Here is a 250,097-nt window from a genome sequence, read left to right on the forward strand (position 1 = left end):
TGGACACAGGAAGTCTGTGCACATTGAAACATTGTAACTCACCGAATTTACAAACATTTTTCCAAATGTTGTGCTTGGATTTTATTTTGGATAAAAAATGTTCTGATTTACCTTGACCCTCCCTGACTGGTTGCTGCAGAAACTTTGGGAGAGGGGAGACAAAATTTAATGATGCAGCAGTGGTGTATAAACACATGGGCCCAGTTTCCTGTACAGGGATTATGTCTAATCCTAGACTAAATATTTTTTCCTATTGTGGTCTTCATTGACTTTTTTCTTTTAGTCTAGGACCATGCTTAATCCATGAACGGGAAACCGGCTGATGGAGATTGGAAAGATGGGAGTATAGAAGAAATGCTCAGTGCATCGTAGGAAGTCCTCCAGCACCCTGAGCCTATTGCAGCATAAATAATTGATTGTTCAGGGTCATCTGATCCAGCCCTAACTATAAGCTGTGTTAAGCCTGATCTTGAAAGCTTAAAAGGTGTCTGTCTCCCGAATCCAAACCGGGAGCTGGTTCCACAGGAGAATCACACTCTGCTTCCCATTTTACTTTTCAGAGATTTAGGTACAGCAAGCCTGCAGTCTGAGAGTGAAGTGCTGTAATAGGATAATATGGTACTATGAGGTCTTTAAGACATGATGGGAACTGATTTTGCAAGACCACGTATGTAAGAAGAAATGTAAAATAAATCTGTATTCAGTTTAAAATGTCTATACAGATGGATGGTGATGGATATGTCAAAAATCATTAGATTAGTTTGAAGTCTGTTCATCTCTTCTGAGTGTAAAATATCCAGGGCAAAAACTGCGGGCTTGCGTCAGTGCTGCGTTGTTAAACGTCATCAAAAAGCGTCGTGCCGGCGTGAGGGGGAAAACAAATGTGAGTGCAAAGACTGAAGTAAGTAAAGCTGTTGGCATTAAAAAGAAAAGCTAGATGGTTAGGAATGCGTTTTGGTGACCCTTAAAGTAGTTTTAAAGGTGTAACTCTGCGCAAATTACGCACATTTTGTTCGTAGCACTTTAACCAGCCACACTGACTTTGCCACAGAATCGAAACTAAGGCGCCTTTCCCGTGTTTTTTTAGGTTACTGCACCTGCACCGTACCGGTTCCTCCTGATTTGCTGCAGAATTGTTTCTCGGTTCGGTTTCAATGGATCCGGTAATTAGACGGAGACTGCCTCCGTCCGTGAGGAGTCTTCTGACAGACATCGGCCCAAAGGAGGAGTGGACTGACACGGAGCCCGAAACGGTGACCAGAGATGGCATTCTGCTACCGCACAGAGGAGCTACATCTGGGCAAGAAGAGCTTCTCACGCCTGCCAGGACCCATGAGGAGGCTCCAGAGGATGGCGGTAGCTCCAGGAGGAGTACAGTCTGCATGTTGTGTAAAAGTAAACCTTCTTGCTACACCTGTCCCCGGTGTAATCTGCAGTACTGCGGCTTGGCATGCTACAAGAGCCCCGATCATTCTGCGTGCTCTGAGGAGTTTTACAAGGAGTCTGTTCTAGAGGAGCTGAAGGAAATGGGGACATCTGAGCCTGAGGGCAGAAAGAAAATGCAGGAGATTCTTATGGGACTCAGACAAAAGGCAGAAAGGACACAAGGGGGAATGGAGGGTTTGTTGAAAGAGGTGGGTGTTGTGTCTGATGACACAGATGAAGGCGAAGGAGAGGCAGCAGAGAAAGTTCAAGTTCTGGAGCTCCTGTCCAGGTTAGCAGAGCTTCAGCAGTCCAGAGAAGGGAGTGCTACAGAGATTGAGGCTATTTTGGGAAAACTTGATGAGATTGGAGGAGGTGAGCTGCTTCCCAGAGACACTGATGATGATGATGATGCTGAAAGTGCACAAGGGGAGCTGGACTTGGCTGATCAACTCTCGGGGCTGGATATTGACAAATTATCAGAAGAGGAGCTGTGGGAACTTCTCAACAGCAAAGAAAAAGAGAGGTTTATGGGTATGATGAAGGATGGAGCCCTTGGTGGGCTGGTTCCCCTTTGGAAGCCATGGTGGGAGGAGCATGAGGAGGGGGGCAGGGCACTGGTGGAAGTGCTTGAGGAAGAAGTGAGCAAACTGGAGAGAGAAACTTTGACAACTATGGATAAGCAGGATATTGATAATGGAGTCAAGACCTCACAAGTGGTTCAGAAACGAAGCAAATCAAAGTTGAAAAACATGAAGGGAGGAACCAAGAAGGAAACAAATGAGGGGAAAGGAAGTTCAGCAGTTCCCCCAGTTTCTTCAAAAATTCCAAAGTTGAGTTCCTTATGTCCAAATCCGTCTCCTCTGGTTTGCTATGGTTTAGTGAATGCACTTTTTGGCTATGCTTTTACCCTGTTCCTGTTTAACGGTGACACTGATTCACTGAGGTTTGAGTTTTGTGACATGATTCTTGCTCTGTCTGAAGCACTGAACTCGAGCAGGGTGTTCACCTCTCTCCAAGAGGCCTTAGGCTGTGGAGAAGCTCTCATTTTAGGTGGAGGCTACCTCGACAAAGAAGACCCTCTTGCCCCAGCCAGGGCGATGGAAGCTGTGGCTCACATTATGACTGGCAGAGACAGAAAGGATGCTACAGGATACTGCCTGGCAGCCCTAAGCCAGCTTCGCTCTGCGCTCTCTCAGGCCAAAACGGCCCTGCCGAAAGATGGAGAGGAAGCGGAAAAGAGACAGAAGTACTTCCTGGCGAGCAAGAAGTGTGAATTCTTTCAAGCCTGGGTGTTGGACAATGCACATCAAATTCATAGACTGGCTATTGAGTTGTGGAACGAACACAGTAAAAGAGAGAATGTAAGGGACAACATGGAGAAAGCAAAGACTGTAGTTGAGAATTTACAGAAGGGGCAGAAGAAAGCTAATAGTAAGCTGATTGAAGAACTGTGTTAAAGAAGACTTTGTTTAACATGTTGATGTAAAAGTTCATGATGTAATACATGGAATCCTATTATTGTCTCATATTGTCAAATTCAGCCACTAAAAAGTCACCGTGTGTCCAAAGAAAAGTGGCCATCACTCACAGCAATAAATGCTGAGATATTTCACTAATTTCTTTGGCTGACTTGCTTGCATTCATTTTTTTAATAAAAGAAAAACAACCATGAAATTATTCATAAATCCAAAAAAGGAGGGCTTACCATGTTTCCATTGACTGGAGTGGATGTGATAGTTACCTATAAGAATTATATTAATTCAGGATTAATTATCCATTTATTAATGTCAGATGGGCTCTTTTGATTTGATTTATACCTTAATTAATAACCTGTTTCTAACCAAATGTAACCAAAAACACGTGTTCTGAGGTTTAATTTGATATGTAACAGAAATAGCAAGGTTCCACCTCAAATATGAACTGATTATTAAGAAATATTTTTTAAAAAAATGACTTTTGACCTTTGGAGAAATTGGCCATTTAAATATAGAATGATTTATCCCTAACTGATAAAATGTCAATAAGATTCTTGATAGTAATTTACATTTTTTAATTTACATTTCAGGGCCGTAAAAATAACCTTTTATTTTTTTGTCAGGTAAGTATGGATCATTTCATACTAGCTTTGGCAGAACTGATATAACTGTATTGTATTTATTTAAGTCATGGGAGGATTGCTCAACAGATTTTTTTTATACTATACTGACTTACAAATTAACATATTTCTTTTAAAAGGACATATAATCCAAATCATTTCCATTGCAACCTAATATCTCTTTCTCATACCAAACATCTTGGTAACCATTCTGTAATTTTAATGAAGTTGATCCATCTGGAGTGAAATTATGGGTAAATAACATGTTCCAAAAATGTCTGATTTCTTTTTTAAATCAACTTTCAAGATACAGTTAAGAAAGACAGAATGATAACACAAAAGACACAGAATGCAAAAATTGTTATATCACAGACATATAAATAAAAGTGTCATTGTTAAAGTAATATCAAATAAACACTGAAAATGTAATAAATACTAATGGTTTTTAAAGCGTTAAGGTAAGAATAAAATGTAGCTAGATAGAGTTTCATGAAGATAAGGAAGTATGGCTTTTTATTTGAAAATTTGCATTTATGGATGTGGAATTTGGCAAGAGGTGAGATCAGCTTGATGAAGTAAAATACTTAACAGTCTTTCTCATTAAGCTCAGTGCAATCAAATGTTTTTATAGAAAGGTGCAAATTTTGAGAGAATGTTAGCCCTTACATACTGTTTGGGTCAAATTTGACCTGTTTTGATAGTTGACAGCAGCAGGCCATTCCACTCCCAAATTCTGGAGTAGCCTCTGATAAACCCTGCTCTGTGGGGGCGAGCGCTGTCATGGAGGATGGAGGTCGTCCCAGACTGTGGAGATATGGGATTGCCACTGGTTGCAGAATCTCATCTCGATATCTCTCTGCATTGAGATTGTCTCCAGTGCCCATCTTGGGATCCAGAAGCTCAAAACAAGAACTGTTTGGCACTGGCAGAGAAGATTTGGCAAGTTTTTCATGGGTTCGACCCACAAATGCATTTTCCTTACAAATGTGGCACCATTTAAGGGGAAATAAACAGGTTTTCCAATGGTATAAGATTTATTGGCAATAACTATTGTTACAACAAAGAAATGGAGTGTTGTAAAACCTAAAAAACCCTCTCTCCCTGCTCTCTGAGACATTAACGATTAATCATCCATTTATTAATTTTAGATGGGCTATTTTGACCTTCTAAAAGTATCAAAATTTGTTGTAGACACTTATTATGAGGGAATTCTTGCCCAGGATAAAAACTGACATGACCTATAGCGTGAAGGCAAAAACTATGAACAGTACACAAGAGTTAGAGGTGAAATTAGTAATGTGTTTGCAGCCTGTGGCAATTTCCCAATGAATATTTCCTTTCACCATACATCTCATACACGCGGCCCAAAAGCGTCACTCTCGCGATGCTTTTTGGAAAGTCACGTGGTGCGGATGCCCTTCCATGCTGCGACAGAAAACATGGCTGCGCTCTTGAGATCATCCCGGTTACTCAAGTTTTCACCTTCGGGTGTGCTTCAGGTCACATGTACCAAAAGAAACGGTCCACCGCTTGGTCGGCTGTACAGCGGAGCTCTCAGCGGCAGAAGGACCGGCGTGTGTGCCCGACAGATCGGCCCTGTTACTGAAAACGCTTCCAGGTAGGAGATGTCTGTGATTCACGCGTGAGCGTGGAGCAGCAGAGCCGTCATTGAGGCTCAATGACAGTCAAAGACACACGCGAGTGCAGACAGATATGACCTGCTGTGTTAAATGTGGTCTTCTGATATGTGTGTGATCATGTTAGGATAAGTTAGAGAGCACGTAGGTAGTAGCAGTTGGTTAAACATGGCTCCCAGTTCATGCAAGGTGATGATGGGACGTTGTGTAACCAGGTTAAAACTCACTGTCTGTTTAACCTGTAATCAAGCCAGTAACCATAATCTAGTTAGTAATGATGCTGTAACTGTTGGCAACCAGTTGCTGCCATCATCTTTGATCCTAGCTGTACACATGCTGACTTTTTAACTGTGGGCCTGTTATTGGAGTCTAGTCTGTGCTGCCACGCTGCATCCACGATGATGCGTGTAAATTGCAGTCAAAATTGACTTTTATAGTTTTATCACTGAGCACTATAAAAGCGATGGCTAGTAGCAGCCGTGGGTTTCTATGGTGGAACATTCTGCCCACCTCAAGGTCACAGCTCTGGCTTGCAGTGCAGACAGTTGTGTACCTGTTTTTTGAAAACATACCTGTTGTGGTGCAGTAAACACACCCTGTGATGCTGGGACAGTCTTTAAATGTCTGTGTAATGCATGTCAAAGTATTTTCTCTGACATGCATCCACAGCAGAATTTTTTTTCTTTCTGCTTTTGCATTAATAAATGTCCCCCTCTCCTCCACAGTCGTGTGTGGCCATATGCAGCAGGGTTTCTGCGTAGCTTTGCTGTGGCTACCGAGCAGAAGGATGAAGCTAGCGTTGCGGTGCAATCCAAGCAGGCACAGCAGTTTGACTGGGCCCTGACCAAACTGGACAGCTCCGTGAGGAGGACTGGTCGCATTACCAAGACCCTGCTGCTGCGCATCTTCCATTATATCTGCAGGGCAGGTAAGCAGGAAGAACAACCACCATGGAGGGGGATTTAATAATGGATGTCCACTGAATACTGTTTGAACTCTGAGAGACAAACTAGTTGGCGGTCTCAGGGCCTGCCACACCTTGACTGTGTATTATACTACATATTGAGCTGAACTTCAAATGAGCGACATGTTTAACTTTCTTTCTTTTTCCACATCCACTCCTGCCTACTGCAGGCTATCCCAGTGGTAACCAGGCCCTGTTGCTTCTCCGTAGCTGTGGGTCCTTGCTGCCTGAAGTGCCTCTGGAAGAACGCACTGAGCTGGCACATCGTGTGTGGGAGAAGCTAAAGGAACTGGGTAAGAGGCTGCATTGGTAGAGTGTTTGTTTTGTAGCATAATCATTTATTTATTTTTTATGATGAGTGCACTAGGGATTTGTTAAAGAAAATCATAATGTTGTAGAGGATTCCCTGAATGTTGTAGGTGTTCATTATCCTGACTGCACATTGTCCTCACTAGGTGCACAGTATGATGTGAGCCACTACAATGCCTTGCTGAAAGTTTACATACAGAATGAATTCAAGTTCTCCCCCACCGACTTTCTGGCCAAGATGGAAGCAGCTAATGTCCAGCCCAACAGAGTGAGTAGTGCAGAGTGCAGCAATGGCAAGAAATGCATGGTTAGATTTCTGTTTGCTTGCTCCCATCAACTATGAGAACAGAAACACACATACTGATAAAGGTTGTGGTGGGTATGCACAGAATATTGTAATTAATTATGTACTGTAATTATTTACATCCATCTTAAACTAGAAGTAAGTGTTTAAATATTTCATTTAGTGATTTCAATCTGTGTGAATATGTTTTACTGTTGTGTACAGGTTACCTACCAGAGACTCATAGCAGCCTACTGTCAAAATGGAGACATTGAAGGAGCCAGGTGAGTAAACCTTCTGTTCTTAATGATAACCAATTTATATAAGTGCTCATGTTCTGATGCCTCCTTGTGGCGTTGTGGAAATTCTCCTATGTGACGACATGGCCTGTGGGAGTTAATTGCAGGCTAGGAAATTCTCTACTTCAGTTCAACAGCCTTTTCTGTATCCTGATGCCTTAGTTTACCGTGCTTCTCATGGCTTTACTGTTGGACTGCATGTTGTGTTGCTTGTTTTTCCGATTTTAACTTTCTCGTCTTCTTTCTCAGCACCATATTGGGTTTCATGAAGAGTAAAGATATACCCATCACTGAAGCTGTGTTCAGCTCCTTGGTGACGGGCCATGCCCGTGCAGGGTGAGTGTCACTGCTTTTGTTTTGTTTTTTTAAACCTACTGAAATAAATAATAAATGCTGTAACTGGAGCAATTTGAATTTAGACAAGCTGTCATCTTTATTACTCTTCAGCGACATCGAAAGCGCCAAGAACATCTTGTCCGTGATGCGTGGAGCAGGAATTGAACCAGGCCCTGACACTTACGTGTCACTGTTGAACGCATACGCTGAGAAGGGAGATCTGGACAACATGAAAAAGGTCTGTGTTTGTTCAGTTAGTTGCCAAGATCATGCTTATGCTTATAGAAGGACAAGCAGGGAAGCTGTGTATATGTTCGCCTTTCTACTTCTTTGTTGTACACCATATATGATAGCAGGCTCTAGATCAGGCGTGGATGATTAATTTTCCAAAGGGGCCGCATGAGAAACTGGGATTGTTGTGGAGGGCCAGACCAATAAGCTTATTTTGTTAAGGTTATTTTCCCCCTATTTTATCTTCCATTTGACCTTTTCTTTCTTTCAGACTCTGGAGGCAGCAGAGGGTGCAGACTGCAGTCTGATGGACAGGGACATCATGCAGGTCATCTTCACTCTGGCCAAGTCTGGACACCAGCAGTACATCCCAGAGATGGTCGAACGCTTGAGGCATGAGAGGGGCTACGTTCCAGGTACACAGTTTTACATTATTCACTGTAGTTTCATGAAAGTAAAAACAGTAAAAAAAAAAAAAATACTCTAGTCACGGTCTCCGCTTAAAGAACTTGGGAGCTGTTTATATAAATTGTGTGTTTGTTGTTCTTGCAGATGCCATGAACTTGTGTCTCAGCCTCATAACTCAGGGCCAGGAGGACACAGCTTTTCACATCCTGAAAACATTCCCCACACTGCAGTCTGACAGCTCAAGTGACTCCACCAACCTGGGCAACTTCTTCCTCCGACACTGCATCAGCGTGGACACGGTACACGGGGCCCGGTCTTGTTAAAAGACAATGACATGAGAGTTAATACTCGTTAGCAGTTGACTGTTAGCTGGCCTCGACTTTCACATGTAGATACTGTGTGTGTGTGTGTGTGTGTGTGTGTGTGTGTGTGTGTGTGTGTGTGTAAAATATTAATAAGAATGTAAATTAAATTTTTGCTTTCTGTATTTGGACTACAGTCGCTGGAGAAGATCATCGACTACTGCAAAGAGCTCCAGGAGTCAAATATGCACACATCGCCACTCAGCTTCACTCTGTCCTGTGCCCTGGAGGCCAAGAAAACTGGTACTGCACATACTTTCAGCTACTTACTCACAGATATATTTATTTGTTATTGACACACACACACGCGTATGCACTAACTTAATGTCTTAATTTCATGTTTTGATTACAATTTACCAAATGCAAGTAACTGCTTGAGAGAGGTTTCCAGTTATATATCAACTTATTAATGAGCTATTCATATTTTTCTTCTTTGCAGGTCAATCTTTAGAGCTGATGAAGTTATTTAAGGAGCAGAACCTACCCATAAGGCCTCATTACTTCTGGCCCCTTCTAACTCAGCATGTCAAAGAAAACAACATAGCTGGTATACACACACACACACACGCACACACAGAAAGGCACACATTTTTACTACTACTTTTATGATGATTAAACTTGATTCCAACTATAACCCCAATATCAAGTCTTAACCTGATGTGAAATCGTTTTTTGGTGAACATCATAGTAGCAGTTTTTGAGCATGTTTTTTTTTTTTTTTTTTTGCTGTGGTGCAGAGGGGATTATGACTTCCTCTGTACCAGAAAGAGCTTTTAAAGGAGAGTTTCCCTCAAATATTAATGACCCACAGAGTGGTCCAACTGGGACAGGTTTCACTTGGCTGGGGCAGTCCGGGGCAAAGAGGTCTGATCCCTGCGTGAGTCAGAGCGGGAGATGACGAGACAAATGCACACACACACACACACACACACACACACACACACACACACACACACACACACACTTGGAATAGATTGCAAATTTTAGAAGATGTCCACACTCCCCATCTGCTTGAGACCTAAAAGACACTTTGACTTTCAGGAAGTGTGCATGTAAATGAATGTTGTATTTTTTTATTTATTTTTTAGCTCATCTGCCAAAGGACAGATGAGTTTATGCCATGGTGAGGCGTCGGTCCACAAATCACAAAAATTGCTATTCTTCCTTCAGTTTTAGTCATATTTTAATCAAAATTGCACACAATGATCGTCTAATGAGTCTTCACCCAAATTGTGCTCAAGTTCAAGGTCACATTTGACATTTTGCAGGGGATAACTTGTGAATTGTGATGGCTCATGAGCCGCACGAGCTGCTGCGTCATTAATGTTTTGGTTTTTATCCTGCTTCCTGAACTCTAAATACCTTTAAACCCATTCTTGTGTTTCCAAAGTAATTATTTGCGGTTCTATCTGCCCTGTGGATTATTTCATGTGTTTGAAATAATCTTTGCTATTTGCTTCTAGTAGTGTTGCATTTTCTGCAACAGATGCCACGCACTACATCAACTGTGCAGAAGCAGTGTGTTTGATTGGTTGTTCTGGTGACCCTGTGGTTGAGGCACCTAAGCTTCCTGGTTTCAATAGACTGGGGCTTAGCAGACTAAGGCATGTACCCCCTGCACATGGATAGATGGATGCACATACAGGGCTGATGCTGAGGGGTTAAAAGGTCATTTTGCTTCTGTAGTTTTATCCAGTCCTTTTGTTCAACTGAAGTTCTTTTTCCGTGTCTCACTCCAGTCATGTTCTTCCCATGCTGGATACTTACAAGCCAATCTGATAATCAAGGTTGGATTATTACAGAAATCTTGATAATCCAAGATTACTTTCTTTCTTCCCATGGTAATAACCAAATGGGGATCAGATTTGACTGTGTATCATATGTTAAAGTGGCTGTTGTATATATTTAGTAGTGGTATGTTTTTTTTTTTTGTTTTTTTGTTTTTTCTTTTGAGTGAAAAAAAGAGTATGAAACTGATGCGCAAATGGAGCCATTACAGTAACTCATGTCATTTGTTTCTACAAAGAATTATAGATGATAACGAGCAGGGGAGGTAACAGAAAATGAGTGCGCTACATGAAGTTGCACATATTTAAAGTATATTTTGTATTCTGCCATTCAGTGCTCCTAGGACAACAATGAGCTAATGCATGATATTACACAGAGAATTTGACAGCTGCCAGAATATTTACAACAGCTTTTTAAAAAGTATTTTCTTTCATGTTGGAACAAGGCTGGCAAATAATTATTATTATTTATTTTTTTTTCTTGGTGTATTTTAAACTGTACTGTTCGCTCACCTGGAGCGTTTGACAGCTACTATTTCTGTTGAATCTGCAGTCACTGAAATGTGGCACAGCCTTTTTTTTTTTCACTGGGCACTTTACTTTCTCTGGACTTTTGTCTGACGCTCAGTGGAAAACTTGTTTAACGGCTCAGCAGATGCAGTCTGGAAATATTTTTGTCCCCAAATTATGCCTCTGGTGAAGGAAAATAATTAGTTTCTTTCTCTTGCTTTGTTGGCAATAAGCTTGTCGGGAGGGGGGGGGAGAGATCGTCTCACTGACAGATAGCTGGCATCTGGCGACTTGTCAAAATTCATAACTCATTAGTGAATATGCTCTGTCAAATGTGTTCAGCAGCAGCTTGGTTTTTAAGTGCTTTATTTATGCTGAACCTTGGGTCTCTCTTTGGGGTTTTTTAGAGTGATTAATAAATGATGTTTTTTTTCAACTGTCAGCCAATTGACAACATTTGAACTGGCAGGGAGTAGAAACCGGTTACGCCGGTGTGGCGACGCTGCAGATTGGCTTCTCCGTGTGGTCAAGACAGATTCGCAGTTTGAATGGTGAGATGTCTCGGCGGCTGGCTTGACAGCATGAAGAAGGGGACTAGACAGGAGTTTAAACATGCACAACCACACACATAGACACTTACTCTGGCTTAAATTCGCTAACTGCACAGTCTCAAAGCCACACAAACACATCAGACAGCATCCATTTAGGTATCACAGTGTGGAAAGAAGGAAGCACGGAAGGAAGGAAAGTGGAGAAACTTCTCTCTCACTCACACACTCGCTTGTTTGTGATGGTGTTAGCCTTAACCCTCATGAATGATGCAGCCTCCCCCACCCCCTCTCTCCCTGCTGGTCTCTCTCACACACTCATTGGCTGTTGGAGGTGTGTGTGTGTGTATGTGTGTGTGTGTGGGAGAGGGCGGGCTTTCGAAGGGCAGTGCAGGTGATGTGACTGATGCAGAGTGACTTGATTTCATGTAAATGCAAGGGCTCTGAGGGAATTCACTTTGGATTACGCGCCCCACTGTGCACGGCCCATGAAATATTAAGCGCTGTGTCACTTTTTGTCCACAGGTGTCACTAGCGGGCAGAGAGGCCAGAGCTGTGGAATTGGAGGGGAGCAATGGGGGGAGGGATAGGGGAGAAGTAAGGATAGGATGGGGGGGAGAAATCCCTTTACACTTTGATGAGGTGTGGATTTGGCGGGTTTAGAAAAAGCATATGTTTGGCCATACATGCCACCTGCCGGCAGCTAGTCGATGCTTGTCAGTTCTCGCAACACAAAGCGCTCTTATCACATCTGACATGGAGAAGCAAGAACAGGAGGAGGGAGGGGAAACTGCAGAGGAAGGTAGTGTTTCTGACCTTGTTTGTTTTGGGTGATGAGAGAGAGACGTAAAGGCTCCATTCTCTGCTTTTGCCCCTTACCTGACTTTGTTTGTCTTCAGCAGAGACAGTCCTTTCAGTCTCTGTTGAATGCAGATCTTTATGTCAGATTTAGCACAGTCATGGCCATCTGTGCTGCAGTCCACTCTGAACTGAATTCTGAGTTAATTTGTAGTACGAGAGCCAAATATCCTGATTACAAGTACGCGAATAATGATGAAATTACAGCTTTTGTTGTCTCTCAAAATGGACATTTTCCTGTGTTTTGAAACAGGAACCTGCCCTTGCCTTGCAGCAATGAAGTCTACCTTTAGAGAGTCATAGACACGGAGCGACAGATGGTGTTAGGGGAGAAAGAAAAGGGGGAAGTGACAGGTACTCATGTCCAAGGACAAGAGGAGATGACAGCGACCAGTTCACTCCACTCCTCTTCTCCTCTCTTTTCTCCATCCTCACTTCTCGTCTGTGACAGTTAACCTGAAGACATGAATCTGATGATGATATCTTGTGACCACGGCCATGCTTAACTCACTACTTTGATACTTCTTGCCTGGATGGTATGTCAGTCTTAATGCTGACCAACCTGGAGAGGTCTCTACTCTTCTCAGTTGTCCTCTGTTCCAAATCTTTATTTAAATTGTTCAGACAGGGAGAAAGCAAAAAGAGGTTTCCACATTTGAGGATTATGGATGAAGAGACAAAAGATCCAGATGAAGAGTACTACAAATGACACTGCTACATAATAGCAGGTATTATTTTGTGTTGTAGCTTAACTGTTTTACTAATTTATTCTGCGCTTATCTATTTATTTATTTATTTTTGCATAGTTCTCCACTTATCTGGTTTTGACAGCTCAGGTTCAGGTGGTGGCTCTATATTTACTAAATGGACATTACTGGGATACGGTACTGTGCAAAAGTCTCAAGCCACCGCTCGTTTCTTTATATTTTGCTGGGGAAATGGGTGTGTAGCAGTATATTGAAATGTGCAAACATACATGGGAATGTCGTGTATATAAGGCAAAAACAGAGTTTGTACAATTCTAATGAGCTTGACAGTCAATATTTGGAGTGGCCAAATTCTTCAACACAGCCTGAACTCTCATACGTAAGCTTTCTTGTCATTTCACTAAATTAAAAAATTAAACACAAAAATTAAAACAAACAATTAAAATCTGTATTCATTAGCCTTTTCTCCCCGTTTACCTTTCTTAAGAATGGCTCTTTGACTGCCACCCTCCCACTGAGTCCCTTTCTGATATTTCTGTTGAGGCTTCTGTGAACACTGGATGGATCAACTGAAGGGCCAGATGGATCTCTCAGGTCTTGTGTCAGGTCTTTGCTGTGTCATCTTTGGAATTTTTCATAGATTTAAGTGAAATGAGAACAAATTGTCTTTTTTGTGACAGGCTTGTAGTAACAAAGTGCCCAAAGATACAATTTAAAATTTGTTTTTGGCTAAGTTGTCTGTTTGGAGACACAACAGTAGTTCCTCCCTTGAGTTAGATGCCTTTTTTATGCTTGAATGACTCATAGGTCAGTGTTAAGTGGTTCAACAAGCAAACAAAAAAGTTCCTCTGGAAATGGTTAGGTACAAGGACTGGAGTGAACAGCCAATGTATAAAGAAAGCCTGGAGAACTATTGATCAAGACCGCTTGGGGGGGGGGGGGGGGGGGGGGGGGGTGTAAATTATAAGAAAGTCCAGCTCATTGGAAGCAAACTATAAAGAAATGAGAGCTGGCTCAAGATTTTTGCACAAGTCTGTATCCCCCCCCCAAAAAAAATATAAACTATGAAAAATTTCTAAATAAATACATTTCTAAATAAATAGCATTACTCACAACATGGAGTTAGAAACACAAAAACCTGCTTGGCAGACAACTGAAAAGTGCTGATGATCATGTGTAGAAACTGGAAAACATGTGAGGGAAGCTTATCCATTTATACGTCCAGCTCTCCATTCACTTTTTTTCAGTTTGTCTTGCTCTCTGTGAAATTGATTATAGATTATTCAGGAGGAACGAAGGTTCTCCCTCTTCCCTCTTTTCTTTCATAAAAAAAGGTTAGATGAAAGCGATTAAGGGGTAAGAATGGAAGGACGGACAGCAGAGTTGATGGATCCTCCATTGAGAAGATCGTCTGTTTACTTTAACTTGAAAGCAGGGTAGATGGATAGTGAGAGGGGCAGATGAATGAGTGAAATGGAGGGAGGAGAAGGCCGGATGGATGGAGTAATTCAGGTAGCCCTACCTGGGGATAATGCAGCCCAGCGGCAGGTTTTAATGGCATATAAAAGCCCAGGACTCATCTTTTATTCAGCTGAAAAGAGGCTGCCAGGTGAACACATACGTCCCATTAGGATGCAGAAACACAGATATGTGTGTGTGTGTGAGTGTGGGTGTGTTTCAGTACCTGTGTGTATTTAAGCTGCACTCAACATCTTAAGATGTGTCAGCTCAAGGAAGCACTTTAGGATAGTTTTCAGAAGTCCGCTTGGGAACAAGGTGTATTGGTGCACTGAATTTGTTCATATATAGCATATACAGTACCGTAGATGGATCACTTCTGTCCTAGGACCAAATAGCAACACTTAATAAGAAGAAACACACACACACACACACACACACACACACACACACACACAGGGACATGTATATGTGCTCATTTAGGCCCTTTTCCTTTGGGCATGCTCCCAGAAATATGCAAAGTGCTGCAAAGCTGCCTGCATATGTGCGCACACAAACACACAAACACTTGCAGGCATGTTGAATGTGCGAATGGCTGTTCCATATGCATGTGGCTGTTTTGGTCTCTTTCCCTGAGGCAGGGCCTCCAGTTTCTGCTGGAGAACAGGGGAGAGGGTGCAAGAGTCCACTTCAGGCCAAGTGCATGTTTACGCACACGCACCCGCTCGTCCGAGATAGATCTTAAAGGAGCCATTTGCATTATGTTGATAAAGGAAGGAGGGGTGTAACAGTGATGCTTTACACTGTTACACTGTAACACAAATGTGAGAAAAGGAAAGCGTACATCTATAAAAGTTCTTTAATGTGACTGAAACCTTTTCTTCTTTCTGTTCACTGTTGATCTAAATGCCATAAATGTTCCAAAATGGATTTTTCACTACATCTGAGTGATGGACAAGTCATTTAAAAGATGCAGATTCTCATTTATGACAGCCCTGTTTGCTACATTTCTTTTTTTTTTTTTTTTTCTTTTAACACTGAATATATTTTGGTTTGTTTGAAGACAGCAACTTAGATTCTGGGAGATATTTTCTATCATTTTCAAACAAAATATTTAATTTACTAGCTTCAGAATTTTAAATACTGCAAAGGAACCCCTGATAGAAGAACTGATCAAACGTTTTTCTCTTAGACTTTTTTTCTGGTTGGTCATCAAAATGCCAGTTATTCTAAATTTTTTCTGTTGCTACACAAAATGAACCCATCCAAAGGAGAAAAGGGTTGATTTTCATCACTTCTTATTTGTGTGTTGTAGGTGTGGTTGAAGTGATGAAAGGCATGCAGGAGCTTGACGTGTCTCCTGATGTTGAGACTTTATCCAACTACGTCCTCCCTGTGTTCCCCAGCATCGAGGCAGCTCGACAAGCCTTCAAGGTAATCCATAAGTCTGTGTGTGTTTTGCATGTGAGCAGTTTTCATTTAAAATGTTTACGCTGATTTAAAGATGATTTATTTGTTTATTGATTTTAATTTTCGTTCTCTTCAGGATGCAGGCATCTCTGCAGATTCAGAGGGCTTTTTATGCTCAGAGATTCGCTCGGTGGCTGTGACTGACCTGGCCAAACTCTACACCCTGCGTAAGCACACACACTAACCCAGTCTAAAGAACCTCCACAGCATCTTGTGCACTTTGCCTGCAGGCTAATTGGCTCAGCATTAGCGCGCGCACACACACTTGCCCACACACACACGCTTGCCCACTTGCTTCTTGGTGCTCATCGGGCCTTTTAAGAGATTAGTTTGTGTGAATATGTAAAAACCGAGAACGAGAGGCACCTCAACTGGCAGAGGAATGGGATAGAGATGGCTGCTAAATAATGGATGACTTTTCCTGTTTTCTCCCTTTCTTCTGTTTTTACTCTCTAACATCCACCACTCATTTTCACATACGTCAGTCGATTTCACTCATTTGTATTCCCCAGTGAATTATATTTATTTATTTATTTTAACCTCACGTGAAGAAAGTTCACCCTTCACATATCTTCAAATAAACAGTGCTAGATTTGTTTCTGCTGCCAGTATCATGTATTGCTTTTCTGTGTGCAAAGATTTGCCCAGGCAAAGTAGTTCCAAACATTTCTTGTGTGAATTTTTTTTTTTTTTTTTTGAATCAGTGAAGATATTAGGAACCAGTATTGATCAGCCTCAACCCAGTCAACCCTTAATCTCTACAATGACATATACTGGAGATAAATCATTGCTGGAAACGGATTTCTTTTGGAGAATAAAACAATCTCATATCAGTATAACAGCTGCTATTGTTGATGCAGCCATCGTGACAAAAACACTGCTGGAAAGTTAATAAGCAAACTTGTTATCATTTTACTATAAAGCCTCTGATTAATTCTGCACTGCCATCTCCTCAGCCGTGATGAATACTCAGCAACATGTACTGCATGCCATGGTCACCAGCATTCATTCAGAGGATATGTGTGGATACAGGAGGAAAAGAACATGTATAAATCAACAGAGCAATAATATTAAATATTAGCAGTAATATATAGTAATACTATTAAAGAAATACAAAAATGTTTTATCAGGAAGAGAAATATTTATTTATCCTGGACTTTATTTGTTGGCATTTACTATTCATAATAGACATGCTAAATGATTATAGCCATTATTTTTTTTTTTATTCCAATAATGGCCTTTCTAGGACTAAATCCCAGCATCATGATACAAATTGTTTATTTTCTGTGATATCAGATATTGCATTACAGTTAGTATTCAAATTATGAGAATGTGACTGATTTCCACTGTTCCGAATAAAAAGACCGACACACTGAAAGCACCCACGGAAGGATTTAATTTTCTGTTTTGATGTTTTAGACTTGAATCTGAAAAAGACCTGTCATTCGTTGTTTACAGTGAACCATACAAAGCCGTTAAAAATATTGCCCCAGTGTAATTTTCAAATAGCTTGCCTTCGTAGGTGTGATCTGGAAGCTTAACAGCAGTCGTGTCAAGTGTGACGTATAGCATAGACTCACTGGCCACTTTTTTAGATGCACCTTGCTAGTACCGCAGAACTCGCTAGTTGCCTTCAGAACGGTTTTAATTCTTGATAACACAGATCGCTGAAGACACTCCTCAGAAATTTTGGTTCATATTGACACGATAGCGTCACACAGTTGCTGCAGGTTAGCCGGCTGCACATCCTGTTCCACCACATCCCAAAGGAGCTCTATTGGATTGACATCTGTTGACCGTGGCGGTCAGCAGAGTACAGTGAACTCACTGTCATGTTCATGAAACCAGTTTGAGATGATTTGAGTTTTGTGACATGGCGTGTTCTCCTGCTGGAAGCAGCCATCACAAGATGGGTGCACTGTGGTCATAAAGGGATGGACATGGTCAGCAACACTACTTGAGGAGGCTGTGGCATTTAAACGATCCTCAATTGGTACTAAGGGGCCCAAAGTGTGCCAAGAAAATATCCCCTACACCGCCACCACCACCATCATGAGCAGATGATAGAAGGCAGGATGGATCCATGCTTTCATGTTGTTCACACCAAATTCTGACTCTACAATCTGAATGTCACAGCAGAAATCAAGACTCAGCAGACCAGGCAACATTTTTCTTCTTTTGTCCAGTTTTGTCCAGTCCATGTTAGTTGTATTCTCAGTTTCCTTTTCGTAGCTGACAGGAGTGACACCTGGTTTGGAGTTCTGCTGCTATAGCCCATCTGCTTCATAGTTCGATGTGTTGTGTGTTCAGAGATGCTTGTCTGCATACTTTGGTTGTAACAAGTGCTTATTTGAGTTGCTGTTGCCTTTTATATCAGCTCTGACATCAACAAGGCATTTTTACCCTGAGAACTGCTGCTCATTGGATATTTTCCCATTTTTGGACCATCCTCTGTAAATCCTAGAAAAGTCCCAGTAGGTCAGGAGTCAGATCAGCATGTCTGACACCAACAACCGTGTCACAATATTTTAATTTCTCACCTAGAACATCATGTTGGCAATAGAGATACTGCCTTGGAGTGGTGTGAATCATACCTGACAGAGGTTTTTCTGATGCTGTCTGTAAATTTTGTTCATCATCTGCCTACCTCCCATGTGGTGTACCCCAAGGATCCATCCTCGAGCCCCTACCTTTTAGTATTTATTTACTTCCCCTGAGCTCTATTATCAAAAAACACAATGTCTCATTTCATTTTTATGCCGATGACTGTCAGATTTACTTACCACTGAAATGCAATGACCCTAACTTCAGGCCTTTGTTAGAATGTCTTAAGGACATCAGAGTGATGCTGGCTCTGAGTTTTTTTTAGATTTTAATGAAATTAAAACAGAGGTCATTATATTTAGGCCCAGTGGCCCAGATGTTCCACCATCTGACTTGGGACTGCTTGCATCCTGTGTCAAACCAGTTGTGGCTAACCTGGGGATTAAAATTGGCACTGCTCTTGAAATGGACAAACAGTGGTGAGAAATGCCTTGGTTTTTTTTGTTTTTTAAGCTGAGGCACCTCTCCAAAGTTAAACCTTTTATATCTTTCTGAGATTTAGAGAGAGTCTTGCATGCATTTGTGACCACTCGCCTTGATTATTGTAATGCACTTTGTCGGTATTTATCAGGCTTCACTTTTGTCTTACAAATGGTCCCGAATGCTGCTTCTAGTCTGCTGAGAGGGACGTGTAGACGTGAGCACATTATTCCTATTTAAAAAAAAATTTTTTTTTAATAAATTTAAAAATGTTATTGTTTGCTTTTAAAGTACTTAGCAGACCTTTTACACATATACACCCCTCAAAGGTCTCTCAGATTGGCTGACCAGTTACTTCTTGCTGTCCCCATGTCGAGACTGAACCACCAGGGGGGCCGAGCTTTTGCTGCTGTGGCCCCCAAACTATGAAATGAGTTGCCCCTCCATGTTAGGCTGGCCCAGCACTAGAGGTTTTTGAGTCATGTTTAAAACCATACCTTTTCTCTAAGGCATTTCAAAATTAATACTAGTTTCTAGTCAGTTAAAGTCATTTTGGTCACTTTAAACATATTTACATTAAATATTTACTGTTCTGTTTTTTCCTTTTTATGACCTGTGTTGTATTTTATTGCTGTCTTTTGTCTGGAAAGCACTTTGTTCAACTATGTTGTCTTTAAAGTGCTCAGTAATAAAGTTGGATTAGATTGGAACAACCATGCTACATTCAAAGTCACTTATTCTGATGCTTCAGCAGGTCTTGGCCGTGCCTACACACAATGTCTAAATGCACTGAATTACTTCCATGTAACTGGCTGATTACATATTTGCGCTAACGAGAAGTAGAACAGGTGTACCTAATGAAATGTGTATTAGTGTGAGGAGTTCAAATACTCCAAGCATAGTGGCATTGCTTTCAGTTAATAAAGGTGAACATTGTGGTCTAACATTCTCGATCTTGGTTCTTGTAAGTTTACTACTAAATTTTTCTAGAGAGCTTTTTAAATTTCTTTTGCTTTTCACATACGTAATGCGTCATCAGTGTCAGACCCCGTCACTGCCTTTTACACAGCATTTTGGTTTGAAGCTGCCATCTTAACAGTGGAACAGGAATGCTTCCCATCCCATTCCTTGTTTGGAGGATTTTATGCAGACTGGCACAGTGGAATAACTTCAGTTTCACAGCTTTAAACAGGGCTTTGAATTTAAGCCGTCTCTTGAACTTTGCTGAAAATCTGCTGAAGGTCTTGTGTGTTAGATTTAAATTGCAAGGCCACCATCTTTTCCACATCTTAAACCCCACTGCTCAGTCCACATAGTGAAGCTGTTTGTCTTTTTTGTTCCCTGTAATCACAGTCGGTCTTCTCTAATTTTCAGTGTCGGATCCTTCCTTCCCCTCGCTGGACCTCAGTGCTTTCCGCAGCTCCCTCATCCTGGGTTTCAAGAGGTGAGTCATTACCCCGCCGTCCGTTGATGTCTTCACGTGTTCCCCATCATTTTATATTCCATTTTATATTTCTCCATATTTTGCCCCAAAACTCCTTGCTGGTGTTTAAGGGAGGCCTGTAGCTCTATGGAGGTCAGCACAGCATATGCTATGAATATGACATGTGCAGCTGATCACACCATCTAAAGCGTCTGTGCTTCAGCAGCTGCAGGGAAAACACTACAACACACACACACACAAAGATATACATGGATGCCTCATGCATATGGAGGCCGCCATCCCTTAGCTCTAACCCCAAAGCACCGTGGGAGATATGTAAATAAGCAGATGCCCAACACTGTCACTCATACCCAGACCCCCATACTGGTCTCTGGCTGTCTCACCCTCACACACACACACACACACACACACACACACACACACATACAGAGGCTTGGCCCTAGGACAAGGTCTGACCCACAGGCTTTCTTTGAAGGGATGTTTATGAATATTTACAGTTTAGCACTACACACTTATACAAAAACACTCCAGCCTCTGAGTGAAGCTGGAGGTGAGTCGAAGAGAAAAGTGCTGACTTGTCTGCAGGGACTAAAGTTATTTCTTCCACTAAGCCAGGATACGCTCAGCTGAGCTTAAATTTGAGCTTTTTAATTCAGCCAGTAGATTCTTTGTTGTAGTGCATGTTAACTAACAAAATGGAGAAAATTATGTTGAGTCTTCTCAGGAATCTGGTGTCTTCTTAAAAAAAAAAGAAAAAAAAAAAAAGCCTTTTTTTTTTTGTTCTTGTTTTTCTTTAAGGGCTAGGATTAGAGCAAATTACTTAAAAAAAAAATAAAGGTGAAAGATGTTCAGTAGCTTTACAAATATTTGTAGTAAAAAGACGTTTTTGTTTTTTTTTCTTTTCTACAAACTAATTTAAACTGATGTTTCTCTGTATGTGAGTCATTTCTATCTTTTCAACTTGATATTTTAACTCACAGGATCCACTTTTGTTTTTATTTTATCCCCAGCACTACTTAATTTGCTTTTATCTCATTGTGCATACACACACACACACACACACATACACACACTGTTCTGATGGTTAGGTTGGCTGACAGGGTCATAATTGGGCTTGTCACTTGGGGACCGTGTGTGTCTGTGTGCACGCAGGCGTGTGTGTGTTTGCGAATGCCGTGTCATTGCAGTGTAAGACCTGCTCCTGTCAAAGACAAGGTCAGGGGATAATTTAATCATTAAAGACCTCTTCTTCCCTCCTCTCATCACCCACTCTCTCTTCCTTTCCGCCAACTAGCTGACAACGCCAGAAATGTCACACACTGTCATCATTTAGCCTTTGTGTACATGTGTGACTTTGTTTCAGCGTGTCTTTTGTGGTTTTTCCAGGCTTTTTTTTTCCCCCTTTGCTCTCTTGTAAAGAGGTTGAGAATGTCAAATTAGAAAATCTGTCGCTCTTCCTCGGTGTATTGTGCCACGCTGTCAATTCGGATGCTATGGGAACATGACACTGCCTGTGTTACGATTACTTGATTTCAACCATCATTTCACTATTTTCAGAAAAAAAAATCGTGATTTATTTATTGAATAAGTCATTTTAATATAAAACATGTAGCTCAGTGTGTATCAGTTTCTAATTGTTGGTGAAAAATGTGTGTAATGTAACTAAATATAGTTTTTTTTCTCCTTTTAATAAAAGGTATGTAAAATGTATTTTTTACAGCTTTAAAATCCTAATCACAATCTGTTTTTACCCTGATACTTTTTTTGTGTGTGTGTGTTGTGTTTAAGAAAGGCTGTTAAATAGTAGCAGCTTAATACAATGATTATTGTTTCATGTCAGCATGTCAACAGAGAGATATTAGGGGAAATAAGAGCTGTGTTTGTAGGGCTTTTGATTTCTCTGTGTGCACTGGGGATGTATTTCTGAAAGTAAATATGTATTTTAATGTTTAAAGCAGAGAGTATGCTCGCTTATGACCAAACTGCACAGTAACTTTGAGGAGCTGGAGTCTTGTTGACCTTCTTGTGGTTCATGTTGACTGGGTACTCATGTCTTGTCCTCTACTGCCCCCTGCAGGTCTACTGATGTGGAGAGTATGGTGAAGGTAAGAGGTCGACATGCCCACAAAGGCAGTAAAGTGATATATAAGTACAACAGAGAGGATTTCTAATTTTATAAGTCGCTCATCAGCGGATATTTTAAAAGAAACCCCTAAGTGCAAATAAAAAAGCACTAATTAAAATTGACACTAGGCTGGTTCTTTAGCAGTTGAGACATGAGATGAATTTTCATCTGCCTCTCTGATGGCTTGTTACTTGTATTATAAGATGCTGAGTTCCATTTAGGAGGACTGTAAAATAATCTGCTTTTTATTCAGATTTCTACATGCCATGCTATGTCTATGAATAAAGAAGGGTTTGAGGTTGATATTAAACTAGATTTTCTGAGACAGAGGCATTCACATGCAATGAAAACTACATTTAAACAACCAAGTTATTGAATTAAAATGAAAGTTAAAAGATGCAGGGGTTAATGTTAAGGATTAGTACTGAGCTCATTTACACCCCTTTCCTTAGGTGGTTATGCTGTGCTTTTTTGCACTTGCTATGCATGGCATTCTGTAATTTTTTTTTTTGTGATAAATTTCTTTTATTTTTTCAGATTACTGAGCTCTTGTACAATGATGAACGCTTCTTCAAAGGAAACTTAGCACCTGCTGGTATGGAAACATTTATATACCCTGTTAATAGCAGTTCATGTCTTTCATACGAGGACACATCTGGCACGTGTTTGTGCAAGATGTGCGTTTGTGTAGGTGAGAAAGAGACGTGGGTGCGTGGTTGTTCGTGTAACTCATATTGGTATTCAGAATTGCAGACTGCAGGCTCTGTCACTCGCTAACTATAATTCAGATGACAAAAAAATGCTGTGTGTGTGCTTACGTTCAGTCTCAGTAGCAGTGGACTGCTGCCCGGCCCGCTTCTCATCATGAAGCCTGTGTGTGTCTGTTGCTTTGTGAATGAACGACCTGCTCTCTCCATCGGAGGAAATGGAGCCTGGCTGCTGACACAGCGCTGAGTAGTTAAAGTGTGTGTGTGTGTGTGTGTGTGTGTTTGTGTGAGGCAGCGTCTTTGCTCTGTTAGTGTGTGTGCAGAGTGTTAATGTCAGTGTGTGTGTGTGTGTCACAGAATGTCCAAAGTGCTGAAACTGGTGTGTGTGTGTGCTGGTGGGAGCGATGGAGACTGTTATTCATGTCACATCCAGTTAGACAACATCTGCAGGCGCGTGCGTGCGTGCGCGTGTGTGTGCGCGCGCGTGCTGCAGTAAGAGGAATCTGTCACTGCCAGCCATCGTACATTCACTCAAACTCCAGCCCAAAAGCAGCCTCTGTCAGCAGAAAACACAATCACACACTCTGCAGAGGTTACAGAAAAAGTGGTATAAATGCACAAATGGACACAGTGACTGACACAGTGGCAAATGAAATTTATTCCCAAGACAACTGCTCACTGTGTACGTGTATATGCCTGTGTTTTTTGCAGAAGCCACAGCCTTCTTCCTGTATAATCTGATCGACAGCATGTCAGAAGTGCAGGTGCAGGCGGAGGAAGAGAAACTGCGGAAATTCTTCAGTCAGCTGCAATCTAAGGTACACACCCTGATTAAGCTGATGGGGTAAACAATGCACACACCACACATATACTAATATCTGCATATCCAGTTCATTCATAACCTTCCCGCTTTAAAGGAGCTTGAACGGTCTGATCTGAGATGATGCCATGTGTAATCGGACTCGGATTATTTACAGTATACGCACTTATCCTGTGCTCCATTTCTGAACACTGAGGGTTTGAGTTGGGAGAGCCAGACATGTTGAGGAAGATTAAATCATGTTTTACACTGTAAGGATTAAAAAAAGTCTTAACTGGCTTTTTTTTGGAGTTTAAAGTTTTAAAACCTTTAGTGGACAGTTTTTGATACCAGTCTTGGCAGAGCTTCTTTGCCCTTCCTCTGCAGAAATCATTCTCATATAAAATGATAAATGGACTCTGGATGCTTTGGAGTAAATTTGCCAGAAGGATCTGTGGAGACTTTCTAAAACTGACTGACATTTTCACAGTGAAATGTTTACGCTCCGAGGAGACCGTGTCTCTGAAAGGTCTCTGAAAGGTCTCAGGTATCAATAACACTCGAGCCATTAGTGAATGACCATGTAGTTCAACAAACAATAATTCATGATTTATTACTTTCATTAAGTCCTTTTTTTTTTTTTTTTAATCAGTTAATTTTTCATTTTTCTTTAAATTCTAATCATCATAAAATAGGAAAAATCCTGATCAATTTCTCAAAGTTTTATTCTTTTCTTTGATTGATTTTTAGCTTTTGAGGTCTTTGATTTTTATCCAGTTACATTATTTTTTCCGTACTAGAGATTATTGATGATTGTGTATTTTTATCTTTTTTGTTTGACATTATCCAGCCATTATTGAGTTGCGCTATTTTAAATTGGATTTCATTTTGTGGTGTCTATCTATTTAAAGTTGCTTAGTGTTTGCTCTATTATCTTGTTATGGGCTCGTCAGTCATGTGTGGAGGGCACTGGACTGCATTAACCTGCATAACATAAAACACACAGACCCAAACCCTCATTTGCAAAGTGGAAACCAGTGAATAGTTGCGCATTCAAATTTGACTAATGAATCACAAGCGTCAACTCTAATTTCTGTGCAGGACATCTCTCATTTATTAGTCACAAATTAAATAATAAAAACATGGATGGAACCAGTTCCACATAAATACAATGTTCTGTTCAGCAAACAGAACATTTTTTGAGTAGAAGATCTTGATAAAGTTTGAATAAAGCTGTGGCTGAGATAAATTCAACTGACCTTTTAACAGAAATTCAACAGGTTAAGCTCTTGCTATAAGGCAGTCTGATGACTATTTTCCTTGTGATTTCTACACAGAATATAATGATTTCAGTAAACATCTACAGAGGGATTAGGAACCTCCTGGATTCTTACCATGTTCCTGAGCTTATCAAGGTATAGAGTCTGACCTTCAGTCTTTTATTTTTTAAATATACCTAGTATAACTGTTGATGTTTTATCATATAATTTTCAGGTCACTTTTCCCCCTGTTTTCTGCACTGTCACTCTAATTGCTACCTCACCATAATGCAGTGGAGATTAAACACAAAGTGTTGACTGTGTTTGTGTGTGTGTCAGGATGTGATGGCTTTGGTAGACCCCAAAGACAGAGTCTCCAGTGGCCCTGTGTCAGCTACTCCTCGTGACTTTGTAAGTAGGACGTTGTGAAGGATGCATACAAAATGTTCAGGCTTCACAATTATCTTCATAACTTCCCTTGATGCACCATTTTATGAATACATTTTTCCTCCCGCGTAAGAGCGCGGCTCTCCTGTGGAAACGAGTGTCCATGTGTCTGTTTGTACAAGCTCCTGTACCCGTGAGGTTGTACGGGGGGGTCATGTACATGTGTTTAACACCTTTCTGTCTCCTTTAGGGAAGTGAGGGCAAGGTGTTGGCACTTGAGAATAAATTGGCTGAACTCAAAGCAGAGAACAAACCATTAGGACTTGTTCTCAAACAGGCCATCCAGGCTCTGAGTGCTGAGGAGGTAGGATTTCTTTTAGGTCTCATAAGACCTTTTTCCTTTTTTGAAATTAGTTGCTTTTGTTTTTGTGTTGTTTTTGTTTATTCCTGAGAGTGGTGTTGTCTGATCAGAACCTGCAGCGCGCCCTCGAACTGAAGCAGCAGCACGAAGAGGAGATGACAGCCGGCGGCTACGCCCTCCTCATCAACCTGTGTTGTCGGCAAAACAATGTGGAGGAAGCGCTGAACCTGAAGAGAGAATTGTGAGTGGGGCATAATGCATACACACAAATTTTCTACACACACACACACATGGGTGCACTGTGGCCAGTAGTAGGCCATTAAAGTTTAACTTGAATGGTATTAGGGGAGACATTAATGCAGGGTCCAGCCGCTTAGTTGACTGGCTAAAAACACAGGAAACTCTCCCCTCGTCCCCCCCGTTTCCTTCTCTTCACTCAACACCTGCTTCCAGCGTCAGGCTGAGCACTGAGAATGTACAATAGATGTGTTGCATTACTATAAGTGGAATACATTAATCAAGTCTGTCTTTTGCCATCTCTGTCTCTGCTTTTAGGAGTCGTAAGGACTCGTCATTAGCACTGGATGCTGGCAAATACATTGCCTTGGTCAAGGCCCTCTCTGTAAATGGCAGATTGGAGGGTAAGTTACCCTAGAGCTGCAAATAATGTTTGTTTTCTTTGTTTGTATTATTAGTTTGGCATATTCTTTGGTTAGTTGTTCAGCCCTAAGTAACAGATAAACTGAAAAGAGCACACCAGAAGGTAACTTTTTATTGAAGTTTCTGTCCAACTCTCCACATTCCCAAAGAAAGACGTTCAACAGCATTTTTTTCTCAGTGATTAATCATTTACAAAACAGAAAAAACATTTTGCATCAACTGCAATGAGGACGTCCTTATAAACTAGAGCTTGCACCAACAGCCTTCCTAGTTTAAATAAAAGTAATGGATACCGTTGACTCCCAACTTTTTCTGTGGCAGTGTATCAGTTTTGAACTTAAAAACCGATGCGCTTGTTTGTACGTGTCACCAACTCTGTCACAATCTGTCTTTCTCCGTGCCTCAAACCACATTAGCTGGCCATTTCCAGAATGCTACGGTGGGTTTCCTTCAGCCCATCGAAGACCCAATTACCATCAGTTTTGCCGCTCTGCTTTTTGCACCCAATGACAGGAAAAATGTTTCCCTTGTCTCTCCTTGCTGTTCCTCTCCTCCCCTTTTCGTGATCTCTCTCTGTCTTCATCGCCGTCTCTCTATCTGACCCTCTCTCCCTGCTCTTTCGCAAAGCATGTCATTCTCTTATCCCACCCAACACACTCTCTCTCACACACACACACACACACACACACACACACACCCCTGTGTCAGTGAGAAACGAGAGAGGGGAAAATTACAGGACTGTGTGTATTTTTCCAGAATTATTGAAATCCGCCTTGATGCTAATGGCAGATCATGTCCACCAAAGTGCTTGAACATTTCTCACACACACACACACACACACACACACACACACACACACACACACACACACACACACACACACACACACACACACACACACACACACACACACAAATTTGCATGTGAATTCAAGCAAAAGGCATTTGGTGGCACGGTGGTTGGTGTATCCATCTGTATATGTGTGTTGGGGTGTGTATAGGCAGCGCTAACGCATTTGCCATTAGTCGGAGTGTGCATATGGAGGGGACGCTTGTCAGCCACATTAGCACACATGGCTAACCTTGATGTTAGCCTGTCCCCACCCAGACGCTGGTCTGCCTGGCTCCCAGCACACACCAGGCCCCGATGAAGATCATGTCTCCTGGCATCTCTTTTTTTTTTTTTTTTTTCTCACCATCTCTAATAGCTTTCTTTGTTTTTGCTCTTGGCTCTTATCCTCTCATCTCACCTCATAGGCAACTTTTTTACTGTACTTCATCCTTTACTTTATTCTTTACGCCTTCCTTCCACCATTGCTCTGATAATTAATTTATTTTCTAATACCCAATTTATGGAGTTCTCTTCTTTCTTTTTTTTTTTGGAATGGAGGAAAAAAAAAACTTCTGTTATTTAATACATTATTATCAGTTGTTTTACAGATGGATACAACGCAAACTCTACCTGTCACAAATGTTTTGTGCTTATCATTGCTATCGAGTTCACCTTTTCTAACCAACAGTGTGGAAATGGTTTCTACAACAATACCAAACTTATCCCACATAATGATAATATGGTATAAGGTGGAACATAATATTCTACCTCAAGCCTTAGCATCCATCCCTCCTTCCTTCCTCTGCTTGAAGCCTTACCAAGTTATAAAAAACACTGCATCACCACCTGAGCTCATTTAGTCTATATAAATCTTTCCTTAAATTTTACATGCTGTTCAGATTTGCTGCATGTACACTATACTGCCAAAGGCATTCACTCACCCATCCAAATCACTGAATTCAGGTGGTCCAATCACTTCCATGGCCACGGGTGTATAAAGTCAAGCATCTAGGCATGCAGACTGCTTCTACAAACATTTGTGAAATAACAGGTCCCTCTCAGGAGCTCAGTGAATTTGAGTGTGGTACTGTGATAGGATGCCACCTGTGCAACAAGTACAGTCATGAAATTTCCTCTCTACTAAATATTCCACAGTCAACTGTTAGTGGCATTATAAGAAAGTAGAAGCAACTGGGATCAACAGCAACTCAGTCATGGAGTAGGGTCCGCAGAGGTCACCAGCTTTCTGTACAGTCAATTGCCACAGACTTCCAAACTTCATGTGGCCTTCAGATTAGCTCAAACGGTGTGTAGAGAGCTTCCTGGAACAGGTTTCCATGGTCAAGCAGCTGCATCCAAGGCTTACATCACCAAGCGCAATGCAAAGTGTCGGATGCAGTGATGTAAAGAACACCACCACTGGACTCGAGGAGTGGAGGTGTGTTTCCTGGAGTGATGAATCATGCTTCTCTGAGTCTGGGTTTGGCGGTTGTACTTGTCTGACTGCACCGTACCAAGTTTGGTGGAGGGGGGATTATGATGTGGGGTTGCTTTTCAGGAGTTGGGCTCGGCCCCTTAGTTCCAGTGAAAGGAACTCTTAATGCTTCAGCATACCAAGACATTTTGGACAATTTCATGCTCCCAGCTTTGTGGGAACAGTTTGGGGATGGCCCCTTCCTGTTCCAACATGACTGCACACCAGTGCACAAAACAAGTTCTGGGCATCTGTCCGTGAGGATTTACTCTTCCAGTCTATAGATGTCAAAACCACAAGGAGTTGAGCCATGAAATTTGGCATGTGTGTTCTTTACTGATCAAAGATGTGCAACAAGATATTGATATTCCTGGATGTTTAGTACCCTGTGTATACTTTGGCTGTATTTGTCTGAAGTAGAGAGTCAACATGGAGGATTTCAGGCTGCCAATGCTATAATAATATACTGTATACTAATGATATGCAGCCTCTTTCTCGTGCCTGATTGGCTTAGCATAATCATGGGATCATATTGTGCTGTGTGATTGGCTATACCTACTTGACCATTATTGACAGAGATGGAGAAAGTGGGGATTCCCCATATCTAGCAACTGACCTAGGTCACTGAACAGCTGGCAGTAGCTAGATAGTGAGAAATTGGAGAACCCCAAATTTCTAGGTAAAGAGCCAGTCTGTTTATAGTAATGTCAGTTCTAGGCTGTAGCTTCATTTATTATAATGCCCGTGATGGCAATTTTTCATTGGCAGAGCATTGTCAACATATTGGTCAGGGATTACTCATGGCTATAAATAGCACAGACTATAACTCATCACTGAGCAATGTTAAAGCCATAGCTGCTGCTCAGCAATATTGATTGAATGTAAACAACGTGGCTGCATTATGTTTTGTACATGGTTGCCTTATGATGAAAGTGATGTTATACATAATGCATTGATATCAGCAGATTATGTAGTAATATTCCTATACATCCATGAGTATAATATGATGTGAATACCGTGTAAGTAGGCATTATATCTGGCTTGTTGTTATAGATTATAGATATTGTGAAAGAGTGCAGTATGTGCTTTCTCTGATTTGTTTACCATAGAATTATTTTTTTTCTGTCTGTTCTAGGTTGTAGTTACCAAAAATTATTTGTAGAAATGTTAAAGATGATCACAGAATATCAATCTCTTACAGCATGCTTAAAATAGTTTTGATTTAATCAGTATTGTTAATATTGAAAAAATATTTTGCTGAAATATGGATTATGTCTTTACTAATCCAGGGGTGGCTAAAATTATTTGGATAAAAGTTTAGGGCCGTGCCTCCAAATTATGGTAAAATAGTTTTGCAAAAGGTAGTAAGATGTCTGTTGATGGGTTTTCTAATATGAAATGGGGCAGTAATGTTATCCTTACTTCTACATTTATTTTCATTAATAGCGGGATATCCACATCGGTGATGGATCTTGTTCTTTTAGTTGGATGTGTATTTAGTTGAGTTTTGCTTTAACTCGTAGCAGTAATTAATCAAATCAAAAACCAGCTGGATCCAGATCCAGTTCTGGATTAAGCACTTCAAAGTTGGGTCAGTCGTCACCTCTTTTTAAAACTTGTTTTAAAACAATGCCACCCATAACTTTTTGAGTAATTCTGCTAATGAACTGACAGACCAAGCCTCTCAAATAGGAAATTACTAGGGCACCTTTTTGTTTATCCCATATCAGAAAGACTGCAAAGCCTTCAGGAGGCGGACCATCCACTATATCTTTGCATAGGTCTGTTGTTTTCTTTTTTTTTTTTAATTTTTTTAAATACACCCTTCCTATTACAAGCATCTCTTTGAACTGCCCTTGTCCCTCTTCCTCCACGTGTCCATCCTCCCACTTTGGTAAACAGAACTTGTTCTGGCTTTAGATAGTCCTGGACATGTCTTTGGAGCTCTCTCTGTGTGTGTGTGTGTGTGTGTGTGTGTGTGTGTGTGTGTGTGTGTGTGTGTGTGTGTGTGTGTGTGTGTGTGTGTGTGTGTGTGTGTGTGTGTGTGTGTGTGTGTGTGTGAGTGAGTGTGTTTGTGTGTGGGGAAAGAGACATCACTAGCAGTCATGTCATGGAACATTAGGTGAACCATTGGGCTGTGTGATGTTTGTTTACCTGGCCTGTCTGCCTCCCCATCTCTTCGAGTGTGTATGTGTGTGTGGGCTGGCTCGCTGTGCTGGCCATGATGCTCGGCTGAGCTGATGGATATGCATACTGGCTAAACGAACAGATAAAGGGGGAGATGGAGGGAGAACGCTGTGGGGGAAATTTTGGACGGTGGACGGAGGGATGTTAGCTAGTGTTGATCCATTTGGGCAGATCAACTCCAAGCCACTGGTCTCAGTGATTAGTGGGTCTGTCAGTTAGTGATGGAGTGAGGGAAAGTGGGAGGCATGGAGACAAGATAGTCAGAGCAAGATACAAGTTTCACTGGAACTGATAAATAGTACAGATTTGACAACAGCTCAGGTCATTAGAGATATTTTTTAATGTTTGATACCACCATCAACTCTGTGGAAAATCTTAGTTTAGGCAGCAATTGTTTTTTTGTTTTTTGTTTTTTTTTTTTTGCGAAAAAAATCTGCTAGTGAAGCCACCACTTTAGTCCAAACTAAATTCTCTTGAAAACCACTGAAAGTTTCCACATTTTGGATATTTTCAACAGTACTGATGACTGGTGATGCCTCTACTTTCTGATTTCTGGTTGATATTTGTGGTTTTGAGCAATAAAATTGGCACCTACATGGGTTTGTCAGGATAAACCATAATCACTTCAGTTATTCAATGAATTTCTGTCTTGCACTATCATACAGTCAAAATATCAGCTTGTCTAGCACTCTGGTTCAAAACAAAGCACAGCAATAGTCATCTTAGGGCTTTTGAAAGGTGAAGAGCCTATAGCAGCACAGATAGGAACATAATAATCCAGTGATCCCCTATGACCAAGTGCTTGGTGTAACCGAGGGGAGAAATAAAAAGTCTCTTTTAACAGGAAAAACAAGGATGTCTGTCACGACTGATTGGGAAAGAAAAAAATGGAGCACAGACAAGCGACAACCAAATATCCTCTGCTGCACCTTGCATTTAGTGGTAATTGGCAGTTTTTAAGTTGTCCCACAAAAATGACTTACAGCAACAAAATAAAAACAAACTGACCATCAATTATAGCTGCAGGTCAATTTGTTAATAACAACTTAACTCGGTAAGTTGTTTAATTATAAAGCTTTTCTGCCACATGTCCTCTGACTCTTCTGTTAAGCTCATTTGGTTTGGGACCACAGAAATAATGGCCCTGATTTTAGCCATTCTATCCCAGGACACCATATGTTTCAATTTGGCCAATCCACATGGAAGTTTTAAGACTTTCCAAACAATCTGCAGGTTAAACTGAGGTCCTGTTACTCTATACATCAGGGGTATATATATATATATATATATATATATATATATATATATATATATATATATATATATAGCAAGATACACTATTGGGATGCAGCTGGAAGCATGGGGTGCTTATGGTGGAGCTTATGAAATAAATTAGCCTAAAGTGAAAAGACTTCATGCTAATTTAAAAGTTAGTGAAGAAGGTCACAGGGCGAAAATGGCTGACGGTGGGAGAAAGCAAATCAGAGAGCACAATTGGTTAATTAACACATTATTTAACGAATTAATTATTGTACACCCACTCACACTCAGACCACAAGTAAATAAATAACATAGTGCACCCCTTTTCTTTTTAGTGGGTATTTTCATTTGCACAGATATTTTGGGATCTTGCAGTGTATCAGGTATTGCAGAATCGCTGCAACGTGATAATATGTTTATCCTTGGGAATTATCTTGATAGGATCAGTTTCTGATGCCTTTGATAATTAAATACAGAAACAGACTAGTGGCAGAAAACAAGTAAGTTGAAAGAGCCCCCTTTTCTTTGTTGATCACATAAGGCCCTCATTCAATTAACCAAACTTGCCCCTTTGAAAAGCTTCACTTCCCCCTTTTATGCTCTCCCTCGCTAGTCACCCTTATTCCGCTCTTCTCCCCTCTATTTTCCCCTGTCCCATTAAATCTGTGACAGCCATGGGTTCCCATCACCATAACAACTGGCAAAGGGAGGTGGAGTGCTGGAGAGACAGACTGGAATTAGGATGCCAAAGCACTCACCAGAGGCCCCGTATCTCAGCCCACAAGGGTGTGTGTATGGATGTGCATTCCCAGTAGAGAGTGACACTCTTGTTTGAGGGGTTTTGTTGTATTACCAGCTGTGTAGGTGTGGATATCATTATTCGCATGTGTTTCCTTTATTTGCTTTCATGCGTCTTCAGCGGTGAAAATGGCAAGGATCTTTGTTGCATGAATCGTAAGACAGGATCCAATATTACGCTGCATTTGGAGACTTAATGGTGATTATTCAAATATATTCTGTGTCTGTGCATCTCTCCATCTCCCCCCCGTTCTTCTTGGTCATGCTGTATAGATTAGTATCTGTGGTGGAGAGCGGCTGTATCGCTGTCAGCCCATTAGCAGCTGTCTAAATAGATGGTAAACGCATCTTAATTGCTTTACCCTGATACACCACATATACACACACAAACCACGCTCCCTTTTCACCATTTAGCCCCTAGTGTTGGCCAGATGGACGCGTGGCCTAGTAAAAAGCCCTCCATTACCGGCTGGACTTGACCAAACTGATCCACCCCTCAGCCCGCTTAGCGAGGTCTCACTGGGTCCACGGCGGGCCCTTGTCGCCACATACCTATAATTTAGCCCCCCAAGTGCTTTCCACATGGCCACGGCAAAAAGCTGGCCTCCATTGTAGGGGTCTGGTAATTGTAGTCTCGTTTAGAAAACCGCAAGTAGCAATTAGCACAGAGTTGGCATTATACGGGGTTGGATTTGCATCCCCCGCTGGGTGCAAAATTCTGTTTTAATATGGGTTTGTTTCCCCCACATGGAATTAGCTAAAGGGGCCTTTTATCACATTCACACACCCTACTCTTCTCCCAGCCAATATCTGTCGTCCTCTCGCTTTCTTTCTGCTCTTTGCATCATCTCTCTTTCTCCTTTCCGTGTGTCCTTTCTCTTTCCCTTTCACTTTCACATCACTTTGTGTGATGAAGACATGCTCACACCTCACTGAAGCATCACACACGGTTGTAGGAATGCGTGTTGCTGACGTTTCTTCCTTTCCATCACAGAGGCAGTGGACATCCTGAAGGAGATGAAAGAGAAGGAGGTGGTGATGAACGACACACATGTGACCACTCTCTTTCACACGCTCAGTGCTGTAGCAGCCACAGGTGACATCTCTTCCATCCAGCGACTGCAGGACACAGTCTTTACCCTGGGTCTGGTCAAGCCCACTGCCAATCTCTGCTCCCCTGTGGTTTTTGCTTATCTGAACAGGTAAAGCCAATCATAAAAGTGTTACACATCCCAAACTCCCTTAATGTTAAAACATCTATTCCTCTTGTATGTTCCAGTTTTATGGCTGATGTTCTCCACTAACCAGCCAACAAGCTCACTTTTGTTTTCAGATTTGAGCCTTCATCTGCCAAACCCTGTTGCCAGGTGTGTGTATGCATGTGCGTCTCAATGAGTCACTCATCCCTCCCTATGATCATAGCTGAGGTTATATTCTGGGTCAGCGATTCAGATAGAGAGAGGATGTGGAAATTGCTCATTTATGTTAGTGTGTGTTTACGCATGTCAGAGCCAGGTTTTGTTTGTTTGAGGATGTGCCAGCTGCAACCTCTCCCATGAGCCCCCCCCCCACCCCTGATCTCCTGAAACACCCACTGCTATCCTCCAGGGTTTAAGTGTGGGTGTGTGGTGAGAGATGGCCATTGATGCTTCTTCTCATAATGCTGATATGCAAATGAGCATTAGCAAACATTGGCTATGGGGTCACTGCTATTGCCCCACCCCTCAACTCTATTCAGTTTGTGTGTGTTTTTCAGTGTATGTGCGTATTCTATTTGTCGACGGAGCTTTTAAGTAGATCAACTCATTAGCATGTTAATTATGTACAGAGCACTAATTGCTAGATTTACCATAGAGCGCGGTTAGGGGGCACACACACATATACTGCACATGCTTTCATATGCAGTTTATGTCTAGTGTGCTTACTGCAACAGAGGCAGACCTTTGCAAAGAAAGTGCTCATGCGCACACCTACACACACACACGCACACGCACACATACACTCTCATCGGTGCTCCCCTGTTGCTGTTTGTGTTGCTGTAAGTCTGGTCTCTGGCACAAACAGAGTTTCCAGGTTCACTCGTTAATCACTGCCTCTGTGAGATTAGCAGGCTAATTTACTCCTGGGTCATCAGCAGCCGCCAAAACACAAACGCACACAGCAGCTTAGCACAGCCCTGTTCACAAATCAAGTGCCAGTTGTACTTCCTCCAAATGATACTGCAGTGAACACACACTAATAAACACAAGGGAACAAGAGAGCTGCTGGTATTGTAACATCTGTCATGTGTTTATGATTTGTTTGCAGGACGTTTGGGTGCGTTTAGCTGGCTGGTTGTTAAGAGTTGGTCTACAGATGTGCAGATAAAATTTTGTTTAACAAAGTTGTCCACTTTACTATGCTTGAGGTAGATTGGTGTAATTGCAACAGATGGCTCATCTCTACTTAAAATTGTTAGATGAATAACAGCCTAATAGTAAAGCTTATGCAGCGTGCTTTTGTGAATAATTACTATTGAATTACCTTTAGTTTTCTTTGGCACCTGAGCTACAGGAACTGTAGAGCTGCAGTTATCTTAGTTACGTCTTTAAGCCCTATTTGAAAATAGAAAATCTCTTAAATTAGTCTTTTGTGAAAGCGCATAAAAAGTGTCAAATATTTAGTAATGGTGTTGCTTGTAGTTCCAGCAGTGGTTCAGTCAAGCTTCAGTACTGCAACACTTGACTTTTGCACTTCAGTTGAATCTGTCTCCTTGCTCTTGTCTCTTTTTATCTTTTTATCTTCACCCATTCGTCTCCACCTCTTCATTCCGTCAGTCAGCGGACAAACAGTCGGGAGGAGGAGGAGGAGGGATGAAGGGAACCGATAAAAGAGGACAAAGCAGGCATCACTCCCGCCTGCACCCATCTCATCGCAGCGTCAGCGCTAATGACTTAATGAACACTTCTCCGCCAGATTAGCCCTTGACAGCCCATCATATGCGCCGCCCCGTTAGCCGTCATGCCTGTCCGCTTTGTATTGTGTGTGCTAACCTGCTACTACGCTAGCTGGCAGCTAGCTCACATTTGCCACATCCTCAAGGAAGTGATTAGCGACAGTAAATGCTAATGAGTCCAGCAAAATGAAGAGGCAGGACGTGGATGATAAGACGGCAGCCGCGATGATGGAATATGAGGAGGAGGGTAGAGCTGAAAGGAGATGAGTGGCTAAGAGAAAAAAAAAAGTCTCATTCACTCCCACTCCTCAGGAATAAAAGGAAGAAATGGAAATCCTATGTAGATAAATGGAAGCACCCTGAGTTAAATAATGGAAGTACATGAAAAGATAGAGAAACTGTTTAGAAAAAGATGCACCTTTATCTCAGACTCAACAAACTTCATTTAGTATCAAATATGTTACGTTTAAGTTAGTCTAATAAATATATTTAAAGGATTTATAGTGCTAAAATTATTTCAAAATAATCATTATTTATCTTGTACTGGGGCCTCTCAGTTTATCTTCGGTCTTAAACAAGCCGTTTCAGGTCCTGTCCCCCTTCCTTTAATCCAACTGTCTTCTGATTGCGTGCCCCTCATAAAAATAAGAGCAGGTGGGTGTTGCTGATGTGCTCACAGCCAGGGCAGTGTGCCTGAGATGGCCATGTAAGGATATTGCCTCAGAATTACATCATACGGAGCCGAAAGTGGGGAAAGCTGTCTGAAGATGAGCTTTGGCTCATCGGGTTTACTTGCACATACGCTGATCTCATTATTTAGTGGCTCCATATTGTAGCGGTTTACACATTTGCTTGGCAAGCAAAAGGTCGCTGGTTCGATTCGAGCCAGAGACACACATCCCCTCTTGGAGTTGGGTCAGGAAGGGCATCTGCCAAAGAAATATAACCCTAAACTTTGTTTCCAGCTGTAGTTTTAGCTTTGGCACCATGCTACAGATAGAAAATATCATTCTCATTAGCTTATGTATAAAGGCTAAATAAATGTGTGAATATTAAGCGTTTAAAATTGGGCAGTAATGTTGCTGTGTGTCTGCTATTAAATAACAAGCTTGCCGCATCAGCTGAATTAGCTATTAGGCCACAATAGTGATCGAAATGAACACAACTTTACACACAGTTGCACTTGTGTGGTGCATGAGCATTACTAGCAATAAATGCCTTTCTTGAACACATGTAGTGGGCTAGTGGTGTCATGATCAGTTTCATTTGTGTTTCAAGACACCTCGTTTTCCCTCACGCAAGGGCAGTGGCTTGATAACAGGCCTGCCCATCTCCTCCGAACAAAAGAAGGGAAAGGGAGAGGGAGGTAAAGAAGGGGGAGTAAGATGAGGCAAAATGAGCTTCCTTGTCTAATCCTTCAGGTTTCTATGGAGCAAAGCGCTCGTTATTTTTTCAGGGCTTAATTGGCTGGAAAGTGGCTGACATGCAAAGTTGGGGACATTAACAGGGCTGTGCGCTGCAGTAAATGGCAACGCAAAGTGACAGTTAAATTGTACCTAGGGAAAATTATCCATCTTTCGACATCTTTAGCTCTTTTTTTGGGGGGTGGGGGGGATGGATCAGCGGGCGGAGAGAGGGGAGGAAGGCAGAAGGGGTATAATTGCAACACCAGGCCCTTTTTTGCCAAGATTGATGTTTTTTTTTTTTGTTTTTGTTTTTTTTATTTTTCTTTTTTTTAAAAAAGATGTCTCATTAGAAAAGAGGGATTATATGTAGCTATGGAGTTGCTTGGTGGAGGGATGGATAAAGTGGACAGATAGCAGAGATGATGAAACAAATGAGGAGTGAAATGCCCATTTGCACTATGCTATAATAGCTATGTATATGATACCTTAACTAGAAACAGTGCACTGCACTTTTTTCCCCATCTCTGTCTCATTTTGGGGTAAATTGCACACCAACGCCTCCCCTTCTGGTCTCTTCTTGTCTCCACACTCTTTCTCTCATTTTCAAAAATCTCTTAGTCTCTCTTCTGCGTTGTTCAATCAGACTGTTGTGCATTTGAACAGCCTCTTGACTGCCGCTGCTGAATAATGTTGTCCCTCTTCATTTCAATTAGTGGACCTCTTTGCCTTCCAACCCTAATCACTCCATCCCTCCTCCCTCCATCACTCTCTTCTGCTGCTGCTGCCTCACAGAAGCTGAACTCAAGGTCACATCATTTGCTGTCATTTTTTTTCCTAAAGTTGTTGGTATTTTGGGGGCATATTTCACATATCTGCTTGTCTAATTGATTAGTTGAGAAAACACTGTCTCTCTAACACTGTCTCTTTCTCACTCACTCACTCACTCTGCCCCTTGCCTCCCTTGTGGGTGCCTTATATGCTTTGACCTCTGTGTGATTGACATGGTAATTACCCAATCAACAGATTGATGGCAGTGCTGTCACAATAGAGGGGATTGAAGTGGTCTCTCTCACTCTTCCTTCTCTTAGCGTCTTGCTCTCTTGCTTCCTTAACCCGTCTCTGTCTCTCTGCTTCTCTTGTTATCACTCGATCAGGTGCACTCATCCTTCCTCTGCATAGTCTTTTGTTTGCTGGGAGGAGGGAAAGTAAAAGGAGAAGGCTGGGGGGAGAGGATGACATGAGACGAAGTTGTGGTGGTGGTGATGACTGGGGGGCGGGGGGGACTCTAATTTTGTTGCCATATTTTGCTAAATTGCTCAGCTGGGGGGGGCGAGGTCATCAGAGGAGTGGGAGAGCTGACAGCACTGAAATAAAAAAGATGGTGCAGAGGAAAAGAGACGGAAGGATAAAAAGAAGAGAAAGTTGGAAGAAAAGGGAAATGAGAGAAGAGAAAATAAGGGGAAGGTTAAAGGGTGTTGGAGAGGACAAAAGGGAGAGCAACAGAAGTTTGAATGTGCGAGAGGAGCAGAGCAGAGAGGGTAAAGATCAGTGGAGTCCTTTTATCTGTTGCATTGCTTCCCCTCTAAAAGCCTGTCCAGAGAAACATTAGCCCCTCACAGACAGGTGTGTGAGAGCGTGCCTGATTGTGTGAGAATGATGTATTGGGGCCAAAAGGCTTCATCGCCCACAGTTGTGCTGTCATGAATTCAAAGGCCTGTATTGTTGAGGTGGGTCATAGTGCTTGAATAGGAGGCCACAGGGTTAACACCCCATGATACACTCTTCTGTTCTCTACTGACACAATCCTGTACATGACTGATTGCACAGACCTGGCAGCTAACGCGCTCTCTCTCTCTCTCTGTTTGTCTGTATGTCTGCAGAAAGGACGTGTCCGGAGCTCTAGAAGCAACACTGGAGTGTCAGAAGCGCTACAACCACTTGCCTCGCATCCACGACATTATTGTTGCTCTGGTGGAGAAAGGAGAGACTGAGTTACTGCAGAAAGGTTACACACTTTCCACATCCTGTCATTCAGCCATTTTTTTCCTAGTTCAGAAATATGTCAATTCATACAGCAAGAGAATACTAATAGGCAATTTTTTTTTTTATTTATTTTTGCTTAACATTGTAAAAATTACAGTATTAGAGAATCTGGCAGTCCCCTATGAGCAAGCATTTGGCAACAGTGAGGAAGAAGAACTCAATTCTAACAGGAAGAGACCTCTGGCAGCACCATAGCCACAGTAAAAGATGGCTGTAGCTACTGTTGTATCACCCATGGGTTTGTGAAGTCTTGTTTTGAAGACTTGAGATGACTGTTTGCACCGACTTGGTGTTTTGAAACCGGATATGACAAGGATCTGGTGGAGCATGCTCATTGGCTAACAATTTGTCCGTCACTATTTTTTTAGTCAGTGAGCATACGCTGGATAATCCTCCATTTTAAAACGTGCTCTAACCCACAACATACAAAATAGACTTAATGTTTTATTCAGTATGAGAAATGAGAAGTAGTGCCAGAGGCCATAAACGCATCAGAAAAGTATTTCCACAGGTCTGGGCAGAGGGCAGCTTTTCCATAGACTTCTATAGGACCAAAAGCCATTGCCCCGATGGCCGTCAAAAATGATGCAGGTTTAAGGCACTTCCCGTGTTGACTTGTCAGTCCTGGAAGCTACGTCCATCTTATACCATCTGTGGCCAGAACAAGGTTTAGGGAGGGGCAGGCATCTACTGCAGCTGGAGTTCAGGCAAGACAAAAGAAGAACAGCACAAACTTCACGACAAACTACAGGACAGATCAGACAAAAGGGGCAATAGTGGCATAAAAACACATTGGGAATAGAGGAGAAATGCTCAGTGCATCTTGAGCAGCATAACTAAGGCATGGTTTAGGTTAGCCCCAACTAACAGCTTTATTAAAATTAAATATTTGGTGGTTCTGCCTCCTCATATGCAAAGATTTTATATTCTTTTCTTTTTTGGTTTTTTTTTGTAAATCCTATTTAGTTATGTTTAGATTCACAACCTTTATTCCGTTTTTTAGGGAAGTCACCTTTAGGTTTGAAACCCTGCCTTGCGGCATTTTATAGAATAAACATAAAAAAAATGTTTGAGACAATAATGGATTATTAAAGTGGTTTATAGTTGCTGCCAAAATTCATCAGTTTGTTGAAAATTATGGGCAGATTTCTTAGCATGTATGTATGGTCATGTAAACAAGAGTTCCTTTTTTTAGAATATTTGGTTGGATTCTAAACATTTTTCATTAGGAAGGTGACCTAGATATTGGGAATGACAGAAGACAGTTTAATCTGAACTGTGGACCAGGATTCCCCAGAGTTCAGAAGTTCAGAATAGCAGTGTACTCTGCCACTGCTTCTCACAGCTATAATCCAAATTTCTTTCCCACTCCAGCTTAGCGTGATCCATCTTTGTTTCCTCTGATTGATTCCAACCTTTTGTTATTCATTTCGGTCTTTGTGTGTGGTGAGGAGCTATTCCAAAGTGCTCATTCAGTGTTTGCATTAAACGCACATGTAACAAGTGCCAACAATCCCAAGAGTGCGTAAGAGAACTAGAGAGTGAGAAAGGTTCAGACCAGGGTCGCGGTGAAGCATGTCAGCCAGTCACATTTAGAACAGTCTCCCTGTATGTCGACAGCGGCGCAGTGAAAAGGTCAAGTTCAGTGTGCCGCTGGGGCAAGTGGCTCTGGAGTACATAAAGGTTGAAACTGTGCAGTTGAGCACCTCTCCACTTCCTTCCCTCCCCTCTGTCCTCTTTTATTCCCTCAACATGCCAAAAGGTGACAAACCCTTACAGTTAGTTGCTGTACCCTCTGAAAACAAAGTAACTCTGATTAAAATGCTGACAAAGGCCAGCATGTAAAGCAGCGTCGACAAACGAATAACAAATTACACTGCCCCTCACTCCATCATATAAAGCATCAGAGGGGATGACTTGTGACATAAACCTTGAGTCGCACTCACAGGATCGTGAGAACCCCTGTGGACCCATGCTGATGCAGTGCCTGGATAGTCTGAAAATTCGCCTTAAAAAAAAATGCACCTTTTGAAAAAAAGACAGAAGAAAAGCTTCCAGCAGACTGGCTATCAGCTGTCCAAAACACACTAAAAGCATGACACAGCTTGTCAAAGTCTTCACTCACGTGTGTGACCTTGGTTTGGTTTCAAGCACCGACAGAGAAATAAAATATAGGGTTTTGAGAGGTTCTGGCAATTATAGCAACTACTGAGTTATTTTCAGATAAGAAGAGGACAGAAAACATGCTTTCAATCTGGAAATTTCTGCAGGATCCTGTTGGTTTGGTTCAGTCCCGGGAAGATGATATTTGCATATAGAAAATGCTATATAATTTAGTCCAGTGAGTTGGAAACTTGTCTGAAAACTTGTCCACATTAGAGCCAATCAGTGAAATGTTTCCAACTTTAAATGAGCGCAAATGAAGGGAGTGGGATTATTCTTCTTTTTCTGTTTGCTGAATATGCAGGATCATTTGGGTTACTGAAAGTTTTCAGTGTGTTTGTGTTTGTGTTTGTGCGTGTGTGTGTGGTACCTGTTCTGAAGCTGCTGGATGGAGATAGTACGTAACGCTGAGCAGAGCATTTTAGCAAGTTTACCGGGAGAGCTTAGGCTTTCATTTGGGGGCCTGTGTTTGTTTGAGAGCTGACTTGATACGGCTGCTTTGTGAGTGGGACATTGTGCCAAATAATGGAATCAGAAGGAAAGGATGAAGTGTGTGTTGAGTTTGTTTACCTTGTGGGCGTTTTTGTTCATGGCCTTTCTCCGCTCTGTTTCCTCGCCTGTCTCTTTCTCTTCAGCCATGGACTTTGTGAGCCAGGAGCGAGGAGAGATGACCATGCTGTATTACCTGTTCTTCGCATTCCTGCAGACGGGCCGCTACCGCGAAGCCCGTAAGATCATTGAGGTAAAATTGTGTCTTTATTTGAAGGTTTTATTTAGATTCTTTAGACTGCGCCCTGCTGCATCAGATCTCAAAAGAAAATTTGTTTCTCAATCTTAGAGAATCTACTTGATGAAAAATTGTTCTCCTGTGTGCATGACCGTCATAAGCCACAGAGGACATACAGGATGAGATTGCTACCCTCTTTTTGTTGTTGTAAATCATCTGACCTGAATATTCGATGAATATTATATCTTTTTCATCTCAAGTCCTGTTATAAACCCTGTAGATTAGTGTGAGAAGAGAAAGGCAAAGCAGGCAGATAAGAAGCGATTTTCGCATGGATAAAATGGAAGAGGGGTTGGGAATGGATAACAAGACAGAGAGATTGATGAGCAGATGAATAGAGGGATGAGCCTGACAACCGAGGAAGAGAAACAAGGCCATTATGTTGTCCGATCAGAATGAGAACAAAACACAGTAAAAAATATCTTAACTCCCTCGCTCTGACATTGCTCGCTCTCTCTTGTGTCCTGGTGTGCACTAAAGTAGGGATTTATTCCTCTTGAGGATTTTCAAACCCTCTTAAATATTATCGGCATGTTATTGCAGCTCTCGCTACGTTGTATAGCTGTTATCCTACTTATAATAGAGAGTCAGATACAAGCTACACATGTGAGATTGCTGATTCCTTGTAAATAGATGCTCAAATTTGAATCCCACTGAAATGTTGTAACACAGTACATGCGAGAAAACCCTCAGACATCTTGCAAATGACATTTTTTTTTTTTTTTTTTTTTAATTTTTGCAGGAATGTTGTTTTTTTAATTTTATTTTAAAGTCCAGCAAGCCTATTTCACTGACTCCAGTCCTGTCCGACATCATCCTTACCCCCACTACGTCATCCAGCTCACCACCATGTGGTAATAAGTTGACAGCTCAGGTCCTCTCTCACCTGAGTGGCTAAGACATGTGGCCGCAGATCTGAGAACACAATTACACAATTGATCATCAACCCACGACCTAGGGTGTCCCGGTACCATGTGCAATCATTATGCTTGAACGTGGTATTCCTTAAGGACAAGCTGTGATTAGCATCAAAGTGCAATAAGAGAACACCACTGCGGTTCAGATCAGGCAGGCTGTTCCCCCCCACAGTCACAGCCCTTCAAGTCATACTGTCATTGCCCACGTGAACATTGAAGTCCCCCAGTAGAGCAATGGAGTCCGGTGTATAAGGGCAAACAGTCAGGACCAGGAAAAACCCCCAGTGTACAGGCACCAAACCGGATGAGACAGCTGTAAGGTCTGGCCTTAATTCTAGTACCAACACTTTTTCACATTACACATAGGTGCTTCAAAGCTGCATTAACAACTTTGGATAAAATGCCAAAGTTCCCCACTTTTTGCAGTTGACAGTTTTTATTTGCTCTCTTTTAGAGTCTAATAAAAAAAAAAAATAAGAGTTGATATATTTCAAAAGCCAGGATTCAATTGACCTCCACAGACTTTTATAACAAAGTATCTGAATGGAAAGTTCACTTCTGAACTGTCCCTTATTATACTTGCATGGTGATGGACCCTGTGCCCAGGTGATAAACTACAATTGAATCATATCTTTGACTCAAATATGCATACACACACTCAAATGCATAAATACTTTTTCCCCTGTGAGAGCGTCAAGTGGCAGTCCAGAGTGGTGTCTCTCTTTAGGCTGTGTTTGGTATAATTGGCAGCTGATTAATCACAGCTAATTAAATGTAATGATAGAGAAAGGTGGCCAATTTTGTGCTAAATGGTCATGGTTAGATAGGGGATTGTCAGGTGGCCAGGCCTATTATTGTGTGTGTTATGGTCAAGGTTAGGTAGTATTGCTAAAGAGTGGTAAGCCATTATGTGTTTTTGTGTTAGGGAGAGGGGTTTATCACTGCGTGTGTGTATTTGTGTGTGTGGGGGGCTAAGTGGCCAGGTGATTAGTGGAATTAGGACATTAGGAATTGAGATGGAGAGGGTTTGTTAAGTGGAGGTGAGGAAAGGTTGGCTGTAGCGTTTTCTTCTTGTGAGTATACGCGAATAGGTGAGAGAAGCCCGTAAAGATGCTTTGGCAACTAAAGGCCATGCAAGACACTGAAGGTGGCAACAAGATGGACTTGAGAATATTTTCATCTGACCTGCTTGACACGTTTCCATGATCACTGAGAGTTTCTGTAGTTTTTTTTTTGTTTGTTTCTAACTTGAATTCTTTTCATCTATCCATGCGTGTGTGTAAACTATGTGCCTTCTTATTTCTGAGGATTTTGTTTTTGGCCCAGATTAGGGAGATTTGTCCTGATGGATTCAAAATCCCAAACATATTCGTGTGTGTGTGTGTTTCTGAGCAGTTCTGGTGCTTTGAGCCCTCAAGACTTTACCAAGTAAAAGGAATCGGAGGCAAAGAGATGGAGCACTTGCACTGGGCCTTAGTCTCTAAGAAGATTAGACAGACTGAAAGAGAGTGAGTGCAACACATTTTAATTTGTCCCTTTGGCTGGTTGGGTAAGAACATAATGCCTCTGCCTGGGACAGCTAGAGGGATGGAGAGGAGGAGCACGAGAGATTTGGAGGAAGAGGGAGGGATTGAGAGGAGTGGGGATTTAAAGAGGAAAGCATGGCAGTGAGGGATGGTCAGGGGAAGGGATGAACCTGGCCTTTCCTTTTATTTTCCCCTCCCTCTCACAGTACGATGGACTCCCATCAAAGAGGCCAGCAGGGATTGAGCGCTGTTGATCCTCATTCAGATTAACTTCCTGCCAGATCAGTCTGTGCCCTTCTTTTTTTTTTTCTTTTTTTTTTTTCTTAGCCAGATTACCAGCAAGAGTGAGATTTCTCAATCCTAGTCTTATTCAGATTGTATCAAAGCCCCCAGGAGGCAGATGAAATCCTGATCACTGTTATTCCATGATAATCATCTAGTCACTCCTCATATCAGACTAAATTATAGCTACATGAGCCTGCAGATCAATCTATGTCAGCCTTTACTGACAGTCCACACACACACACACACACACACCGTCTGCATATCACTGGTGTCCTAAAAGTCTGAGCAAATCTCCCAACTGTAGCTGCTGGAGCCTCTGAGTTACTGAATTTTAAATCACAGATTTTATTGTTAAAGTTCCTTTTTTTTAATATGTAATTTTTCAAGCGTGTAATGGGAAGGACTTTCATAGTATTCCCACAATTTACGTGTTAATTAATTAATTTATTTACAGGTCACAGTGAATCCGCTGTGTAAATGACTCTAGTGTTGATTTGATTAAGCCATTAATGGCAAACATTTGCTGTTGCTGCTCTTTTATGTATTTCTGCATAAATATTAGCTAAAACTAAATGCTCAGACTTTGTAATGTTTTGTAACCACCCTCTGTGGATTTGGATTGCTTCAACACCTTCTCCCTCTTCATGTAATCCCAGACTGGCTCTCTTATTTTGAGATACACTATCATCTTTTCCTTGACTTTGTGGAGCTGAAACTGCTCATTTGTGACTCTGGCTGTAAGGTTTGGGTTATATTCAGGTTGCAAAAGGAATTTGGGATTGATTAGATGAGTCCATGCTGCCATTGGGTGATTGATAAGAATATGAAGTCCATAAATCTGCATATTTGTGAAATTTGGGTTTTGGATAATTGTCTAATGAAAAATAATTTAAAAACCTCCCAGTGAAAAATGTACTTTGCAAACTTCTCATAAACATTTTCACTGCACTGAAATGTTAAAAACTAAATGATTCATCAGCTCTAAGTTTAAAAAAAAAAAAATCAAGCAGACTAATTGAGAATGAAAACCATTTCCTCAGATGTAGCTTTGCTAAATGCATGTATGAGACTCCTGAGCACATTATGTTGTATACCAGCTGTGTTTTCTGTATAGCAATAAATTACTCTGTAGCTTTTATGTATTGACATTCTGCAAGGCCAAACAAATTATCTTCACATTTCTTATTCTGCTTTACAGATAAACTGACTGAAGTTACATCAGTGATGTTCTTGTAAAACCACCGCAGTACAAATCCTCCTGCCAGCAGACACATTTAATTTTTAAAACCTGTTGTGATTCCATTGGTGTAGTGCTTATGTCAGCTTGTGATTGGTCTACATCAATAAATGGCATTATTTAAGAACGCTTTAGACTAGGGTTTGGATGGTGCAATAGGTTATTTTATTAATCCAAGTCAAAAGTCTTGAGATTAAAAATCTTTCTCGAGAGTGACCTGGTCAAAAGAGCCGCAGAAACTGTATCAAATAGACACATAAGTAAAGAAACAAATGCAGCTGACATTAAGTACAGACGAGTGAACACAAATATGGATCATATGCAAATAACATCAAGAACAAGAGCAATTTCATAAGCTGTCACACTGAGCAACTGAACTATTTTCTTGATCCTTTAAAATGGACTTAAACACTCCCATTGTAACCAGTTATGACAATCTCAAATCTTTCTGTAGATTATTCCAGGAAATGGGGACAGCGTATTTCCTTATTCTGTTCTGACTCTGGAGACAAATATTTGTAAAATATTGCGAGAGAGAAGGCCATGCTGATTATAGCCTTCTCTCATGAGGAGGAATGAGCCCAAGCAGAGGTTTCTATATTAAAACAAAAACCCATGGGAAAGTCTGAACATATAGAGATGGCCATTTAACGGCAATATGCAAGGAACAGTCAAAAAAAAAACTCAATTTCTGCACCCAGTAACAAAATGTAAAGCACAGTGGCAGATGATGTCTAACCTCTTTAGGTACTGGCCAGGTGCATTCATAAAGAACAGGCTCAAGGAAAGTTAGAAGCATATCTTGTCACTGCACGGCCATCCTGACCTGTTATTTTTGAAAGGCCTATCTAAATAAACGGGGAGCAATTTGACACCTGAGAAACGTTCAGTTCAGGAACAGTTTAGTGGAGCTGCTATTTATCAATTAATCAGCTAATTTCTCTGGTTTCTTCACTTTTCTTGACTTTCTTTTTCTAGACCCCTGGGCTGAGGGCAAAGCCTGGACGCTTGCAGTGGTATGCAGAGAAATGTATTTTAAATAACCAGGTAATACACACCTACACACAGAGTGAGACTATGGTAAAAGAACCAAAGCCACACAAAGCAAAGAAAGCAAAAAGAAGAATGTAAATGCAGAAAAATCCAGCTTAAAATATATATTGTGTTCTTGTGTGCAGATAGAGACTTTGGAGCAGATGGTGGACATGACAGCCAAGCTGTTTGAGTGCGATAGAGATGAGATGTACAATTACCTCCTCCGGCTCTGCAGTAAGTCCTTCCTTCCATTTCTCTGTTTGCTCTTTTATTTTGTTTCTCTGTTTGTGTGTGTGTGTGTGTGGGTTTGACCTACAAGCTGCTACTCCCCCCCGACCTCCTGTGCTGTTGTGACTTTTCACCTCTGGGTGTGCCTCCTGAGCTCATTCCCAGACCTTGGATGTGCAGCAGTCAGAAGTCAGTAAAAGACATGGTGTGATTGCTGCGCTGGAGAGCAGAGCAGATAACGCTTGTGATTGGAGTGTTAAAGCTGATTGTCGACCCATTACCCTTCCCTGTACACACACGCGCGCACACATACATCCACACCACTAGCTGGTGTGTTTGATAAATTACAGCATAGTTGAGGGTCAGTCTGTTGATCAGATTAGTGCTTTGATTGCCTTCTCTCAGCATGGAGCGTTTTGTCAGAAATTGCTCTCTTGAGCATGCTGGGTAGTGAGCTGACTATAGAGCTACATAGGTCTGTGTGTTATGCCTTCCAATAACAAATGATAAACATTTTCTCATTCCCACTGCTTTGTTTCTGGTCGCTTTCAGAGGAGACAAACAACTGGCAGAAGGCAGAAGCAGTGTGGACGAAGATGCAGGAGGAGAACGTCATTCCCAGGGAGAGGACTCTGCGTTTACTGGCAGACATCCTAAAGAATAATGGTCAGGAGGTCCCCTTCGAGGTGTCTGAGGTAAAATCTCAGCTAACAATGAAATGAACATCCCAATAATGGTTAATTGGCAGGTCTGTTGAGAAGGATAATTGGTGTAAGCAGGGGTGCCTGAGATCAAACGTGACCTATAGCCATGCAGCACTGATGGTGAAACAGGGTACAGTGTGTCTGTTCAAGCATTTGTGCCCTTAAGTCCTTAATCATGACAGTTAATTTGATTACTTGAAATACATAATTGTCAAATATTCATTTTACTTCTTCCTTGTTGAGTAATATTTTCCTTATTCTTAGTTTTATTGCCCAGATATTGTGTGTATGAATTTTTTTAATCAGTAATTAACAAATAATAACAAATACACAGTAATTGTGGTGTTCCCCAAGGGTCTATCCTTGGCCTGTTTTTGTTTACAATATAGATGCTTCCTCACAGCCAGATCATTCAAAGCCATAACATTGCCCACTACAACTGTGCAGATGACACACATGTTTCTCTGCTGTCAAACTCCAGTAGCCTTGACAATCCGTTCACCTGCCTAAGTGACATCAAATCCTGGCTGTCTCAAGACGTTCTAAAGTTCACTGATAATAAATGTGATATTAATTACTGGTCCAGAAAATTCCACTACTCTGACCTACAGTAAGCATAACTCACTTTTTTTTTTTTAGCTTGTTTTTGGTTTTCTTTTTGGTTTTGTTTTTAATTGATGTTGATGGCGTCTTTAATAGTAATCAATAGCTGCACTAAATTATGTTTTACACTGCAATGGGAAACTCCTCTCCTTGATGACTCCTTGTTGAGTTTAAACCTGAAATTACATGGTAAAAACACATTACATGTAATATTCTGTACACGACTAGCCCTGTACTAATATGGCAAAGTGCTTCAAAAGTTGCACTCTCTCATTCAAATCCCAGTGGTCTCATTACTTTTTTAAAAATTCTGATGACACTACATGTTTGTTTGTTTTTTTTTCTGAATAAAACTTACCGACTGAATTGATTAACCAAAGGGCAGGTTGACCCCAGCCTCTGATTGTAGGAGCAACCCCCCTAAACAGCCTCTGAAAACTCTTATCAGCCGCTCTCCATACAGCCCCCCTACTCTGCTCCACTTTAAGCCCCTGTTCATTACATGCAGAGGAAACAGGATTGAAGCTCTGATCTGAAGTGTAGTCAATCAGACCGGTTGGCTGGTGAAAGGAATTACAGCTTGATCTGTCTCTAAATCTGTAATGCCAGACTAATTTAGCCAGCTGCTAAATGCCACCATATGGTTGTTGCTTGATGCTTAGCTCGATATGCGTGTTCAGCTGTAAGAAAATTAAGTGGAGAGAATTCAATTTTTTTTTCTTTACTAATTAAATACAAGAAAGGGAAAAATAAGTTTTGCCTTAAATTTGCCTTCTTTGCGTCATTCCTTGGCACTGCGTTTTTCCTGAGCTTGGTATGTGTGCTCCAACAGCCTGAAACATGATGAAACAGAAAGTGATTGCTGTTGCCTGAAGCAATGAACTTCCTGACCCCAGGGGCTCTTGAGTTGACACCACCCGCTCCAGCACACACATTCTCTAACACACACACTTTTCCTTTGCCCCTGGGGTGCCAGACCTAATTTGCCCCCAGCCAATACAGCTTAACCCCCTTCCCTTGCTGCTACATGGGTGACCGAGCATTATGGGACCCTGGCCTGCCTGTCAGGCATTATTGCACTGTCATACACACATAAACACAGCAGCTCTTTCCCAGCACACATCTGAACATGTTTCAGACTTTAATACTTGATGTAGCTGTAGACATCAGACTGAGTTTAAGCGTGGTTTTCTGTGTGTATGTTATTTACAGACCTGGTACCAGCAAGCTGCCGCCACACAGCTGGTCAAGTCTGCAACAACCCCCATTGCAGCTGAAAGTGGTAGTGATTACCAGAGCCGTCTGTTGGCCCTCTGTAAGAAGGGCAAAGCCAAAGGTAAGCAGCAGGAGGTCCTGCTACTGTTGTCCTGTGTAAAGGAGAACCAAACTATATTTGTCATATTTTAAACATCGGAGGTGTATGAATTTACCAGTCTCTTAAAACTTACATTTTGAGTTGGGATAAGTCAACAGAAGCTGTTTATAAAACAACTACCTACTTCATTCGTGATGATAGCATCAAACCTTGGAGTCTTGCACAATGTTTTATGTATGTTTTGTATCTGTAAAACAAATTAACCCCAAAACATATTAAAATCTTTCTTTACATGACTGCAGTTGACCGCCTGATGAATTGCTCACTTATCTTTTTACTTCTGATTCTAAATCCTAAGAACTTTTTTTAAAATTTGCCCCCAATCTCAAGGCTCTAACTTTCCAAAAGGTGACTTCTTATCCTGCGTACCTTTTACTTTGCTTTCTGCTGATTTATGCTTTGAAGTTGAAGGATTTTCCTCTTGAGACAGCATTTTTCTTATTGGTGAGATCGCCTGAGGGGCAACCCAACTGATTAATTAAGGTGAAAAAAAAGAATAAAAGTCAAATTATTCTTGAAATTGAATAGACATCATTGAAGGTGCAATGAAGTGCCTGCTGTCACAGAAATGGGAAAAATTCAAAAACTGTTCAAAATTATGTCAAGGACTGGCACTTCTGGACAATCTCAAGGTATCCACAGTGTACACACCTTGTCAGGTTGTTGACTTTTGAAAGGTACATGTCTAAGGTACAGTCTGGCTTCCAACCTGGTTGAAGAACATCACCTTTTTTTTTTTTTTTTTTAATTCTACTTTTCTTTCTTGCTTTCTTTCTGCAGAAGCATTTGGGATACTGAAGGAAGCTGATAAAAAGGGTGTGACATTAGGCCCGTCCCCTTACGACCACCTGATCCGTGCACTGTTGGCTGACGGATCTCTTGAAGATGCTATGGCAGTCAAGGACATGTAGGTGTCTTAATAGCTTGTTCTGTTGCAAAGTCTTCTGGAAAAGCATAAAAAAATATCACTGCTTATAATGTCAATCAGTTTTTTGCCTGTATGACCTATGTTGAAGGCACAGTGAGAAGCCAGCTGTAATACAGGTGAGGTATAGCTTTAATATAGTTTTGATATGGGGATAAGAGGTCACACATTCAGACACACATCAGTGCAGGAACATGTTCATAGAGTTACACTTGATTTTTAATGCGTAATCATATTTATCAAATAATAAAAAGGCAGTTCAAGAGAAGGTTAAATCCATAGTAGGTTCCTGGGTATGAAAAGTGAACTCCTCTGGATGATACAGAAGCCTTCTGGTTATATAGAAATCTATGGGAAAACAGCCATAGACTGCCAGGATCTATGACCATAAATACTGCTGTTTTAAATTCATTTTAATTCAGTTGTTTTATATAGCACCAAATCACAACAACGGTTGACTCAATGCACTTTATATTGTAAAGACCTTATAATAATACAGCGAAAACACCAACAATCAGACAACCCCCTATGGGCCAAGTACTTGGCGACAGTGGGAAGGAAAACATCTCTTAACAGGAGGAAACCTTTGGCAGAACAAGACTCATGCAGCGGCAGGCATCTGCTGCAATCGGTTAAGGACAGTTAATGTTGCTTCTCTGTTATTAAAGTTGGGGGGGGGGGGGCACCTTTGCATGGAAATTTGGTTTTCTTAAGATTCCTGAATGCTGATAGGTGTTTGTTTTGTCATGTGAGTGCTGATGATCTCATACAATGCCTAGATTGCAGTTTTTAAATTTGCATCTGGAGGAATGTCATCAGTAGAAACAAACACTCTGGTGAATTCACCTCCACCCAGCTGACCATCAGCCAAAGTGGGTTTGTGTGTGGGATTGTCGGTTTTGGAAGTGGTCGCATTCAGACCACCTTAATCCAACACTGGGAGATGCAGTAGGAGGAGGCTTCCAGTGCTGTCAGGTTTAGCAGCATGGCAGGACATGAGGCAGTTTTCTCAATATTTCTGCTTTGATTTACTGGAGAGGGTTTTAGTTTTAGAAGGGGTATTCACATTTGTGTTTAGTTTTTCCTTGAAAACTGTTTAACAGCAGCAAAATGCAAAGGATCCATCTCTTTCCATAGGCTTTAATTGGTTCTTACATTTTAGAAGAGTTAACATAAGTGAAATATTCACCCTCAAGGCAGACAGAGAGACAGAAAGTATCTTGTATATAAACTTAAAATTCAACATGCAGTTTAATACTCTGCTACTTTCCCTATCTCCTCAGTTGGTGGTAGCAGGTCACCTCAGGCTAAATCTGCAGCTCCTCAGTAGACATGAGGATTACAAACTGATTGTGTGCTAACACATTCAGCCCTGCTGGATATGAACAATGGTTCTTACTAAGCCCCAAGATACACACACATGCGCGCACACACTTGGATATACAGATTAATTTTGGTTCTCTGGAAAGCGGGTGACTTTGTGCAGGGACATCGGTCTTCTTCCAATTAGTAATGTATCGTGAGTTTATTTGGTGGGACCATATCAGGGCTTGAGCCTGGAGTCAAATGGATGGACAGACAGCGGTATTAAAGATGCGAGCTTAGCAGAGGGATGATCTTCTCTGTTTTGTCTCTTGTAGGTAATCTCCTACTTTCCCTTTTTCTGTCTCCTTTTGTCCCTTTCTTTATATCACTTTCTTTCTGCAGAGGAAAAACACAGAAGCAAAGAGTTGTGATAATAACATAATGACACACACTGACAGAAGAGCTGCAGTTACTAATTTGTGCTGAAAGAAAAAATATGTAAAAACATCTATTACACTATCAGTCTCTTCGCTGTTTTCAGCTCCCTACATGATTCACTCTCTTATATTATGAGAAATAATCATATCAATTTTAGAGCCGTGTTTCAACAAGCACAAGGCAATGCGAGCGATAACCCATCTCCAGTCTCTGTTTGAATTGGTTTATGGCATCCCTGCCTGGATAAAAGCTTAGTTTATCTGCGCTCTTAATGAGAAGTGAAATGAGCTGAGAGGAAAGTCGGGGAGAGATGGAAATGGAAAGGAAAGGATGGAGATAAAAAGGGCTAAATAGGAAAAGAGGAGTGAACAAGGGGAGGAGGGCTAGATTTAATCACGTACGGGGATAATGAAGACGCTATAGGCATTAATTCTCAGTGCGTGTGGGTGTGTTTGTTTTTGGGTAATCTGTACAGAATTGAGCAGCGAGATGCTTATGGTGAGATTAAGGGATTGCGGGGAGAGAGTGATGATGAGAGAGAAGAAGTAGTGGGTAAAGCGCAATATCCCTAGAAGGAGAAGGTGAGCGTGTGTGTTGGGAGACAGCTTCTGGAGATTTTCTTCCACCTGATAAGAATAACTCTGACCCCACTGCTCAGTCTCCACAGCAATCCGTCGCCGACCCTGTTACTCCTCCAATCTCTGGCGTGACCCAGTCACAGCGGCTGTCGGATGCCGCCCGGCCTGGTGTCGCCGCAGTGATAAGGATTGCCAGCCTGATGCTCAATTGAGCGGGCAGATTAATCTGGTTGCAGGGGTATAATAAAGAGAGGGAAAAAAGGCAGGAGGCAAGCTTGATTGAGGTTTTAGTGGCACAAAAATGAAACAGAGGAGGGCTGAAAAGGACAGCAAGTAGACGGACAGATGGAGTGAAGGAAGAAGGATGTGATGAGAGGCAGCAGCTCCCAGAGGCCTCAGTGCTGCAGCATAATACCACACACAGCAGGAAGGAACATCACGTATACGGCAATATCAATCAACTGCTTGATATCTGTATTATTTTCAGGTCACAGCAGACTCTTTACTAGAAACTCAGACTTGTTTTCAATCAGGTTTGTTCCTATTGTCTTGTCTGTCATATATCTTTCAGCTCATGTGTTTATCCCTCTGTCTCTGTGGAGTCTAATGCTTTTCAGAATGTGAAGCCTGATAATGGCAGAGAAGACAGAGCTACACCATTCTCACAGATTAGAAAGATGTACTTTTAGTTGTACAGGATTAGCCTTAAAGTTGGAAATAATGGACTTCCCTATAGCATCATTCAGATATGGATAAAATCTGTCATGTATATCATGCATTTCTAATATCAAGAAATGGAAATAGAACTAGATGCATGTTTTCATTTTCATTGAAGCAGAACATCCCACTTGGGATTAGATGACACAATCGGTTTACAAGGGCAAAAACAGCATAGAGATGAGCTTTTATTGTTTTTCATTTTTTGTGAATGACAGCACGGTGGTAGGCACGCTGGTTAGCACTGCTGTCACAGCAAGACGATCCTGGGTTTGAATCCACCATCTGTCCAGGGCCTTTCTGTGTGGAGTTTTCATGTTCTCGTGTCTGCATGGATTCTCTCCAGTCTGAGGATTTACCTTTCCAGTCTGTAGACTCCAAAACCACAAGGAGTTGAGCCATGAAATTTGACACATCTGTTCTTTACTCTTCAAAGATGTGCAACACAATATTCATATTTCTGGAAGTTTAGTATCCTGTGTACACCTTGGCTGAATTTATCTGATGTGGAGAGTAAACAACATGGAGTATTTCAGGCTGTTAATACTCTGATAATATATGCTAATGATGTGCAGCCTCTTTCTTATTCCTGATTGGCTTAGCCTAATCATGTGATCATATTGTACTGTGATTGGCTATACCTACTTGACCATTACTGGAGAAGTGGGGATTCCCCATATCTAGCAAATGACCTAGGTCACTGAACAGCTGGCAGTAGCTAGATGGTGAGAATTGGGGGAATCCCAAAATTTCTATGTAGAGGCAGTCTATTTATAGTAACATCAGGTATAGGCTGCAGCTTTATTTATTAGCCTGTGATGACAACTTCTGATTGACTGAGCATTGTCTAACATGTTGGTCAGGGATGACTCATGGCCATAAATAGTACAGACTATAATTCATCATTGAGCAATATTAAAGCCATACCTACTGCTCAGCATATTGCTCAAATGTAAACAACATGGTTGCCTTACGATTATAGTAATGTTATACATAATGCATTGATATTAACAGATTTATGTAGTGACTTCTACATTTATTTCATATTTTCCTTAATCACAGGAGGAAATTCCCATTGGATTTCCTGTTTTAATGCTCAATACTTGCATTCTGCAGATAACCAAGAAAATATTTGTTTCCCTTAGTGCCGAATCTTGCGTGCCTGGTTTCAAGCTGAGTGATATTGCCACCAATTTGCTCATCATCACACACAGCAAAAAAGGCCAGGTCAAAGGTAAGAAATTGACATGCATGCTAAACACACGCAAACCTAATTTGTACACACAGTCACTTGCTGCACTCCTCCACAGAGGCCCTTGAGAAACTGAAGTCTATGCTTCAGTTGGACCATGTGCCCTCACATCTTGCCATCACCAGACTGGTTCAGGCCCTGGGGAATCATGGTGATGTGGAAGGGATCCAGGAAGTGGAATTGTTAATAAAGAGCCTTGGCACTAGCCCCAACCTGTCCAGCATGGTGTTTGTCAACAACACTGCCCTGGGACACATCAAAAAGTAAGTTTTTATGAGATTTATCGATGGACGTGTTAAGATCACAGCATATACAGCTTTCCAGACATTTCCCTGTATCTGTTCATCTAACACCAGCAACGTGTCGTGAAATATATGAACAGCCAGCAAAAAATACTAATGACTGAAGATAAGCAGAGCTGCAGGTTGCATGAGCAGAATTTTTCCAACACAGTCCATTAAGAATCTTTTATGCTATTTCATTAGCACTATTGGATATAAACAGTTTAATGCAGTACCCACAGGAGAGTGTGGCAAGATCCAGCCTGACACACTGTTAAAGTAAAAAGCTTGCATGGCTATCAGGGCATCAAATACAAATAGGAAACAGAGGCATAATAGGATTATTCATGGTTTCCTTTTAATGTCATGAAAAGAGCCATCCTCCATTGCTCCTTTGTCTCTTCTCAAACAGCAGAGAGCAAAATAATGAAGCACACTGTGTTCAAACTTTTCTTGAGCCACTTGTGCATTAGTGCCGTGCTCCAGCTCAAACAGCGGCATCCCCGTGCCAACTCAGAGGGACAGCAAGAAGTGAAGAATAGCAAAGCGGTCTCACGCCTGATTGGTCATCGTAGCGCAGATCTGTCAGCTTGAACCCTGACCTCTGGGAGCTGCGCTCTGAGCTTCCCTGACACATGCTTCCCCTTTGCATCTGAGTCAAGCTGACTGGTTAAGAGCTGCAGCGGAAAAGCAAGCGGGCCCGGAAAGCAGAGCACCACATTTAGAGGGGCCCTTTGCTGAATTATTCAGACGGTCCCAGTCGCAACAATCGGCGTAGATATGTTCCCCCACCTCCAGACACTCACACATATATATACACACACCCTGTAAGTTAAATATTCATCACAACTGGTGACGGCAGTGGGGAAGCAGGGAGCATAAACTGTTAGTAGTGAGGCTTGGTTGCCAGTTTGAGTTGTTTTAGGTTTGTTATGCTATGGTATGCAGGATTTGTGTGGTTGTGGCAACTTCAGCAGAAAAACATTTCACAGTATGGGGGGGAAGAATGAGTTCGTCCGCACCTAGATGGTGGTTGTAAGAGACAAAAAGTGAAACTCATATAAATTTGACATTAAATTATAGATTTTTTTTTTTTAATGTCTATTTTTGTAATATTAGGCTAATTTCTGTCTCCATATTTTTTACTCTTAAGCTCTTAACTTCAAAATAATCAAATCAAAATAAATAATCCTTGATTAATTTATACAGGGCCTGATTGCAGCACCGCATTTCATCAGTGGTCTGAATCTGTTGTAGCTTTTCTCCCTTTAAAGCCATCTTCTGATTGGCTGCCCCCTTTCAAACAGAAAGGTTAAACAACTGGGGGGTGTGGAACTGTTCTTACAGTTAGTTGTGTGCCTGAGATGACCATATCATGGATATCAACTCTCACTGACGACAAACAGATCAAGAGTGGGAAAAACTATTGGAGTGTTTAGAGCAGACTGAAGCCTGAGCTACTTCTAAATAGGTTGAACTCATATGAGCATCCACCATTCTAACAGTGGATAGCAAGGTGTACTTATTAAGCACACCAGTTGGACCAACTTTTGCCTTCAGAATTGCCTTAATTCTTCATGGCATAGATTGAACAACACTGAAACATTTCTCATAGTTTTTGGTCTATATTGACACGATAGCATCACATAGTTCCTGCAGATTTGTCAGCTGTACATCTGTGATATGAATCTCCTGTTACACCACATTTGACCATGTTTCCAAAAAATGAGTGCAGCTTATGTACCAGTAATTCCTGGATTAAGAGCTGGTGAATGTGGAGGCCATTTGAGTACAGTGAACTCATTGTCATGTTCATAAAATTGAGATGATTTGAACTTTCTATCCTGCTGGAAGCAGTCATCAGAAGATCAGTATAGTGTGGGGTCATAAAAGGATGGCCATGGCCTGCAACAATACTCAGGTAGGCTGTGCTGTTTAAATGTTTCTCAGCTGGTACTAAGGGGCCCAAAGTATGCCAACAGAGTATCCCCCACACCATTACACCACCAACAGTCTGAACAGTTGATACAAGCCAGGATGGACCCATGCTTTCATGTTTATACCATATTCTGACCCTGCCATCTTAATGGAGACTCATCAGGCCAGACAGTGTTTTTTTTTGTTTTGTTTGTTTGTTTTTTTCTTTTTTCCAAATCTTCTGTTGTCCAGATTTGGTGACCCAATGTAAATTGTAGCCTCAGTTTCCTGTTCTTAATGGCACTCAGTGTGGTATTCTGCTGCTTTTAGCCCATCTGCTTCAAGGTTCGCCATGTTAAACATACATGTTAAATCATCCTTCTTCCCCATTCTGATGTTGTACTGAGTTTGTCCCATGTGATTGGCTGATCAGATATTAGCATGAACAGTTAAACAGATGTACCTAATAAAGTAGCAGTTGAGTAGATATAACAGAAAATTTGTATCCCTCTCCCTCTGCAGCGGTGATGTGGAGTCTGCTGTAGAGTTGTTGGAGGGAATCTACACGAGTCCAGATAGCACAAACCCCAGTATGTCCTTCGTCTTTAGAAAAGTCTTGGAATCTGGGAACGACCATGCCATAGACAAGTGTAAGACACATGCAGAAACATAAAGCCACAGTCACAATAACTGATTTTAATTGAATAATGCTAATCAACTTTTTACCAATGCAATATGTTGTTTTGTAGTGAGTGCTATGGCAGAGCGGCTAGCCAACCACTTTGCCTGCTACAGACCAGCTTCAGACCTCTTCCTTCAGCTGTTGGATATGGACAAAGTCGAGGACGCCAAATTCATGCTGGCTGTAAGTGAATGTGTGTGAGAACAATAGCTCTTAGCCCGAGAGCCAAGATATTTCATTGTCAAGTGTCCCAAATATATTTTTATCCAAATATTGTCCAAAGGTATGTTGTCTGATTCAAATAATGTATTTTTCCTTAGCTTTTGTGCCCCTTTTTGTGTGCGTGTGTGAGTAGCTTTGGTTGCAGCCTTCAGTGGTTGAGATGAGCTAAAGTACACATAATTAATATTAGAGGGAAATTAACAACCATTCATACATGGATACATTACTCACTGCTTTTCTCACATTACTTCATCACAATTTAAACATGAAGTGAAGGAGTCCACGTGCTTCTCACTGTGCATACTCTCATTAACCCCCATTTGTCTTTGTGTAAAGAGAAGATAAGAGTGACTTGAAAGACACTGAATGTCTTACAAGAGGAAAGCAGTGGGTTGTCTCTGAATAAATTCAAATGTGATTGTTACCAAAAAAAAAATGCAAAAATACAAATGAAAGAATCTGCTGTGAAAATGAAAACCTAACCATTTCATATGGCCACGTGAAGGTACTACTTAAGCCCTGCTGAGTTTTGTTTATTCAGCTTGAAATTAGAGCAAAATGCAAAACTAAGTGATGTTTTTTCTTTTTGTGACCACTTTGGATAAATTTTAAATCATATAGAGCATTTTTGTCCCAATGCGGACTTCTCCATTTGGCTGCCTTGTGTTTTTACATTTTAAATTACAGTATCGAAGTAATTAAAATCTGCCAAAAGAGGGGAAAAAATATCAACAAGGGACCTGGTGATGAATTCAGTCCATCACAACTCCCAGTTGCATTTATCCAGTTGTCAAACTCCAGTGTTGGTGGAGAGGTTCTCCTGCCACATTCGCTGACTTATTTATCCAGCCTCGCGCTGATGTCAGGAAGTGCTTGCCCATTTTCCGCCGCTGAGTCTTGTGGTCTGAAATTTGCCTTCTACTCGTTCACTTATTCAACAGTTCATATATTACAGCTCAATGACTTTCCATTGAGTCTGGGGATATAAATATGTAGCAGCTAGATGGGTGAGAGACAGGAGGATGGATGGAGAGAACAGTGCAGCATAAGCTCCACATGTTTGATTTGGCAGGTTTTTACACTGTCCTTCCTGATGCAACTCCAAAGGGATTGTGTGTCTCCTCCAAGGATCGAATTGGCGAATATGCAATTAAAAAAAAAATTTAGCAAAATTTAATCAACAGGGGACTACTTTCACCTTTACACTTTATTACATTCCTGTTAATTAAAACATCTTTGCAGACAAATAAGGTGTTTTTCTTGGCCTTCATGGATTAATTATTCTCCAGTTTGTGGTGTGTTTGTAGGCAGTTGAATAATTTGGTTGTATTGCTTTGTGGTGAAGACAGCTCTACATCATTCTTTGAAGCACTTGCACTAAATCCAAAGTATTTCCAAACAACAGATGATGACCTGCTTCGAGGGGCAAGCTCTTCACCTTTTACATCTTTTCTTAGACATCTGAATTTTTGTTATATATCTGTCTTTTAATGTAGTCCTAGTTTCACATCTTTCTAAAGCATAATTATGGTCCCACAGATGTGTCCGTCTGCATATGCGGTTCCATTTGGACAGCAAATAGCAGCTTTCACCCACCACAAAAGTGCTCTCATGTAGTCCTCCAGCTGCATGTCGCTGGACGCAGATGACCTATGCAGTGGTCGAATGCTGATTGGTTGAAAAGGGGATAGAATAGGGAAGGGAGCAACAGTGGAGTTCACCAGGAACGGGAGACAATTAATAGAGAATTGACAACTTGAGTGATTACTCCACTCTGTGTTTATACAAGAATCCACCACTAACATGCATGTTAATGAACAGTTACAAGTTTGGTCTTATAAGCCCCTTTTCCTTAAAAAAAAAAAAAAAAAAAAAAAAAAAACAGTACAAAATGCAATGATTCACAAGCCATTTAAATCCTTTTTTCTTTTGAAAACAATATGCTCATTTTGAATTTGATGTCAGCAACATATTTCAAAAAACAGCATGTTTACCACCATGTTACATCACCTCATCTTTTAACACTCTATAGACCTATAACCGAATGTTTTACTCTTGCTTGCTGTACGTGGCATAGGCCAGTTCAGATTAAAAGCAAGTCTAATACAGAAAATACAATAACTACATAAATATGATAACAGATCAGTAATATTGATATTGCTCTTGCCTTATCGCACATTTTTCCTACTGTATTTTTCATGTTGCAGTGGACCTGACGATAACCATGGGGTATCTCAGAAAATAGGTGGGTGGAAAAGGTGGGATATTCTGGAGCTTTGGGTGCAGTAATAGAAAGCACTCTCACCTTTTAAGTTTTTTGAAGTAACAGTGGGGCACTGAGGCGAAAGGGGCTAGGACAGGGATCGTCAAATCCAGGTCTTGAGGTTCGGTGTCTTGCACCTTTTTAGATGTGTCTCTGCTTCAACACACCTGAGTCAAATATAAAAGTCATTAGCAGGACTCTGGAGAACTTGACTGCATACTGAGGAGGTAATTAAGCCATTTGATTCAGGTGTGTTGGATCAGGGACATATCTAAAACCTGCAGCACACCGGACCTCAAGGCCTGGATTTGAGGATCCTGGGCTAGGAGAACAATAAAAACACAGGCAAAATGATAATTATTTGCACCCCTGAATAAAATAGTTAACGATGAGCTCCACCATAATAATCCACAAGAATTAAACGATGCATCAGTAGTGCAATTCACTCTCTAGGAGTGGGTCCTCTGAAGGTCAGTGGGTCGATCCCTCCTGCTGCATCAATCAGGTGTGTGTTAGAAAGTGCTTAGGCATAGATTTAAAAAAAAAAAAAAAAAAAAGTGAATGAGACTTAGAGTAGAAAGTTGAGTGCTCAACTGAGTAGAAAGGCACTATATAAGTACTGTGAAATATCAAGTATTCCAGATATTTAAACTTTAAGAGTAATAGAAAACTAATTTTATTACTGAATTGTGCAAGTACACAAATTTAGAGGAAGCACTGATTTAAAAAGTTCCCCTTTTCAAAGACTATTGGTAATCATGTATGATTGCTGGTATATCTTACTTGAACTGACAATTATAGATGTTAGATTCAACTCATTGTCCTTGTGTGCACAAGGCAACAATGAAATGAGTGTTCCAGATCACTCATCCAGAGACGAGCATCTGCGGTCGTGCAGCCAGACTGGCGCTACCATTAGGCAATGTGGTTTAAGTGTCTTGCCCAAGGACACAACGCAGCACAGGGGCTCGAACCAGCAACCCTCCGGCTGCAAGGCGAACACCTACCCGCTGTTCCACTGCCACTTATTGTTATATAGTTATACTATAAAGTCTGAAATGTTGCTCTGGTTAACATCTGCAAGTTTTGGTAATTGTAACCATTTCAGGCAGCACTTTGAATGTGATAAACCCACCAAAATTGTGAGGACATCTCATAGCAAAATGTGTCCTGTTTTTTTTTTTTGTTTTTTTTCTTAAAGTTTGAGTTTAGACTCGTGTAGCCGGGGTTAAGCTGTGCGCTGCGGTTCGTCCCTCTCCTTTTCCTGACTCTCCCCTCCAAGCTGCTCTTTGAGGGTCACTGGAGGGTAGCATCCCAACTCCTCCATCCCATCATAAGTGAAGCAGGACCACAACTGAAAAGCTTTTATGCAAGAAAGCAGACTATAATGACAAGGCTATCAGGAGAGATGGAGGTGAGGTCGGTGGGGAACGAGAGGGATGAAGTCATTAAGGAGAGAAAGAAGCTGTGAGGTGTGTGCCTTGCAGGCTTGTCTGTAACTGCTTATGCATGTGTGTGCGCTGGGAGAGGTCACTGAGGAAAAAGAGGAAGGGTTCCCTAGGTATCCAGAGCTTTTAGGCAGTGTGTGTGAGGAGCAAAGGAGAAGGTAGGTCTGTTCAGTTGCGGCTTTGCCGTTGGGACAATTCGATGTGGCAAGGGAGGGAGAAAAAGAAAATACTGGAGAGTGAATGAGAGCATGGAGCAAAGTTGCTTCAGAAAGTGAAGCAGAATAGTGGTAGTCTAATTGCCTGATTGTACTAAAGCTACTCTGCACTTAGTGACTCCAAAAGAAGGCAGGCTTGTTCCATGTCTGTGTGTGGGGCCGTGTGTTAAAAGCCTCACAGGCCATCCGCTTTTAATTCTGTACGAGGCCGAGGAGTGAAACACGTCAGTTTACGACTGGCTAGTAATTGGACCTCATTGCTGCTCGGCCAAGAGAATGCACTCAGTCACTCACAGGAAGGCAATCTCCTTTACAAACCCACAGAGTATATCATATGTATGTTTGCGTGTTTTCATTCTAAGCAGTCATGCACATGTTAACTTGCCAGCAACAGAGATCTGTCATTTTATTATATAAGTCCATACATTTCTAAATTCCTGTGTCATGTTTGCTTTATCGTAATAACCTCCTAAGATGCTGCGTCCACATATGGGAGCATTGCATTTTGGCTTTGCTGCACCTTATAGCTGATTCTGCTCAATAGTGTTTTATACTTTAAGCCATGTTGACTTTGGTGTGTTGTGCTATAAAATAAACCCATTGTCCCCATCTGAGGACTTTTTTTTTTTTTTTACAAAAGTATGTAACAACCATGTTACAAAATACAATTTCCTGTTCAAGGAGAAAGCTTAGCTTATATACATATCAATGCATTTCAAACAGGAGCTCAGGGCTCAGGAGGTTAATGAAGTGAAATGCATTGAAGTTGTTAGGCTGTTTTTTTTGTTGTTGTTTGTTTTCAGTGTAACTGCAAATAGAAAGCCAGAATCTGATATAATTTTACATAAACAGTGGGTATTTCACTGCTGCCAGGAACAAATGCATCTCAGCGTCAGCTTTACGTTGGTTAATAAGACAAGCAAACTGCTGCAGAGAGGTGACAAGATGACACCCAGTGTAACAGTTCCTCTAAAAAGATCAACTTTAAGAAGCCTGCTTATGAATCTGTTTAAAATTTTTTCTTTTTTTAAATTCCTGTCCTCAATTCATCAGTTTAAATCACTAGTCCAAGCTGCACTGGAGGCAGTCATGCTATGACTGTACTCATGTTTCCACAGAATAACAGATATGGCCTTTAGTTGGACTTGCTGATAATTATGCTTTTTGTGAAGAAGCACTGTACCTTTAAAATCATAAAGAAATGAGTAGTTATTAAATCCATAATTATCCTTTAACCTGAGTGTAACCCCGAGTGTGTGTGTGTGTGTGTGTGTGTTTATATACTGTACCTATTTAAAAAAGACTTTAGAGTTTTCTTGAATTCAAAAAGAGTCAAGAGGGACCCAGTGTTGGCTGTCACACTTTAGTCCTTATTTCTTTTCTGTCTCTTTTTGTCCCAACACAGCGTTGTAATGCTTTGGCTGAACAGAAGGAGGTGTTGCTGTCCTTTATGACCCAAAAGGCTCAGACACCTGGACAGGTAAAACCACACCTTAGCCTGCTTCTCTTTAGGGTCTGAATTTTTAAATTCTATCATTCATGTCAGTAAGATTAAATGACCAAGTGTCCTGTGAATGTGTACAGTGCATATTTGGGATTCCTTAAATATGGAGAAAACGATTAAAATACAACCTTCGAGTGTCTGCTAATGACAGAGGTCCTGAATCTAATCAAGATTGGTTTTGTGTGAAACCTAATAACTAAAAGAAAACACTAAAAACCTTACCCGATTTTTAAATTTTGCTACAATCCCCTTCAGGGAGGCCTCTTTGTGCACCTCTGGACCTTTTTTTTTTTTGTTTTGTTTTTTTTTTTTAACCTCTTCTATGTTTGGATGGAAGTCTGGTTCTGAACACTTAAACATGGAACACTTAATTCCCTGTGTGGCCATTTGAACTAAGTCATCTTAAGGAATATTTTGCCACTCTGCCATTTCAGGCTTCATTCAGAAAGAAAAGACTCAATTTTATCAAGGTGAATACACGGGCACAACTGGGGACACTCAGAACAGTCTAAGACAGCTCAGTGCTTCAGAAGTTATTTATCATTATTGAAAGCATCCTCACTTTACTTTTAGTGTCTTAAACCTTTGCACAGTACTATTATCATAAGAGCATATTTTAATTTCTGTTTTGTTGCAAAGGGCGATCTGCTGTCGGGACACGGCCCACAGTTTAAATCCTCATACGGATCCTGACATGTGCAATGTCTTTTGTGTTTAGGTGGGTAAGATCAAGAACCTGCTGAGCCTGATTCCAGACTTTGCTGAGAAGGAAGTGCTGTACCCGTACCTGATGAAATGTCACGGTAAGATGCATAAACAGGCGCTCGGTCTTACAGAAGGGCTGAATGGATATGGTAGTGCAGCATGCGGTTCACTGGCCTGTAGCTAAGTCAACATTAACGGACCCATTAACAATGCATCAGGTCAAGGTCTCTGTGTGTGTGTGTGTGTGTGTGTGTGTGTGTGTGTGTGTGTGTGTGTGTGTGTGTGTGTAGGCAGGCATTCAGGGGTTAGAAGAACACATGTCATCTAATGAGTTAGCTGTCCTGGCTAGCCTAGCGTGCTAATCTCAACACGTTCCACCACTCAGCTTTTTTTCCCTCTCTCCACCTTTTTACTCCTGTCTACATTTTCCTGTCCTCAGTTTTTTTTTTAATCCTCCCCTCTTTGCTTTCACTTCACCTTCTCACCCGCCTGTCCCCCCTTCTTCCGTACCTTGTCACACCAGAGATGAGAAGACATGACTATTTAATTAGCATTAGCTCGCTGGTCGGTCAAGGCAGCCATAGGGGAAGCAATTAGTGATGCACTGCTCGCCTCTGTTCTTTGTCCCATCTGTGTACTTTTCCCTTTTTTCCCCCCCCTCTTTGAGGGGTTTTCTTTTCGCTTGTCTTTTTTCTTTTAACATTTGTGACCTTCCTATTTTTACCTCTTGGCTACACACAATCACACAGATCCGTGCTGTTTCAGGTTTAAAGATAACTTTTACAGTACGTCAGTTCCACTCATTACATGTTTGTTTTGCTAAAAAGAGACAAAGTTACTAACTGAAGTTTAATGAATTCATGTGGTAATCATTTTTTAATGTGTATAAAATGTTATTTTACTGTCTAGTTGTTGTCTTTGCTTCTTGAGAATATATTTTCCACAGTGCCAGCGAATCCTTTCCTGTTTTTCATCCTCTGTTTTCCTTTTCTACCTGCTTATTGAACTCGCAACCAGAAGTAATAAAAAGAAAATGTCACTCTGCCAAATGAATGTGCAGTTGCATTTAAAATTGAATTTCTTGGCACCAATAAATTGGTGGGAAAATGGCATGATTATCCTACCACACTGTCAGTTTTTCTCTAAATATCTAAATTCAAATAAGGCCTGTTTCTTGTCTCATTTGTTGACTTTCTCTTACTCTGTCTCTCTACCCTCCCTCGCTCTCATCTGGCAGTTCTGGATAAGGACTTACCAGCAGCCAAGGCTTTGCATGAGCAGATGCAGAAGGAGGGGATGGTCGTCGACGAGCTGTCACTCAAACGGCTGGCTGTGCTTTACCGCGAAGTAGGAGAGACGGTGCCCTTCACCGAGCCCCCCGTGAGTCTCCCTCTCTCACACATGTGCGCGCACACACCCCCAAAACGGAGCTGCTTTGAGAAAACACTCAGATGCAAATGTGATGGCGTTTTAGCATTTTAGAGGTTTGATCAAGTAAAATGAACTATAGATCTGAAAGGAAGAAAACAGCAGAAAAAAGTTGCTCTTCTATCAGCCAGATAACACTTTTGATATGCTCCTGTGCACTCCACGCAGTTTTACATTTCAAACTCTAAATGTTCCAAAGAAATGTTGTTGTTTTTTCTTTTAAATCTTTAGTTTCCAGGAGAAACAGAAATATGGTTAGATCTCTGTAGTGGAGTTTTGAACACTACATGCAAAATACTGAGTTTGCATCAAACACGCACAAATACCAAGCTGGGCCTGTGGAAGGTATGACAATTGTACTTCAAAGCAATTATGAACAATTGCATTCGTATTATGAAAGCACATGTGCTACTAAACACTAAAAAGTTGTCATAAATGGCAGAAATTTGGGTTAATGTTGCCATCAGAAACATGGAAAGCAGAATTCAGTTTTGTACTGATGAGCTTCATCATTACAGTTACAATTAAAACTCTATAAAACAGCATTTATGATGATGACGCCTTTTTTAAATGTATTTATTTATTTATGACAAAGTAGTATTAGATCATTTGGTCCAGTAGTTTCCAGCCTTTTGTTGTGATCCCATAAAATGAAGCAGTGTCCACATGGTAGTTTCTGCCTTTCACTTTAGGGTGAACACAGATTTCACCTAAGCAGTGACTTAACCTTTTGAAGATTGACGATGAAGCTCCGGTTACTTCTAACAGCCATGCTTCATATTTCACCTCCGTGCACCACCGCAGTGGATTTAAATCAAACAATAAATCTGTGATTGAAGTGCAGATGTTCATCTTTAATTCAGGGATCTGAATTAGTATTGAATTAACAGTTTATGGCATCACCAATGTTTCCTCCCATGCTCTGCTAGGCCTGCTACGCCCAACAACTCCTAACACACTGGGACACCTTGTGCTGGTGTCCTAATGTGTGCCATCCTGTGTGTGCTGTGGTCTCTGTGTGCCATAGTAATATGAAGGAGCAGTGTGCCCGCTCAGAGTACTTCAGCATGTCCAGGCCTGCAGCAAGCCTCCTGAGGTTGTTAGTGTGTGTGTGTGTGTGTTTGGTGAGAATTTGCGCCCCACAGTCACGGAGTACATATATTGTGTAAGCGAGATGGTGTCATTGCAATAGCCACTCTCCTTTTTGGGCTCATAGTGTTTTTGAGCATTTCAGCACGATGAACATTTTGTAAGCTGATGTAGGTCTATTTCTGGCCGGGGACACACACACGCACGCACACAGAGGCCGCTCAGCCGCAGCACTTTTGATGTGGTGTTCCCTTGAGGCAGGTGTAGACCAAAGTCTTACCTTCACATCACTCACCTGCAGTACGAAGATAGAAGGAGAAAGAGGGGACGAAGGTAGAGAAGCTCCTACATTATTTACTGAAAGCCGGGGAAGTTAAGTGATTGCTGGGTTTAAGAAGAACAGTTGCAAGGAGAGGGAAAGCTGAAGAGTCATGGTATTCAGAAGTTTCTATGAATAAAAGCGTAAGTCACTGTTGGTCTTCGTCCTTTCCATATGTATAGAGGTTTTGCATTTTCCAGCAGCAGTGTGCATGTTCCCAGAAAGAAATGTTCCCATTTATTATTATTATTTTTTTTTATTTCTAATTGCTTTGAGCTTTGTCAGAATGTAGCCAAATAAACCAACATGTGGACAAACCTTTAGAGGAAATAAGATATTTTTAATTAGGGTGCTCTGACCCCTCGAAACTGTTTGAAACCCGTGCCAGGATCTCCCTCTCCCTCTCTGTAGTGAACGCAGCGATTTATCGGCATTAATTACTACATTAATAAGCAAACGTACATTGTAAGGAGCTGGAGTAATCTGCAGAAAAGCTCTCACCTTCTCCCCCCCCCCCCCCCCCCCAAAAAAAACACCCACCACAACACTTTGTCTGGATCAAAACACTGATTAATTAGCCAGGAACAGAGGCAAAGAACGGAAGTGTGTGTTTGGGGAATGTGCTACAAATCCCTTATTTGTGTATTAATGGGGATTTAAAGATGAAACAAGACAACCTGGTTGGAGACTGGAGACTATTTAGACAGACCCAGGAGGGCTCCAGTGCTGCTTACTTTTGGAAAGAGGCGAGGTTGAAACACAACTTACAGTGTAAGGCTGCAGCAGGTGAGCAGGTGTTTTGGAGCGTGTTGTTTGCTGAATGCTTTGCCTTTGCCTTCTCTTTGCAGGAGTCCTTTAAGTTTTATGCAGACAAGCTGAGAGCTGCCAAAGCCCGGGCGACAGCAGAGGAATAAAGCATCGCCATCCTCTCCTCATATTTCATTGCAAATCCCACCATTTTCTTCCTTCTTTTTTTTTTTTTTTATATCTGAGTTGTTCATTGTGAAATGTTGAGTGTTATAACTTTTGGATGCTGAGATTCTGCCCGCTGCGGTATCGATACTGTTGATGAACATGTTGTGAATGTACAGAAGTATTTATGCTAATAAATGATGGTAGGAATCCAGACTGAGTACTTGAGGTTTTTTTGTATATATTTACTCAGTGTGCATTTCAAAATATCCAGCCCACCTTAGGTGATGTTTTATGTCTTAACTGGGTGCAGTTCAGGATGTATAGTTATGATTGCCCACCCAGGTTCGTTTATATTTGCCACATTTTTGTAAGTACTTCCCTGCATTATAACAATTCACACAACCTCGAGCTACAATGTGAATTTGAAAATCAAGAAAAGATGTTTAAAAATGAATCAGTTTGGGTCAGTGGTTATAATACTAGTAGTGGTCTTTTCCTTCTTTCTTTCTTTTTTTTTTTTTTAAGGAAAGGTCGTTGCCAGTGGCAGGCTAGAAAAAAATTAATTGGAAATTAGACTGTGGACTGAGCACAAAGGAAAACTTATACTTTCATCAGTGTGTGCGAAGGAAGCCTCCTGTGCATGAAAAGCATGTAGATACTGTAAGTCAGATGTATTTATATAGCACTTTTCAAAAGAAGAAACTGAATACTTGAGAGGTATCGATTAAAAAAACAGCTTGTGTAAGGTCAAGGTCACTGTTGTTTTTCCACAATTTTTAAAACTTTAAAAGGAAACGTGACACAGCTGCTCATCCACTGAGTCTGTCAATATCGAGCCAGGCAACTTCCTAATGCCCCCTTGGTAAGAGCAAGTGATGTCTGACCCTTACAATCAGTGTACCTGGGACAGTCTGAAAACACAACACCTGACCATGCTGTCATGAAGCAATTAAAAACCCACCCTACATGAATTCCTTTGCTCGAAAAGCTCCTTCAAGTGCAGCTATAGTTTTCATTGAGAACTGATGCAGAAGATTATTGGCATTGATTTGACCTGGGAGTGATTTTGCTTGACTGACGGGCGACCTTATGCTGTCTAACCCCAGCCCTCTGCAGCTCCCCTCTGCTTGGCGCTGAACTCTGTTTACTCTTCAGTACTGGCCTCAGATATTGCCCTTTCATGTAACGCAATGTCAGTGCCCCTCTCAGAGCCAGATCTTAGATAACACTCACTGGTTTTTCCCCAAGAAGATTGTGGGTTTGTTGACGTCAGGAGGTCAGCCGGATCAGTGGAGCTCATTTGGAAAACCAATTAAGACAGAGAAGTAACTTGTCAACGGGAACTTATGATGTAAGCCGGCGTGTTTCCAAGTTTGTATAAAACCTGTATTGTTTACCTTTTTCTTCTCAGTCTAAACTTTTTAGTTTAATGTTATGGTGTCATATGAACTTAATATCCCCCTAATAATTCTGCATAAAGGCCAATTGTGTGTTGCCAAAATGACCATGATCAGTACATTCACAAAAATAATCACACTACAGTTTAATTTTCATGCAGCTGCGCAGCTCCAGTGAGCTACATTGTGTAACCGAATAAGGAGGCTGAGAATGAGTGTAAGGACAAAAACATAAACACGCAAAAGTGAGGCATTTTGAGATAATACTTTATACAATACAATATTATACAAAACTTTAATTTGTACTCAAATCATGTTAGTAAAAAAAAAAAAAAAATTGAACAGGCTTCTGCACCAGTGCAAAAACTCCCAGCTTACATAGCCTTCAATCCACACAAGTTTTTCTGAGTGTGACTTACTAAATTTCTCTTTGTCATCATTTCTCAGTGCTCTCTATTCAGGCTTAATAATAAGCTTAATAACCTTACATATACAAAAAAAAAAAAGATAAAGCTGAGGGGGAAAAGATCGAAAATGGAACAAGCAAAAGCTCCAGATTGATATCTACCAAAGCAGCACTAATTATTTGCCATGTTTGAGAAAAAGGAGAGAGAGGGAAAAGTTCACCATTTTGATATCACTGTTACGACAGTCCTCTGCTGCCATCCAGCAGCAGGCAGCGGCACTGCAACTCCAATCTGCTTCATCTCCATCCAAAACTTTTTCATCTGCAAATTCTTATTATTGACAGATTTGAAACTGTAGATGACGGATGCATTTTGAAATCTTTTGGACAAGTAAACACAGTATTTTATTTTTGCACTCTACAGAGAGACAGTTTGGGATACTGAAATTACAAACATACATGTATTTTACTTTTAACATTTGAATTAAGAACTTTTCTAATAAAATGTGTCTAAATAAGAATAAAATCGAAAGCTCGGTATCAAAACTAGTCAAACTAGAACCTTCCCTCCACTTATGCAAAAATACTTTGTGTAGTAAGAGCCCAGGTGATGTGTGTGTGATTTCCAAAGGTGTTTGGTCAACTTCTAGTCTTGTTCACCAGTCTTGGCTGGACTTCTGCTTGATGAATTTTAAAGACAGGAAATACAGCGCCATGAAGCTCAAACAGACTGCCAGCAGGACCAGGTAGCATGAGTACAGAGGGTACCGGTTCATATTCAGAGCCTCTACCACCTGAATGATATACAGAGAGGATTAGAGGAGGAGAAAGATGTTCAGCATACTGGTTTGTCCATTACAGTAAGAATTAGTCTCATAACTCTCTTATAGTATCCACTGTATCTTAAATATTTCATATCTGTAGCTAAGGTGGCAAACTTAACAGCAGTGTGTAAACAAATCATAACTTTAGCACCCAAAAATGTTTGTTCAGCACTTCAAAAGTCTTGTCTTGTAGTAAATGCATCACTTTTTTTGTACTCTTGTACTCAAAACTGTTAAAGCCAGACTTGTGGTTCAGAGCCAAAAAATCTTTCAGAAATCGTCCTTCAGTTGAAATGAGTGTTTAACTCACGTGTATGCCATCCACACTAATAGAGATGTTTCCAATGTTGACAGGATACTTATTGCCTCTGAACTGCACCTGCAGCATGCCCTCAAAACCCCAGCGCATGAATGAGGCATGAGAGAGCCATGAGGCCACTGTGGAGCCAAAAAACATGAATAAACATCAAATGCTGAAAAGCAGACCAGCTTCTTTTTTTCCTTCTAATGCTGTTTTCAATTGTTTATGGTTCCTAACACAAATAACTGCTCACCAAGCCACAAATTCTCCAGGCTGATAACATAACCTCCAGTCAAGTAGAAGACCGTGAACAAAGCATTGCCCATGAAGGCGGAAGTCTGCAGGGTGGGCAGTGAAGCAGCCACAAACAGAGCCATGGCTCGGCTGCAGTAAACTATCAGCCACACTAACAAGAAGTTGAGCAGAAAGCGGTCTGGTGCTTCATTAAGTCCTGCCAGCCAATAGATGGGCAGACCATAGACCAAGGTGAACACACAGTGTTCTGGTAACTCCCCCAAAACCTGAATTGGGGGGGGGGGGGGGGGGAGAAGCATATATTCAAAAATACATTCAGAGATGCATGAAATACACCAGCATAGTCAGCGTTAATCCAGACTGCTGTATTTGCAGACAGTCACACTTTTCACGTTACAATGCTGTCACTTGTTCTGAATGTCACTCCAGCATGGAGCAAGACTGACCCCTGCTGGAGATGCAGTTTCATCACTGGACTTTACCTTGGCGAAGAAGTAGGAGGTCACAGAGTACATGCCGTCCTGCAGCTCGTGGTAGAGCATGGCTCTCTCTGTGTGACCTGCAGAGAGCAGTCAGTCTGATGACACTCAGTTCACCATACATACAGCAGGATCAGCAATATAAGCTCTATTATCTAAGTTAACCTGGAATTAATTTTCTAACTTTTGGTATCGTCTGACCTTGACCTGAATTAAAGTTGACATTTTATGGCTGTGGCTAGACACTGCTTCACTGTATCTGTGACTGAATATAATAAAACTCAGGGTCCAAGAACTCTGTGTCTCTGTATCTCCCACAAATCTGTCTGATAACGTTACAACTCTGATAATCTTGTCATTCTGCACTGAACCATCCTACCTCTACCTGGTCTGTATTGTTAAAGAGTTCTTCGTTAATTCAACGCACATCTGCAAATGACTGCAAATGCAGAGGTCACAGCTTCAACTGCCTTCAAATCAAAATAATGGGGAAAACTAAACAAATTTCAATTCAAACATAAAATACCACTTAAATAAATAATTTAAAACAAAGGCGCAGAGAAATATATCAAAGCACAACCACAGTGACACTAATTATTGCTTTAACCTGCATCCAGAATGTAAAATGTACTGACTTTGCAGGCTAACTTTGGCTCTTATCCTTCTAAACTGCTTTAATTACTCACATTTAGCTATGACGTCCAGCACCACAGCAAATGGGGTGAGAGCTCCGATCATGTAGAGGAGGGACACCGTGTCCTGAATGGACAGACGGTTTTCTCCTGCCCCGAAGTAGAGAGAACCGACCAGCAGTGACATGAGGAGGGCCTCGAGGCCGTGCACTATTATGGTGACTAGGTCTCTAAAGTCGTTATGCATGTGACGCCTGAAGAAGAAGAGGGGAGAGGTCAGTGTTCATATGCATGACTTTTGAGTGCTCTAAAACATTCATGTTTGTGCTCTTACTTGATGAGGACATTAAACTGGTGTAGTCTGCCTGGCAGTCTTTTTTGGCCCTTGGAAATAGTAATTACTTCATCTCCTTTTCCCCTGCTTGGCTGCTGAGGGCTGCAGTGTGCGGTCAAAAGAGGACCGGATGGGTTAGTCTGAGTTTGAATGTTTTACTCCACATCTTAAACACAACCATAAAGGATTTTTTTAAGCATCTACAACAGGTGACTCAAAACATAGCTGGGTTAATGAGTGGATTGGTCATGAGTCAAGAGGCAGGACTAAATCTGTAACCATACACACTCATAATTATGGCACTGACTCTTTCTGAACAATAATGCCCTTTAGACTGCAGGATTTGGAATTATTTTTAAATATTAATTAAGTTTGAAAATTAATTTGAGGCAAATTTTAACACAAAAACACTACCACCTGTCAGTTTGTGTCACATCCGTCCCAGCTGCTTTCCACATGTGGTCGTCAGTATCACGGACCTTTTCCATGAACTGCTCAGCCAGAGCTCTCGCCCTCTCCAAACACTCAGCTTCTTGCTCTGGACTGCGCCGGTCTATACTGATCAGATCAACTGGACACACATACACAAAAAAATACACAAAACATCAACAATATGAGGCTTAAATAGGCTTTAAAAAATGAAGAACGCAAAGAGTAATATTTATTGTTAATATAATACATGGATATAAATGCTACTTTTGGAAACTTAGCTGTAAAATTAGCTGTAAAATTCTGGGTCCTTGCTTTCCTTAAGTTGCCAGTGAGCAGGGTGGGTGAGAAGAGCTTATGTGCTGGAAAGAAGCACCTCTTGATGCTCTTTTGGTGCACTCACTAACCATAGAAGTCAGAGGGGTTGCAGTATCGTGGGCAGGGGTGTCCGAGAGCAGTGAAATAAGGCACCATCTCACGAGCTGCACCACAGTAAACAGCTGAACCTGAAGACAACAGGACGACGAGGTCGAAGAGTTGGAAGATATCCGATCGAGGCTGGTGGACTGACAGCAGAACCAGACGGTTTCCCCGAGCCAGACGGGACAGTGTAATCACCAAGTTGTGAGCTGTAAAGCTGTCCAAGCCTGATGTGGGTTCATCCAGGATCAAAATACCTGAAAGGTGAAAACACCACTTCATCAACTCTGATAAACCCTGTTATTTCTAACTGAGTTATAGATTAGATCTTAATGCTGTATCATAACAAATCTATTGGGAAAAGGGGGGGTTAGAATGTAGTATCTAAATGGTCAATGGACTGGTTCTTATACACCTCCTCTCTACTCAGTTGAGCACTCAAATTGCTTTCTACTGCAAGTCTCATTCACCCAGTCAGTCACTCACACACACACACACTCACACACACTCATACAGCACTTTTATCTATGCCTAACATCCATACACACTTAAATCCAAAGATACTGAACCAGAAAAATGGTAATAGAGGACCACAATAAGCCACCTCTGTGTTAATATGTCTCACCGGGGTTCCAGAGAAGTTGGACAGCTATACTGACTCTCCTCCTCTCTCCCCCAGAAACACCCCTGATGTAGTTGTTTCCCACCCTGGTGTGTGCACACTGCCGCAGCCGCAGCTCCGCGATAACATCATCCACCTGTGTTGGACAACACCAGAGACACACTTTGTCAAGTGTAATATTATCTGGGCACATACCAGAGTTCTTATCATTTAACATGTGTTTGCTCAACAAAAACCCCAACGAGTTTAAAATGACATTTTAAAAAAAAAAAAAAGAACATGATAAATGTGCTGACAACAGCTGTATTACAAAGTGGGTAAACAAGAACCTCCCCCTCCAGACCACAAAGGGAACACTGAGCAGATGAACAGGATTGGGTGTAATCCTGCCGTGCTATGATTATTGTCTGGAAATGGTTTGAGTCCCATTTATTGATCAAGCTTAAGTTTACCCTCTGGTCCCGCTGAGCCTGTGTGAAGTGAGTGGGGAGCCTCAGTTTGGCGACAAAGCTGAGAGTCTCACGGACGGTGAGGTGAGGAAGAAGGCGATCGTCTTGGCGGACATGAGCGATGCTTTTCTTCACAAGCTGGGGCGTGTTGGGCTTCCCATTAATTAGAATCTCACCCGATGTCATAGTGCCTCCTTCATCCCGACAAGTTATTATGTCCAGCAGAGACGTTTTACCGCAACCTGAGAGGAGAAGATCAGATATTTAAAGGAAAATATTTAAAGTATGAGAAGGTGCGGGGGAAGCTTATCATCACCAAAAGTTACTCAAAAGGAACAAATATGAACATAAACAATGCAGAATGGGAAGGATGCATCTATGAGTCTTCAAAAGTAGCAGATTTTCTTCCTATTCTTAGTTAATGCACACAGTGTCTCCAATAAATCACAGTTTTTATTGGATGTGGTTTTTAGCAAAGGCTGGTGGAACAAAGCTTGTTTAGAGCAATATTTAAAACTCTGGTGTGTTACCTGAGCTGCCAATGATGGCAAGCATCTGTCCGCTGTGGACAGTGAGGCTCAGCTTGTTGATGGCTGTCTGCTTATTTCCTTTAATTTCCCACGGCATTTTGAACTCTGACAGCCTCTCATACCACGGGATCTGAGCTGCTGTATTCACCTGGGAACACACACACACACATATTTACATAATGAGCACATGCAACATATATATACATGAACAAGCTAGAAGCTTAAGATAACTGAATGGAAGATAAAAGCGGCTGCCCTGCAGTTACCTCATAGTGCAGGTTTTTGACCTCCAGCACATTGCAGCCGCCACTGTAGGTGAAGTAGAGACTGCTGTCCTCTTCAGAGGAGAACAAGTCTCTGTCTTGATGCTATTAAAGAGAAGCAGGCAGAGCGATAAGTTTCATACAGGCAAGGATACATACAATAAATCTTTTATATGTATTCATATCAGCATTAAAAACTGTGAAAACATTTTTGTTTGTTTTATGAGGGAGTCACCACATAGAATAACACAAAATTTAGTTTAGGTAGTTAAAGCCATTAAGAAGAAACTGCACTGTAGCTGGTAAGCATGCATTAGTTTAGTTTATGGAAAATTTAATGAAATTGCCATCTTCCATGGCAATTTCGTTACCTATGTGTGTTTGATTGTGTATTGCATGCCTCTACTTGTTTGTTTGGACTGTATCTCCCTGTGTGTCCAGAGTTCATTTGAATATAAACCTAATGGTTCCATTATATAATCTTATATCCAACAGAATAAATATAGAATAATGAAAATTAACAGCACGGTGGCACAAAATTTACTTTACATACTGTCGGTTAGTCAAGTATGTATACTTGACACACAATACATACAATTACTGTTTAAAATACAGTGACATACAATGTGCTGTTTTCAAATTAAGGAATTTTATGTATTCATTTTTTCTGGATTTTTTCCAGTATTTTTTAACCACACATTGAATTTTACCATTTACAGAAACTTCTGTAACACAAACAAACAGACAAACAAACAAAAATGGAGAATGTACTGGCAGAAATGTACTGGCAGAATACATTTTTTACAGTGTATAGCACATTTAAGTATTAAACAAAGTGCAGCAGGACATCATACAAAAAATAAAAATGCCAATGATGAAATGAATTTACAAACAAATTAAAGTGAGGGATTATCCGATAATCTACTGAGTTCATTAATTGTGGACACTAATTATACACTAAATGGGCCCAATTTGAAAATGGCAATGAGACCTGTTGATAGGTCTGACAGATCAGCTGGGATTAGCCCTTCAAAGCACTTATAAGCAACAAAGTTTCATGAGTGATCATGTAGCCAATGTAATGATACCTAGAAAGGCAAAATATGCTCAGGTTTATGCATACCAGCTGAAATTGGGATATTAGTGCCTTCAAGACTTCACGAATTGAAGTAGTCCAGTACGGCCATAATGAGTTAAATGGTTTAATTTTTACAAATAATGTTAATATGGATTCTCATTACATAAACAGCCAGCGTTCAGACTGTTCTGGTTGCAGTTTTTAAGGGATATTTATCTCAAAAAATTTATCTAATTCATACAGTTCATATGTGCTGTCATTGTTAATCCAGCTGTTGAACATAGCAGATGTAATAATTAAAATAGGAGAAAAACAGGAGCCTGTCAAACCATCCACCAGTATACTGCATGTTGTGAAATGTTAAAAGATACAAAGTATTTTATGTTACCCAAGCAATATACTACACAAATGTTTTTTTGCAGTATTAGAATGGTATATTGGAAAGTCATCTTCTTTTCGTCAGCATTATAAATAAGTAAAAAGCACACTATTAACAATAATCTGATTCACTTTAATGTACTTAAGTCAATAAAATCTCACATTATACTTGATCAAAGAGAGCAGCTTAACAGTTGGCAGGGATGGGAAAGAAATAAAAAAAAAAACAGGAAGTTAAGACCTGGATCGGTCATTTTCTTTAAGAGAGCTAAAAATTGCACATCTTGGCCTGACTAACCTGTGAATAGTCGTTTGTGTGTATATGGTCATTGTCATTGTCCATGGTTAAAATTTGCAGCGTAGAGAGGTCTTCTGTTTCAGTCTTTCTTTTCTTCTCTATCTGTCTTGCGTCTCCAGTTGCTCACGTTCTCCGTTTTTTTTTTCTCCAGTTTAACTTCAGTCCAGCTGAAGAGCTTCTCCTCTCTAGCACACGAGCTTTTCTTCTTGAAGCATCCAAGTTCATGCCATGTCAGTCACAGCTTTTTTTTTGGATCCAGCGCACAATAAGAGGACTGAGTTCAGACTGGCAGGCTGTGAACTGACTTAGCGTGTGTGTTTTTTGTCTTCATTATGCAACCCCTGATCAAAGTTCTCTGCGATAACACGACAGTCAGTGTGCTCACCCTTCCAGAGCGTCAACACTGATCTCGCACTTCTGCTGTCTACAGGGAACAGGTGCAGAAAAGCAAAGTCTGGGACCTAAACAATATGAACAAACTGATGTGAAACCGACTTGACACCGACTCGCCGGAGACATGAACAGGTTTTATTCAATGCAGGTGGAGGAGCCACAGAACGGGAAAGTGAAGGAGTCCTTCAGGTTCGTGTCAGAGGTGAAGAAGGATGTGTGGAGAAACAGCGGAGAGGAGCAATCAGAGGCTTCCTGTTGTCTAAGTGTCAAAAAGATCTCCTACACAGTCAGGTAAATGCTGCAGTCAGCAAACACGAGAAACACAAAAACAAACTCTGGAAATTTTTCTTATTACTAATTAAATCTTAATTAGATAGTATTAAAATTGTCTATAAAGAGCTAATCTCTTCCACAGCTGGGATAGATTTTGTTGTGGTACAGTAAAATATTAATATCAAAAGTACTGTCCTTTTCTTGTGTGTGCGTGTGCGTGTGCGTGTGTGTGTGTGTGTGTGTGTGCACGTGTGTGTGTCCTCTGCAGTGAACGTGTTGGTCCATGGTGGGACTTACCGTCCTACAGGAAACGATGGACTCGTCAGATCCTCAATGACGTCTCCTTCCATGTTGACAGTGGGCAGATCATGGGCATACTGGGCAACTCAGGTTCGAGACTCAGTTCAATCCAAAGAGCAAAAAAAGTGGAACAACATTTTAATCAGGATGTGTTAAGAAGCAGTTAAATCATAAGGGATTTTCTTTGTTAATGGAAACAGTTCTGAAATGGTTCTAAGTGATTTAGTTATTAGAAAATATTCAATCTGGAATGCAATAAGGGGCCCAGTATGAAAAATACTGAAAAAATAATACAGTCTTTCAGGACTCTTTCTGTCCCGGGCCCTGATATACCTCATGTTACTGGAGTCTGTGCACGTGTGTTTCAGTGTCTTTAGCTGCATTTTTCATTATAAAGGCTCGGGAAAGACCACATTGCTGGATGCCATCTCAGGGAGGATTGGGAACCAGGGCACACTGCTGGGAGAGATCTTCATTAATGGCAGAAAACTGAAGCGAGAACAGTACCAGGACTGCTTCTCATATGTACTGCAGGTAACACAAAGAAACACCCACACATAAAGTATTAACTCATTGCTTTTATTTATGATCCCATCATTACATTTATATTGAAGTCTTTGTAATAAGCATTAATTAATGATAATAAGTAGTATTAATGTTAATCTTACATATATATTATGTATGTTTTATGTATGTTTAATATTATAAACATAGAGTATATTATGCATTAATAACTATAATAACTATTACATTGGTATTCCATACATGCAATAAGTATTACAATAGTGTAACAAATGTGTTTAGAGTTAGATTATACAACATTCATAAACACTTGTAAGAAGCTTGTTAACAGTTTGACTGTTTAAATTAATAAGACCTTAGTTTTTTATTAAGTTTAACTAACCGACCAATTCTGTCATTGTTAAAATTTTACTAAGCTTTTCTGTTGCTTCATTAAGATAAACAGGTACATTTATTAACAGTTTATTTTGGACTTTTTAACAGCTGAAAAAAAAGCATAGTTAACTGTTAATAACATACACAGAGATATGGAAAGAGCAGTCTCAGAGTGCATATTGCTGCCATTGCTGGAAATTTCCCCCAAACTTTGCACGAATTCCTGATTCTGATTCCTTTACAATATCTGGTGGTTGTGGCTGAGGAGAGTGGTTTGATCCCTGTCTCCTCCAGGTCAGTATCTGCCCAAAGTGTCATTAGGCAGACACCAAACCCTGTTTTAAAATCTCTGGCACACCTGAATGAATGACAGGTGCATCAGACAAAAAATTTCCACAAAACAATAGAATATAACTGACTCAGTTACTGCTAAAGTTATTTTTATTAAGTTTATTAAGTCACAGCATTATCTCTACATCAAAAGAGGGTCTACAGGCATTCACCAAACCTTCTACAGATACTGAACCCCAAACTGGCTCCAGAGCATCCATCGGACTGTGTGCATAATAGTTAGAAAAAAGTGTTTAAAAGTATAGAATAAAAGTGGAGCGTGGAATTGTGTGTAAATGGGTGAATGTGGCTTGTAGTAAAAAATTGCTTTGGATGCTCAGCTAGACCACAAGAACCATTTCATTTATCTGGATCCCCAAATTGTTTGACATATTTTCTTGAGAACATCAAAACAATACCAACCCCCCTCTTTTTTCTTTTTCTTTTCTCTTTTCTCCAATATCACAATGATAAAGAACTCCTCTAAAATTCCTGGATCAAGATGAGAATGAACTTCTAAATAGCCTCACTTCTAAGATGAGCCCAACCCCAACTATGGGTAAAAATTTCATGACACTCTGCAGGTTTCTGAGTATTCCTGCTGGCTAACAATCAAACAGACAAACGACAAACAAAGAGTAAAAACAGACCAATCACGTAACTTTCTAGCACAGGAAAAAAAAAGTATGTGTTCTGTGTTACCTCACTTCTGGACATTCAATAAAGAAAAGCATATTTTGTGCTTGCGTAAATGAAACCCAGTGGTGAGACTGAACAGTGTTTAAAATAATTAGCAAATAAGTGCATTCACTTTGATGTAGTTCTCAACTCACACAAACAATCATTAAACTTTGCACTACAGTTTCAAATGTAACTGGCCTCATGCAGACAGCCTCTGTGTATTTCGGTTGCCTGTGGTTGTACTAACCACCCCAAACTCAATGAACATTCTTCAGTAACTCCTGAAAAGCTGCCCTGGCTTCCGTATTAAATTAACTTAAGACCCCTGATAGCCTCCTCATATATATAATCTCACAATGAGAGGTGCTCAAGTGTATCCAAAGCCTGAATTAAAAACACTGGTTTAAAACCAGCCTTGCTTCCTTTCAAATCATCTCTCCCCTCTCGCTGATAGCTCCCCCTTCTGCTCTCTAAGCCTCGTCATTAACTTCTCCTGCTAAGCTGTAGATGAGGAGGTGATATGAGCTCCTGATATTAAAGTCATTCAGATGAGAGAATAAGGAGAAGTGGGATTGGGAGGCACCACATGTTAATTGAAGCAGGCAGCAGGTTCAGCTGGTTCAAGCAATGCATGTGTGCTTGTGTGTGTGTGCACGTGTCTGGGGCAAAGGGATATTACAGATGGGTTGCACTCTCATATATGAACATAGAAGTATGATGCAGCCTATATGAATATACACTCACTGTACAAAGGTGTGCTACAAAGATGCTGTAGATGCTGTTCCTGAAGGGAGTGTGACATAAAAGTACCCAGTCCCAAAAAACACTTCACTTTGATTACTGATGACCACACAAGAGAAACACTAAGGTGTTGATGTTGCTTCATGATCAGCCATTCACTGGGAGCAGTGCATTTTTCATTGTAATATTAGTCCATCTACTTGAACACTGATGGTAGTTTCCACCACAAGGCTGCCAAATCACAATTTACAATATCTTGTTTTTGAGCAGGTTCTCTTCTATATATGTTCCGTTTGCTTTTTCTCTCATTCTTTCCCAGAGTGATAACTTGCTGAGTTATCTGACAGTGGAGGAGACCCTGACCTACACAGCCCAGCTGGCCCTGAGGAAACACTCGGCCGAAGCGATCAAGAAAAAGGTGACTTTAAAGCCTCTTTGAGTCATTCCTTTCATTAGTTTTCTTAAACTTGGCATTTCTCCCTGCTAAAGAAAAGAAAAAAGAGGCAAACAGATAAGAGTATCCACTAAGATGTCAGCACACAAAGATTTCCAACTGTTTCAGCACTTATTAGGATAACCAACCTAATCTTAGAGGCTGCATTGTCATATTGTTGCATATCTTATGTTAGCTAAATATAGTTTAGTCACCATAGCCGTTACTTCAAAGAGAGTCATGTGCAACATCAAGCGAGAATATGTTAACATTTTAAACCTTTCCTCTAGGCTAAGTTGAGCTGTGTATTACATAAATAATTACTGCCAGATCTCATATAGCTCATAAAAAACTGCAGCTGTCAAAGCAGCTATTAAGAAGGTCTGTAGTCATTCTCAGCCTATGTTTATGATTTCTAGAATTCAAAAATTCATCCCAAAGGTAAAGCTCCAAGTTTATTCGCTCTGAAATATTTCCAAAAACTGTAAAAACAAGAAAATTTTTCTTCTCCTGATTTATGGAGCTAGTAAATACACTCATCATGGTCTGAGGAGGCTCCTGTGGTGTTTGACAGCAGCAGTGGATCCTTTGGCTCCTGTGAGTTTTAGGGTGGGATCAAACTGGGTCGAGTTTTTGCTGGTGCATCCTTGATTGTAGTGGTGTGGGGGGAGTTTGAAGGCCTGGTCAACAACTTGAAACTTGTTGTTGTCTTACTTGAGCCTTTCATGAGCAGTTTCCATGGGAGGGGCAACTTTGCTGAACTTTGCATTATAATCAGGTGAATTTTATTCCAATGTTTTGGCTCTACAATATCTACTGTAGCCCCTTTTCAGCTAGCTTGCTAGTAGTAGTAATTCTCTTCTCACCTGACTCTTGACCTTTGGCTCCCATGTAGGTGACAGCAGTGATGGCCGAGCTGAGCCTGAGTCATGTGGCCCACAGTGTTGTTGGAGGTCAGGTTTTCCCTGGGATCTCTGGGGGTGAGCGCAGAAGGGTCTCCATCGCCAGCCAGTTACTTCAGGACCCAAGTGAGTACCACTGCACCTGAGGAGAATTATACAAGTTTTACATCTGTGACCAACATCTTATTTCCAATTTAAATCATGATAATGAGATGACTCAAGGTACAAGTCATTTTCCCTTAAATTCTTCAGTCTTTACAGATGTAAAATAGATCCAGGTGTAGTTTATCAGGACTTTAGACCTCTAGGAAGGATGGAGGGTCTCAGTCTTCATTCAGGATTAAACGGCCATGACCACACTCACACACACACACAAGAAGGATTAGAAGTGATTTTTCTAAAGGATTATATATAATAGGCTGTTATCAAATATTTCCAAGTTTGTCTTGGTCCAGTTGTAAAAAAAAGAAAGTTTTCACAGAATGCCGCAGCATTCCAGTCAGGGTGAGCTCTGGATTTTGGACCATTGCAACTCCCTGATTCCTTTCTTTTTCAGCCATTCTGTTGGAGATTTCGTGAAGCGCTTGGGATCATTGTCCTGTTGCAAGACCCAGCTTCATGGTATAAAGAGGAGTTCATGGTTGCCGGTTTGTCTGAGCAATGCACAGACCGACCTTGGGGTGAATTTGCTGGCAAATCCACTCCTGGAAAGATTGTAGCATTATGTTGACACACACCTGAATGCTACAGACCAGCAAACGCCCAAACATCTTATAGAGATGGACACACTTACCGATGAGCAGTAAAGTGTGCATCATCCTGTGAAAACTTTCTTTTTCACATGATTGTAGGAGAATGTAGCAATAGGAGGCAGAAGGGTCAGAAGCATGACATCCTGAGAACAGTAGAAAGTTCACCACATGACCCATCTCTCCCCAGAAGAGGTTTGAAGTCCATACTGGAGAAAAACAAAAGGATCTAAGTGAGACAGGAATAAGAAGAGGACAGAGACAAGGGACAGAGGCAGAGATGGAGAAGAGTAATAAATGACTGGGTTATCACACCACGAAGGGAATGAGCAGAAACTCACTTCAGTGCATATGTGCGTGTGTATATTCCAGGTGTAGTTTATCAGGACTTCAGTCCTCTGGGGAGGATGGAGGGTCTCAGTCCTCATTCAGGATTAAAACAGCCATGAACACACTCACACACACACAGAGTAATGAGGAGTTCCCATTCGGTGACTCTCCAATCAACCAGGAAATGAATTAATCTCACAATTAAAGTATCTGCTAATTCCACTCTGCTTTCATAATGCAAAGAGGCAATCTTTTAATTGTCCTAATTAGAGTAATTAACTAGAAAAAAGAGAACTAATTTATCTCCACGAGTTAAGTTGGCCCCACAGAGAGTCCTGCATGTGCCACTTAATAAAAAGTACATTTGAAAGTTTAGAGGGGAAAAGTTATTGTCCTGCCTTTCACTTATTCTCAGTGTTTCACTGTGTGACAAACTTGCAGTGACAGCAATGATGTCATTTTGATGCTGTTGTTTCAGGGGTGGTCCTATTGGATGAGCCGACTACTGGCCTGGACAGCATGACCGCCAATCAGATTGTGGTGCTGTTGGCCCAGCTGGCCAGGAGAAACCGTATCGTCATAGTAACCATCCACCAACCGCGCTCTGAGCTCTTCAGGGTGGGTTTCGAGACGAACTGGGGAAAAGAGAAAGAGTGGCATGTAGACTTAGACTTCCTTTAAGAGATGGAATCGGATTTTTCACACATGAATGTGCCCACATTCATTAACTTTATTTACCTACATAACTCACTGCTAACACCTCATACTAATTAGAAGTTGTTTTTTATTAGACTTAGAAATTTTTATTCCACCTCATCTACTTGTGTAGGAAGACATTTTGATCACCATAGTCAGGCGTAAATGCTACAGTGAACAGGGAAAGACTGTGCAGAGAAAGGCAAGTGCTGCTGTTAAGTACACAGGTATTTGCTGATGGAATAAAATTGTTTCTTGCTGTGTGTTTGCCTCCAAGGTGTTCAACAGGATCGCTATAATGAGTCGTGGAGAGCTAGTATTTTGTGGCCCGACAGAAGACATGGTGGACTTCTTCAGCCAATGTGGATATGAGTGTCCGGAGTACTGCAACCCTTTTGACATCTATGGTACAGTTTGATATGACCCAGGAGATTGTATGGTGTTCTGTCTTAATTATAATATTGATGTCATAAACATCATTAATGACACAAAGCTGTGTTGAAACACAAACAAAGATGATGTTTCCATAGCAAGAACATTAAAAAATTTTCAATTTGACGTCAAACAGTTGACTTCACCTCGGTGGACACGCGCAGCAGTGAGAGGGAGGCAGCCACATTCACTCGCATGCACGAAATCACTTCAGCCTATCAGAGGTCTGCCATCTACCAGAGTATGCTGGAAAAAATGGAGCAGAGCCTGCAGAGGTCAGACAAGCCACCCATCCCCTTCAAGAGCAAAGAGTCGCCAAGTGGTGCTGCCAAACTTGGAGTTCTGCTCAGGTCAGTGCAGAGGAAGACTTCAGTCTGTATGTGCTTGTGTGTACCACCTGTAAATGACTAATTAAAACTTAAATAGTACTGTAATATTGCAGAGAGGCTTCTTCAGAAATCTCTATATGTAGAGTTTAAAAATGCACTGCTTTCTAAAAGACATAGGACATAAGCAAATCTCTTTCATGATGATTATTTGTGGGGTAGGTACAAAAACTCACTCATTCATTTTGCCTTCTCTGTCATTTCCATGTGTTTTGTGTGCAGACGCACAGCAAGAAACCTGTCCAGGGACAGGATGGGTGTTCTGATGCGTCTATCCCAGAACCTGATTTATGGTCTGTTTGTGGCCTTCTTCGTCATACATTTAAACATTGATGTCACCAAGGGTGCTGTGCAGGACCGCATTGGCATCATCTATCAGAGCATTGGTGCTTCACCCTACACTGGCATGCTGAATGCTGTGGCTCTCTGTGAGTTCCACCAACACCAAATATCTGCCCACGTGGAATCAATACATTTACTGATGGTTTTAAGTTTGTTTGTTTTTTAACATTTATTGTAACGCACTGCCTAAATATCAGGATGCTGCCTGACAGATTTGAAAAAGATAAACAGAAACTGTCTGAGTCACTAAATTGAAAACCTGAGGTTACTGTTAAAATCAGATTCTTTCTTATTCAAAGACTAAATTAAAACATATCTGAGAGGCAGCATTGTTTTGTGCTAGCACTAATGATTTACTCCTGCTTACAGTTATTAAATACAATGTAGCATGTTTTTTTTTTGGACAGTTAAATATTTTTGCAATTTTGCCTCTGTACACCATCACAGTGGATTTCAACTCAGATAATGAAGATGTGATTGAAGTGTTAAAGAGTTTAACAAAAGTTTTGCATTCCCTGTTTAGGAACTACAGCCATTTTTATACACAGTCCTTCATTTTTAGATGCTCAAAAGTAAAAATATATATATGATTAACAGTTTTATGGTGTTTTTATAGTGCCTATTTAGACTTAAGATAACCCCAAATACAGGGAGAAAAAAAATCTAGACCAAGCTGCTTGTCAGCAGCATTTTTTATCTTTTACGCAGGATTACTTCAGACCTGGATGTGTTTTAGTCTGATGTTCCAGTCCTTGCCAGGTCTTACAATTAGGTGAAGATAACCTCAGATGAATAACAACACATTTTTTAACAACATATATGCCAAAATGAAAAAGCAGTGTGTGAAAATGTAGTGAGCCCCATGATTCAGTAGTCTGTAGAACCACTTTTAGCAGCATTAACCTGGAGCAGTCGTTTTCTGTATGACTTTATCAGTCTCTCACATCATTGTGGGGGAATTCTTTACAACCCTGCTTTATTTCATTAAGGTTTGCAGGTATTCGTTTATGCACAGCTCTCTTAATGTCCCACCACAGCATTTCAGTTGGGATAAGGACCCTGGCTGGGTCATTGCAACACATTCATTTGCTGCCCTGCTTGGGATTACTGACCCATGTCTGACCCAATATCAGCCAAGCTGTCAGACAGATGGCCTCACATTTGACTCTTGAATACTTTGCTATACAGAGGAATTCATAGTTGACTCTAATGACTGTGAGGTGCGCTGTTTTTTTTTACATTTTCTCTAAGTATTGCATGTGAATTTGCTGGGATTTCTGTTCCTGGGAATACTCGAAACTGTCCTGAATGTTTTGTACTTGTAAATACATCTTCTCACTGTAGAACGATAGATTTGTAAGCCCTCCCAGATTGAGGGGTCAGCAATTACGTGCTTCTTTAAGATTACTGTTGATTATTGTCTTTACACATAGATGGAGGTGCTCACACTTGCTGATGTTCAATTAATTATGTTGATTTAATAATTTGATTAGCAGCACCTGGCTGCTACTTATCTTCTTAATTCCTTTGGAAGGAGTAAGGGTGTGATTATTTTTTCACATACTGCTTCTGCAGTTTGGCTTAGTTAATATTAACATGGTGTAATTAATATGTCATCTGTTATTGTTCAACTGAGGTTATATTTACCTAAATTTAAGGACCAGATCATTTGAAATCAAAGAGAGTGAAATGTTGTTTTTTTTTTTTCCATGATTGCACCGACCGAGTCTAAAATCTCAGCTTCAGGGCTCCAGCCTTCAGAGACACTGAGGCGAATAGATGTGATAAAGACTAGGCTGAGCTGAAGTCAGCCTCTGTAAACATCCAGACAATCAGAGGTTGTGCTTGGGGATATCACTGTGACCTTCAATCTCAGAGATAACGACTGATAGCATTCACTACCAAGTGTTTTTTTTTATTTTTCAAGAAAGTGATTCACCCAGTTGTCTGTGTAAGCTCATGGTAAAACAAACAAACAAACAAACAAAAACAAGAACACCTGAAATATGGAGTGATCGCAAAAGTCCATCATTGTCATCCTGTTATGGGGGACAATTAAACACACTTCTTGGACCTTTGGATAGATTTTGTCTTTGTGTGCGTCTGGTTTTACTTATGAGACAACAGAACATGAATTCTTCATTTTAATATGCATGTTTTAAAGTAAATAAATAAGTCCACTTATTTTTTTTCTGCTTTTTGTCTTTAGAAAACTAATTTATGAGCATTCAGAACTATGTGCTTTTTATCACTTGTTAATGGCAGAGTCTTGAAAAATCAGTGAGTGCCCTCCACCTGTTCCCTCACAATCAGCTGATATGTGATTGAAATAGAAGAAAAAACTGCCCTATTTAAATTTTTTCCAGCATTTTTTAAAGCCTCCTACAAGTACAAGAGTTTAGAAACTGCGTGTTTTTTGGCATATATTACTTCTGTTTTTATATTAACAGTTCCAGCCTTGCGAGCCATTGGTGATCAGGAGAGTCAGGATGGACTGTACACTAAATGGCAAATGTTCCTGGCTTACATCTTCCACATCCTGCCCCTCAGCATCCTGAGTGTCTTCATCTTCACCTCCTTCCTTTACTGGTTGGTAATAAATTTGAATGTGTTTTTGTGTTGGTGATGGAAGAAGCATATTCAACCACTTCTCAAGAAATTAAGAGATTTCATAGTCAGCAGTATCTCTTTTATCTGTTTGTCTCTGCCTTGCTTTCCACTCAGGACGGTGGGGATGCACCCGGAAGGTCTGCGCTTCCTGTGTTTCACTGCTGTAGTTCTGGTGCCACATATTATAGGTGAGCCAATAAAATTAAAGGATTATTTTTGCAGCATATATTTAGCTGTTTTTATGCCTTTTCTCAAACAGGACGAGAGTATTTCTCTTTCATTCACAAAACTGAGACACAAATGTCTTTGAATAATTTTAAAAGCATTTAATACCCATGTTTCCACTTTTATTTTTTAGTTGTATTTATTCATATGCTTGTTTGTTTCCATTTCATCAGGTGAGCTGCTAACTGTGGTGTTACTAGGTGTTGTCCAAGACCCTAACATGGTCAACACTGGAGTGGCTCTACTCAATATTGCAGGAATAGTGGTGGGCTCTGGCTTTCTACGGTAAGATGCCAAATATGTTTAATTTAACAATTACAAAGTTTGTGATTTAGAACACTTTTTTGGGGTCTTTATTGAAAATGAAGGTATTCTAATGCTAACTTTCAGGACATATGCTTCTAGTAACGTACTTGCCACTCCTCTTCCTCACAACAGGAGCACCCAGCAGATGCCAGTGCTCTTTCAGTGGCTCAGTTACTTGACTTTCCAGAAGTACAGCTGTGAGCTGCTCATAGTCACTGAGTTCCACGGTCTCCAGTTCACCTGCAGTAAGTTACTTTTTAACATGGGACCATCCTCTCTGAGCAGGACGGCTATTTTTCTTAACAAATTTATGATTACAAAATGAATTATATTTAAAAGTAACCGATATACGATCTAGTCTTGGTTCATATTTAAAATTCAGATTAAAAAAATCATTCACTTTTCTACAAGACTGCACTGATGTATCCGCCTTGTTGAGTGATACTGGCCTATCAGGAAATAAGTTGATATTTACCCAGCAGTGGTTATCTGTTACAACCTGGCTAAATGTAATAAGTCATGAAGATTTGATATATTCCTAACAATTTGTTACATTGGTACAAGAGGCAGAATAAATGCGAATGTATGAATAAGAACACAGGCACTGGCCAAATTGTCAGTGTTTCTGTCAGTCCTGTAGAAGATAAAGGATGAATGATAATTAGCAGTTACTCATTTCAGTTTATCACTCTTACATTTTATCTTTTTGCTGATGCTCCTTTTAAAACTGATTTATAAAGGATGGGTTCGGGATCAGTGGTCAAGGACACTCAGCAGCACAAACAGTCATTTAGACTAAAAAGTGCTCATCAGCTGTTTAAGAAAATGACATCACTTAATTCTTTCTTGTGTGTGTTTTTTTGTGACTGCAGATAATTCCAGATCTTTGCCGGGAGCTTGTGTGGTCACCTATGGCGATCAGATCATTGATGAGGGCTATCCCGGCGCTCTGTCCCGATACACACTAGACTTTATTCTCCTCTATTCTTTCCTGCCCGCTCTGCTGCTGTTGGGCATAATTAGCTTTAAGATCAGAGACAAGCTTGTGCGTCACTAAGACCACAAAAATGAATATTCTGTTTAAGCAGAAAGCTGAGCTTATAGAGCTTTTATATTATGATATTCGCTTTTCAGAGATGACCTTCACCAACCACTTTATTAGGCACGCCTTGCTAGTTGGGACCCCTTTTGATAATAAAAGTATGGACATGATCAGCAACAATACTTAGTACCAATGACATATAAAGGATATTTTCTTGGCACACTTTGGGCCCCTTAGTACCAATGAAAGAAAATATCCTTTACAACAATGAAAAAAGGGTGGCGCAGTGGGTAGTACTGCTGCTTCACAGTTAGAATACCATCTTGGCCCAGGCCTCTCGCTGTGTGAAGTTTGCATGTTCTCCCCGTCTGCGTGAGTTTTCTCCGGGTACGCCGGTTTCCTCCCACAGTCCAAAGTCATGCACTTACTGGGGTTAGATTAATTGGCCACTCTAAATTGCCCATAGGTGCGAATGTGAGTGTGGATGTTGTCTGTCTCTCTGTGTTGGCCCTGTGACAGGCTGGCGACCTGTACGGGGTGTACCCTGCCTCTCACCCTGTCAGCTGGGATAGGCTCCAGAACCCCTGCAACCCTGAACACGATAAGCGGAAGTGAATGGATGGATGGATGGATGGAACAATGAAAAAAAAAAAAAAGTCACTTAAATCACCCTTCTTTCTGATGCACGGTTTAAATATGTCGAGTTGCTACAATGTGATTATCTAATCAGATGTTTGCATTAAGGAGCAGCTGAAAAGGTGTACTTAATAAAGTGGCTGGTGAGTGTATAAGCACTTAAAATGAAAGTGTTTAAGTGTTTGCACTTCATGCAGGCAATGTTGTAGAGCAGGGTTCATCTGTGCTGACTGTGATGAGGCCATGCAACACTGAATTTAATGAGTTTTTTAAGCCTTCTAAACATCTACAGGTGTCTGTAAAATACTCAAAATATGTTGCTTAAAAATTTGCACATGTATTGCATGTATCAGGTTTTTTGTGGTGACTGTATATTATCACAGACAGGCAGGGAAATAACAAATCTGTTTATTTTTCTACAAGAACACATTTTATTATAAAGCTAAAACCGAAGTTTCCTTCGGTCTGTAAAGTTAATTATAAACTGTACCATTTATTTATTTAATTACAGAGTAGTCCAAAAAATATATAATAAAAAAGTAAACAAATGCATACTCTATGTGCATTATGTGTAATAAAGTTGATTATATCTCATGTCTCCAGGTCTAGTCCTTTCCATGATTTCCCTGCATTCCTCTTGTACTGCTCCAACTCCTGAAAAACAGATGTAACACTTTTCAAATATTAATAAAGCAATATGAAGAAAAACAATGCAGGTAACTGCAGAAATACATGCTACAATGCAGAAATGCCTGCAAATGCATCAGGTGATGCAGTTATATGTGTGATAGACTGGTCTATGCGGCTTTGTTACAGGGCAGACCGAATGGGCTTTCCTGTTAATTCTTCCACTTTGATTTTGGAAAATAATTTCATATCATCATTATCATGTAATGTATAACCCTGATTCTACAGAAATGATGGAAATCTTCTATAGATTTTGACATTTTAGTACATTTTGTCTTTTAATATTATTTACATTTTATATGACAGGGAGCGTGTTGTTTAACATGGTTCCTAAACAGAGCATGAGGCTGTGCTGCATCGAGAGCTCATTTCTAAACCTCGTCTCTAGTTGCAAGCTGCTCGACTCCTGTGTCTGCAAAACAAGCCCAGATCATCACCCCACCACCACCGTGCTTGGCAATTGATATGAGGTGTTTTTAATGCTGTGTTTGGAATTTAGAGCTAACTCTAAATTCATTGTGTGGACTAGTTTCTGTTTGTGTCTCTCAAATAAGTAGCTAATCTTTGACTACTATCATCTGTAGAGATGACTGATTTATTTATTTATTTTTTAATCCAGATTGGACGCTGTCATTGAATTTCTCTAGAAATGCCAGAGTTATTTGGAATTAACCTTTAGCTTGTCTTTCTATTGGCGTCTCGGGCCATTTGATGGCAGAGTGATATGACAAGCATCAGGTGAAAGTCAGTCACTGATAACACCAGGTGATGTGAGTTTGTGACACCATGAGGTTACTGCAGTTCAAGTTCCAGAGTGGCACAATTGCTGGCAGGAAAGACAACAGCTAATCAACAGCTAACCACGGGATAAATAATTACAGCCTGTCCAGTTCAGCAAGACATGATCACTACTACAGACTACTGAAGGACAAAGGGTTACTTTGGAACATTTAGGTGTCAAGTAAGTGCAGAAGAAATTCTGTATATGTGGGTAAAATGAAAAAGAGGATCTCTGCACACTGACATCTGCAAGCACATTTACAAGCTTCCAAATATTTATTTTAAGGTCTCAACATTAATATGAACTTAGAATAAGAGAGAGTAGGGAACTTTTTTTTTTTTTTTTTAGCATTTTTTACTATTGGGACCAAATTGGACAAAATCTCTTTGCAAATTGATATTAAATTGAAAAAATAAAAATCAGGAGATACAGTCTTGATGTTTTCAAGGAAACATCAAACTAATCTGGAGTCAGGTATCCTCCTGAATCCACAGACTAAATTCATTTAAAATTTTCAGCCTTGCAGTTTCAGAGCACTCTTAATAGTGTTTAAACAAAAGAAAAAATAAAGCATATTGTAAAAAAAAATATTAAAAATATGTATATTAATTGGTTTTTGTAACTTTGTATCTTGTGATCATGTCATTTTAAGCAGGGTTATTATTTTATACACATATACATCTGAATGCCCTCTCTTATCTGGGCTGTCATTACATGTAATCTCTTTATCAACTGGAAAACTGAAATGTAACAGAAACTTATCTTCGTTATCTAGCGTTAAATGCTTTACAGATGTTTTATCTTCTTAAATACTTGCTACTCCTCACAAGGAGGACAAAGGCGAAGGTCACGAAGCTCAGATAAGGGAATGGGAAATTCTGATAACCGCTGATTAACCACTGCCAACTCATGTGTCAAGACACTGACTGCAGTAGTGCACTCTGTCAAAATTAATGCAAAACACACATGTATTTAATGTACTACCTGGTCTTTCTGGGCTCTCATGGCATCAATCTGAGGTTCACTGTACTGGGGATCTTTGGCTGGATCCTTGAGGTCCCTCTGCTCACTCGTACTCTGAAATGACAAAGTTGTTTAGATGGTTAGATGCATTTAGACACAAGAGAAAAGTGGAGTTTATCTAAATCAGTTGTATTTGGCAATAAGCTAAGGTGCTGCCAGAGGCTTAACTACCTCAGGGGGGAAGACACGCTCATACACTTTCTTCCAGAGGTCCTTCGGGTTTTTAGCACGGAAAGAAGTTATATCCACATCAATAGCAGGAGGGGAGCCTACAGTAATTGATTTTAAACAAAATATCACATAAATTATCACCTGTCTTGTCAACAAATGTTTAAAAATGCAGGTGGATTTAAATGAGGTGCTCTGTTTAAATGCAAAGCTTTGCAAACTTGTTAGTAATGTAACTAAAACTTGAAGACATTTCTACTTTTGGCTACTGGGGGGCGCTGTGCTCACCTATTTGGCTGAAGGAGTCGGAGCCTGCTGGAATGATGAGAGGCTTGAGGGGGTCAGAGGAAACAGTTTTCCTGATTACATAATTAAAGCAAGAAGGAAAACAGTATTACAACCAAAGCATCAAACGAACAGACCCCTAACATATATGACATTTTACATCTGTTTGAAATACTCACTGAGATGTAACACACACTTTCTCTTCAGCACACATGACAAGTGTTTCTAAGTCGCAGCCATACCCCCCTTTTAATGCAATATCTAAAATGTCTCTAGAACAATTTAAAGAAAAGCTGAACATTACAAATTTCTGAGTGTGCATCTGTTTGCAGCTGTCCCTGCGCATGCTTGTGTAAATATATGAATATCTTAAGCCCATACTGTTTTAGAAAACCTGTCCTATATCATACAATTTCTTACAGACTGCAAAAAGTGCCAATAAATCTGAAATGAACACATGAAATCTAGTGCTATCTAGCATTAGTGATAACATTACAGTAATTCTGTGCTGAAAATATCATCTAAAATGCCAGTGTTGCCCATTGCTGCTTTCTGCTTAATGTTGTTTTATCATCCTCACCCTCTCTCCAAACCGAAAGCCAGGTGCAAGAAGAAGCTCTTGGTTTTTGACATAAGGCTCTCCGATTTGATGCTGGTGAACTAATGAAAACATTAGGAGACGCAAACAAATACAAACTGGTGGTAAGAGAAAGCAATCTAAAAAAATATGAAACACTGCAAAAATTTTTGTTAAACAGAAATGTGGTGCAGGAGCAGTAAAATAATACTTACAATGAGAGAGGCTGCGTAGTGATGAGCAATAAAACGCAGTGTTTTACTGACAACTTTCTTCTTGCCAGAGTCAAATTCCTGAAAAGCAGATGGAAAAACTCTGAATGTTTCACACAAATTATACTGAAATCTATGTGATAAGATTGACTTGAATGTAACTGTGACCGTGCGTACGCGTCTTTTTAATAACTTCTATGTCTTAAAAACAAAGTTAAACTGACATAAAAGGTGCTTGATGCAGGTAAGTTTGAAGCATGTGTTTTACCTGGAAGATGTCATATTTGCTGCCGATGATGAGCAGAGGAACAAAAAAGGGGCTGATCAACTCTCTGTCCTGCAGACAGACTCGTGGTTAACTCAGGAAACATGCACCAGCCTTACACACTTCTTCTCCTGCTTTGAACTGATATTTGCTTTGTTCAATAATAAAACAGCTATTTTCACCATATTGGTTGATTTTTTATTTTTTTTAGTTTTGGTCAATACACATTTTACTGTGACATAAGTATTTTATAACCCTGCGGCATGAGTAGTTCATGTAGATAGAAACAAGTTTTCCTCACTACAATTTTATTTGTTACGTATTAGCTGAGATGGGAGTTACTTGGGTCTTGGTTTCATTAGTTTAGTTTAATAATAATTAATTTAGGGAAGAAGTCTGTGATATCTCATATGGTGGGTTCATTTGAGTCACGGGTTTAGGGATTAAATCAGTGGTGTAGTGGTTAACACATTTGCTTGGGAGGAAAAACTCTGCTGAATCAAACATGTGGAGCTATCTGCTGTGGTGACTCTTTGCAGCTGAATGCAACCTTTTTTTTTTCCCAAAACAACTAAATTGTGTGTAATGAGATGGAGTCTTACAGGATAGTCTTTAGGTAAGACGCGTGCTGCTGAGCAAACAGGAGTCTGGTGTTTGACTCCAGGTTTGGACTTCTGTACTTGGGAGGAGACTCTCTCCAGCTGAGCCTGTGCTGCCTGCAGCAGCTTCTCCATTGTTCCCCACAGAGCATTGGGTTTAGACAGGTCCAGGACAAGGATGACTGAGAGAGACCTGTAAAAGTCAGGAAAGGAAAGGTTTTCGTCTGAGGCTCAGACCAAGAAAACACCCTTCTTTACTGACATGACCTTGCTGTTCAAATGATTTATAAAGATACATGTAATAATCAGAGCAGAAAAGGCAAATAACATAATTTATACTGTGCATGTGTCAAACACTGTCCCTTTTTCAAAAGCAGGATGTGTGTAAGTGATCTACCTGATGCTGATAGGAGTAATAGGGATCTGGACCAGGTCTGATAAAGAGGTCCCTCCTCCCAGCTCCCATAGGTGGGCTATGTCTTTGGGCTGAAAGAAGAAAAGAGCGGTTTGATCTTGAAGTTACATACACTGCATCTATAACACATCTCCGACATTTCAGCAGCATTTAATACCAAGAATTAAGCTCTTTATTGGAGTAACAGTTTATTTATCCTCTGTAATATGGTTCTAAAATACTGGAAGTTATGGCCAATAGATTATATCTTTCTTTTTTTTTTTTAGTTCTTTACAATGGTTAACATTTTTCACAGTCTCTTCTTATCGACTTAAATAAAAGATAAGGCATATAAGCGTATAACCACCTTTGTCTTCTAATGTTAAGAGAACAAAAGTGAAATGAAGACTAACTTACTGTGTTGTGTCCTCGGGCCCGTCTGCCAAAAGTGTACTCCAGGGCCAGAGTTGGTTTGGACAGTTCATCTCTGGTAGACAAAAAAAGTTTTTCTATAACCTAAAATATAATTTCACCATAGTGGGTTTATGTGGTTTCAACCTTAACTTTTAATGGATCATCCATCTTCATCTCACCCTGTCCCTAGCACCCTCCTCTCTCACACCAACCCTCCTCAACTCATCATTTTAAACTGATTTTCTCTATACTTCTTCGTCAACACTCTCAAAGCAAATTCTGCATGAAGCCATACTGCTGCTCACTAACCATCACCTCTCTTCTTAACCTTGTTTCCACAACTCTTTCCCATAGCTTCATGGTAGGGCTCCTCAGCTTTATCCCTCTGTAGTTACTACAGCTCTGCACATCACCCTTGTTCTTGAAAATTGCAACCAGTACAATTCTCCATTCCTCAGACATCCTCTCACTCTCCAAGACTGTATTAAACAATCTGGTCGAAAAGGCCACTGCCCTCTCTCCTACACACCTTCATACCTCCACAGGTATATCATCTGAACCAATTGTTTTTCCACTCTTCGATCACAGCTGCCCTCACTTCCTCCTTACTGATCCTCTGCACTACCTGATTCACAAAATATCCATCCATCTTCCTCGCTTTCATTTTCTTCATTCATTAGGTCCTCAAAGTAGTCCTTTCACCTTCTCAACACTCAACACATTTCCATCTCTATCCTTAATCACTTTAACCTGCTGCACATCCTTTCCAGCTTGATCTCGCCGCCTGGCCAATTGATACAAGTCCTTCTCTCTTTTCTTAGTGTCTAGCCTCACATAAGTATTTTCCTTTGCCACCTCTCTCTTTGCTGTATGTCTAGCCTGCCAGTACTGCTGTCTACTTTCTTGAATGTCCCTGTCGATCCAACATATTCTTTGCTAACCTCTTTCTTTGAATATTTTCCTGTACTTTCTCATTCCACCACCAAGTCTCCTTGGTTTCTTTCCTCTGTCCAGTGAATACACCAAATACCTTCTTGGCAGTTTTCCTCTCCACTTTAAGTGTATGAAAGCTTTATAAAAAATTGATCATAAAGGTGAAGATTAAGCTTCAATGCTCCAGACCTGTTTCATTGTGCTTAGTGTAAATTTTCGCTGCCATGGGTCTGATTATTGAATATGAAGAGGGGTTTAGAGCAAATCTGGTTTGCCCAGACATACCAACCTGTCCAGGCACCTGAGGAGAATGGACGTTTTGCCCTGAAAAATGAAAGGATATGAGCATACTCAGCACAGTAACCACGAACAAGCGCTTCCGTTTGGAATCAGTGAAGTCGTTTGACCGATGACCCATACACACCCCAGCTTTGCTCCCCATCAGAAACACGGTCCGCTCGCTCACAGCCTCGTCTCTGTCGTCGCCCTCCGCGCCTCCGCTCTCCCAGCTCCGTACCTCCGCAGCAGCCAGCTCCCATAATGTGTCCGAGCTGAACCATACGAGATGACAGTGACCAGTCGTTCGACAGAAACACGATATTATTGTTGATATGTCAAACACTTTTGAAAATTAAATGCACAGTGATTCTCACCTTATTTTTGGCATCGAGTTTGATAGTTTGCGAAGGCTAAACAGCTAATAGGATGTTCACCGTTACAAACGTTGCCAAAGCAACGGCGCTTTTTGATGATGTAATTTGCTTGCGTCCTGATGGGCATTGTAGGATATGCAGTTGTACGTAGGTATGCGTTGCACAAGGCACTTTTAAAAAAATTAATCCAGTTAAAATCACCAGCAAAGATGATGGTAGAAGTATGACTTCCAGGAAAGAGAAGCTTTTTAAAACTTTCATAATGGCTCAAAATCAGCGCACTTTTAAAGCATTTTTTTAAACAAAATTTGACTGGTTGCATGCACTTTTTTGGGGGGGGGAGTGGAAGAGAGCCCAGAGAGGTGGTTGTATGCTCTGGAGAGGAGGAGTGAAAGTCAGTAGAAACAAGACAGAATACATATGTGAATGAGCGAAAGATGTGAGTAACAGTGAAGCTGCAAGGAGCAGAGGTAGTGAAGGATGAGTTTAAAAACCTGGGGTCCAACACCTAAAACAGACAAGAGAGGTGAAGAAGAGTGTGCAGGGAGGGTGGAGTGGCTGGAGATGAGTATCAGGGGTGATTTGTGACAGAAGGATAGCAGCAAGAGTGAAAGGGAAGGTTTACAAGATGACAGTGAGACCTGCTGTGATGGATGGGCTGGAGGTGGATCATCCAGTGTGGTGACCCCTAGAAAGGGAGAATTAAATTGTATATTTATATAGTGCAGGGGCAACTCCAGGCCTCGAGGGCCAGTGTCCTGCAGGTTTTAGATGTGTCTCTGCTTCAACACACCTGAGTCAAATATAGAAGTCATTAGCAGGACTCTGCAGACTGAGGAGGTAATTCAGCCATTTGATTCAGGTGTGTTGGATCAGGGACACATCTAAAACCTGCAGGACACCGGCCCTCGAGGCCTGGAGTTGCCCACCCCTGATATAGTGCCAAATCACAACAATCACCTCAAGGCACATTATATTGTAAGGTAAAGACCCTGTAATAATTAGAAGAAAAAAAAAAGAAGCAGCAGCAGCACAAGAAGACCACTGACATTAAAGTTCATTTAGTTTCATGCTTCAAAATAACCTCAGAATAAGCATTCTGAGGCATCACCAAAATGGCTGCTGAACAGAGCTTAGCTTGCTTAAACTTGTATGGCAGGGTTCCGCTTCGCATATACTTAATTGGTATATAAAATAAGAGTCTGTATTAAAAAGTACATAGATTTGTTACGCTTGCAAAATGAGTGATATTTAATAAAATCTAATGGCATCTAATGACGGAGGGGAAATTACAGCAGCAACAGGTCTGTCTTCTGCTGGAGACAGACCTGTTGCTGCTGTAATTTTCAAAAGAAGAGCACTTTTGGTTTTCTCTTTAGTTACTAGTAGCTTTCTCCGACTGGTTAAAACAAAGAAACTGGAGTACTTGTGGAAGCTTGTAAAATAAAATTTCCATATCTATGATCTGCTGTATGCCACTGTCTTAAATTACATTCATAGTTAAAAGATCAGTCTGTTCCAGTCATAATTTTATTACTGACACATTTCACACTCAGAGGCAAACACAAACAATCCAATAAAACATGTTCAGTGTTTTTGACAGCTGATGCTGAGATCCATTTTGTGGATTCTGATTCTCATGCCCAGAGCTGTTAGAGCCATCTATCATTTTGTTGGTCGTTTGAACAACAAATTAAATTAAGTCCGGGACACTCTGGAAATACATGTAGTTAATCAGACCACAGTTAACATTTTATTTCCCAGTACCAGTAAAAATATTATTTTCCCCTTGTTTGACTCAATCATTATTTGCTGGCTACAGAAAATCTAAAATGCTACACATGAAATTATAGCATCCAGTTTCCAGCACCGATTCCTTGAAACAGAATGAAGCAGATCCTCACTGAATCAAAAGTGGACATTTCTTCATGCAGAGATGATCTTTAAGTGTTGAGTTTTTAAAAGAACTACTTCACATGTTGGTTTTATAAATTCAAACTGCAGATTGAACGCAATAAAGGACAAAGTCTTTCCTGGTGAACAATCAGATGGTCTGTCATGACTTTTCCCTTGGTTGGTCACAATAGGGGACATTTTCTAGTAGAAGGTCCTTTCTGGGTCGAAGCACTGTGTGAAGAGAAGAAAAAAAACATATCATTTGGGGGCATTAACAAGTATAGTAGTTATGGTTCCTGATGCATACAGTAATCTTTGCATGCTACATCCTAGTATAATTTTTTTAGAAACAAATTATATCATACACAGCTTATTTTCTCCTACATGTTCCATTTGTACCACAGTCTGTCGGAGGACGGCTTCCACATCTAATCCCATTTTAATCAGCTATTAAAAAAGAAAAGACAAAGTTAGATTTTTACTTATATAGCACCTTTTTAGACAAATACCACAAAATTCTTCACAACAAAAATGCTAGAACATCAAAACTAAAAGTTAGCCAAAAGCAAGTTTATAAGATTTTTTTTATTTTTTTTTTAGCTGCTTTTTAAAATGGATCACGGACTCCACAGATCTCAGGGTCAGACGGAGAGCACTGCAGAGTCTGGGGATCACTGCTGCAAATGCTCTGTCTCTCTTAGTTCTTAGCATTGTATGATCCACAGCCAGCAGGCCCTGATCACATAACCTGAGGGACCTGCTGGGTATACATAAATGTACACGTTCTTTGATGTACGCTGGTACGCATCCATGCAGGACCCAAACTCAGAACCAGAAACTGAAGTAGATGGGGAGCCAGTGCAACTGAATTAGCAAGACTTTAGTCAGAAGCCTCGCAGCAGCGCTCTGAACAAGCTGCAAATCTTCCAAGGAAGCTCTAAGATGACTGAACAACGAATTATAATAATCCAGATGTGATGAAATAAAAAGGCATGAATAACGATCTCCAATTCAGAGTTTGGCACAGTGGAACTCAACTTGGCAATATTTTGCAGTGATAAAAGCAAGTGTGAACCAGAGATTTAATGTGAGCATCCAAAGTGAAAGCTACAAAAAAAAAAAAATCACACCATGGTTCCCTGAGTTCCCATTACCTTAGGCACAAACAAGGACTTCTGTTTTCTCTTAAGTTGGCGAAAACTGTCGGCCATCCAATTTTTACTAGAGTTTAAACCCCTATGCAAGATCTTTACCTTACAAACATCTTAGAGGCTTACAAGAGATGTATAATTGAATGTCATCTGCATAGCAGTGAAAAGAAATGTCCTTAAAAGTGGTCAAAATGTGCTGAAGAGGGAGCAAGTATAACAGAAACAATAAAGGCCCCAAAGCAGAATCTGGTGGCACACCGTAGGCAAGAGAAATGGAAGAGGACCTGAACATAGAAGCAGTCACAGAAAAGATTGTTCAGCCCACACAGACCCCGATACACCCACCCAGTATCTCAGCCTATTGCACGTAATGTGATGGTCAGCAGTGCTGAAGACAGAGGTCAAGTACAACATTGGCAAAACTCCACATCAAGATGTCACTGGAGACTCTAGCTGTAAGCTGCTTAGACACAACCTTCTGTAAAATCTTAGCAATCTTGAGATTGGTCTGTAACTGGCAAGAAGCTTGGCTAATGAGCTTCACAGGATGTACTGGGGGAAAAAAAATAAACAAAAAGATTGAGACTGTGTGGCTCTGGGGACAAACAACCAAAATGTAGATGTAGCACCCCGAGTGTTTTGTCCTTTTTAGGTTTATACATATAGCCCTGTGGGAAACAACGTGGAGTAAAGAGTCAGACTCAGAAAGCAACCTCAAAAACCTTTTAAATCAGATTTGACAGTGAAATAGTAGTTTTTATGCTTTTATGATAATTTGAATTAACAAATCAGTGCCCAGGGGTGTTAAAAGATGGCTGCTGAGTGGCAAGACCTGCTTCTGTTAGAACTTTGGTAATAAGGAAAAGACACTGTACCTTCTGGATGTTTTCTTCAGACGCTTCATTTTTATTTTTGCGAAACTCCTCGTTGATCTTTAATCTTGCAGCTTTGTGAAAGAAAACAAGCATAATTGGGATCATTTGGGCAATTCTGATTTGATTTAAACAGCAAAAGGCTCAACAAAGTTTTAATTTACATTCATTAGATGAAAAGAAATCTGTCCAAGTCAAACTGCCGATTACTGGGTTAACCCTGTTACGGTGCAAAGCAGTAACAGGGTGGACTTCATGCTTAAGTCAGCCATCATTACTTATGTAATGCACAACAGGCTAGCAGATAGAGACCACAGAAAGGATTTTTAACATGTTTATCAACCATACGATCAATATTACCAAAAAAAAGATCAGGTAACACTACAAATATTCTTTAACACATCAGTGAACCATGCTGAGACATGGGGAAAAAAAAGGTTGATGAAAGAGTGCATTTACTCTGGTTCTTGTAGATGAGCTCCCTCCAAAAATATATTACACACACACATGACTTACTGTAAGCCATGTAACTATAGGAACAGTGAGGGAACCTATTCAGAAGGATTTTCATGAGAGTTAAAAAGGAGGTCAACAGACAATTCAGGGGCAAAACTTAGTTCATAAGCTTTAAACGAGTTATTTCTGTGGTACCACATGTCTATTTTCATTCCACATTTTAAAGGAACCTTTTATTGTTATGTCCTTTTTTAAAAAAAATACACCTAGATTATGTTTTTATAACTATTACATGGCCAACACTAGAACCTAAGGACAGAATTTCATTCCACCCCATATAAATGTGACACGAATGACAAAGATCCTTGAATCGACGCATTAAAGAACGCATTAATAGCAAAAATAAAATTTGGTGAGAATATCCTAAATAGGACTATACAACAAATATGTAAAATGTCTAATTATTTAAATTTTTTGTAGCTTATATTTGTAACTGAACTTGAACAAAACTGATTGGCAACATGGCATTTTAAAGATACTTGTGTTAAAAATCAGTGATTATTGTAAAATATAAATAATTTTGGATACATATTGTCGTTTTCTTTGGCAGAGGGCAGTTAATAGTGTACGACAAGCTTGATGTCTGCTGAGCATGTGTTCACTATCTCCTGTTTGACAAGTATCAATTATCAGTGCAACATAGTCTCAGCTGCTCTACTGCCAGTTCACAGACTCACCTGTCAGTGCTCTGCCATCATCTTTGAACACAGCCATCCTGGTCCTGTGCAGCGTTTTAAAAACGCTCAGAACCTACATTCATAAATAGGCAGCGGTTACAACAGCTGGAAATGATATTTTATCCGTTTAGCATACAGTTAAACGGGTTAAAAAAAACAATAATGCAATAAAATTATTTAAAAACAACCCCGTCCCATCCTCACCTTCAAACGAGTGCCCATCTTGCCTTCCTGTGCTGACTTCCGGCGTAAGGAGACGACGCGTAAATCAAGAGCCCAATCAGAGCCGACGCTGGAAATGAAAATGTGTGATAGCCAATGAGGGTTCAGCGTAGCTTCACTAGCTTCTCAATTGGGAACGCCCACTCCCTGGCGTTCCCATCTTATACGGGGTGTTAACGAGATATTCCAGGTTGAATGTGGCCCTGAGGAGCTGAAGTACAAAAATGTAACTCTTGTGGTGTATACAGTCCAAATTTTAGGTGTTCTGCAGGTTTCGGTTGGAGTAAAATAACTTTCAAACGTTGTCTTAGGGAAGCGACAGCACCATGATCCACTTTACGGCAAGTGCCATCTTGATTTTGGGCGTGAAGTCAGTAGCTGGAGAAAATTCTAGCACATGCAAATGCAAACGTTTGATGGGCAATGTTGGATGCATTATCGATGCTGTATTTGCGAAAACTAAAATAATATATGGAGTTTTTTTTCACCTAGAAGCATGAGTAAAATATTTTTAACAGTTTTTTTTTTTTTTTTAAACAGTTTGGGTCTATTTACTGAGGGAAGTGCGCCCCCTGCTGCGCCACCGGTTGAACTGCGGCGGGCTTCCTCTGACTGAGGCTGGAAGCTGCGCGGAAGAGTCGTGGCTCATCTGCGTCAACATGGCTGATGAAACAGCGAAAGCGCAGACCGCCAAGCCCGGCGGGGACACGATATTTGGAAAAATTATACGCAAAGAGATTCCTACTACCTTAATCTTTGAGGATGATCAGGTATGCATTTACCGTTTTGATGTATGAGGACGTTTAAAGTCTCGCTGTTTCTCATCGTGGCTCCGCAGGTCCCTGCAGGTTAAGCTAATGCTAACTCAGCTGTGCAGAAACGTTTATTTTATTTTTAAATTTTTTGGGTGATTTTTGCATTGTGGAAGTTATTTTTTAGAATATAAATATATCCAGTGCTGGAGCAGAGCTTACAGAAATCACACAGTAAATTGGAAGAATCTGTACGGTATTTTGGCTGCCTCCTGTACACGCTTATGGTTTTGTTCTGCATGTTGCGCTTGTCACATCTGCTGCTACTTGGCGTCTGAAGTTACTGACAGCTGGCTTCCCACCAAGAAGTGACAGGGTTCACTCCAGTGCTCTTTGAGGACTCGTTTCATACGCAGCCGCTGTAGGTTGTGCCCAGTCATGTCTTTAATGGAACACCCAGTGATTTCCAGCAGACATTACTGCAGTGGCGAATCTGAAACAAATAGCAAGAAAATCCAAAACTATTTTTTTCCTAAATTTTAGAATAACCTTGCGAACTTTTATTAATTAAAAGTTCATAATCACTTCCTGCCAGACTCTGTCAGAGAGTGAATTTACAGTTTACTTTTATTTATTTAATTTTCTTATGATGTGTCTCAGGGGTGATTTGTGAAAGAAAGATAGCAAGAGTGAAAGGGGAGGTTTACAAGATGGTAGTGAGAGCTGCTGTGATGTATGGTTTGGAGAGGGTGGCACTGACAAAAAAGACAGGAGACAGAGTTGAAAAGGTTAAGACTTTCATTGGGAGTGACCAGGATGGACAGAAATGAGTGCATCAGAGGGACAACTTAGGTTGAGCAGTTTGGAAATAAAGTCAGAGAGGCCAGGCTGAGATAACTTGGACATAGTAGAAGTACAAGTACTTCTGTTAAAAATTACTGGTAAAAGTTAAAGTACTGGTTCAATTTCTTTACTTAAGTCAAAGTAAAAAAGTACAGGCTCTGAAATGTACACAAAGTAAGAAAGTAAAAGTAGCAGGCTGTATAAATGTTGAATTCAGTGAAGGAATCTAAGCATCAGCAGCTTTGATTCAAACATTTCTGCTACACTGACCTGTAACTCTGACCATGAACAGCCTCTGTGCACCAGTCCAACACGGAGCTTTACTGTAAATACAGTACAGCTACTGTAAATACAGTACAGCTACTGTAAATACAGTACAGCAGGCTGACCTGTTTTCATACAATCTTTGAATGACACAAAGTTAGCATACCTCTGTTTGTTTTGCAAATCTAACCTCTCTTCTTCCTCTCCTGTCCTCTTTCTCCATCTGAGTGAACTTCGCTCTTTTTTCTCTCCCTGGAAATACAGCAGCTCTTCTTTTAGCTAGCAGACACACTGTGTGACAAACTGCAAACACTTTGTGTGTTTGCTGATATTTATTAAGCATTTAGAAACTTTGCATTTAAAATTGCGTGCCACACGTTACTCCCTTTATGTTCGCTAGCTAAGGTGCTGAAGTACCGCGAGCACAACTTACAGACCTCTGCCCTCGGTCTGGCCCACTGTAACCCCGGTATAAATGATACATAAATTATATGGGTTTGCCTCTTTAATCTCTTTGTATGCGATAAGCCCCGGGGATGGAGGATACGCCCTTACGATTGAGTAAAAATGTAGGGAGTAAAAGTAAAAAGTAGTCAGAAAGCTCTGACAGAGCAGATTAATGGACTATTTATATAAAACACAGTGTTTCCTAACAGGGAAATGTAGTCGAATAAATTCTTCTTTTCAGCAGATAAATACAACAAAATAATTGATACGTCCTACATAAAAACGGTGATATTTTTCTAAATATAATAATAAACGTGAATCCACTGTGTACTCTTATAAAACTATATCAGCACCAGAGAAACCTAGACCTCTCTCTCCCCAGACACTTCCTCCAGCTTATATATAGGAGCTTTGAGGCATTCCCAGGCCAGTCGAGAGAGACAATCTCACCAGCGTGTCCTGGGTCTGCCCTGGGGCCCAGAACACCTCACCAGGAGGCATCCTAATCTGAACCACCTTAACTGGCTCCTTTCGATGTGGAGGAGTAGTGGCTCTACTCTGAGCCCCTCCCGAATGACTGCCCTCTTCACCCTATCTCTAAGGGAGAGGCCAGCCACCCTTCAGAGGAACCATTTTCCGCCACTTGTTGCCACACTCTCGTTCTTTCGGTCACTACCCAAAGCTCACGACCATAGGTGAGGGTAGGGATGTAGATTGACTGATAAATCAACAGCTTTACTTTAGATTAAGCTCTCTCTTTACCACATTGGATCGGTACAGCATCCGCATCCCATGATTGCCATACCTGCTGCTTCATACTTGCCGGACTACATCATCCAGAAAAAGCTGAGATGAGATTCTGAGGTGGAAGCTTTCTGCCACTTGGCTACACCTAAAAAATTTTTTTAAATTATTAACAGAATGGGTGACAAAGGGCAGCCCTGGAGGAGTCCAGCACCCACTGGAAACAAGTCAGACTTGTTGCCGGCAATAATGGTTTTTTTTGTTTGTTTGTTTTTAATGAATTTTTTTTTTGTTTGCAATTAACTTTCAGTTATTTGCAGTTGAGAGCATGCTTGTTTGAACTTAACTGTTCTTGTTTAAGAGTGCTTTTAAATACATTTCTTAAATTAGTTTCATTGTTAGTTTTAAGGTTTGTTTTCCAGACTGATTTATATAAGATGGGGGGTGTATGTCAGGGGCAAATTGGAGAGCTCAGAATGGGTATTACAATGCAAACACAGCACTTTGTGAAGTGCATGTTGAAATCCTGGTTTCAGCACCAGTACCTTCCTGTTTTTTTTTTTTTTTATTGTGCTGAAAAATTGACTAAAACTAAATACTTTTTTTTTGTTTTTAAGTTCACATTATTTCAGGTTTTATTTTTATTCTAAAGTTGACAACATTTTTATTTTTGCCTATTTTATTAAAAATTTGATATGAGGTATGCATTTAAAAAAAAAAGTACATTTGAAGGCAATATTATAGAAATTTCTCTGCACAGTCTAATTCTTTGTTCTTTAATTTCTTCCTCTGGGTCTCAGTGTGTAGCCTTCAACGATATCTCACCTCAGGCTCCCACTCACATCCTGGTTGTCCCAAAAAAGCCAATTGTTCAGCTGTCTCAAGCTGAGGATGCTGATGCTGCGGTAAGCATAATTTTTATGACTCCTGGTGTAAAATTATATAGTGATTTGCCTTACTTCTTTCTATTAGTGACCACTAGAGGGAGGTATTTGCTTTTTTGCTACTCTAATGCAGGGGTTATTTTCACCTCATTGTCTGTGTGTCTCTTAGTTGTTGGGCCACATGCTGATTGTTGCAAGGAAGTGTGCTAAAGACGCCGGCCTGTCTAAAGGCTACAGGATCGTCATCAATGATGGACCGGACGGAGGCCAGTCGGTGTACCATGTACACATCCACATCCTCGGTGGGCGCAGCATGGCATGGCCCCCTGGCTAACCTCCGGGTTCCAGTGCACACCACCAATCCCATACGTGTTCACATCTGTTGTCTGATAACCAGTACTGTTAAATCTGGTGGAGCAAAAATATATCTGTGGAAATAAAAGGCACATCACAGCACCACTCACGCTCCTCTGTCTTTATTCTTTTTTTTTTAATAAACAGACAAATATGTTCTTAAGATTACCAGTAGTCTCTTTTGTCTGAAAGACATAAGTGGCCAGTTTTTCCTGTGAGGAGACATCAAATTACTGAAGCTAAACATGTATTCAAGGGTCTTTTTACTGTTAGTTGTCCTTTGAGACTAGCAGAAGTTGCTGTTGTAAGCTTTTTTTTAATCATATGGGAACAGGTCATTTTTGTGACTACGCTTTACAGATGTCCGCTAAATGCATCCCATACAGGTAGTCATAAAAAGTTGTGGACAGAAGTTTACAGACACTCATTGTGGGTATGAATGTCATGGTAATTTTGGGCTTTTAATAATTCCTTTGAACTGATTGTACATTACTACATTATTACTTGCATAGCATTAGATGCCAGGTACCAAGCAAGAACCTAGATTAACTGTAGTTTGAATATACTTAGATATGTCACATTGATGTTTATTCAATCTGCAGGTGCTTTTTTTGTCATTTGCATTTTCAGTTGAGATATTAATGGCCTAAAGAGTGTGCAGGAATAGCGATAGGCTCCTTGTGGTGCTCATAGTACTTCTGTGCAGGTTGACTGGAATCCCCAAAAAGTAAATGTGGAACAAACATTCATTTAGTTTGTGTGTGTGACAAATTGGGACAGGTTATTATAGCTGAGGGGCGTATGGAGGACAAATATATTTTATTTGTCTTTGAGTTACAAATGTAAATCCAGAGTGGATAAAGGAAGCTAATGTTTAGTCCTCTAAATAATAACTTGATTTTAACTGTTATTTTTTGTTGTGTCAACTGGCACATCATGGAGCTGCATTTCCTTTTCTTTGTGGTTGTTTTCATCGCTGTCCACAAAAAGCTGCATAGACTTTGATTTTGGAGTGACTCACAACTTTCCTACTTGGGCGTAGCATAGCCAACAGTGTGATGATCGTGACCCATTTTCTTCATAAAAGCCAGTGTTTAAAAAAGGCTAAACCCAGTCTAAATGTGGGACAGGGGGACAAGGGTCACCATACCTCACCTGTTTTTTTTTCATGTCAAAAAACAATTCTACAGAAGAATCTGGTTTATGTTAAAAACAAACTTCACACTTGTGTATACACACTCAAAGCCACTTTTTTAAATACATTTGTGCAACTGCCTGAGTGCATATATCTAATCAGCCAATCACATGGCAGAAACTAAATGCATTTAGGCATGTCAACATGGTTGAGATGACTTTCTGAGGTTCAAACTGAGCATCAGACTGGGGAAGAAATGTGATGTTAGTGGCCTTGAACATGGCATTTGGTGCCACATGGGCCGGTCTGAGTATTTCTGAAACTGCCGATTTACTTTGATTTTCCCACACAACCATCTCTGGGGTTTACAGAGAACAGTCCAAAAAAGTAAAAAAAAAAAAATCCAGTGGGCTGCAGTTCTCTGGGTGAAAATACCTCGTTAAGGTCAGAGGACAGCGGCCAGACTGCTTCCAGCTGATAGGAAGTTGACAGTAACTCAAATAGCCACTTTTTACAACCATGTATGCAGAAGTGCATCTCTGAATGCATACGCTGAACATAGAAGCAAATGGGGCACAGCAGCAGAACACACCAGGTGTCACTCCTGTTAGCTAAGAGCAGGAAACCGAGGCTACAATTCTCACAAGCTCAGCAAAATCTAACAACAGAAGACTGGACTGAAGACTCTCCATTTCAGATGGTAGGGTCAGAATTTGAGAGTGCACAACATGAAAGCCTGTCTTGTATTGATGGTTTGGGCTGCTGGGGGTGGTGTAATAGTGTAGGGGGATGTTTTCTTGGCATATTTTGAGCCTCTTAAGTAACAAATGAGCATCTTTTAAATGCCACAGTCTACCAGAGTATTGTTGCTGTTCATGTCCATACCCGTCTTCTAATGGCTGCTTCCAGCAGGATAACACACCACGACACAAAACTCAAATCATCTCAAACTGGTTTCTTGAAAATGACATCGAGTTCACTGCACTCAAGTGGCCTCCACGGTCACCAGATGTCAATACAGTAGATGTCAGTGCTGTGGATGTGCAGCCAACAAATGTGCAGTAACTGATGTGATGCGATCATGTCAATATGGACCAAAATTCCTGAGGAACGTTTCCAGCACCTTGTTGAATCTATTCCACAAAGAATTAAAGCAGTTCTGGTTAGTGTATGTAGCCTCACTGACAGGATTGTTGTGCAGGTATTTTTTTTACTGCTTGGTCAAATGGAAATGGCGAGACAAGTGTATGGCTCTTTTTTTTATTAACAGTAAGAACCAATGCAGATAGTTGAACAAATATAAAATGCATGAAACATCCTCAACATATTAAAACAAACAAACAAAAAATAAATAAAATGGTGGATTTTCCTTTACAAAAATAACAAGAAAAAACACAAAGAACACAGATCAGATGACACATGTAGAGTTTTAAAAAATAAGCCTGTACCTAGCATTCACAGTCAAATTTCTATTTTTTTTTTTTTATAAAAAGGGGGAAAAAATAAAAACAAAACAAAAAACACAATTAGAGGCTTCTTTTTTTTTTTTGTACAGGCAGAATAGTTCCAGAGAGGCAAGGCAATCACGTCTGATATCAGGTTAAGTGATATCGCTCATCTGACGCAGCCTTTCACTACTTCTGCATGAAAAAACACCACAATCTGATGTGCAAAACCAGAGAAATCTTCTTTAGACAACTACATCTTTTATCTTCTTTTAATCAATGCCCTTCCATCTTCAAAATGGGCACTTTGAGGCATTGAAAAACATTGTACAGTACGGTAAAGAGAGAAGGAAATAGGCATGTACTGTGGTACCTAAATTCACTAATCCATGAGTATCTAAGCACTAATAAACTTGCCTTTAAGTCGTTTTACTCTAGTACACATACTATAAGCTGGAGAGAGATTCAGAAAATGGTTAGTCCCCATAAAGTAACTACAAAAGCAGCCAAGTCAATGAGAAAGAGGTTAATTATACTGTCAGATATTCCACAGTATCAATGCGCTACACCAAGCTCCCTTAGCAGAAACAGAACAATGCACCTTCTGTATATACACAAGCAAAATTCATTAAATATTCATAGAGGGGGAGCTTATTTTCTAATGTGTTCAATTCACTGACTCGATATTTGTGAGGTGTCCATATTCTTTCGACAGCACATTAATTAAAACTAACCCAGCAGCTTTTTTTTTTTTTCCATGTTCAGGTTTTATGTGTACAAAGAAAACGAACAAGTCAAATCATTAAAAAGTATCTAAATATAAAACAGTGGTTTAAACAGCGACTTTCTTTGTTGCTACTTGACAAAGAAGTCAATCTGTGACTTAAAAGCAGAGAAGAGCCGATTGGAAATCATAAAAATGTTTGAGTAGAAAAAGCTAAGGGTACAGATTCTCCCAGAGGCCAGAAAGATCTGTTTGCAATGATTAAAAGAATGTTTGATTATAATAAATAATCTACTTGAATCCTTAATTTGCTAACAGAGAATGGGTTTTGACATTCAGAGAGATGGATGAACTGCAGAATCATCTTTTGCGTAACAAATTCCTACCATTTAAAAACACGCTCGCTTTGGTAAGTGATTATCATTGGTTTCCCATAGGCTGTTACTACTGAGTAAAACCACCATTCAGTATTAGTAAGATCAACACAGGCGCGAGCATGCAGGGGAGAAAGCTCTCGGCCCTCTCCGGTACATGCTACTACGCTGACAAACGACGTGTTTCCAGCTACAAGGAGAGAAAAGGGGGAAGGGAAGACAGAGTGGAACATAACAGGCCAACAAGAAATAGGTGAACTGAGAAATGGGGAGGCACTGCAAATCAGTTTGAAAGACAGCTCAATGGACGGTTACAATTCGGAAATATATAAAACATCTGCAAATTTGGCAGTTCCCGGCATAAAGTGTGTCTATTTATGACTGTATTTTGTCAGGGTGGTTATTTAAGGCTGCTGAAATATTCTTTGCACTGAAATGGAGCTAATAAATTATTGCAGTGTGTTGTATTTCATTATAGTGTAAGTAGCACATATTTTGTAAGTGTTGCATTACAATGCAGTCTGTCTGAAAGTGTTAAAAGTCTTTAAAGTAGAAGGGACAAGGGGGGTCACGCTGCTACTATGGAAGGTGTGTTTTAAGGCATGTCCTTAGTGTAGAAAGGGTCCAGACACATGGAGAAGGCAAGAAGACTGGAGGAGACGGTACAACCACAGAAATCTGTCCACTGAGAGAGCAGCCAACCGGGCCCCTGTCAGGTCAGCCAGTCAGCATAAACAGTTTAAAGTTGAAATGTCAGTCTTTTTAAATCATTCATGGGTCAAATACTGTTCATGGGTATCTCATGATGCATCAGCTGAGGGTTAAAGAAGGGCATCTAAAGGCCAGATGAAGCACTTAATTTCTGGTTTATATTATGCTATAATCTTAGAGTGGTACAGTCAGCAGAATGGCCATTGTTCTGTCAAAAATAAACAAAAAAACCCCAAATAAAACAGTTTAAATGTTTCTACACTTGCCACCAATCACCAGCCACCTGCACTCCAATGTATTTCTTCATTCACATAAGCCAAATTTCACTTCTGCGCAATGGCCTCCTCTCCGCTCGGCCGCATGCGGCTGAAGGGAAGACCTCCGACTGCTGTTTTGCCCAGTCCCATGCTGGTGTCGCGCGCGTTCTCCTCTGTGCTGGCAGAAGTAGTCTGAACCCTGGTGGAAGCTGCTGCTGAACTTCCAGACCCTGGAAGGATCTCCGGCAGCAATTCTTTGGCTGGGGGCACCGACCCAGGGCTGGTGGCAGAGGAGGGAGTTGCTTTTGCAGTTTGGGGCTTAGTAGGGGTTGTAGGGCTGGTCAGGCCAAGGCTGGCCAAGGCATCCAGAGTCCCATCTGGGTCTACCATCACATTGATTACTGTGACATAAATAGAGAGAGGGTCAGTGTACGGAAGGTTTCATGTAAAAGCCAGTGTATATTTTCTGTTGGAAAATGTAGTTTTTGATCTTGTTTTGTGTTAAAGACCACAGGGTGAAGGATAAACACTGAGAATCAGCTCACAATCTATTTCTAACACCTCAACGTCCTATGTATCATGTCAGCCACATTTTGCAGAATGATGAATTTTCAGCATTTGAAAGAAATTACTCAGCCACACTCTATTTTTGTTGCTTTCCCTTCTTAGGTATTAAGCCACTCCTCAACATTTAAATGCAAATGAACAGAATATAGATGCAGGAAAATGTCTACAAGTCAAGGCAAATGCACATCAGTAATTTACCTTGAAGCTGCTTCTCAACTCTCTTCAGTTCAAGCAGAATGGCAGAAATTTCCTGTCAATAGAAGGGGAAAATAAAACTCCAGATTCACTTAATACAAAAAAATTTTTTTTGTCACTCAATATTATTCATGCAGATGGATTTCTTTACCTTGTTGGAGGTTTTAAGGAGTGGTACGTCACTATCTGATCTTAGTTTACTCTCAATTTCATCCCAGTTCCTGTCCTTATCCTTAAACAAAATCCTGGAAAAATACATCACACAACATGTTACATTTGTATTCAGAGACAATGGGTTAGGAACAGATGCACAGTAGATATGTTGTTAAATGCTAATGGAGGGCTATATCAACAAGTATAATCACCTAATTTTTCCTGCTGTTTTGTCAACCGAGTGTCTGATCTTGGTTGACAGCTGGGAAACTGAATGGAGCAGCAGGCTGTCTAACACCGCCTGCGTACATACAGAAGAAGAAAAAGTCTGTTAAGCTAATTGCAGAAGCTCTTACAGAAGCCTCCATATTTATAGAAATATGGTGTCATACATTCTCTGTTTGGCTCTCACCTCCTCTCTGTTCCAGGTGCGTCTCCTTAAAGCTCGAGGCTCCAAGCTGTCAGGAGCGCGGGGCCGGAGCTCCACTGGTTTACCGTTTATCTCTGGTGGCTTAGTGGTTGAAATCACAGGTGGGATCTTCCTGAAGTTGAGGCTCTCATCAAACACCCGATCCACCAACTGGACAAAGACCAGGAGAGATGAAGAAGGACGAGAAGCGAGAAATCAAAATTTAGAATTTCTCTTCAGTGTTATCCCATTTTAGTTTAACAAAGTTAATATGTGAGAATTTGTGGGAAATGAAAAACACTGTCAGTGAAAGCTAAGCAGCTCTGAAGGTTTTTTTTTTAATTGTTTAGCCAAAGGAAGTCAGGATTTAGTTTTACAGTACAAAAATAAGTAAAAATCCTCTTTTGGGCAAACTAAGAATAAACAAATGAAAGTGGATTGGATGGCACTGTGATAAATGAGTACCTCACACAGCAGATGAAATTAAGAAGCAGCAGAGAGGCATTTTTTAATCAAAGCAAAACAGGAGAATGGAAGAGTGCAATAGAGACACACGCAGTAAGGCAATAAGAAGAAGAAAAACGGGCACCTTTTTCATGCTGTCCTGTATATCCGGCTGCGTGGGACGTGCAGGGCCTACCTCTTCCCGAGTGTCAATGGCCGATCCTGGAGTGGTGGCAGCGGTGCTGACTGTGGTGCTGGGTGCTGTGCCGGATGAGCTGACTGAGTCAATCTCGCCGGCAACATCGTGGATTTCACGAGCCAAGATGGCCAAGTCCTTAGCCAGGTCCTGGCTGATCCTGCGCACACAGGGGAATAACCTGTTAACCATCAGACGGGGTTCTTTAGGACTCGGGATAAACATCCACATGAACACATGAAACTTGCATACACAGAACTGCATATATATAAATATTAATCATTAAAGCAGAGTTTTCCCCAGTTCAGTGTGATCAGTACCTGGCTATCTCCTCGCTGTGTGCTGTCCAGTCCCTGATGTACTCCTCTTGCTCTTTCATGCGGTGTTTGATACCCACTCCACCAGGTCCTGTCACCCCACCTGTGGTCATGGTGGTGCCAAGTCTGGAATTGCGGTGTGGGACAATGTGATGAGGCCTCATGTGAGGCCGTTTCGGAGAATTCCGATTGGAGCCAAACTCTTCCTCTGAGGTGGAACCGTACTCTGGTGGTAGACGTCTCCACCTGCTGCTACTGGACACTGTGATAGAAACGTATAAATATAATCTTTTAGTCAAAAATATTTTATTTATTCATTTACAGTCTGTTATTCATAAAATGAATAAATGAGCTTGTGAAAATGAGACACTATTTCTGAGGCAGCCAGCAGCCAATCCTGCTCTGATCTCACAAATCTAAAGGAGAAGGGATGCTTCTTGTTTGTTGACAAATACAGATATATTTTTAAAACACAGTTAAGATAAGCTTCATTACTGAACTGAACTGCCTTGCTGAGCTTTAATAAAAAAAACAATAGGAGAATAAGAAGGATTAGTGGTGCAAAATATTTTATGATGAATAATATAATTATTGTAACTTTGTTTAGTTGTTTTATGGACTCCAGAAGCAATAAAACCATATTTAAAAACAAAGAAAAAACAAACAAACACTAGTTAAGTTTATCTAAAAGCTCTTGCTCCCATGCAGCCAACAAAAGCATCCAACAAGTTACATAAATCTTGTTAGAGCCATGGTAGTGTATGTTAAGCTGTTTCAAAATGTTCACACACACCAGCTGCATTAATGTAACTGTGCCATGATGAGACGACACATAGTGCTCGGTCTTCTCAGAGTGGAAGGGTCTAGATGAAAAGTCTCCACAAGGTGGAGCCAAGACCATATGATCACAGAGTTTGAGATCAGCTATAAACTGTTTGGGTAGAAGTAAAGCTTAATTTTTAATACGGCGTTGAATCCCTGCTGTAATGGGTGTCATCGTTGTTAGCATTTATGCTTGTGCTGATATGTCTTGATCTGCCATCAGGAGTCATACTGAGCTGATAAACACAGTTAAACTTGTGTTTATAAATAATTAATATACACTACATATTACTACAAAACAGACCCCTCACTGTCACATGTAGTTACATTTCTGGAAAGGCTGTAGCATGGGGTATAATGCTAAACCGCAGATTTAACGCAGTACAAAAAGTCGAGCATAAGAGTAGGGGTAGAGCATTTGGGTCCTCATCACAGCATTGCTCAGCAGACTTAAGGTAGGAGACAATGTTAACAATGCAACATATGCTAGAGCTGGGTCATTATAATTTGCCTTGGCATGTATTTGTGATGTACTAAGCCTTTTATTTTTATATCTTCTAAACAAACTGCTCCAAATTACACTTTCTATTCAATTCTAAATGCAACTATATGCAACAACATTTTTTTAAATAATCAAACTCTGGAGTTGCTGCAGTAACACAATTCACATCCTTTGGTTTGATGAACTTAGTTTCAGCTTCTACTTCAGTGACCCAGGTCTGACACATACATATATACACTAGACACACACAAACACACACACACACACACACAGTCTAGTTAGGCTCTATGGTCCTGGTACAGTACCCATCAGCTCTTCCTCAGTGTCACCACCCGCAGGTTCGGGTTGAGTGCTCTCTGGATGATGAAAACCAATGCACAAATTCATCACAACACAGTGGAACTGTTTAGAGGCACACAAGACATATGAGGTATGCAATGGTGTAGACCTGACTCGACAAAGAGACTGATAATAAGGTCAAAAATAAAATTAATAGCTTTAATAGAAATTTTTACTTTTTCCCTTATTTTTTGTTACTGAAAAATCTGAAAGAATCAGATAACAGAGTTGCAATAGATGTGCTCACCTGTGGGTGAGCAGTATCCAGCTGTAGTGGTCTTAGTTTTGGCCTCATTCAGTTTGGACACGCTGTTGGCTCTCATCCTGGGCGTCAGCTTGTTCTCCGTGGGTGTTGATGAGCGCAAGCCCAGACGCAGAGCAGTCTCAGCTGACAGCCGGGGTGAAGAGATGGAGCTTCGGGTCACTGTACACTCAGAGTCACTGCGGGCTGAAATGGAGCCCAGACGGTTTCTTCGTGGCTGAGCCAGCAAATCGAGCCGTGACAACCCCTTCCGGCCGGATGGCGGTTTAGAGGTGGAGCTGGTGGTGGAGACCTCAGAAGCCACGGAAACCCTGTCTGCATCAGCTAGATCCGTGTCAGATGTATCTCCCAGTCGAGCACGTCGGAGAAGGGAGGCTCTTGTGGGCCGTGGCTGAGGCAGTGAGGCCTGCTTGCTCAAAGAAGAGGCTGTGGCTGCATGGAGCGTCCGGCTGGTTTTGGAAGAACCGCTGGTGGAAGTTTTAGCAGACTTATCAAGTTTGGACTGCAAGACATCATCTGAGCCGCGTCCATGTGCTGAGTGCCCCAAAGGTCCAGAGTAGGTCTCCTGGTCTGAGGAGAGGATGTCAGAGATGGGGAAGGATGAAGTCTGGTCATCATCAGTGAGATCTGCAGAGGGCTGCCGTGCTCTGGAGGAGGCAGACGATGGCTGAACAGAGCGACGTGCATCAGTCCGGGTCGTTGCTTCGACTGTCCTACTTTTAGTCTTCCTCTCCAACCGTTCACGAGCACTGGCACTTGTAATGCTGGTCTTGGAGGCTGTGCTCATATTGCTCTTTTCCCGATGCATGCTGCTAAGGGAACGTCGTTTTTGTACACAACCGGCTGCTGCTTTCTTATCTTCGGCCACATGACTAGCTGTGCTGGCTGTGTCGACATCTGACTCAGGAGAGATGGAGTCAGTCCGAGGGAGGAGACCTGAACTTGAACCCTGAGCAGTAATGCCAGTTTTACTACTTTTCTGATCTAGTTTGTTTTCATCTCTTAGTTTGGCCTCTAGGAAAGCCATGACAGCTTCAGTGTCCTTTAGTAGAGTAGCAGTATCCATGCTGCCAACAGAGTCACTGCGTTCGCGCCCATTACAGCCTCTGTTAATACGTGGGATGAGCTCTGCAGGGACATTGGCACTGGGCTTCTCAATTGTGAAGCTGCCCTGGCGGACTAGAGGCTTCCCAGAATTCTCACCTCCTTCTCCTTCTCCTGCTCCACCTCCTCCTCCTTTCCTCTCCTCTGATTTCTTTCTCCTCTCAGAAGTTCCAGTGGTCCGGAGAGAAGCCTTAGATGGAGAGGAAGTGGAGCTTTGTTTCCTTTTACTAGTCATCTCACCGTCCTCCATAGGAGTTGGGGACTCTCCGTCTCCCTTATTCTCTTTCTCCTGGGGTTCAGTATCCTGCTTTTCCCCAATCTCAGATCTCAGAGCCCGGGTAGTGGATTTAGCCCGGGGGTCATCCACAGGGAGCTGGGGGAGGGTCCTGCGTTTACGGTCAGTCAGGCTGGAGGAGGAGTCACCTCTGCTGAGGGATGCACCAGACTCAAAGGTACCAGCGCCTAGAAAAGAAAAACAGATTCTATTTTAACACTAAATAAAAATAACAAAAGTTTCCAGTAATACTTCATACTTGTATTCATTAGCATTTCAACGTTTTTAAAGTTAAAACATATTGGATGTAAAAACTGAGTTTCAAATAGCATCTACCTCTCTCTTTGTGCAGGAAGGTTGCGGTTTCTGCTCCTGAACCCTCTGGGTCTGTTCTTGTGTGATTGGCAGCTATGCTGGCCCACTGTGAGACCCAGCTTGAGTCACAGGGAAGAGCCTGAGGGTGAGCAACAACAAGGAAGAAAACAAGATTGAGAAAATTATAATAAAGCCTGTTTAACTTAGTGGTGGCACAAAAGAGTAGATTATGACAATCTGTTTGTCCAAAAGCCACTAAAGCATATTTATAATAAATTACACCAGAGCTGCGTTGAACTGTGGGGATGAAGAAAGCATCACTATATTACCCTACATTTTTATTTTAAATAAAAAAATCTGTTTCCTAAGCTGTGTGTATTATTTAAATACATATAAATAAATGACCCAGATGGGAGGGACACACATTTGCCTCCACAAGAAAAAGTTACAGGAGAAGCGGATGAGTTGCTCTACAAAAACATATATGTAAGAGCATAAAAGACAGAAGAAAAGACAAAGCCTGCCAGTGCTCATACACACTATCCCCTCCCTGTTATAAAATTGCCTGAAGGGCCGAGCACGTCTCTCCTCATCTGAGTATGATCTAGGTCACTCGTTGGGAGGACTCGCCTACTCCCATGAACAGGCTTAGGGAATAAAGTGCCACAGGAGTGATTCTGACACACAATATGAAACTTAGTCATGAATCTTAAGCCTGTTATACGATACTCGACTAAGAGGATACTGAAACACTGGAGTTCAACATCAGTAATGTAACAATAAATGCTAATGTACAAATGAACATGAGACAAGTGGTCAAAGGTAAGTTGAGGCGGTACTACAGGGGAAATTAACAAAGAGAAACAAAATAAAGACAAGTGAAAAAAAAATTCAAGTCCTGTTTTCTACCTCTTTCCTGGTCTCTCCTGCCTCCTTTCCTTTTGCTTCTCCTTTCAGGTCTGACAGAACTGATGAGTCTGTGTTCTGCTGCACACCGAACACCTAAAAATATGTGAAAAAAGCAGAATAGAACAAACATTTTTGCTCAAATATACTTCATGGTAATATTTAGATGTTATGTATATTTTCATTTTGACATACAAATAATCTTACTCTGTATGCAACACACAGGTACCATAGAACTCTTTGGAATGAAAATTAAATACCTCCATAAAATATCTTATAAACTTATAACTCAACAGTTGTACAAAAGTGAACTAAAGAGAAGAAAGTGCTGCTGAAATAAAGCTGTAATGGGGACCAGTTAGTTGAGTACCATGGCAACGACAAAAAATGTCAGACACACCAAACACTATTTACAACGGAAAAGAGAGTGAAAGGCGGACAGACTGCGAGCAGTGTGCCAATTAGTGTGTCGGCTAATTACAGGAATTAGCATAACAACACTTCCAGTTTTGAATGTAATGTGCTCAGACTAACACTGCCTCGAAACACACCCCACTAATTATATCACAGCTCCTCCTAAGATAACACCTGCATACAGCACTTCAAGGGACATGTGCCACAGTAAGTTGTCATTTCGTAAAGTTAAAATCATGTCTGTGTAATAACCTTGTAATTTAATAACCCACTGGTAACGATTTGACTTCCTAAAAAAGGCTCATGTGCAGCCAGTCCCAACTTCTGAATCTGGTAGGTGACAATTAAAAACCAGAGTGAACTTCTGCCCATTCTTAGAGTTAAAAACTTCCTTTTCTACTACTTTTTAATCTTAGCAAGTAAATCTTTCTCTGAATTTAACACTGAGTCATCTCTCGCTAAGCTGTTTCTTGGCCCTTTCTGATATGTTTTCTGTGACCACAAAAAAAGCTCTATGCCACAAGACCAGTGGCAGCAGTAGGAAATTGATGGCAGTGGCTTAGCCTCCCTGGAGCATTGTTTAATAAAGCAGGACAGTCCTTGATGGAGTAAGTCTCTCTGGGCTATTAAAGAAGCATTAGCTTTACCAGTGGGACAGAGAAGATGAGTGGCGGTCAAGCAAGGCAAGAGAAAGACGACAGCTTTGTTTTAATGTCAACAAAACCAAGAACTCTCATAGGGCTCGCTAACCCTAAAAGTGCCAACGAAGCAGGTAATAAAGAGGCTATTAACCTGCTCTGGTCTGTTTACGTTGGTCTGATTATTTTCTGCAGTTAGTGCAGAGTAACTTTAAATGATGCTTGTCATTCTAACTGCCACTTTTATGGTCATAATTTGGTAAAGAAAGCAATAAGAGACATGACATACAAATTGCTTCAGTTTGCAGGTTCTGCAAACAGCTTTTCAATCACAAATTGTGGTGACGTTTATGGTCCAAAAATTTCACTATGATCATTGCTGCAAAATATGATGATATTCTGTTCTGTTTTTTTTACTTTTTTCTATTGCTGCAAAAACTAATGCAAAACAAATTTTGTTCAAAATCTCCCCAAATGCATCTTACAGCATTTCAAATACCACAAAAAGCTGGGTTGAGAAATGTCTCCACACTACCTTGTCTATCATCCGCCTGGCCTCCTCTTCCTCTGGGTTCTTGTTTTCCAGTTCAATGGTGTAGGTACCCTTATCACTGTGGTCGTCCTCTGCCTCCCCACCAGCGGTACTTGCACCTCTACCCACAACCGATGTGTCCTCACTGGGGCTTGTGGGGCTACCTGTCGCCAGTCCGGTACTGGCTGAGCACCGACCGATACTTGGGTCCTCAGACCTCTGTTTAAGAAGCACACGGGCAGCTGTGGGGGCACCTACAGCCACTGTAGCTGGTATTGGGGCTGGGACCTTACCTGGAAGGTACACACACAGAGCACAGAAATGCAGCTGTAAAAAAAAAAAAAAACTGGTCACACATACACAAAATGCTTTCACAGAGGATGAATGGTGCCTTTGAGGCATTCTTTTACTTAAATAAATAAACTCCCAGCATGCTTTATTATATTTAATGGGTATAGTTTTCCACTGAACATTTACTTTGGGAAAGACAAATAAATCTCCTCACAGAAAGAGCGTTAAAAATACATGAAATCATAGTTTTATTACCTGAGTCTGAGGCTGTTGTGGCAGAGGTGGAAATGCTAAACACCTTGGGGTGAGAAGGAGGCTGAGGACAGAGTCCCTCTCCGCCAACTCCTGCCCCCAGCAGGGGTGCAGTCTGGGAAAATGAATATGACCGCCGCTTGCGAGGGTTTTCCTCGTCATAGAATTCGATCATGAAGGCAGTACGTGTCCCAGTTGTTCTAGTCCCGCTGACTGTTATGTTCCCCCCTCCTGCTCCTCCAGATCCTCCTGCTCCCACGTGGCTGTGTGATGCTTTTAGACGTTCCTCTAAAGCATGGCGGCGAGTCGCAAAACGCAGTCCCAGCCCATTCTCTGAGTCACTTTGGGTGCCATCCTCATGTTTGCTGCCTAAAGGAACAAAAAAAAAAAAAAAGAGAGAGAGAACAAATTTAATTTACTTCCATAATTATTTTTTTAACAATAACAAGACATCATGGGAAATACATGAGATTTCTCAGTATTCCACATTACTTATAAATACATGTGATATTTACAATTTACAATAATACAGATCAGTTTGCTTACCTGGGTGGGTTAAAAATTATGCATCTATATGCAACTATATATAATCTACTGACAGTCCACAAGATATTAAGCAAAAATTCTTACATCCATATAAAAAGGTACATACAGAACAATTCCACAGCAACATCTAATGCTAGGAGATACAATATAGCAGTGATGTGCAGTACAACATTTGTTTACTTAAATAAAGCAAGTTTCAACAACAAGCAAGTAAAACAAGAAGAAAACAAAAACTGAGCACACAGAACCACATCCACCTGAATTCATATCTTGCTGTGGCATGAATTTAAACATTCAATAGACAAGACCCTAAATTGACAACCTACCAGTTTTTCTACATTTGGATCAGTTTGGGTCAAATCATCACATCCACCCTAATCCAGACATGCCACCCACACCCACCACCGTCTCTCCCTACTTCACTGTCAGCAAGAGAGGTGAGGGGGAGGGGAAGAAAACATGGAGAGGGAAGAAGAGTAGAAGAAAGCTGGATGTGTGTGTGTGTGTGTGTGAGACTAATCAGAGAGGAAGATTGGGGGATGAGGAAAATAAGGAGGGTGGATGGGTCAGGAAAGAAACTGGATTAAGTGTGACAAAAGGGGAAAACAGAGCCTGAAGAAGGCTCTATTGTCATTAGAGCTGACAGAATGTCACACAATCAATCAATCAGGCCCAACCAATAACTGGCATTTAACTAACCGGCAGTCAGTCCATCTGGACATTGGAGAAGCAAAGGGACAGAAACACCACAGGACTGGTGCTGCACATGATTACACACACTGTTTAAACCAAACTGATGTAATATATAGATTATATTATCGCCAATACAGTCAAACAGGCCCAAAAAGCTTTCTGTTTGATGGTGATTTTAAGGCTGTTTTTTTCACTTCAGACGCAACATGCAAGTAGTGCTAGTAGACTGCGATCTGTGAGAAAAGAGGACAAAGAGCCTCCAAGGCTGAGTGGACGTCAGTGATTTGTCAGAGGAGCTCGTCCATACACTGCGCCTTTGAATCTGTCTCGTGCGATATACAACTTCACTTATGTCTTTCCAGATTTATCTTTACTGTTAATTGGCACCGAGAGTCAAGTTATGGATGGTACTGAATCAAAATGGGAAAGCTGGTAAATGAGAGCAACAACTGTCAAGGTGATCTATTTTAGACAGAGGCTGCAGTATAACACATTATCTGTGTCAGCACTGGTTTTATACTACTGTGTCTGTGTACTTAAAGAAGCTCCACATATGTCACACTAGTGTTTTCTAATTAGTTAATACTACTCAGTATGTATTAGCAGTTAGCAGATGACTTCTGTGGTTCAGGAGGAGTTTTGTCAAGTCTGAAAAAGTCTGTTTAAAAAAATATGAACCCTGGGGGACTAAACAGTGACGACCCCTATGGTATCCGAACACTAGGTGTCTCTGTTTTCCTTTGGTTATGTTGCGCTTTGCTCTGCAGGACCTGTCTGGAGGGTTCTGCAGAAGCTGGATGAACTACACCTGGGCCTGGTATATTCAGCTCAAACAGCTCTCTCCTTCCTGCAATCTCACTGGCTATGCTACAGAATTTCATTATTCTTTTAATATTTCATTATTTTGCTTTCCACATATATGTGCTTTATAAGACTGTCTGATAAACACAAGTTCTTTTATTATATTGTAAATAAATTTCTGTTCTCTAAGTTTCCACCTCGAGTTCTCTAAATTCCTTGTTACAGTTTATGAGGCTGTGACCATTTTTTTCTTAATCTGTCCCTCACAGGGCGCCAACCTTCATTAAAGCACAATATTAAATTGCAGAGCACCCCTTCAAGTACTTTTTCCCACACTGGGATATCACAATGGCTCGGCTGCCTAGGGCATATTTCAAAGTCTGCGGCTCATTTGTCACATTCCCCCAGTCACCAAATTTTCCATCTTTCCACACTGTTCAGCATTTATTAAAGCATATATTTCATTAAAAAGAAGAAAAAAGAAAACAGCAGCTAGAGCAGATCAGCAGACAACGAGAGGCAGGTCCTTCATGCTGTGTGCCCCAGACAAAGAGGCCCTTGGCAGGGCCAGAAGAGAACAGAGACGTCTGTGACAGTCCAGTGCTCTGTCCCACTCGCCCCACTATGACTCACAGTGGAGCTGGCCTCTGCCTGCGCGCGTGCACACACACATACACACTCCTATATAAATACACAGCTGAGCATTCAATACAAAGATGCACTTACTTTACATGTGGACACACTCACACTCACACAAGCAGGCAAGCAAACACGCAACCTCAAACACACAGAATCGTATTGTAAGTGAGCATACAATGGAAGTACAACACATACAGTTGAGTTTAAAATACTATGTGTTAGGTTTTAGCTACTACTGCAAATGAATTCAGTCTCACATGAAGCACTCGTCATTAGTCAGGAAACTAATTTTGTGATCTTAATAGCATCTCAAATCACACATTTGTAGCTGTATGCTGACAAGAGTATCTCTTGCAAAGGAATGCACAAATTTTCAGGCGCACACATGGCAGTTCATATTCTAAATTACCAACAGCATAAAGATATATCATTTGCATAATTTCCTACAGTAAAAACAGAAAGACTCACCTTGATGCTTCCAAATAAAACCTCATTTGCCTCCTCTCAATTTCCCCGTTAAACCTCTGCCGCTCTCTCTGCCTAGCACCTCTATGACACACCCTGAGCACATCTCACAAGCCTCCTCTTACACATGCTGCACTGCTTGTCTGCAGATCAGTGCAGAGCATGTTTCCAGCGCACACATGCAGCAGGCGCAGACCCGGCAAATTTCAGCCACACAAATCCACATGTAAGCAGCACATGTGTCGCACACGCTCTCAATCGGCACTGAAACGCATTTCTCACACGTGCTCTTGCAGCCTTCACGCACAGACACGCAAACAGATGTTCAGCGCCAGTGCTTGGTCTTTGGAAATGTATGTCTGGATGCTCTCCTTCCCTGCCATCATTTGCATCACTGTTACTATAACAACTAACTCAAAGAATTGCTGCCTTCCTTTGCTGTCTCCCTTTCCGCTTTTACTGCAGTGTACACAAGTCTCTCTCTCTCTCTCTGTCTTGCTTTTCTTTGTTCAGTCACCTTGGCTGCTGTTACTGCATATACTGCTCTTTTCTACTGCTTCTTCTCATCTCTCTTCTGTACCTGCCTACAGACAGCTTTTCATCCAGCTGTCCACTTGCCCTCTATCCCCTTTCTCTTTTGCCACATTTTGAAAAGACTACAATGTCCAGCAGTCCAAAACTCAGTCAGTTAATAAAATAATAGTTCCATAGGTGAACCATTCTGACAGCCAGTTAAGATGCATGTTGTGGTAACTCCATCTAATGAATTAGCTTCTCTTTTCCCTTTCACTTCTGCTCATAGATTTCCATTTTCATCAGCTCCAATCTGCCGGCCTCTTCTCTTACACATGCCAGCAGCATCATAAATTGTCTTTCATTTAATTGACTCATGACATGCATGTGGCGTAGCCTAGCATCAGGCCTAGCCTCCCTTTAGAGAGCAGACTAGGCAACCTTGCCTAGTTTGATCAATTCTCATAAACTCGTAGCAGCAGGAGCCGACTCAGCAGCTGGCTCTTTGCAGGTAATGGGGACAAAGAAACTCAGAGAAGCATGAAATCTACAGCAATGCAATTTTCAAACCTTACCCCATACATAGCAACAACACCATACAGTTAAATACAAAAGAAGCAATCAAACAATTTTTAAGCTCTAGAAATCAGGCTTTAAATACCATGAAGTATTATATGTGTGCATACTACACTACTCATATGTATTGTTACTGGATGTCGGAGCAGTAGAGGAGTAGGCATGGTATTTTCTGCTAGCTGCTAATCCCCCTGCTTGGCTACTACTGCCAACAACCTCTGGCAAAGAATCAACTCCAACTTCATGTAGTATTGGAAGAGACAGTGTGCTAAATATTGTACTATTAAGCTAAGAAAATGGCATTATAATGACTCTTGTGGTGAAATAACTGATAACTCACAAAGAAGGATTACTACATGGAGTAAATGAGATTCTTTTATGAAGTAGAAATAATCAAGGGAACTACAAAGAGGTGCAACAAAAAGGACAACCCGCAGACATACAGACATTTACAGAAACTGCTATCTACCTTTCAGTCGTTTGAGATGAACTGGCACATCGCTCTTGATGCTCTTGCTGTCGTCCTCTGTTGACTCGCTGCGCACCAGAGTGGGGTCATTCTGGGCCAGCCAATCAGCTACTTTGCTTTCAGATGCCATCATAGCAGCTTGAAGGGTGCTCAAGTCCCTTCCTCCTGCACCACCACTTCCTGCTCCACTCTTCTTGGGGCGAGATCTGTGGTGATCGGGTGTGAACTTTGACACATGGTCTTTAATGGTGACTTTCCCTGGAGAAGTGTTGTCAAACTCTATGGTGAAGGAGGCGTGACCTTGAGCTGTGGAGGGCAAAGATACTACTGTGTCAATCAGTACTAAATATAAGTTTGCTAACTAAAGCACTTTTCTAAAAGATGAATCCATATAACCAGATGGTGCAATTACACAATAGTACATGGATATTTACTCAAATATATTCAGATCAGCTGATGGCTCGAGCAGAATGACTGCTACTTTGTTTGCACTAGACAAACTGTGACCTCTTTGTGCCATAAAGGATTTCTCAAAATACCAACATGATGGCACTCAAATCTGAAATTTAAACAAGACTCATTCACCTTACATTCCCTTTAAGTATATGAAACATAGAGACAGCTGCATTTATTAAAACAATCTAAAAAATAATTCAATATATATTAACTTTACCTGTAGTGATGTGACTGGTTGGGCCCCCTGTGTCCTTAGTAGGAATCTCATGGATGCCGTTACTGGCCATGTGACCCTCCGTGGTGGGAATCTCACAATAACTGGAATCATGGGCAGTGGGCGCATGAAGGCTGCCCTCTTTAGTTTTCTCCCCTCTATGCCCCTCTTTGCTTTCTGAGTTTAGAAAACAACAAAAGATGTCTTAGACAATGAATAGAGCCGGGTTAGGCAACATGCATTTGTCTTCAGTGTACAAAAAAAATATTCTGGGAGTGACCTAGACTCCTGCACCTTTTCTGGGCTCTGCTTCCAAGCTTTACAAAATCTAAATGGTGAAGAGAGACTTTGGCCAATCAGACGACTCTTCGTATCAGATCATGTGAGTTGTAGAAAGAGCAAAACGGTAAGCCTTGAAAGTGAGATGCTGTGGCACAGTGGGCTGAGCACAAGAATGTGAGCAGGGTTTGAATCTTGTTTAAAGCCAAACGCCAGCATTTAGCTTGTATCGAGCATGTCCATAAGCCCACACAGTGATGCGAGGGGTTCAGAACAGACTGGGGTGCTGCAGGAGAAGGACGGCTGTCTATTGTTAAATTCAGTTTTGTTCTCTTTTGGCCTTTCCTACAATTTTGCTCACAGCAAGTTTAATGATTTAAAATCTTTTGTTTGTAAGCTCAAAGAAACCTGATTCAAACTTTCCAAGCTGAATTTAAACATACATATTTCCAACAAAATGTAATCTACAAGGTGTACATGAAAATTTTGATTTAGTTCACCTTAAAGTGAATCTGAAAGCTTCTGACTAGCTAGTTACCCCATGGTTACACTGAATGTGGAGTGTATACAGACATTCACGGAGCAGATGTAGCAGTATGCAGCTTTTTAATGGCTACAACTGCAGCGCACGTTCTGCACACAGCTGTGTGATTCACAGGCAAATCAAGATGGTGAGATTTTATTTTGGAATTGTGCAGGTTTCCCAGCTTCAGATAAAGCACACTGCTGTGAAACTTCAGGTTTTTCTAGATAATGTAGATCATTTTAAAGCTAGTACAATGAGAAATTGTGGTTAGACAAGAGCCAATGGTTTACAGATTGTGTTTTGGCTAATGTGCTTTTGCTCTTCACACAGACTGTTTACATACACACAATCAAAGCCTGTTCAAAACAAACCCCAGAGAGTTTATGCTACCAAAAAAACTTTGTTTCTTGCCTAAAGACTGCATATTCTCAGCTTCTATCTTGAGCACAGGAAAGACATTTCTTAGTTGCCACAGATGAGTACTATAATTCATTTTGAAAGATATGAATATGAAATTATTGAAAGCCAAGCTAGTCAAGATACGGATCAATCCACTGAGGGTTTGTTCTTCAGCTACTGCGCATGTGCACATCAACTTTATGTTTCTTTTTTCACTTTCTGTCACTTAAAAAAAGAGAAGTGCTGGTATAGCTCTTTAAAACCTGATCTGGGGGACTGACAATATGGAGCACTTTTTTCCTCATTTGTTCATATTAACAAACAGAACCTCTGTGCGATCTGAATATGACAAATGATACTTTCAGAAATTAGAAGGGCCATCTGCTTCATGTTGGGGAGCAAATGTAGGAACATATGGCAATCGACAAAAAGAAACAAGAGACAGAAACTGCCTGCACAATACAATCATGAGTGAGCAACAATGAATACAATTCTAATGAAATATTTATTTAAAATATGAGAGTACTGCTTTATGACTCAAGAAAGAAAGCAGGATATTCCCAAAGGCAGAATCTCTGAGTCAAAAACCTCCTTTACCACTTCACTTTACTTCCTCCAACTCAGTTTAGTTGATTTAAATAAAAATCTCTTTAAAACTATCAGTGGTTGCCAGCATAAGCGGCTCAGCACTTTTGGAAAGATTTACAACACGGATTTAGACAGAGAGCAAATATGATGTACTTCAGATCAAACGTGCAGTAATCCTCAAGATGCAACAACTCAACTGAGAATATAATAACACTATTCAATTTAAACCAAACAAAAGGTTCAACTTTTAGAAAGCGATGTTACTACACTGTTCACATTTTTTCTATATGCTCTCTCAACTCTGAGGGCTTTATAGGTGTAAAAACAAGATATTAAAAAAGAGACAAAACAATAGTATCAGTATTAGTTCTTTCTTTAAAATATGACAAACTCAGTAAACTTCCCCTATCTCACTCATATAAGAAGTGAGTTAGTGTGAATATAAGTCACATGGCTCATCTGAGAATCACTTACATTAGTCATTTCTGCAAAGTAAGGAATTCAAATAATGAGTTTAATGCAATTTAACCACAAAGTTCAAACCAACTGCTGAATTTACAAGATTTGGGTCTCAGATAATCTACATACAAAAAATAACAGACACAACATTACAGAATCATCACACTGTGGAATATATTTGGGTTCAACACACTTGCAAAAAGCTTCTGCATTAAAGTGTGACTGACTTTAAGTACAAGTGTCAAAACACAAAACACCAACCCACTTGTAATCTGCAGTGACTTCTCATTTCAATTTCTAACAGACTTGAGAGCCGAAGAGATTCAAGTTCTTAAATGAGTTGCCGGGAATTTAGCAAGTGCAAGATATCAGATTAATACAAAGTTGACCCAAATTGAAAGCCTTTTACCAGTGCCATTACCCAAAGTGTATGAATGAGAAAATGATACTTACCAAAGAATTAGAGCATGGTTAATGATTGCTGCAGTGTACACTTAGAGTGGTCTGTTTGGACGCTGTGTGTGTGTAAAGTTGTATGTGTGTTTAGGAGGAATGGGGGGAGCTGGTGCAATGGTGTAACCCAATCAGCTTGAGCAACAATACATAAGAAAAGGAGGGGTAGAGGGCTCTGGCAGCACAGCCTATTTAGTGGCAAAAATAAAAGGAAACACAAAAACTCAAGTACACATGTATGCAACAAAACACACACCCAAAGAGAATCATTTCCTGCCCCCAAACCTTTCTTTCTCTCTTTCACTTCCTCCTAACTGTCATAGGTCATACAGTTTATTAGAGGAAATGTACATGGAGATAAAACCACACTCTAAAGCATGCACTGATAAAATCTTTTGATTCTGAGGTCAGTGTTGCCAAAACAAATACAGTCCAATGCATGCATGCTGCTTCACAATCCAACACTACAGCGTTCATCTTTTAAAAGCCAATGCTGGAGAGGGTAAATGCCTTTTACTCACCCACTTCCATAACTGAAGTAGCCAATCCCATTTGCCTGATCTCCTGGAAATGTTTTTTTTTTTTTTTTGTTATTGTTTCAAATCAACCCTCCACACTTGTGCAGATGTACTCCAAACAAAGTGTTTTCCAATCTCACTTCACCACCAAAATACTACACTAAAATCCACAGAGTGATGAGCATCATAGAGCACAGAAAGGACCTCTAACCGACTGTTTAAAGAAAAAAACTCTTCTTTTACCAACTGGTGAAGATGCTGCCAGACTATCCATCCAGATGTAATGAGAGATTTGAGGATGCTTCAGTCTGCTCCAGTTTTTTTTTTTTTGTGTGTGTGTGTGTGTGTGTGTGTGTGTGTTTGGTTAACCTCCCCCCACTCCTTCTGGTCCACGCTAAACCAGCCTGGCACAGACTGATTTTTTTTTTGTATCACTGAGCTGTTCCACTATTCCTCTAATCCTGTTACTCTATCGGCTTCTAGTTAACGTGATTCCCCCCTCAGTCCAATATTGCAGGCAAACAGACATACATACATGCTCTGAAAAAGGCCATTGTGTGCTCTTGGGACTGTCACAAATGCAAACACACAGTCTAGCTGGACATCACCCCCCTCAACACAAAGAAAGCAAATAAACTGAGCTGGAGACATTAGGATGATTTAAGCTATTGAGTCAACTTAACATAGCATGTTTAGTGCGTGGACTGTTAAAGTGTCTGTTCATGGTACACTGAAACTATATACAATAAACAATAAAACACTTTTATGTTATTGCTTGAAATGAAGATGCAAAAATGAAGCAAGTAGAAACTTGACACTTTCAAACTATATCAAACATGGTTGGAATTAGCTGTTTTTAGTGACGGCCACACTTGGCCATGCAGGTATCTTTAACCCTACAACATTAACATCGGGTGATTTTTACCCATGTTAAAGTGAAAGTGATAGTGTTACTAAAACTCATGTTTGTGTTCTAGGGATAATGAAGTTATCTGTATCTTACAAGTAAAACAAAATACACAAACTTGTAGTGGATAGTATGTAAACTGATCTTCTGCTTCATGTGTATTAACACATAGTAATAACTACTAATAAAGTGTATTTGTACAGCAGTTACCAAGTGCAAATAGCAAAAACACCTTTTACAAACCAAAGCCAGAACTACACAAAGTTTACTCTTATATGTGGAAATCACCTGGCTTTCTTACAACTGTGTTTTGAAATTATAACACTGCCATTTGTACACGTACACCACTTTGTGTATAACTGAAAAAAAAAGACTGTTTGACTTTGATCTCTGAAAGTGTAAAGTAAGGAAACATTTCAAAGCCTCCTACCTGAAGTGGAGCTGTCGTGCTTTTTCGTGGATGTCTTGCTTTCCTGTTTGAAGGAATTCTCATCATCTGCATCCCCATCCCCCCACCAAGATGGCTGCCCGTACAGGGGGGTCCCACGAGGCAGTGCTGTAATATCCCCTGGGACAGATGTATGCACCAACACAATTTAACAAAGCCTTGCAGTAAGTACACATGTTACTCTGTGACTTTACGTACTCAGGTAGTCTCTAGATAAACAATTAACTGAATCATGCTGCACCAAAATGAACCCAGCTGCTCCTTGTGTATGTGTGTGTTTGTGCTTTAATTCCCCCTGGTTGGGTCTTGCAACACTGACCTATTTTCAGAACTTTAGCCAGCTTGGAGGGACACACGTAAACACTCAATGTTTTGCCCCCTCTATGTATCAGTGACAAATGGTGGAAATAAAAGACTTTCCATTTGCCTCTCAGTTCCCATCGAACTACTGTATAACACAAGGGACTACCCTCCAGTGGTAACTTCTAAACTGAACAAGGAAGTGGGAGGAGACATTATTGAGAGAGATAAATGACACCCAACAAAGGGGTTTCAGGCAAATTTAAATCTGCGGTGTTATATCTCAGATCACTGTGTCAGAGGACACCTCATCCAGTGTTAACTTCTTTCTACACTTTCCTCATCTTGCACCTTTTTCTCCTTTTAAGTATTCTTCATCCTGAGATGTGTAAGTTTAATCACAATATATACAGATAATTATAGATCCTCAGTGCCAAACTGCTTGCAGTCAGTAGGGTTGTTCTATATAAAAAAAACCACTGAACATATGTTTACTGTGAGCTATAATATGTGGGTGAGGTCTGATACTGCAGCAGTAACACTGCAGCATTGCATCCTCAGAATCACAGCATGAGCGTCATTTAAAAACTGAGTGGAAGATCGGGAGACATGCAACACGTACACACAATGTATATTGTTGCTTGTTTAGGTCCAAATGTATGGGTGTGGGTGTCTGTGTATCTTACTGCAATTTACAGACAGTAGAACTGGGATTTTGGGTTTGCATTATTCAGAATCTCTGACCCTATTAATGCTTAATCTGTGTGTAAACCAAAGCCCTGTATGGCCTTGTTTTAACATCTGGAGATTAACCAGGAACAGTGCTAGCACCCCAGAGTGGCCACTGATGTCACTTATTAGGGACACCCTCAGACCTAAGCTGCCTTCATGGAGTGCAGCAATTTTTCCTGTGACCATGTCCACCCCCTGCTGGCCTGAAATAGAACCCCACCACAGTTAAATTACACAATATTCTTATTTAAAAAAAACATTTCCTTCAAGGAGAGATCCACCCACATGGATAAAAAAAAAATGTTATTCATGTAACTTTCAATTCTGTGTGTTGCCCAAATAAACCCACTAAACCATGACCTGTCTATGAAGCCAAAATGTGAACATGAAGCCTGCTCTCTTGGGGTTATAGAAAGTGACAAATTTAGAGATTTAGAGAATATGAGTATAGAGAATATTAGTATACTAATTATTAAATCTTTGTACTGCTTTGTTGTCATTTTAGTCCCAGGACTATTTCTGGATTGCTACCAATTTAAAACTGAAATGAAAACATCTTTATTTATATGAGAAAATGGTAACAAAATCAATTTTTACTTTAGTCTTGTCGCTTACCTCCTATCCTCTCCTCGGCTTTGTGAGCGTCCACGGGTTTAGCAGACAACTCTTTGGAGGAAGTTACTCTATCTGTGGCTCTGCTCTCCCCTGATTTCGTGTGGCTGGGGGATCTTTGTGTCTTTGTTGGGGTCTTAGTGGGAGATTTGCTTGTGGTTGTGGTGCTAGTGGTTTCGCCAGTGGATGGCTTCTTGCTGAGCTGGAGGCCACTGGTGAACTTTTCATGCTAAAGGGAGCAGAGGAAATGGATAAATAGATTGAACAGCCATGCAAGTAGTAAAATACAACTGTGAAAGGTGAGCATGTTAGGATGCAGTTTCTCACCTTTAGAGCCTCCTCAGGCACAGTGAGTTCTCCTCTAACCACCGTAAACAGGTTGGTATGTGAGACAGAGGTTAAGGAAATATGGGCCACAATAGCACAACTATGACACTGATGCAGCAGTGGATTCTACAACATCTATAGATCACAATACAAGTTTGGCACCTTGGTGAGAATTAAAAATTTTCCTTAACATGTTTTTGGAATCATTAACCCACAGATTAGTGAAGGATATCATATCCAAACCTTAGCTTGTCCTCCAACTTCAGAGTGATATACATCTGCTCCTGAATGCGGACATCGTTTACAAAAGTCTGCAGAGAGACGGTACAAAAACCAAGGCAATTATTTACAGGAATGGTCAGAGTAAAATATTTGTTAAAAATATGCACTGTAGTACATTAAAAATAAATAAACAGCTATGATAAATCACCAAAGTTCACAACAGTGACAGCTTGCTTGATCTAACCAACAATCCAAAATCTAAAGATATTCTGGTTAATAATATTCAGTACTAGACAAACAGGAGCTGCATAGCTTCACATTTATAAAATAAGCTGAAAACAGATGATGTTCAGCATTTTTGCATGAACAAATAAATCATTCGGCTGCTCACAGCCCTAGCTGGATAAGCGGTTAAGAAAACTAATGGATGGATAAAATGTTTAGCAAAATAGCTCCAGATTAATTTTCTCATCAAAAAATAATCAACTTAACATTAAAGCTCAAATCTGAACAGTTTCAGGATTACGGCGTTATGATAAACCAATATCACAGATTTAAACTGTGATATTAAACTTGGATATAGTCAACAGTATACAGGAACTACAGTTGGTCTGGATAGTCTGGACTAAGTTCCTAAGCAAATACAATCCTGTATTTCTTTGTTTTGTTTGCAGTTTTCCAGTTCTCTCCTTCTCGTATTTCCACACAACCCTTTCACCCTTCTTTCTGCTGCACAGCTCTGAGAAAGATCAGGTTACAATGGACTGCAAATGAAAATCTATCACACTTGCACCGCTGTTGTAATAAAACATTCCTGTCTTCTCTCTAGTGAGATGAAATCCAAATATTTCAACAACACCGCTATGAAATGGCTTCAGTAGGGCAGCAAATGGTGTCACTGTCCAAACGCAGCTTTTTTGACTGTGGCAAACCTTAATATATCCACTGACTCAGCAGGAGAAACTTCCTCTAAATCCAGTCAAAGAAGCTGGATTGTTAATGACACAGCAGGAAGCGGCTCTGACTCTGGCTTCCTGTCTGAGAGCTGGAGAGGATGTGAGGGGTATTGTACATATGTGTCTAATCTGGTGGGCTGTGACTGAGTACGAATCATTACACATGACTAACGCCATGTGATAACTGTGTGTAACCAGGCTTTACTGATTCAAAGAGAGAAACCAAGAATTACAAAGAAGAGTATAAATGTGTTCCCCATGGTTATGATAAATACTAAATGTTACCATATTACCACAATTAAAGTGTCTATAGTGAGGTATTTTGTGATGAATATACTGCTCTGTTTTAACCAGCTTAATCTATTTCAACTTGGGTAATATTTCACTTTATATTACCCTGAATATGCAAATAATTTTGCGAGTCTCTCCACACATCCTCCATCTTGCACAGAAAAACCTCCCACATCTACAATAAACTTATTAAAATGTCATTTAACTTGTTCTGAATTTCCATTCCTGCAATGTGAAAATTAGACTTTTCTCAAATTTATAATGCTTAGTCTTCATTTCCTCTTTTACAATAGCTTTCTTCCTGCCTGTATGTATTCCATGTAAGCAAACATCACAGCAGCAGAAACCACTGACAGCTTCATTGTGTTCCCCATTGTCTTTAGAGAGAGTCAATTAAATCAATGAAGATCAGAAAACAGGTCACAAACATGTGTTTTATTGACTCTGAGATTCATGTTTAAATCACAGAGTTTGCCCTTAAGTAGCAATTTGCATAATTGTGTTTACATTCAAATCAACCCAAGCTTTGATATCAATCTTCATTGACAAGGCGATTGATTAAAGAAGTCCCCATTTCCTTCTAAAATTAACCCAATCTCTAACCTTCAGAACCTCATCTCTCCTTACTTTTACCTTGGCTGTATTGAATGTTTTGTTTCTCTGTATCTGTTGGTTTCTCTATATTTCTCTCTATCCTTTCATTATCTTACCCTCCACATCTGATATCCATCCTCACTTCCCTTTCCTGGTGCTTTTTGTCTCTGGACCCTCATTCTTTCTAGTCCTTTTATCTTGATCCTCAACCCTCTCTTTAGCATCTTTTGCTCTTTGTACTCACCCCATTCAGGCTGCCCAGATCCTTAACCTTGTGTTCATCAGTCCCAGGCTCATAGTTGATGACTGCATGCTGCTTATCCACGCTGCGGGACTTCAAACAAAAAACATACACAAACATGAAACATCCACAAGTGGTAACAGTTGTGAACTTAATGTGATTATTGACATCTGGTCATCAGAATAATGTGTCACTGTCGGCTTTACTCTCTGTGTACTGTGGTACCTCAGCAAAGATTTTCTTCACATTAAACATAGAAGAGTAACGGTTTCTTACATAAATCATTAGAGGGCTGCATGTAAGTGAATTGGAACAAACTACACAACGTTAAGCCTTTGTGGCATTATCAGAATCCGTGATAATGAATGTCAAGTGTGTAACGCTGATGGTAAATATGAGAGATACTGCATAACATCTACTGTCATATCAACTTGAAGAATATCAGCAGGTATTTCAATGTCTCTGACAGTGCTCTCTTCATGCATTTGTGCTCAGTGACACACACACACACACACACACACACACACCACAAACACAACAGCAAACAAAGGAAAACAGTGGAACAATAAAAGACTGGAATGCATTTTAAATTTCGTTGTGCAACTTCTGTGTACAATGACAATAAAGATTCTGATTCTGATTCTGATTCTGATAAAATATTGATTTTAAGCAGCCTTCTCAGCTGTTTAAAGGATGAATAGTTTCCAGTAAAAACACTGCGACCTTCTGAATGTTTAAAAAAAAGATGGCAAGAGCCTCAGATAGAAATATGCTGTGGAATCTGGCAAATATGTCTCTTATTAGGTAAGTAATTTCTCACTGATTAGCTCATCTGGGAGTAACCACACTTCTGTTGCCAACCTTCAACCTCTCCAATGCTGACAAATACAGAGGTTATATCTGGTAAATATGTGAACATGCAAAAACTCAAGCCCATCTAAGACATTTCTTACAAATGTTTATGAGTTGTGGAACAACAGAGCCCCTTAGCCTGACTTGTAAAATGCAAACTTTTAACAATGTGGTGTCAGATGTCACAGAAAAGAGGACCCAAGTGCAAGGCTCAGGCAACAGAAAGTGACCATTTCGTGACTGATCAAAGAATCCAAAACAATACACAAAGACAGGTAACAACAGGACTATACTCACAGAGGTGATTGGTGATGAAACACAGGTGAGAACGAGATGCAGGTGGAAACAATCAAACATAGGTGAAACTAATGAGTTCAATCACAAGGGAGGGAAACTAAAAACTAATAGATACCTTTGGGACCATGACAAATTGAACTAATAATGAATAGAAATAATCATAAAAGGAATTTTAAAAAATGAAGCAAGACAGACAATAATCACTTTATTCCACTGAAATCAGCCAATGCTGATACTAGAAGCTGAATCTGATATTCAGTTCTCATATGATTTTCCTATAACCCAATCTCTCCTTGGTTAAAAAAAAAAAAAAAAACATACTTGTGCTGAATCAAAAATGTTAAGATAAGGCTGAAGTAAAGCCAAGGGAAGCAACTTCAGAAGGCCAACTGTGAAAGAGATTACTTTAGTGAGATTAGGCTAGATCAAACGGGATAGAGACCAGCTGAGCTGCTCATTGTACCTCACACTGCAGGAGAGAGGACTCATGCTGCCATACTCTGCCGACCAACAGAACTTATGCAGAGCCAAGTAACTGAAAACGAAGTCTCAGCAAACTAAGTGAAAACTATTTTTTCAAAATAAGCAAATAGCCTACTTAAAATTTTTACAAAGTAAATATGTAGGGGTTAGCACAGACACAAACACACACTAAATATGAATTAAGCTACGAGGCAAAGAATAGAATTCTTAAAGACAGATATCAACTGCCTTTAAATGTTTAATTCTATTTATTTCAACCCAAAGGAAAAAAAAAAATTGTAGTAGTCAAACTAATATCATAAAGATCACATTCCTGTATTCACTGCACTCCTCTGTTTGATAAGAAAATAAAGCAAGCTGATTCGGATCATTATCCATATACACACCATATGTGTATGACTGATGAGAAAAACAAGCTCATTCTTCAAGATGACAACAAAACATTTACGCAGACCACTCAAACAACTGTGTGATAATTCTCTGTCATATATTCACTTGAAGTTTGATATTCTATCTGTGAGTGTGCATTGGTGTTTTATTTGGTGCATGACACAAGCAGGCTTAAGCCATGTGATGATGCCTTGGCTGGTTAAAACAGTCACATGGAGGGGTAACTGCTTTACAAGTGCTGTCCAAACACACAAATAATGTCTGTAACTTGGAATAGTTCCCTTATCTTTCTCTGGTTCCGAAGATATCACAAAGATAGAATTACAAGAACACAAACACACACGCACACAAAAAACCCCACACAGAACCTGAAGACATGCAGGTCATCAAAATCACATTAAAAAAGCGTTTGAGGAAAAGAAAGAGATCTTTTACAACTCTACATGCTTCAGCAAGCAACTTATATTAGTTAGCCACTGGAGGCTGTGAGAGGAAACTAATAGAAACTAACAGACTGAAAAGGTGTGATATGATCAATACTGTCAGAACAGCAAGCACTTTACAAGTTTTATGGATGCAAACACATTAGTGAGGTGTAAAAGAGTTTGTTTTAATATATTTTTTAAAATTTTCAATTAGAAGGTATGAGTAGTCATCATAAACTTTCCATAAAAAGCTATATATTTTACAAAAATCAATCTCAACTTCAAACTTAGTGGCAAAAATGAGCTTCCGCCAAAGGGTGGCTGCCCTCTCCTTTAGAGACAGGGTGAGGAGTGCAGTCATTCAGGAGGGGCTCAGAGTAGAACCACTGCTCCTCCACATTTGAAAGGAGCCAGTTGAGGTGGTTCAAGCATCTGACTGGGATGCCTACTGGGCAGCTCTTGTGTGAGCTGTTCCAGGCGTGTCCTACTGGGAGGAGGCCCGGGGCAGACCCAGGAACGCTGGAGAGATTATATCGCTTAGCTAGCCTGGGAACGCCTCTGTGTCCTCAGTGTTTTAAGTACATATTGCTTACACTCCTTTGTGTTTTACAAATCAGCATCAGCATTTGTAAATCTACATGATATAGTATGTGATCAATGGAAACCTATGAATTATAAAAGCTAGGTTATAGCATGCTGACTTTTTTAGGCAGAGATGTTCTCAGTTAAACGGCTATAAATTATCATTCAAGATGCTAGTAATCAGCTAAGAAGTTCAATTTCTTCCCTAATGTAGTCAATAAAGCCAATTTCTCAAGTAATAAAAAGTCTTGTGCTCTATATTAAAAAAAAATAAATTACTCTTTTCCAATTCAACCTATTAAACCCATAAATAGGTTGTATTTTAAACACCTCTGAAGTCTGGATTTGATAATATGCAACATAGGGAACATTTTTCATTTTGCTAACAACAATTGCATACAGAAAAACAGGTTTTCAGTGATGGATAAAAGCTTTGTACAGAAAACAGAAACTGAAAGCAGACAGAAGTGTATGTGTGATGCATAGCGTAAACAGTGAACAGAAAATGTCTGCTGGCTCAGGATCAGTGAGTCCTAACGAAATGCATTTTTGACAGTCATACTTTCTGACAGGCGCTGGTGGCAGTAAAAAGTTCTCTGAAAATGTAATGTCATAACTGAGAGTGCTGCAGCCATAGAGGAATACTCTATCCACAACAACACACCCAGTCAGATAAGATCTAACTCAAGAGGTATCTGCCCCAATTTCTATTATTAGTTCAGTGACCAGAGGTACACATGACCATGCACATGGTCTCTCTGGATGCATGCACAGCTGCAGCGACACACCAACATGCAGACATATAAACAACCCCTGCTACTTTAAGAGCAACCGAATGAGCAATGAGGGCTCATTTTGTTGCATCCAGTACAGCTATGAAACAGCTATGAGTACAGCTATCTCATTGTCCTATGAAACAGGTCAATGTTAATTCAGCAGCTTACTCATAAAACTGAGTGGAATTTCTAGGTATGGCTACAACTGCATGTACAGCAGTTTTTATAAAATATTAACAGTAAAATCAAGCAGGATGTTGTACTTTATTGAAGCTGCTTTCAACGGAAAAAGAGGTGTGTCAAGCGTCTTCACCTGTAGCATGAGCTCGCAGTCATCCCGGCCAACAAAGATCATTTCCCGCGGGAGTCGGTGGCGAGTTCCACCGCTGCTCACCAGAAACCAGGACGTCACACTCATCGTTGTAACTTGCTGCAGCCCCTCGTGCACACCTCCTGACAAGAAACAAGCACAAGTTCAAGTAATCTGTGATTTAGAGACCACAGTTTAGATGTGGTTGAATCCACTGCGGTAAAATTTCCACAGGCGCAAAAATATTTATATGGAATCAAAAATCAAAGGTTACAAATATAATCCTGGCATTTTTCCTCATAATCCAGAGTCAATCTTCAAAAAAGGAGTTCTCAGAAGTCTTACACTTTAAATGAATGTTGATACAAAATAAAATAATGACAAATGATAAAATAAAAAAGTGTAATAACAAAGAATGAATTAATGTTTGTTACCATAAACTGTGGCACTAAAGACCACTGATCAAGGTTTAACTTGTCAGTGCATCACTGCATTCAAAAGTATTAAAAAAAAGAAAAACATGACTAATTATTAATGCACCAGAAATCTGAATAAATACAAAAGTAACTTATAAATTCAATGAATTATGTTGCTGAACTCTATTACCCACCTCTGCTCCAGGTAGCTCACTGCAGACTACTGACCACTGACAGCACAGCACAGCTACGCCATCCTGAAAAAAGATGAAGAAACAAAGTTTTTTTCCCCCCTTCTTTTTCATTTATTCTCACAGATGCAGGCCATTATAGATTTGTTTTGTGTCATCATGGCATAATTAGTAAATCCATATGAAATAAAATAAAATGAAGACAGCAGAGAGTCACTGAAAAAACACAACTCTTTCTATCAAGTCATTTAGTTTTGCTGGTAGGGGGAATGAGGTTGAGTGGGCGGTGTTGCAATATGATGCCTCTGTCTACGCCTGGAAATTAACACTGGGCCAGCCAGTAAGATACATCCTCTCTCTCTCTCTCTCTTTCTGCCTGCCTTGATCACTGCCAGATGTTAGAGGAGGAAGTGATGTAGAGTTGTTGGCTGGCCAGCCCATCAGGACATTTATTTTCCCTCCTCCCTCCTCCCCTTGCTCTCCTTCAAATGAGTTGGAAAGGAGGTCAAAGCCAGCCACTCTTACTTTCTAACTGCCCAAGCCTGGAAGAACAACATTAAGCAGATCTAACCAATGGGTTGCTGACCTGGCTACAGTGCATGCTAGAAATTTGGTTTGAGTGACTGCTGCTGTCTGAATTAGTAACAGGATGTAAAAAAAATGTCACTGAAAGCACTTTTAAACAAAACTTTAACTGTTTGACTACTGTTGCATCAGCTATGAAATAATAACTGATGCATTTGGTTGCACCTTAAGTTCCTATGAGGTTTGGACAGTTCTAACACATTTCATTAGTATTTATTTCAAAATTAAAAATAGGTCTCCAAGCTTCTGATATTAACTTGAAGTGGCACTGAAATAACACAATCTCTCTGCCTTATGCAGAAAGTGCCAAGAAAAGCCCATCAGAGTGGGAATTAAAGATTATTTAGCTAAGCTCTTGCTCACTTGACCTCTTAAGCACTTAGTATACCAACTCAATAATCTCTTGGGTAAAGTTTTAATCAACCGCACACCTCAGTTCTTGCATGACACTGTTTGGAATATGACTATATCAGCAGCTGTCTCTGGTGTAAAACAGATCAGCTATCATCCCAGTAACCACTCTGAATATCTGACAGCTTTACATGCTGAGTGAAAGATTTAACAGGAAATTTTAGAAACTTGGAAGGTACTGTACAAGTGATCTGCTGCAACAAGCTCCTATAGAGAGAAGCACTTTTCAAGATGTCATTTTTTGCTTTGACGGTGTTGTAAGTGAAGAGCAACGTAAAATATGTGTCACTGGCTATAGTGGTTACATCCACAATTCATATGAAATTATCAGAACAAAAATAAGTAGTAAGCCCCAACCACATATAAAGTGATTTGCACAGGTTGTGCAGATCACTTCCATTTGTAGTTGCATCAGTCACTTGCCACAAAGTTGCAAAGAGTTTCACTCGGGACCCATCCACTTTGCATTGCTAAGGGTTATTTCTTAGTTTGATAGGCCCATCTTAACAGTAAAGTTAACACAAAACTAAACCAATTTAAAATTTCCTGTCTGCAAAATATATGTTATAATAATATAACTAAATCCAGCAAACCAGCAAATGACAATGTCATGCTTACATTGCATGTCACTTGGCTAACAGGTGACACCTTTTGTGTTCTCAACCCATGGTTGCACTGTAGGTACATGGCAACAATATGTGGCAGATATTACAGATAATAAACAGAGATGGTGTTTGGATGCACCACTAGAGCAACCAAACACAGCAACAGAGTTGCCACTGCACAATTATTTGTGGTTTCCTACTCGACTGTAACTAAAGCATCACAGAGCTGCCTGTCTCAATAACCACTGCACACTCACATCAGAATGTAAGCCTAATGAGAATGTGGTTAAACAGCCTGGATAGGATCCATACCAGCCTCCTTTATGGTGCCATTAAAAAAAAATCGTCTCACTATTACACATGAAAGAAGTGGCACAGATGGAGGAATGCAGTGGTGGGTCTGAAGAACAACAGGAAAGCAATACTATCAGCTCTACATGTGCTTCTTACAGTCTTGAGATTAAAAAGGGTGAGTGCATCTAAATTACAAAAATATCCCAATTAGAAAATGTAAAGTGAATGTCTTTGTGTTTTGGACTGTTAGTCTGACATATCGTGCAATTTTAAGACATCATGTGGGAAATTCAAGATGCACTAATGCTATTTTTTTACACCTTCTATATAGCAACAAATGCGATCATCTGTAATGCGCAGCAGGAAGCAGTACAAAAATATTTCAGTGTTTACATACTTAAACACACTGTTAAAAGTCATATTTCACATCTCCAGTCCACGTTTTCAGCAACATTTTTGCTGGAGCTAATAGGGAGGAATAGTGACTCATGGGTTTCAGCAGGAATTTCCCAACCCCCGACCTGCACTTATACTATCTCCCACACACAGTCAAACACACACACATGCACACACACAAGGACTGAAAGAGCAGGATTATTCTAAGATGACTGTGAATTCTTTGTATGGAGGAGATGGCAGTGGAGATACAGGAAGCATGTGCAGCACTTCTTGTTGAGGACACTCATTTTTGCATCCACAGAGGATAATTAGGTAATTTTTTTGACAGACTAGTATGAATTTAAAAAAACATTTGTGTGGCTGCTCACTGACCTTTGAAAGAAAATGAAATTCACTGTTAGGAGGAGACTAATCTTAAATGCTAGGAAGGGGGCAGATTTGAAGCTATTGAGAATTGTTATTTTTCATTATAAAGGCATTACAAAATTAAAAATCAAATCTGATTTACTGCTCTTGCTCTGCAGAAACTTATAAACGCAACCTTGTGTCCTTTCAACAATTCAAACCTTTTCCTTCCACAAAAAATAGCCAATCATAAACGCTGGCTGAAGGCAGCAGGAAGTGGGGTCAATGAGCAGCAGTTTATTTACTGTCATCACCTAATGTGTTTTTTTTTTTTTTGCTATACTGGCCTGCTGCTCTCCGCATAGCATCTGGCTTGAGTGTGTGTGTGAGTCCCAGGATGATGCAACAACTGGGTAACCATTAGAAAACACTCATCTCAACTTTCCAGATGTCGCATCAACTGCCACAACCATGACAGCTGACTTGCACCACATCACACACCGTGATAGCTTACACATACATGACGGACACACTGAAGTAGCAGACAGTAGGAGGGAGAGGACGAGGGGGGAAGAGACGGGACGAGCACAGAGCGACAACTCATTCTCTCGTCACACTCATTTCCACATGGTCTTATGATAAGAGCCAAAGTTATTACTTATAAGGGCGTGGTTGCATGCCTGCATTGTAAAATCTCAGTTCAGCTACATTCAAGCCTGACAGCAGCTAAATAAAATATGAAATAAAAACAAGTAATAGATGCCGTAACATTTTGCTACTTATACACTGAGAAATCAAAGGAGTAATTAAACTAAAAACCTTTCAGGCACTTGTTGCTCTGATTTTTCATGTCCGGTTGGTCTGGCAGACATGAGGCAATGCATCTAATGTTTACAACAGCAAAAGCTTATTGTCTGAGTATAAATAGCACTCAGCAGTTACAGTAGCTTCAGCACTTACAGGCCCTTTGGCTAAACAGACAAAGAAAACAGCAGTAGGTATATTAAATTAAACTCTGGTCACTCTGACTGATATTGTAAGCAATACTGTAGCTTCACAAAGAGAGAAAAGACAGGACTGTATGTAGTGTTTTGGAGCACCTTGGAGGTATAAAACCGATAAAGTATATTGACATACAAGACAAACAGCAAAGCAGCAGCCTATTCCCTCAATAATACCAATAGAAGGTCAGTGAGGGCTTTCAGATCAATGTCAATAAATAATAGGCCAGGGACGCTGAATCGGTCTTGCAAGCTTAGTGATGCTTTTGTGCAAGAAATCCTACAGACCCTGAGGGGTGTAAAAAACAAAGTGGGGAACAGATTCAGGAGGAGACGATAACCTCTGGACAGACAGACAAAGGCGTTTCTATCCCCCAATGGCTTAGTCTACTTTATACGTACAGACATGAAAGTGTGCAGTGAAGGACTACAATCTATTGTTCTTCTTTAAACAAGACAAAAGGAGGATCCAAGCTGTTCCTATATGATTTTTAAAACAAGATAACTAAAATAAAATGACTGCACAGCATTTTGTTTCATGATAACGCTCTTATTTTGTCCTGCAGCAAAACACCCTTCCCTTCCAAATTCACTCCCTGCCAGGCTATGGCATGTTTAGTGCATGTTTTCGATTTAAATTATAATAAAATTACAAAGAAATCCACTTATAAAAGGACTTTGTTTTTCAAACTCTATGCAAAATTGAATTAAATAGTTGCAATCTCAATACTGACCAAAATAATTATGAAAATAATTGACTCAAAATAATGAAGCAGCCCTATACACCAGATTATAGTGTGTTACACAAATATACTCACACAAATCTTAAGATATTTGTAATGCAACATTTTAATACACAGATATAACACCACTGTCAAACATGCTTAGTCTATGTGTAATATGTGAAAAATGAAGACATCTGTGTCATAGCCAAAACACAAAGGAGCATGGCGGATCCAGAGATGATATTCTGTGATAATTTATTCCTTTTGACATGAAGCTGGCCTGCTTTACCTCCTAATAAAGGAAGAATATCCAGCAAAGGCCAAAAAACAGACCTCCTCAAATCAAATAATGCCAGATTCTAAATAGTATATTTTGACATCCACGATAAGCATGCGTGTACTTTGGGTTTATCATCACAGAGAAGCTGAATGTACTCTGGCAGTGTGTATCCCAGCCAAAGATGCTCTTCCAACATCCAAACCCTGCTTAGACAGCAGGAGCCAAAAAAGGGCTGAGCCAAATGAGAATCTTTTTGACACACGCACACACACACACACATATACATGCAATGTAAACAAGTGTTTATTATGCTCTTTAATCTCAAACGGAATTATATATCTGACAACAATATCACGTTAGTATGTAAGACCTGCATTTCTTCTTAATATTTGACTTAAATGGGTCATGCTTAAATCTTCAGTCACTATATTTTCTAATCTGGATTTTTTCAGGGTGAGGCTAAACATTCTACTTTTACTCTTTTTAACAAAATAAGGAAACAGTTTATGTTACTGAACTCCACATTATGAACAGACCACAAATTCTGCACACACAGTTTAAAATGTATTAGAGGCTGGACCCATGCTTTCTTAAATAAACAATTAAATATTAATATAAATACTTTGTGACAGTAAATAACTCATCCTATGGATGTACTCCAACTCCTCTGTCCTGGCCTGCTGTTAGCGAGCTCAGTGAAGAAGCACATAAACCAGCTCTCCACCAGCTGGTTCTGGTTAGAGTGGCCAGCTTGCAGCAGATCTCCAGAGTTGAAGGAGGTGCTACCATCATGGTGAAGTTAAAGTGCATTTGACTCTGTGATAAAAGACTGACTGGAGAGGCAGCCAGATGATGCTAGGAGAATAACTGGTCAGTCTGCTGGTAGGAAAGCACAAGGCAATGCTATCTTGTTAGCAGTGTAATCACTGTCAAACCCAGACAAGGCAACCATCCATTAGTAAATCAATCACCTCATTCTCCTACATGAATATATAATCATAAGATACTAAAATGAATTGCCATATGTACTTGGCTGGCCTTTAATATGAAGCAGCAACCTACTACAAGTGCAAAGAACTGCCACTTTTCTAGTGGCTGCTTGAGGCTGGCTCCAAAAGCAAGTCAATCACCACGTTATGACTCCCCTCTTAAAATGTATTCTACTGAACAATAGATGTCACCACTCAGACAAAACTTCCACATCAGCACTGGTATAGTAGGAGAAGAAATTAAAACTGGAATCAAAAAAATTGCAGGGTTCGAGTTTTTTTTTGTTTTTCAAAGTTTTGCCCAGAATGTCGTATCTTTTCAAACTTCTGGAACATCTCCCTCTGAATAATATGTGAATCTCTGAGTGTCTATATTGATGTATCAGTAAAATGGTGGTAAAAACCAACATGATTATATACTCAGGAACTGTCAACTATAAAGCCATGCACAATGAGCGAAACGCTTTATATGTCCATGGGGCGTTAAGGGAGTGGCCACTGACAGGTGTCCTGACAGAGAGATGTAGCTGATGGGTGTCTTTTTCACCTCCCCTGACTGAAGTCACTGAACTGGACCTCTCGACTATGTTTGTGCTTTTGGTGCCTTTCGCTCTAATTGCTAGCATTAGCTGATAACCTAGAACTACCTGGCAGTCTATCTGGCTTCAAAAAACTAGCATGGCATAAGCCAAACATTAATGTTGAGGATTCAAAATGTGCAACCCAAAACCAATGGCTATGTACATCTTTGTGTCTGTGGTTAATATAAGTAAAGTCTGTGTGTGGGTAAAAACTGGACTTCATTTTTACACAACTTACCTGTGTTTAAAAAAAAAAAAAAAGACCATACCCACATTAATCTAAAGTGACAGAATCAAAGCACCATGGAACGATATAATAAATCATATGGTGTCAGTATAAGTCAGCAGAAACTTGGGTGCCCTTGTGCATCTATGGCTTTATGTGTAGTTGATGTGGCTTTTACATGCACCATGTGGGTGAAAGGAAAACTGTCCAATGCAGCAGAAGAGACCATATGGTGCAGAAAAGCAGCCACACACACCACATGAACAGTTGCAGAGAGGAACAAACAAGCATCCTGACTGCTTCATCATTATTACCAAAGATAACCCACCACACTGTGGCCTTAAGACTTAAACCCACCACATACTCAGTGACGTTTGTGTTCAACATGATCTATAGACCTACATATGGAAATTTACCCTTCATGGATGTGCAGAACAGGGTTAATGGGAAAAAACAAAACAAAACAGAGAGTATTATTCTTGTGGAGTGTAAGGAGGAACATCAGCACTCTGGGCAATCCTTACAGTGATATGGGCTTACTGAAAAACAGATTATTAATAATCCAAGAGAGTTAATGAAGCACATGTCCTACAGCATCATCTTTTTCAGTGCATGTGACTCATTCCCTGGAGCATGTGTACACTACATTTTTCAGAAACAAAGCCTGGAGGCAGCTTTCTAATAGGGATTAAGAGGAGAAGAGTATGTGGTAAATGAATACACAAATGTGAATTAACACAACATGTACAACATACAAACTCAATTTACTTTTAAAAAATATTGCATTCGGTATTAGGTATACCTTAGGTCTGATGAGTGCTCTAATGGCCCTGCATGGCCCCTGCTGAGCAGATAATGACTGACCCATGGCCCTTTAACAGGAACATTAGTATTTGGCCAACCCTGCCACTTTGATTATGGTGCCAACATTTATGCTGGCTGCGGCAATAGCCTCAGTAGCAGATAAAAATAGTTAACTCCAGAGGAAAAAAACATAAATGTTAGCATAACAGGACAATCAGGAGTTGGCAGAGGGAAGGATGAGAATAGAAAATGTCCAAAATATAAGATTGATATCTAAAGTGGAAAGACGCACAAAATGAAGGAAACTCGGAGGGGAGTAAGTTCCACCCCAAAACAGATGTTTCATTTCTCATTTTGAGGTTAGATGGCCTAATTTTTTTTTTTTTTTAAATCAGGCACACCCCTTCCATAACAAGGGAGAGGCTGATGATTTTATATATAAATCACACCATGCTTGTTTGGGGGTATTTTTTTTTCTGCTCTACTGTGCTGTCTCTCCTAATTTCTAACTACACACTTCTCTATTCACCACCCTTGTTTCTCTCTCTGACACCGCACACAAGCAAGCGCGTCACCAGGCAAGGCTATGTGACTATCATAACCCTTTTAACATTTCTATTCTGGCAGATTACAGAACTGAGATTCACTGCTTTTCTTAGCCACAGGCTCCCAGTTACAAAACTATTAAAAACAACTTAAATAAAATGGAATACAATCAGATATTAAGTTCCAGGCTAGGTTGTTTTCTGTCACAAATAACACTTCCGAGCCACTGAAGTAAAATGAACTCACTTCCTAAACTTCCTACTATACACAATGGCCGTAGGCAGTCTGAACAACAGTCTCCAAAAATGTCCCCAACTAGAAACTATAACTGAAAATATTACTGAAGGATACATTATATGTGTACAATTGTGTTCTTTGACCAGCAGGTTGTCACAAGAGTTAGAATGCTGGGAAAGAATATCACTCAGAACAAATGGAATAAACGTGCCAGAGGGTGAAAAACAGGATTTCAATTGGTATGTTAACTTATAGCAGTGCTAGCTAGATAGTGTTAGCTGGTCAAACAGCAGTGCAAGAACCGTCTAGATTTTTTTTTCCTTAGGAAAAATAAAAAAAGAAAAGTTTAACAAATTTCTGCAAGGTTGTCTATGTTATCCTTCACTGTCTGTGTAAATGGACATGTACGTAGTCAGGCTGGGCTGTAGTCTAGCTTCAGTCAGTGTTGCTGCTTCCTCTCTGAGAGAGCAGCAACCGTCCTGTGACACTGACACAGTTTTTAAAAATGCAACCGCCAGTGGAGCCAACAAGCCTGTCGGCAACCACATTTGCGGGGAGAACACAGGAAGGAGGCAGGAAAAAAAAAGGAGAAAAAGGAAAAAAAGCTGGATTGGATGGTATTATCTGCACATTCTTATGGCTCAAACTCAAGAAATTTGAATTCTTACAGCTGAAGGGAGGAGACTAGCAAGACACACTGATGTGAAACACGTAGCTCTCCAAGAACATCTAAATGGGTTATAAACCCTGACCAAAGCTGCAAGTGACTTTCACTGATACATTTGAGTCTACAAGATGAAATTAAGGGACATAATACAGCTGATTAAATGCTGCTGTGAATAGAAACGCTAGTTCTAAATGTTTTGTACAGTTGTGTAACTTTCATTGATATGCATCTGCCTCTATCATTTGGACTAAATTCGTAACAATAATTAGACAATAATTACACCATTCTTGCATAGATTTGTAGCATCAAGTATCATTTGCTTAGGAACAACCTATGAGAGTGCTGATTTCAAGTTATCATATTTCATTTAAAATACAACATTTGTTGCTATTTTCAAAAGTTTGCAGCTAATGTAATGATGACAGGAAAAAAAAATCAAATTCAACACAAAGAGAGCGGATGCATGCAGGCCAGCTACATCTGCCCCACGAAAACAAAGCCTCCACACAGAAGAAGAGGAGGGGGGTCCGACATCGGAAAACACTCGGCAGCTGCCTTACTTAGTGCAAAACCTGCCCATAAAATCTACCTCTTAGACAGTACAGACAAAAAGATTACCCAGATTCTAGCATGTTTCCAGTAAGATAAACAAAGCGGCCAGTGTGACCGACCTTCATTGATGTGCATCTTGCCTGATTAGCCTATGTGCGGATACAGAAGGATGCAACTAATGGATAAAATCAGGTCAATAGTAAACAATAGTATTGATCCGGAGTAGCGCACTATGTGGCCGGTGTTTTTACAGGGGCAGCAAAGTGGCTACAGTCTGTGTGGCTTACAAAGGTGGAGCAGGGTATGCTTGTCATGTTGCTGCTGACAATAGTAGCCATCCCGTTAGCCCAGAGGGAGTCAGACTAGTCTGTTTAGTCGTTAGAGGCGCAGCAGGATATTTGTTTCCCAAATTTTACCTTTCAAATTTACAAATTTAATGATTTTAAAATTTGGGGGGAATTTTGTATGAGCTCACTGAAAGGCGAAACTGACATCAGTAGATAAAAAGCAAAACCGACTCTTTCTATTTTTTTTGTCTGCCGCAAACTTCACGTGAGTAACGGTCAACCATCTAGCCAAAACCATTTTACAGGCTGTCTATTGTACACTGTTCGCTAAGAAAAAAACAAGTACTCCACACTTACCCTTTCCTTAAAGCTGTTTATTGCTCTGAGTGCGTGTGGGGAGCCCAGCCCTGCCGTTGCTGCAGTTGAATCTGGCTCTATGCGGTGGCCTTCTCTCCCTCCGTTGCTCAGCAATAGGCTACTGACTCCCTGCAAAACAGCGGCGAGCGGACCAACATCCTGAGAGAGGCGTCAATGCAGCAGACAGGCCAATCACTGCTTCCGGTAAGACGCTCCAGAATAAAAGTTAGAGTGAAAACAGGATGCTCAGATTTGCGGGTTGAGTCTTCTGTCAGAATTGAAGTAAGGCTGTCACGGTAAATTGTGGAAGGTTGTTTCCGCCACAACAAGGAAGATTTTTTTTTTTTTTTTTTTGCCTGCCATTAATTAAAATTTCAGATTGTTGATAGCTCAAAAATTCAAGTTTTTCTCAATTTCGAGTTAGTAAGTCGAAATTTTGAAATAACAACACGAAGATTTGATTTATGTATGGCAAAAATGTTGGGGTTATTTTCTTTCAGTGGCGGAAACAAACTTCCATAGTAAATGTAGAAAATAGGATTTCCGAATACTAATAATAAATTGTGTTCTTCAAAAATTTATTTTTAGGGCTACTCGTGGGTGGCACACTATTACCTCACAGCAAGAAGGTCCTGAGTTCAAATCCAGGGGCCACTCTCTGTGGATTCATCATGTAATCAACACAATGCCAGCTGATATTTTTTATGGTTCAGCACTCTTTTTAAGAGACAGGAATTCTGTATTTCTCCACCAAGTTTTTATATAAGTAAGGAAGCCTTTCACAATTTAAAAGCTGTTTCACCAGAAATATGTTGTTGTTAAACCAGTTTCTAAAAAGTTAATTACTTATTTATGTATTTGATATTGTTATTATAAAAGTGAGTTGAAGGTGACATGCTGAGTATTCAGAAACATGTGCATATCTATAATCTTGTGATCACTTGAGTTTAACCAGAGTTTCAAACAAAGTCTTTCTCTTATGAGGTTCACCTAAATCTGTGGGGAGAATAAGGTTCTGGAGATGCTGAAGTTGTCAAAAAGTACACACACACACACACAAACTTACATCAGCAAAATTTTGTTCATTTTTTCTTTATGAAAAACATTTATTCAAGTTGTGTCTCTATGGGTTCCTTTTCTATTTTTGTATATGTGAAACCATCCTTTGACAAAACATGCATTAGAGGCTATGTATGTAACAGCCAGTGAGTATTTTGAATCATTTATTGTATGAGAAAAAAAATCCCAAATTGTATGTAAAATAATATTACTGCATTTGTAAATTCACATAAAGCCCTGTTTATTTGTTGTTGGGTACTCTAGACCCAACATTACAAAAACATTATACAGATTTTAAAGAACATTATGTAATTAATTCAATTTTAAAATGTAAGTATGATGGAAATGGTAAGACATTTTTAAGCTTGTTTTCAACACAATTTCAAGTTATTGGATCCTGTCAGAACTTTTTGTGTGAAACGAGTCTGTGTGTCATCAACACTTACAAAATACTCTTTTTTTTCAGTTATAACAATTGAAATCAGCTGATGGTGCAATGTGTATTCAAACTTTCTGGGCCCACAGGATGAAATAAAATCTCACACTCTATGAATACAACCTACAGACAGACATGGATTATTGCAGGGCAGTTGCTCAGACTATTAATGCCCTACAGATGGTAAAGTAGCTGACATCACTGTGCACAGACTGACTCACAGGATTACACTGCCCATGAATACCATCTAATTTTCAAAATCCTGCCCTTTAATTTTTAAAAGCTGATGTCATTTCCTGTCTTAGTGGCTTTTCTTTGGCCAGCTTGACGCAGTTCATCTTCAGCAGCGCCTGCGTCCGCATTTGCAACCGTGGATGCTTCCAACTCAACCAGAAGCGATGTCAGCCAGAACCGGGTGGGCGGGTTTCCTGGACTCACACTGGTTACGTTCCGGGGTCTTTTGTTACAGTACCACCACCTGGGCTGCGCAGAGGTCATGGTGAAAATGAAAGCTGGACGTGCTGCATAAGGTCCAGGAACCAAACAAATTATTAAACTAATTAGGGATGTGGCATTACAAGAAAAACATCCACCACTTTTAAACATGACAAATTGCAGAGGTCAGGGAAGTACCGATTCCCTAAACGTGAGAATTACACTTCTAAATGAGCCTTACAGCTTACAATTTTGTACGTTTTGCACGTTTTTACGTATTCAAATATTATATTAAAAATATATATTTTCAGCTAAATTAAATGATAAAATGTGCAATTTTAAACTGTGATTTGTAATTTTATACCATCTACAAATTCAAACTCGAAAACGGTACAGCCCTGTTTTGTCTGGCAACTGACGCAATGACGCCCCCTCCCTGTTGGCGTAAAAGCACTCGTTTTTAATCTTTGGAAGTGCCGACGGAAAAAGCGGAGCGTTTGTTTCTCTCTCTCTTTTTTTAATAGTAACCTAGGTATTATTTTTAGAATATGTTTTTAATCGTTTAAAAGAGTTCTTCCATCGCTGAGCTTGGTTTATAAGTTAGAGCTTAATTCTGTTTTAATTTTAAGGCTTGATCTGCCCATGTCATGCTAACTAATACATTAACTTGTAGCTTTACGTATTGGTTACAGTTTATACCGTAATTCTTATTTGTTAGTATTTGTTTGAATGTACTGAGAGCACAATAAACTTTTAAGCTTTTTAATGGGCTTACTTTATGTTTAAGCGATACCAGTTCTCTTCCGGAAGGTACGGTAGCTCAAATCGAACCTCCCCCTGTCCGTTGGAAGCAGAAGCAGGAATGTGCTGCTGGTGCTGCTGTTGTTAGCGAATGGGCGAGCGGACGAACATGGGCGATCCGCGGGACGTTCAAACATCCATACAAAACGGGAGCTCCAGGTCGTTATTTTTGGCCGGTTCCGCGGTGGATATGGAGATTAAACGGAAGAAAATACGACAGAGTACTTTATTCCTGCAAACAGAGGTAAAGGCGGTAAGATACTGATTGTTTTGAATGCTTTAAAACGCCAAATCAGTGACAGTTTAATTGAGGCTGGAGTGGGTGCAAAGTGCAATTCAAACACGCTAATACGGATGTTTTTCATTTACACAACTATAATGACAAATTTTCCTGTGGTGTTAACGATTCACTTGCTTTGAGCTCTCCTTTGTTTTGTTTTTTGTTCTGTTGTTTTTGCCAATCTTCACCTCTGAAACTAGAGCATGTTTGCTTCCTTCTAATTATGCTCAAACTAATGTCCCTGCAGGCAAAGAGCATGCAGCGATGCCCTAGTCTTCTGAACGACACTCTCCAGATAGTGGAGGATATGAATTTGTTGTACATACGGCAGATTTCTAAGAAGCTACAGGTGCATATTGTAGTTTGTGACACGGAGAACGATAATGTTTGTATTAATTTAATGTGATTATATCAGACATCATCAAACTTCATGTAGTTAGAATGTCTGTGCTGCATGCCTGGCATGTCACTTGTTTTGTGCTTTTAGAAACGCCATTCATGAATTTCTATACTGCATCTTTGTCATTAAAACTGCAAATGAGCTACACAAGATCAGGTACATAATTTAATTATAATTTCATTCAGCTGTATGTCGTGTGTACTCTTTTGATCATCTAACCCCCTCATGCATGCACCATTAAACCAAAGAAAAGTTGCTCTTGAGTAAGTGACTTCAAATAAGTTTTAACATTTTTAAACAGCCGTGTGTCACCACCACGTTAAATGGGGTGGTAGCTACTAGTGGGGCTTGTTCCAAAGAACAGGACCACAGTAACTGAAAGAACCCTCAGCACGCGTAGATCTAATTCTGGGAGCAGGTAAAAGATCTGCACCTGATGACCTGAAAGGTCTAATTGGGTTATAGACACTGAGCAAGTCAGAGGGGGCCAAACCATTGAGTGATTTATGAACTAATAGAAGGGAGGAAAAAAACAAGGTAAACAACAATTGTGGCTGAAAAATGTTTGCATTTAAGCTTTGGAAGGATTTTTTTGTTGCTGTTGTGAAAAAATAACATTCAAGGACAACTTTGCTGTGATGCCTCTCATCATATCCAATTTTCCCTGTTATATCTTTTGTTTGATGTACTAACACAATAGAAAATATAATAGAGAAGCTGTTGGTCTGTTTTTTTTGGGGGGGGGGGGGTGTTTATTTATTTTGAGACTGATTCGTGAATTCTCATCTGTCTGCAAAGACCACTAACATACAAGAGAAGCTTGACTTTGAGATGCGAATGCGAGAGGGAGCCTACAAGCTGCTGCTCGCTTGCAGTAAGAGAGAACAGGTACTAAACGCTTCCAAGAACCTGTTTACCTGCAACGCCCGGATAAAGGCATATCTCACTCAGCTGCAGAAGAATAAAGAGGACGAGAACATGATGGGGGGAGCTGGAAGGTAAGGCGATTGCTGCTTATGGTCCAGTCTTGTTCAGATTGAGTACACGAGCAAATGAGGATGTTAACTCTGGTGGGAAGGGTGGAAAAAAAGATTTACTGCACACATATTGTGATCTATTGTAATGTAAAATCCAAATTTTCTTCCAGACCTTCAGATCCAGTTTCAGGTTACCGTTTGCCCTGTAATGGGACAATTGCTTTGTCTGGTAAGATTGCTCCCCTTTTCTTCAAAATCACTCAGTACGACACACCTATAATGATTACTTTTACTTGCAACATTTTGCCCCCTAAATTTTGTCGCGCTAATTTAACACTCTGTTAATGTAGGCCTGCGCATACCTTTGATGTGGAGGGATTCAGACCACTTTAACAACAGAGGGAGTACGTTTGTTCTTTATTTATCAGCATTAATGCCTTATGTTCAGCTTTGCCTACTTTTCAGCTTTGACACATGCATACTGTACCTCCCTGGTGTGTGTTAGGTTCCCGCAGGGTGGCTGTGTTCTGTCTGATGCAGATTGGCTCAGAAGTGTTTGACACTGAAATGGTTGTGGTGGACAGATCAGTCACCGACATCTGCTTTGAGGGAGTCACCATCTTGTAAGTAATTTTTTTGCACATGTAATATGCAAAGTAATAGCTCTGAACTGCTGCATTTGATATGGTGAAGCCTCTTTAGGTGAAAGAATGTCTATTTTATGGACTTATATGTAACTGGAATTTTATATGTATTTAGCTATATGAACAGTACATGTATTGATTAATATTCTTTTTCACTTAAATGCTTTCTGGTTTATTAGTAAGTTAAAATGTTTATGCTCTGATTGAAATTCGTGCCCTCAGTAAAGAAGCAGTTCCTCATTTTGAGCTGAAGGTGGAGCTGTGGAGCTGTGCGCTAGAGGAGGAGCTCACGTTGGTCAACACGCCAAAGAAACTGGCTAAGAAGCTCCGCAGCTCCTTTGGAAAGAGCACTGGGAGGAAGCTCTGCTCTCTGCTGGACACTCCAGACCCTGACACCTTCCTACAGCACAACCCAATACCATCGTATGTATAGTGTTATTATAAAATCCTTTATAGGCTCTACAGTGACTTGTTACTGGAACAAGGGATGTTGCTTCAGACTTTGTTAGGATTTTGCAATCAAATCGCAAGTAGTGTGTGTAAAAACAAGGGCTTATCAAAGCTGGCATGTTTAGCCTTATGATATATATATATTTTTTTGTCATAATAAAAAAAAAAAGATTTTATTAAAATGAAAAGATAAGGGTGCTTAAAGCCATTTAGATGATTAACTTGGACTTTCAGCTGAATATCACCCAGGATATAACTTACAGACAAACCCAATATAGGCTGCATACATGTTATATATTGAAATATCTTCATTATCTTTACTGTTACATTTAAACATTTACTGTATCTTCAGAGGAATTAAAGCAAGTCAGTGTGCTCTGCTTGAAGACTGCTAAAAAATCTCTGTATGTGTGTCTGTGTACCTGTACCAGTGGAACCAAGTACAGCCTGTTGGCCTACACAACACTGTGTCTGCCCGAGGCTGAAGGCAGCTTTCAGTCTCACTCCCTTATTGTCCTCCAAGATGGTAAGAAGCAAAACGCCCGAATGCTTTCTAGCTGTATATATCTAAATAATGTATTTCCCCTTTCTAGAAAAGAATTTTAAATGAACTTTATTTTGTACATATATTACATGGTAACTTATTTTGGTTGTTCATTGCCACTGCTGCTATTCATCCTTACAGCTGAGTGGTCATCTTGGCTTCCACTTTATGGTAACCTCTGCTGCCGGTTAGTGGCTCAGCCTGCCTGTATGACACAGACCATGATGGCCGGTTATCTCAGCCAGAAGGTGTGTTAATTGTTATTTTGTTATGATAGCATCATCACTGATTCTTCAGTATCTTAGTGTTTGTTGGTATTCTGTTGATTTACAGCAAAGTGTGGAAGGCATGAACCGCTGCTGCAGTCTTTATTGCGTGCTGAGTGCTGGCTTTTTGTCCTGTTTCTTCACCCCAGAAGAGATTGATGCTAAAGTGCAACCCATTCTCAAAGTACCCATTAACAAGGTAAGAGAAAATAGTAAAAATATTGAATTATTGGATTAAAAAAGTTGAATTCTTTTTGTTTGGTTGCATAATTTTAGAACACAAGAACAGAAGAACAAACTCATTGCATTAGATAAGGAAAAACAGCTTTGTGGTTACCCTTTTTTTTTTTCTGTTAAACTTCGTTATCTGTTTCAATTATGCTGTCTGGATAGAGAAGTTAAGCATTAGATTCATTATTATTGATTTAAATCTCAGTTCACCTTTTCCCTAACATTTGGAGAGTAACCAAAATACAAAATACCACATTACTCACCGAGATGCGGCTTGGGACTTTGACATTTTGCTGTGGAATTAATTTTCTTCTGCAATATCAGCAATGTAGTTTTTAGCGCAGTAATTCACAGAGCTGTGATTTGTATTCTGTTAGACTCATTTTCAGCTTGTGATAAGTTACTTTTGCTGTTTGTGCAGGACACCCGAATCCGTGTGTTGGAGAAGGAATCATCAGGCCACAGATCCAGGAGTCTGTCCATCAGTAACCCTTCACCAGAGGGATCTCAGACCACCGTCTTAACCACAGACACCAGGGAACAGATGGAGGACTGGGTGGACGCCCTTCACCAACACCTTTATGACCAGAGTGAGTGTGTGATGTTACCATATGCAAGCATTTGTATATGAAAACTTAGATTCATGAATGCTTCTCTAAAGGGTTTTGTGTGTGTGTGTGTTTGAAAAGAAAGAGGAGTGTGTGGATTACTTTGCACAGGAAAAGTGGTTGCACAAACAAATTTTAAGAACAGATGGTATAGTTCTTATCATCTCATGCCTATCCTTGTTTACGACCAGGTCAGTGGATGCACTGCTGCGAGCAGCTAATGAAGATCGAGGTCGCGTCTCCACGGAAACCATCGCTCTTTCTCGCCAAGCAAGCAGACTCTGTTTACAACGACCTGAGTGAGTAGAGTAATTGGAAAGAGTGACTGAAGCGAGTTAGACGGAGGTTAATATTTTGTTGACTGTTTGATGTTGAGGATTTAACAGGATTTATATTTACACATATTTATTTTAAGATGTAATACAAGTACTCACAGCAAATAAGGCACTCAGGGAAAAATAATATGCATGATAGATTTAATTTCAGTGGTGATGCATGTAAATTAGATGCTTTTAGAAGCAAAATATAATGCTTGAATGTGAGCCTTTGTGATCTTTTATTGTATTTTAATTGTACATCAGAGAAACTGCTTAATGTTTGACTTGATTTTGGTGTTTATTTATTTCACTTGCAGGTATAAATTCACCTGGTAAGTTTGAGAGCATTACTGATATTATCCACAATAAAATTGAGGAGACAGATGGACGCTTCCTTATTGGCCATGAAGAGGAGAAAGAGGCACCTAACTGGTCCAGTCTGTTTGATGGGTCCCATTCAGTGGTAGTGCAGAAGGGTATTCTGTCCCAGAGCAAAACCTCCACCCCTTATTCAAGCCCCAATCCCCACAACAGCAGCTCTACCACCAACAGCAACAAGAAACGACGTGCTCCACCTCCTCCCCCTGACCGAGAGCCTTATGTTCCTCCCACTCGTCCAGCCAGACCTCCTCCCCCTGCCTCTGTTCATCAGTACCCTCCTTCCTCATACCAGGAGAAGGAGAATTCCAGCACTAGCACTTCACATCCAGCCACAAGGTCCAAAACAGGCAGACCATCTCTGGATGCCAAGTTTTCTGCCATCATCCAGCAGCTCCAGCGGAATAATGCCGGAGGAGCCACCGCCCTAAGTCGAAAAAATGCTCCTCTGGGTGTGCTCAGTGTACACCAACAAGGTCAGCCCCAGCCACCCCTCCAACAGCTGGACTACCAAAACCACCACACCCAGACCCCTGAGGCCACAGCTGATCATGGCTTTGTCAGAGCCACTGATGGTCACGGTCCTGTTCCTGCACCACGGAGCAAACTGAGGAAGTCTTTCAGAGAGAGGATGAACCTTAAAGTGTTGTAACCCCAACCTTAGACCACATCTATAGTAAGCTAACCTTACTACTAATGCACATAACTCTTACACTTTTGCAACTGAGCTGGGTAACAATGATAAAATCACATATGGCAATATTTGATGCAAGCGCTTCATCATCTGTGATGATATTTGGGCTTGACTGTTGGTGTGGTCTTTTAAGAGAATACTTTATCATTTTGGAAATGTGATTTGCTGACAGTTTGATTGGAAAAAATTCAATACTACTCTCATATCTGTACAGTAAACAAGAAGCTTGAGCCAGGAGAATTAGTTTAGATTAGGAAGGTTACAAAGCTGTGGAAATGCAAAGACTCACTTTCTCCGCAGGTAACAATTCTGTTTACCTGCACATTTGTCTATATCAAATATTTTAAATCTGAAAAATAATGTGTGAAGGGAGGGTTATGTCAGAAGCAGTGACTCACTGGGATGGTCATGACACAGCTTAGCGAGGTTACTCTAGCACAAAATGCACAATAAAACTGTGAGTGGTTATTATAACACTTTTTTTTTTTTTTTTAGCTAGAACATGTTAATAATTAGCTTTAGATGTGAGTGTAGGTACCTTTGGACACAGACAAACGTTCAGTCTTAAGCTCGGTTATCTCCTCAGCTCCAGTTTCATACTGACCACCCAACTCAACAGTGCAAAGCATAATTCCAAAAATGTTTAATGATTATTTGCTATAAAGGGTGGGTGGATGATGGCCCCACATTTCAGTTAACACCTTATATTGCAATATCAGGATTGTGTCTATGTATTTCCTGCTCCACTTTCCAATTCTAAACCTTTCGTGTGCAGCTAATCCATAGATGAAATTAAAAGCTGAATGCTGGCTTGAGCACCACTACTACCATCATCAATCCCACTAAAATGAAAAAGCTTATTTCTTTGCTCTGCCACTGGAACATAGACTGAAAAAAGAGCCTTTGAAAAAGCACCCAAATTGGAATTGATCCATTGGCCAACTGTGGATGAGTCATTCCTTTTGGAACTATTGACTTATTCTACTTACTGTGATGACTTTATGACCATAATAGCTGATTTTAAGGAACAGAATTTTAAGAGCAATTGCAAGCACTAATGTGACATTCCCTCGAGGTCTTAATAATGGAGTGACCTTGGTGTTCAGTGGCTACACAGTCTGTCCAACATAATTTAACACTACAGCCTATATATGCTATGAACATTATTGAATGAATGAGCCTTTTGAGTGGCTGAAATAATAATAAATGCCCTTGTGTGTGTGTGTTTTGTACATATCCAGTACTGCCAGCCGCTAAATATTTCAGCCACTTAGCGATATTGTGTTGAAGAATGGCCATCATAATTACACATAGTGTACAAAACATTTGACTGAGCTACCTTCACAACCCAGTTGAAGCATTGTAGTGAAAGCTACAGTCCCTGTTTTCTTAAATCTCATCCTCCATAGTCTGTTTAATTTAGAGGGGGAGATGTGGAGTTAGGGGGAGGTGGCTTACAGGAGGGTTTAACCCTTAAAAAAAAAAAAGGGAAGTGTACAAAAGACAAGGCAGCTCTATTATAGCAGTATGTTAAATGATTTTTTTTATTTTTTTTTGTGCATTTGGTGTGTATTACTGATGCATTAGTCACTTTGATCTTATGCTGTATACAGTATAAGCGAGGGCTCAAGGCTAAAACTGCACACCACCAGTTTTCACTGACAATAATAGTGGTTGTGTCTCAGACTCCATGAATATCACCATAATTAAATTGCACATCCTACATTCCCATCAGTATCTGGACCATTTTCAGTTAGACTAGGCATGCTTGAAAAATGCGAATAAGCACCACTAGCAGATATTATGAAAGCTGTGTTACTTGGACAACTGACTGTGTAGCCCTGGGGAAGTTAATTGCATGAAACGTCATGACTTTATTAGAGCCAAATGTGCGTGCATTAATTTGTAGTTTTTGTATTGTTTTTTTGATCAAAATACTCTTAATTCTTTATATTAGTGTTATCCTGTCATCTCAATGTTGCTTTTGGCATATTAATCGACTTTTAGTGGAACTGATTTTTATGTAATACAAAGTAGCAGTTCATTAATCTTGTGCTTGTGTGATGTAATTTGTGTATAGTGCAATGTTGGAAAAAAAAATACCGTAGTTAATATTTCTCAAAAGGTGCAATTTTCTTCTAACTCTGTTGTCTTGGAAGCTCACCGTGTTTTTTATGATTGCTGATCTGCAATAAAATGGCCTACATTCTACCCTGGTGAGACTGCTTTATTTTTGCTGAGCTTGGAAGTATTACTGAATATTTTTCATGTTAAAGGTTTACCAGGGGGTGGCAATAAAAGTCAAAGCATAGCTTTTATTGCAACCTAGTACACATCCCATAGAGATACATGCACTGGCACATTTCTCTACTGCAGCAAATACTGGAGAGGTTTCTCTGGCATTGAGCCCAGAGGTAGCCTGTTGTGAAGATTAAGGCGGATGGAATCTCATAGCCAGATAATGGTATTACAATAATAAAACCCCATTCACACTGCATTTACTGAGAGGGGGAAAAAAAAGAACATTACTTTGATGTTAGCACACTGGCATTAAATACCAGTTTATCCAACCCTTGCTATTTATCTGCAGTTCAGTTAAAGAACACAACTGGAGAAACATATAGATAGTAAAATACTTTAATTAAATATACAGGAAGTCATATAATACAAAATGTGTATTTTTTTTTTTTTTTTGTCTTGCCTGCCAGCTGGGTGATTGGTAAACAGATGGCTGCTGTATCAAAAAACACTTTCAGGATGCACATTAATGGAAACAACATGGGGAAAAAAAATGACAACAAATAAACATCCTAATTCTTAAATTGTAGTGTTTGAATTTAACGTGATCACGGTGACCTTGAAACAGAGCAAACAAGGACACGGCTAGATTGTGTAACCAACTTTTATACTGTTTTTATACTATATACAGATTATAACAGTTTATATGATAACAACCACGCAGTACTATCTACAGTGCTATTTACACAAAATAAGACAAGAGGGAGGGGTTGCCATGAATTGATCCCGTATTGAATGTTCTGTACAGGAGCCAGCACTAATGCCAGTTTTACCTACACACAGCAATGTACAGTACTTAATCAGAAATGAACATCTTTATCTAAGTATTCAGTAAAACTTTACAGACGTTTTACAGATTGTTTTTTTTTCTTCTTTTGAAACACCAGACATGTTCACTGCATACTTCGACTATCCTGGATTGCAATTATATAGTGGTTGTAAAAGCCAGCGCAGGTGTTGTCTTTCCACCTCAGGCTATGGAGCATGGTAGGCATACTTTATGGAGTCTGGTACCTTTTCATCACTGCTAGAAAACACAGAGCACACAAGCCCTGCGGATGAGACACCAGACCTGTGCCAGGATCAGTAAATCAGTAAATCTTGTAGGTTCATGTATAATCGACTGCCTCACAGAGTTAAGCTAGGTCAACAGATTTACTTTAGCACAAATACTGATCATTCGGTTAAAGCCTAACTGTTTAAATTTTAAACTTGTCAAAGTGCCCCTATCATGTGTTTTACCCTATTTATTTATCTGTTATATAGCTTTTGTGTATATCTTACAGAAACTACTGCTGCTGAGCTGCTTTGCCAGTCCGGACTTTATTTACTTGTCTACGTCATAATGTAACACAATGCATATTGCATACCTAGCAGCTAGTTTGGTGTGCCATCAGACAAAAAAACAAAAAAAAACAAAAAAAAAAAAAAGAGCAGCAGTATCAATTAAATCCAGACGCAACCAGCTGCACCTTCTTTAAAATGTTGCATATATCAGTTATATCTATTGTTGGCTGCAAGGGTGACCACAAGAGACTTCATGTACTCCTGGCATATTTACTGTTTTTAAGTTGGTTTGTTTGTTTGTTTTTGGGGGGGTTGCCTTTATTAGATAGTGCAGTGAAGAGGAGACAGGAAAAAGGGGAGAGAGCAGGGAAGGGCCTCAGTTCGGACTCGAACGTGGGCCGCTGCATTTAGCCCTGCAGCACATGGCTGCCTGTGAGCTAAATTGGCCCCCAAATTACTTTTATTTTTGACAGCTATGTCTTAGAATAGTTGGAAAACACCTATGTGTTTACTGCTGACGCAGAGCACGGACAATGTGGCTAACATTGTCATCCTATTGCATCTGTCTTCCTATGTGCAATAGGTCATATTATATTTTAATACAGCCAAATTCTCAATAAAGCTTTTCATATTTACATAGTTTTCTATTTCTGTTGTCAGACAACGGAAACAGAACAAAGTTTTGACACAAATGCAACCCACTGAGGCCAATTTAAAATAGCTTTAACTTTAATGCTATTTTACTGTTCTGAACTGCTAGAATTAAAACAGTGACTTTGTCTAACAAAATCACCATTTATATAAGTAGGGTAACCATTTCAGAGGTTAAAAAATTATGGGGAGAAAAAAAAGGATTTCATCAATAAAGCAAACGTACTCTAATAGATCCCCAAAAGGTATTATGAGCACTGTAAATGAGCACAATAGGGGCACTTTATAATTTAAGCACAAATATTAACTATTAGGTTTCAGCATAACTGTTTACATTTTAAAAACATTACTTTTTGTGCCTCACCCATTAAGTCTGGTGTCTGACAGCCAAGTGTGCCATATTATTTTTGTACGGGTGTCTGTGCGCATCATTTCAGACGAAAGTGACAGTAATATTGACATTCCTACCCTGCTACAGAAGATAAAACCTTAACAACTGTAGTGCTAACTCTAATCCAACACTGCGAAAGGCACAGATATTTGCAAAGCTGTAATATCCTAAGTGACAACATTCCTATCAAATCATACAGGGAGTCTTTTCAGCGTACTGAAAAAAATAATATGTTCACCAAGAAACAAAAAACAAAATGAACAAAGAAACAAAAAAAAAAAAAGCTTTTCAAGTCAAGAACAAAAAGATGAAATGCTGATTTTTTTTTGTTGTTGTGGGGAGCATTCCACAGCAACGGCTGCTTCATTATGCTGGTCCTGTAGACAAAAACAAGCTGCTAGAGTCACGAAAAGATTTAGGGGTCATATCACGTTCAGTTTAGAAAAAAATTTAACGACCTTTTGTCAACGATTAACAAAAAAAATAAAAAATAAAAAAAAATGTGTGATTTGTCAACAGATTGAACATGAAAACCGCTTTATGTTGTATCTGAACTCAAATACACGATTAATAAAAAAAAAAATCCTGAACTGAGGAACAAGTGAGTCTACAGTACATCTGTCATACACAGCACCTCTAAATGTTTTGTTATGATGAAACTATTCATGTTATGCAGCACCACAGTGAGTGTTAATGTCTATTCCAAAGAGTCCATGTGGATTTACTGTGGCACAAACAGGCAACAGAGCTCAGCGTGGAGACATGTAAACAGATACAACACCACTGGCTGCCTAAAGAGTAATTATGCGCTGAACACAATTTGCAATTGTGAACGCATCTCTAGTTATATAAAGAATTTGATTTACGTTGTTATGTCACTTGTAGTGTTTTTAAGCAACAAAGTTTAGCCCTCAGATGTAGTAAACAAATGGCTTTTCTCTGTTGCCCTCCACATTTCACACATCCAGAGCAACAACCTGACTCATGGTTACTGAGAGCGGCAAACTGATTTGTGAGCACATACACATGAGCATTGTGCAAATAAGAATATGACAACAACAACAAAAAAGATACAGTAAGTGGTGATACAAATAAAGAACAGTGCAAAGTATATAAACAAAGGCATACACAAATTTTTAAAAAAAAAGAAAATGGAATTTTCAGTTCACCTGACTGATGCATTTATCAGTCAGCTATCAGCCAAAGTTATATAATCAGTGTTTTGTTTTGACTGAGCCACAATCCCCGAGATATAGAAACGAAGACAAAGAGAAGCTGAGACAGTTTCTGACAATGAAGAGAGAGCGTAAGAAATAATTGCCTGCTCTTTCTCAGAGTCTGGTGCTGGGGTGTACTGAGGAGAGCTGAGGTGGTGGGAGGGTTGAGAGAGGGTATAGATGGTGCAACAGGTCCCCATACAGTGCTGCCCCACCAGGGTGCCTGTAGAAGTGGTGTGGGCTAGGGCTAGAGGCCAGCAGCTGCCTGTGGAGCATCATGGAGTGGAATAATGGGGGCACAAGGGGGGATACTGCTGACTGGCTTTTCAGGTACTGTAGACCCGGATGTTGCTGGAGCCCATCCTGGGCCCCTGGTGACACCAGGCTGCCAGGTGTGTATATGCCAGCATAGAGGGGTGCGGCATGAGGTGGGGGGAAAGTGGTTGTAGGGTGTCCCTCAGGAAGATGGTTGTTGAGGTGAACAGCATGGGCTGGCTCAGCTGGTTTCAGCTCTTCTGGATCACTACGTCGGATTGTGCCAGCAGGGTGGATTGGTGTAACCACACGTACTTTCCTCTCAGGGACATCTTCGCTCTCGGGCTCCACTAGACTCCTTTTAGTGGGTCGACTGGGGCTGGTGAGGGAGGACTCACCTGAAGCTTTTGGGCTGGGAAATGACTGTGATGCTTCTCCTGGGCTCTGCTTGGGGGGAGAGATTGTCATAGGAGGAACTCTGCATGCTTTAGGATGAGAATCCAAGCCCTGGTGCATGATGGAATATGGGAGACTACAGAAGGGCGGCTTTGAGAAGGAGGAAACCCTCTGAGAGCGTGGCTTAGAAACTGTGAAGTCTCTTGGCTCATCTTCGGCCTCTCTGTTATCTCCATGTGTTTGAGTCCTGTCACTAAAATGAGATCTGTAGGCCAAGCCCTCTTGCTCCAGGCTTCCACAAACAAAACTCTGACTGCCTTCACGGTCCCTTGTGTAGTGCTCTCGCCGCTCTCCACTAACAAAGCCAGGCATCCTCTCTTGGCTCAGACAGTTCTCAGTTTGCCTATACAGACTGTGGAGGTGAGGGGAAGAGTAGCAGTCACCTGCGTAGTTCCGGGGCTGAGCAGGTGGCCCCTGGAGTAGCTTCTCCCCAGTGTTTTCTACACCATCCTGGGCTCGAGGGAGATAGGGCTGCCACGGTGCGCTGACTTGAGGCTGGAGATGATGGTTTGTCCGGCAGCTGTAACTCTCTGAAAGCTCTCCAGCCGTTATCCTCTCTGATGGGCCACCTGTGGCTTGTTGGTGAGGCTTGCTGCTCTGGGCATGCTGGATGACTGATGGCCTGAATATAGGAGCTATCTCTGGGATACCGTGCCTCTGTCCTAATCCCTCCTCTTCACTCTTTCTCTTCTCCTTTTCCCCTTCAGACACTGATATGACAGGAACTGAGGATGTGGCTGTGGGAGGTGGAGGCTGAAGAGAAAGAGAATTAAAGGAGAAAGGGTTGGACTCACACACTTGGGAGAGGAGCTTCTTTTTGGCCAAAGGAGACATGACTCCCTGGCTGGCTTTGCAGTAGGCAGCCGTCTGTCCAGAGCCCTGGGTAGACTCCTTCTTAATAACCCCATAGTTTTCTTTCTCTGGGAAGGAATCTGTGCTTAAGTCTATACACTGTTTGTCTGCCTGTTTACACATTGGGAACACCTTCCCCACTTTCCCACCATGAACTTCAATGGGGTCCTTGACCCTGGAGAAGGGCTCAGGCAGAGCTACATGTCCAGCAGGTTTATCTATATCCCAACGATGAGGCAGGTAAGGATTTTTAGGAATGAAATGACCTTCAGTTTGCTGTTCACAGGTGAGTTTTGACTGCAGGGCCTCACTGATTTGCCTCCATTCAGGCTGGGAACCAGAACCAGTACGAAGGGGTAGACCAGCATGTGGGGCTCTGCAGTCTGGCTCTTTGGGGCAGAGTGAAGATGGCTGCTCCGCCACTAGGGACTCCTCTTTCTTCAGGGTAACGTGTAACTCTTCCTCCTCTATTACAATTGGTTCATCTTGCAGAGGTACCTCCTGTTTTATGGCTGTGGGAGGCTCATTATTCTCTTCTTTCTCCGTGTCATCCTGCATGTGGAAAAATGATAGTTATTATAGTTCATCAAAGAAACAAGGCACTCCTATTTTTTTTCTTATTATTTGGAAAATTCAAACAGAGGATGATGATGAGAGAGCACAGCAACATAAAAATTAAATTGAATTTAGAGTGAGGTGGAATTCTGATGAGGCAGCAGTTGGGAGAGATCTGCTACTGACCTGTGATTGTTCTTGGTCTTTCACTGTCTCCCCTCTGTCCTTTTTACTCCCCAGCTTGGGATTGTTGAGGCTTTTCAATTTCTTGGCCCCTATTCCTTTGGCTTTGGCTCCTGATGCCTTCTCCTGGCTGCTCTCCTGCTTCCTGGGTTTGGCTAAGGGGAGGGGTTTGTCCGGCTCCCCTTTAATGTGTCTCTCATAAGGGAGGAGGAGCCTGAGGAAGAATGTGGACAAAGCAGATAGGATCAAGTTATGTCATGTCAACTTTGCAAGGCTCAGTTACTGATTACATATGTTGTGGATCACTGCACATAAACAAAACGCTTTTTTTTTTTTTTTTCTTTTTTGGCTAAACAGGAAAAAGGGGGAAGTGTTTTGTTTAGCATAAAATATCTCTTCTCTTCTCGTTGTTTGGCAACGGAGCTGCAGCTTTGCCCCTGGCATGCAGTGTATCAAATAGCTTGCTTTAAAACCTCCTTGTTTTAATACCTGGCAAGCATTAACAATCCTATTGTAATTAAACTAGGTTAGGGGAAATCCAGGCTCAAATGGGTGCCAGAGCATGTCTGTGTGTGTATGTGTGTGTGTGAGAATGTGAACAACCAGTTATCTCCTGCTGAGACAGATCACATGTGGTATTACTTTAACCTTGACAGAAAATATTGTGTGTGTGTGTGTGTGTGTGTGTGTGTGTGTGTGTGTGTGTGTGTGTGTGTGTGTGTGTGTGTGTGTGTGTGTGTGTGTGTGTGTGTGTGTGTGTTTGTGTGTGAGGGGAGTCTAAAGGGGGAAATATCTTGGAGAAATTAAATAAAATTCTTTAAAGGATCCTCACAGCATAAAATATCTAATTTAATATACTAATAATATTAATGACAGAAGCCCTTAAATTGGTTATAATAATGCAATATTTCAGCTGGTAAAAGCATGCTTTAGTTGTTACATGTTATGAAATCCTGAATAGCTGCGTACGCTTCAACTTAATTAAGTCCATACTAAGTGACAAGGAAAAATCTGTAGAACAAACATTAGGCTATTTTTGACTTCTGTTAATCCTCTTCCCAAGTCACTTTTCCATATCTGATGTCATAACTAATGGGAACATTAGGATCTGGATAACATAACAACACCCATGTGTAAAATAATGGCATGAAGAAACCAGTGAGGGAAACTTTTAGACTTTTATTGCTCCGAAAAGAAAATGGAAATTGGCAGTAGACCAGAAATAAGAAATGCAGTGGAACAGGAAACCAAGACAACTGAAAAACTATGATGCTAAGAACTTCAATAAGTTTCTCTGAAAATCTTTCCAGCTCTTCTGTCAGAGTTTTTTTTTTTTTTTAACAATAAAAATCCATGAAAGCCAGACAGAAACATGACTTTCTCAGTCATGAAAAAAAAAAAAAAAAAAAAAAAAAAAGAAGGTCTTCTCGAGTAACGACAAGAGACGGTTGCACTATTCCTTTTAAGGGACATGGCGGTAAAACAAACAATGAATCAAGAGCTGTTTTGCCTCCTCTTCAAAAGGAAGAAAAAAAAAAGCCTCAGAGAGTTCAAGAGGCTCTGTGGGATTTTTTGTTATTTTTCCTCTGAACAAAAGTGCTGGCAGGGAAAGCGGTGAAACTACATTTCATACAGCTGGTCTGGCACCAGGCCCCAGGCCAAGAAAGGAAATGTACTATTAAATGTGACTTATTGGAGAGACGGAGAGCAAAGAGGTTGTGAAAGAGAGGAGAGGAGGGAAAGGGCCAAAAGGAAAAAGAAACAGAAGGATAGAAAGAGGGGCATAATGACATGTTAATGAACAGGAAAAATGATTTTGAATAAAGGAGAAAGAATCCTAGAAAACATAACTTTAAAATAGAAGCAATGGATTTTTTTTCTCTTTTAAATAGGGAAGTGCTTCTCAGTCTTTCTATAATTAGGCACAACTGCACAGAAAAGGAAGGTGAATTAAGCCTTCTCTTATTATTTAAAAAAGGCTCTTGAACATTGTTATTCAATATGTGCAAATATCTAGTTATCACTAATGATCAAAGGGCTAGAAAAGTGACATATATTCTGCATATACAACGGCGTACTGTTGACTATCAGCAGGATCTGTGGGAAAGAGATGACTGCCTGGGCCTGGGTCAACTTTATGGAATGTCAATAAGGGGTGGGGGGATGGGGGTGTTGCTGGTCCGGTTAATGTAAGAGCTGAGCTTGGGAAATTACTGGAGCCTTAAATAGTTACAAATAGAAAGCTTAAGATGTTATGTTAGTCAGGAAACCAAAAAAAAAAAAAAAAAACCCTCAGGAAGTTCCAGTCATTGTTAGAATGAGTTGTTTTGTTACACTTAACTAAAATAAGTCTATATATATTAATAAGTCTATTAAATTATATTATTACATTTTTCATACATTTATTACAGTTTCTTTGACCGTCCAGCTACTAATATTCAAACTACAGGAGCCCATTTTTTACTTTTGTAAAAAAGGCAAAACACAACAACAACAACAACAACAGCAACAACAAAGTTAAATTCTAACAGACCCCTATGTGTGAAAGCAATTTCAAGCACTGCACCTATAGCTTAATCATGATTGTGTACTGTGATATAATAAGCACTTATAACACAATACTGCTATAAGTAGCAATTTCCTCCAAGGCAGGGGAAGGGCTAAGCTTGGCAGCCACTGCAATAGTTGAGAGAAAGCCAGATGTAGTTATTAATTTGAGCCACTTGGGGGCGTATTCTGCACTGGAAGACTCCAGCAAGGAATTTCATCAAGGCAGGAGAGGCAACATTTTTATGAGGTCAATAAATACTTAACTTCCTCTCATGCCAATTTATCACCTGGCATTTGTTTAAGCAGCCGTTTTCCATGTTGCTTAACAAGAAACACAAATATGCGGTGAAGACTAAACATTGATATTAAGAGATAGAAGCTACCTCATTCAAGTAAAAATGAAAAATATTTCTTCATGTATACAATGCATTGTCTCTGAGTGATTTTGGAATCTGGGATCAATAACACTGCGATTCAACAGAGCAAAACTGTCAGCTAAGCAGGTCTGTGCCTTTGAAATAATGGATTACACACAAAGCACTTCCACTGGAAAGAAAAAAAAAAAAAAAAAAAACAACTTGGCAAAAACAAGGTGACTTTACCAGCAATGTGCTGCTGTCGTCCGAGTTTTGTGTTACAGGAACAAGCAGTGTGCTCAAATCCAAGAAATGCCTAAGTCACCAAATAAGTGGAAAAAGCCCACAGGCTGTTCCATTTCAACAATTTCCCTCCCATCCGTGCTGAAATTAATTTTTGCTGGTGTTGTGTTAAGATCACAAGAGCTGCTTCATGCGTAAAATCAAAGCTGGTGGACAAGCCCCCGGGGCTGTAGAAAGATTTGGAGGAGACAAAATAACTTACTTTTACAAGCCTGTGAGCAAAGGAGAATAAAATAAAAAAAAAAGATAAAATCAAATCTTTATCATATCTAAGTGGAATGATTAAGCATCATCACAGTGATGAGAAAACAATAACTGCTGCAGAGAAAGAGACAAAGATGCCAGCAGAGGGATAAACAGACATTGTAGCTGGTCCCTCTGCTTTGGATTTATGCCTCAAAGCCCCTCTTTTGTCTTGAAGCCAAACCACTTGAGGTGACCCTCATTCATGCAGTTAAAACAGGAGGGCAGCGCAGGAATGTATGAAAAACTTAAGTCCTTTGTCAAGTCTGAAAATACCAGATTTAAAATGACCTCTACTGTTCCCTGGGGGTTTGCTCTCATTAGCTGCTGCTGCTGCTGCTTGCAGTAAATGTTTGCCATAGAAGGTGTGAGCCAAGACTGCTAACTGTTTAAAATAAATGTGTACTATTCTGCATAAAGGACCACTCATGTCTTTCAGTCACTCAAGTATTAATACGCCATAATATCCACAATATGTTCTCTCTCGCTGCCCTAAAGTGGACTGAAATCTCAGCAAGAATGCCATTAATTTAACTTGCAACACTGAACCACTTATTAATTTCAGTAGACTTGAATAGATTCTCATGCAGTCGATTGCCTGTCACACATCAGCGCTGTAATCTGTGATTTCTCACTGCCAGCAGGGGAAAAAAAAAAACCTCAGACCTTTTGATTAAATTCCACACATAAAGAAATTAGCCGATATTGTGATTTGTTAGATCGCTGCAAAAAAAAAAAAAAAAAGAGAGGTTTTTATCACTGAATGCTCAATAAAGCATTTGTCTTGGGGAAACCATCTAGCTCTCAGATGTTAAAATAGCTGCCTGCTATTTTAGTGTAAAGAACATGCAGCTCTTTGGCTGCCTTCCCCCTCTAGCTGAAGTCCACATTCTGTGGAAGTGTCATGGATATACAAAGAATTTGGCCATCCTTCTGATACAGACAACATGTTGAGACATTATTATAGTCTTAAGGAATGCTGAGAGTAAATACTATGTTCTCATATTGCAACCCTCTATCTCTCTGCTGGTTTGGTACCAAAATAGTCAACCATTTTTAACTTATTAAAATCAGTCTCTTTGTTGTTCTGCTTCTTTCAGGTTTATGAATAAAAAAGCAGGGAGAGTATGAAGGTGATAGTCCCTCCACGCCACTTCTTACTGCAATCCAATGATACCCTCTGCTGTAGAACAATAGACCAGAAAAACTGAAATCTGTGTTTGGGCTACAGCATTAGGAAAAGTGTAATGCGCTATGTCTGATGTACTGCAACACAGCAAGGACAATGCAGAGAGATTCTGATGAGTTCAGGATAAAATTTACAAAACAATCCTGTCTCTATTTCTTTTTCACATATTTGAACCCCGTGGTATTATACGGTAATTCTCAGTGCAAGGACTGACTCAAGGTTTCCTAATAATGTATTTTTATATCTGGAAAGCAGCTTCAGTGAATGCAGAAGAACATCGATACCAGGAGGAATGAATAAAGGCTGAATCAATAAAACATCTAGTCGACTAAAATTGGAACTGTCGTGCATCTGTCTTAAAAGAAACACATATCTGCATGATCTGAGCCAGAGAATATTTCACAGACTCTATATACAGTGCATCTGGCAAACAGCCATTACTTTTAAAGATGAAATGATTTAATCCAAAAAAGAAAAAAAAAAAACCCTCATCTGCGTTTTCTGCTATTACCCCAAACCTCAGAGTTTTTAAATAGCAAATTATTCTAAATTGCTTCTCTGTTGCCATGGATATCCCCCCCCACCTCAACCTCCCCCTCCAAATCCCCCCTCCCACCCCAATACCAACCCCGTGGTGCAATTACATTAGAGTGCCAAGGCATGGTGAGGTATTAAAAATCTGTAACAGGCAGAAATGAACAGAGATGGTGGAATGTGATGTTTCTGTAACAAGAGATCACGTAGGAAACCTGGAAGATTAAATATGTAGGAGCTGTTAAAAGGCGCTGACCTGTATAATGAAAGAAACAGCATGAAGTGCAAGGCAGGGAGTGGAAGAGAGAGAGAGAGAGAGTGAAAGAGAGAGAGAGGAGGGAGAGCAGGGAGAAAATGGCACAGCACAGAAGCAAAAGGCAGTCTATTTCAAGGTTATTGATGCCATCTTTTTCATGACCTCATTTTTAATTCAGAGCGCTGGGCCCTGACAGCTAATCTCGGGAAACGGTTTAAATAAATATCATTAAAGCTTCCCCGTAGCTGCAGCGGCAGACCTTGGCTTGGACATTTCTACATTGATTTTTCCCTGCGCACTAATGAAGGGCGCTCTCTGACTAAACAACAGTAACTTTGAAAATGACAATTAGCTGAGGTTATCTCCTGTTCAATTCCAGCTATGTAACTCTATTTCTACCAGTGATTACCGCCCGCTCCTGGACAGCATAAATATAGTGATTATGCCCCTGGCTCCATCTTTCACAATAACATCTCCTAGGAAACCATTTCATATGATTTTACCATTAGGGTTGTAAAGGGATAATGTGTATAATTTAAAATGAGCGCTGAATGCTTGTGGATATTCACAGTCTTTAACCCAAATAACACCAAGACAGCCAAGAATATCCACTTAATTGAAAGCAATTATGTCCTGAAATATTGTTTCCTTTTTTCCTACTAGCTGGAGACTTTTTATTTCCTGCTCTACTCTACTTTGGCCCACTGAGACAAATCAAAGTGATCCTTCTGAGAGAAGAGGAAAACATAGGTGTTGTTCCAGTTTGTTCACTGTACATTCTTCCCTGTGAAATATATTTCTGTAGCACGTTGACTAATGATTAAAGGTGGAAACAAAGACGCCTCTGGGGAACAAACACATACTTCAGTGAGCCCACAAACAGCCTCATTCATCATGCAGAGAGAATGGTCGTGTTTGCTGAGTTAATACAATGAAGCTAATTGCCCTCCAAGCAGCCCAAACACCAAGGCTCAGCTAAAATTATTCCCCTGAATGGAAACTTGCTCAGCTTCAGCTGATCTCTGCTTCTCTCTCTCTCTCTCTCACACACACACACACACACACACACACACACACACACACACACACACACACACACACACACACACACACACCGTCAACCCCACCCCTCCTTCTTACACCTTCTCTCTGTCAGCCTGATATTCACTGCAGTGTGTGGATATTATTGCTTTGTATTGATTCAGCATTATTTTCTCTCAGCTGCTTCTCGGTGGCTGGAGAGGGAAAGGCCAGCGCAGCAGCAGTCACACCTCAGCGCGTCCCACAAATTCGTCCTACACCCCTTTTTTTTTTTTTTTTTTTTTTTACACCTTACAGACAAATGAACAATATAGCTTTACTCCTGGCTTCAAAGTAATTGCTACACTCTACAAAATAAGGATGAAACACTTCTTGGATTCTGACTTTTGCAAAAAAAATAACCAAAACAAAAATAAAACTTTTTTTTTTTTTCCAGCATCATCTCTGAAGCCAGAAATTGATAGTCATGTCTATTATTAGTAGAAATGAGGAACTCCAGTTTGCAGCAGTTTCCTATTTGAAGTACTGAGAAACAACTGGGAACGCAGCATAAACACTGGAGGCATCCTTAGCTGAACATTTAGAGGCACATTGTCAGCTTGTCTACAAATTCAACACCTAAAATAATACACTCTCACAAATATGGTTTTGGAAATTTCCTGGAGGAACTGCTCTGGCCGCCACTGCCTGTGCTTGCGAAATCGCTTACAGCACGCAATCTTGACACAATATGAAGGTGCCTGGCTCCCTCATATGGTACTGCTGGCATATTGCTGTATTACTGACAGGTGTGTGTATTTGCTGATGCATAAACCTGCAGCAGCCAGAGGGATGTGGAGAGGGTCACAGGCTGGAGGAATGACCTGTTTCATGAGCGACTGGTTATCTCTTGCTGGGAAGATCGTATTTGGCATTTGTTTAACCTTGGGAAAGTGGGCGTGTGTGTATGTTTGTGTGTGTGTGTGTGTGTGAGCAGCCCTGCATTACCCACACAGCTCCCCCAGGATCATATCCATATGCTTGCTTAGGTTTTGTAATACCATCTGAGTGATTATAATGTGGAGGTTGAAAATGCTGCAGTATCACACTGAATGATTAAATGAATACATTAAACTGGTGTTTTCATTTTATCCTGCAGCTTTGTGTGCTTGTAATGCATATATAGTGGAAAGCGGAGTGACTGCATGTGTATTCATATAGGTCAATTAATAATTCAAAACTTTGCTGTTATTTTGAACTTTTTAATCCTCTTTGGTTTGTTTGTATAGCAGAATGAGTGGAGATTACAGTATAATTGGTTTCACAGTGCCACACAACTGATCAATTAATCCAGGGAAAATAACCGAATCTCATCTCATTGCGAATTGATTTAGGTCCATAGGATAAGGAAGACATTTTTAAATACAATTACAGCTACATGCTTTAACAATGGGAGCCAATAGGGAATGATTTGCAGACTACCCCACTGCTGCAAGCACTGCTTTCCATGTGTACATTGACTTTCATCGAATAAGATCAGTATGTGTCTTGCTCCGTCCTGATGTTACAAGCAAAGCACTGTGAAAGTACATTTGATGCAGCTGTGAAAGAGTTTACCCACTTGAGACGATGCAGACTGTTCCACATGTGCATGAATAACAATGTGTCATACATAACTGCTCGAAATAATAACTCACCTCTCGTAGTGTCTCCGTGTGCATGTGGCGGCACTTGTGCTGCTGGGGTTGCCGCCCAATTCATCATATACATGTTTCCACTGTCTGCGGACTGTGATCTGGAGGGATGGACGAGAATACAGAGTGATAAGACAAAAAAGACAAAAGAAACAGAGACAGAAAGGATAAAAATAAGACTAAGAGTAAGAGGAATAAATAAAATAATAAAAAACATAAGTGGTTGACATCATTTCAAGGTCTTGGGGAGCTGATGAGTCATCATGTTCCAGTTATTGAATCCTCAACACTCAATTCTCTAACATAATAAGCTCTGTTAACATCATGCAGTCAGTTGTTCCTGCTACAAACCCTTATCCCATAACAGATGGGAATAACGGACGGGCTACAACACAAAACACAAAAAAATAACGGCTGCCACAGAGCCAACAAAGCCATGACATGAAATGTGAGATAATCAGCTGCAGATATGAGGTTTTTAAAAGGATATGAGCCCCATTTATATGAGCTGTATCCTGTTTACGGCCTGGTTCGGCTGTCTGTTTGGACGACATTACAAAACTAGCAAATGAAGAAAAAGGCATGAGCAATCCACTTGACGACTTAATATCAAACATTGACTTCACTTTGGAAATACGTAGCGCATGAATAGTAAGTGAATAAAAGGCAGGTAAGGCTGCCAAGTTAAATGCCTCATACACCCTTATTTCTGACTCACTCTGGCTGTGTGTGAACTCACATATAGTACTTGCACACACGTGGGTATGTATGTGCATTTCACTTCATCCCCAAATGGGAAAATATGAGTGATTTAACCAATTTCCTTTTGACCAGTTTAGAACAGAGGAACATGTGTTTTCCACTCCAAGGGGGTTTTGAAACAACAGCATCATTTCTGCTAAAAGTGGCTCTGAGCAAAACTTTCTTCTTGGGAAAACAGTGACTGAGCTTAAGGGGTAAAAGCAGGGCGGAGAAATAAAAGACAGGGAGGAAAGAAGGGAGACAGGTTGGAGGACAGCGTTAGGGGGAGAGACAATTTAGAAAAAGTGTGGATTTTTGGAGGGAAACAGAAGGAGGGTGGGGAGGGAGCGTCACGGAAAAGCAGGAATATATATTGCCACATGTGTGAATACTTACCAACTCATATCCTCCGAGTTTCTGAGCAGCATGAAACATAGTCCAAAGGTTGACTGGGAGAGACAGAAGACAAACAAAGCAGTTAGGATCTCTGGGAAAGGACCTGAGCTGAAACACATGATGTCATGTACAGTCATTACACAAGAGAAAAGGAGATGAATATTAATCTTTTATTTAAAAGCAGCCATAACAAAATGTAAAAAAACAAAACAAAAACAAAAACAAAAAAAGAGGTGCCATATAAGTTGAAGCCATTTGTTTAGGTAAAAAGTAGAAGTAGTCTTTATGCACAATGCTCCTTTTCTGGGTGCTATAATTTTATATATTACATTAATGGGTTGTTAGTACTATTGCATCAACATGTAAGAAATAAAGCAATAGGCAACTTTTGAGAAGCTGATGACAAAGTCTAAAAGCACCAACAGAAAGTATCAGTTCAATAAAATGCAGTTTAGCACTGAACCATACAGAGCACATATAAATGAATGAAAGTACAGATTAAACAATAAAACTAATGAGACAGATTGAAGACAATCGTAATTGCATATTCCTGGACCGGAGCTTTTCATCATAATTTCACACATAACAATTCTGCACTCCAGGTAAAAGCATGCAAATGAACACTGAGCACTTATACAATCATGGCTATGTGATAGAATACAGCATATGCTTCATCCTGACAAAGATATGTGTTAACCCTCAGCTGCCGCCTGCAGGTATGAATGAAAACCATTAAAAGCATCAAACGCTTGGCAATATGCTCCAACTTCTGTTTGAACTAATGCAAATTCATTTGCATTGATTTTCCCATGCAAATACCCCATGACAGGCCATATCAAAATACAAGTCTTGTGTAACATTTTCCTAAAAATAGCCACGTAAGCTTTCAGAAAGGCTTCAAATGGCTGTCTGTCTTTGAAAGAAAATATTTCCCACAAACAAAGAACTCACGAGTTCATTGGGAGAATTTTGTGCCAATGACATTTGTATTTGCTTTCTGTAACATCATTGTTTAACATTTTTATATGAAGGCCTATAAATAAGAAAAAGAGGCCTCGCCTGGGGAGAAATCCATCAAAATTCAATCTGTGCGTACACAAAGCCTTGCATTTGTCAAAATGACATTTTCCTATCTCCGCATTTGACAGCATTGATTTTTTCCTTCCCTCCTCTCTGCGACCGTTGTCAATGCACGGGTGGAATAACAAAGGGAACTGGGTAGGTTTTTCTGTTTGAACTGAGCACGCTGGCGTATTGTGCTTTCTGACTGTAGAAACAGAAAGATGGTCTATTTAACTAGCTTGTTATGCATCGACTGTAATTACTACAATAGCACACGGGACTGGGAGGGAACAGGACACATAAAGGAAATGAGAGAACATGCCTTTTCTTAGATGTCTTGTCATTAACAATTTCTTTTCTTAATTCCCCTCTATTTGGCAGGGGCAATTATCACTGAGATAAGGATGACAAAACAGGAACACAATGCAGCCTCAATGACACACCGATGGCATGGCAATTAGACAACAAGGCTGAAAGAAGGAGACAAATTGGAACTGATGTTCACAATCACATGCTGATGCCCGAGCGCTGAAGCACACAAAAAAAATTTCACATGGAGACACGCACACACGCACTTACCAGTTAATCTTAGAGATCAAGGGTATTCACAATATACAGTGTAACCACTTTTACTCTTGTTTTATTCCTCCTCAATCCACATTCACAAACTCACAATTATCTATCTACAATCTCTTGTGCAGCCATGCAACTTAAATGGCAGCAGAATAAACTGCAGCCACACTTGGTAGCTGTTTTCTGCAATTCAAGTGCTAATGTGCTCATAGCCTTTTAAATGATTGAGGAATGCTAAACTGAGTCACCTCAAAGTAAAAATAAAAAAGCTGAAACAGTGAGTTTAGGGCTAGAAAGATCTCTTGCAACTAATCAGTGGTTCGTTTAAAAAAAAAAAAAATCAATTTTAAGGCAGAAATATAAAAAAAAGTATTATTTAGGTACTCCGGTCTCCTCCCACAGGCTAAAGACATGCACATTAGGTTAATTGGTGATTCTAAATTGGCTGTATCAGCCCTGCGATAGACTGGTGACCTGTCCAGGACGTACCCTGAAATGTGCAGATTTGCTTTTTCTTTTCATCCATCCATTCAGTCCATCCATTTTCTTCTGCTTAACCAATCAGGGTCATGGAGGGGCTGGAGTCTATCCCAGTTGCCATAGGGCGAAATGCTGGGTACACCCTGGACAGGTCACCAGCCTGTTGCAGGGCTAACACAGTCAATCAATCGCACTCACATTCACACCTATGGACAACTTAGAATCCCCACTAACTGCACGTGTTTGGACTGTGGGAGGAAGCAGGAGTACCCGGAGAGAACCCGCGCAGACACGGGGAGAACCTGCAAACTCCACACAGAAAGGTCCTGGCCAGATGGTGGATTTGAACTCAGGACCTTCTTGCTGTGAGGCAACAGTGCTAACCACCGTGCCACTTTTTCTTTTCATTTTACTAAATATACTAGCAGGGAGAACAAGGCAGTTAATTTAATATCACTTTGGATACTGGCAATCAGTGTTTTGTTTTTTGTAATTTCACAAATGAATCACTGATTAACTGGAAATAGAAATAATTTCTAGATTAAACCGAGGAACTGTTCCTTTCCACTTTCAGCAAAAATAAGAAAAATCTTCACCCTCTCAAATGTAAAGACATCTTGTGCTTATCTTGACAGTAAACTGAATATCGGGTCGACTGGTCTCAGATGAGCACCTGTGCTCTAAGATGTTTAATTCATACAAACCTTGAAGTGAAACATGAATTCCGCATGAGAGTGAGGCAGGAAAACAAGTGGGTGCTGAGCTAAACCAGCAATATTAGCATTTCTCTGTTTAATATAGGTTATGAGTCATTCGAGGTAAAGGCAGACCGACTGAATTTCGGTGGTTAGCGGTCATATCTCTTAGCCAGACTATAAAGCTGCACTATTATGGTCTTAAAGGTAAGACTCTACAGCTAGAAGATGAGGTATAATACACAGAAATAGTCTATGCTCAGGCTCAGATAGGGTTTTTTGGAGGTGAGTCAAATGGATATTTTAGTTATCCAGCCAACAAAGCATGGGTAAGTCTGGTAAATCAATCAACCATCTGTTGCTTTGTTAAACTCTGGAGAACTTCATAAAAGATTATTACTCAAATGCAACTGAAATAACATAATTTCCATTTCCATTTCAGGAAAGTGAGCTCTGATCTTTTAATGCATTTGTAGCAGGTTTAAAGAGAAGACTATGAAAACGGCGCCTGATTACATCTAAGGGTTTGTTGTATTAATTATGATGTGTTTTTCTTTTTTTCCCACTCCTCTTTACATGTGCTGATGTGCGCTCGCTGCCAAGGACGAAGTTTAAACAGCATGATTTCACCATTTAATGAGGGCCTTGCTTATGATGTGTCTGGTTTTGAGATTCAAAGCATGTACTGTATGTAAAACAGTTGGCGCGTGGACCTCGACTTTATTCTGAGCTCAAACTGAGAAATGCCAACTAAAAGTAAAGTGCGTTGGGTATGTAATTCTCCCTACGTCTCTCTACGTCTTCCTCACTCCCTTTTTATATCTCCCGCAACCACAATGACCTATTTAAGCAACAACATGTCGGCAGTCAGGATGACAGGACTGTCAAAATACCGCAGTGAGGTTAGCAGAGTCGAGGCGACCACAGCTTACCTTCATGTAATAGTTTAGAGTAATGAGTTTTACTATGCTATAAACCGTTACTGTTACATTCAATAGACATGTCCCCTCCCCTCTCCTGCCTCTTGTTAATTTGCTGGCGTTGTCGTGCTAAATTCTGATCTGAATGACTAAATTCTCCTTGGTTCCTCTGATATGAATGCAAATGTTATGTCCTTCCTTGAATAAAGTCTGAGCATGAACTAAATCTGAAAACCACAGTTTGAGAAGAGAGCCCACATTCTCATGCGTCTTGCCTCGACATCAAACACATAAAGCAAACACACTTTTTTTTTTTTACTTTCAAGGGACCACAGCGTGCCCTTTTTGATGCTTAGGTGCGCATTTTTTTCTTCTCTGTCCTGTGCACACCAAGTGCAAGCTAAGCACCCGACCTATATTAGAAATCTTTCATCTCGGGCCGACGTGTTTCCCATACATGTGATGTTCTTTTAACACTGGTAGAGGACGTTCTTGGCCTTCACAGGAAACCCCTTTGACAAGTGTGAGAAGATATTCTCTCTTTATATAAAAGCCAGCCAAAATGTGCTCTGACAGGAAATCTCTTGAGTCTTTTACTAACTGCTAGACATAATTTTTCTCAACATAGAATATTAATTCTTTAGTTTATTATCACCACAGACTGATTTTGGTTTTTTTTGTTGTTGTTTTTTTTAAACATTTTGGCAGCAGTTTACATTTTGAGGTATTAAAATAATGCCTGTCACATATAGGAGCCCCTGAAGCTCTCATACTCTGGATGGATAGGAGAAAGTCTGCCCCTGACTAAAATGTAAGTTTCTCCTTTGATCACAACAGGGGCTCTGCATAAATAACATGTGGTTAGAGATGCTGATTAAAGTCCGTGCAAGGTTTTCCCCTGTCTATCACACCAACATGTATGACTTACACAGTGCACTTTCACTCTGATAGTTAAACTGTAATTTGAGACATATACTTGTGTTTCTTTTCTCCAAGCACACGATATTTTAGGGTTCAAATAATAATGTGCTTTCTTTTTTCTGTGCAGGGAAATTCTGAAGAGGTTTTGGGGCTTTTTTTTTTTTGCTTGTTCCTACAGGTGTCTTTTACTTCAAATTTTTTTAATCTCCTCTCAGCCTGCTAACATTCCCCAGTGGCGATGTTACGACCTAAATTTTCAAAATAACTCCTGTAAAATGTATCCGCACAAATTTTTACTATCAAGTCGAGTACTCCATTGCTTCAACAATGCCAGTGAGGGAATAAGAGAAAAAGTTGTCCTACTCACTCTGTTTGAAGCCGAGGAAGGGGATCCTCTCTATGGGCGTGTCTCTTTCTTTCATGTACTTGTAGAGCTCTACTAAGAAAGCCTGCTCCTCTGCTCGGCTCTCCTCTGATGTTTCCTCCTCTTTCTTGTCCTCTTTCTCGCTCCTCTCCTCCCTCTCCTTTTCCTTCTCCTTTCCTCTCTCCTTCTCCTCAGATGAAGATTTCTTACTGAGGCCAATGGCCTTTTGTTTGGCTGGTGTGGTTATTTTTCCATTGGGTACCGTTTTACAGTTGGGTTTGACCTGCAAAGAGAGAGTGTACAGACTCAGCGGATGTATTTAGCAGAAAATTAAACCCTTAACGAAGTGTTATTCAAATGATGTCAGACAGCTTGTATGACATTTGTTTGGGTTTAAGCACAAATAAATATTCCTAATAGCCACAGAGGAACCTCTCATTGATTATCAATGAAGCAGCTCTTCTGGTCATAATAGATTAGGCACAGATAGATTTGACTCCAGCTTTGAGAGAGAATTGCTTGTATTGATTTAACTGTCCAAGGTCATAGGAATAACAACTGTGGAAGAGCTTTTACCAAAGATATTTCCTTCACAATGAATATTACAACTAATGTCAGACAATAAAGGAGTGCAGAGGTACAAAATCAATATAGGAAATCAAAATATCAATGAAAATTGAGACCACTAAACTGATTTCATCAATAAAAAAACATGACAAAGATCTACTAATGGGACTTGATGATCTTTTTCTTGTTTCCAATACTAACTGGTTTCCAGTTTCCTTCGTCAACTAACGTGATTTCAGAATGAGTCGAGTGGTTCTTGATGGCGCAAACTGTTGTGAAATTAAAGATAAAACATCCTGTTGTACTTTAAGATTATACTGGACCTGGATAGAGGTTATTATGTATTTGGAGGATGAGAAAAGAGACACAGGCAAGAAGAATACCTCTCAACAAAAGATACCATAATATCATAATCTATCAGCAATGAATGAGTCAAGTGAAATCACATTATATTTAGAAATAAGTCAAACATGGAAGCACAAATCAGATAATCAAATAATCATTTTTAAATATTCTGCAATTCCCAAGTGTCCTTACTCCACCTATGTGGATTTATGACATCCCTTTGCACTACAGTGTATGTATATTGTACAGCCAAAGTGTGTAACAGACCTGCAGACTAGAGGATACCATGTTAGTGTCAATTTGCCTTGCCTTGGTGTGAAAAAACAGTTTTTTCTCCAACAAAGTGCAAAGACATCTGAAGTGGCAGAGCAGTTCCTCTCAGTCCGCTCAGAGTCATGTGAAGGACGCTCTGCAGGCAACAGCAAACAGCTTCCCCACCATTTTAACTAAAAGCTGATAAATTACTGTCTTACTGAGTCTAACCATAACAGTTTTCTAGCCTTTTCTAGCTTCCTCCAGGCCAGTCTGAAGAATCCAGGGATCAAACTTTCAACCCTGTAATTATAGGACAACATAACTCAGAATCTGAGTCAAAGCTGCCAAAATACAGTTCTAGTCTAGTCTAATCTATTAGGGTTATCTCTGGAGCATTCATGCAGGCATGTATTTTGAATGCCTATGTGAGACAAACGGTGACACTGACGAGGCATCCTCTAGTGGACTGTTTAGTCTATTGCCCGTGATATCACAGCAGGTTTATATGGCAACAGTTCTCCAATTTCTTTATTCTTTTGTTTGATTTATTTCGTTCAAAGAAGTATTTTTCTTGTCCCAGCTGTGAATATTCCCTCAGGGAAAGTAACTTATCTTACCTTGGTTGTACTTTTGCCCTCTGGACTGCAGGGTTCCTGTGCTGTCACTGCTGTTGAACCCTGGGTTGACCCTGATGACCCCTGACCCTGACTCTGGGAGTCCCTCCTCTGAGAGATGGACAGCTTCTTCTTCCGAGGTCGCCCCTTCAGGTTGGGAGCTGAAGGAAAGGGAACAATGACAATTAGATTTATTCATTTAAATGGAAATTTGTGCGCTTGTTAAAATCACAGAGTATTTCCACGTCTTTGTTGCCAACATCTAATTCTTTCATAACAACATACTATATTTTACAGACAGAACAAAAAAAAAAAGGCTCAAAAAAAGAAAACCTTTTAAGCCCAAGTATGTATTTCCTGCCTGGGAACATAGAAGGAGGGTATGACAGGAACATTTATAATCAGGGGAAAGGAATTTCACAGGCCTGCTAGCCTGTAGCTAATTATTTTTAAACTGGATTAGTGCAACATTGTGCTGAATGGGGTTGCAGGCTGCCAAATTGCTCCAATGTGCTAGTAAACACGATCCTCAAGTTCACTCCCAGCCTATAAGAGAAACTCCATTTTAAATTCAGACAGATGTATTTTTAAGATTACAGATGAGGGCGTCGTAACAGTCAAGCAGTTAGAATAATAATGAAAATGACAGATGCTGGTTAACCGAGAAACCCACAAAAAGGAAGAAATTTTAAACAGTCGGTATGTGCTAAGAGAAATATTTCACACAGATGCTTCAAAAACATAGCTTGTATGTGTTTCTAACCGCAACATATATAACATAAAAATGCTTTGTCTTGCTCCCTCCCCTCACTCCATCATAAAAGATCATAAATAATTACACTGTACTATGGCACATCAGATGTACTGATGATCATGACTCTATTTTTGGTCTCTCTCTCTCTGGTTAGTCTGCTCATGTCTTAAAGCTCAACGCTGTTAATTAAAAACACATGAACCTGCATGATAGGAGCTCTTTGTTTGAAAGGCTGGCAGATATAATTGCTCAGTTCACATTACACACACAATAAAGTATCTAAGCCCTACAAGTCCTTTGTACACCCACGTTTATGTCAACCCGCAATTGTAATGTAACTTTTTGGCAGAGTGACTTGCCTCCTCGCAGCAACACAAACAGAGATAAGCTCAAAGGGGAGGGAAAGGAAAACTTCAAATAATCTAAGTTCAGTCATGTAGTTCTCAGTGTCGACATTCTTTCTTTCCATCTGCAATGACAATTAAATCACATCCAAGGTTGTTCTCTGCCAAAAGGACTCTGTGATTATTTTTGTCGGATCAAATTCCCATCAAGAGAATGTTACAATAACACCAGAGCTGAATAAAACTAAGAGGCAGTCATTAAAAGGGTAAAATGATCACGACTCAGCAACCCATCAATTCATGTTGTTATTTTCACAACCGCTACGCTGTGGAGAAACAGCACAGGGAAAATTCCAAGGACATTTGTTGTGCATTTGTCATCTCTTTGGCACCAAAAAAAAAAAAAAAACACGTTTTCAGCGCAGTAATCTTTACTTAGAAAGCGCTGGGTGTGTTCCTCCCTCCACTGTTTTCCCACTTTGCTGCTTATTCTCCCTCTTTTATTCAGGCAATTAATAACAGATCCTATTGTACTATTTATTGACTTATGTTTAATTTTGAAGGCACACACACATAAGCCACAGAATATCACAGTGTATTTAGTCTCCGCCAAATTGCAACGCTTAGGCTTTGTGTAAGTACAACAAGCCATATATATATATATATATATATATATATATATATATATATATATATATATATATATATATATATAAAGTAAAAAAAGAAGCGGGAAGGTTTAAAAGAACTCACTGATGACTATAAAAAAACATTATCTCATACAGAACAAATATAAAATGACTGATTACGAGTGCTCTCAGGTTTGAATTCAGATTAATTCCCTAACATGTGACATCAGATTTAAACAAACATCGCAGGTCCGAGTGAGGTCACACTCTCAGCGCAGTTCTGTTTTTAGTCCAATTGCCCCCCCCCCCCCGACACCCTACACTCAGTTACATAACCTGCCTGTCTGTTTACATTTTTCATCAGGTCAAATACTGCTGTGTAAGAAAAAGCTGCAATTACTGCAAAACACTGCTGCATAACACCCTGTGACAGGGCAGTGAGCGAGTCTAAATTCATTGACTTATTGACAAAGGCCAAACAGAGCAAATTTAAATCGAGCAAGCAGATGCTGCAGACAGGGGTTAAATGGTGCATTCATGTATTTTTGTAAACATACAGAAACGAGCACACAAGGTCAAGTAAAAGGAATTTTTCTGTGCTGCAGAAGAAGTGCTGATCTGTTCTCCTCGTGGCAGAGTTGCATAAGGGAGGAGTCATCAGCTTTAGAATAACACAAGGAAAATAAAACGTGGATGGGCTCTGTGCAGATCGATTTTGTCGAATGGAAACAAAGACATTTATAGTCGGTAGAAAAACAAAGGCAGCATCACAAGAAGATGATTTTACAGCACCCTGGGAGATGTGGTATTTTTAACACTCTGTGGGCATTAAGTGTTTTTGTCAATGTACTAGAAAAGAACGAGATCATTTAAGAGCACACTTCCCCTCTGCAAGTCAAATATGGGCCTTATAATCATGCACCAAAAATGGATGCTGACCAAGCTTCCCCTTCAGTTAATTATTTCTTACTCTGTGGCTTTCTGCTTATCTGGGACACTGACATGACTTGGAGACATGACTTGAAGTGACCAGAGGATTCTTTCCTAGTCCTTTATGAACCCCTAAGGCATACTGCTTACACATGCAGACACACAAAATCACCAGTAAGACTACAGAATACAGACACACACTGCTGTTATAGACACACACATATACAAAAATACATATAGATATATGCAGGTAAGGGGTATTCCTATCATGTCTTGTCACAAAGTACAACCTCTTGAGCCACGAAAGTGGAAATGACTTCAGCACAGAGACGCACAGGATGACAACTTGATCTCAGGATGCAGCTGAACGCTTTTAACAGATTTAAAACATTGTTCTGTCTAATAATTTCTACCCCCTCAGATTCAATTAGACACAGCCCTGGCACCTCTGTTTCATTGCTATTCAGCTGATGTCAATGATAATGAAAAACTCATTAGAGACAGCTCAGGAAGGGTTCTGATGGTTCTATGCATCAACAGAGGCGAGCCACAGGGAACCACAACAAAATGGACTGATTGATTGAGAGGCTGCTGTGAGTAGAGAGACATATCAAGCCGACTGGAGAATTCAAGTGATGGATGTCTTAGTTGATAAAGCTCACAAAGCTGACTGAAAAAGTGCAATATCTGCATGCTCACTTAATGAACAGGAGGGTGGCTTCATAGATCCTCTTTAAAGTAGACGGACAAATGATCCTGCTGACGGCCTGGATGGGACAAATAATTGTGTTGTGCCTGTTTTTTTGTATTTGTTTGGCAAACTGAAATTAAAGGCTTAGAGGGTATAAAAACACTTTGATGTGCTTTACGGGATTAGTGGCCAACTCATCCTTTCATTTGGCACTTTGGAGTAACACTTATGACAGAAATAATCACTCACAACTACAGATGTGTGCAGCGGTTTCCTAATTTTAGCCACACTAGCAATATGGGTTAAAAGAATGGCAATTTTGGTCAGCTGGAAGATCAGTTCACCACTCTGGCACAGATGAAACAACGCAAAAAAGCAGCTAGATAGAGGAACATTTTTTTACACAAACATTCTCGGCTGTCAGACTGTGTGTCCTGAAAACATTGTGATCCCTTGAGCTGTAAAACAACCATTAGATTCACATGGATAACTTTGAGTGAAAGTCTTCAACAACTGCATAAAGTTTGGTCTAGGCTAGATTTTTAATTTGCAATTATCGCAGTCAAAAAAGACTCACAATAAGACATTATAACAATATTTATAGAAAATAGATTAGACTCAAAGTAAAAGTGCACAGAGGTGGCAAAAGTATCAGAATTGAGTATCTTAACCATATTACCATAATTGTACAAAATCATACAAAAAGAAAAATAACACTATTGTTTTTTTAATATTAGTATATGCTCATGCTACACTATTGAACCATCTGTGATTTAGTCCATTGTTAGGTGGTTGCTAGGCAAGATGATGGCATAATATATCACGCATTGTGAAAGTTTTTGTGGAAATAAATTACATGTAATTGTCATGAAATTAGAATGACAGAATGCTTTTCTAACGTGTTACAGTTGCAGAAACCTTCAAATGGGTCATTTTAGTCCATTTGCAGGTGGTTGCTAGGCAACATGATGATAATGATAATATCTGACATAGATAAGAACCTGTGTACCAATTTTGGTTGCTCAACTCCTGATCGTATAGGAGGCGTTTGCGGGCAAACAAACAGTCTTTGGCAAGAAGACAATCACATACATACTGACACAATGTCACCTCTTCTTACTGCAAATTTACGGTTATCATGACACCCATAGTATAATCCCCCCACCCCCAAGCTTTTCAAATCAGAATTTTGATTCAATATTTTTCTCAATGACCAAAAAATTGTAATCCCACCAGCCTAAACTGCTCTTTAAACCATAAACATTTATACTATATGCGGGTGATAGCATTTGGATGAAAGCACCACTGTAACTGCCTCAGGGAGCCACACGCAAGGTTGCAGGCTCACGTTAATTTACAATCGTCTTTATAATCATATTATGCAAATGCACAATGAGGCTGTTATAAATGTTGATCATTCATTTTACTGGCATTTACAAAGGTCAAGCTGAAATAAATCACTTGTAAAAGTTGCTGAGAAATACTACAAATTATCTAAAGATCTGTGAGTGGATTTTCTTTTTTCAGTTCACTTTTTGTCGTCTATCAATGTTTAGTTTTCTCTTCAGTGTTAGTCTTTTTAATTATTACAGTGTGGGTATTATTTATCAGGGGAACATTTCATGACCAGCACTCACCTAGTATTTGTTTTTAATTTTGCTTTGATATGATAACCTTGCTTAGCTCAGTAAACAGCATTTATTCAATTGCAAGCAAGTAAAATGATAATCTCTCTCTAGAAGTGATGACTGTTCTGACATTTGAAACAAGAACATCTGAGAGTTTTTAATACTCCAGACAAACTGCAACTGGGGAAAAAATGCCCCATTTGCTCTTTCGTGAAACCAGACTCCCACTCACGCCTGTGCCCAACCCCTTAATTCTACAGCTTAACTACGTCTAACTTCAGCTAATGGGGTCCAAGTTCAAACAAAGAGGAAAGCGAGGATGAGTGAGGTATCACAAGAATGAGCAGTGTAAGGTGAAAAACATGTTTTGACATATTTTGTTGTCTTACTTGGTTGCAAATTCACCAAAGGCCTGACACCCACTCAGCAATTATCAGAATAGCTCGCAGCCAAAGGTAACATTCGTGTTGCAATACAAGGCCTTGCCTGTACAGTACAGTATGTCCCCCAGGATAGAACACAATAAAATGCAATTTTGAAATTAGAATTAACACCATTTATGGGCGAAATTCTTTCCTTGGTATTTACAACCTTAATGCATGGGTGATATAGCCAAAATGGCAGCATGGAAAGCCAAAATAAAATTATGTAACATCCTGCTGATAAACCTCAAAACGCAAACAGATCTTTAGAGCAAATATAGCATAACCACTCAAGTCAGTTTAGCAGCGCAGAGATATTGACAAGTAGAGTTATGTTCCAGATCTTATAATCAATATGAATTCTCCAAAGAGAGATCCTCCAGGTCAATTAGTTCAATAAGTCACTCCCTGATGAGTTACACAGCGAAGGTTCAGTAAATTTAAAGGATTTTTAACCAAACACACTGTAAAATTGTGAGAGAGAAGAGATCTATTTGTGCAGGTGAGGAGGAGTACTCCTCGGGGAAGAATTTGTAAATGAAACTAAACCTGTGAATACGCCCACACTCAGACAAAGGAGGTCACTCAGGTCTGCTATACAGGCTTACAATGGTGCATTGGAAATTTACCACAAGTTATAAAACATAAAGCACCAGGAGAGACTCTCCTTAAGCACGGAGCAGCTGTATTTCCATGTATATATAAAAAGATGCCACTGGAAAAAGGGGAAGTTTTTTTAAATGGAAAACAGAAGCAGGCTTAGAGAGTTAAGCAAAAAAAAAAAAAAAAAAACTAAACATGACTCATAAGGAACAATAATAGCACCTGTCACAATGCAAACAAAATAACCAAAGGTTTAAAAAAAAAAAAAACTCTGACAAATAATGAATAACACATGACAAATCATGATACAAAACACCCTCTGATCCAACGCTCGAGACACAGACTTTAATCTGTAGAGCAGCGGAGCATTAAATGTGTGATCAGTGAAGTGATATTACACTTTGGTTGAACATTTTAACTCCACTGGAGGCACAATGAAGTGACAAGGGAGGCTCCAAAGCAGCAAGCCAACAGTACCAGAGAGAATAAAAAGAAAAAAAATAAGGCAGCAATGACTGGTTCCTCAGCCAGCAGTGACAGGCGACCACGTGTCTTCACTATATGTACATCAAAGATCTCAGAGGTTGGAGGGATTTCAAGTACTTGTGTTCAAGCACTGCACACTTCTGACCACACTTTCTGAGAAAAACTCATGTGAGCTTATGTTTCTTTCTCAAGCTTATCTCTAATACCTTGTCTGTTGTTCCCTTGGTATTTATGACACATGTTGCGAGCTATTCAAAAGGTTCTCTCGCAGAATGCAATAACACCTGAGCACATTTGTGCTGTAACCTGCTGCACACGTCACTGCTGCTTAATACAAATTAAAACAAGAGACATTTGCCTTTCACACCAGCAATAAATCAGGATGCGATAGATTCTGTTTTACACGAAATACCACTGGGTATTCAAAAAACACACATTCGCCACCCACACTCGCTGTTTTGGTTTAAAAGACTCGCTTAAATCTCTCTCAACACTGTCCTTCATCAGAGTTGGCTTTAATTAATCCCACACACTCCTATGAAAAAAAAAAAAAAAACAAATCAAAAGAAATTCTGATTCATATCTTCAATTCCTAATTGTGGCTGTGGGTATGGGCTGCAATGACTTTGCACTCACAGCCTGCAGAGATTCAGAAAATACAAACAGTCCTGCTAATGATTTCACACTATCATAATAATTTAAAGGTGATGGTAAGGGCTCAAGAAATGCATCAAGAGAAGGAGAGAAGGATTGAAATACCTTTACAAAACCTTTGTTTTACGAGGCGACCAATCAAACTAACCAAACACAGATTTCACTATGTCACTGCCATGACGGAAACCAAAACAACTCTGTTGATTTTCCTTATGTAAAGCAGCATTAGATGCTTCCTCCTCGCCACGATTATGCTGCTGACTGGAGCTACCGTCACCTTTCACATACTAACATCGGGCACTTTTGACTTGCTTGTAATTCTCGCTTTGTCACATCTGACAGCAGAGCTATTCCTCTGTTCCTGCGCTCGGGGCACGTTTGAGCTCAGAGTCATTTGAGAGACACTGGCAGCACAAAAAACAAAAAAAAACTTTAATGAACAGTAATACTTCAAGCATCTCCATCGGTGCAATCATCAAAAATTACACAATGCGCCCACAGAGTGAGCGAGTGTGCGTGGGTGGACACAGTACACTGTTTTTATTAATCATCAAAACCTCCGTAGGTTGATAGATGATACAAGTGTTAATTAATTTCTCATAAATATACAGGGGGAAGATTATCATTGATAAACTGCAAAACATTTCACAACACAATCCAAGAGTACAGCATTTCATATTAGGTCAACCTCAGGGGGATTTCACATCAGTAATACTGAAATATTTTCATCACTGCTATTGCCTGTTTTTGCCCATGAATGCATCTGCACCATAAGAAGATATTTTAATACTGCCGTGCCTGAGAGCTATTCTGAATTTAATGAGGAATTATTTGGCTTCTTCCTAGGTATGATAATAGTTACAAGTTACTGTTATTACAAAAACACATCTGAGCTGTGCCAAGCCTTTAAAAACAACAACAAACTCACCTTCCAATTTAACAGAGGGAGAGGAGAGAGAGAAAGAAATAGAAAGCAGTAAACACAGCAAAGCCCAGCAGCAAGAGCAACGATTTCAAATTTTCACTGTGTTTGGTGAGAGTACCTGTATCAGGAACTTGTTCTGACTACTAATACACAGAAAATCACTGTAATACAAGACTATTAGAGCATGGCCTGAGTAAAAAGCAGGGATTAGCCCGACCTGTTTCTAAAAGAGGTCTAACAACAGTCCCCCTGAGGTACAACCGACTCATCCCCAGGTCCTCAACAGTTTCTTGTAAACAGGTCTTTCTTTTCAGCAGCACAGCACCTTGATTGACTCTGCTTGAAGCGCTTTTTAAGGAGCAAGCTTGGCCAAATTACACACACACAGAAGCTTAGCCCATTATTTTTTTTTTTTTTTTTTTTTTTTTTTTTTTTTTTTTTGATGTCTCTATTTCTGTCTGCATAAAATGTTTCTAACCTAATGCAACGGAGGTGAAATGAGGCTCACTTACGATCATGGGAATTTATGTGAAAATTGAAATATTTAACAATATTAATTTGGAGAGAATGTTCATGTTGTTATCTATGTCAAATATTCACTCGCCGGCTTCTAAATGCTCAGCTATGTTTGCCATCTAGCTGCAAATTTGTCTGAGCAAGTAGCATAAAGTGAGTGCAAAGATAGGAAAACTCCTAGGACTGGGTGGGTCACTACTGGTAATCTCCTTTATGTTTCACAGTCTGTTTAATACATGTTAACATGGAATTCTTTTTTTAATTATTATTATTGGTGAAGGCAATCACCAAGGCAAACACATGCCTGCTGAGCAAACACTGATAGACACTATTACATTAAACGGAGGCTGGAGTATATGAAATGTGACGTACTATATAGGCCAGAAGGAATAAACAAAAACAACAATTTCTTTCACCTTATAATCTTGTTCATATATTTATAATTTATATTTAAAGGGAAAAAATAAAAAAGAACTACAAGGCAGAAATGAGGTAGGAAGGAGATGGGAGGATTTCAGTTTTGTTTTCTTTACACTTTACTGGTAAAGATAGCTATTTACAGAGCACAAAGTCATTAAAACAATTTTAAAAAATTCTTTTAAAAAAGGCGTGTTGGTTGTTGAACCAGTCAGGATTGGGTGTATTGAATCCTGTGACTTATTTTGTTGTTGTGAGTCAACATTAACACAACAACCTAAGCCCAAAAACAAGTTTTCACTGGAACTTATCCCACAGCTGGGCTGCCAATTATCCCAAGGACACACAGCCGTGGCTCAAAGATCCCAGTTCAGAATATTTTCCATACTTTTAATTGTTACATACCACAAACTGAATTTCATTCCTCTGTGTCATTATGGGTTGGCTAGAAATCCCCAGAGTAAATGAAACTAAAGCTACCTGCATGGTTTTGGACCACTAGTGGTCAGTGAAAAATCAACCTTGCTCGCTCTAATCTGCATGTTTTTAGTGTGCATATATTCACAATGCAAAGATGGGAATCCATGTGAGATTTTCACCACATCTCCTCTTCTTTTTCAACAACTCTGACATCCCGTTTCACTCTATTTCCCCAATCCTATCATTTCCTATACAAACGCTGCATCATATCGGCTAAAGTCTGTTTTTATTTTCCTCAAAGACGATTCCCCTTTGCTGCCTGACTGACAGCTGTGTGTGCATGCATCATTATCTCCTTCACAGAGCCTGTCTGTTGCCATAGCCTGTGGCAGACCTCAATCACCCAGTATTAGAAATGACTTCGGTTTCTGCAGAGTGCCCTGCTTTTGCCTGCTGCAGGTGATCCACACACATTATATGAGCCAGTCGGATATAGGTGAACTGGAATATCTGTAACTACAGACGTGTTAAATCAGATACTTGTGTTTATCTGATTTAGCCTGCAGAACATGACAAGACATAATCAGATGCTGATAATGTTCCTATTCCAGGAAGCAGAGGTTACAGCGGGCCAATAAATGGAAGAGAAAATTAGAATAAAGCTTAAAAATGAATAAATGCTCTATAAAGAATCCTACACTTACTGAGAAGCAGCTCAGGTCTGAATGTTTAATCAAGAAGGAATAAGTGCCATCTTTTTGTCATGTAAGCTCATCCTTTTATTTTGTGTGGGCAGCTGCAATTTAGTAAATGCTAAACAGGAATATTACAATGTTTAATTTGAATTTAGCTGACGTTTTAAATGCTGGTCAGGTCTGCAGTGTTAGTCTGTGGTTTCAGCATACAGTCAGGTAATAAGATCCACAATAGAGGGCCTATGCTAATGCCTTTATAGACAGTGCACAGTAGATAAATCATGTTTATAGATTGATATCCTCCTCTATGGCCTCTGTGAATATAACAAGATTGCTTCCAATTGCATCTAAATATGAGCTTTACGCATGCAAACACACTGCATAATAAAATACCGCACACACAGATATGGAATAAAAAGAGTCTCGCTTGCCATTTCAAACTACAGCCCACCACACTGGCTATTATCTGCTGTTTATATTCTAATATGTGACTATACTGTAAAATGCTCTTTCTTTGTGTTAATCCTGACAATTTGTCAAATTTAAATCCAGCAGCACTGCGCAGAACACATCAATTCAAAGTTAAATTAATTTTGGCCCCCCCTCCTTCTGCTGCCTGTTTTTGACTTTCTCCCACTCTCCTGCTTCTCCTATCTATTTCTCTTTCCCTTCTCTAATAACTATGTGAGCGGCAGCAAATGTAATTACAAAGGGGTGGGATTGGGGGGGGGGGGGGGGTGCGAATGGGAGGGTATGTGTGTGTGTGCGTGTTTGAGGTGGTGGTGGTGGTGGTGGTGGTGGGGGTTGCTATGCATACACAACAAAACGCAACATTAAAAAGCTATTATCAGAAAAGGGAACATTTTGGCAGATATATGGCGGAGGGCAGCTCCCGCCATATGTTTGCGGAGATGGGGACAACAAGTCAGGTAGTAATTATCAATCATCATCAGGAGAAACTGTCAAAAACGCTAGGCCGTGTACGCTCTGACTAATGTTGCCATGGAGACAAGCCCACATCCGTGTAAGTGTGTGTTTACCAGGACATTAAAAATATTCTCCCATATTTTTATCTCACACTTATAAAATCATGTAAATCATTCTCTTAGCTTGCAGAGTCATGAGGGCTCGGTGTATGTATGTGTGTGTGTGTGTGTGTGTGTGTGTGTGTGTGTGTATGTGTTAAAGATTTCCTGGCAAGTCTCAAGAGATTTTTTCAGGGATAAAACCGAGGAAAAAATTCAGTTAAGGTTATGGTTTTTGGTTGTACACCAATTTCCTTGCCTTCAGGTTTTTGGCATTTTAGGAGTTACAATTAGCAGATGTAAATGGAATATTCTCACCATAGTAATGTAATAAGAAAAATGTGTGTGTATGCGTGTGTGTGTGTGTGTGTGTGTGTGTGTGTATGTGTATTTGCCAGTAATGAGCTCATTTCTGCAACCATGCTGTTGCTGTACACAGACTCTCCATTCAGACTGTCATGTTCATATTTCTCAGCCTAGGAGAGAGGACTTTCTCCCAAACTATCATGACTTTGTCAGTTTAAATTTTACATATTTCACTCTCCCTTTTCTGGTAGCCTACTTCAGCTCCCCTTTTACATGCACTACATGCCTTTCAAATCAAATGTCAGTACTTGCTACACAGGCTATTCATTCCCAGAACAGTGCAAGTGTGACTTTTCGCAAAAATCACACATGAGGAATGTTTCTGGACTGTTTCCAGGCATTTCTATCGACAGCGGTTCCTTCAGATGATGCTTTTCATGTGAACTCAATTCATTACCCTTCCAGAAATCTGGATTTATTTTCACTTAAAACAAGCTCTGAAAATTAAATACATAAGCAAGTAAACATAAAAGCAATTTAAGGGAAACTGGTGTAAGTGCAATATGAATTTTCCTGCTTTATTATGGCAATCATTTGGAAAAAAAGGGGGGGTAGTGTTCTTAATTCATTATTTGTGCGCCGTTGTGCATGCTCCCCCTGGGGAGAAGCAACATTACTCTTTCATCAGATCAAATGAAGCGAAGCCGTGCCGTTCCAGGAAGAGCCAATTAAACAGTTCAAAGAAGTTTATTATTGCGATGGATTATGAAATCATTCTCATCGGATTCATTGGGGTGTGTGTTTCAACAGGGGTGTGAATGTGTGTACTTTAGCACTGCGCAAACTCATAAAGGCTGTCGACTCGAGCTTTCCATTTGCAAAGTAAACAGGGAATTATGTTACAATGTTATACGTTTTATGAGGGAAAACTCACAAACTTAATTTATAGTCAAAATAAGCTGTGAGAACAGGAAGAAGAAAATTTCTTCCTTTACTCCTTCCTTCTTGTCTTTCATTTTATCCACCTCATGTGATTGCCTCATGATGGTAGTGTCACCTGTTAAGTACTTATTAACAGTGGGTTTAATCTTAACCCAGAGCCACTGACTGACACACACACTGAGGAATGCAATGACCTCTGACCCCAGTGAACCAAATAATATGATTTATCTCAAGACCCACATGCACTGTATAACTGTACAAGAAAAAAAACCAGATCTGATATTGGCTCAAATCCAGCGAGGCACAATGCCTTTCTGTGTTGATTTAAACTGTAATAAGTCATAACGCTGTTTTTCCGTCAGGACAAAAACACTACAACACAATAAAAGCTGTAAATATCTGACAAGTGAACATGTCACCTCAGCTTTTTACTGTGCCAAAGTGTTGGCAAGAGCTCTTAATGGCCATTGTTCCAAGAGAGGAAATTAAAAAATAAATCCCATTTTGTAAAGAAATGTTAAGAGCACGCAGAGGGACTGTCCCAAATACACACACCCTGTTGTTTCAAGAGTGGCAAATGTAAAACAGAGTCAAAGTTACATAATGTGGAGGATTTGCTAAAAACGGGATAACCTTCAAACGCTTCCACATCATTGATACTGACAGACTGCAGCAACAACTCAGTAGGAGTGGGGCTTTAAAAAAAATACAGTATTTCAATTTGGCTTTTGGAGGGAGGGAGAGAGAGAGATAGACAGAGGGAGGGAATGGGGGGGAGAGAAAGAGAAGGAGAGATGAAAGGGAGCAGTGGATAAGCTTCAAGGCTTATCCTATTCATTACTGGAGGAAAAAAAAATCATAGCATCGACCTATAAATAAATGAATGCCAGGATAAACACGAAGCCCATACATCAATAAAACATATGTATTCTAATAGATCACGCTCTAGTTACACTTGATGGGATCGAGTCAGCCAATGAGCCCAATCATAGGGACTTTATCATTCTGAAAAGCTACACAGCATTAGGCCGTGGTGATTATAAATAATCATCATTCTCATTACAAAATAGACCAATGGATATTTTCATGTTTGTTCTCTTTTTTTTTCCCCCTTGTTTATATGCTACTGTATTTTAGGGATTCAAATTAATTCTACAATCTCCAAACAAACAAATTAAAAAAACAACAACAAAAAGACAGGACATGCTATCTCCTTTCTTTGTATTTCCTGTTTGGAAAGTACTTGCATATTCATAGAAAAAAAAAATTAACACATTTGTAAACAAATGTCTAAAACAGCAGCCAGCAGAGCCACTGTTTAAGCACTCTCCTTTCCAAGAAACATCTGGGTCACTTTGGAGAAAAGAAAAAAAAAAAAAAATACTGGAAACATCAATCACATTCATAGTGCATAATCCTCACTTTGCTGCCGTCATGTATCAGCAGCGTAACAATGATTTCTGACGTCACTTAAAGTTACACAAGCACCTTTTAGGGAAACAGCCTGCAACAAAAGTCTCCACCCACACAGATATATTGAACACTTAAACCCGACTAAAAGGGTGCATTCAGAAGATGTTTCCACACCAAACTCAGACTCTGTAAACAGTGTTTTTCAGTTACACACATGAGTCAGACTTACTCACTCCAGGTTGCAACATGCTACTCTGTACATTTTTTTACTAGGGAAATTCAGCGGTTGTATCACAACTCACATCTGGAGTTTATGAAAATGCGATTCTCTGTGTGTTGTTTTATCGTGTAAATATCATCTTGCTGGATTTAAACCTTGCTCAGCATTTGACACAAGTATTAATGGAGTAATCATTTAAGCTGATGAATGAGGTCAAGCTGAACTCTTCAGCTCAAGTGTAAAGTAATTAATAAAAGACTTTGCAGTTTAGAAAAAATAAATCACATTCACATTGTGTTAGTTTCTAAGTTTCGAGGAGTTCAAAGAACACTTACATGTGTCTTCATGTGTATATTAAATATAATTTATTTACCAGATTTTTTTCTTTAATTCCTGGAAGCTGACAACATGAAAAAATTTGCGCATACATGTTGCAACACACTTGTTATCGGCAATCATTTGCACTGAGCATTTCATCACTATTATTTTTTCCCCACTGTTAACATCTTGTGGTTCTGCTATTACAAGTAGGAGCCAGTCTAAAGTCATTCTTTTGTGATGCATTCAAAGACACTGCGAAATCCAACATGTGAGAGTTTGCCCCTGCATTCATAAATTACAGAGCTGCTGACGGGAAAATTTAACCTAAAGACAACTGCACAGGAAAAAGAATAATAAGTTTAACTTAGTTTGATTTAAAATTGTTTGTGGCTGGTAACTTTGAAATCTGGGATGTCAGAGTTTCCATAAATGCAGCAAAAAGGGGAGATTTCCAGACAGTCACTCCTGGCAGCTGCAATAACATGTGATGGCAGTGTGAAAATAAAATGGTGACTTAATATTTCACTCTAGGATCACCTGCATAAAAGACACTTTATGCTTCTCTAAACCAATTTTCATTGTCCCTGCATTAAAATCAAATTTATGTTTTTGTTGATACAGACCTCACACTTTATGACAGATTAACAGCTCGTGGATTTCCACTAAAATGATAGCAGCCCTTTACTGTTTTATCAACCATTCAATATTTGATTGATGGTTATTTCTATCATCTTTCTGGAAAATGACTGACTACATTAAAATATAAACATTCAACTATGCAGAGCAGGTGACAGTTTCCCTCTCATTATGCATAAATATTCAGAGCCAGAAGTAGCATGAGTGTAGGGACAAACCCTGGGCGCAAAATGAGGACTGCCCCCATCCTCAGTGGATATAATGTGCTTTAAACTATATGTCACATTTGCTAGTAAATCAAGTGGTACAATACTGAAGTAAGACGTGGGTGTCCTTTCTTCTCTACTAGTCATTTATCCTCCATCAACTGCTTCTCTGAGAAACCTTTGGACTGGAAATAATAGCTCCATATCTCCGATAAGCTTGTTACCCAAAGCCAGATATGTATTTATCTGTTCGACTGCTATATGTGCGGACCTGGTGTGTTACTGATGACACAATAGGGATAATCAGAAAAAATTGTGCCTTATTCAACACAGAAGTCATGCTAATGCTGCTGACGCCACTAGAGGAAAGTGCTTTTAGTTATAATAGCACTGTAGCATTGCCGTGCCGTGCATACCAGACACATTAGATATGATGAAACACAAGCTAAGTATATATTAAAGCTATTTGTGAGTGATTTAGGGCTAATAGTGTAAAATATCCATCTTTCACATCTTAAATCACGTTATTCTTTACACAAGGACATGGCAATGTGCGATGTCATGTGTAAGCGGTCTCTCACCAGATGTTCAGTTTGTTTTTATATACAGTTCGTGTCCTGATTATGAAATGTTGCTATATAGCCACAGCATGTGCTCTGTTCTCCTCTAAAATCCTCCTCTATGGCCTCTGTATACCATGACATATGGACAATGAAAAATTCATGGGCCGTGGTTAACACAAATCTGCAGAGGAGTTAGGAAAACATGAGCTTAGCAAGCAATTTGCCTATTACATTAACAGACGGAGCTGTCGTGGGACGATATTGGCATATGCATATTTCATCTAATCAGATTTCATGTTTAAAGAGCAGTGAGAAAGTGGTTCAAGTTGTGGAAACAATGACATCATGCTGTATGTTCATCTGGTGACTGAGCCCAATCAAGCTAGAAGGACTCAATGTTTTCAAAGATCGTATCTCAAAAAGTGCAGGTTCAGGATTTTAGGCTGTTTGCTTTCTATAGATTAACTTTTTAAATTTTTTTCCCTCAGTGTATATCAGTGTCAGTTCAAATGTTTGTTTGTTTTTTCTGTTACACACAGATGCTGCTGACTCTGACATGCAGAAAACCCCTCTTAAAAGCACACAAAGCTCAACTAAATTCAGCCACAGATGCATTAATCTAGCACACACACACACACACACACACACACACCCCAGTACAAAAATAGACTCTAAAATATTGTGTGTGTGATTGGTGCATCTGGACAACGTTAATATATTGAAGCAATAAATTGTTTTGTTTTTTTATACTCCACCCACCCTGGAGGATTACAAAAAAAAAAAAGGATTCCAAAGGATTGCAATGAAAAATGTTTCTTTTTAATAAAAATCAAATCAGCACTGAGTGAGACATATTTCAAACAAAAACAAACTGAGCTGAGGATGAAATATATAGATTCTGTGCCAAGACCTGGAGAATATAGGACAAATGTGAGAGAGCGAGATGAGGAGGAGGAGGAGGGTAGCTCCTCTCAACTGCTTTGCTTCAAAAGTGATTGCCTCACTAACTCTCAGAATACTGTTGATTTAAGCAATGTGCACACCAGGAGTGTTAGGTTTCTGAGGGGGGGCGGAAAAAGGGAGCAGAGAGGAAGGTCAGCAGTTTGGAAGCATAACTTGAGAATCAGAGAAAACGGGAGAAAAATGTTGCTTGTAATATTTTCCTAAACAGACGGCCATCTTGTTTAAATATATCATATACAGCACCTCTAGGTCGAGCTTACAAATGTTTATGTTATTGCCTTGTAGCACATACAGTGTCCCTGCCAAATTAATGTGAGTAATACTCAACATAACCGTGACAGCTAATAACAAAAACCTGACCCTTGTCATCTGTCATTCAGAGCTATTTCTAGCTATTTATGGCTTTTTTCTCCAGGAATTTTATTCCAGCAGAGTATGTCATCACTCTTAGGTTCATATAAGACATCGTTTTTCTTTTAGTGTGTCAGTATGCACACATTAAGTAAAACTATCTGCACTGGAAAGGTTTAATGCACAACTTATATTTCCTGTTGTACCACTGTGCAGTGTTAATATTACATTCCTTCTGGCAAGAAATTAAATTGGGGACACAAAGTAGCATGGGTATAATCAATCCACGTTGGCAGAGAATGCATGATAATTATAAACAAAATCTGTGTCATTCCCCGCGAGGAAAGCAGCTGCAGGGGTGACAGGCGATGCTGAACATGAATATGGATCACAGGACTAAAGATCTGGTAACTGACGCAACCTCGGTTTTGCTCAAGCTGGCTCAAAAGCAGGGACGCTGGTAGCGACGTGGATGAAAAAAACATGAGAGCACGGACTGAGTCAGATAAAGCACAGTTTCAGATGAATGCCATCGATACACCAGGAATAACTCTGTACTGTTGCCAGCGAGTAAACTCAAAGCAAACACAGAAGAAATTAAAGTCATTGTATAGACAACAGCAGCCCAAGCACGCTAATGTTTCATTATCATCTCCTTAAATACAGATAAATGAGAATGAGAGTACACTAAACATGCTCAAATAAAACAACATATGCTGCTTATTAAATAATCATCCCCTACATGATTATGTTGTACATGCACATATTGTAGTGCTCTGTTGAATCCATAACCAGGATGCCAAGAATAGACTGGATTTCACCACCATCTGATGGCTGCATTTCACAGAGTTCTGTACCAAAAGGCTCGGTGAAACTCTGCAATACCACTTTTTTTTTTTTTTTTTTTTGCCTGAGCCCTCTCGTCTTCCCTGCCCCCTGAGGTAGCTTGACACACTTTCATGAATTAGCCTAGACAAGACGGACAGCTATTACAGCTGCCACAGCAGATTTGGCTGAATCCAAAAGGTCAGAATTAGCATTGAGGGAAGCACAGGAAAAAAAAAAAAAGTCCTAAAATTGTTCCCCAGATCAATCTCAAACATTTTAATATTTCACAGCTGCATAGTATTCCTCCTTACGTGTCCACAGTGCTAGTATTTATCGTAATAAAGTTGGATTTAATATGGCGTTTATAGCCGCTTTTTCATATGGAGCCCATAAATGGGAGAACTTTACTCAGCATCTGTGTATATGTGCAAACACTCATGTGTGTGTGTGTGTGTTTAGGCCTATAAGTAAGACGCCCTTGAGGCTTTAACTCACCTGCCAGAGTGAAGGAAATTACTTAGCTCTGCTGTTTTGAAACAAATCACAATCAAGTCTCCTAGCAGCAATTCAAGCAGAAATAAAACTCGGCTTCAAAACTAGTAAACCCTTAAGTGAAGAACATTAGAAATCTGGTTGCCTTAGTCAAAAAAAATAGTGGAATTCCTTTAGGCTATGAAAATAAACCTTTAGCTTAAATGTGGCTCACAGAGGAATGGTATTATTGAGCCAAGTGAATGAGCAACAGCCGCCACAGGATGTTAGCGTTACTATTCATAACTTATTTTCCTATGCCTAAAACCGTTTTCCCTTCTGGTCTCACCTCTGCTGCTCTCTTAAAATGCAATTACCTACTGGCAAATTTACAGGAAAAGAAAAACAATGACTTTTGACCAGAGGAGTCGTTACTGTGAATGTCAAACCGATGCTGCACAAGAGCTCGCTGAGCAAATGAGCAGAGGAAATATATATAGAGAGAGAGATGAATCACATTATTCCTTTGTTTTAGACTAACTCAGGGTTAATACAATGTGTGGATTCATGAGAGCCCAGGAAGGCGCATTGAATGGCTAACAGACATGTTCCAGCACTTCAAAACTCCTCACCGGAAACACTGAATGCTTTCCATAGGTGTGACTGATGAGGATGTTTGAACAGTAGACACTAAATAAAAACAAATAAACCAAAAGGATCTTGAAAAGCAAAGGCTGAAATGAACCGATTCCTCTTTTAGTTCTAATTCTGCAGTGTAAACTAAAAAAAAGTGCTGATCAAAAGTATATTCAGTTTCAAAGTAAAGGGCAAATAGAGGAAATAAACAAGGAAAGGTGTATGATGAAGACAAATTACAGCTTTGTAAAAAGTAACAAGTAATAAAACACAAATACAGGAATCCTTTTTCTGTTTTACTCTCTTTTAGTTTCTTTCTTTGTTGTTACATTTATTGAATTATAAACCAAGCCAAGTAAGACATTTCCTGGATGAATTTTAGTGAAAATCAAGCATCTCTGAGCACCTTTTATAAAGGATCAGGAGGACTCTATACCAACTTTTTTTGGTCCAATATCAAACTGAAACCTTCAGTACCAATATCAATCCAATCCTCTTTCAAACAACTAAGCTGTCAATGAAAAAAACAGTATACTATATGACAAATATGTCCTAAAAAGCAGGGAACTCTGTCATTTACACTTTTGAGCACACAGAACTTCTGGCATAATTTCTGGTTTGTCAGCGCCATTCAAACATTCATACTTTTATATATTCATTGCATAATAAACTGCACAGTTGCACTCGGCTGTTTTGCTTTTTCTTCCAAGCATAGCTCCATAAACCTGACAAGATGACAGCGCCGGTGACAGGTCTCACTCATGTTCTCGCTAACATTTACTCGACTAACGCTGCCCTGGTGATTGCTCTCTTTATGGCATGTCGCTCAAAGCTTAGTTAAGCATTTACTTGACAGTTAAGGCAAATGGGCTGCATTTAACTTTTTTCTTTTCCCTTCAATATTCAATCCAGTGATTTTGGCAAGTATTGGGCCAATACTGATACCAAGTACTGGCCCAGCTCATTGCTAGTTTTACATTTTCAAGAAAAAAACCAAAATCTTTGTACTTATTTAACAGCTCCAATAGCACTCCAATGATTTAACACCATCATACTACACAGAGAGAAAATAAAATCAATGCGGCAGAGCCAAAGATACCGTCTTATTCTCCTTTGTGCCAAAATCTGGCACCAACATTATCCACAATGCAAATCAGCCACTGACAGTTTGGAAATTTGGGTCTGATACAAAGGAAACACACAGGAAGATAAGCTCAGTTCTTTCTAACTCCACACCCCCAGATGTGTTTTTGTCATTTTTAGACTTCACATTCAACAAGTCAGCTGAAGTGATATCACTTTAATGTTTAAACTCTGTACACTTCCCCAGAAAAACATGCCCTATTGGAAAAAAAAAAATGCCTTGTCAGAAAGCCAAGCAGGGTTGTTTTTCTCAGCTCATTAAATCCTATATTTTTTCATAGCACAACAGTGTTTGGCATGGGAATCAAAATAATTAATTGGTTCTGTTTTCTTTGTCCTCTGATGGACTTCATTTTGATAGGCAGCCCTTAACAAATTAAAATATTAAATGAATTAAAGTACCTTTTCACCATTTCACAATTTTCACACAATGGAACTAAATTACTTGGCCCAAAATGCCATTTTCCCACTAAAAGCAGACTTGAACAAATGGCCTGGGTAACCAAAATGACATAATTGGGAGTTTGAGATGAACCGTACTGTGAGAATGAGTTTTGAGAGCATGCGTATGTTCAAAGTACAGGACATGATGAGTCTGATGTTTCACGGGCCAACACTCAAAATTCCATAAACTGCCACTATAATAGCTGTTGGCATTCAAAATGAGCTAGAATGATAATGTATCTAAAGGCTACGATCAAATCTCTGGCTACCACACTCACCAAACTCATCACAGATGCTCTCGTTCTGCAGCAGGGTGGGGTGTTCGAAGGTGTCACGGCAGTACAGGATCCTCGTGCTCCCACCCAACGCAGCAATGCCGCCCAACGCCAGCACCGTGTGGTCTATGAGCAGAGAGGACGGCTGCTCTCTGAGCCGTGCCAAAACTGAACGGTAACGACAATACTGGGGGTAACTGAGGACTAAAACCTTCCGCCCATCTTCTTCCTGGCCTGAAAAACACAAAGTACAGACAAACAGTTAGAAGGGCCACAGAGATTATACATACTTTCAATTGACACTGAACAGTAGCAATTTTGTTTTTTAAGTGCTCCTGTAAGGGTTGTAGAGAATGGCAGCACTTAATTTTTACAGAACACATCCACTCTTCCATTTCTCTTCAGGTTTTATGACTTTATTCCCTCTCATCGATCATTATTTGGCTACTCTTCTATTCAGGCACATCTACTGCCAGTGTGCTGTGAATACGATAATATCTGTAATCTCAGTTTGCCCTTCTGAAATTTTATTTGATTCACAATAAATCCAAGAAGGATAAATAAGTAAGCCAACAGCACAAACTTTATATTGTATTTTATTTTAATACATTTTCAATAATTCGTGAAAGGCGCCACACCTGCACTGTTTTCAGAAGTAAAACACCTCAATTTCCGTCTCTCTTTCACAACACCTATTCATCCCTCTTGCGACCCGAGCTCTCATCACAGTGATTTCTCTCTGTGTATCAGGAAATGCATCACATTAAGGAAGCAAGATGCTTGAGCGCTGCTGTTTCATTGTGACTTTAAATAGTCTTCATGAAAGTTTCACATCCTTTCTTTGTAGTAATAATACATTTCACCAAACTGACAGGATGCCTTTTCATGAGTACTGTGAAAACATACGATGTTGCTGGGCTGCATGTTCGAAATGCATGACATTCATAGCTGCTTGGGTGACTAGAGGAATGTCAAAACAATTCCAGATGCCTCCTTCTTTTTAATAAGTAAGTTCAAGGCTGGAAATTCTAACACAGCAATTTAAACAAGGCTGGTGTGAATGAATCTTTGTGGGTATCTGTGTACAGCCACTTGCTGTTACGGTTTCCCATCTTGCTTCAAAAGCTACACTCACTGTTTCACTCAGGTAATAGCAAAAACTTCCACAGGAGCCAGACTTTACTTTTGCGTGATTAACATTCCATTTACAGTGTGTAAGTTTGACTAATGCATTATCACCTGTGACAACTGACTGGCAGAGAAACCGCTACTGTTATTTGGAGAACGTCAGGAAAGGAAGTGCACACTGAGCTGACACAATAAACCGCCATAAAAACCCAGAAGGATATGCTGATAGAGAATCGTACAGTTAATATTACACTGACACCATGTAAGAACCTAACTAAGATTCTAGACTGCTTTTAACTTTCGACTTCTGCTGATGGTGCTAGATGATTGTTAAAGGATCACCACAGGTTTCACAATTCACCCCGAGGGTGCGTGATTGTGCGTATGAAATTTCAGAGCAGTCCATCAAAAAAGTTGTTTAGATATTCAAGTCTCGACCTGAGTGCTGGGGCGATGGACAGAATGCCATTCCTGGCTGATAATATACTGTAAAGTCACTGCTGAACAGTAACAAGTGAAAGCATATAATGATGCAGCGAGATAAAAAAGTAAGACAAAGTCATATAAATATGGTTCTCTGTGTCACAGAGATGACGACTTACTACAGGAAAAGAAAGCCACTAAAACCACTTATATACACATACACATACACAGAAGTTGATATGAAGTGCTCTGAAAATTGTATTGGGATTTTATTTATATTTATTATGCATTCATGATATTTCTCCTTCATAATGATGCTGAAGTAATCTCTTATATGTTGATGTTATGTAACTAACTGGAAGTTGGCTGTTGAGGTTACAGGTTACTTGCGGTGATTAAAATGACAGTTTTCATGCTTAATTAGAACAGAATGTACCTCCTGCCACCCACATATCAGATATATGATAATCTTTAACTAATTACATGCCCAGTTGTTATTTTTATGCAGCAAGAGATGGTTAAGTAAGGCACTTTAGTGAAGAAATATTACATATCAGCCAAGCTGAAGCCATAACAGAGGCATTTCCTGCTTTTTAAGAACAATATCTTGTGTTTCCTGTTGGACTACTTCGCAGAAGCTATGCCATCAAAATCTAGTGCTTTAAAAAAAAACACTAAATGGAAATGATCTGACTATAGGCAGAAGCTCTGGCATTACATCAAATGACTTTGTATAATATACAATCACCAGGGTTGAGCGTGGACATGCAAATGTTTTCAGTGAACTGCATGCACAGTACTAGTAATTGCAACAAAGCATTTTGATATGAGTGGTGCTCTCTCTCTCTCAACAGAATGAACAGCTGCTATGAAGTGTGTGCAGTGCACGTGATGCACTATAAACAACACAGCTCCTTGGTTCAGTTGCAGCTATCAACAGTATGGTTGGAGCATGTCCATATAAAACATTTTTTTATTTTTATAAATAACTTTTTACAGGAATTGCGCCTGCCAGATGTGAAAAAGAAAGTCAGTCACATCAGCAATAAATTTGTGAAGTTACATAGACTTAAAAGCACCTGGGGCTGTATGGACGGCAGGAGGGGGAGGGCTACTTAAAAAAAATAATAATAAAAAAAAAAAGAACAGCTAAGAATAGCTAAGAGTAGGTTAAAATGAATGTCAACTTAGTTTCCAGCTATGAGCCCTGAATGTGAAATGATTTACTTTAATCTCTGTGAACTGAACTTTAAGCTAGCTCTTATGAAGTCTGAGCTTGCACAACACTGAACTTCATACACAGTTTTATGTTCCAAATAATGAACTAGGTGTGCCAATTATAGCTGCTTTCATTTCAACTTTCGAAATGCCAAAGTATACATTTTCTAATGTAATGTCCTCATTTTTCTTAAAAGCAGTTAAAAAAGTACAATGTTACCACAGAAACAGCAACTCCTTGCATCCAATAAACTACAGCCACTGAATTTTCACTTGCTTAGAGTAATAGTAGCATTTAGAAACAATAGTAAGATCGATACTAAATAATAGTTTCAGCTCTAAGATAGTATGACAAATTTCAATAAGCTAAAATATGGTCCTACTAGTTAAATGCTGTGTGGCACGTAGGAGTGGTGGTTAGTACTGTTGCCTCATAGCAAGAAAGTCCCGGGTTCAAATCCCTCAGCCAGCACGAGGACGTCCTACATGGAGCCTGCATCAGCCCTAACCGGGCCTCTTCCCACTGTCCAAAAACATGCATGTTAGGTTAAAGTTGACCCTGAATAACTGGATAAGTAGAAGAGAAATGGATTGATAGTTAGAGAGTATACGGATTATGGAGTGTAATCATAACAAAAACAAATGACCTCAGCGGAGATAAAACAAAAGACAATACTAGATAATGATCTGCCATAAGCCAATCATAACACACACAGAAAATATACATGTGCGTTGTTTCTTCAAGACAAACACACACACACAAAAATCAGTAAACGTCAGATTTTGTGGACTCACTTGTTTCAATAGACTGTTGTTTGTAGTAAAGTCTTAATACTTTTTCTAGCTTACAAACCAGACTACAAGGTTCCACAGTTGATGAAGCGGAGTCAGGCAGTTTGAAACACGATTTTTATATGAATTATTAACCACCCTGTCTGCTTTTACAAAGCCCTTGGACATGACATTCATGGGAATTTTTGCTGGTGAGTTAATATTTCAGGGGTGGCTAACTAGCAAACTTTTTACCTTGCCTTCTTAGAGATAGCTTTAAACAGATTTCGAAAATCATTTTTCCCTTTGTGGTGTTGTTTTGCGAAGCTGGAGGCTGATAAAAATCACTGAAATGTGCAGCAGAAGCAGGACAGGAAGGACTCCATTCATAACATATTTACAACAGCTGCATTCCCAACAATTAGCGTAATTAGTTCCACTGTACTCCAACATGTGGACCACTTCAAAAGAAATTATTAAAACCATTCAGCCAATATACTCACACAAACGCTCACATATATTCACATGTCACAAAGTTGCTACAAAGCCCACAAATGTATGAACACACATTTTACTGCATACATATCCCACAGCAGTCACACACATTTATCCAAGATTGCGTTATTTGTCATTTGCAATTACAGCTCAGAGGTAGAGCAGGCTTTGTTTCCAAATGTCAGAGATTTTTATTGTAAGCGGTCACCGTCAGACCTGCTCTTTCTCCCGAGGACCCTCACAGCATTTCACTTGATTAGATTCAATTTGGAGTGAGAGCTGCAGGGCATTAATAACTGTACAAAGGTGTTGTAAAGTATGCATGTCAGTGTGCGCGCGTGTTGGTGCGTGTAATGCACATTGAGTGCAAGCACACTTTAAAAATTCCTTTTGTTCTTACAGCCCGACCTTTCAAAATAAAGGACGTCCTTATCTTAATGTAAGCTTCCTAATTGGTTGGGGCTGTGGCTGTATCACTGGAGAGCTGGAAGACATTGTGAGAACATTATGCAATTTGTCTCTCTCTCTGAGGACCTCATTTCTATTTTCTCTTTCTGTCTCTCTGTCCTTTCCTAGTGGTAGTATAGCGTGTTGATCAAACAGCTGCGGTGCGGCAGATTATTTTCAGAACATGCTGTAAAGCTCCTGACCTCATAAACTACAATAGTGTCAGGATCATAACTGCTCTACGGGACAGCTGATATTATAACCACTCAGTCAGAGAAGCACAAAATAAATTCCAGTACTTTACAGCACACAGTAAAGCGAAAAGGAATGCTAATCATTCAATATTAAGTATATCACACGAGGTGCTTTGTAAACATGTATTACACTTAAAGGGGCACTCGCCTTATTTTCACCTCTCTGTAACCTGCTGTATCCTCTGCCATAGCTCTGGAGGAGCTTTCTAAAGTTTAAAAATATAATGCTGATGACATCATCGTGCTAACATCCGGTTTATCTGAGGTGCACTTTTCAAATGCATAACAGATAAATTGGGAAACTTAAAAGATGTGGGGGGGTTACAAGCTAAGAAGACCCTAATGAGAGACAATATTGAGTTGCATTGCTGGAACTTAACTCATAGTTAGGAATAGAAGGCAAAATATTTCGGCATCACGCTTGTATTATGACTGATCTGACTGATTATTGTCTCCAATCTGGAGTCAGCATTAATCGGTACAGGCACCACTGCTTTAGTTAAAGAGACTCATCCAGTCTCCCTTTTCTGTCCAGCAGAATGCTCCACAATCAGATGAAACCCTTTCATTTCACCTTCTCATATCCCTGCTGTTACTGCTGGATTTGAGCTGATTCTCAATCTTGTGATCTCTTTACACGCACGGCCCATTTCCATTACTTATAAAATATATATATTGCACATAGCATCTCTTCATGGTACTATTTGATAGATAAGAATCTGAACTTTAGTGTGCCCAAACTTTTTGCACAGTGTTATATATACCAAAATTAATCAGAGCAATTCACTACTGAACAGGTTAAGAAGATATTTATAGCAAAGATTGTTTCCTAATGTAAATGAATAGCACTGGCAGACTCAGCAATTCAAATTAGTTAGGGAGTCATAAAGAGAAATACTTGTTCTCCTTTTGATTTGAGCTCTCCAAGAGACTGCTAAAAGACCTTGATCTGTTTTCTCATGGCTTTCTGTTATAGTACTACTCAGAATAGTATTAATACTAGCTAGTTCAACACCTCCACAGAGCTCTGGCACGCAAGGCCTTAAAAGTAGCTAAAGGAATTTTAAAAAATCAATTCAAAAATGTACTAATGCAAAAAAAGGACTTTTATTAACATATGTCTACAGTCTGATATTCACTCTAGCAGCAAAAGTTTGTTCAAGCTCTAGACACTTCAAGGATGACTGAGTTACTAAAGCAAAAAGTGCATTACAGTAATTTAATCAGGATGTGACAAAAGCATGGATGAGTTTCACTTCGTCTTGAGATGACAAGATGGGGCTGATCTTTAAAATATTCCTGAGATTAAAGAAGCATGACTGAAAAATTTCTGTAATATGCAAATAAAAATGCAAGCTGGAGTCAGTCTTAGTTTTTCAGACACAGGCATTACATGACTACAGCAAGAGTTCAGGAATTACCAAACTGCTTGTGCAACAGGGTCAGGGCCAGTGATTAAAATGTATGTTTCAGCTTGAGGTTTGAGCCATTGAACCTCTAATGTCAGGAAGACAATTATATAAGAAGGTCAGTCTGCAAAACTCATTTGTGGCCTGGAATACCTTAAAAATGACATCAGTCAGGAAGCACAACATTAGCAAATGTTTCTCCCTTTATTTTTCTATTTCATGGGAACATATTAGAGTTTCAGGTATAGAAGCAGGACAGCATGCAGTGAGCCCATACATTATAGTTAATGGTGTCATGACCCACAAAACTAATAAGACAGATGCTGCACAAATGAAAGGGAACCGAAATGGGGCCCAAAACACCAAAAAGTGGACAAAATGAGAAGCTGCAGTGGACAGTTTTCTTTTTATACTTTTGGTTTGAACATGCAAAACAAAACAACTGTACAGCAGATGTAGTATTTCCTTTTTAAAGGGCCGGAACACAAGATTTGATAGAACTGATTTCCTGGCTTATCGGGAGCCGCTGTTCTTTATTCAACAAATGAAATGGAAAAACGAAAAGCAACTTGGAGACTCAAGTTGCTGATAATTCATTTGGAAGTCCATCACAGAGAACAAATGAAATAGCTGCTTTGATGATGCATTTAAGGAAACACGGAAATCTGAGAGTCTGCCAAACAGCAACTTCATAATGTGAAACATGATAAAATAAATATCTTTTTTTTGCAACATCTGTCTTTTCCTCTGACAGGAGGCAGACACAAAAGTTCCAAAAGTTGATTTCCTCTCAGAATTACTCATCTATGACATGCTTTTGGAAACTGGCTCATTTCTCACAGACATCCAACACGCTGAATTTCCCATGAACACATCATTACAATTTAAAACATAAAATCACTCAACCTCTTTTCACTAACTACAGTTAAATCTTATAAGATGTACTGGGTGGTATACCAGATGTACCGGTATACCAGTTATTATTTTATACATGATATGAATTTTTCAAATACTTCTATAGTCATACATCTACTCCACCCACAGTAATATCGAACCAGGTGAGCCAAAGAAAACATGCTTCTTAAGACTTAATGATGTTTATTCTGACTTGAGAATAATTTGTGCCACAAAGTTTGGAAAAATAGACCGGACTTCACAGCTCTTCTGTGGAAACAGTAAAATAAGAGAGAAATGTGTTGACTGTTTAAAAACAGCAGCAACAAAAAGTGGCAAACAGCACAACTTGATGATTCTTTTTATTAGCAAAATTAGCATTTATATATGTGAGGATGTGCTGCACAACATGTGTTGCATTTAGTGAAACAACTGTCTAAATAATCATAAAAACATATCTACAGTCATCATCACTGTGTGTTCAAACATGCAAAATTTGCAACCCAGTCAAATAAAGACACCTTAAATGGGAAATACTGCACAACTCTATTACACTAAACGCAACACTGCAGTAATCCACAGGAGGGCTTGTAGCTACAGTAGCTGTAATGATGTAGACTGTACACTAGAAATAAGGGTTTTTACTTCTACTACAACACAATAAAAGCAACATGCAGTGTTGCACGAGCACAAAAAAAAAAGGATGTGGTCACACTGCACAGGAATAAGTGTGATGAGAACAAACAGTAACATTTTTTGTGTAATTACACCAAATGAAGAATTTATGTTTCTCTTTAATAACAAGCATGATAAATGAGTCATCATAATCAGAATCTCAGAAATGCTGCATACAACATGAAACTCATTAGCTGAGGTTGAAGCAGCTGCTCTGCTGGATGAATAGCAATTGCAATGTTAGATGAAACATCATTGATATCATTGAATTTCAAAACCGGGAAAATAAAAGGGTGATCTATTTGCCGCATCTTTGAGCTCCTCTGCTTTTCATTGGAGAATTTCTGTAGCGGCTTTGAAAGTTGGGAATAAAACTAGTCATAATGCGAGGGTTGCTGACAGTTAAAAGCAGATCTGCGCTAGCTAATTAAAAACCAAATGCGACTCATGTAAACTGTGTCATTTACATTCAACCAAGCTTAAAAATATTCAAACTGCCCACAAGCTCTGACAAGATCTTTCAGGCAAGTGTGCTCATTTCTCTTGTCACAGACGAGAAGGAAAACGCTGAAAACCATTACTCTCATGCTCTCTGTCACCCGCTGTAGTCCTTAAATCACTCACTCGGCTCAAATTTGCTGTTGTCAACATTTCCACATTATCTGCTCGGCCAAGGAATTTACTGGATCCCCCTGCTGCTTTTGTGGGGTTGGCGAGAAATGGCAAGGCGTGTAACCCTGAGCCAATAATGTCACTTTCATATCTGAATTTTTTAACTTTTTTTCCCCCCCTTTTTTAATCCAACGGTAACACCAAAACAAGCCCAAAACCTTTAAAAATAGGGGAGAGTAAGACTGCGGTGAAGAAAACAGGCATAAAGTAAGTAGAGAAAGTAAAGAAAAGTAGGTTCTTGTTTGGTATTCTTGCTCCATGCTGTGGGCCCTGTTCTCTGTGATCCGTATTGATCTTCGAAGTTGCCCTGTTTTCATTTAGCCTCGTCTCATAATATATAACACAGCTCTGATTTATCCACCTCCTTTCTCTCTCCTACTTTTCAATGAGGGGACATGACACTGAGAGGCAGCAGGCGCCCGATCTGGCTGCTGGTTTCAGGTTATTGAAACCTGACCAAATAAAGAAGGAACAGCATCTGTCAATGACACCAAATGGAAATGATACATGGGGGCATCACATTTACACTAGTGGCAACCTTGGTGTTTTCAATGAAGATGGAATTACATAAAACAATGAAACAAATTCATTGAACTTGCATGATTCATCGCCTATCCAATCTGTGAATGACTACACTATCTGGGATAAAACAAAATGTGCTGGGACATTTCGCTAATTGCAACCTAGTCTGTGCAGTAAACAAAATCACATTAATCACACTGGGGATGCAGCAACATCAATAAATCACTATAGTGGAGTAAAACAAAGCAAAGCGATCACACAGACACTAACACATAGTTTATTTTCTTTAAAGGGAGTAAAATTGAAACAATATTTCAAATTAGTTTAATGGATTTGCAAAGAATAACTAACTGTGTTTGCAAATGACTCAGTGGCCGTCCATCATCAACACTGCATCAGTCACACACACTGACTCGCCTCTTCCCTGCTCATTATATCAGCTGCAAGCTGTGCTCTCACAGACAAATGCACATAATGTACACAGCATACATTCTGCCTTTTAGATCAAAAAAACAGCTCAAATCTAACTATCAAAATGAGCTGGCTGAAATGGTTTGAATCAGCATGAGGATATTTTTTTGGCAATTTATTTCCTTCCTCAGTAGTGATGTGACAAATGCCTACAGAGTCACCCATAAAAAAACAACAAAAATCTGATGGTGTAGTTGTACTGTACTGTTGCAACAGACAAAACTACTCCTACCTGAGTAATCACCGTTTTTATTTCACATTAACAAAAGATCAAATTACAATATGTACTATGAAACAATTCACTCTTAGTGAAAAAGAGCCATCCCCTGAGCCATTTTAGCTTCTTTAAACTCACAGTTTTGGCTTTAATATCAGCGTATTTCTATCTTTGTGCACAGCTGGGCACCCTTAAAACCCAATAACATCTCAGTGCCTAAGGCATACCCATATAGTATATTACTGGTGAACGCAGCTTAGGATTTAGCAGCTAAAAATCCAGATATTTCCACTCAGAAGTTTGGTAGAGACCAACACAGAGTGGAAACAAGTCGAGTATGAAAATCACATTTACCAAATTAATCCCAGCTCAAACGCTATTGTTGCTCTGTGTTTATTTGCTAACTGCATTAACTTTATCCAGTAATAATTTGTAGTAGTTGTATTCACAGACTGTTCAGTGGCCAGAAATTGGGCAAAAAGACAAATACACAGTGCATAAGTGTTTACACAAAATCAGTTCAACTCACGATAACTGATGTTATCACAACATAGCGGTGATACTCGATACGTTACGAGACATTCATGTAAACAGACTATATTTATTCACTGTAGGTGGTATATTATTGATGTGTATTATTAGTAGTACATATTTTTTTTATGAAATAGTAACTGGTAAGTCAAATTGGATTTTGTTCAAAACATCTGCATTTTCTATGAAAATATTCATATTCAGCATCAGCCTAATTATAACTACATATGTTGCTGTATAGACATTTTGCCCCACCCCTCGCACCGACATTATTATAACCCGTGATGGTTACAAATAAATGTTCTCATAAACCTCTCAGAACCATATTCTGCTTTTTAGCTGTGTTTGCAAACACGATATGTTCCAAACATTTATATTTTCACCAGAATGTTTTATATTTTAATACACCCCGTTGAGCACGGAATCTGGTCTTTTGTTTATTGAAAAAGTGTCTCGGTGACAAGCTGAGGAGCATGTAAACCACAGTAGAATTTCAAAGCCAACAAACAATGTGGAAAGCAGGTTTGTCGCAAGGTGGAGACTGACACAGGCACAGTTTACTTAGGGATATTTTGTTATAAACATGACTGTTTGGAACACACTGAGCTTATAGGCGGATAGCTGAAAAGCTGCAGCACAAGAAGGTGAATGAACTGTACCCATCAGGAATTCAAGCTGATCACATCTGCTGCTCAGTGTGAAGGCTGTGATATTAAAAAAGTATCACTTGAAGAGATATCTGGCTTTTACGTGCACATGCCTAATTCTTGCAAGAAAATAATATTCTCACAAAAGGGCACCAACACCCAGAGGAAATGTTCCACTGCAACTGTACAGAGGGCAAATAGAAGGAGAGAGTAACAAAGAGGGAGAGTAATACATAAAATAGAGAGAAAAAGAACCCTCCATGCATGCTGGCTCCTGTTCTTAATTATAGTAAAGCACTAAAGTGCCTCATTCATTTCAGCAGGGTGGGGCAGCAGCCTGTGACAAAGAAAAAAAAAGAAACATTTATATAATTTTCACCTCAATTTATTCAAGTGTGAGGCACAAGGATTGAGGACACACAGCTATGCATGCAAACACATGCATACAAACACGCACACACGCACGCGCGCGTTTGCTCACTCACACACACGCACCCACACACACACACACACACACACACACAGACACACATGAATACAGAGAAAATTCAACTTCCTTCAGCTTAATTCCTTCCCAGATGTTTTTGCGGTTGTGATGGTGGTGGGGGGGGTTCAAAAAACACACACCCATATTAAATGTTTTCAGTTAAACAGGCAGGAGAAGAGAAGAGAAGAGAAGAGAAGAGAAGAGAAGAGAAGAGAAGAGAAGAGAAGAGAAGAGAAGAGAAGAGAAGAGAAGAGAAGAGACAAAAACAACACAAGCACTTTCCTCCGGTTGATTTATGTGATTCTATTACATTAAACATTCTTTCCCCTGAGCAGGCTCAGCTCCCTAGCAACCATCGCTCGCAGCCCTAATGTGTCTGGCACGGGTCCAGGGAAAGCTGCCTGCCTTATTGATTGCCAGATTGAAAAGTTTGCATTTAATAGGTCCTGTAATACATGAAGGAATTATTCAGAGGGGCTCCTTGTCAAAAACCCAAATTGGTTCTTTTGACTATCAAAAAACAACAGGGGCCGTGTAACAAATGAGCTTTCAGAAAGCTCCTCTTTTGTGCCTGAGATGAAATTCTACGTAGCTTTGGCCCTTCAGAATTATCACTGTCACCAGGAAGTAAACTTGAAACTGATAGCTATGGGGTTCGAGGCCACATTGTCGCTTAAGATGAGGAAGACAAGTTTGTGCCATGTTGATCCCCTTTTGTGCGGTGATGGATTGGCCCTAAACACTGTTCGCTGTCTGGTCCCCGGCTGCATCCTGACTAATGAAAGACTACTGCTGGGTTTTGGGGGTCAATCCACTTATAGCGCAGTCAATTCAGAGAGTAAAAAAAAAGCTGCTCTGCAAGAACCCGAAATGTGCAAATACCACAGGGAGTAAATTTAATCAACTATCTTTGGTTGCAGAAATACAGCTTCCTTTCAACTACACAAACAAGTAAAACCCTTCTCCGTGTCTCTTTCCCTCTCCTCAAACAAGCCTAAAAGCTGTTACACCCAGGTGATGATACTCTATCTGCTATGACGGCCACTCTCATTTGTCACGCGGCTCTGTCCGACACAAACTCAATTGAGCAGCTGTGATCAGAGATCTCAGAGGTTGTCAGCAACAGAGAGAATGAGGAATACATAGAGAGTTTCTTTGGCTCAGCCTGTAGAAGACAGCATTTTCAACCTCACATATCATTCTCCTGCAGAATGAAATGGATGACATGTTTGCCTTTAAATGTATCTTTAATGGGACAGCAAGTTCCCATTTAAGTGAGTTCTGCTGGAAGGTTAGAGCAAAGGAGGGAGAGGGAGAGGAAAAAAAAAACATCTTATCAGGAGATTGGGAATTGGGTCAGGCAAGGAATTACATGCCATTCTAGATCAAAGTTGCCGTGTGTATTTCCTCAAAGAAGGGCCCCTCATTATCAGCTCAGACTTATTTCTCAGGGCGTATACTCAGCATAGTGTGTAAAAGGAAACATAATTTAATGTGTTTTAGTAAAAGAATGAATAAAAAAGAAAGGAAAGAAGAAGGGGGACAAAAGAATAATACTGGAGGCTATTTGGGACAGGCATGTTTCCCAATGGTAAAACTGTAATGAGAGAGAGAGAGAGAGAAGGGGGGTGTTTTCTGGAGATGTTGAGGGTGTGTGTGTGTGTGTGGGGGGGGGGGGGGGGGGGGTGTTGTTGTCATTCAGCATGGCTCCATTGCGAATTCCTGTCATTAAATATGAACTTCTCTTTCTCCCTCTCCCTATCTCTCTATCATCAGATCTGTACCGAGGAGGAAGGCTTTATATAAACAGCCCGTGCAGTTAAGCCAACTGGAACCCTTTTCAATAATTACATCCAGCACAATACTCAATTTACATAGCATTTATTTAGCTGGAGGATTTGACAATGTGGCAAAGAAAAGAGTGACATTAGCAGTGGATGATAACAACTAGAGCGGTGCGTTCCCCAAGGGGAGATGTTTTAGTCTGTGGCTTAGAGGGAGACTTTACAGATAGCAATATGTCATTAAAAACCAGTGCCATCTGTTCCGATTTCTTGTTTATGTGCTGTCATGGATATAAACCGTATTGAAGATACAAAAGCAAATCCGAGAAATGCAATCTGCAGGATTTTCTCTTGCATTCTTTGCTGTGCAATTAGTTGTGATTACACATTCCAGCAGCACCACAATAAAGAAAACAAGAACCACTAACAATTGTTTTCTCTCCACAAGCACTAATGATGTCTGTTTGAAGTTCCCAAGCTGGGTCCTACACAAGCAGTTTTCACATAACTGCTGTCTTATTTGAGTAACATACACAGCATTTGGCAAAACAAGCAGGTAATTTCTGATAAACTGCAGCCGTCTTGGCTCTAAACTCATTCATTCCAGATTACAGAACATGACCTCTGATGTGGCAAACCTCCATCCTGCGCTTTACTAACAGAGCTGTAATTACTATAATGCAGCACATAGAGTGTTTGTAGCTGCTTGTCTCACATTGCACAGGACCGATAAGAACTTCAGTGGAGAATATCTACCAGCTGCGATAACAAGTTTATGTGCACTGGTCATTCATGCCAAAGGGCTTCTTACTTTTTTTGCTGTTTTTATGAAACAAGTCCAACTGTAATCTAAAATGACAGTGCAATATATTTTATTTGTTCTGCATACTGTTGTACTTTGTACTACAGCGTAATGACAAAATGTTTACAACATGAATCAGAAATTCACTGGCAAAGTCTTCTGTTGTCTGAGAAATAATTTTTAGTCTTTGTGATGACTGAGAACATGGGTGTGTCATAGTCTGCTCTTCATTAGAATCCAACACAGCTGTTTTTTTCCCTTCACATTCAATAATTATCCTCAGCAATATAAATAAAAATTTGTACCTACACTGGCAGACAGCGATTCCGTGACTAGGCTTTTGTTAACTTTAGATATTACCCTCTGACACGCTGAATGAAACAACAGCTTTCCCTGAGTTATGGCTGACGGGAAAATCGGGGGGGGGGGGGGGGGGGGGGGGGGGGGGTACCAAGACTGGCTGAATGCCGCTCATTTTGCCAAGTGCTCCTCGGGCCACCACATAACAAGGAAATAGACTGAAAGGTTGAGAAAGAAGACAGAGAAGCACCAATGATCTATTGTTTGCAGGGGAGGGCACTGCATCCAACTCCTCTGGCAGTTAATATATCAAAGCAAGCAAAACATACTACACCATCTGCACCGAGATATTTTGCAAATACACATTACATCATTTGTAGTTCTTTGGCTTAATAAAAGCATTAGGAACAGCTATGTACCCAAGCAAGTATGTGTGACCATTCGCACACAGTCGCACAGCTCCCACCAAAGGTCTGGAATCTATCAAAGCTTCCAAATTGCAATTACCTTTCAAAGCAGAAAAAATGCATTACAGTACCTCTGTGCTGTGAAATGAACACAAGGCTATGCCCTGTACTGTGCACTACAGTATACATCCTTCAGCCTGGCTGTGTGCCTGTGTTTTGTTCAGCCTTACAGGTTATGAAAGATATTAAGTGGATGTGAGAAGCTGATCTCCAATCAGCAATGAAAGCTATTTTTACCTTGGCAAAGGTCTGACTCAAAGTGTTTTTCCAACACTGTAATGCTACAATAGAAATAAATACTTATTTAATGTTCACACACTCTCACATATTGTAGAAGTCATGTTATTATTATAATTCTGCAGAGTTTAGTCTTATTAAATCGTGTACTTTCAAATCTTGAACCTAATGAGCCAAGATTCAAGATGCCGGTATTATTAAAAGAGACAACTGGAACTATCAAGCTCACATAACTTGGAAGCTCACAATAAACATAAAATCTGTGTTCAGGGGTTGTGAAAACAGCAGAAAAGCAGGCGATGGATGGTTACATAGGAATTGTTTTTTATTATCAATATCAGATTTAATGTATCTCCACTTTAAAGATGTACTTGTCCAAGATGATGCAAAAATCTGAATTGTGTTCATGTACCTTTATCAGAGACAGTTGCACCTGTGCTGCTAATTATCAGTTTCTATTTTGCCTCAAGAACTAATGAGGCAAAGTAAAAATACAGATAAAGTCCTCCAAAAAAAACATCACTTAAACAAAAGTTAGCAAGTCTAACTTGGTAACTTAGTAACATCAGTCCATCCATCCCTTCATCCATCCATCCATCCTCTTATGCTTATCCTTTTCAGTGTCAGTGTAGGCTGGAGTCCATCCCAGCTGTCATAGGGCAAGATAACATAATTATGTAAAGCACGAAATTGTTAACAGGAAAATAATCTTACATTTTTGTATTATTGATATATTTCACTAGAGGCAATATACACAGGGATGCATGACATGCCAAATTATGGGCCAATATTAATACCCACGTTTAAAAAATAATTTGGCCAATAGCTGTTATTCCTTCCTGTTAATTAATGTATTCATTTGCTTTTTATTGCTCTTCATCAGACCATCTTTGCCACGTAGCCAGCTCAAAATTGATGTAATACAACAGATAAATATCAGAAATGGCCATCAGTAAATGCCATCTTATTTGCTGATAGCACCATATCAGCTTATTCTGATGTCTGGCTTATATATTGGTGCATTAGTAGTCATTTACAGAAGGATAAATAACACTTTTTGTGAGTAAATTTTAATCTGCAAAGTACATCATAACTAAAACTGTCGCCTGAGCTGCGGTGAAGCAGAATTATCAAGCGGCGCAAAAATGTAAACACTTGAAACTGAAAGCAAATAGCAAACACATCAGATCAGAACCTAACACTGTTCATGTTGTAGGTTTGACTTTTTAATAAGCACAACAGGGTGTCCAGAGGAGGACATGCATTCATAAAGCAGATGGACTGGCATGCTCATAAAAAATGCAGGGTTATTAATTGTACAATCTGTGATGTCTAGAAAGCCTACCGAGCAGCACAAAAAATCCTCCATATCTATCTATCTGAAGGCAGAATGTGAGGCTGTCATGCAGAAAGAAACATATCAGGGGAGATGTACAAAAAAAACAAAAAACTCTGCACTGAAATATTAATGCTGCCGTAATCCTTTAAATAGGCATCATATTACACATCATATTTTGACATAGACTAATATAGAAATCTCTCCAAAAAGTCTGCTGGTTGGGTAATGCTTAAGTATGAGTCAGAGTAACTGGAACAGGCAGGCGATTTGCTTAAGAAAAGAAAGCAAATGTTTCTCAGTCAACACACAGCCTCAGATAAAGCCTCATGATCCATGAGATTTTAGAGCTTTCATAACAGCGAATCATTAATAAGAATAATTTAATAATGAATCTATCAGGGAATTTGTCCTGCTAGCACATTATGAAAGCACCTCACTCTGTTTCTGTCTATTTAAGATGCCTGGCAGAGGTCACATCAATAGCATCTCTGTTGTTCCAGACCTGACTAATGGAGAGAAGAGAGACACAACTGTTGTATCAGACCTCCCTAATGGAGAGACGGAGCTCTTCATTTCCTCTGAGGCCATTCTCATTGTTTAACCATGCACCAGCCCTCAGCCCCCTCTGTTGCGTAAGCCAAAAAAACACATTATGTGACATTCCAGAAATAAAATAGCACAAATTATTGATGAATATAGCTATCCAAAGAAGCTGAATTTGATTACGGTATGAGCCATAGCAGGATATGGCTCGAGTGTTGGGTGGTCTCTTTCTCTTTCTCTCTCTTTCTCCCATTCAAATTCGAGGCATGCTCAAACATCTAATAGATTTTTCCACCCCAGCACACAATTTACTGCTTACAGATTTAGAATTCTCTGGCTTCCGGCCAGGCCACAGTCAGAAGGGAATTAATGATATGAGCACATCAGTGAGGAAAAACAGCTTGTGATTCTCTCTCCTACAGGTCTGGGCATAATAAAGAAGATACTGCCATAAACCCCCAAAAAGGGGAAAAAAAAAAAACCTAAACAAAAAAAGAAAAAAACATAGCCAAGCAAGAGAAAAGAAAGGAGGAGGGAGTGAGAAAGGCACATAATCAATACAAACACTCCATTAAATTACTTCAAAAGGGATTTTGGACAGTTTCTAGAATTAGTTCTGTGGAGAAAAAGCAGAAGGGGAAGCAAATATGTCTGAGGGGCGGAAAGCAAACAAGTGCAAACGATACAATCTGCCACATACTCTGAACGGAGGAGTACAGTGGCAGTGCGTCTTACGAAAGCGTGGCATTCTTTCTTTGCCTGAGTCACAACATACCATTACTCTTGTAACACCACAACCCGTTGTCTTTATCTTTTCCAAGAAACTGCTTACTCCTTCCCACGTTGCAGTCGAAACATAAAACGCTTTTACGTGTGATAGGGACTCAACGTCCCAAATATTGTTCTGTATTGTCACCAAGACAAATCAACCATGGGAAGACAGCATCTGTCTGTTTCCTTATCACAAGTTCCTACCCGCATAAACATTCGGTGACTCTCTGAACAGTCTCCTCTCTGAAAGGGGACAGAATCTACCCTCTACATCAAATTGAAATGTTCCGACTGAAATATTGTCAGGATATCAGCTAGGGTATATGCGCCAAGCCTGGCATACAGATCAGATGTTGTATCAGAGGGAAATACAGTGGTTATATCCCTGAGTGAACGAGGCTGTAAAGAATCTTTAAAAAAATGCAGCTACATTATGCCTTCTAGCTCAATCAATGTAAGTGACAAAAGCGATATCATTAAATATATTCAGCCAAATGTTAGTATTTAGACTTAAAAGAAGTGCAAGGTGCCAAGGTTAGTCTTATTAGTGTAAAATTCCCTCTTTGTGTTACTGTCTATCTGCTGGAGCCCAGTACAACTCAAGAACATCAATGCATCATATATATATATATATATATATATATATATATATATATATATATATATATATATATATATATATATATATAAAATAATAAACTATAAAATAATAAACTACAAAACATTAGACAATAACCAGTGAATTCAATTAAGTCACAATGCAAAAGCTTAAGTTGTTCTGTGAGTCATGCAACGACACGCGGAAAAAGGAAAAATGTGTAGACATGACACGGGAAACGTGTCCAAATTTTAATGCTGTTTCTATTTACGTAAAATATCTTCGAACATGCTTGAAAATTACATCAACAGTAACTGGTGGTGTCAGACATCTGAAGGCACGAGTGTCACTTCCTGTTTACATAAACTGGCTGAGTATGTCGACGTATACCAAGTCCAACATTAGTATTCCATGTAAACCATGTAGAGTAGACTATCCTGTATGGAAATTTTCGAACTGGGGAAACCATTTATTAATTCAATTTTGTAGTGAAGGTTAGGTATTTATCCAAAAGTTATATCTAATTCCCAAGCTGCCCTTGAGCAAGACCCTGCACTGTAAATTGCTCTTGGTGGAGTGTATGTATGTGGAAAATATGCAGGTTCCTTTTAGGCAAACGCACCCTCCAAATATACTTAACTTGAATCCGCATACATTATAATGAAGGTCAGTTATGACGGATTATCACTTTAAGCTTACAGCTCACAATAAAGTGCATTTTCATTCAAATCTATTACATGAAATTTGACTTGGGACATTGATGGAGTTATTGGATGGGAAACATCAATCAAAGCACTTTTCATACAACAGAAAGTTGCATAATGAACACGAATGTCCTTGAATTCTTATAACTCGCCTTTATTTCCATCGCTAACTGAATATTGCATGAAAATGTTAATCAGATCCAATCCATCATTTGTTGGTCAAACATCAGACTTACAGCACATATTTCTTTATAAAATTAAAAATACACTCAGTAATATTATTTTCATATTTGTATGGTTTCATCTTGTTTAATTTTCAAAGGTGTTGGAGCATAGAAACATTATTTAAAAAAAGTCAAGAAGATGGGTGAATACCTTTGCAATTCACTCTATTTTTTTCTGCCAGCATAGTTACTTTAGATGTCTCAATGTTTTCTTGGAAAGCCCTGATCCCTCGCATTGCTGAGAGATGAACTGGCTACAGATCATAGTATAGGTGAGGGCAGGAGTCATGAACACCATCTATGTTCTTTGAATGCAGGAGCCACAAGCGATGACCTTGTATAATCCTCCACATCATCTCAGCTCACAATCTGCTCAGCAGCATCCACACTGAAGGCTTGAATTAAAGAAAGACACAACAGAAAAACCTATTGAGCTATTTTGTGAGCATGAGCCATTCTTTGTCTTTTTTTTTTTCAATTCTTTATTATTTTTCTTCTACAGCTCTGTGTCTCCCAGCACAAGCCTACAAACTGTATCAGCAGATACAGCTCTCAAACACTCTGCCTCGTAGTATACAACCAGAAACCAATTTCGGCAGGCAGCAATGAAAAAAAAAAAAGGAAAAAAAAAAAAGAATGAGGCCAGTCCTCTAGGGAGAGATAGAGGGGCAGAATGTAAACTTCCCTGGCAAGCCATCCCTGGTGGATTGAACTGTAAAAAGAAGCTCTAATGCTCACTCTAATGCAAGATAAACCAAGTGGACAGTTTATGTTACCTGATTAAGTGAATTACAGATTACGTAAGGACTATGAAATATAATACATCACATGCACACTTGCTATCTTTTAATTGTTGGTTAGGAATTTGAGTGAAACTAACACAATTCAACTAAATTATTTTCTCTCAAAAAAGAACTGCAGATTCGCTCAAATTGAGTATTTCTGTATTGCCCTTCGCTATTTTGAGTGCAAGCGTGTTCACACTGATAACTCGGCTGAAGTGCACTAGCACTCAGATGGTGGACTCATGATGGTCATAAAGTTGACTGACTGTTAGGATGGCCCGTAGCAGCTGAATTAAAATAGGAGGCTTGAGGCGGAGATGAAGTGCTGACCCAACAGGTGTTTATTCACCACCATAAACAAACACAAAACACAACACGAAATGAAACAATGCAGCCCAGCTGTGGGGCTCAGTTCCAGCCACCATCTCTGATGTTAACTGGCAGCCTTTTATAGACTGCTGCTGATTAACCCCCAAGCCATACCATTCTCTGGGGTTACACAAAAAAAAATTTAACTAATGAACTAAACACACACAACTTATCTAATCAACTTTATTAACATTAAATCAATACTACAAAGATAATAACTATTAAATAAAATACTTCCCTACTTGGCCTACCACCCACAATCTACAATAAAACTGATAATTGCCATTTAATCCCCTCTTCAATTACTTGGTGCCACCTGGAACCTTTAAAAGACCTTCAGGAAGCCTGGGGACGCTTTTGACTGGAACATCCCTTGGAAAAAAAGCACTTTTAATCCAAATGTTTACTTATTAAAATAAAAATCTGTCCTCCTAACCATTAAAATACACATCCAGTAAATGTTCAAATGTTATATTTCCTGTTGACTCAGCCAAACTTGCCATAATAATCAACATTTCCGTTCACTGACATTGTACAATTCTTACCGTCAGTGGTTGCAACCTTGGCTACGCACAATGACGCAACTTCTGATGGTGCAGCCAGTACAGTGCTCCAGGCCCAAGAAGGTAGGAGGAGCCCAGTTTATATAACTATCACATATACACAGTGTTTAGGTAAAATTGGACGATTATAAAAAGTTTCACTACACGTTTAAGCCACAGGTCTAAACCCTAACTTTGTTTATGCACTACACATTTTCCTTAATATTTACTCTGTCATTTTTACACTCCAAAAAAAGTTGGAAGAAAGTTGGAAAATATATTACTTGTACTTCCTGACCTTGCACTCTGTCAATTGTGGAAAATGCCTGTGAACCTGTTGACTATGACTATGCAACAATTTGGTTTTCAGCAAGTGTCTTAAAGAGTAGTTCGTCAGCGAGAGAGAGAACGCGACATGGTGTGTTTGCTTGGGTATAATGTGGCAGTACGGGCCCAAAAAAAAAAAAAAAAACTGCATCTGGGCCTATCATAGAGTTGTTATGCCTGCAAGAATGCTACAGCAGATAATACTAACAACTTTAATTGCATTGCATTGAATTTATGCTGTAATATTATGGGGTTTTTTTTCTATCTTAATGTGTTGTCTTTACTGGAGAAAAATTTACATATGTTCATTGGCTTGCCAAATAGTAAACATCTGGTACATTTGAAGATAACATTCAAATGTCGCAACCATCAACTTGCCAATATGTTCAGTTTGATGCAGTCAAAAATCACCCATTATGCAATGTAATGTGCTACATGGGAGTGTAGCAATGTTAGTATTCAAGTTGAGACACAGTGTTAGTCAAGATAGATGCTCCTCTTTGTTTCTAGTTTTGGCGCTAAGCTAAGAGGCTGCAAAAGCTTCAAATATAGCATATTAAGATATTACATAATTTTATCCTACGTGTCTAAAAAAGAAAAGTGATTGGGCATACCTTTCAAAACTATACTTTCAACAGTGTATATTGTTAAAGGACTCGAGTCAAACACCGTGTTATTTCAGGTATGTGCTTTTGTAGAACAGTCGCTGGAATTTGAATTATGATACCAATCATTTCTCTGCCTTGAAGGTTTCACAGAGCTGCCAATGGTGCAGGACTGCAGCAAAGGTCACTTGTTTCTAATTAATTACTTTTTCATCTGTTGTTACACTTTCTACGCATTTCTGAGGAGGGAATACAGTAGAGCTTTGTTCACTTACCAAACCACAAAACCCAATGTAATACAGATTTAAAAAAAAAAAAAAAAAAAGTCTTCCTGCTGCTTGAAACACATTTGTCTTTTATTTTTCACATGTTGCCTGTGAGACACAAATGCACAGCATTGCATTTTATTCATATTGGCAGCATGCCAGGAAAAGTTAGGATGCACACTTGGAAAAAAAAAAAAGAGAAGAGTTTCCCTCGATAACAATGGCACACTTTATTGCTCTTTAGCTCACAATGGTTTTCTGTGCAGCTTGTGGTATTGCTGCAGTATCCTGTTATGAGGAACAATCCAATTCTTCTGACATAGTTACACACCAGCCTGAGAATAACAATCAGCAAATACATCATTCAAGCTATACAGAAGGCTGCCACTTCAGGCTAAAGCAATCTGAAACAAAAGAGAGTGTAGAGTCGTATCATGAAAGCATTAGTTTAGTCAATGAGCGAACATATTACACAGAATTACAGACATTCAGCTACAGGATGCTTTAAGGCTACTTTTATATCTGATCTGCTGCTGCTGTGGTATGAATATTTCATTTTGGTAGTCAGCAGCATTGCAGTGGCATATTTCATATTTCTCTCCCAAACTCTCTGCCTCTCTCATATTGTTAGACTGTCAACAACTGACACACGCCAAAGATGTAGTGAACAAACAAACAAATGGATAAGTGAGTGCACACCACTGATTGTCGGTGTGTATCATGTGTGCATCTATGTGTGTATGTGTGTCAAAGTGTGTATGCGTGTCTCTGGTGCCCTGCCAGAGCCTGAGCCCGTTCTGCTGAGTGGGCAGATTCTCTGGCGGAGTGTCCCATCGGAGTGACAAGTGCATTTAGAAACAGCCTGATGGAGTCATTAACGGCAGCGCTGCTCATTAGCAACACATGCACACACACGCATTCATGCACATGTACACACAGGCTCTCAGTAACAACAGCGTTATCATCAGGTTATTACACCAACAACAGTTAAATCTATAATTTCTAGACAATACCGTACATTACAAAAAGCCCAAATATGGAACATAATACCATTTTAGAGGCAAGCTGACACATCTATTTATAAAAGCGAACAATCATAGACGCACACACGCGCACACACACATGCCCGCAGGCACATTCACACTATATTGATTACTGGAATAACAACAAAGCATTCATTATTGATCGCCTTGTCCTTTTTGCGTATGAGATTCAAGCAATGTCGAGTAATCAAGGGCATTAGAGCATCACACAGAAACACAACAGCTTCTCTTCCCGGAAGATCTTGAGCAGAAAACACTACAAGAGTCATCAATAAATCACTATTTTCTACTGAAGAAAAAAAAAGTATTTTTAAGCCTGTAGCAGTTTTACTTCCATGTTGGCTTTAGGAATAAGATGGTTATTAAAAATTAATTATTAGAGGATCAGGGAGCTAAAAATTCTGGCTTAAATCACAAGGAAAGATGCTCAAGATCTGACAAGAGGTACTGTAATTGTGGTGATATTTCAAGCTATGCTACATAAAACCATTATAAGCAGCATTAGGCATTGCATCACAGCCATGTGAGAGAAAGGCAAATAAGCAGGAAAAAGCTTCAAAGGGAACATAATGTTCTTTCTGAATATTAGGCTTAAATGCCAGAGTTTCCTATCTGCATCAGATGAGTCATCTCCAGAGACATCCAGCTTTACGTTGGGTCTGATTCATGTGTAAGGCTGTAGTGAGAACCCAAGAGCCTGCTTCAAGAAACAAGCATTCACTGACAGTTAATGGCACAGTGTACATGATGAATACACCAGACAGCCATTCAGATACACACAGCAATGATCCTTAAGGCTGCTGAGCTACATAGCCAATTATGATCTAAACTGATGGATAAGACGGTATCAGAGGTGCCTCAGACTGCAGTTTGATGTGACTCAATTATTTAAGACATTGCCAGCTGAATGATGTGAGTTTTGCAATGCAGCCTTTGTTATTGTCACACTCTGAAAACAGAGCTGTAACACTGTAAGATGGTAATATGTTGGCAAACACACTGCCATTACCTCCAGCCTGCTTGTATTAGTGTGATTCTTAGCTCATTATAGCGGGAGTAATTCCAACTACACACTGATGAATTACTCCAGTCAAGACAACACTTGTTAAACCAACCAAAGGACAACAAACATAAGATGATTAATGGTGAACATAGGACACAAATACATAAACATTCAACACAGCAGCTCAGAGAAAATGGAAAAACTACAGTAACCTTTTGGATTGAAGGAAAATAATAAAAAATAACCTCATAAAAGGCTAAAAGAAATTGAGGTCCCTGCAGGCTCTCACCTAGCTGTGCCCTCTCCCTCTGGACATCCTTGAAGTTGAGTCCGCTGGTAAGGGTGCTCTCCCTGTAGCGGTGGAGGGCCTCCCTCCTCCCATTGGTCCCCAGCTCCCGGAGCACAGAGGGTTTCAAAGGCTCGGCCTTCAGACCGTTGTCCCATCCTGAGAAGTCCGGTACTGTCCACTTCACCAGGTCCTCGAGGCGCACGATCACTTTCTCCGACACCGCAATTACTTCGTGCTAAAAAGAGGCAGGAGCAGAATCACATAGCGAGTTACATAAACGCAGCTGTGCCATGGAAATGGCTCATTTACTTCCACCACACTTTTATGACTCTGGAACGGTTTGGTTGCATAGATATAAACATTTCAAAATAGCACACCTCCAAGTATGCAAATGTGCTATTTTTAATAACAGAGACTGACAATAAACAACTGGTGTGTAAATAATTACACAACAAATTGAGTTTATGAGATTAGAAAAAAACCCAAACAAACATAAATAATTACAGAATACAGAGTACCTGAATACAGTACAAAAAAAAAACATACACACTTAAACTTACTTTTTTTCAGATTCCTAAGTGGTGTCTAAAAAAAAAAACTCCCATAAAAGTGAAAGCGTTGATTATTCTAAGTTAATAATGCTGTCTTAAGTAAAGTATTGCACCATATTACATTAGCCCTTAGTCCACCACTCAAACTAAGCTGAGCATAATCAGGGTCAAAGTTTGGGTAAAAAGAGAGGATTAAAATTAGAGCAAAGATCAGAGTCAGAATCAGAGCTTGTGGAGTAAGTAGGACAAACAACAAACAGCTTGTGTATACGCTGTATTTCTATGTGCATAAAGTAACATTACAGCTGTGGATGCACCTTAATGTAAGTAAATTACCACCCCATGAATATGGATGATGTAGATGATTGCTGAATTGAATTTATGCCAGCAACTAAATCAATGTCATCGAGGACATAGGTGTTTTTGACTCTTTGATTAGCGTGAATGTTAAGATTTTATGCTCTAAAATGACAAGTCACACTCAGTGGCTATGATTACACCTTCAAAGTGAAGAGGAGTAGTTGAAATGTAATTTGTTACACAAGGACTGAATGAAGAGGAAAAAGCTGTTCTCTCCAATGCACAGTAAAACTAATGTGGTACTGTCAGGAAACTATAAAATTTAAATTTATAGCAGTGATGTGCACGGTTGACACAGAGGCAATGTTTTGTGTACATACTTCAGTCTGCTCAGTTGGCTTGCTTAATAAGATTTGTTCTCCCTTCTGTGTGTGCTTCAACCTATTTTTTCCTACGGTGGATTCGGCTCCTTTTAATAACTCTCATGCTCAAAAGAACTAAAAGTCCAGAGGAGAGGGAAGGAAGCAGACATGCTTAAATGTGTTTCCATTTGAAGGGCTAATGGCTGAAGTGCTTGTTACCAACAGAATGGAGTGCCGTGCTGTAAGATGGCTATTACAGAAACAGAGAAATCTGGAGGACAGATGTGTACAGGCAGAAACGCAGACACACTGAGTAGGTCTCTGATGTTTACCTTGGTTATCTCAAATTTACCAGGCATCTGTCTGCCTGCACTTATTTCCCCTCAAAGAGCTGTCGACATTAAAATAACAGTCATTTATGTCATATCAGTGTGTGTTAGCAGAGGGTGTGGACAAAATAAAGCTACACTTTAGAACAAATCCTTTCTTTGTGAATCTTAAAATGTTGCGATAAGCTCATGTTTTTAGCCATTTAATGCTGCATTTGTTTTGATTTTGTCACCAAATTCTAAAAACATACATATGGCTCTTCTGTGTTTCAGATACTCTCTGAGTGCTCTGTCTATACAATTACCCATATTCAGTTCTCACATCATCTGCAACTAAAGGCATATCAAATCCCAACCAGTTGGAGACAGTATTTCCTTATAAAGGAAAAGCCTGCGAGGGATAGCTTGATATAGCTGTGCCTCCCTCACTAAGTAGAAACATCAAACATGGGTTTTCGGTCTTCTTATAATGAGCTGTCTTCAGCTGTCAAGTGGTGGCGGGTGGTTGTAACCGGCTTTCCATGCAATGAAAAACTGACTGCTGTTTCTGCCTTCAGAAAAGCTGGCCATTTGAATAATGTAGAGCAACAGTAAATAGCTTTCAGCCTGCAGCCAAAAACCACATTGTACTGTATTTCTACAGAATTACCTACTTTACTTTGATGCAATCTGTTGACAGCATATGGAGAAACAATACCATAAAATATTGCAGTTGGGCCCATTTACAGCTAAAATAATGCACTGAATGTTCAAACAGTCAAACAGCAATAATTCAAGTCCCTCAATAGCACACCGGAGCATACACGCAGCTATATCAAACCTTAAAAACACACAGCTATTCTCTCTATATTAATCAGGTGAATGACACAGTACCTTGTGTGACTGTCAACAGATCCTGTTTGGGGACTTGTTTGGCTTGAGAGCAAAACACAACAGGTGAGCGCAATTCAGAAGCTGTCAACACAGTCCAGAATATAATCAGTCTATGAACAGTGCTGCAGCTCTGAAAACAGGCTACATCCATTACTTTGCCATATAATGCCTTTTCTTTCCTTTCTTTACTTTAGCAGCCAACTTTACTATGGCCAGAGTCTGTGAGCTGCAGCAGGAAGATGAATATTGGCTCGTGGTTTGCATAACTCATGATATTTTGGTTGAGAAATGTTTAGGTAAAGAGTTTAGTAATGTGCTGTGTTTCCGTAAAGGGCTTCTGAAAACCAGCCAACTCAGTCAGTTGTTGAGAAATGATCACAACAGCAGCATTGCACCAGCCTCTTTTGCCCTTACACTGAGAAAAACGCTCAACTGCAGCTACAACAAATGACTATTTTCTTTATATCTTTTAGTCTGGAGTCAAAGTGGCATCAGCAAATCTGAGAAGCTGAACCCACTGAATTTTTGAGATCCAACCAGACGGCAAATTAAACTGAAATTTGTCTATATTTTTAAATAGATACTAAAATCCTAGAAGTAATGACCTCTCAAATCTGAGTATTTTCTGGGCTTCTTAAACCACAGTAACAGAAAACTGAATATCTTTGGACTCCTGGGCTAAATGAGAAGTTTAAAGGCACTGATATGGCAATCAAGGAACCAATTGGCATTTTTTTTTTTTGGGCAATCCCTGTTCTACCTTTCACATGGACTGTTCATCTGCATGTGACTGAAGGCTGCCCAATAACCATCACTTTTCAAATGAAACCAGAAATGTTCCACTATCAGTCAGTAAAATTGATTAAGAAAATAATGCATAATAATAATAGGGAAAATAATGACTACACTAATTGCTAACCTATTTTCCAAACTGTTGTGGACTAATATGCTGTCAGACCTATTAATTGACTAATTTGACTAAGATTAATCACTCTAGTAGAATTGCAGGAGTCTTCTCACTCCTCTGATTTGGGGCGTCTTGGGGCCCTGCTCCTCTGTAAATGCCGCCCATCCACACTGTGCTGTCATTTCGAGTTAGGCAGTTGATAGTTCAGCAAAGCGGCAGACACAGCCAGCAGGCCACTTGATAATATAGGTCAGAGGACTACAAGCCAGCAGCCACGAGGTGACAATCCACATCAGCAACACACCAAACAGCCCGGTGTCATTTCATTGACACTTCCAACACAGATGCATTAAAAGCATTTATACACTACGCTAAATATCTTCGTGTGTTGGCATAATTTTACCTCGGGTACATCAATAAGCCCATATAAACACAAACTGCTCCTTTTATGGTTGAGTTAAAATGCAAGATAACACATTAACAGCTCAGTGTTACAGCGTGGCTCCATACTTCTATCAATAATTTATGTTATTACTGCAGCAGCATGATATCTCCAAAAACATTACTGAGTGAATTTATTGCTATGACTGCACATAATGGACTGAAAGTAGAAAAAAAACAGCCTGCTGCTGCGAAACTGTAGATAACTCTGTTCCAGAAACCCATGACTCCAGCAATCTCATTGAAATTAAACTCGCTAAAATCCATATCATTCAATTTATATGCATGCAATAGTGTACTGGTGGCAAAACAGCACATAAGGGACATTCCCAATCCTATATTTGGTGATCCAATTACAAACAATGTACCCTGAAATATTCCATATCACTCCAAACAATTCCCTGTGAGAAATCCATGCCACTGTGCGCGAGCATTAAGGCAGACATTCCTGACTGTCAGCGTTCTGCGGCAGAGCGTCTCATCGCTCAGACAGGACTTTCAGCTTGGGAGTCAAGGGGTGCATGCTCCCAGTTGGTGGGTATCTTACTAAACTATGGGCACACACACACACACACACACACGCACACGCACACACAGTGCTCCTGTCATGCTGGGAAGGTTTCAGCCTGCTGCCTTGGAGAGGTCAGAGCTGGAATTCCTAAGGCCAAAGGAGATTAGTAATTGAGTAATGGACATGGTGACATGGACAATGAGGAGACAGAGGAGGAGAAAGAGAGAGGAGGAGAAAAATTGAGAGAAAGAAGGAGAGAGAAAGAGAGAGAGGGTAGGAAACACAATATGAGTTCATTATCTATCTTCCCTCCCCATGACTGACCTTGGCTTCAGTGTCCCAAAACAAACTTATCTGGGAATTAAAGAGGAACTCAGGGGAGTAAGCCTGGAACAATTGAATTAGAGTATGTTTTTTTGAGACGGCCTAAAGACTACAAAGAGTTCAAGGCATTGCATTTAAAAGGTGACTGTACATTATGTTCTACCACTTAATTGATGCAGTTTATTCATATGCATAAATGTTGCTGTAATATTGGCAGGGTGCTGAACTCATCTTTTATTCACTGATTCCATTAAGCAGCTTCTCTTACATGGGCCAGGGTGATTTATGAACTTAGCATTCTTTTGCAGTTATAACGAAAGAGAGAAATAGCAAGATAAGAGGAGTTTTCAAAGCCTTACTGAAAGTGGGTGAGGCATCCATCATGTAAGGTGACACCACAAAAAAAAGCTGTGTCAGCTCCCTTGAATCACTGCAGCTTTGTATCCTTGTATTTTAACAAATGCACACGCAAACAAAAAAAAAAAAAAAGACTAAGTGAATGTTGATTCCACATGCTCCGTCTAAGAGAGAGCAGTTAAGAATTAAAAATATTGGCTGGAGGATGTAAGCAAGAGCTTCCCATCTGTGGCTGCATTCTCCTCAAAGGTTATAATAACGATCCACTATAGCTGGGGGCGCTGGAGTCATGCATCAAGGCAAATGTTTGCCTGTTCAAGTGGTTAGTCAATGACAAAGTGGAAAAAACTGAACTAAAGAGCACCAAAAGTCTCCTGTGTGTTGACAAACAGGCTCTGCTGTAACATATCATTACTTTAGCCTGCAAAGACATTTGGTGAAAAGAATCAGAATCAGAATGTTTGGAGGGGTTTCTTTTATAGTCTTTGAAGTCCGGTGTATTACATTTTAAAGGTTTTAAATTACACTATCCTAAAAAGCTGGTAATAATTTACATGCTATTTCAGCAATGGTGAGGAATTCACTGGAGGGCAGTGTTCAGAGTTAATGACTTGTTCTGCGGCAGGAGGAGGCATATATGCGTGCACGCCACACATGCACACTAAACACATCACACCGTTTCAACCCCACCCCCAATTCCCCCCACCCCACCCCACCCCTAAATTCCTGCCATTGTTGTGTGAATGGGGAGATTTGGTATAATGCACACACTGGCCAAGGCAACAGAGCAGTATGGACGCACTCAAAGGATCACTGTAAAAATGTGCCATATCACATTTACACTCGAGTCATTCAGCAGAACGACCTTATCCATCAAAATGCTGGTCGCATATCTAAGCCACTTACACTTAACTCAACTAGCATCCCAGATGCTTGAATTACCCATTCAGGGTTTTTCCCTTAGGAAAAATCAAAGAAGCAGCAAATGAATACAATCTAATTTCCCTACAAGCTGGCTTTCCAAGCACTGAAACACATGCATGGACTACTGCCATGTACTGAAGAAATGGCTCTGGATGCATGCCAAAGTGTTTTCCACAGCAATCAATACTGGCCTACTGCTGCAGTCCCCAGCCTGTCAGTGTGTCTGTGTATGTGAGTGTGTGTGTATGTGTGTGTGTGAGTCAAAGCCTTGTCAGCTAGAGGGACAGAATAGAGGAGAAGAGAGGTCAGATGAAATCAAAGGTGATGATAATAGCACATTAATATAACATGATCCAGAAATATTCTCCGCGGTTGTGACTTCCCATTAAGAGAACCTTGCTGTATTTGCACTAATGTGGGATATATAGTATAAGATAAGCATAAGGAATTAACCACCTGAAGCAAAGTATACAATAAGTGGGTGTTGTGTGTGGTGAGCTGTTATCTACAACAGCTCTCTCCTGAAATAGGGAGTCCAAAAACAGAAAGTATTACAGCCACTGAGCAGTACCAGCAAGAGAGTCAGGCCATTTGGAGTAGGAAGAAATAATGTGTCACTCAGTGAGTTTTAAAACACATGTGACTGCTTCGTCGGTGGCAGTCTGCAGGCAGACAAATAGAGCAGAGGCCCCAATAGAGGGTTTGTCATAATGGGTGAGCAACCCTACACAAAGCCTGTTTAAAGAGCAAGCTGAGCTCAACTGGTGGGGGTAAACACTGTTTGTCATACTGAGATCCAATGAAAAATAGAGCTTCCTCTACATATGGACTTAATAATTAACTCAGCATAAATAGGTTAATAAATTTTTCCCTGGATCTGTTTATCAGCTATTCAGCAAACACGGGCGCCGAGAATTGCGCTTATTCAGTGACTCATTATTTTCATTTCCAGCCAAAGTTGAGTGGATTTAAAGCTGGCTGTGTTTAAAAGGAATTGACCTCCAACCCTTTGACAGAAGAAAAACAAGCACAGTAGGTCATGGGTTGGTTCCTCTTGTCACTGCACAGCACAGCAAAACATGACAAATACAGCACAGCAGAGGCAGAGAGCAAACAAATACCTAAGAAATAACCAGGAAATTACATCATACCACAGCACTGAGAACACAAGTGAATCAGTAATCCAATTCTGGGGATCTAGTTCAATATATGGCTGTTCTGGTGTCTCAAAAAAGTCATGCCTTTTTGGTATTTGGAGGATATTGGCTTCAGGCTTAAGATAATAGTTATCTACAATATACAAGGCATATCTGTTTCTGCTTTATGTTGTGTGAAAATATTCAAAAGTAAATCTCTTATGATCTAAGAATAAATGTTATAACTTGTGGCTTTGCCTCATGATGCTGCCTGTGCTCGTTTAACACCAAAACCTTGTGAAAACAACACACTTCCTGAGAACTGCAAGTTATCAAGTTCATATCTGCATGAGTCACTGGGCTAATTTGAACCCCTGATTTTCAGCCAGTCAATTACAGATTTAGAGTTCAGTGTGGCTCCACAGTCATTAATCTGTCTTTACACACCGCCGGTCCTGGAGAAAAATGACTAATGCGAGGTTTATAAATTCCACTTTTCAGTGTGGCTAAAAATGAACTCCTCTGTAATGTTTACCTTTTCACACATGCATCACTCAGATGCAGAGTTTACCAGCCGACGAGTTTTAAAGTCGCAGCTTTATTGTCAGACTGGTTTGCCCTTCCTGTTTGTTTTTTGGATTATGGCTTGCCTCTGTAAGCACTCCTAGCTGACTCATGCAGAGCAGATTGTGTGTTATGGGGCAAAGTCAGCGAGAATCTGAATGGGCTCAGTGAAGGTCATAAACTGACTTGAAGTTGTCAGGGCAATTTCCACTGTGTAATATACAGTAAGTATTCCGATTTGCTGAGAGTAAAGCCTTTGACAAGCCCTTTAATTGAGGTCAGCCTGTAGGCACCTAGATGGCACTTAAACATATCAGCCCTGTCTGTCCTCTTCTATAATAAGAGCAACTTCAAAACAAGATTGTCTGCAGCAATGCACTGTTTATGGATGTAGACTGTTTTTATTTCTAGAATGACTCCTCTTGTTTCTGTTATGCTGCACTTCTTCATAGATGACTAATGTGCAATTTCATTTTCACTGGCAGGACACACCTTCTGGTAGTTAAGTATCATATTTTCCAGATATGATGTCCAATGGAGTGGAATGTAAGCACTTTGCAATGCAAATAAGTCTTTGGGAAAGGGGCGGAGCAGACATCTCGTTGCGCAAGCGTGGCCTTAAAATCGACATTGCATGCACTCGAAGTAATTACTTAATAATTTCAGCGTGTTAAAAACTAACGCGAGGGGGATTTCAGGAGATGATACCAGATACAAGAATGACAGTTTGTCTAAAGTACTGCCCATAAATAGCCACCTTTCTCATGAAAGGGAAATGTGATAGGCACTCTATTACTCAAGAGGAAAGAATGTAAGTAAACCATCAGCGGAAGAGTCAAGTACAAACACGGCTTTGTCCTTCCCTATAAACAATATATGAGCAACAGAGGGTGATTTCAATGCAGCCGCAAGTGATCAAAAACACATAGCAGTAATTAAAGTGCTGCGGTCATATCAGAGCAAAAACAACACATTTGTTTTACAGCCGGTTAGAAAAACTCAATAATCAGAGTAATGCCATTCAGTGCAGCGATGTAACCGGATCACAAGCGCCACATATGGCCACAGCCAATCATAACTATTGCTTCTCTGTGCCAAGAACAGCGTAATTCAACACACTGGCGTTTTAAGTGCTGCCTCAAATGTGAGCTGACAATATCACATTGTTAAGGACGGAAAATTATGCAAAGCGTGGAGAGTAGTTAAAACGTGTCCGCGCTGGCTTTGCTCTGCCACGCTTTATGACTCGCTCTGCCCCTTTCAACATCAGGCTGCATTACAAAATATCTAATAACTATCGTACCGAACGATCTAAGCCAGTTTGATCCCATGCATTCATTACCGTTTCGCAATTTCCACCCATATATCTGCGTTTGACACGCTTTACCCAGAAATGAAATGACAGAGCCCAGGCGCAGGATTGTTGCGGATTTTCCCCTTTATAACACAATTAACCCCATAGAGCGCAGCGGCAGCCTTATTGAGCGCAGCTGGACAAGTGCACATTCAGCAGTTGACACCACAATAGACAAACAGACTAAAGTAAAACTAGTGGAAAAAAAAAATACCGCTGTAGGTCAGTCCTTTTACTGCTCGCATTAATCAATGCCAGTAACAGTGCCTATGTTTATAAATGCCTGTGTCACCGAGACATCCATTGCCAAGTCTTAATGCGGTAAAGATGTTGTTAAATTAAATCCTCCCGAACAACACAGACTAAAACACCAAAAAATTTCATAATTATTCATCAGGCGATTAATATTCCTACCTCTCCATGAGCGACTGTGCGTCCCTGGGGAGTATCCTCGGGTAGAAAATAAAGTTTGGAGCTTGATAAAAGTTGTTTGCTTGTTCTTTCTTCCCAGAGCAGCTGAAGCTCCGCTATGCAAATAGGATCCTCCGGTTTGCATCTGACGAAGAAAAAGTCTCCGAGAGACAGGATTCTCGGTTTGCCGTCCCGGTTAAATTTAAAGGCTTTATAGAATATATATGGTCCATGTAAACCGCAAGACGAGCCCACCCACTGTAGAGGAAAAAGACAAACAGGGAAATTATTTCATCGCTTATCAACTCATTTTGGTAAACAATTTGTAACCAGGCGAACATAAACAGTTCAAATGTCCCTGCGTTATTACGCACAGTTGGCTAATATCAAATTAGGGTCTCTCCGTCTTCAGCACACAATTAGTATCATGTAACTATTTTTAGATGGTCAACATATGACACAGATGTAGTCATAAAAATGCAGTGTGTTTAAAGTTTTGTGGATAAGGAACATGAGTAGAGTTTAAAGCAGGCGGCGTTTAGCGCATTGCGAAAATAAAACAAATCGACGGTTGATATCAAACGTTACCTTCAGTGAGTTCGGCTCCATCTCGACGTTATGAATTGATTAAACTCAACACGCTCTCCAAACTTGCTGGCTTGAATGGATTGGCAAGGTCCTGCAAGGGATGTATTTTTCTAGAGTTTAAAACACGGCATTTCTGTCGTTAAAGAAACACCGAAAAATATGTTTTCAATGAAATACATCGCGAGAAACATTGTTCAAGTTTGTATTCTAATTCGATTAAGAAAATCTGTGATGGTGGCCTTTTGGGTACATTTCTATGAAGCGCGATTGCTTGCTTAGGCAAAATATTAACGTAAAACTCAAACATTTAAAACAAAACCAGTCAGCGATGAGAACCAGCTATAGATAAAAAAATTTAAAACACGGTCTGAGCAAAATATTCTGCCCACAGAAGCTGACTTTGTGCCATAATTCTGCGTTTAGGAGCTTTTCTACGACTACGTATCTTCCAGGACTTCTGTAAACGACGTTCAGTATGAAAGCACATTTCTCACAGTAATGACACTGAAGCGCTCGCTGTGGATGCCTTCAAGAAACAATGTTACATGAAAGTTAATAGGGCTATCAAATGATTCCTCAAAAGGCAGTGTAGGACCCGTGAGGTGCTTTTGCTTTGAGTGGAACCTGGTATGCGCTATGGCTCAGGCTCGAGCAGTGGATTTAATGCTGAAAATAATGGCATTTATATATTTTGAGGCGAGCATTTGAAAAGACAAAAAAAAAAAAAAAAAAAAAAAAAAAATTGGCCGAGTTAGGAAGCGCGGCGTCACGAGACAGAATTCACGAGGCGGTCCATTATCCGGACATAAATCATATTAAAACGCTAACCTGACCTTGTGGAGACAGCTGGATGTGTGCTTGACACAGGTTAACATATTCGAACGATTAAAGCCTCATAATTATGTTGATGAATATTTATCAAATTAAACAGCCGGGGATTACAACCGGTGTAAGGAAACCAGTATTAACCTATGAATTATTAATGACAGCTATGGTATTTATATCAAGTTACACAAACTTCTCGGCTTCTATTTACATCTGCGGACTCATTGTCCTTTGAGTCTCCGCTGCCTGAATGTGTCAGCTCTATTTTATCGGCTGTCTGGCATTCTTCGTATATTGAAAAGTACCGACTGAGTCCACAGCGCTGTGCTGTTTCTCCACCGTCATACACCCTTTGCCCTGCATTTATCCACCACTCAGATCTCAGACCAACAGCAACACAGGCCTACTCTGACACCAGCTATTTCAAGCACTATTACGCAATGCGCTTTTTTTCTCCAGAAATGATGGGCAGAGAATACAGGCGCATTGATTCCCACCCAGTAAAGTGTATTTATGTCTACTAAACTGACATGTTGTGTTCTTCTAGTTAAATGAATGCCTGCCTCATGTTTATCTTAAAGACATGCAGAAAGTGATGAAAAATTAGTGGCATCAGGGTTGAAAGATGGTAATTTCCTCCTATTATCTCTCCCCACTACCCTGCATTCAAAGAAGTTGCAGGAGGATATGTATTAATACGAAAATAGCTGAGGCAATGTTCTGTGACGCTCAGATATTTTAAGTACCAGTTTAGAGCAAAAGGTGGATTACAGAGGCTCATTGTCTTACATGTGGCTGCAGCAGTGTTGGGATTCCTGCAGTGAATCCAATATAAACCGCAGCTCTTTGTGTTATCTTTCCTGATTTCTCCCACAGCCATTTCAGTGGCTGAATCAATGGGGTTGCATTGTTAATGGCAGCCAGCATAATGAAGTCCTTGGTTAATCAATGGCACCACTCGAGCTCTTATCTGGCAATTGCAAGTGTTTTCTTGTCAACAGCTAGAGCCCAGCGCGAGTGCAACATTATTATGCAGATATTGGTGTGAATGGAGCTTCACGTCGAGAGTCTTTTTTTGAAAGTAAATGAAAACAGTGTGCTGAAAGAGAAGTACTGGATAAATATGATAATATATATATCAATTTATGGGACATCTTAAAGTGTAGATGCTGCACAATACACATTAAATCAAAGTTTACAATGTGTTCTGCTTCTCTTTTTATCAACTTTGTGATGGGATGAGATTAAATAAAAGGAATCTGTGAGAGATAGTTTAATGTGATTTCAAAATGAGAGAACTTGAAACAGGAATGAATGAATGGATGGATGGATGGATAAGACTGAAAAGAACAAGCATACCCTCACTACTTAGTTCCACAAATAAGTAGCATGAGGGACCTACACTGTGCCACTTTGAACACTGGGTGTTCTCAGGCAACAACAAAACTAGGAGTTCACAAAGAAGCCAGAAAAATATTCACAAATCTACTCACTGAAAGGCCTTATTGTTAGAAATAAAGGGAGAAGCTGGATGAATATGTAGTTGCATATAGCAAGAACATACAGTACTAGATACCTGTTAAAGGGGTGAAAACATCCTTTTCCTCAGCACAGGTGTTCCACATTCACTATAATGAAGCAGCCTCAGTGGGGAGCCACAAATGTGGTTGGAGAGCCACCTCAAAGTATAAAGCGGTGTCACAATTTTAACCACAGCAAACCAATAGTAAAAATAGGACATATGATTTCCTCCGTATGTTGACCTGCCTTACTAATGAATGTGACGGTTTGTTAGAATGGCTCAAGTGAAATTAAAGACAGATTAAATCAGTACTGTGATGGCCCCATCAAGAAGAAAAGAGCAGATAAAATGTGGATTTCTTAGTGATTTCCAACAGTATGCATAAAATAAACAGGGCTTTAAAAATAGGCTATGCTTTATTTAAACATATCCTTTCATGGACAAAAGCAACAAATAAGCTATAAATCCAAGACATAAAGCAGTTACCATTAATGCTTGGCAATTTAGCACCTTAAAGCAATTTTTTAAAACTCTTTTTTGCCTTCATCATTCATTTAGTTTTCATCACCACCAAGTAGGCTATTTGTTTTCACAGTAAAAGATAATAAATAAAAATAAAAAATTTGTTAACCTAGTTAATGGACATAGGAACTAAAAATATCATTATTTCCAGCAGGATCTGGTAGAGACCAAAATTAGAGCTAAAAGGGAAAAAAAATAATTGCCTTACATTCATCAGATGTACTAAAGTCTACTCCAAATGAATACTAATGTTGCGCAGCATTTCCTGGAGACTATAATGTAGCAAAATGTTGCCAACATATTATGTCAGTATCATATATCATAGATTTGTTTCTCTTGCCCCCAAGTGGCCAAAACAAGTTTTTGCAAATTCAAATTTGGCATTGTTGAATAATTGTTGCAACTGTTATGACTACATCCATCCAACGCATCTCATATGTCATTAAAAAATCATGCTGCTTAAAACTATTAATTAAAAATCTTTCAAACAAATATACAGTGAATTAATGTTGGGTTTGTCATATTTGTGTAAGTTTAGACTCAAAATAACTAATTTCAGTGGTAATGTTTTATTTTGTTCCAAATAAAAACAAATACTAATATACCATATTTATGGACATTTGTGCTGTCGGGTAGATTATAGTTATAATTATTATTGTAACATTAAGTCAAAGTTTAAAATGGTTGGGGTTCCTTTAAAACATAGTTCTGCAAAATGAGGTCAACATATGTGTAAGTTCTCCCTATGGGCCCAAAGCTGAGGCTTCAGAGTGTTTTCCTACTTTCCTTGTATATATGCCAGTAATGGAAATATCCCTCCACCCACCTGCTGTTCAACTCTTGTGTTTGTTATAGTCAACCAATCAGAAGAACAACTGAGAAGTATGACATAACTAAGGATCATTTGAACTGTGAATCATGCAGAGCTACTCCAGTGAAAATATGGAGCTGGAAATGAGCACTTTAAGTAAATACACTTAGTTACTTTCCCCATTATTTTTGTAACAAAATATCACAACTCAATATACCAAATCAGAGAAGACTATTAAATTGTGAAAAAAAAAAAAAAAAAAAAAAGCCTCCTCGTTTACTTAATTAGTCATCTAATAGAGTGTTGGAAATACCCTGAAAGGGGAACTTGCCAGAATTATTAAGTAAGTAATACACACAGACATACATGGCCAAACATCACTTTTACTGACAGTAAAAGCTTTCAGTGTGATATTAGGATCCACATTTCTAATTGTGCTGCCAGGCATTATGAAAATCTACCGATGACTAAAATAAGAAAGCTTCTGAGAAATTAGGCCAACACACTCTATCTCCTACTCATTCCAAATGCACAAATGCATTACCAAGTGGATATCCATCTATCATCAGTGGAAAGCCCTGGAACATTAAAAATCCATCAAGTAAATTTGTCCCGGGGAACGTGTTTCAGTAGTAACTTTACACCTGCGTCTTTGTGCTGCTGTAATCACACGACAATGGCTGCTGTCTGCAGCATGACTTTAGGCAAGGTAACAGGAGATCTGAGAGATGTTGCAGGGCTAATTTTAGCCTCTAAGACTCATTATAAGGTGGTGTTGCATTTCTCTCCATTCAATCACATGTGAGTCCACCTACAGTGGACAGCACATAAACAAGAAACCCATCTTGTTTATTAAAAGGATCACTTTTAATCAGGACTTCATCTGGAGGCTATTTGAAAAGATTTCTGTGTATATAAGCAGGTGTCAGCAGTGTACTCTTGGCTGAATATTAACTGACTTAGCTCATAAATATCTGTGATGCAGTGATATCCTCAGAACATCAAAGGAGCGAGCGCGTGCAGTGAACTGTGCGGATTATTACTGTTCACAGCAGAATAGATATCTTCTTGAAAAAATACCTCTCTTCTCTCTTTTATTCCTTATCTAATATCACACGTGTTTATTTGTGGTACAATACGTCATTATTTATGCATAATTTATGGATTCTGCGTTCCACCTTTTCAGTTTCAGTATGCAGCACTGGGGTGCCTCATTTCCAACAAATCAATTTTTGTATCCATTCGTAGCTGCGACACTGATGATACCCAATGCCACACATTTATATGCGTGTTATAGTAATTCATAAGGCAAACATGGGTAGGCCCAGCCTGAATGACTGTCGTGACAATGAACTAATTGCTTGCAAAACACAATTTCACATTCACGGGCCACTATTACAGCCGAATTGTTTGATAATGTCAAGTGAGTCATTTTATTAAGCGCCACACAAATGTAATCATGCGGCAGGGCAACGTGAATTCGAGTGCATACAAGTGTTAACATCAGTATGGGTTTTAGGTTATTACCACCACAGCAAATGTAAATTTGCCTCATTGATGGAGAGTGCTCAGCTGAATCAGAAATGTGCAAACCACAAACAAAATAGGCTGCTTCATTCCCCTGCCATCTGCATACACATCAGGACACACACACACACACACACACACACACACACACACACACACACACACACACACACACACACACACACACACACACACACACACACACACACACAGTCGCATTTTATATCTTCCCATCTGAAACCAGGATTAGAACCATGAATAATGCATTTATGTAAATGTCTGATGGGTATAACTATAAAAGATGAGAGTGATTGAAAAGGCATTTTGTTAGATTGAGTTACAGCTGCCTGTGAGTTATGGATGTTTTCAGTGCAGGTGAACATCACTGAAACTCCAAAAAAGAAAATAAAAAAAAAAAAGCTGTATTTTTGAAGCATAGAGGTCACAGTGTCACCCTCACATCTGAGGAATACATTGAAACTGATACCTGATCTCAGCATTTAAGATTTGCTTTGCATGTTTCCGACATCAGTCTGGTTATTACACCCAGGGGTCAAACCATCATTGACTATGAAATCACTGAGGACACTGACCTCAGCGTTTACCATCTGTGTAATGCATCTCTACTGCCTTTTCTGTCAGACACTGAATTGTTATAAAACAGGCATAAATGTCAGCAGACATCTATGATCAGATTATTCACTGGTGCGTGTCAGCTTCCCATCTGGTCTTAGAGCGCTGTGTTATGTATATGTCAAATAGCTGTGTGCATATAGGCAATTACAATGCAGCTATTTCACACTGGCTGTTTTCAAGATTTCTCCTCAGGTATTCTGTTTGAATAATAGCTTCAGTTGTCATGTGTGCAATGCCACTGTAATCTGTGTAATCCCCGTGATATATCTACAAATCAGGACACAGCAATCAGCCTATTCAAGAACGGAGACAAAGGATAAATTTGGAATTAATGAATGACAACTGCTGAATTGTTCCATAACAGTGGTGCAAGAAAGGTAATACAGTATTGTGTTCATAGCTCAGAGCCTGAGCACACATATTAAAGAGAAAAAAAAACTCTCAACATTAATAATTTATCTCATTTTATAAGGCAATTTAGCAGTCACTTGAAGTTGCTATGGTGACAGGGGGGTATTTTGAGACAACTAATGACCTATGCAAAACCCACTCACTGTAAACTTCACTCAAGCTAAATGAGATTGCTGTCTGTGCTGTGTGTGATACATGGCTGAGAACTTAATCCCCACGCTATGCTTGGCCTTTTTCTGCACAGGACAAATTAAGGTTGTTAATATCAATGTAAAACATCTGTGGGCTGTTTACTGTACAGGGAACATGAGCCAAGTAGCAACTGGGGGCCAACACTGTGCTGCATAATAGTCTTTTGTTTTGATTGCTAATGCAGAATTCATAACAGTTGTCAGGTTAAGGTCAGAGAAAAAATAAAACTAGCGAGTGAAAGCAAAATGAATGCACATGATACGGTTTGAGTGTAATTCAATATGTTTCACACTAAATCCACTTCAATATCTCTTTATTTTTCGTCTTACGTCAAAGATTCCACACTAGAAAAGCTTTGAAGACTCACTCTGTTCTGAGGCGAATCATATTTGTCCAATAACTGCTTGGCCTGTTGCAGCTGTCGGGGCTGAGACAGAATGAGTCATGTGTTACCCATTTAAGTCCAATTTCTCCCATGCAAATGCCTGACATGTGTGACTCTGCACGGCCCTGGGTTGAAACAGTATTTTTGAAACAAGGGGAGAGAATTCAGGCCAGAGCAGTGCGACCATTTAACCACCTGCTTCACCCGTGACCTGCGCTGTTTAAAGAAAGTTTATATTTGGGGAAACAATCAGCTCGTGTTGTTTCTGACATGCTTCTAAATCGGGCGCAGCTGGCATGAAATTAAACGAATAAACAAAAGAGGAATGGAGTCAGCGTTTTTTCCTTAAAAGGAGCTTTCTGTTGGAAAATATGAGTTATATCCACTGAGCTGTGGTGACTGTATCATTTTGAAACATAACATTTTTCATCCCAAAAATAGATGAACACACATGGGGTAATGTCTGTGTGTTGTAATCACAGCTCTTCAGCCTCCTTCCTTCCTTTTTATAGAGTGATGAGTCTTTTGTCCATTACCTTAAATATCACATAGACTAATAATAAAGGTGCCACCTTCAGAGTTTTTTTTTTGTTTTTCTTTTGCTCTGCTCCTCCTGGAAGCTATGGTGTTGAGTGCCACCTGTTGGAACATAACCTTAATGATACAGAGCCAATAAATCTGTGTCACACAGTACTACAGAGGATAATCTACACTGTACACAGTCAAGTTATTAATTAGCCAAAATAGAGATAGTGAGATAGTGATATAGGATAGGATATAACATAATAATATGATTACTATGAAAAAAGAAGATCCAAAATGCCTGTGTTTCTAAATGTATTTTCTTTTCATTGAGAAAAAAAAAATGAAAAAAAAAAACAAAAAACAACAAAGGTAAAAAAATTTTTAAAAAGCCTCTTCGACAGCTGTCAAGGCACGTAGCACTCAAGCTGTCAGCTAAGAAATCTAAACAAATGAAAATGTTAGTCTATTTGTAAGGCCAGATGACGCAACACATCTGTGGAACCACAGGGAAAACTCAAGGCTGTGTGGGCTTTTCATGCAGAGAGTTTATTGATAAAAATATATTCTAGAAATAAGAAGATAATGACTAAAACCCACAGGAGTTTAGGAATAAAAATAAATGCATACAATCTACAAAATGTGTAAATACATTAATGCATTGCGGTAAACATGCATTTAGTGCACACATACATACATACATACACATGATATATACAGTACCAGTCAAAAGTCTGGGCACACTCACCATGGGTGAGTATGCAATTGTGGTCAGAAGTTTACATACACTCATCATGGGCATGGATGCCATGGTAATTTAATTATTTTAAATGATTTCTTTGAACAGTTTTTTTTTTTTTTTCCCAGGGTAGAATGATTGTACAGCATACATCTTGAATGACTTAAAAAAAACAAGAATTGGATGCACAAGTTTAAAATTATGTTGGATTTTCTTTAATACACACAGGGTTATAAAGTGTACACACGGGCTCAAATATAAACCTACATTCACTTAAATCTTTTAACAAGTGGTACTGAAGGTTCTTCAGTGTCTTTTAACTTGATAAGGTCAAGGCCTATTAACTTCTTCTTAGTGATCATGATTGATTACAACTGGTAGTTTCTCTTTGCCAGCATAAAAAGGATTTGTTTGTCAGCACTTATTGGATTGACCAATACTCAGAACAATGGGAAAGTCCAAGGAACTCAGTGAACATCTGAGAAGGAGGATTGTAGATCTACACAAGGTTGGAAAGTCTCTTGGAGCCAACTGCAGATTCCAAGCTCATCAGTTCAAACAATTGTACATAAGTACAAGTTATCCAGATGTGTCACCATTTTGCCAAGGTCTGCAAGATGACCCAAATTGTCACCCTCAGATGAGAGGAAATTGGTTAAGATGTTCAGGAACAACCCAGGAACCCCTAAGGCTCAAGCCTGCCATGAACTGGAAACTGCTGGAACACCGGTGTCGGGATGCCGACCAAGAAGGACACCCATGCTCCAAAATCGACACCTTCAAGCTCGACTGAAATTTGCAGCTGGCCACATGGACGGGCCAAATGCCTTCTGGAGAAAAGTTTTATGGTCAGACAAGACAAAGATTGAACTATCTGGCCATAATGATGAGAGGTATGTTTGGAGGAATAAAGCTGAGGCTCACAAACTGCAGCTGATGATCCAGTCACCGTACTCTGAATCACATATCAAACAGCAGATGGGACCAATTAAATGTAACAACACAATTATTAATGTTTTAGAAGAATATAAACAAAATATGTGTTTGCGTATGTACCAAGCTTTATCCAACAAAATAACTATCTTGACTTCATTAGGACTTTACCTGAGGTTGTTTTCCTCAGATGTCAACCACATTAACCTCAAACACCATGCCAGAAATGAAGCAAAAAAAAAAAAAAAATGTCAACATAAAACACTGGAAAACAGCTGTGTGATGTATGTTTTTTTAAATTTCGATCAGCTTGCACTGCAAAACTTAAAGTTTATGCAAAAAAACATTAAATCGTGCATCCCTTATATAAGATTAAAGAGTTATATTTGGCACATCACTAATACAGCGTTAAGTGCTCAATTTCAAATTGAGTGCTTCACTTCCTTCTCTATCAAATAGCCATCATGGTTTCTTTTTTTGAAGGCAATTATAACCAGCAGTATTTCAAACACTGAACCACTGTTTTATCCATTTTATTTTATTCTACAAGACAGTCGAGCTTGTTCTGTGTGCTGAGACAGCAAACAGTGCCATTCTACATGAGCCTTGTAGCAGTACTGATTGAAGCAGCTGCATAGAGGGAAACATGTTCTGTGATCAGTGACCAGAGCCCCTTGGCCATCTCTGTCATTATCATCTCCACACAACAAACAGCTGAATCTTGAACAGCACCCTCACACATAAATGTGGGGTAATGGCCTTTCTGTCTCAGTCCACAGAGGAGAGTTTGTTTCCATTTATGAGTGACTGCCTCGCACTTGCTCACAGAAAACGCTGCTTTAGTAAAGAGGAAAAGCTGTTGATTGAAATTAGTTTTATTTTGTTTCAGTGCAACTTTTCATTTATCAATCTAGTTTGGTCTTCTTGGAAACCAGCAACCTGTATAAACACCAGAGTCATGATTCTTAAATACACCAGTGGTTTCTTAAGAAACTTAACCCACAGTTTTTTTTCCCTCTTCCTCTCTCTTTTTTTCTCCCCTGCATGCAGCTGGATACTCTCTCCCATGCTTTTTACTCTGCCTGAAATTCTCATTGTGATTTCTCATGAAGTACTATGTGATAATAGACAATTTGGAACAAAGACAGGAAAAGTCTGACTCTTTTCCAGGGTCACGGGCCTTTCTACTGTTTCCTCTCTAATGCACTGACCAGCCAGATTAATATGAATAGAAATCAACTAAGTATGCAGCCAAGTAGAACAAAATGATGTGTGTGTGTGTGTGTGTGTGTGTGTGTGTGTGTGTGTGTGTGTGTGTGTGTGTGTGTGTGTGTGTGTGTGTGTGTGTGTGTGTGTGTGTGTGTGTGTGTGTGTTAGCCAGTGGAGACTTACAGTCATGTTGATTCCTGCCTGGTGAGATAATAAGATGTGTTAACAGAGTACATAATCTAATGACAGATGAGAAATAATAAGAAATGAATCATGTATATTGATATATTTCTTAACAAAGATACAGTTGATTTTTTAATTTTAATCTTTTTTTTTTTTTTTTGCAGATTGCTTTTTAAAACTGTAACTGTATGTTTTTCTTATTTTATGGAATTTAATAGTGTTTCAGAATAGCCTGTTCTCTTCATAGATTTTTAATCTTAGCCCTCATGCAATAAAACAAATGAGGTATCTGATCTCTGTGAAATTCATTCTTCAGTATGAAAACAGCCCTGAACATACAGACACAAACATGAAGAACCATCTTGAGACTCCAGAAGATGAAAAGCCTTGAAACCGATAGTGTAACCCTACAGGGCCGTAATCTCACCTTCCAGCAGTCTGATCAGGGTTCAATGAAATGGAAAAACTGCACTCAGACAGCCCAAATCCAGTGAAATTTTTTTTGGCAAGTTCTTCAAGATAAAAAAAATAATTTTCTGGTTTAGTCTTTTCCTCTTTACTGCATTTTATGAACCAATAAATAAAAACTATTATGATATTATTGAAAGGATCCTTTCTTTATTTTTATTGCCTAAAACTTGCAATTAGTATTTAAGCAACAAATGCATTTATTCTGGTTTTTAAATTCGATACATATATTGTATATGCATATGTATAAACTCACTGGACTCTTCATTAGTTACACCTTACTGTTGCCAGGTTGCACCCCTTCAAAACAGCCTCACTTCTTCATGGCACAGATTCAGCAAGGTGCTGGAAATATTCCTCAGAGATTTTGATCCATATTGACATGACTGCAAAACACAGTTTGTCAGCTGCACCTCCAGGTCTCTTAAATCTCACGTTCCACCACATCTCTGAGGTGCTCTGATGGTGACAGTGGAGGTAATTTGACTACAGTCATGTTCACGAAGCCAGTATGAGATGATCTGAGCTTTGTGACATGGTGTGTTCTGCTGCAAGCAGCCATCATAAGATGGGTACACTGTGGTTATAAAGAGGTGGACATGTTCAGCAATACTCATTTAGACTGTGGCATTTAAATGATGCTTAGCCGGTACTAAGGGGCCCAAATATACCAAGAAAATATCCCTCACACCATTATGCCACCATCACCAATGTGAACCTTTGATACAAGGCATGATGATCTATGTTTTCACATTGTTTACACCAAATTCTGAACCTACCATCTGAATATTACAGCAGAAATCAAGAATCATTAGAATAGACAAGATTTTTCCAATCTTCTACTCTCCAGTTTTGGTGAAATGTAGCCTCAGTTTCTTGCTCTTAGCTGACAGGAGTGGCGAGTCTTCTGCTGCTGTAGCCCATCTGCTTCAAAGTTTGACATGTTGCGCAGTCAGTGATGTTCTGCATACCTTGGTTTTAACAAGTGGTTATTTGAGTTACAGCTGTCTTTCTATCAGCTTTAAACAGTCTGGCCGTTCTCCTCTGACCTTTGGCATCAACAAGGTATTTTCACAGAGAGAGTTGTGGTAAAATAACAAATGCTCTCATAATTCAATAAAGGAATACTTTTTAATCAGAGTATAGCATCAAGCCAATTAAACTTCTGGGATATTGATCTGTCCAGTTAAGTAGCAGAGGGCGTTGTTAATCAGTTTCAGCTGATTTGGTGTTAATGAAATTAACAACAGGTGCACTAGAGGGGCAACAATGAGACAACTCCCAAAACAGGAATGGTTTTACAGATGGAGGCCACAGACCTTTTTTCCCCTCCTCATCTTTTATGACTGTTTTTTCACTATTTTTGCATTTGGCTAGGGTCAGTGTCACTGCTGATAGTATGAGGTGATACCTGGACCCTGCACAGGTTGTACAGCTAGTCCAGTTCCTCCAGGATGGCACATAAACACCAGAAGGTTTGCTGTGTTTCCCAGCACAGTTTCAAGAGCATGGAGTAGATTCCAGGAAATAGGCAGTTATTCTAGGAGAGCAGCTGGACAGGGCCGTAGAAGGTCCTTAACCAGTCAGCAGGACCAGTATCTGCAACTTTGTGAAAGGAGGAACAGGATGAGCACTGCCAGAGTCCTACAAAATTACCTCCAAGAGGTCACTGGTGTGAATGTTTCTGACCAAACAATCAGAAACAGACTTCATGAGTGTGGTCTGAGGGCCCGAGGTCCTCTAGCACACCTTGTGCTCGCTGCCTGGCACTGTGGAGCCTGACTGGCATTTGCCAAAAAAAATTCCAGAATTAACAGGTCCACCAGTAGTGTCCTGTGCTTTTCACAGATGAGAGCAGGTTCACTCTGAGTGCATGTGACAGACGTGAAAGGGTCTGAAGAAGCTGTGGAGAATGTTATGCTGCCTGTAACATCGTTCAGCGTGACCGGTTTGGTGGTGGGTCAGTGATGGTCTGGGAAGGCATTTCCATGGAGGACACACAGACCTCTACAGACTAGGCAACAGCACCCTGATTGTCATTAGGTATCTGCATGAAATCCTCTGACCCACTGTCCGACCAGACGCTGGTGCAGTGGGTCAGAGGTACTGAATACCATTTTGAGTTGCTGAACTAAAATTTCGGC

At 40.0% G+C, this 250,097-nt stretch overlaps 10 protein-coding genes across 15 annotated transcripts; 5 read left to right on the forward strand and 5 right to left on the reverse strand.

Moving 5' to 3' along the window:
- Window positions 1-854: 854 nt before the first annotated feature.
- On the forward strand, window positions 855-2,996 carry znhit2 (zinc finger, HIT-type containing 2). Of its 2 annotated transcripts, none has more exons than XM_030748328.1 (2): window positions 855-901; window positions 1,088-2,996. In XM_030748328.1, exon 2 carries the CDS (start codon window positions 1,155-1,157, stop codon window positions 2,880-2,882), a length of 1,728 nt encoding a protein of 575 aa, XP_030604188.1. In that variant the 5' UTR covers window positions 855-901; window positions 1,088-1,154; the 3' UTR covers window positions 2,883-2,996. The 2 variants fall into 2 exon arrangements, with proteins under 2 accessions (XP_030604188.1, XP_030604189.1); XM_030748329.1 differs by having other exon boundaries at window positions 860-883.
- Window positions 2,997-4,932: 1,936 nt separating this feature from the next.
- lrpprc (leucine-rich pentatricopeptide repeat containing) lies at window positions 4,933-68,635 on the forward strand. The gene is made up of 38 exons (XM_030748472.1): window positions 4,933-5,138; window positions 5,883-6,085; window positions 6,292-6,414; window positions 6,577-6,698; window positions 6,939-6,997; window positions 7,262-7,348; window positions 7,460-7,586; window positions 7,851-7,995; window positions 8,132-8,286; window positions 8,487-8,592; window positions 8,789-8,896; window positions 15,533-15,651; window positions 15,764-15,854; window positions 20,086-20,155; window positions 22,233-22,260; window positions 22,818-22,875; window positions 23,699-23,805; window positions 25,124-25,201; window positions 25,385-25,456; window positions 25,683-25,796; window positions 25,904-26,034; window positions 26,349-26,434; window positions 33,998-34,205; window positions 39,225-39,349; window positions 42,186-42,292; window positions 47,281-47,349; window positions 47,481-47,571; window positions 48,118-48,260; window positions 50,085-50,208; window positions 51,028-51,154; window positions 55,356-55,444; window positions 55,521-55,725; window positions 58,183-58,310; window positions 58,410-58,525; window positions 63,896-63,970; window positions 64,713-64,797; window positions 65,937-66,079; window positions 68,384-68,635. Exons 1-38 carry the CDS (start codon window positions 4,933-4,935, stop codon window positions 68,447-68,449), a joined length of 4,296 nt encoding a protein of 1,431 aa, XP_030604332.1. The 3' UTR covers window positions 68,450-68,635.
- A 1,666-nt stretch (window positions 68,636-70,301) lies between these two features.
- On the reverse strand, window positions 70,302-77,824 carry abcg8 (ATP-binding cassette, sub-family G (WHITE), member 8). The gene is made up of 13 exons (XM_030748516.1): window positions 77,546-77,824; window positions 75,795-75,896; window positions 75,529-75,676; window positions 75,002-75,240; window positions 74,553-74,685; window positions 73,915-74,184; window positions 73,496-73,649; window positions 73,079-73,180; window positions 72,799-72,998; window positions 72,116-72,192; window positions 71,632-71,899; window positions 71,388-71,515; window positions 70,302-71,047 (listed from the first exon to the last, which is right to left on the reverse strand). The coding sequence occupies exons 1-13, from the start codon at window positions 77,588-77,590 to the stop codon at window positions 70,910-70,912; spliced, it is 2,004 nt and encodes a 667-aa protein (XP_030604376.1). The 5' UTR covers window positions 77,591-77,824; the 3' UTR covers window positions 70,302-70,909.
- Window positions 77,825-78,062: 238 nt separating this feature from the next.
- Window positions 78,063-90,111, forward strand: abcg5 (ATP-binding cassette, sub-family G (WHITE), member 5). Its single transcript, XM_030748537.1, has 14 exons — window positions 78,063-78,229; window positions 78,480-78,601; window positions 78,909-79,045; window positions 81,480-81,578; window positions 82,489-82,621; window positions 84,053-84,192; window positions 84,548-84,677; window positions 84,839-85,052; window positions 85,311-85,516; window positions 87,881-88,019; window positions 88,155-88,228; window positions 88,439-88,550; window positions 88,704-88,816; window positions 89,444-90,111. Exons 1-14 carry the CDS (start codon window positions 78,063-78,065, stop codon window positions 89,626-89,628), a joined length of 1,971 nt encoding a protein of 656 aa, XP_030604397.1. The 3' UTR covers window positions 89,629-90,111.
- Window positions 90,112-90,643: 532 nt separating this feature from the next.
- dync2li1 (dynein, cytoplasmic 2, light intermediate chain 1) lies at window positions 90,644-97,333 on the reverse strand. Its single transcript, XM_030748290.1, has 13 exons — window positions 97,241-97,333; window positions 97,012-97,138; window positions 96,877-96,911; window positions 95,658-95,727; window positions 95,244-95,332; window positions 94,850-95,039; window positions 94,251-94,319; window positions 93,986-94,063; window positions 93,774-93,853; window positions 93,197-93,267; window positions 92,912-93,009; window positions 92,702-92,794; window positions 90,644-90,903 (listed from the first exon to the last, which is right to left on the reverse strand). The coding sequence occupies exons 1-13, from the start codon at window positions 97,252-97,254 to the stop codon at window positions 90,841-90,843; spliced, it is 1,077 nt and encodes a 358-aa protein (XP_030604150.1). The 5' UTR covers window positions 97,255-97,333; the 3' UTR covers window positions 90,644-90,840.
- Window positions 97,334-98,758: 1,425 nt separating this feature from the next.
- Window positions 98,759-102,620, reverse strand: lyrm7 (LYR motif containing 7). Its single transcript, XM_030748335.1, has 5 exons — window positions 102,557-102,620; window positions 102,353-102,425; window positions 101,163-101,233; window positions 99,502-99,583; window positions 98,759-99,367 (listed from the first exon to the last, which is right to left on the reverse strand). Exons 1-5 carry the CDS (start codon window positions 102,572-102,574, stop codon window positions 99,297-99,299), a joined length of 315 nt encoding a protein of 104 aa, XP_030604195.1. The 5' UTR covers window positions 102,575-102,620; the 3' UTR covers window positions 98,759-99,296.
- Window positions 102,621-103,136: 516 nt separating this feature from the next.
- hint1 (histidine triad nucleotide binding protein 1) lies at window positions 103,137-106,967 on the forward strand. Its single transcript, XM_030748217.1, has 3 exons — window positions 103,137-103,344; window positions 106,425-106,529; window positions 106,678-106,967. Exons 1-3 carry the CDS (start codon window positions 103,234-103,236, stop codon window positions 106,840-106,842), a joined length of 381 nt encoding a protein of 126 aa, XP_030604077.1. The 5' UTR covers window positions 103,137-103,233; the 3' UTR covers window positions 106,843-106,967.
- Window positions 106,968-109,698: 2,731 nt separating this feature from the next.
- Window positions 109,699-149,445, reverse strand: cep170aa (centrosomal protein 170Aa). Of its 2 annotated transcripts, XM_030747751.1 has the most exons (24): window positions 149,278-149,445; window positions 139,390-139,452; window positions 138,783-138,922; window positions 134,668-134,757; window positions 132,593-132,671; window positions 132,361-132,419; window positions 132,037-132,262; window positions 130,372-130,509; window positions 125,816-125,989; window positions 125,143-125,448; window positions 120,444-120,809; window positions 119,901-120,190; window positions 118,317-118,409; window positions 117,429-117,546; window positions 115,700-117,280; window positions 115,419-115,469; window positions 113,793-114,051; window positions 113,473-113,632; window positions 112,836-113,003; window positions 112,636-112,724; window positions 112,422-112,515; window positions 112,274-112,325; window positions 111,579-111,909; window positions 109,699-111,400 (listed from the first exon to the last, which is right to left on the reverse strand). In XM_030747751.1, exons 3-24 carry the CDS (start codon window positions 138,885-138,887, stop codon window positions 111,376-111,378), a joined length of 4,854 nt encoding a protein of 1,617 aa, XP_030603611.1. In that variant the 5' UTR covers window positions 138,888-138,922; window positions 139,390-139,452; window positions 149,278-149,445; the 3' UTR covers window positions 109,699-111,375. The 2 variants fall into 2 exon arrangements, with proteins under 2 accessions (XP_030603611.1, XP_030603610.1); XM_030747750.1 differs by having other exon boundaries at window positions 109,699-111,909; window positions 113,422-113,653.
- A 512-nt stretch (window positions 149,446-149,957) lies between these two features.
- rtkn2 (rhotekin 2) lies at window positions 149,958-159,957 on the forward strand. 4 transcript variants are annotated; one of them, XM_030748179.1, is made up of 13 exons: window positions 149,958-150,043; window positions 152,536-152,637; window positions 153,487-153,686; window positions 153,836-153,894; window positions 154,016-154,069; window positions 154,171-154,288; window positions 154,532-154,732; window positions 155,191-155,285; window positions 155,445-155,551; window positions 155,637-155,768; window positions 156,222-156,390; window positions 156,600-156,707; window positions 157,043-159,957. In XM_030748179.1, the coding sequence occupies exons 2-13, from the start codon at window positions 152,545-152,547 to the stop codon at window positions 157,753-157,755; spliced, it is 2,049 nt and encodes a 682-aa protein (XP_030604039.1). In that variant the 5' UTR covers window positions 149,958-150,043; window positions 152,536-152,544; the 3' UTR covers window positions 157,756-159,957. The 4 variants fall into 4 exon arrangements, with proteins under 4 accessions (XP_030604039.1, XP_030604037.1, XP_030604038.1 ...); XM_030748177.1 differs by lacking the exon at window positions 149,958-150,043 and adding an exon at window positions 152,101-152,252; XM_030748180.1 differs by lacking the exon at window positions 149,958-150,043 and adding an exon at window positions 152,776-152,844 and having other exon boundaries at window positions 152,549-152,637.
- Window positions 159,958-160,968: 1,011 nt separating this feature from the next.
- Window positions 160,969-237,278, reverse strand: arid5b (AT-rich interaction domain 5B). Its single transcript, XM_030748227.1, has 10 exons — window positions 237,069-237,278; window positions 236,484-236,738; window positions 227,137-227,371; window positions 202,881-203,111; window positions 182,024-182,181; window positions 180,243-180,522; window positions 175,225-175,277; window positions 174,091-174,188; window positions 165,946-166,156; window positions 160,969-165,756 (listed from the first exon to the last, which is right to left on the reverse strand). The coding sequence occupies exons 1-10, from the start codon at window positions 237,087-237,089 to the stop codon at window positions 163,756-163,758; spliced, it is 3,543 nt and encodes a 1,180-aa protein (XP_030604087.1). The 5' UTR covers window positions 237,090-237,278; the 3' UTR covers window positions 160,969-163,755.
- Window positions 237,279-250,097: the final 12,819 nt, after the last annotated feature.

The sequence above is a fragment of the Archocentrus centrarchus genome, chromosome 15 (genome assembly GCF_007364275.1).
Source record: "Archocentrus centrarchus isolate MPI-CPG fArcCen1 chromosome 15, fArcCen1, whole genome shotgun sequence".
Classification (NCBI taxonomy): Eukaryota; Metazoa; Chordata; class Actinopteri; order Cichliformes; family Cichlidae; genus Archocentrus; species Archocentrus centrarchus.

What these genes read in the sequence shown, in the direction of transcription:
- cep170aa (XM_030747750.1), bottom strand. Translation starts at nt 138,887, where the DNA reads ATGAGTGTGACGTCCTGGTTTCTGGTGAGCAGCGGTGGAACTCGCCAC. An exon ending in GCACGACAGCTCCACTTCAG is followed by an intron (nt 125,990 to 130,371) that starts GTAGGAGGCTTT and finishes TTCTAAACTCAG; the next exon opens with AAAGCAAAGAGGGGCATAGA. An exon ending in CACTGAGGAAGAGCTGATGG is followed by an intron (nt 114,052 to 115,418) that starts GTACTGTACCAG and finishes TTTCTATCACAG; the next exon opens with TGTCCAGTAGCAGCAGGTGG.
- abcg8 (XM_030748516.1), bottom strand. Translation starts at nt 77,590, where the DNA reads ATGGACAATGACAATGACCATATACACACAAACGACTATTCACAG. An exon ending in ACACAAACGACTATTCACAG is followed by an intron (nt 75,897 to 77,545) that starts GTTAGTCAGGCC and finishes TCTCTTTAATAG; the next exon opens with CATCAAGACAGAGACTTGTT. An exon ending in GCTGGACGTCATAGCTAAAT is followed by an intron (nt 72,193 to 72,798) that starts GTGAGTAATTAA and finishes TGCTCTCTGCAG; the next exon opens with GTCACACAGAGAGAGCCATG.
- arid5b (XM_030748227.1), bottom strand. Translation starts at nt 237,089, where the DNA reads ATGGAGCCGAACTCACTGAAG. An exon ending in GCACAGTCGCTCATGGAGAG is followed by an intron (nt 227,372 to 236,483) that starts GTAGGAATATTA and finishes GCCTCTTTTTAG; the next exon opens with CACGAAGTAATTGCGGTGTC. An exon ending in GAGCATCTGTGATGAGTTTG is followed by an intron (nt 182,182 to 202,880) that starts GTGAGTGTGGTA and finishes CCTTTCCTTCAG; the next exon opens with CTCCCAACCTGAAGGGGCGA.
- dync2li1 (XM_030748290.1), bottom strand. An exon ending in ACTACGCAGCCTCTCTCATT is followed by an intron (nt 93,854 to 93,985) that starts GTAAGTATTATT and finishes TGTTTTCATTAG; the next exon opens with TTCACCAGCATCAAATCGGA. An exon ending in TGAGAGCCCAGAAAGACCAG is followed by an intron (nt 90,904 to 92,701) that starts GTAGTACATTAA and finishes TCTGTTTTTCAG; the next exon opens with GAGTTGGAGCAGTACAAGAG.
- lyrm7 (XM_030748335.1), bottom strand. An exon ending in TGATGGCAGAGCACTGACAG is followed by an intron (nt 101,234 to 102,352) that starts GTGAGTCTGTGA and finishes TCTTTCACAAAG; the next exon opens with CTGCAAGATTAAAGATCAAC. An exon ending in TGTAGGAGAAAATAAGCTGT is followed by an intron (nt 99,368 to 99,501) that starts GTATGATATAAT and finishes CTCTTCACACAG; the next exon opens with TGCTTCGACCCAGAAAGGAC.
- rtkn2 (XM_030748177.1), top strand. Translation starts at nt 152,118, where the DNA reads ATGGGCGATCCGCGGGACGTTCAAACATCCATACAAAACGGGAGCTCC. An exon ending in ATGATGGGGGGAGCTGGAAG is followed by an intron (nt 153,687 to 153,835) that starts GTAAGGCGATTG and finishes ATTTTCTTCCAG; the next exon opens with ACCTTCAGATCCAGTTTCAG. An exon ending in CTCTGTTTACAACGACCTGA is followed by an intron (nt 156,708 to 157,042) that starts GTGAGTAGAGTA and finishes TTTCACTTGCAG; the next exon opens with GTATAAATTCACCTGGTAAG.
- hint1 (XM_030748217.1), top strand. Translation starts at nt 103,234, where the DNA reads ATGGCTGATGAAACAGCGAAAGCGCAGACCGCCAAGCCCGGCGGGGAC. An exon ending in TAATCTTTGAGGATGATCAG is followed by an intron (nt 103,345 to 106,424) that starts GTATGCATTTAC and finishes TCTGGGTCTCAG; the next exon opens with TGTGTAGCCTTCAACGATAT. An exon ending in CTGAGGATGCTGATGCTGCG is followed by an intron (nt 106,530 to 106,677) that starts GTAAGCATAATT and finishes TGTGTCTCTTAG; the next exon opens with TTGTTGGGCCACATGCTGAT.
- znhit2 (XM_030748328.1), top strand. Translation starts at nt 1,155, where the DNA reads ATGGATCCGGTAATTAGACGGAGACTGCCTCCGTCCGTGAGGAGTCTT.
- abcg5 (XM_030748537.1), top strand. Translation starts at nt 78,063, where the DNA reads ATGAACAGGTTTTATTCAATGCAGGTGGAGGAGCCACAGAACGGGAAA. An exon ending in GGGCATACTGGGCAACTCAG is followed by an intron (nt 78,602 to 78,908) that starts GTTCGAGACTCA and finishes TTCATTATAAAG; the next exon opens with GCTCGGGAAAGACCACATTG. An exon ending in CGCGCTCTGAGCTCTTCAGG is followed by an intron (nt 84,193 to 84,547) that starts GTGGGTTTCGAG and finishes TTTGCCTCCAAG; the next exon opens with GTGTTCAACAGGATCGCTAT.
- lrpprc (XM_030748472.1), top strand. Translation starts at nt 4,933, where the DNA reads ATGCCCTTCCATGCTGCGACAGAAAACATGGCTGCGCTCTTGAGATCA. An exon ending in CTCATCCTGGGTTTCAAGAG is followed by an intron (nt 20,156 to 22,232) that starts GTGAGTCATTAC and finishes TGCCCCCTGCAG; the next exon opens with GTCTACTGATGTGGAGAGTA. An exon ending in GTTTTTGCTTATCTGAACAG is followed by an intron (nt 34,206 to 39,224) that starts GTAAAGCCAATC and finishes GTATGTCTGCAG; the next exon opens with AAAGGACGTGTCCGGAGCTC.